Raw genomic sequence first — 225,670 nt, forward strand, 5'->3', positions numbered from 1 at the left:
ATCCTGTTTTCTCCCCAACTCCCAAGGTGTGTTATCAGAAATGGGTGTTTTAGGGATCATTCTCCTCTGCCAGGTGAACAGCCCCTTGCTTCTCTCCTGTGGTGCAATGGGCCAGTGCATTGGTGGTTTGAGCCCACCCAGGGATAGCTGTAGGCAGAATTCATGGATTGCAGGAGGCTGGACTAGATAACCCTCGGGGTCCCTTCCAACTCTACAATTCTAGAATTAGAATATTGAAGCCAGAAGATAACTGTATGAAGCCCACACGTATTAATGACTTCTGTCTTACCAGCAGTGGTAAACACTGGATAGCCCCCCTATCATGCTGATTTCTAGCTTCATGAGAGGTTTTTTTTGTATGTTGTGTTGTTTATTTTTCAATATGTTGCTTTGCTTCAACATCTGCTTTAAGGTTACTGTAGTGAGGTACAGGAAAGGGGTTAAGGTCATCTTACCTTAACCATGCTAGCTGAATTTGCACAGGTGCCTAAGTGTGTGTGTTTGCCTTCTTACTGTTTACCTTTGTCTTGAATCTTTGCCATCGGGGCTGTGACACTTCATTGCTGTGGCTGCTTGAACTCACACAGCCAGGGCTCCTATAGAAAGTGTCTCTAAATATGCAATGGTGGCTGGTTCCCCTCAGCTCTTGTTGCAGTGATGCCAAGGCTGGCTCACCGATGAAGCAGAGTGAGGTGGTGGAATCTCATGGGATGGTGTGGGGTCCCCTCCATGGGTGCCCCCCCCCTGCAGTCATGTGGCAACAGCAGCTTCTGGCGAGATGTCACAAGAGTTCTGCACAACCCCAATGAGTGAGACTTTGGTAGTGGGGTAGCGGGGCTGGAATCTTCCCGTTTCTTCTCAGGTGATGAAATGGGATGTCAGGGGTCAGCAAACTTTTTCAGCAGGGGGCTGGTCCCTCAGACCTTGTGGGGGGCCGGACTATATTTTTTTTTGGGGGGGGGAATGAACGAATTCCTATGCCCCACAAATAACCCAGAGATGCATTTTAAATAAAGGCACACATTCTACTCATGTAAAAACACACTGATTCCCGGCCTGTCCACGGGCCGGATTTAGAAGGCGATTGGGCCAGATCCAGCCCCCAGGCCTTAGTTTGCCTACCCGTGGGATAAGCTGCCCCTGATTAATGCTGTTGATAAATTAGAGGACCTTGCTGATTAGCTCAAAGGCCAATCAGGTCTTCCAGATGAGATGAATGCTGTGGAATGCACAATACTAAAGCTACAGCGTATTAAAGGAGATTCAAAGCAATTTCACATCCATTGCAAGTACCAAGCCTGCCCCACATTAAACTTGGTGAATTCCACACTTCTATCTTCAAATCTTTTCTATCATTTGGTATCTCCCAGAATACAGCCAAATGTGGTTGTTGTTTTTTACTTACCCACTAACATTTTTTAAAAACTGCATGCAAAATATTAAACACATACCAAGTTAAATATATTTTTTCCTTTATTTGAAACACTTTGTTCTAAAAATTTGCTCATACTGGTTGCGAGAAATTTCTTCACATTATTTTTAGCCAGTTAACCTCCCTTTCCCTACTAGTGTCATTTCCAGTCTACAGGTTTTCATTTATTTATTTAAAAAAAAACAATACTCCTTGAAATCTTCTGCAGCGTACGAAACCAAAGTGTCTTTGTTATTCAGATATGACTATATCATTCATGGATTATAGTACAAATAAATTTAAAACTGGTAGTATGTAAAATAGAGTATTCATAGAATTATTTACAGCATGTAGTCATATGCTTAGAAATGATTCACTTCCAGCAGCGTGAAGACATTGGCCGTCATGCTAGCTTTCAACAAAATATTAAAAAGAGACGCTACTCATTCATACATGTTAATACCAAGGAACATGGCATATCAGACCATATAAAAATACTTTAATTTAGATACAAGCTCACAATTAAAACTGCTACCACAGTAGTAAAGTCTCATAATACTAATAGTATCTAGTCTGGAAGGCAGCTATTCCTTTCCCTTTGGCTTTAGGATGAGTCTCAGCAAGAAGTTACTAACAAGTATTACTTTCTAATAAAATCAAAGCTGACTTGGTACAGATATGCATAATACGATGTAATCTCTTTAATTTCCAATACTCTTTACATTCCTCTGTTGTTATTGACCTTTTAAAAAAATGACATCACGTGCCTAATTCCAATATGTTGTAATACTCATGTTTCCCCACTTAATTTATTGCTTAGTTAAATCTAACCAATATCACAGGCAACTATGAATGTGGCTATTCATTTATTTTGCATGAATCGCATGTTAGGCTTGTGGCCACCTTAGCTGCTTGGAAATCCTGTTACTGTGTTCTGGCAGCTGTCAGATATAAGCTCATTCATTTCGTTTTGTTTGCTTTCTTCTTTGTTCTCATGGTTAGTGTGATTTTTTGGTTTCGCTGCTCTTCTGGACCTTTTGACACAAACCTTCAGCAGCAAATAGGAGAGCTCGGCCACATTCAGCAGAATGCAAATGCCGGACACTGAAATCATGAAAATGGTAAAGACGGTCTTTTCAGTGGGGCGAGAAACAAAGCAGTCCACTACGTTGGGACACGGCCAGGCGCTGCATTTCAGTAGCCGAGGCATGTGATATCCCTGGTACATATAGTAAAACACATACATGAAAGAAGCTTCAAAAATCAGCCTGAACAAGATGCTGGCAGTGTATGTCCACCACAAGGGACCTTCGATGTGAAATTTCTGTTTCTTTATCTCTTCTATGTCCTTATATTCACAGCTTTTATCTCCCTTTCGGAACTTCTTTTTCCTTTCGTGCCGCCTGTACGCGACATGCATTGCCACCAAGAGGGCAGGGGTGGAGACAAAGATGAGCTGGAGGGCCCAGAGTCTGATGTGGGAAATGGGGAAAAAATGATCATAGCAGACGTTTTTGCATCCTGGTTGCAGCGTATTGCACACAAAATCATCTTGCTCATCACCCCAGACTTCCTCCGCTGCAACAACAAGGATCATAATACGGAAGATGAACAGGACAGTCAACCAAATCTTTCCAATACTGGTAGAATGTTGGTTTACACCTCCTAAAATGCCCTGCAGCGTTCCCCAGTCCATGTTATCGTTTGAGTCTTTGGACCTATTATGACAAGGAGAGGATGTAAAAAAAGAAGAAGGATTGAGTTATAAAATACAACACATTAAACATAAGCTGCTCCGACACAATCATGGAAAAAAATATTTATTAACTGAAGAATGATTTAAAAAGCAAATGAATCTTCTACTAAATTCAAAGTCCCAAAATAATGTGTGCCCAGAAAATAATTCTAATTCAGCTTCTTAGCTAAATACTAGTTCTGCTATAAAATATGAATGAGGCTGCTATCCTATACAAACTGACTTGAGAGTAACTCCCATGGAACTCAGCGGAACATTTTTTAGTGAACAAACTATGGATTGTGCTGTTAGTAGCATCCCATTAATGTGCACATATGGTGTGTTTTCATGATATTCTGCATCTGTTTCTTAAAACGGGCAGTTTTTGCATTTCATTACTAGGATACATGTTCCAACTAGGCATAGCCAGAACTTGTACAGCAACTGGCACCAAAAGGGAAATTTATTCCCACTGCAAACAACATCTGCCAACAACCACAGTAGGAGAGGAAAGGTTAAGCCCTCCTTCAGGCTTGCTGCAATCCTGATCATTACACGCTCCCTCCTCCCCCAACGCTGTTTAAAACCTGAACATTAAATGCAAAGATGCATTTAATGTCATGTCTAGTTTGGCCCAAAAGCTCTAACAAGCATGATTCACTGTACTCCAAGCATGGCATAGAAGCATTATTGAATTTGTAATAGGAATGGAGAGGAAATACTTAAACTCGCTGGAGAGCTTGATTTCCACACATTATCCCACTTACTTCACATCAAATTGCTATGAATTATCTGCTTAATATTCTGTTGAGAACCAATTCCACCCTCAATGGAACAAAACAACAGCAAAACACACACCACTGCATCAAGAGGCTTAAACTACCTTTTTAACCAGGTAAATGAACATATTAGTGAGGTATGACAAGAAGTCAAGAGTGATATTCTACGTAGTCATACTAATGGTGCATTGAAATAAATGCATAAGTCTATTTCAAAGGGTCTACTTTGAGCAGGTATCACTCTAGGAGTCTTACTGCTTTCTTTAAGCCAGAAGCAGTGCACAAAGAATCGGGGGGGGGGGGGGTTTAGATTCACCAGAAAAAGATTTATCTTTTTTACATATCCCTGCTCCAAGGGAAATGCCTCATTCTGGCAACAGTGCATTGCAGTGATTCAAAGCTAAACTACTGGCCTTCGATTGGTGAGTAGGGTCACAGCCTGTTCTAACGTGGGTTGCAACAGCAGCACTTCACAATATAAATACATGGTAGAAAGTTTAAAAAAAAATGCATGTTTGGATTAAAGATGGATCCTGGGTTTGAAAAGTTTGAAGACTACTGACCTAAACTATATACTAAACTGTTACATACTAAGCTTGGATCCTAGAACAATAGGCAGGTAGGGTCCTAGAATGCAACAACTGATTGGCCTGCAGGAGAAGACCAATCAGGCTCCAGGAGGGAAGCAGAATCAGCCAATCAGATGGGACTCATTGTGTAAATAATGTATATAAAAGCCTGAGGTTTGGGGGGAAACTCAATCACTGTTTTACAAGCTGCAATAAAGAGCTTGAAATCACTGCAGGACTCCGAGTATATTTAATAAATTATATGTACTAACATAAAATTTAACATTCAATTCAAGATACCAAGCAAGTAATACATTATCTACAATGAGTGATTTCACACAAAATGTATTGTTGTCCTAGGTGCTTCCAGGCATGGAAAATTTAGCAACATTCAATCATTGATCTTCTACTTAAATCTGGAAGAGGACTATCAATTATGCTGCCAGACTTCAAACACACTATAGTCAACTGGGCAATCTCCCTTTCCCCAGCTCCACTGTGTGTGTGGAAAGGGTTAAATGCCCCTCTCCCTTCACTGCACAATCCTCCCATTGCAACTGGGAAGGGAGAGAAACTGATATCAAAGCAATGCTATTTGGAAATGGAAGCGCCAACAGAATAGAGTTGGCTCTAAAGAGAAGAGACAGAACGTAGAGAAGGAAACGTCTAGAGCAATCTATCCATGCCATAACGAACCAAGCAGTAGTACAAGAGGCCTTCTGCAACTATTCCATTAAAGTGTTTGTTTTTTAAGTTTAGAAATTCTGAGCTCTAGTGGGAAAACCTGAAGCTGAACAGGGAAAACATAACTTCAAGAAGGATGTACTGCTTATGTTGTGAAGATGCCCTGTAAAGAGTGAACAGGACAGTAAGTTCCACAGTAAGTTCAGTCTTCCACAGTAAGAAGCACTCCTAGTTTCTTATGACTTAATAAAGATCAACTCTTTAGGTTTCTGCTGGTTAGGAAGGCAACTTCCAAAATAGGAAGAATTTGTGGGCACAAGATATAGGACACAATATTATGTTTGCTGACTGGGAGCAGTTGTGGACCACTGGGATTAAATTTACGGCATGTAATGCCTTAAGAGAGAATATTATGAAAATGATGTACAGGTGGTACATGACCCCAGTCAAGCTTGCAAAAATTTACCATTTGCCCGATAATAAATGTTGGAAATGTAAAGAAATTGAAGGCACATTCTTTCACCTTTGGTGGACGTGCCCGAGGATCAAGGCTTTCTGGGAGATGGTTTATAATGAATTGAAAAAGATATTCAAATACACTTTTGTGAAGAAACCAGAGGCCTTTCTCCTGGGCATAGTTGGCCAATTGGTGTCAAAGAAGGATAGAACTTTTTTTATGTACGCTACAGCAGCAGCAAGAATACTCATTGCAAAGCATTGGAAGACACAAGAATTACCCACCTTGGAAGAATGGCAGATGCAAGTAATCGACTATATGGAAATGGCTGAGATGACTGGCAGAATCCGAGACCAGGGAGAAGAGTTGGTGGAAGAAGATTGGAGGAAATTTAAAATTTATTTACAGAAGCAGTGTAAAATGTATGAATGCTGATGACATTGAAATGAAATGAAGGGGTTTTAGTGACGAGAGTGAAAGTTTGAAATTATAAATTTGGGAGGTAGGATACTTAAGGACAAAGTGGTAGGATATGAATTTGCTGAACCAACTGTCAAAAAGGGATACAAAAAAGGGAGACGTGAGGAAGTCAGGAAAATAAGTTAATTAATGTTGAATAATTAGAAAAGAGTGACTTGTGTTTTTTCTTATTTTACTTCTGTGTGTTGACTGGTGTGTTTTTTTTCTTTCTTTCTTTTCTCTTTTTTCTTTTTTAGGTTAAATGTTTGTATTTTAGGTATTTTATGTATTATGAAATCTTGGTTTTGTGTTTTTATTGTCCTTTGTTTGGTGATGTCTTTCCTTATTGTTAAATTTAATAAAGTATTATTATAAAAAAAAAAACAAAATAGGAAGAATTTGTTTCAATGATAAGTAGTAGTTTTTCATTTTTTTAAAAGCACAAAATTATGAATGAAGAAAGAGAAAAAGCAATCAAAAACTCATGTTTTGAACTGGGAATGGTATATTTGATTTTGGATTGAGATAAAACCTTTTCTGGAGGAAACTGGCATTCATCCTGCATTCATCAAATTAGTGGAAATAACCTTCATAAAGAAAAGATATGATGAATGATTTCCATCTTATAATTTTTAAGTCATCCTGTAAGGCTGTTCCATTTCAAAGGTTCGGAGGAAGCAACACAAGTGAAAGTGAGCAACAGAATAACATTCCATCGATCTCTCTACCTGACTTAACCATGGGATAAAAGAGGTCATCACAAAGCGGTAGGTCTTACAGTGCTTTTGAAAGGTGCCAATGCTTAACTTATGGTTCTATTTGTGGTCCAAAATAGTTGAATCCAGACTTTAGGTTTATGTTCTGTTCTATTCCATTCATTTCTGCATAATTAATTTCTGCATGATTATTTTTGTTTCAAATCACATTTTGTTTACAGATGGGATAGTGTAACATTATATGCAGGATGCAGTTAATTCTGATCCACGTATGTGTCATGGATACAACCTTTCATAACCCTGACTCAAGCTATGAGCACTGGGCAGGAAACAAGCTCAGCCACTTGCAAGCAAATTTGTGTGTCACACCCTTTTACCCAAGAAAGCACCAAAAATATTTTCTGCTCTGCTGGTTGAACATAATACAGCACTGCTGTTTAGAGTTAGAAGCTGCTAGACAGAGTCAAAATCTTAGATAACCAGGATTACTTAAGGGATCAAAGAAACTGAAGGCACTGTCTTGCCTTACAAAGTTTACAATATTTCTAGCTAATCTAGAAGATTAACTAAGCACCAAGTTTAGAAACATGTTATATTTCTTGCTTACAACAGGGATAAAATAGTTATATCTGAGTATCAGTTCTGAGCTGTGCTTAGATCCATTTATATATCACATGGTACTATGGGTACACCAGGGCTTGACCAACGTTTGCTCAGTAAACACATGAAGTGTGAAAAGGCATTTGTTCCCAACTACACAGTGGGCAGGTGACAGGAAGCTACACCCAAATATGACCATATATATATATATATATATATATATATATATATATATGTGTTCACTGTATCTCCTCAAGTTGTGGGACATGCTTCTTCCCTTCACATTCTACATGATTACCACAGAAGTCATTGGTCAAACATCAGTACGGTGGTACCTCGGGTTACATACGCTTCAGGTTACAGACTCCGCTAACCCAGAAATAGTGCTTCAGGTTAAGAACTTTGCTTCAGGATGAGAACAGAAATTGTGCTCCAGCGGTGCGGCAGCAGCAGGAGGCCCTGTTAGCTAAAGTGGTGCTTCTGGTTAAGGACAGTTTCAGGTTAAGAATGGACCTCCGGAACGAATTAAGTACTTAACCCGAGGTACCACTGTATATGAAGCTCAAAAATACACCTTAATAACACAAAAGTTAGTGGCATTTCTACAAGACATCATGTTAGAACCTAGCCACCGATACCATGAATTTCTGTTGAGCCCAGATTTGTGCTTCATTTCTTTATTAGTCTTATTGCTTTATTAAGCAATACTTAATATATACTTGGGAGACAAGAAAGATCCAAAGGTCTGCTTCCACACTATAGGAAGAGCTGTAAAGAATATGCTGCATTCAGTTCTGGCCCAATAAAACTTGCTGCCCAAAGCAGAGCCCAAATGGTTCCCTACCACTGGTATCTACACTGCATCCTATGAGCCAAATACAGCTGGCTGGGTTTGCATCCCAGCTGACGACATGCATTAGGAACAAATAACTTTATGTCTGTCTGAGCCAGTATAAAGTTTTGGAGCAAGGTTTGTAAAATGCTTGGATATGTCATCAATAAGGACCACTCAACTAATCCAAATAATATGATCAATATAACACTAAGGATGTGGTCCAACGTTTCCTAGGAGAGCATCATAGGGTTCTTAGGAAGGACTGGATCAGCTCCTACATTGACAGCTCCAAAGACCAACTCAGCTGACATTGGTTTTGTAATGTTGGAAGATGTTAAAGGAATCCAAAGGATCCAAAACCCTCCTAGACACTTGTCAAGTCACCAAACAAAGGGGGAAATGAGACATACTTCTGCTTTCCCATTCCTTCCCACCAGAAACAAAGGGAAAGAGAATGTGCATACACAGTTGAAAGCCCTGCCGGCTAGAGCCCAACAGAGCTTTAGATAAGGCAGTAGAACCCCCCCCCCCAGTCTTTAGCTGAAGTTGTAATCCTATACACACTTATCTGGGTGTAAGCCCTATTGAAAATTATGGGACTTCTGAATAGACAGCTATCTGTCAGCCTCAGAAAGACGTCTGTTGCCTTCTAGAGGCACTTCCCCACAACAGTCTATTGTGGACTTGGGCATGCAAGTTTTTCTTCAGTGTCCAAGCAACACCACCACCATAAAAATGCCTGTACAAATGGTAAATCCAGACTGAGAAAATAATATGGGACAGTATTTTGGTGAGGAATACCATTTCTTGCATGCATGAGCAGCGAGCACACAGTTCACATTGAACTTCTGTCCGGAAATGCCCCTTTGTCTAGCTAGTGCAGAATATGGTATGGTGGCATATAATACAAAAATTGCTCATTAAAGATTGAATGGCTTCTTCAAAGAGTTAGTATCAAGTCAATCCACTTCAGTTTAAATTGTAGTATAATCATCTTAAAAGTACCCTCTTCAGCAGTAAAAGTGGCTGGAAGAACTGCATAAAGCAGCAACCAGCAACAGCACCAGTGCATAAATACATGGTTCATCATATTGCAGTTACAGAAGACCATGGTTGAGTTTTGTTTAGAAAACCTCCAAGCACCATCTCATATGGTAGTCAATAACGTAAGGACCAAATAAGGTAAAGGTAAAGGGACCCCTGACCATTAGGTCCAGTCGTGGCTGACTCGGAGGTTGTGGCGCTCATCTCACTTTCTTGGCTGAGGTAGCCGGCATATAGCTTCTGGGTTATGTGGCCAGCATGACTAAGCCGCTTCTGGCAAACCAGAGCAGCACACAGAAACACTGTTTACCTTCCCGCCGGAGGGGTACCTATTTATCTACTTGCACTTTGACGTGCTTTCGAACTGCTAGGTTGGCAGGAGCAGGGAATGAGCAATGGGAGCTCACCCCATTGCGGGGATTCAAACCGCCAATCTTCTGATCGGTAAGCCCTAGGCTCTGTGGTTTAACCCACAGCGTCACCCGCATCCCCCAATATAAGATACTGACTAGTGGACAATTCTAGGCCAGGAGGGTTTCCTTTCTTTTTTTCTTTTTAATAATGTTTTTATTTATTTTCATGGTACAGAAGATAAATAGAAGGGTTTCCTTTCTGACAGATAAATGACCACCAAGAACTGCTTTACTTACCATGAAAATAAATAAAAACATTATTAAAAAGAAAAAAAGAAAGGAAATCCTCCTGGCCTAGAATTGTCCGCTAGTCAGTATCTTATATTATATATTATACTAATCCTGGATGCTACTAGCAAATAAAATATTAACTCTTGTCAGTCTGTCAAATGACTGTCTTTACCTCTCAATTTGACTTCATCTCCGTGTATCAGATGGCTACCAGAAATCATCACAATTACAATATGCTACCTCAATTCACACATAATGCTAAGCCATAGTGTGGTTCATTCCAATGTTCAAAGGCAATACAGGACACTAAGCATGGTTTGTTCACTTGCAACAAATCACAATGTGAAACCATGGTTTGTTGTTCACTTCCAGACCATGGCTTCTTTTAGGAATGGTTTGGTGATGACCAAACCAAACAGCCTTGTCCAAATTCAATAACCTTGGTTAGCTTTGCAAATATGCTAGCTTTGTTATACATAATAAAACAAAAACAAACCAATAACCGTCCACCCACAAATATTTAAAAGACTGTAGAATGTTAATCAGAGAAAGGCCTGGTTACAGAGAAAAATTGTCGTCTGGCGCATAAAGATGTGTAATGAAGGCGCAAGCCAAGCCTCCCTGGGGAGAACATTCCACAAATTGGGAGCCACTGCAGAAAAGGCCCATTCTCGTGCTTCCACCCTCCAGACCTCTTGTGGAGGAGGCACACAAAGAAGGGCCTCAAATGATGGGGAGAGGTGGTCTCTTTGGGGAAAGCATAGATTTTTAAGTGATCAGCAGCATGGGATTGTGCTTGCTATGCTAGTTTTCTTTCTATGTGTATTCTACTTTTTTATTATATTTTCACATACCTTGAAAGTAGGTGTAACTTAAGATGCTTTTGAACAGTAATATGTGAGATAGTGGGTGGTGAAACCTGATGCATGATGAACAATGTTAGATGGCATTCAGATTTTTATCTGTTTTCAGTAACGGGGGTGGGAGGAATACATAGCCTGTTTGCAACAGATTTTGGCTAGACTGTAAGAAGCCCACTGGGTGAGGGACACACACACAAATGGAGCCATTTGGAAACACCAGACCCTTGGACTACTTATTAACTAAGATTGCAGAGAGAAAACGGCATTTTACTTTCTAGGTTAAGTTAAAACGTGCAAGGTACATGCACTTAAGAAACCTCCTTGTTAAATGTTTACCATTGAAGAAGTCATCCAATGTGGATTTCAGTACCTGGAGAATCTCTCAAGTACACTTGTGAGATTACAGATGGCATTCATACAACAGATAGATGAGAAATTCTAGATGACATCCATCCCCCAGAAAATTGTGGTTTCTCAGCTACTACAGAAGAGGTACACGTCCGCCTACTAACACAAATCCAAGTGAGGTATTGTTACTTCTAGAAATGCACTTTTTTGCTGTCCTTGGTGCCCCTTGCTATAGGAAGAGCAGCACCACACATTTAAAGCACATAACTTCTCCAAAGAAACCTGGGAACTGTAGTCTTTTAATGTTGCTGGGAACCGTTGCTCGGAGGGGGGAAACTGCAGATCCCAGGATTCTTTGGGGAAATTAATGTGCTTTATTTTTTATTATTAAAATTTGTATACCACCCTTCATCCAAAGATCACAAGGCAGTAATTCTTGTATCTATAAATACTAACAAAATATCCACTATGTTTCAGGTGCCATGGTGGTGGGTGGTTTGTATGTTTTAGGGATATCTGAGCTGCTACCATGCATCTCTATTTGCAACCTCTTTGAACCTTTAACAAATATAACAAACCTTTAACAAATATAACAAATATAAATCACTGCACAATTAAAAAACAACAACAGCATATGGTCAAGAAGACTGTCAAAGCTTGATTCTGATGCAGCACCTCAGAAACTAAGAAACTTTTAGAGCCTGCCATTCATCTTAAATCCCAGAGCATTTTATTTTATAATTCACTATTTAATGTAATGTAACTTATTGTTCTTAAATGCTATGTCACAATTCACATTAAATAATGGTAAAATGTTTCTTAAAATTCTTCCTAGCCTTGCACAACAAAATAACTTATTTGAGGCATATTGGACCTGGCTTCTGAGAAAGCTCAGAGTCTTTTCCTTTGCTAAAGTTGTAGATACTCCATATGATTTAGCCATGGAAACTGGACTTATTCATATCCTATTGAATTGTAAGGTTAAGGGCTGACACTGCAACCTTACTTTCATTGCCTGGATAAAGGAAGCCATGGTAGTTGCCAAGTGGTTGATATTCCAGTCATGGAAGGCCAAAATTCAGCCTGGCACGGAGATACAGGTCATGGATATAGTAGACATTCTGGCAAAGGTGTAAATGGAAATAAACAGACCTGAAATTTTTAAAGAGATCTGGTTCATACCTTGAACATTTGACCACTTTAATTTGCCCCTGGACCAACAAACATATTGGTAAATGTGCCTTATCCATCCTTTAATTTTTATCCTTTGCATGATGAATGGGAAAAGTGAAGAAAGAAGTAGGAGAGGCAAAAATATTGGGCTAGGAACAGAGGAAGCTGTGTCCATTTAGTTCAATATTGTCTGGGTTGATGGGTAGGGTTTCAGAAAGAAGTCTTTTCTAGCCATACCTGGAGCTGCCAGAGATTGAAACTGGGACTTTATGTATATAAAGCTGTGCGATAAGCTAGGGTCCTTCCCTGCTTCGTATTCTAAAGATTTTCAAAGGATAATTTTCAAAATGTTAACTTAGGGCCCACTGAAATAAATATTAAAAGTTATTATTCCAGTGATTTCAATAGCACCTGTGACTAATAGTATTTGTGTGTATAGTGGATGATTGCCCCATTCACATCAGAAGGCTCACCCTGGATTAAATTGGTTAGATTTTTTTGTAAGAATAGGCAATGGTTCCCATCCAGGGACACTACTAACAAGTAGTGTCCCTGGAGGGGAACGAATGACTAGTTGCCCATTACAGCAAATTTTGTAGAAATAGGCAGGGGAAAATATCTATAAGATGGGCAGGTAACAGATTAATTTGAGCAAGTTATGTTAGTGTTTGTGCAAAAGCGTGCAATTACTCAAAACTCTTTTTCTAATTCTTAGCAATTCCTTTATTGTTCTATGTTCTGTGATGTCCAAATGGAAAATTGTACAATAATCCCTTAGCTACTAGTCTCTCAGGGCAAAACTATATGTTATCTTGGCAAATGTGTTACTTGACCAGAGGTCACTGGAAGCAGTAGGACTAGAGCTATAACTGTTTCCATTTCCAGACAATGCATGTATTTTTGTAAACTAAGAAATCTTTAATAAAAAACAATAAACAACCCATAACCGTTTCCATTTGCTACATCACACTACTGATGCAGTTGCATTTTGTAGCTTAAATTTTTAAGTATTCAAGATCTATCAACTGCCTTTCTACAAAGAAAACATGATACCATTTTATTCTTGTTATCTGTATCACTTCCATTAATCACAGTCACCAAGAAACACACACACTTTTAATTTACTGATCAATAATGTGTTGGAGCATAGGTTATGTTGGACCTGTGACAGAAACTTCCAGAAAGGAATCTAATGGTTTTACAAACTAAAGTCTGTTTCATCTTCATGTGAGGCTTTTGTAAAAAAACAAAACCAGACTAGGTGTGTCACAAATTAACTTTAATTACTTCTGCCTTTATTTATTTTGCTGGATGGTTTGGGTATGTCATATACAGCTAGAAGAACTACACATTTACGGTAATTGGCTGCAAGTTAACAACAGAATAAGGAAATCCCCATGACTGCCCAATGTGATGTGCACTCCTTGCGATACTAGGCAGGAGAATACGGCAAAAGCTTTTATACTCTATAGAGAACCCTATGCAGAACTCTTAAACGTAAATGAGTACATTGCCAAGCCATCCGAACAGGTGGTGGAAGGAAGAAAAGCAGAGAGGGAGCCAGTTAAGATTTATAGAAAAGTTTTGCGGAAAACCCCATTGCTCTTTACTTCAGTGGAGATAGTTAATTAAATATCAACAATAACTGTACTCCACACATACACCGAAATTGGGTTAAGATGCTGAACAGCATCTTTCTGCTGGAGCCACCAATAGAAAATTTCTGAACATTTGGCTCTCCAGAAGTTGCTGAACTACAGTTCCTGTTATCCTTAGCCTTTGAGCATGCTTGGTGGGGCTGATAGGAGTTTTAGTTCAGCAACATCTGGAGTGCCAAATATTATCCACACTTGGATTGGAATCACAATTACACCACCAAAACAGATAGATAGAGCTGTGGGTATGTTTGAAGGAAGTGATTTATTTATATTTGTATCTCATAATTTCTCTAATAATCTCAAAGCAGTATTTTAAACAAGAACCCAGACAGGCTTGAGCTTTTTGCTGCTTTTCTGGATCAGAGCTAATGACCTGCCAAAAACTGACCAATGAGGCAGGGGCTATAGAGAGATTTGAATTCATATCTTTCCAAGTCCAAAAGTTTACATATGTAGCATGCTGTCAAACGTATCAAAATCACATCATCATAGGAATATGGAATAACCATACCTACATGAAGCGAAGGGAGCAATACACCATTGTAAAAGGTAATTACATTATGAGGACCAAACAGAACTGAAGTAGTGGCCACAGAATCAGATGAAATTAGTGGGCAGGGTAGAAGAGTGGAAAAGAAATATGAAATAACTATTCACAACAAAACTTGCCAGATCTGTTTCTGAAGTGATGAAAAAGTAAATTAGAGGCTTTTGAGTCTAGTAATCTTAAGGTGCTATTAGGTGTGTAAGTGCATTCTTGGCAAGGTCAACAGAAGTACCATTTGAGGACTAGGCAGTCCAATTTCCAAACAGTAACGACTTTAGTCTTACAATGGATATCTGAAGGAGGCATTAAGAACTCAGTTTTATGACTTTGATTAGATGATTTGTCCAAGATCTCATCATTGTATGTGATAGAAGAAAACAATACACATAGACTGATTTCCATTCTTGTGCCTCTTCAAAAAAAGAAAAGAGAAATCTGATTATCTGTTAACCTATTTTTGCTCATAAACTTGTTGTATTGTCTTTCCCTACAATTGCCATATTGATCAGCCTGGTGAGAGACCAGAAGTAAACAATGTAAAGCGCAGAAGAGCAATTGAAGAAATAGATTCTACAGAAAGGCATCTTCCTGAACACCATGTTTACCAAACGTGTTGCGCAAGTTGATTACAAACTAGCCCATTTATTTTGTGAAGAGGCATATGGGACTCATCGCTCTCTTTATCCCGAAACTTCACAACTAAAGGAACTATCCAGTGAGGAAGTCCCACTAAGACTAAATGGAGTGGAAATCTGGAAAGGAGATGCATGAAAGGGAATTATTTCTTTCACCAAAACCCTCAGAGAGTTAAAAAATAAAAATAAATCACACCCCCCCCCAAAAAAAGTGTGTGCATGGGGGAGTCTTGTGGCATCTTAAAAATTATTGTGGCCGGAACTTTCAAAGGCAAATCCTCTCTTTAATTACTCTCTTTCCTATTTGCTTGCTATGACAGACTCCTTCAGGATTATTAGTTTTTTAACAAAGGAGGAAATGCTTTATAAAAGAACTTGTGCTGAATAGCACCAAGTTCCATCTTGTCTACATGAAGCCAACAGCCTCCGACCATGGAGCTCCTTGGATGCCATGAATTTGCTTTGCTCTCTCTTCACCTCCCTTCCCACCCCGCCTATACAAGTTAAACCCGGCTTTACCAAGTCCCAACCAGGGCTCAGGCTTTCGGCTTCTCCTCCGAAAAACCCAGCACGCAACAAAACGACAGCAAATATTCCCCTTTTGAGCATGTGCAGAGGGCGCTTTCCCTAGTCCGTTTGGGATTAGGGGTAGGTAGCGCTTCTGTGATCGTTGGGAGAACGGCGGCATACAAATTCCACTAAATTTTTATTTTTAATGAAGAGCATGGCGCCGGATCGAGAGGGTCGCCCGGCTCCCGGGGGTTAGCGGCAGGCGCGCAAAGTTTCTCTCACCTGTCAGCGTCTGAGGGAAATCAAAGCCCCTGAGCGCCTCGCCGAGCGCACCATGGGCTGGAAAAGGGCGGGAAAAGCGGGCTTCGCCGGCGACGGGCTGCCCCCTCGGCGCTTCGGTGGGCGGCGGTCGTCCGCGTCTCCTTCACTCTGGGGTCAGGCGGCAACGGCGGCAGCTCGCGGTCTCTTTCTCTCCCCCTGAGAGCGTCAAAAAGTTCTTCCCTGTTGCTTCGCCGGCGGCTTTTAACCGCGCCCCCTACCTGCCTCCCGCCCTCCTTCCCTTGACGTGCCGGGACAAGAGGAGGAGGAGGCGAGGCCTTGTCTGCAGGGAGGCGGGAAAAGGGCGCGAGGGAAGGAGAAGAAGAAGAAGAAGAGCGGGCAGGAGCGAGAGGAGCCTCTCTCAGGGTCGAGAGACGACGCCGAGTGGAGGGAGCCGGGCGAGGCCTCCCTCAGCCCCGGCGCCCTTCAGGTGTTCCTGGACGGCGGTTCCCGTCACCCCCGACCGCGATGGTGCATGGCGGGCACCCGGTTGAGAAAGTCAGCGCTCTCGACATCCCCCCCTTTTTTTTTGCTGGGGCAAAATAGGCTATTCAATGGTAGAACCTCCAACTACATACCCAAAGCATCCAAACTGCCGCAGCGGGTAGAGTTAGGACATTTTATTAGAGCCACCTGAACGTCCCAAGAGGGCTTCAACCGAGTTCAGGTAATAAATGCAGGTGTGGTGGAAAACTACACGCAGAGCTGGTCTGACCATGCATGAATTAGCTATATTTGTATATCACTTTCCAGGATACAATGCTCTGGGGAACTTCTGCCCCTTCCCAGCCAGAGTTGATCACATTTGAATCCCACAGATTTCAGCAGAAGAGATCATAATCTTGTTTTTATTATGCATGTGGTGCTTTTATATTGTATTTTTATGCTGTGAACCACCCTGAGATCTACAGATGAAGGGCGGAACACAAATTATAATAATATAATATAATATTATAATATAATATAATATAATAAATATAATAGTTGGAAGGAACCCTGAGGATTATCTATTCCAATCCCATACAGTGCCAGAATACATAGCTGTCCCATACAGGGATCAAACTTGCAACCTTGGCATTTATCAGCATCATCTATCCAGATCTGACCCAAGTCTATGCACAACTCCATCCCATAGCAAGACATGTTTAATTTGGTGGGAACAGGATTAATTATTAATTAAATTGCTTAATTAATTTCAGACATTTGATTGGCTATCGCACTTATTGATGGTCAGTCATATGCTGCGTTTCAAATTGGTGTAACCTGCCCTGGGACATTACGGTGAAGGGTGGGAAATAAAATAATAGTGGTGATGAAATAAGGAGCTTCAGTGAAAATACCTCTTGAAAACTTTGCAAATCATGTTCCCAATAGACAGGCACAAGCTTTGAAGAAAGGGTGTGCAAGATCAACTGTTGGGATATTGGAAAGAGTGCTTGTGTCATACATAACACTCCTTTTCTGCAAGGATTAGGAAGGAGAGGCAGGGCATTCTGGAAGCACTTGTGAAAGCTGGTCTCCAAGTTCATATTTCTTCATTCATGTGGGGGAAAGTGTTGTCTCCTTTCACAAATTGTGGCGCAATTATTATGCCTCATAATAAAAGTCCCCTGGATGAAATCTGACATGCTCCCCAATTCCAAACAGGGCTATTCTGTTTGGAGCTATTCTGTGCCAAACTTATTAAGGATACCGAGAGGAAATTGCACAGGGCTACCTTGAAAGCAGATAATCTGCTGAATGGTGGTTTAAGTTGAAACATATCTGCATCAGGCAATAAGATATGCTGTTGCTATTGCTAACACATGCCAAAAAACCGTTTGAAGATAAGCTAAGTTTTCTGTGAATATACCTCACAGGAATAACTAATGTGATTTTAAATATAATTGATATCCATATCTTCGTGAGATTTTTGAAACGAATACAGCTTGCTTGAAACAAATATAGCTAACTTCAGATAGTAAGCATTCAGCCTATTGGATAAAAAGAGAGTTGAACACCTCTCCATTCTTTGCTGTCATTGATATTGCACAGATGCAAAGGAGAAGTAATTTTATTGATTTAAATATTTATTAAATTTCTATACTGCCCTTCATCCGAAGATCACAGGGCTGTTCGTAACATCAAAATCTAAGACAAGAACACAAAATACATAATAAAAACAAAACAAACACATCTGTACACCATTTATTTTCTAAATCACCTAGTTTGCCTTTTGAGTGACTCTAACAAACAATCGATCTGGTATATGACATCAAAGTTTGATTTGTTGCTGAAACACTGTATATTTTGATAAACAGAAGATACAACTGCTTGATCCTTTGGATCTTAGAGCACTTACAGACTCACTATTTTTGAGTGGGATTCAATCTATCAGGTTGGCAACAAGATTAGATTTGTTACAATAAGGAAAGAGATAGGGAAAATGCACTGGAAAGTATGGGGAAACACATGTTTTCAACTCAATGTCATCTAACCTGCCCACAAACAAATCAGAATGAATTCTCATTAAGTAGCAAACAGAATCTAATTTCCCTCTAAACAAATCAGGATGGGTGCTCAATAAACATGTTGGCTGGGACCACATTTAATGCTGCAGTCAGCATGTTTCACAGATAACTCTTCAAACTCAACTTTATCACCTGAAGTCAGCAAGCATCCCCCCCCCAAGTATATTTTTGTTTCAAGGTTAGTTTATCCAGTTTTCAGATCTCACAACTGAATTGCTTAGGAAATATTTTGTTTGTTAGAAATAAATTGCTATCTGTTTGGCTTTAAAATTCTGGCTTTCCTGTATTCTATATCATTCAGTGAATAACTGATATATATTTCTCAACCTGGGATAGCTCTGTTATCCCAGGTTGGGATAGATTAAGAGCATGAGATTGCAGGGGGTTGGACTAGATGATCCTCACGGTCCCTTCCAACTCTACAATCCTTTGATTCTATGATTCTCTCCCTTTAGGCATCTCCATTTATCTTATGCTGCCCACCTGTACACAGCTTGGTTTAGTATTTCAGCTTGTCAAACAACAACGAATGAACAACACCCGTATTGTTCCTCTGACTCTGGAAAAGGTACATGTGTTTTTACTTGTTAAAATTACTGGCAAAAACAGATAGCCAAATAAACGAAACTAGATGGTTCCTTTTTCCTAGCTACTTTCAGACAAGACTTTTGCAAGTGATAAAAGCACTGAATCAGCATACATAGACCTCTCAATGCGAAGAACTGTTCAGACTCTCATGCTGCTTGTTGCACTGCTGATCTATACATAATAGCAGGTTCAGCACACCAACTATGCAAAACCACAAATTGCAGACTGATAACTCTTGATTGAGGTATGTTTCATCACCAACACATGCACTTTTTTTTTACTTACTCCTGCTGTTTCTGGAGGAACAACTGTTTTGAATAACTCCTACAGAACTAATGGGCTAAACCAGGCATAGGCAAACTCGGCCCTCCAGATGTTTTGGGACTACAACTCCCATCATCCCTGACCACTGGTCCTGCTAGCTAGGGATGATGGGAGTTGTAGTCCCAAAACATCTGGAGGGCCGAGTTTGCCTATGCCTGGAGTAAACAATTTAGTCTTTTGCATATCTCAGAAACTCCCAAGAATTATTAGAATCTTTTAGTTAGCTGAAAGTGCTATCTGCCTATATCTGTGCACCCAGTAAAAGCATGCAATGCTTTCTGTAAAGTCTTCTCTTTCTGTAGAGATTTCCTAAACCTGCAGTGCCAGGATATATACATATGCTGCAAGGGATGCCATATTTTAAAAATTTGGTCTGAATTTAGTGGTCAGGTAATTTTAAGCATAGTTTAACAAACTTTCCCCCCTATTTACTTCTTTCTGAAAGAGGTCAGCATTCTAGACTAAATCACACTAGTAGCTGTAATGTCAAACATGCCCCCTTGATGTTTGCCTCCAAAGGTCATTCTTGAAATAAGTTATTTAAATAAATCTTCTTGTAAATAAGAACACTTACTAAAATCTTGTATTAGCTTGATAAGAGATAAACTTCAGTTGATTAATGTGGAATGCAGAGCATCTGGTTTTAATTCTTATTTTTATAACAGTATTATAGCATATTGCAAGAGTACAAGTGGGACCTGCAACAAATGGTTGCAGTGCATTACCCAGCCTAAAATGAGAGTTCCTGTTCAGTGTTCAAGCTGCCCATCCCTTCCAAGCAGGATATTCCACTTCTCGCTATTCCATTTTCCTTTTCCAACTGTCATGCTGCATTCCATGACTACTGAACCCCTAAGGGAATTTTACTACTGTAGTGTTGTTATTTTTTAAGAGTCTTTGTATTTCTGAAAACCCAGAGTTCCCCTAAGCATGCTGATTTTCCTCTAGTTTTCCAAAGGCCTTGCTGCCAGCGCTCCAACTTAAGCTCTATTATGAGAGCACAATATTTCAACACAGTTAGCCTTTTATGTACATGGCAAGACACACACTTGCTAAAGCAGGAAAAGAAAATCTCACTTGAGCCCTAAAATTACACCCACAGAGTCATTTCCTTTTCTGCATAATTACCGCATGACAATATGAAGTGTCACAGAGGTCTCCTGTAGGTTGTTCGTTAGCTATTCTAGCTCAGGCAGTAGGATCCTTAAGTTTTAAGATCTATATTAGAAGGAACAAGGGTGTCCAAACAGAGCAGAGGTGTATTTGGGGTTGCTTCATTGAAGTGAAAACCTGAGGTGGAAGAGTCCACATGTAAGGTGAAGTAGAATGTTGCCAATGTGGCAGTAACTCAGTGACTTAAGATTTCATCTGTTATGGTCAATTCATATTTTCCTTTTTTTATTTAGTGAAATGTTTAGACCACTAAACATCAAAATATCCAAGCAGTTTACATTGTGCATTGCAATAATCCAGTCTTGAGGTATGAAATGCATGAACCACTATAGCTAAATTATCTCTGTCTGGGATCAGTTGTAGCTGATGTACCAGCTGAAGCTGGCAGATGACACTCTTAGCCACTGTGGTCACTTCCAGTGACAAAAATGAATATAAGAGCATGCCCCAGGCTGCAAACCTTTTCCTTCAGAGGAAATGTGACCCCACCCAGAACCAGCAAATCTTCTAGATTTCTTGTGGTGTATTCAGTTCTTACAATGCTGTGAACAACAGCAGCAGCTATCACCACCACCACCACCACCCACTCTTCATCAGCAGATCCCAGGATGGGTTACAACAATTTAAAAACAGTTAAAACTGAGGATAACTGAGAGTTTTGTGTGTACCATCTTATGTGACAGAGCTTCAGAGGTCAGTTTGGCCAGAGCACCCTAAAATGCTCAGGGTGGGTGAAAAGCTGTCTGATAAAAGTTTATTTATATAAAGAAGCTCCTTGCAGGGTCATCTGAGATGTCAAAGCAGGCATAATGGCACAGCAGCCTACAGGAGCCTGAACAATTTTTCTGCAGGCTTCTGCTTGGAAACAAGAAAAACCAGTTGCTCATAACTTGATTCTCTGAGAAGGGTTGTGCATCAGGCCAAAAGGGATGAGTGTGGTTCCATAGCGGAATGACCTGTTTGAAGCTGAAAACATTTTATTCCCTTTGCATGCCTGCTTGCTCATCTTTGTGAAAGTCATATATACGTCTAAGGAAAATTCACATAAAACTGTAACCAACAAAACCAATGACTGTAACCAGTGATAACTGCTGAGTGTTCTATACTGATTCCTGTTAAATCCAGAAACAATCCTCAGCCAGCTGCACTGGGCTTCCTTCATAATTATACCATTCTGTCTGATCCTCCCATCCCATTTGATCATTTATTCTAACTTGTGACTCTGGATAACATTTGTCTTCCCAATCCCGAGCTAAAGCAGGACACATGAGAAAGGAAATGTTTTGGTTTATTTTCAGATATGTTTGCATCTGCATGCTGGTTATTAAGGTACACAAAATGGCTTAACATCCTTGCTCCTCCTTCCACTTTAATAAGCTCATAGCTTCTCTTAAGTCTCTCAAGCGTCCTGACTGCAGCTATCACCAATGAATGGATGGAAAGTTTTATGGAAGAGATAAGGCTGCAGCTGAGCATTATAAACGAAGCTGTCAGTTGTAGCATTAGTCCAGAACTTGGAATATCCCAGCTGATTTATCTTATGTATCTTTCAATCCATCCCTTTGTTCTCCAGTTTACATAGCAACCCAATGTAGCTGGGGGAGGGAAAATTTGAGACACAGAAAGCACCAAATCCAGAGCTATATAGAGGTCACACTCTGGGTGGGTTTCCATGACTTTTAAAAAAGCCCCTCCCATTGGTTCCATTAGGGTAGGGTGGGGAGATACTAATGCTAGCTCCAGGACCAATGTACTTCCTCCCACTACACGCCCCCCCATTCTGGGGGCACATCAGGGAAATAGGAGGACAATTTTCTGTCTTGCCCCTCCTTGGCCCCCTTGTTTTCAGAGCAAGATGTCCTTTATGTGGCATCTAGGAGAGGGAGTTCTGCAAAATCCTGTGATCCTGAATCACTCTCCCAGGATCCATAGGATTGTGCTTATCGGTTTAATTTCTGTCGGTTAAATTAAACCAGTTTGCTTCTAGTTGCCTCTAATACCCACTAACTGTCACTTTAATACACTGCTCCTTATCAGATCTTTTGTTATGAGTCATTGCTGTATTTCTGTACAAAAACCAGGCCTGAATCCCAACTGCAAGGAAAATCTTAAATTACACATTTGACATTTATATGTACCCACTTTGAGGTTTTTTATGGCTGTTTGTATTGTATAGTTAGTAAGAACAATATCATAATAAATGATATTTATTAATGCTTCCTTTAAATTTCATTCATGCTTCCAGTAACTTCCAAAATGCTTCATCAGTGCAATCATCTCCTAACTATAGACTACCATGCATTCACCCAATTTCATTATTTGCTCTCTTTTTTCCATTCATATGCTGTTATCTTCCCTTTTGCCATCAGCTGCACTATGGTTTTTTCTGTTGTTATCTAAGGAAGAAAAATAAATTCTCAAATAGCCCATCCAACACTACCCTTTATGAATGCTATTTATTAATGAATACATTGAGTCAGATGGACAAGTAATATTTGTTCACATGTTGCAGTGCAAATTAACTACAGTGGTAACTTGGGTTACATACGCTTCAGGTTACAGACTCCGCTAACCCAGAAATAGTACCTCGGGTTAAGAACTTTGCTTCAGGGTGAGAACAGAAATCGTGCTCCGGCGGCGCAGCCGCAGTAGGAGGCCCCATTAGCTAAAGTGATGCTTCAGGTTAAGAACAGTTTCAGGTTAAGAACAGACCTCCGGAATGAATTAAGTACTTAACCCGAGGTACCACTGTACTTGCCAATTGGCATCTCTCTGTAGTGATTTTTTTTGGGGGGGGGTTGTTCCTTTTTCGAGTTAGTGCTACTGTAAGCTGCTATCCTGAAACAACATTTCTTACACTTTCTTATGCTTTACCAAGTTTGTTTCTTGTTACCTAGTGGCCATTGGAGACGTTTCCATTGCTGAGCAAAGCTAAATACTAATATCATTGCATTGATGCCAGTTGATGTAACTGGTCATTACCCACTTTTAACACCCAGTCTCTTTCCTGTATATAGTATGGATTAGCAAGTACCGGTACTTCCCAGTTCTGTAACCTGTGGTTATTCATACCTAGACTATGTGATTATTCATTACTGTTTATTCATGTCTATGTTGTTGCTTCATAATGGAGATTATGTTAATTCCAAATTGTTATTTCAATGTTACTTTTTTAAAAAAATAAATAAATCACATTTTGCTAACTTTCTTCAAAACATTAGAAATCATTTCCTATCAATATAGACCAGTAGTATGTCTTGCTTTAATGTAACTTCTATGTGAGAGGTGGCTAACCATCTTCGGCTGATGGCTGCATTGCCAAACAGCCACCCCATCAAGGGTCACATGCCAATGGTCGTCATGGCCAGTGTATGCACATGTGTGTGCATACAGACCATGCACACATACATTCACCACATATGCATTCACACAGGACTTTGTCTCTATTCCCCGCTCTCTCATAAACACACCACACATAGTAATAGGTTGAATACAACCTATGCGTGTGACTAAGAAGAACGTTCCATCAGTGCAAGCATGACTGCTTGCCCAATAGAATGACCCCACCATACTGTTCTGGGGATTCTTCCGACCTTCTAGAGCAGATTAGGGAGGATGTCCCATTGCATTAGAGGGAATCCTTGCACTGGCTTCTCTTAGTGTGCGGAATTCCTTTAATATGACTCATACACTCAGACATGCATGCAGACACACACCACCAGAATTTGCAGCCCTCAGCTAAAGTGTCCCACAAATGGCAAAGCCTCCTGCGATCTGACATCTCATAAGTTAATCTCCTCTATAGCTTCAGTCGGAGGAGCTACCAGCAGCAAAGTGCTGCATGCTGCCTCATGCTCTACAATAGGTGAGATAGTAGTAGTAGGATTGCACTTGTTTACACTACTAGCCATGCCAGCAGCCTCAGAACCAGGGAGAAGGGGAAATGTTCAGTTGTGTATTCACTGCTTCTGCCTGCAACAGTGAAGGTGCACTTGGGTTGGGTGGAGGAGAAATGAAATTGTCAATGCTGCAGCTTGCAGTTACAGCACCTCTTGCATGTACCTCGTCCCTGGGGGCAGCTGCCAGTATGATGTACATACCTCATGATGACCAAACATAATACTGGTAATAATAGGGATAGGACTATGGTGATGACGACAGTAACATGATGAAAATGATTGTTAAATATATATGGTGTGATGCTTTGCTGCCTATAACAGTGAATGTTTGTGGGCACACAATAGCACTCAGGCAGGCACTAAGAAAGAATGAATTTAATAATACTAGTAATAATAAGAGTACTAAATAAGGCAGACTATGCTTGGCTTCCAATACAAAATTACTTAGGTTTGATGAAGGGGTGTGTTGGATAACAGCTACAGCACATACAGAAAGAGGCACTAAGAAATAACTAGTTTAATAATAATAACCACTTTATACTTACTTGTATAAAATATCACCAGGACTACACACATATAGTGAACTAAAAGCAAACTATTTTGCTTAGGAAAAGAGAGGATCCATGGACTTGCCTAGTAATAAGAATAAGCAAGCAATCAGCAACACTTACATTCAAATTCAGTCACAATGGAACTCCCTCCTTCTCCTCACACTGGTGTTCCCATTATATGAAAAAAATAATTGCACTTTTGTCAGACACAAAGCAGCATATATATTTTTTAAAGACGGAGTCCATAAGGTCCTTAGGATGGGATCCGTACTTTAACCCAGGGCATCTCATGCAGATCCCACATGGAGAACCCCCAAATCCCTCTGAGGCAACCTGCCCCAGTTCAAGATTCATTTGAATCTTGCTCCTGAAATCTTTATAATCTTTGCAAGACTAGACATGACTAGGTGTTGGATTGTCAAGTTGCTAAATCACAATTCATACCTCTTTCAAGATAAGATCCCTTTGAACAATTCTTTCTAACATCACTGCAATAGATCTGCTAGTGCGGGCAGCTCCTAAATGTTGACTATTTCCTGATTTAGGCAATTAACTTGAAATATGAAAGCATGATACAAAGTGTATCTTATTTATATGTTCATTCAGAGCTATCTGTTTATCTTATATGTTCTATTTCATAGAAGAAACCTTTGGTAATTATGTGCAAAAAATTACCAAAGGTTTCTTCTATGAAATAGAACATATAAGATAAACAGATAGCACTGAATGAACATATAAATAGCCCTGTTTAAAATTGTCACAGCCATAGGAGCCACAGCGATAGGAGCCAACTGCTAGGGCCAACAATACATTATTTGAGGGGGCAGTGCCATTGAAATTGTATGCATGCACCGCATCATGTGATTTATTATGGGAGGCTGGGCTTATCTGCCGCTCCTATATTTTATTCAAGTTCACAGCCATATTGTTGCATCTCAGAGGAGTGGCAGGGCAGGCAAGCCCAATAATATTAGTGAAGTCTAGTGATAAAGTCCAGTCCAGTCAGCGACTGCTTGCTGGTCAAGATAATTCCCTTTGGGCACTGTTGGCTAGAGAGCTGTTGCCTCAACAGTATACTGAGGTCTTGTGAAGATTGGTTGGCTAGATACTTCCTATTACCCTTCCCCACCCCTTTGTTGAGGAGCTGCCTATTCCTTTAAAATGCAGTAACCCTGCTCTCTAACCAGGGTTAGATCAAGGATATATTGGTGCATCAACAGCCTATAAAGCACTGCCAACTCCATCTTAACATGGAGCTGCAATCTTGTTTGCACTCATCAACTTATTTTACTATTAAAATTATTCAGCCCAGACACTGAGATCCAGCACCAAGAGCATTCTGGTGGTTCCCACACTGAGAAGTGAAGCTACAGGGAACTAGGCGGAGGGCCTTCTTGGTAGTGGCACCCTCCCTGTGGAATACCCTCCCTTCAAATGTCAAGGAGATGAGTAATTACATAACATTTAGGAAACACCTGAAGAAAGCTTTTTAAGGTTTAATGCTTTATTATGTTTTTATATATGCTGGAAGCTGCCCAGAGTGGCTGGGGCAACCCAGTCAGATGGGTGTGGTACAAATCAACAACAACAAAAATATGGGAATTTGAACTGGTTTGGGACAAACAGGGAGGGCTGTTTACCTTCATATCCCAATAACTTGGAGCATTTGGCTGGCCATTACATCAAGAAGTTTTGCTCCAGCATGGCTATCATGCTATGATATGTTATGTAACTACAATTTCATGTTTAACATGCTTTCAATATGAAATTCTCCAAATGCATTTAAATAATGTTTTTTAATTGAATGAAGGCCTTTCAAGGTCTTTGCTTGGAGAGTAGTCGTATTTTATTGCAACTGAAGGGTTTCCTTTTCTTGGCAATTTGTGTCTCCCTGGTTAAATATTACTAGATAAGTAAATGTTTCCATTTTCAGATTTGCTTCATAGTATACTTTTGTACTCAAGATCCGTGTACTTTAGGGATCACAGAACCTTGGGACTACAAAAAAAAAAAACCCAGCACACAAATAAAGTGTAACCTTAGTTGGACAGACTGATGTTAACCAACTTTTCTATTCTAAATACAAGAAAGAGACTAGGCAAACAATCAGAGGACTTGATAGCTGCAGTCCTCAGTCTTTTCAGATCCAGGAGCCATCTTTAACCTAAACATTCCTTAATTTTTTACCATTTATTTGTACAATGGTAGTACTGCTGTTGCAATTCATCAGTTCAAAATGAATGGTTTAGAGTATGATAATGTTCAGACAGAATTTAACCAAACTCTAAACTCCACTGATCTTTCCAAATACTAAACTTTGTAGTATGTTCAACTCTTAGCTTTCAGAATGAGACAATTTGACTTGTATTTCAGTTATAATGTACTCACATGGATAATTTATTACATTTCTGGAACTTTGTATCAGAAATCCAGACTATTATAAGGGGCCCTTGGGAATTATACTTTATGTCTGCAAAGTGTTATTATAAGCCACAATAAGATTAGGCTTGGAATAGTGAAAACACATGAGAATATAACATCCTCATATTGATATTGTTGCATGCCACCCCGATCTCTGAGTGGTGTGAGATCTCAGGGGTCCCAGGCTCTTGCCCAAGGTTTTGTTGTCTTTGGAATGAGGCACAGCAGAGAGTGTGGTGTCTTTATGATATATGGTTTATTTACACATATACACAACCTGAAGCTATGATGGAGGGGTTCACAGGGTCTTGCTTCCCTCAAAGCCACAGCCTCGGATTCAAACAGAAATCAAACATCGCTCTGACTCTCTGGCTTCCCAGGCTGCTGCTTCCAGCTTCTATCTCACATCACTCAACTCTCCACTCTAGTGTTTCTCTTTCTAACTACCAGCCAGTTGAGGGAGGGGGCCCACACATTTGTCCTCTAGTGCTGAGCCACTCCCTTTGTTCCCTTAAGGGCCCGTTTCCTAGGCTACCATCCCACCAGGAATTGAAATCCTTGCTTACATTTTAAGACTTGCTGGATCCATATCATAAAGAACAAATACATGTTCCTGTTTCAAGATAGATATCTGTCTTAGGATGTACTTCCAACAATATTTTCAAACAAAAGGGCTTCCAGTTGGGGCAGTATGCCCTATTTCCCTTCCTTGCTGGCCTTCTAGGTGCCTTTTATTTTCATTAGGTATAAAATTAGATTTTAAATACCAGGGTGGAGGAAAAAGAGATCTGTCTCTTGTAATGTGTGCAACCTTTGCCCTTCTGTCCTCCTTGCACCCTGCCTGCTTCATCCTTGTGTTATGTCTTGTCAAATCCAGTTTGTGTAGCTTTCAGATGGGATTACATTCAGTAATTACTCTTCCTTAAAGAAATACTTTGAGAATTGCAAGGATTTTCTTTACAACAAGATATTATTGTCAGTCAATGAAATAAAGATATAAAAGATACACAACAACAGAAGAATAAATAAGGAAAATTTCAAACCAAAAGGATGATTAAGAAAAAGTTTCAAAAACCATTATAGTTTTCCACCTAGTCATATAAAATTGAAGATTATATCACTGCTAGAAACTATGTTTCTACACGACAGGTCTTAAACCTATACTCACACACATCATTTTAAGTATAAATAAAATATCTTCCAGTCAATATGACTGTTAATATTCTTGCAGCTGTTGCTGTAAGTTCTGTATACTTCATATGGCGTATCACTTACTGTAGACAAACATAAGCCACAGCAGCAAATATCTGGGATAACTATTTAGTATTAATAGTTCATTCATCTTGGGAAACATGAAAATTATACTGAATGAAAACACTCTATAATAAAATTATGGTGGACACAATCCAGTCAAAAAAGTTTTAAAAATTATTTAGTGGTACACAAATGTTTACTGACTTTGCTTGGATCATGTTCGTTATGTGTGACATATATACATATATCTTTCTATACAGCAAAGATTATAAAGTCTATAGAATCCTTATGATTCAATAACCTACATGGATGTCACTTCAGTATTGGAAATTAACATACAAGCTGCAACTATTTTGTTGCATGTACAGGTAGTAGAAAGCAGCAGCCGGCTGTAGCTTCCCTATGTTTGCAGACTCAGCAAGTAAGCATTTATACTCATCACATCTGAAAGAGTTCCTAGAGTCTGGACTCAGAAGTGAAGAAAGATATAGCATTCTTTCCATGAAAGACATCCAAGCACAAGACATGCTAAATGACAAGAAAGCTTACAATTGCACTCTCTTCAGTTCTTTCTTACATGAATGACTGGCCTATGAAAATAAGTTCTATCATCCATCTAATAGTCATAAGGGAAGGGGAGATGGGTGCATTACTGAGTAGAGCAGAAGTCTAGCAACCTGGGTGGGGATATTTCTGAGATGTCAACACCTTGCATAATCCTCATGGCTTTAATTCTGTGTAATGGAGTTGGGATAGATTCTGAACCTTTCACATGCTTCCTTAGAAGTTTAGTGTGAAGCTCAGAATCTGCTTTCAGTAAAGCTGTGGCTTAAGAATTGTAATGTTAATGTAAACTCTTTTGGAGCAGTTGTTAAGGAGCCAGTAGAAGTGCTGTTTAGGCTTTTCATGACTAATCTCCTAAATGCTGCTGAAGATTATGTATCCTCCTTAGTAAATAATATATATATACACACGACACAAAACTTTTAAGTAACAACTGTCAGATTAGTTGGCTTTAGTATGCTATCAAGCCCTTGAGGGGAAAAGGTTGCAAAAGCTCTACAAAGCTATAAACTACACAGTATACTGAGGGTTCCTTTTCCTGTCTCTTTAAAGAGCTTCAGATCCCTAATAGAGCCCCAATGTGCAGGTATTTTCTCTCAATCTTCTTACCACAGCAAGGGAGGAAGTTATGAATACGAAACAGCTGCTTAGTTTTCAAAGAAGAGTTCAATCTCTATATCTGTTAATTATGCACCTCTGTTTTATGTAGTGTGCCATCTGCTGACTGCAAAGATAATAGTTTAGTTTCCTACTGCCTCTACTACTGCTCTCATTAATTATAAGCATATTCTGAGTACTGTTCACCTGCCAAATTGACCCACAATCTTACCTTGCTGTTTCTACTTTAAACTATGAATTATATTTATATAATTCAAACAAGGATTAACTACATCTTTTTATCTGTCTTTTTTTAAAAGCTGGTTTGGAATAAGCCAGTAATCAGCTTCAGCTTTGGGGCTTATACATAATGGCCACTGAATGTTCAAAATTCAGTCGAGATAGTCACATTCCCTGAAACAGGTTGATTTTATTATGCATATTGACAAGAAAATGTATTTGAAAAATATCTCAATTTTTCTATTTGGAGAACATGCATAAGAAAAAACGATATTTGTTTTTCACTAATATATGTATTTGTATGCGCACGTTCCCATTTTGTATACTTTTTTGTTGAAATGCACTGCAAAATTTTTAGTGAAGGTTTTGAAGATAGTTCCATTTCAGTTCGCACACTGTATTGTTATAGGAAGTGCTATTTAGGTATGTTCACATTAAAATGTGAACTGAACCAAATTTCTCCTCCATTCCTACTGGAGTGACTTTAATTTCTTAGAATCATAGCATTGTAGAGTGGGAAGGGGTCCCAAGGGTCATCTAGTCCAACCCTTTGAAATGAAGAAATCTCAACTAAAGCATCCATAACAGATGGCTATCCAACCTATGTTTAAAACCCTCTAAGGAAGGAGAGTCCACCACCTCCTGAGTGAGCTCCACTGTCAAACAGCTCTTCCTGATGTTTAGCCGGAATCTCCTTTCTTGTAACTGCTTTGTCCTAGTCATGTAATGATTCCTCGCCCGCACTGATGGACCTGTTCAAATAAAACATCCCTCCCCCAGATTCTATCCAAATTAAGGGAGGATTGAGAGTGGATCTTGGGTTTGCAGGTTTTTCTTTCCTGCTCCTCCCTTTCCCACACTTCATCCACCCAGGAAGAAGTTGCCAGGGAAATGGGTGGATCTTGCATTTCTTTGAATGAAAGAGCTCCCTGATCCTGCAAGTGGGAACTTTCATTCACAGCACACCCTGTCCAGTTAGTATTCCAACTCTATTCCAACTCATTAGAATTCTATGATTTTTGTGACTGAAACTCTGGCGGACTCTGAGAGTCTTACTCTGTATGAGGCAGTTTTTTATGTTCCAAAAACTATGGTGCCAGAGAAGGCTTTAAATTGAGAGCAGAACCAACATGTGGACAGAATGTAGTTCTTGAGCAAGGAAATGCAGAAGTGAGAGCTACTGTTCACCTCCAGGTGTTGCATTGTTTTGTACTTTCCCTGTCATTGTTTATACACACAAACACACACTGCTTGATTGTAATAAAACCTCTTAAATGGTTTACTAAAAATATTAAAATTATCAGCAGTAAAAACAGTTACAGTGGTATACCTCGGGTTACATTCGCTTCAGGTTACATACGCTTCAGGTTACAGACTCCGCTAACCCAGAAATAGTGCTTCAGGTTAAGAACTTTGCTTCAGGATAAGAACAGAAATTGTGCTCCGGCAGCGCAACAGCAGCTGGAGGCCCCATTAGCTAAAGTGGTGCTTCAGGTTAAGAACAGTTTCAGGTTAAGTACGGACCTCCGGAACGGATTAAGTACTTAACCCGAGGTACCACTGTAGTTGTGCTCTTTAGCTTACACAAATCAAGTAAGGTAATAAATAAATAAAACAGACCAAGAAAGGACCAGTTATGTATGCATAGCCCCAGAAACTCAAACATCAAATCATTCCTGGAAATAAAGGGACAGTTAAGTCCAGTTGCAAACGACTCTGGGGTTGCGGCGCTCATCTCGCTTTACAGGCCGAGGGAGCTGGTGTTTGTCCGCTCCACAGAGTTTTTCTGGGTCATGTGGCCAGTAAGCCGCTTCTGGCGCAACGGAACACCGAATACTGACCATCATTTCAATGTACCATATTTATTCTTATCAAGCTAAAGCAAACCTTAAAAATATTATAGTTCTTCTGAATAATTATTTCACAAATAAAGTACTGTAGTGGAATCTGAAATCCAGTTTTATTAATGAAATCAAATACTGTAAGTTATTTCACACAGTTATTTTGCGGGGATTTTTTTCCTAGTCTGCGTCTGCATTGGATTTAAAGTAGTTTCAATTGCTTTTATAAAAATGAAATCTATTTACATGCATTTTACTGTTGCTATTTTATTGTTAAGTTGCTTTAAGATTGTTCATAGGAAGTGATTCACAAAATAGAAATAAATAAAAATTATATCCTATTTAGCCATGCTTGCCAATTCTAGAATATGAATTTTAACTTACTGGCTTTTGGACTTAAATATTACATTGGGGGGGATATTACATTTGGAAAATACTCAGAACTGGTAAAAATTAATAGGATTTATAATCCTGTCTTTATATTAACATACTGTATATAATAATACTTAGCCTGATATAAATTACAGTGGTACCTTGGTTTGCAACTGCTTTGGATTACAACCGTTTTGGATTACAACTACATCAAATCCAGAAGTATGTGTCCCTTTTTTTGGATTACAACCCATTTTTGCGGGGAGGCCCCATTGGCGAAAGCACGCCTTGGGTTACAACCTGTTTTGGTTTACAATCAGACCTCTGGAACGGATTGTGGTTGTAAACCAAGGTTCCACTGTATATGCTTCTTTATCTGGTTTTTAATGTCCTTGCAATTATGTTCCTGTAATAAATGTGTATTTTGGTTAAATTATGGAAGTTCTGACTTGTTGTGTAGTCATTGTCATTGGGCTTAAAATATTAGAGCAGAACTTTCAGGGAGTAGGCTGGGAGAAGCTGGACATCACTATGTCAAAGGAGGAAGAGAGGTGTTTTGTTTCTTGCCAAATCTCCGAAGACTCCTGGTGATGTATTTAGTAGCTGCTATTTTATAATAAAAGGACGTGGGTGGCGCTGTGGGTAAAACCTCAGCGCCTAGGACTTGCCGATCGCATGGTCGGCGGTTCGAATCCCCGCGGCGGGGTGAGCTCCCGTCGTTCGGTCCCAGCTCCTGCCCACCTAGCAGTTCAAAAGCACCCTTAAGTGCAAGTAGATAAATAGGTACCGCTTTATAGCAGGAAGGTAAACGGCGTTTCCGTGTGCTGCTCTGGTCCCGGTTCACCGGAGCAGCTTCGTCACACTGGCCACGTGACCCGGAAGTGTCTGCGGACAGCGCTGGCTCCCGGCCTCTAGAGTGAGATGAGCGCACAACCCTAGAGTCGGACACGACTGGCCCGTACGGGCAGGGGTACCTTTACCTTTACTTATTTTATAATAAGTAGGGACTGGTGGCAGAATTTCTCTTTTAGATTTGAAGTACCAGTACAGTGGTACCTCTAGTTACGAACTTAATTCACTCCGGAGGTCCGTTCTTAACCTGAAACTATTCTTAACTAGAGGCGTGCTTTTGCTAATGGGGCCTCTTGCTGCCACTGCGCCGCCAGCACACAACTTCTGTTCTCATCCTGGGGCAAAGTTCTCAACTCGAGGTAACTCTTCCAGGTTAGTGGAGTTTGTAACCTGAAGCGTTTGTAACCTGAGGCGTTTGTAACTTGAGGTACCACTGTATAAAAAGGAAGAAGTGTAGATTTGGTCCATAAGAAGTCATGACTCAGGGGTTTTTTAAAGCAGGAACTTGCCAGAACTCAGTTCCAGCACCTCTCATTGCCATTATAAGAGAACAAGGGAGGTGTTTATGGTAAGTTCTGGCACCTCTCTTTCTAGAAAAATAGCACTGGATAGGAGTTACTATATTAGCACAATTTTGATTTTGTGTCATATATCCACTAAGACACACAGAACTTGCTTGTCAGCTAAATTAAAGGTGTTGTTCAGTGAACAGAATTCTATTATTTGCTCTGGAAGCTGTAGATTAGCTGTAAAAGTTGAGAACATACAGGAGCTGGAATAGCTCAGTTGGTAAGCGCATGAGACTCTTAATCTCAGGGTTGTGGGTTTGAGCCCACACTGGGCAAAATATTTCTGCATTTGTAGGAATCTACAATTCTATGATTCTGTTCTAAGAGACAGGAAGCACAAGTTTCATTCTCTTACTTTTTGATCCATGTTTTTCTTTTCCAATGTCTAAATCTGTAGTCAGATTATCAAGATCTCAATCTAGAGAGAGAGGGAGAGAGAAATTCTCCATCTCAGATGTTTTGATTTTCACATCAGGTGTTTCAAAGAATGAGGAATATTGAAACATGAGTCACTTGTATTTCCTGTCACCACCTCTGCATGTCATGCATCTGAAGCTATTCAAGGTCACACACAAAAAAACTCTTCTTAGTTATGGACTCAGCAGTAAGTCTTGGATAAATTGTTATTTCTCAATTTCAGATCTGCATCTGTAAAATGGGAATAATATTGGCCTCTTTCTCAGGAGTAATCAAGAGAAAGATAATAAAACTGTTTCCACACATCAAAAGATCTCTGTTATTAATAAGAAATTTGTTATAATAAAGTCAGTGAGACATAACCATTTAAATCCATGTAGTTCACTTTAATTAGTTATTTGTGTTGGTACACCAGACCATAAAGACCAGGTGCAAGCCTTACCATGTTTACTCAGAAACAAGTCCTATTTAATTCAATGGGGCTTACTCCCAGGTTTAGGATTGTCAGCATAAACAATACTGTAACAAATAATAACTTGCCATTTCAAATCTTAAGCTTTCTGCTTTATAAACAGTATATAGCTCTACTTCTATTATCTAAGAAAAGAAATAATATTTTAAAATTGCTTGTTGCCTAAAACTGGTTATACTGGAAATCAGTGTTAGAAACTGAGATATCAAAGCCAGGAGCTAAATGGCACCTTAAACCTAGGTTATGGGCGCAATAAAAGAATGTCTAGGTGAACTTTTTTATAAGAAGAATACAACGCTGAAAATAAATGATCTGCAGCTAAAATACTATGTTCATTTTTCACATGGTCTAGTCCTTCCTCTGCCCACCCTCCTAATATTCTTAAGAGGGTCTCTTCTCCAGTCTTCAGAGAGTAGCTGGAAGTGGGGAAGCAGAAAAAGGTCCCCCTTTCCTTCCACTCTGCAGTTTTAATCTGAAGTCTTAGGCGCAGTCCTGCACCCAGAGCTCAGAAACTTCTCGCACTAATGAAATTCCGCAGCAAAATGCGCCTATTTTGAAACTATTCAACCCACACATGTGGGCACCTGGAGGCATAAATTACAATTAATGTGTCCTCTCCTACCCATTAAAACCCATCCCATAGTTTGGGTGTCACTAATGCATGGATAACTGGTGAGATCCACTGTCTCAAGGTAGGGTTGCAGCTGGTGCATCAGCCTATGCTGACGCAAGGCAATCCTGGCCACAGCCACAGCTGAGCCTCCCAGTTAGCAGTGTGTCCAGGAGCACTCCCAAGCAGTTATTGTAGTGGAATCCATCCAAGACTAGCTGTAATACTTTGCACTTTAAATTGCCACAAGATCCTCATGATAGTTTTGCTGCAACAGACTAACATGGCTAATGGAATGTTTCCCTTGTTACTATTCTGCTGTTTGTTTTCATTACTTAATTTTGTTACTTGATTTTCGATCAAGACTCTTGATCTATAGACGATGTTGTAAAATGCCAGTGCTATGTACTGTTTTCATGATGCCAAATAGTGGTACCTCTGGTTACGAACTTAATTCGTTCCGAATAATACTATTTCTGGGTTAGCCGGAGTCTGTAACCCGAAGTGTTTGTAACCCGAGGTGTTTGTAACCTGAGGTACCAATGTACATAGGACCCATGAGGAAAGTATGGGAATATTATAGTTCTCTTTGAGATTTTCCTGACAATAATTACCATAATCCTAGCATAAAGATAAGGAGAGTTTGTTGAGCAAAGGTTAGGTGCATTATAGGGCTACTCTGTAAGGAAAGCAGAAGGCAAATAATGTGTGCACTGCTTCAAGAGGCAAGTGTAACAGTGAGTCAACGGTGGAATCCACACACATATGAAAAAATGCTGTGAAAATGCTTTTTTAAAAAATCATTTTGAAATATACATTGAATTTTGCATAGCTCTCCATCTAGTTTCACACTTGTATATTGCACTTTACAACATATTTAAAACGTTTTATTTGCAGCTGTGTAGCTGAGTCCACTATCTGTTCTCAGTGTTTCATGTTGCTGGCTCAGCATACTGGGTGGCTGTCAATTGGAGGAATGTATATTCCTCTCTCTGCCTATCCTCAAAAGAGGCAGCATTGCAACCCAAGTGTGCCCTCGTTCACCCCACTGAACTTCCTTAGAAACTAGTCTTGTAACTTGGTCCTTACAAAGAGGGCATGCTGAGCAAGATTTGAGACACACAAAAAAGTCCCGGGTTGCAATCGTACACTGACACAGGAGTAAGACCTACTGAACTCATTGGGACTTAACATCTGACTAGACAGGTAGAGGACTGAACTGTTGGTTTTATTACCGCCTTTTCTATAGCTGCTGCTTCCAGATTATTATTCACCTTGCTTGACAACAAGGTAGTAGGAGAGTAGACAGCCCACCAACCTAAAAATTATTCTCACCAGTAACTACAGTGAAACCAAAGAAAGCAGCACAGGGACCAAACCTTGCAACATATCCAGATACCTACACAAGCAATACTGTTACAGGACCTAATGATATTGTGACTGGCATCATGGGCTTATTCACCTGCTCATTCCAATATGATATGGGATATCATGTACTAGAGATGCCTCTCTACACAGAAGAACAAACGGCTACAAATCTTGACACCAGAAACAGCAGTAGCCAGAAACCATGCAGGGATATAACTGTCAAAGGAATTTCCAAGAGAGACTCCAGAGTGCAACCACTGAATTAGTACAGAGGAATCTTTGTTCAGGAGCAGGCTTCACTTCCTCTTCTGTCTTCCTGAGAGACCAGAGAAGCCCTGTTTATCACGGGGTGGGGAGGGATTACAGATTTCTAATCCCATGTACCAATACCAGGATATTTGTGCTACGATGAGGCATGGCTAGCCTAGTGGAGTGGGTGTCTCTTGGCTGCCATTCTGACAATGGCATTGCTGCTGCTTACCTGGGTGATGCGGAAATGGGGCTGGGTGTTGGCAAGGGCAGGGCTCCGTGGGTGCAAAAGTTGAGCCAACTGCTGCTACCCTACCTAATCCCTGCACCATCCAGGTGAGTAAAAAGGTAGAAGGTAAAGGACCCCTGGATGGTTAAGTCCAGTCAAAGGTGACTATGGGGTTGTGGCACTCATCTTGCTTTCAGGCCAAGGGAGCCAGCGTTTGTTCACAGACAGCTTTCCGGGTCATGTAGCCAGCATGACTAAACCGCTTCTGGCGCAACGGAATACTGTGACGGAAACCAGAGCGCACCGAAACACCGTGTACCTTACTGCCACAGCGGTACCTATTTATCCACTTTTGTAGATGGCATGCTTTTGAAACTGCTAGGTTGGCAGCAGCTAGGACAGAGCAACAGGAGCTCACACCGTCGTGGGGATTCGAACCGCCAACCTTCCGATCAGCAAACCCAAGAGGCTCAGTGGTTTAGACCACAGCGCCACCTGCGCCCCTTTCATATCCAGGTGAGTGGCAGTGACAGCACTGTCAGAAGTGCAGCTCCACAGCAGCACCGATCTCAACAGCCACTCCTGGTTATCACCAACACTGCCTTAGGAAGTCTAGACATTTTGCTGCTATGTAATTATGTACCGTAATTATCACTGCCTGTTCTTTTTGCCTTTCTCTACTCTTTGACCTCTCCGTTCCACTATTATAGACTTCATGCATTTGATTAAGCAGACTATTATTAAAACCATTGTTAGCCTTTAAGGTGCTTCACTGTTTTTCTTGCATTTAGGCTGATTGATATTTTGGGATTTCTTTGATGGATATATTATTTTAAATTTTGTATTAGGGATAAGTGGAAAAGCTAGGCATATCCGTTATCATTTTAAAAGGAAAAAATCCAAAGGAAAAAGACTGTGGTGATAGTTTAACTAATTATACAATTGTGTTGACACAGTCCCATGAACTGCATTCCAAGCATTATACCTGAATCTTTTCCAGAGTGTATAGTTGCATAATGGTACTTTTCCACACTTCCATATGTTTGAAAACCCATACATGGGAATTGTAAAGGGGGGAAAAACACTAGCTGGTATAATATGTGCAAAGGTGCATCGTTTTGTAGAATATCAGCCTCTCTGAACAATAGGCCAATTTATTTAGAAGCAGAAGTCAGGCCTCCAAAATCTGTACATCATTAACTGGTGAGGGTATGATAAGGTAGAACCACTGGGTTAGATCCATACCATATTATTTGAACTTGGGTTTCACTGAAATCAATGTGAAACATTTGCATTTACATGGGAAAATGCTGAGTAGACATGATTAGGATTGCACTGTTGGCCACAGTCCTACTGATTTCAATGGGAAAGTTTGAAAACAAATGACTTTCCCTGGTGAAAGTCATTTATTTAGATAATTTATATGCAGTACCACCTTTTGCACAAGTCATACGGGTAAACAGATAATATGCTTAAAATAATAGTATCCTTTAAAAATAGTTAACAAATTATTAAAGAACCAAGGATTAAAAACCTAGCTATAAAAACACCTAGCACCTTTAGCTATAAAAACACCTAGCTAGGTGCTATAAAAACACCTAGCACCTTTAGAGAAGACAGACAACTAACAAATAAATCCCTACATGCATTGTCAAATTGTCAAAGCAGTCCACTTAACCATTGTTGGCAATATTCATAAGACAAGATGCTATATCCAAAGGGCATCAGGGAGCAAATAGTTTGTCTATTTGCCCAAACTCAAACCATCTATGGTTTACTGAAACAAGGTAACTTCGAACCTTGGTTTATAAAGTTGCTTGTTTCAATTAACCATAGTTAGGATTAAACAGTTCAGCGTTCATATGTAGCCCTAAACTGTGGTTAATCAAAATGGAAAGAAAAACTTCCAATTTCTGCACAGCCACACTAGAGGAGCAGAAGGGAGTGAAATCACATGAGCCCAAGGCTCATCTAGCCTCATTCCTGGAACAATAAAGTTTATCACCACATTCAATAGCAGCCAGTAAGCCTGCTTTGGAGATACTGACCAGGTTCCGGCACTCCCCACTCCTGCTCCCATCTAGGCTGAATCAAGTTATTTTACATCCAAATATTCGCACTTGCCATTGTGGCATTCCATGAGCAGACCAAGACTATTCTGTTACATTGGGCCTTCTGTTGTTAATTATGTTGTGTTCGTGCTAGTTTGCCATTTTCTTGCAATCAGTTCTCATGATTTAAAATTATTGTTGCTGTGTTCGAGTTGTGTGGTTGTAAACCACTTTGAAATCAGTCAGCAAAAGGTGATGTAGAAACTTTGAAAATGAAATAAATTGGCAACGTATTATGAAATTGGTAAAGTAATATATAAAGCAGTTTATATACAAAAGCATTATTAAATAGTTATTGATAAAGTTTCAAGAACGGCTCGTAGAATACCCTAGGCTTTTTAAAACAATTACTAAAGTCACTTGAAAAATATATTCTTTCAAGAAAATCTCTTTGCAAACTTGTCTTTAAGCTGTCCCAAAGCTGTGGTGGTGGTGGTGGTTTTCTTATGCAAGGATATTAACATAGCTATCCCTCTGGAACGTGTTGCAAATTTGTGATGCAAAAAACCCTAATTATCAAAGGAGATTATAATTATATACCCTTTCATTTCAAATACATAGAAAAGAATGAATTATGACAACCAGGATAGTATGTGTTGCTGTAGTCTTAGATGACTGCTTATATAAACCTCATTCATTTACAATTACATCGTAAATACAAATCCCTGATGAAAGTCAACGTGTGCCTGCAAGCTACTTGGACTAGTAGAACTGGTGTGGTCAAAACACATCACCAGTGATGGTTCCATAGCAGATTTTCCCAACCCCAGTGCCTCAACAGATGTACCGTCAAGTACTTCAGCTGGAAACATTGTGAGGTTCAAACCAAAATCCTGTAGGACTAAATATGTAAATTCTTCACATACATAGAAATCCATACAGATACTGCTAGGTTTCAAAAGTGAAACATTTGTTGTGGCTTCCTTATACCATGCATCACATTCCACATTATGACTTTAAAAATTGGCTCTCTTGCATGAAGCACATCAGCCCAGTTCGACTCAGCAATTTAAGACCCTTGTGGTTCCTTCCAACGCTACAAATCTAAGTCAATAGTATAAAGGTTTAGAAGTCTCCCTTGAAGAAAAGCTATATATACCGATTCATCTTCAGAGCAGTCCTACCTCATAGATGATATTTTCTCATGCACCTCAGCCCCAGCGAGGAGGTCTCAAGGCACAACTTCACGGTCTTCTCAAAGAGATGGTGCAGCAGTAAACCAGGCTTCTCCTCCCAGGGCTCTGCTCAATGAGGGGAGGATGAAGCAGTTATGGAAATCACCTATGAATGCAGCACTTATCACCCACTATCAGATGCTGCACCCACAAGGGATTACATGAAAGCCCACCAGAAGCCAGGCTCCTCTGTTGGATGTCATATAACAGGTTTTCAGCTAATCTGCCTAGCTCCAATACAAAGCACTAACATTCATCTACTTATAGGGATGCTTCGCGTAATTAATGTCCAAATAATAATTGAATTGCTCTTCAACTGCTTTACTCCTCCTCTGATACGATTTACTTCCACTCATGGTAATTTGCAACATGATTTAGCAGAACACTTTAAGTGGGTCTGCCACATTAGCAGAAGACTGTGGCTACATTCTCAGCAGTCTCAATGAATATACATTTACTCCTGAGAATAGCAATTTTTAGCAGCATAAATCAAAGCCACTACAGCTAAAATTAAAATATTCCTCAGAAGTCCAGGACAGCCATGAACTTACTTTTAATGGCCCTGGCAACCACCATTTAACTTCTATGATTTATAAATAATTATGGTAACTTCTTAACATAGGGGTTCTACCACTGAGTTAAAGAGAATCTTGTCCAAGCTTAATCTTAGGGACAGGTAGAATATAAATTTAAATATGTAAATAATAATTCATGTACTGGTTAAAACAAATTGTCCATTCTTGCATACCACTTTTTCTCAAGTGCTCTACGTGGGGCTACCTTTGAAAGTGACCTGGAAACTACAACTAATCCAGAATGTGGCCGCCGAGACCACATAACACCAGTTCTGAAAGAGCTACATTGTCAAAGTGTTGGTGCTGACCTTTAAAGCTCTAAATGGCCTCGGCCCGGTATACCTGAAGAAGTGTCTCCACCCCCATCGTTCAACCCGGACACTGAGGTCCAGCTCCAAGGTCCTTCTGGCGGTTCCCTTACTGCAAAAAGTGAGGTTACAGGGAACCAGGCAGAACGCCCTACCATCAGAGGTCAAGGAGATAAGTAATTATATAACACTGAGGAAGCACCTGAAGGCAGCCCTGTTTAGGGAAGTTTTTAATGTTTGATGCTTTATTGTATTTTTAATAATTTGTTGGAAGCCGCCCAGAGCAGCTGGGGAAACCCAGCGATATGGGCGGGGTGTAAATAAAAAATTATTATTATTATTATTATTAGCATAATTTCAAAATTATTTACACAAAATTAAAATTAACATTAACAGCAAGATTCTCAAACTGCATTAAAACCATAGTGTGATGTTGTGGTGTTGGAATTAGACAGTCACTTTTGCCTTTTTATGATAAGCACAAGATGAAGTACATAAACAATTGAATTCTCTGTAAGGTTCCACAGTGTTAAAGATTGAAATACATTTACCACTAGCTGCAAAAACTTTCCCGTCCAAGTTAGCTACACTGGCGTCAGTAACTATCATTCAATGAATCCCTGTTCAGACCTGTACAGATAACAGCATGTGGTAACTTCAAAAGTAAACTTCACCGTGGGATGATGCATTATCTGAATCTACCCTAGCTTATCTCAAGCTCAAATTTAATACTGGCATAAAAATAACCCACAAACATAACAGAGATTTCATTACATATGTTTATTGACAACCAAAGTGAAGATATTTACCAGTGTTAAGAGAGCTTCAATATTTCAGAACAGAAGCAAGTTAGAACAAAATGACTTTTAAAAAGCCACACTCATATTTAATAAAATGAAATTAATGTTATGGCAATTATTTAGAAGTTGTATTATAATTTCACCATGATGTGGTTTAAATAAAGAAAAGAAGTTCTCTTTCTGTTAAATTTGCTAATGAGGTTTTGAACATCATGTAGCTATTAGCATAATGGAACCAATCAGTCAGTATAGCTCATCCCCGTCAACAAAATAGCCCTGAACACCATGCAATCATTAACAGACAATTGAAAAGTCATCATCATAAAATGGCAGCACAAAAACAACATCACCAGTAATCAAAAATAAAACGATTATACAGGGCTGTGATAATTAATCCAAGCTGAAACTCAACTAAACAAGATGGTCTTTACAGGTCTACAGTCTAGAAGCAGCTAGGGTAGTCTCCCAAAGGAGGGAAATCCAGATGAGAAAACCCTGTGCCCAGCACCTGCCATCCAAACGGAGGACAAGGAACTCCTGAGCAAAGTCTCCCCTGCTGAAGTTTCTTCTGTATCTATAATCCTTTTAAAACTTCACATTAAGACTAGGGCTAGGCGATATCTGATTTTCAACACTGTAATATATCACCAGCTAAACATTATGATATATTGATATATCACAATGTCTGAAATAAGGATGGAGCAATGCAGAAGCATTTGTTGGCTTAACAATTTTTCCTGCACCATTATTTTTGCATAGTATGTGTGCGCATGCACACACACATCATGATTCACTATATATTGCCCGGTCAAAAATTATAAAGCCAGTATCACAGTACAGTGGTACCTCAGGTTACATACGCTTCAGGTTACAGACTCCGCTAACCCAGAAATAGTGCTTCAGGTTAAGAACTTTGCTTCAGGATAAGAACAGAAATCGTGCTCCGGAGGCACAGCGGCAGCAGGAGGCCCCATTAGCTAAAGTGGTGCTTCAGGTTAAGAACAGTTTCAGGTTAAGAACGAACCTCCGGAACGAATTAAGTACTACTGTATGGACTTCAAACTGGCTTTGGATGATATACTGATCTATCACCCAGCCCTAGTTAAGACATGGAGGAAAACTGAGCAGCTTGCCCCATGTTGTGTACAAGTTATGCTACAGGAGGACCCTATGAGGTATCAACTACACTCCCCACCTGTGAAGGCATCTGCCAAGGTTACTGGTTCATTCCGTGTGGTATATAAAATATTGATATTTGTCCCATGGCCTAAGGCTTTCAATCTCACAAAAAGGCAGTTAGTTGGTTAGCAATGATGAAAACAAGGTCATCAGTTTATCTACAGAAATATTTTAAATCTGATATAAATTGTTGCCAATAAGAATTCTTCTACTTCATAAGACTAAAAAAAGGGAAAAACTGATTTTAAAAATGCTTTTCTCATATATATTTCTGTATATTGAATATGGTACAGTAATCTGTGGCTGAGGCATTGGCTGGTTCCGCCTTCATAGTGGAGAGACATGCTTTGCAACCAAATGACTCCAGATCCAACCCTTGGTATCTCCAGGCAGATAAGTCTCCTGTTTGAATTCCTAGAAAGACAGTGCCACTCAGTGTGGACAATACTAGATGGACCAATGATCTGATTTGATATGACGAAGCTTTCTTGATTGGTTCAACAACCAACACATAGTTGCATAGCTTCTACACAGACTAGTACAAGAAATGTGTCTGCAATGGTATTTGAAACTGGAATCACTGTAGAGAACTGAACTAAACAGAAGGAAATGATTCAGGTAAGATAGTCAACACAGCAGACCAAAGGGTTATTTTTGAATGAGCTTCTCTTATCAATGAGTTGTATAGAACCCTGTTGAGAAAACTGTTTAGCTACCAAGCTATCAACATCATATGGGTCCTGAATTTAGTACTCAAGGCTTCAGACAACACATCTGGAACAAGTAATATAACCTATGACATTGTAAACTGCATTTGTTTACTTGATTTTAGGAAAAGCTTTTTTAATCCCTAAAGACACGTTGCAATTGGAAGAACAGTCAACAGAACCAGGTTAAAAACAACATCATCTTCCAGTCAATGTTATATGTTCCTGTGTAGATTTATTGCCATCACAGACACCATACCAAAGTCTATAATGCAAAGTTCATAATGTTAAAAGCCCTTTAACATTAATGAAACAGACTTGTCTCCAAATTAATTTGCTTATAATCTCAACTGATCATAAATCAGGGTGTGATGGCTAGTGCTCAACAGAGCAGAATGCAGCCCAAAGGAACAACCAGTCATTATTTTTGTCCCAGCTTAATCTTATATTCCCCAAAATGCAAGCTCAAACACATCTTGGGCTAAATTAACCACAAAGTATGACTATAACAAGCATCATTTTAAATGAATAACATCAGTGTTCTGTACTATTAATATTTAAGGCGTGCTGATAAGAAGCCATCCCAGGGTAAAATTACTAAAATTACAAAATAATTAGTAATTTCTGTAATACAGGATGTTACTTAAAATGAAGGAAGTCTTGCACTGAAGGTGCAATTTACAATCAAATATGCAGTCCCACTGAAATCCATGCATCTGCCCCAAGGGTTTAAGATTGTAGCTTTAGATAAAAAAAAATCCAGCCTTAATTAACTTGACTACAGTTATGTGGATTGACCAACTCTGGCATTTGCAACTGAGTCTTCCATGCTTTTAACATCTGCTTGTGGAAGAGACGCATGTGCCCATTCAAATACCAATCCAATGATGACCGCCCCTTTGGTTTAAAGATTATGCATATCGTCAGATTTAATTTCCTTTTTCAGTTTAGCCAGGCGTGCAAGACATTCATCTCGCCAGTGTCTTCTGGCATTTAGGTGTTCAGGGTCAGCTGGGGTCTTTTCACACATTGCCTGGTAAGAAAAGGTTAAAAAAAATACAAGTCACAAATAGGAGAACTGCAGTCATACCTTGGGTTACAGACACTTCAGGTTGCTCGTTTTTGGGTTGTGCACTACGCCGAACCCAGAAGTACCGGAACGGGTTACTTCCAGGTTTCGGCGCATGTGCAGAAGCGCTAAATCATGCATGCGCAGAAGCGCTGAATCGTGACCCGCACATGTGCAGACGCAGCACTGCAGGATGTGAACGCTGCTGGTTGCAGACATGCCTCCTGCACGGATCATGTTCGCAACCCGAGCGTCCACTGTACAAGTAGGACCTGTAACAAAATGTTGCATTGTATCCTTCTACCTAAAAGAAGTGCAAAGCAATTTCAATTTGTTGTGGAAGCAAAGGTCCTTTCCATTCAACCAGTATATAGCACAACAAATGGTGAATCCAGGTATCTCCCATCCATCTAGTTAGGGCTACAGTTTTGGAGATATCACGTTAACGTTAGTACTAGAGAAAGAAGTTTGTACAGGAATCATAATGTGTAGACTAATTTTAAAGTGTTTTTTAAAATAAACATCAGACAGTGTAATCAAAGTAGGATGCAACCATGGTTTATCCTGTTTATTCTCATCTGGTCCTGAATAATGCCATTGCATTTTTTTTTATTTTAATTTTTTATTTATGGTTTTCAGTTACATACATTTCAATAGATTTGCAGTCATTTAAACATTTCAAAACTTGACTTCCTTCCTCCTCTTTCTGCAGTTCCTTAAATTTATTCTTATCATTTCCTGCATATTTTAACTTAACTTATTCTTTTTATTAATCTGCTTTAATTGTATACTCTTATGAAACTGCAGATTATTACAATAATCCTGCCAATATGTTTACAATTTGTCATGCCACTGTGTTTTTAAGCAACATAGAAGATTCCTGGTCCTTGGCCCTTTAGGCTTAAGTACATGCTGGGCATTTGACCTTCTTTTTGTCTCCTCATAGACATTGTAAAGCAATTTGTCTGTTTAGATGTCATTTTGAGTGTATCCTTAGAGAGGTAACTTACGTAAGGTGAAATACTTAAGCCTCTGCTTTTGTGAGGCATAAAGACAAGAATGGGCCTTGAAAGTCAAGAGAGACACTGGTGCCAGTAAGATAAGAATGAGACAGGCTGTTCTGGGAAGATTATACATTAAAGGAACTGAGTGGAAAGAATGAAATGACTAGCAAGAAGAGGTTCAGCTTTGTATCATGGAAGCATTTTTGCCCAATGTGTAAGAGTGCTCCAGATAATGACAACCAGTTTGTTGAATTAATGAGGTGACCCAAATATTCCAAAGTCGAGCATTTCAACTTACCTCTGATGAAAATACGGTGTTAGGTCCTTTGGGCATGTATAGTGGTTCCTCCACCCCCTTTTTTAGATCAAACTGTCATTGCCTTTGGTGACAGCCATATTGCCTTCTTATTTTGCATGTGGTTAATGTAATTATGTAGGGCGTACAACAGGTAAAGGTGGTACGTATGTGCAATTCATTCTGTATGGTACACTGCAGAAGTGCCACCCAAAGTGGTAGCAGGCCATGAGCAATTGCTTATTGAGTCAAATGCCTGGAGTTCATGCAAACTGGGCTCAGGTTGACTCTGCTGATCTCAACATCTATTAATTTATACAGTATCGGAATTCATTGTTCATTAAACTTCCAAACAAAAGCCAACTGATGTGTAAACTGTACCAAAAATGGGTAAGAGCTGTTTCCTAAAAACAAGATATTAAATGCAGGCTGTAAGTTTGATAGATGTCATGTTACTCCAATTTGCACATGTACCTGATTGATTTTCTGTTCCGTTTTCCCTGCAAAATCCGGTATTGGCCCAAAGGTTTTCAAGACACGTATCATACCTTCACGGTATCTGTCACAATAGTTCAGCATTCCTGAAATACAATTGGAGATCTCTTGTTGGTCTTTCCTAAATAGAGAATTCTACATATACAAAGAACCATAAAACCAACAGAATTTCAGACCTGAGAAGAATTTCAGACTTGAGAAGTACAAATCATGTAGACAAAAAGAAAATATTTACAAGATGTCTGAAGTAGCTGGTGGTTGTTACTTCACATAGATCCATTGAAACCAATTGATCTGCTCTGATTATATTAATGGATATCACCAACTGATATTTACTCCATCTCTTGAGTGATTCAAACTTGGAAGCGTTAGCTATGAAATAATCCTGCTGTCATGAATACTACAGAAATGTACAGAGATTATGATGGGGGAGCTGCCTGAAGCATAGTATCCAATACAGTTTCCCCTACTTGTTTTGCAGGTGATTTTTTTTATAAGCTTAAAGTAATTCAGAAAGCTTGAAAACAAGCATATAATGTTACCACATAATGTGGAACCTCAAAAGATTAGGTACCCACACAGGAGGTACTTTGTGTTAAGATAATACTGTGATAGGTAAATGAGAAAATGTCTCTAGAAGCGCTGTATTGCTGGCAGGTTTTTTCACTAAAAGGATCTGATAGCGTTTCTTTCTCTTTTTAAGTGCTGCTATGCCAAAATTTTAAAATGCCCAGCTCTGGTATAAGAACTCACTGGACCCAAAATCAGCATTCACCATTATCATATTAAGTCAATTAGATATCCTTATAGTACTTCTCTTGTTAAAAAATGTTAAGGGCTTCCTTTCTGTCTGTCAGCATTCAGTTCTCATGTTTCTCCCTCTCTCTGTGTTCTCACTGACTTGCTGTTGGCACTTGTTCTCTAATCACAAGGCTACTGGCACAGTGCCCTACAGTCAGTTCCCTTCCCATCTATGAAGGATTGTCATTGCAGAGCAAAGACTCTTACGACCCTACTCAGAAGCAAGTCCCAGTAGTGCAGACAGGACAGCAGCCATAAGCAACATCCTTGGGAGGAGCAGCTAAAGGCATTCACTTCCCAAATAGTGAAGTCCATTGGATATCCTATAGGTTTATGGGTTGTTGTTTTTTTAAATTCGGACCCTTCAAAAATGAATCAGGTTCTTGCTTCCAGAACAAATGGAACAACCCAACAAGTTCCATTTGTGTAGTATCCCCAAAGGTTGAGAATAAGTTGGACCCAGCAAGCTTTCACAGGTCTAAGGGATTGGTATTATTTTATTTTCTCAGTCAAGCCAGTGAAGTAACTCTTGTCTTTTTGTTCCTGGATCTGCAGCTGGAGATGTTAAGCACATGAAATGTACCAAATGGAGTAGCACAGTCTGGCAGAATTATTGATAGATCAGACCAGACCAGACACAGCTCACCACAGGCTGAATTAACTTTGTTTTTGTTTTCTACCTAGAAATGCAAACGTGTGTGTGTGTGTGTGTGTTTGTGTGTGTGTGTGTGTGACAGCATGCGAGCTTTGTTTTGGTGGATCATATATTGTGTAGACCTAGTCTTAGGCTGCTTCTATGTGATGACACTCTGAATTGGAACACTAGTTACCCACAAGCTGCATGTAAAAAACCGTTTTTACCAGGCCTGAATTGGGGATAAAGCTACATGCCAAAGCAGTAATCCGTTATCTAAACCCGATGCTCCTCTTTAATGAAGTACCTCATGTTGCCAGTTCTTATCATTCATCATGGTGATGTTTGGAACAGCTTTTACAAATGGCCTGGAACATCCTGATACTGAAGATTATGGTGTAAAGAAGAACAGGATTTAGGTCTTAGATCTGACCTGTTAAACCGATATTCACAACAACTCCATATCATGAAACATTTGCCTTGGAAACTCCCATGTTTAAATCTTAGTGGAACAATTGGCATACCTTCTGCATTCAGATGCATGGTTTCTAGGGGTCCAATAAAAGCGTACCGCATTCCCAAGCCATCAGACATTACAAGGTCCAGATCATCAGAAGATATTACTCCATCCTGCATGGCGAGAACATTATGAATGTTGAAGAACTTCACAAATTCTACTTCTTTGCTTAATCTCTAATCCCAGGGATGGACAATATATTGAAAACAGAAGTTGTGTTTTTTTTAAGTAAACAAATCTGTTACTATTCTTAAATGAACCATATATATTATATACATGTATTACACCATATACTGTATTCTCTACAGTTAGCTACAGAGTTACCTTCCTATAATATTATTATTACTGTATCATTATTTTTAATATAGTATCAGTGTGCTTTGTCTCTTGTATGGCAGTGGTGTGGAAGCATTGGCCCTCCAGTACAACTTTATCAGCCCTAGCCATCAATTAAAACATCTAAAAACTAATAACGGGAGCATCACACAGGTTTTCTGAGATGTAAATCCAAGTATATTTGGTAGAGAGCAAAGAGTCTTTGGAAGAAGCAAGAGAATCTTGGATAGTGGTGGACTGAGCTGGAGAAGTAAAGGTCATGTATTGGGATAGAAAAACAAGGTCACGGAAGGCTTTGAAAGTAAGGACAAGGAATGGCGAGGAAGTAAATGTTTGGATTTAAGCGTAGGCAACTCACGATTGGGACGTGGGTGGCGCTGTGGTCTAAACCACTGAGCTTAGTGCTTGCCGATCGGAAGGTCGGCGGTTTGAATCTCCACGACAGGGTGAGCTCCCATTGCTCGGTCCAGCTCCTGCCAACCTAACAGTTCAAAAGCACGTCAAAGTGCAAGTAGATAAATAGGTACTGGTCCGGCGGGAAGGTAAACGGCATTTCCGTGCGCTGCTCCGGTTTCGCCACATGACCCAGAAAAACTGTCTGCGGACAAACGTTGGCTCCCTTGGCCAGTAAAGCGAGATGAGCGCCGTAACCCCAGAGTCGTTCGCGACTGGACTTAACTGTCAGGGGTCCTTTACCTTTACCTTAACTCATGATCAGTCTAATGAGAAAGTTTGATGATTTGGGCGGAAGAGTACCAGAGACCAAGGTGAGACAATGGAAAACCACAGGACAAAACTCCTGTAGTTTAGGTGAGAGATAACCAGGCCATGGAGCAGTTTTTTGCTAAGGGGATGAAAAGGAAGAGCCATATTTTTACAATGTTGTGAAGCAACATGACTTGGGCATGGGCTGAACATGGGGAACAAAGGAAATGAGTAAAAAATGAAATCACGGCTATATGCCTGTTCAACAGGCTTAATGTTAACACTATAAAAGGATAAGCAAAGTGTACACAGAGAGAGGAAGGCTTGGGATGGAAGAAGTTCAGGCTTAGATACAGTAAACAGTTTAATTTAAGCTTGACATGGTAACAAAGCATCTGCACAGAAATATATGAGAAAAGCAGCAGGAGATGTGGGATTAGAGTGAGAGGGAGAGATAGAGCTGGCTATCATCTGCGCAAAGGTGGTAGCAAAAGCCATGGGATTGAATGAGGAGACATGGGGTTAGCATGTACCAACGCAGAGAGGGAAAATGAGGAAAAGCTGGAGATGATTTAAAAAATACATTCACTTATCTTCTATTTGTTTATTTTTAGAACAGTGGGATATTGGCATGTTCGAAGAAGCGGGAGAGAGGGGCTGATTATGTGGAAGAGAGGAAGGATAACAAGAGGAGAGATCCCACAAGGAAGCAAGTGAGGATGGGATCACAAGGGACATATGGAGGGGCAAGAAGACACTAGGGTAGTTAACGTATCAACTGAGATCTGGGGGGGAAAGAGGAAAGGCAGGAAGTTTTTTAAATGTTTATTATGTTTTTATATATGTTGGAAGTTACCCAGATGGCTGAGGCAACCCAGTCAGTTGGGCAGGGTACAAATATTTGATGATGATGACATAGACAGCAGAGAGAGGGAAGAGACCAGAGTGAACAGCTTTGGATATCAAACTGTATACTTTTGATTATTTGAATATTTGACTTTTCAGAATAAATGAGCATTTAAATTTGATGCTGGCAGCTACAACCAAAAAGAACAATTCTTTTCAAAAGACTCAGCAGCATAAACCATTATGAAGCTGCTCTGTACATTGTATGTAAGTAATGACTTTCCAGTTTATGCAAGGCACATTAGTGCTATCCTGCAGGGTGGGGCAGGGCACAGATTATGAGTAGAAGAGAGCAGAATTTCAGAAGAAATGTTAAGCGTTCTCATCCCACTTTCACTTCTTTTGAACAATTATGGTTTCCACTACAGTACAACTTTTGCTTTTGCTTTAAAAGTGCCTTTTAAAATGGAATTCTCCCAGGTGTGCGTCTTCATGGTTGGAACAAGATGACTGAATACAGACAATGCAGGTGCCACACAACTGCTATGAGAAGCTGCTTGCATCATGTAGCCAATTTGCATGGCTTCAACATGCCAACGCTTTCAGGAAACTCCCAAATCTCCTATGTGGCATCCGTCACAAAGTGCTGTTCAAAGCTCAGTTAAATCTACAGGGTACATTTCCAAGAAATAGCAGCACACCCTGAAAACAGGTTAGGACAAGTGCATCCTCTTGGCTGTTCCACAGGTTACTGAAATTTTCTATAAGGCTATCCCTAACATATTTACAAAGCTGGGGTTTCCCCCATTTTTAAAATAAAACTTAGATTAGAATACATATTCTTAGCTAAGAAAGTCACATTCCATCGTGGCATACTGAAGTTTCTGTAGCATAACTAAGAAAATTACGGAAAGGCAGACCTCATTTCCAGAGGGCTACAGATACACAGCTCTGTCCCTGTTTAGTTGGTAATGCAGATCTGTAACACTCATAGCAGAAACCACAATCCTGCATCACCAGTTGAACTGGCACGTAACTGCACGTTCAGTGAATTGTGCTGTTTGGGGTCATTTTGTGATTCTGAAGAAACAGAGCTATGGTAGACATTTTTCTAGAAGTTATATAAAAAAGATACACAGCAATATAGGTCCCTGCAGAAATACCATCCAGAAAAAATGATGCCAATGGCCAATCTGACATACCGCCATACATATATACTCTCCAGATCATTCCATTAAAATGCATCTTAAAAACCAAAAGCAGTGTTGAAAGAAGTCCTTAACAGGAGTTTGGTGAATTCCATTCATTGGCAATTTTCTAAGTTTCTTTGTAGCTTGCAGATATCAGGAACTCTACAGCACAAAATCTATTTTCCCTTCTCCGGGATACTTACTATATACCGTATTTTTTGCAGCATAACACTCACTTTTTTCCTCCTAGAAAGTAAGGGGAAATGTCTGTGCATGTTATGGAGGGAATGCCTACGGGTGGCATGCCTATGGATTTTCCTCCTCTAAAAACTACGTGCGTGTTATGGTCGGGTGCGTGTTATAGAGCGAAAAATACGGTAAGTTGTCAGGGACTTGAGCAGGCCAATTTAATTTCTTTCTCTGTCCTCCATTTCTTTTTATTTTCTCCTTTGACTGACACACAAAAACACTGGATGTCTCAACTATAGATTCAACTGATAGACCCACACTTGACTTAATGTTTCTTTAGACTCTACTCCTCATCCCTAACACCCACCCACACCCACGGTTCAGATGCCATAATATTTTTGTAAGCTCTCATCTGGATGTTGTTTTTCAAATTAACATACTTGTGTACTTCTGTGTACCTAGGGAATCCACAAAGTATGCACAAGTTGCTCCTTTATTTCTGGGTAAAATAAAATAAATAATGACAAAACATGATGTCAAGATATTAAATTTTGCTGTACGGTATTACTATCCTTCAAAATGTCTCCCCCCGCAACAGAATAAGGCCTTTATTTAAAAAGTGCTTAGAAATCTGTAAATAGCTGGCATGTCTATAGCTAGAAGGCCATCGACAAGTTCAAATTTCACATTCCCTTAGTAAGTCAGATCAGATGTTCAATTGACACACAAATAATTTTGTCCCCGCTGCCAAAAGAGTGTCTTTTAAAGACTACCCGTTGTTCTTTGTGCTTTTAGGAGTTCCTTACAGTCTTACAACATACAATTACAAATCCTTTGACTAATTCCCTTAGGAAGCAATTCTGCTCACTTTTAAGCTGGGGAAGCAGCAGTGAAGAAAGTAGCTGCTGTCCTAATGGTGACTTCCAAAGGTCTCTCTGGGGGCAACAAAATAAAGGAAGAAAAATAAGCTACTCAGTTCCACACATTACAAAAGCACCGTGAGCAACTTCTGCTTCTCCTTTCACCATTGCTGCTGCAATGTGGCAAGTGGGAGTTATGGATCTCCTCCCCTGCAAGATCACTGGGGTCACAGGTCACGCTGTGGTGACTAGTCGCACGTCCCACATTACAGCAAAAAGCAGACTGGGCTTGATTTTTCTTTGAAGTGTCGAAAGCATCTCCCACCCTATAGCACAATCTGTTTTCAAAATGAGTTTAAAAACTCAAACAGAAGATGAACCTGTAAAAGCAATTGCTTTATGGGCTTCTTTGGTTTCCTTCCCTAGAACTAATATGGTAAAACTCCATGAATGGATTATGCTGTCAGCGTGTTGTATTCATACTATTTTAAGTGGGAATGAAATAATGTTTAGGCAATGGAGATTGGATGCAACGTATTTTAATAATCCTGAGTTGGTAAATAGTATTAGTAAAGAGTTAAAATACATTTCTCAAAGGAACCAGAGGTCTCTTAGCCTACTATATGGGATGCAGCAAAGGCATATATAAGAGGTATAACTGTATTTTAAAAAGGTGTCAGAAATAAAATGAATATTCCACAAGAAACTCAACTAAAAACTAAGATTAGCACTTAACAGTAACTGCACAAACGAAACAGAAGTGTGCAAGGAGGTGAACAATTGAAGAGTACAAGACAACAGCTTGAATAAATGCAAGTTCAGGAGTGGGGGAGATCTTTAATGTTTCTTAGACAAAAACATTTTGAATTTGGTAACTAGCCATCTAAAATGTTAGCAAAGTTATTAGGACAGGCTCCGGCAGAATAAGCGGATGAGACCATTAGTGGGTCCACCAGTCAAGAAGGCAGTTTCTGGAAGTGAGGGACAGAAAGGGCTCATCAACCTGGGAAGGTTGCCCATCTAGGAGAAGGAAAACTCTGATCCTACACCTCTGTTGCCTTGTGGCTATACTTATCCACAAGAAAGGCTTCAGGAGTAAACTCCGAGGAAAAATCCTGGGGGACATCTTCAGGAGAAGAAAAGGTTAAGGAGTAAACCCTACACAAATTTGGAGTGGAGCCCCTAAGATGGTTGGATGGTGCCTTGTACGCCTCCTTCTGATAACTCCTGCAGCCAAGCTGGTGCCAAATGTATTGCTCTGCTTTCCTTTGGACCACATCAGTGAGGCTGGGGGTGGGAGTCTTGTCCTCTGGTGCTGTCCAGGACTTCTGTACCCAGTTCTCAGGCTTGCGCCCTGGGGAGGTCACTTCAGTGCTGCAAATGCAGCAGTTTGATTTCATCCCCAGAGGCACACTCCATTGTCCCTTGAGACAGGCAGATGCCAATAAGATGGCATCCACACATTGTTACTAATGAACTTATGAAATGGAAAAATTCCTTCAGAAAAATAAAGCGCAAGAAACTTTTCCAAGCCACATCACTGATTGAAAACACATATCATATGCAGTTTAACCCCAAGACCCCATATGTGAAGCAACTCACATACAAGAATGAGGGTGGGGTGGGTAGCTTTTGGCTGTCCATATGTTGTTGGGCTCCTCCAACTCCCATCTTCCCTGACCACTGGCGACGATAAGAGTTGGAGTCCAACACCATAGTCAGGGCTACACCTGATCTATGATATCAAGAGAAAGATACAGGAAACCATATATAACAATGCTTCCTTGCAATCACACATTGTTTACAGTTATACACAATGGAAAAGCAATAATGGCCTTCACAATTGAAACTCAAGACAAAGAGAGGAGACTGAGAAATTGCCTTTTTGCACAAGGAGGTCATAGCTAGTATCAGAGAATATGTAACTGTGGGAAATGCTACAAGCAATGTCACTACAAGCCATAATGAACTACACTCCAAAAAAGCAGCAGCAGGAGAAATTTGTCTTTTATTCCCTTGTATCAAATGATTATCAAAAGTTGAGAGATGTGATTCTTGAAAGCTGAGCTTACTGCTGCTTAAAGGATTACTTTCATAGTTGTTTCACTGAGCACAAATGTTATAAAGTATACCCAGAGCCTTCTGAATGCAACAGGAAATGAAGGGAAACAACATGAAAATCAATATTTCTCTCGCTGACCTTTTCACCTTGTTCTTCTGGGCTTGAATGAAAATGGCATTGTTTTGGAGTGTTCCTCATATTACTGTGCAACTTAGCTTGCGTCTCTCTTTTTTTTTAGCATTGACTAATTATCAGTTAGTGGGACGCGGGTGGCGCTGTGGGTAAAAGCCTCAGCGCCTAGGGCTTGCCGATCGAAAGGTCGGCGGTTCGAATCCCCGTGGCGGGGTGCGCTCCCGTTGCTCGGTCCCAGCGCCTGCCAACCTAGCAGTTCGAAAGCACCCCTAGGTGCAAGTAGATAAATAGGGACCGCTTACTGGCGGGAAGGTAAACGGCGTTTCCGTGTGCTGCGCTGGCTCGCCAGATGCAGCTTGTCACGCTGGCCACGTGACCCGGAAGTGTCTCCGGACAGCGCTGGCCCCCGGCCTCTTAAGTGAGATGGGCGCACAACCCTAGAGTCTGTCAAGACTGGCCCGTACGGGCAGGGGTACCTTTACCTTTACCTTTAATTATCAGTTAATGTTATTGAACAGGGGTTGTTAAGAAAATAATTAAAATATTTCGGAATATTAAATAATTTAAAATAATAATAAGTTTCTGATCCTATTTATTAAAAGTAAGCTCCACTGAGCTCAACAAGACTGATCTCCAGACTAAGCAGTACAATGTAGTCTACTGGAAGCACATTTAAGTCAGTTAAAGAATAAAAATCATACATACACCAACAAGTCTCCATGCTTCACTAATGATTGCATACTGGAGTCGGTTCAGAGCAAAACCATCTATCTCTTTTGTCAACCGAACTGGAGATTGCCCAATCTTCTTCATCAGAGCATAGGTTTTCTCGACTGTAGAAGGTTCAGTTTCTGGGTGGGGAACCAACTCAACCAGAGGAACATAATATGGTGGGTTTACCTTTACACAAAACATATTTAGAAAGAAAAGAAACATATTTATGAACATACTTTTACGGCCAGTTAACATAATTTGCGATCCTTGCATTTCTGGGGGTGGACAAGATAACCCTTGAGGTTCCCTTCCAATTCTATGAAAACCAGTATGATTGACATGAGGCAAGCCCTCCAATAGTAGTATTAGATCAGGGGTCAGCGAGGTTTATATTGCCTGGGCCAGATCGGTTCCGTGGAGATCTCTCTGTTGGCCGGATTGCACGTGCCCGCAATTTTCGGCATCTGCGCAGACGCGATTTCCAGCACCATGGAAGCATGTCCCCGCGCCGCGCTGCACCAGTGGCTCAGTTCGGGGGCGGCTCGTGGGCCGGTCAAAAAACCTCCGTGGGCTGCTTCCGGCCCATGGGCCTTAGGTTGCTAACCCCTGTATTAGATGATAATATGGCCACACCCACCCAGCATTCTACTCACGGACAGACACGTATTTGCATGGCACTGGAAAATAATTTAAATCATTCAATTCAAACCTGGAAATGGCGAGGGGGAGCTGCAGAGTTCTTGTGGCTTGCAAGGGAGACCCTTCCCAGAGCCCGAAGAGGCGCCAGTGAGGGCGGAAGAGACTGGAGGTGCAGCTGAGCTTTGTTTATGCTGCTCAGCCTCCCCGCCTAGCAGCTGATGTGCAGAGTAGCACAACAGCCACTTTTCTTCACATGCACCAGTCGCCTGGCAGCCCCAGAGCTTCAATTCTAGTTGTGGATATTTTTGGATACGGTATTTTTTTGGTATGGATTGACGAGAGAGCGGCAGAGGGGCAGTTTAGAGGGTGTTTAGAGGATGCTCCCCACTTTATGTGATTTCACTTATGTGTGCGGGGGCCTGGAACATAATCCTTGCATACGTAGGGAGTCACCTGTAACATATCATCAGTGTGAATGGCGCTTGACAGAGTATAAGGGGAAAGGCACCTTCCCTGACAAGCTTACAACCTAAAATTTAACACATGCAAAATAGTTGAGGGTGAGAGGGAAGGGTTTAACAGGAGAGCAGTATGAACAGCCGACCAGAAGGTTGGCGGTTCAAATCCCCATGACGGGGTGAGCTCCCGTTGCTTTGTCCCTGCTCCTGCCAACCTAGCAGTTCGAAAGCACGTCAAAGTGCAAGTAGATAAATAGGTACCACTCTGGCGGGAAGGTAAACGGCGTTTCTGTGCACTGCTCTGGTTCGCTAGAAGCGGCTTAGTCATGCTGGCCACATGACTGTATGCCGGCTCCATCGGCCAGTAAAGCGAGATGAGCGCCGCAACCCCAGAGTCGGCCACGACTGGACCTAATGGTCAGGGGTCCCTTTACCTTTACTTTAGTATGTGGTTGGTTCAGCTGCACATGCCTAGGTTGGTTATGGTCCAACTTAAAGTGGGACATGGGAACCAAAAGCTTGTGCCACAAGTTTCAGGGAAATGTAGGATCTGAGTGTTGAATTCACAGAGGGAAGACCAAGTTGTTTCCTGTCTTTCCCAAGCCCAGTTTGGGTGCATGTCTTGACAACAGACCCTGACCCTGTCTTGGGTGCATGTCTTGACAATGGACCCTGACAAAAATGAACCAAGGTCTTTTAAAACTTGGAAAGGCACTGACTGAACCTGGGAGCTTCTGGAAGTAAAGAAGGTTGCTCTGCCACTAAACCTACCCATCCCATGAAGAATATGATCTGCCTCCATGACCAGAGGCAGCAATGCTTCTGAATATCAGTTGCTGGAAACTACAGAAGAGGGAGGAGAGTGCTCTTGTGCTCTGGTCCTGCTCGTGGGTTTCCCACAGACATCTGATTGAATCAAGGAAGGGACACCAAGGATCATCTAGTCCTGTGTTGCAGGAATCTCAACTAGACCATACATTATTGGACGCTGGACTAGATGATCCAGCAGGCTCTTCTTATGTTCTTAAAGCTTCTGATGGCTGTATTACTAGAAGCAGCTGGTGGCCATCACAAGCAGATGAGGACCACTGAGCTCTTGTCGTGCTTGTGGGTTTCCCTCTGGCATCTATCTGGCCACTTCAAGCAGCATAATGCTGAGCTAGATAGGACTTTGTTCTGATCCGGACTGGCTTTTCTAATGTAAATGTTAATTGTGATATACTGGTATATCACCATGTTTAGCTGGTGATATATCATGATGTTGAAAACCAGGTATTGCCCAGCTCTATTGATTACCGTATTTATACCACTCTTCCCAGGGTAGCTTGCAAAACTGTGCCATCATGCAACATATCAAAGTGGCATCCCTTTGGAAAACTTGCATATAAATGAGTAAGAACTGTACTTACGACATACAAGCCGAACACCACAAATTTAGGCTTCAACACAATAAATTACTGAAGTATCTTGGTGTACTTACAGGATGAGCCACTATACACTGCTTAACGTGCTTTAGCCCGGTGAACAACTTTGAAGGCATAAGACAAGAGGTTGAGCTGCCAAGTATGACATCATTACTGACAATAAGGTCTAACTGGCCAAAAATCTTCTTTTTCAGTTCTAGGTTCTCAGGCGTACACTCCTAGAACACACACAAAAAGTTGAAATTATTTAATAAAAACACCCATTACATACATTTCACAAACTCTTTAGAAATAAACTAAGAAGTCATTTTGAAAAGTGGCAAACAAACACCTGCTTACTTCTTTATAAATCGAAACAGCTTACAACTTTCCACTGTCAAGCTAACACTTTATGGATCTTTAGGATCAACATTTCCAGATGCTGTGCTTAAGGAAAAGTGATTGTACCAGATACAAGAGCTAGTAAAATCACAATATTTTTTACAAAGTGGTATCCTTTTATTAGCTTTGTAAAAACAAGTCTTTGATAACTTGCCTATCATCAAAACAGGTTTTTCATCTCATGCAAGTACTATCTAGGTTGAAAATAATACCCATGTCTGTGCATTTAAATGCCCCAATGATGATGGAATATTTATTTAATACATTTATAAAGCATTTTTTGAGATCAACTATTTTCTACTTATTTGTGAAAAGCTTATCTCTTATAATTTGAAACATTTTATTTTATCTTGTTCAGTGATCCTGATTACATAATGTAAAAAACAATGTGCAAACTTCCGTCTAGAGTAAAACACATTTCCCATGAGACCAATAATTCCTCAAAGTTTTACAATGCCAATTTTATAAAGTATACCAGTTAACTGAGAAATCCCTGTGCTTGTGGCAGATGTTATATGCTCCAAATTTTGGGGCTTGGGGAAGAAGCTTGCACAGGATGGAATTTTACTGACCTTTTAAAGTCAACAACCATTGCAGTTCTGAGTGATAGAACAGGGCCATTTTCGAACATCAGAACCAACTATAATGCATCCCTTTATTGGTGCAAAACAAGGCTTTGCTCGTAATTCCTGGATCGGTTCAGTCTCCAAGGTGGGTTACCTTTAAATATTTTCCTTTAGCAAAGTCACAAGGCTAGAACTCTGTAGATACTTGTTCAAACTAATAAAAGAGCAGCAGTGAATAGTTTTATTGTGAGATTCTCCACCTGAAACCCAAAGCTTTCTTTCAGATCAGATGATAGTCACAGAGGTGAAGCTCAACACTCTTGGAAACTCAAACCTACAATGATTATGCAAGGCTTCTGAATAGACCATTTGCTGAGGGCTTCTTTGATAGTGGCACAATTGTATTCAATTTGTTGGACTGGTGCAATAAAAGTTTCTGTCCTTGTCAAGCATGGATTTGTTTTCTTAGCTAGGGAGACTGACTCCCTGAAGAATAGAAGGAAAATTTAGCTCTAAACCAGCTATTAATCCGGGGCTTCATCACTTGCGACCAACTACAGAGCTTCTCAAACTATTCAGATCACCCTGAGAAAAAGATCAAACATGAAATGGATAGGCCTAGTACTGAAAAGCCAGCTCACCTCAGTACAAGTCCACCTGAGTGAATTTTAAAAGGACATTGTATATTCCTGTGCCCATTTCTGTTTTGCTGAGGATCACACAGCTCAGATGCACCAAAACAGTAGAGCCTTATTTGAAAACTTTAACACTTGAAAAAAAGGCTATTGCTGTAACCTGAATTTCAACTTAATTGACCCTTGTAAAAGCCCGATTAGGACATGCCAAATTGTTGGCTTTAACAACAATTCACTGTTGAGACTTCCCCCTTAGGTGTTTTTTAAAAATGCATGCCCTAGGTTTACAATGTAAATGCAGACAATTGTGGTTAAAAGCCATAGGCACACACTGTCCCTGAAAGTACCAGAACAGCATCATGAGAGAATTCCCAGTTAATTCAACGAACACTTGAACTGTTGTGAATTACTCTAATATTATGTGCCCAACACCAAGAAAAAGTCAACTTGTTCCAGTCCTCAAGTATGTTTTGTACTGTACCTAAATGGAGCAATTTTACAATATGTAATTTTGAGGTACTGACTACACATGAGCTGAATCTTTTTACTTATTTATTTAAAGTGTCTTCTTAAAAGGGAGAAAAGGCTGAGATCCGGGAGAAGGAATTCACCAGTTCAAAATCAGAGGTGGCTACTCACATTTATATAAAGGTGAAACCAAGCTTTATTTAACCTCTGTCAAAGACCCAATTTGATACCCCCATGTGCATGTGCATTTGTGTACACATAAACAGAGAGAGAGAGAGAGAGAGAGAGAGAGAGAGAGAGAGAGAGAGAGAGAGAAGGGCTGGGAGCCTCAATGGCATCCCTCTGGAGGCTTCACCCTGGCAAAAAACACAACTACCCCCCCTAGTGTGTGAACTAGGGATGCGGGTGGCACTGTGGGTTAAACCACAGAGCCTAGGGCTTGCCAATCAGAAGGTCGGTGGTTCGAATCCCACGATGGGGTGAGCTCCCATTGCTCATTCCCTGCTCCTGCCCACCTAGCAGTTCGAAAGCACATCAAAGTGCAAGTTGATAAATAGGTACCACTCCGGTGGGAAGGTAAATGGTGTTTCCGTGCGCTGTTCTGGTTTGCCAGAAGAGGCTTAGTCATGCTGGCCACATGACCCGGAAGCTGTACGCTGGCTCCCTCAGCCAATAAAGCGAGATGAGCGACACAACCCCAGAGTCATGAGACTGGACCTAATGGTCAGGGGTCCCTTTACCTTTATGGTGTGAATTGGCCCCATTCTCAAGACAGTCAGACTTGCAAATGTGGCCAGCTTCTACAATCCCAACATCCCTTCACAGTAAGAGGCATTCCCCCTCACTGAATGTTCAGCCCTAGGAGGGTAAAGGCTAGAAATATCTAATACTGCAAAGCCTATGTTTGTAATATTGAGACTCTTAAGTTGAAGTCATGCCCTGGATTTTCAGAAAGTTCTGCCCCCAATTACAGAGCCACCTTTTGGTACTTCAAAGACCCAATTTGCAATTAATAACACACCAGCTGCACTATACATGTAAAAACAGGTATCATATCACTTTAAACAGTTATGGCTTCCCCCAAAAGAATCCTGGGAAGTCTACTTTGTTAAGGGTGCTGAGAGTATCGTGCAGATGGGGCTAGCAAGCAGTAAGAATTAAGTGGGAATGCCTGCAGCCAACAGGACATCTATTTGTTATGTTGACACTGAACGTCTTTACATCCCAACATTAAGATTTGTGTGTTATGCTACGGTAGGTATTTTGTTTGTAAAAATGTCATTCAGAAACATACCACACTCGCAGAGCGAATGACAATTATATCTTTGGCATAGCAGGCAAGTGCCGACCTGTACTCAGATCCATTTCGGGGATTTTTTGTTTGTATTGCACATAATTTTACATGAGCAGCTATGGAAAGTAATATAAGGAAAATGTTAGAAGTAGGTAGTTGCACTCAGAGCAGATAGCAGATGGATTGCATCAGGGTTCTTTAAAACCCCTGAAGCTTATTTATTTATGAAGTATTTTCATACTGCCTTCTCATAAGATATCAGGGCAGCCTGTACAACATAAAAAACAATTTAAAAAGTAAAAAAAAATCATTAAACTGAGTGTTTAATCAAAACGTTTTAAACAGCTGCATAGGCCTGCCGGCCTAAGAAGTGTCTTCAAGTGATGCCTGAAAGTCAAAAGCAAATATTCCTGCCAAATCCCCGCTGAAAGAGTGTTCTTCACAGTGCAAATATGAAAGGGAAAAGAATTGGAGCTGCCTGGAGGGACTAACCGTTGGTTAAGAAATGACAAAACAAAGCTTGCATAAGTGAATTTCAGTTTGCTCAGCATCATAGTGCGCACCATTTCTGCAGTACGGCAGGCAAGTGCTGGCAAGTACAGCAGATGTACTAATTCTCTGATTTAACTGGTATTAAGGAGAACATGAAGTGCAGGAGTTCTCCTTCAAATAATTCATCTTACGAGAAGTAACAAGGGAAGGCCCTAGAGTAGGGGTGAGGTGCAGGGTCTGAGTTTGGCCCTCCAGGCCTTCCTACCTGGCCCTTGGGATTCTCCCTGGGTTATCTCCCTCCCCAGCCCTACTCCACACTCTCTGTGTATTTTGTATGGTTGGAATGTGTCCATGAACTAAAATAATATCAGCTTTCCTGGATGGAAAGATAACATAGTTTATATTCTCATTCTCACATGAGAAGGTGGCCTTATGACTGAAAAAGCCCACCACCCCACGACAGCCTCCCTCATCCCATGGGAACACTTGCAGTTATAAGTTAAGACAGTGTGTATACCATGCCCCTATCAGTGTGAACAGGACAGACGAAAAACGAGAACCACAATTACCCAGCCTTGTTAATTCAGCTGCTGCCTTGAATAATTGGATGAAGGATATTGAAGGAAGTAGAGGGGAATGTTCTAGCAACACTTCATTCAGGCTGCTCAGATTATTAAAAGCAGAGGGAGGAAAGAAAGAGAGCCCCTCCTTATAATATGTCAAAAGTGTCTTATGGAGAGGGTGGCAAGAGATTCTTCCTCACCCAGGCCTGCTACTACTTTAACTGGCCTGGATTGAACATAGCTTGGCACAAACATGCGATCGTGCCACTTCCAAGAGAGGTCACGGTTCTTTGCTCCTTCACCAGTCACTGTGCTGTTGCACACTCTGCTGAACTAAGTCGTGACTTGGCATGTCGTTCAGATTCCAGCCTAACTGCAGGCTGTAGCCAAGCTTTGTCGCATGGGATACAGCCGAGTTATTCAGATTTACTTCCACATTTGATCCATATTAACCACAAAACCCTTGAAAAAGTTTCAAATGAATTTTATGTATAACAACATTTCTTACAATAATGAGATTGGTCATGCCTGATTGAGACTATACACTTCCGTTGCCCGATTTTTATCAGATTTCTATTGGTGTTAATAAAGTCAACCATGAATACAGATAATATTCACTCCAGTAACTATGTAGCTATGCTTTACTTACTGAATAACTCGGAGCCTTTACTAATTGTGGTGAATTATCTTCTAACAAAAGACAAAGTCCAAAAATACAAAAAAAATACAAAATAGGACTTTCAAGAACCACAACCTCACATTGGAGGAATGAGAGTGAGTGAGTGGACATTCATATCACTTTGTAAAATTGAGAGGCTGCAGATAACCAAATATTACACCTATGTGCTCTTCTCCTGTTCAATTGTAGGGCTTATGGGATAGAAGCCAATGATATTTGAAGAGGGTATTTATAGGTTTTTGCAAAGATGGCTCTCAAGAAGAATATCCCATTTCTCATTTCCCCAAGGCAACATTGTTATGACCACTGTATAAAAGTAACAGAATTATGACATCAAGTAGCCCATTCTTTAACAACCAAGACCAATGGTCTTTAAAGAGAGAATGAAGGCACTTCCAGGGAACTTGTTTTGAGCATTGACTCCAATCTGATTGCTGGAAGGCTAAACGACATTATGTCAAAGTGAGTATTATCCTGCACTTCCCACTGAATTGTCCAACTTTGGCACATAAAGTCCAATCCTTTAGAGAACTTGGTCTGCAGCATAAGACATTCCAGTCAACTATCATTGTGTAACCTGGATTTGCTGGTATGTGACTGAATCCCACCCTAAAATAGCAAAGGTCCCTGGAAGCAACTTTAGTTTACAGCCCCACTGATTTCTGTGGGAAACATTTAAGACCATGATTACACTTTTCCCAATAATTTTTTTAAGTTAATAAGTGACAATAGGCCAAGTGAATTGAAAAGCAGGGATGGAAGAACTGAACCTAAATCAATTAATATGAAGAGTATTTGCATTATGCTAGACAACTAATGTTTTATGGCTATGAAGTAAATTTACTCGCTGTATCTAGTGAAGGAAAGAGAAAGTTTTAAATAAGAAACAAAGGAGAATGAAAAAGAACTCGCAGATTTTATCTGTTTAATGTAGTTTAGGAAGTTTTAAGCATTAACATTCTCTTAACAGGTCTTTAAAAAAGAATTTCTACTCTTAAGGACAATGTTCATGACAGGAGTTCCAAGGAATGCAGTGAAATTACCGTATATATGATTGAATCTTATCTTACTCACAACCAAGGATACTACAAACAGGATCACAGACAGGGCTAGGGTAGCACATCCACAGCAGAAGTAACTTCTGGAGCAGTGGTTCTCAACCTGTGGGTCCCCAGATGTTGTTGGACTACAACTCCCATCATCCCTGATCACTGGTCATGCTGACTAGGAATGATGGGAGTTGTAGTCCAACAACATCTGGGGACCCACAGGTTGAGAAGCACTGCCTCTGGAGCCACCAGGACAGGAAATTGGAGCAGATGTCAAAGGCCTTCATTCAGAAAAAATGAGTAGGAGGGTCCAGAAACTCAGTAGGGACCCTCATTTTTGATGAGATCAAGATAATAAACATTATCATCTAAAGAGCAGGGATCCAGGGGTCTTAGTAGACCACAAGCTTAGGACGTCTTAACAGGCAGCAGCAAAAAAAGCCAATGCTATTCTAGGCTGCATCAATGGAAGTATAGTGTTCTGATCAATGGAAATAATGGTCCCACTCTATTCCATCTTGGTCAGACCACACCTGGAATACTGTGTCCAGTTCTGGGCACCACAGTTTAAGGAGGATATTGACAAGCTGCAACATGTGTAGAGGAGGATGACCAGGATGATCAAGGGTTTGGAACGGTTGAGAGAGTTGGGTATGCCTAGTTTGCTAAAGAGAAGACTGAGAGGAGGTATGATAGCCATCTTCAAATATCTAAAAGGCTGTCATATGGAGGATGGAGAAAGCTTGTTTTCTCCTGCTCCTAAGGACAGGACATGAACCAATGAATTAAAGTTACAAGACATGACATTCCGACTAAACATCAGGAAAACCTATCTGACAGTGAGAGCTGTTCGACAGTGGAATGGACTTTCTTGGAAGGTGGTGGAATCTCCTTCATTGGATATTTTAAAGCAGAGGTCGGATGGCTTTTTTTGTCAGGGATGCTTTAGTTGAGATCAGCCAAGGAGCAGGAAGAATGGGATAGGGTGGGCTCCCGATAAGTGATCAACTTATATTTTCCTTAACATGTGTATTAAATGAAATGTGTGTGTGTGTGTGTGTATTTCCAGGGTCAATCCTGAGCATCTCTAGGCAGAGCTGTGAATGTTGCGTCTGAAATCTTGGACAACCACTGCTGAACTGTGCAGACTAATGGTCTGAGTGAGTACAAAGCAGTCACCTATTTTTGGTATTTCACAGCCTCTCTTGACACGGTACTAGTCTGGCCATTGTAGGACGGCAACAGAATGTAAATGGGGGTACAGAAACCTTAGCCAAAGCTCTGACTAAGCACTGGCCATACACAAAGCTTGTGAGATACATAACTCATTGGAAATCTGGTCAGGGGTTAGTGTCAGATACGTTTAAGTCATCATATGCTTGCTTTAGCAGTAGCTTCAATGCACCAGCTCCCTCTTCTGGAAGAAGAAGCGGGAATATACAGGTAGAAGTTATCTTAAGCGGGGGATTGTATAAGCAAAATTATGCAAAGCCAAACCCCTTCCCCCCAAATAGTCCTGCACATCCATTCCTATCTCTCTGAGGCCAGTGCTGAGTGGGCCTTGCCCCCCGCCCCCGATGGAAAGCTTTTTAAGCCCCTCAAGCTTGCTTACTGAGCAGGTCGTGCGAGGCCTTTGGAAGGCTCTGCAAAGTTGTGGTGAGATAGTCTCAGAAACCTGGAAAGTAAGGCAGGGGGAGGAGCTTAAAAGCTCTTTCCACACTGTGTTTTCCCACTGCGAAAAGAGCTTTTTAAGCCCCCACCCCGCCCTGCTTGCTTTCCAGGCTCTGGAAAGGTTGCATGTGGGTTCCTGTGAGATCTCTTCTGGGGAGGGAGGTGTTTCCTGTTCTCCCGCCTATTTTATTTATTTTATTTTCTGTGGTCACATTTGCAAAACCAGTCTAAGATGAGAGCTACCGGTATTGCAATTCTGTCTATTTATAGTATTACATCACAAAACTACATGGAACCTTAACTGCATAGTTCTGCCTTTGAGAGTATGTCCCTCCTCCCGCAAGATGCCAGTGTAGGGCATCAATCCAGATCAGGATATGTACAAACAACCCTTAAGAAATACGTGTACAACTAGGGTAGCAAAATGTATGATAAGACCCTTTTCACTACTTTCACTTTTAAGTTGATTTATCTGGGAGTACTCCAGTAAAATGAAGCAGTAGAATAGAATTGCATTGACTGAAGCAACAGAATTTCCATTTCTGCACTTAGCTAGATCACCTATTTATTAAAATCTGGTATATTCTTTATGCACAACCTAACCACAAAAGATTCTATACAAAAGTACCTCCTTTAACTAGACTTCTGAAAACTTTACACATTAAGTTTGGCTGATTTAAACTTACCGTTTACTTGGCCCACAAATTGCCAATGAAAAGAGGTAGGAGTACCACTTACAATTTTTGGTCAATTAAGCTCTATTAGATATAAAAATTTTGCTGGAATGGTAATGACCAGCTGCTGCATAGTCAAGGTTGTATTTAGAGGCCGGTGCTTTTAGTTTCATCCAACTATGAGATAAAGGTGGTGAATGAACAAATGATTAGAGCATAAAGAAGCCAGTGAATTCCTCACAAAATTTCCTCCCTTTGGCCATTTCAAGCAAACAAGCATGTACTGTACTCACCTGAAGGTAAATGGCACCCTCTACTGCCGCTTTTAAATCTGTGCAGCCGCTAATGAGAGACAGCTGCTTGTCAGCTGTCAGAGTACCTTTCAGCATTCCTGTCTGTCCTAGTTCTTTCAATTCTTTGCTGTTTGAAAACAGAAGAACAGCAGAAGAATTATGAGTTTTATTTATCACACGTACTAATAAAAATATACCACAGGAAAGATTCTGGCAACCCATCCTTCCCTACTGCACTCTTAACTTTTTCCATGCACACTTATTAAACGGAACCCTCGTGAAATATGGTGCAGTGTATGGCATTCTCAAGGACATGGGTGGCGCTGTGGTCTAAACCACTAAGCCTCTTTGGGCTTGTTAATAAGAAGGTCAGCAGTTCGAATCCCTGTGGCGGGGTGAGCTCCTGTTGCTCGGTCCCAGCTCCTGCCAACCTAGCAGTTCGAAAGCATGCCAAAAAGTGCAAGTAGATAAATAGGTACCACTCCAGCGGGAAGGTAAACTGGTTTCCATGTGCTGCTCTGGTTTCAATGTTCCATTGCGCCAGAAGTGGCTTAGTCATGCTGTCCACCTGACCCGGAAAAACTGTCTGTGGACAAACGCCGGCTCTCTCGGCCTGTAAAGCGAGATGAGTGCCGCAACCCCAGAGTAATCTGCAACTGGACTTAACTGTCAGCGGTCCTTTACCTTTTTATGGCATTCTCTAGATTTATGCTTCAGAGCACAATGCAAACATTGTTATTCATTTATTAATTGCCTCCCATGCCAACATCTCAAGGTGGTGTGCAATAAAAATAGCTAAAAACGGCTAAACACAAAAAAGCAAATACTTTCTTTAAAAAAAACAGAAAGGCAAAAGCAATACAATACAGACACCCTTGGCAGAAATCCAGCTGCGAAAGCCTGTCAGAACAAAAACATCTTCTTCTGTTCCCGGAAAGTGCAAATGGTGGGCTCTTCTTGTATCCTGAAATGCTATTCCAAAGAAAAGGAACAGACATATTGAAAGTCCTGCTCCAAGTTACTGTGATGCAGACTTCTGGTATCTTTGGAATTTGCAGAAGGAGCTCTTCCACAGACCGCAGTGACCTCCTGGGCATAGGGTGGTCTCTCAAGTAACCTGGTCCTGAGCTGCATAGGGCCTTATATGTTAGTACCAAGACCTTGAGCTTTTCCTGGTAGAGGATCAGAATCAGGCCAATTGCCCGTCTAGTCCAGCATCTTGGACCCAAGTACACTCTCTCCTCCTGCAGTTTCCAGCAGCTGGTATTCAGAAGCCTAGTTCCTCAGACTATGGAGGCAGAGAACAACCATGATGGCCTTTGCCTCCATTAATTTGTCTAAAGCTATGCAAGTTGCTGGTCACCACTGCCTCCAGGGAGCCATCACTGATGTCCATGAGTCCTACCATTATGAGAGAAGAAATTTTTCTCTACCCACTTTCTATGTGCCATGTATAATTCTATCCTGGTGCCTTTTACTCGCATTTTCACTAAACTACAAATCCCCAAATGCTGCAACTTGTCCCCATTGCTCCATCCCCTTGATCAATTTGGCTGCCCTTTTTATATCTTACTCATGTATTTGTAGAAATATTTATATACCACCATACCACAAAACATGTGAACTTTTCCAGCCTCTTCAGCACATGAAAACCTTTTGCATGTCTGTTGATGACTGAACAAAGATTATACAGGAATAGGCAGACTCTTATTCGATGGAGGCACAGCATAAAGTGATGTCCCAGACAATATTAACATACAGATTACCCAGTCATCAATCTGCCTCAACCTGCTCGTGTCTCTACCATTCTCATGCAGAGTATATTGCAAGTGGGACCTGCAACGCTCTCATCCACCAGGAGGTGTTTAAAGTTATGTGCAGAGTGGTCACAACTTAAAAGCGGGTCGTATGCAATAAATAAATACCGGATGTGGGGAAAACCTTGAAACGAAACAAAACCTTGAAAACAACTTGGCACTCCTTCTCACAAGTCCGTGCTTCTGGCAAAGCCTGAGGTTGATTATTGTTAGAGCAGTAATGTTTTCATATTGTACAATAGCAGTCCCATCACCCATAGGTAATTAGATGCTTCCTCATATTACAGACAGAGAAATCAGGGAAAACAACTTAACAAAGGAATTGGGAGTGAAACACTAATCTGATAAGGGGCTTTGCTTAGCCCTTAGTCCAGTCAAATCAATTCTGAAGGAGAAACAAAAAAATGCATTCCTCTTCACACTTTTAAGTATCCCTTACCACCAAACACTCAGAAACATGAAACTGCTTTGCTGAACCCTCTCTCTGCAAGTGTTTTGTTTGCTTGTTCATTCTGCTGTTACCTAGGCAATGCCATTTTGGTAGTGCAAAGAATATCACATTTCTACCCTCAACAAAGAAAACTCTGGTCTGTATGGATAACTTTTGTGATCACCATCTGAAGTTTGCAACGACATGGATATAAGATGGGGCAATGTTAGAAACATAACTTCTCTGTGACATTTCAGTGGTACATCATGCAAGTTCTCAGGAAGTTGGACATGGGAATTTAAGCCAGAACCAACTCAATTCTTACAATTTAGCACAGCTGATGTGTCCAAAGTGCTTCACGTGCATTATCTCAATAATTCTTACAACAGCATTGTAAATAGGTCACTATTGCCACCATCCCATATTACAAGGGGTGGGGCTGACGCCAAGAGAACAGTATCTTATCTAAAGACACCTCCCGATTGAGTGATTTGAATACGGAAACTCCTAACTCTCAATAAGCATTCTGGAAACTTAAGTCTCCACTTACTAGTATTGGAAGGGACTGGGCAACTTAAACAAGCTTTTTTAAGTGTTACTTATACAGTGGTACCCCAGGTTACATACGCTTCAGGTTACAGACTCCAGTAACCCAGAAATAGTACCTCGAGTTAAGAACTTTGCTTCAGGATGAGAACAGAATTCGTGCTCCGGCAGCGCAGCGGGAGGCCCCATTAGCTAAAGTGGTGCTTCAGGTTAAGAACAGTTTCAGGTTAAGTACTGACCTCCGGAACGAATTAAGTACTTAACCCGAGGTACCACTGTATTTTTATAACACGAAAAAAATAACAAACACATGGAGCATCTGAAAGGTGAAGGTATGTGACAAGCCAAGCAAGCTACTGAAAGGTGGAGGCAGCTGAGGCAGCTTCCCCTGCTGCCTTGAAACAGGCAAGGCGGACTGGCGAGGCTTAGCTGGGGGGCGGGAGGGCTTCTTTAAGTCTTCTCGCCGCCCTCCCCTCAGATGAACAAGCCCCATATCCCTCCAGTATGCACAAGCCGGAGGGAGATGGAACTTGTTGAAGCAGAGGGAGGAGCAAGCTGTATTGTGCCTTGGCAATGCTGGTTGTTTCTCTCTCTGCAGTGGTATGAGAGCAGACCGTGATGGTGGTTTACCTCAGCGGTATATCACTGGTGAAACTGCCACCACTCCCAAGTCCCTCTGCCGCCAGAGTCCGGATGCAGCTTGTTTTTCCCTCAGCGCGCTGGTAGCAGTGGGACTCAGGAGGTAGCGGTTTCACCAGCAATATGCCGCTGAGTGAAGCCGTCATCACTGTTTGCCCTAATACCAGTCCTGGGCGATATATGAATATATTGCCCAGGCCTACTAGGTGACTTTGGGCTAGTCCCAACCTCTTAACCTACCTCACAGGGTCGTTGTGTAAGGATTACCTGAGGAGAGGGGTGCACCATGTACTCCGTGGAGAAAATGGTGGGCTACAAATGCAATAAATAAGATCTTCTGTGTACCTGGAGGGACCAGCCAGATGGAGATGTCAGACTAAGCACTAAGATCAGAGATAAGGGACATCCTATCTCCATTCTATGTGCTAAAATCAGAGATAAGCCTCTGCCTGCTGTGTGACAGTAAAAGGATTTATGCCTGTGTGTGTGTGTGTGTGTGTGTGTGTGTCTGTCTGTCTGTCTGCCTGCCTGCCTGCCTGCCTGCCTGCCTGCCTGCCTGCTATTGCTTTTAGAAGGCAATAGAGGACACATTGGACAATTGATCAAAAACTGGAGGGTTGGTAGTGGGGCTTGTGGGTCTCACTGAAGATCTACTACCTTTTATCCCATAATTTGAGCAGTACCTTGAATAATCTGAATGCATCCTGAAATCCCATTGGTCCCCTGTTCATCTTGTTTAGAACTAAAAGCTAACCACAGTATTCAAACAATTATAATCCTGACTAATCTGTGCTAAAGGAACTCAAATGACTTACCCAATTTTTTCCAGGGCTTTTGTTACCTGTTCTTGTACAATATCATAAAGCTTTACTTGAAATCCAGCAGAAGCAAATAACATGGCCCAGCTACATCCAATGAGTCCACTAAGAAGAAAAGAGAAAACGGTTAGCACAAATCTTTTATTGTTATTTATTTGAAAATACTTACATGCCACTTTTCCAGGCAAAGCCTGCCCAAAGCAGCTTACAGCAATAAAAACTACAAGTATATAAAAATGCTTTTTACTAAAAATCAATAATTTTTATTGATCTATTCCACAGAAATTCCACAAAGAGAGTTTGGAATTCCAGTAACATAATGATATTCCAGTCTCTTTCCGGCAAGCAGGACATAAATTATTCAGGAGAAGGCCAACTGAAACAAATGAGTTTTTAAGGTCTTCTGAAAAGTCTGAGGTGTAGCTGCCATTGCAGCATTTCTGGGAAAGAACTCCAAAGGTGTGGTGGAGCCACCACAAAAGAAGCCCTGCCTCTTATGCTCAACCACCTCACAGACCTATTCCTGTCACAACACAGAAGCAAAACAAGGTTTTCCTGTTTCAGCACCTGTTGAAGGCAGCAACCTGGATGTGGATATAGTTAACCAACCCACAGATTCAGCAATAGAAGTTTAAGGTATGTTTTGAAAGGGCAATGAAGGACGCAACAGACCAATCAGCATATTACAAAGCAATTTGGCTCACATCCTACTTTTGGAACATCTAAGTTTATTAAGCAGAGAGTGAATGTTGAACAAAATGGACTTGGGTTGAAAATAGTCTTATTTCACTATTCTGTAGGTTATTCTGCATGCTACAGGCCTGAAATTCTGCATACAGAGCATCCGTCTAAGTACATATGGAATGCAGAAACATTCAGGTGAACATATATAGTCATATGACGTTGCCTTACCCCCAGTTAGGCTATTCATCTATCTTGCCCGCTATTATATACTCTGATCATGGCTCCCTTGCCTGTCAGGATTCTTCCCTGCCCTGTTACCTGAAAAACTTGAGACTAAAGATATCAGAATTGAATCTGGAAGATTATGCATGTGCTCTACCACCAGGGTTCAGCACCTCTTGGCAATTTTTTTTTTTAATGTATTGCATATTGAGTCAATACTTATTTTTATTTTTTTACAGAAAATGATATTCTATGCAATTCTATCTTAGATACTGCTTAGTAATGATAATACTCATTTCAAAGATCAGCTAAATTGCACAGAGCCAACAAACAGTCCTATTTAGTATCTGCCTGCCAACGGGCATAATTCTTGCTAAATACTGGGATCTAATTTGGATATCTAGATGCAAATTTTCTGGTCCTACAATAAAATATTAATATGGCACTCCCTAGCCCCATTCATTAATTCATTTGTTCAATTATGTATATGTAGTCAATTTCTTCTAGTTTTTTTTAAATCACCCTTTTCATTTGCAGATAATATATTTGTATTACTTATTATTATTAATTGAATTTTTATATACCACCCTATACCTGGAGGTCAGGTCTCAGGACGCTTCACAGAACAAAATCAAAATATAAAACCATAAAATATAGAATCAAAATAAAAACAACAACCTAATACCCCCCCAAAAAAACACACCAGACATTTTAAAAGGGCATAGGATGTCAATCAAATCAACCAAAGTCCTGTTTAGAAAGGAACGTTTTTGCCCAGAGCCTAAAGGTACATGATAAAGGCACCAGACGAACTGCCCTGGGGAGAGCATTCCACAGATGGGGAGCCACTGCAGAGGAGGCCGATTATCATGTTGCCACACTCTGGACCTCTCAAGGAGGAGGCACACAAAGAAGGGCCTCAGAAGATGATCTCGGGGTCCAGGTAGGTTCATATGAAATGAGGCAGTCCTTGAGGTATTGCAGTCCTGCACCATTTAAGGCTTTGTAAGTCAAAACCAGCACTTTGAATTGGGCCCAGAAACTAATTGGTAGCCAATGCAGTCTGACCAGGATCGGTGTAATATGCTCAAACTGTCTTGCTCCAGTGAGCAACCTGGCCGCTGAATTCTGCACTAGCTGAAGTTTCTGAACCTTGAGACTACCAGAGCATAGACAACAGTAGTTAGGCTATCCCTGTCCAGATAGGGGTGTAGCTGGGCCACCAGCCGAAGCTGATGGAAGGCACTCTGGGCCACAGAGGCCACCTGAGCCTTGAGCGACAGCAAAGGATCCAAGAGTACCCCCAAGCTACAAACCTGTTCTTTCAGAGGAAGTGTAACCCCATCAAGAGCAGGCAATCTCCCACCCATCTGGCCTAGGGAACCACCCACTAACAGTGTCTCAGTCTTATTTAGATTGAGTTTCAGTTTGTTGGCTCTCATCCAGTCCATTACCAAGGCAAGACACTGGTCCAGCACTTCCACTGCCTCACCTGCAGATGTAAAGGAGAAATAGAACTAAGTGTCATCAGCATACTGCTGACACCGTACTCCAAACCTCTGGATAACCCCACCCAGCAGTTTCATGTAGATGTTAAACAACGTGGGGAATAGGATTGAGCCCTGCAGAACCCCACACTGAAGGTTCCACAGGGCTGAAAAGCATTCCCCAAACAACACCCTCTAGGAACAACCATCCAAGTAGGACTGGAACCACCGCAAAGCGGTGCCACTCATCCCTAGTTCAGACAGTCACTCCAGAAGGCATCTAAAGCCACTGAGAGGTTGAGGAAGAATTAACAGGGACATGTTTCCCTTGTCTCTCTCTCAACGGAGGTCATCATACAGGGTGACCAAAGCAGTTTCTATGCCAAAACCCCAACTGAAATGGATCCAGAAAATCAGTTTCTTCCAAAAGCACTGGGATCTGGTCTTGCTCAGGAAAGGGAGATTAGCAACCGGCTGGTAGTTAGTTAGGTTTTCTGAATTCAGGGAAGGTTTCTTAAGGAGTGGTTTTACCACTGCCTCCTTCAAACAGGCAAGGACCACTCCCTCTCATAAAAAGGCATTGATCACCTCCCTACTCATGTGCTCTTATTTATTGTTTTGTTATTTCTTCCATGTAAAGATCCAGTAAAATCCATGTTTAAAAATACGAGACTACTCCTAAATTCTTTTCCATGTCTCTGTATTGCTGTAGTTGAAGGAAAAATCTAAACTGAGAGTACATGTTGTAGTCGAGGTCCCTTCAGTTGCCCTGTCCACATCCTCAAACCACAACAACAGAACATGATTCCATACACTTTGACTGGCCAATGCTCTAGAAACCTCCTCTAGAACTTTATCAACACTGGCATCTAGTTTGGATCAAAATCTAAGTGACCTTGTGCTCAAAGTGCCTTGCAAATTGCTCACCGCAGGTCTCAGGAATCTCTCAAATTCAACAAGTCTGATAGCAGACCATCCCAATAGGTCCTTCACCTCTGCATTTGGGGGGTGGAGGAAAGATTACCAAAGGCAATCTAAATCTCAACAGGTAGCGATCCATCCATGACAACACTGTTATATAAACCCGCACTAACAATTTCTCTGTGGCAATAAACAGATTCAGTGGACTTAGGATATATGTTGATTCCACAATGTACAGTAATACCTCAAGTTGAATGCGCTTTGGGTTGAGCGCGTTCGAGTTGCGCTCTGCGGCAACCTGGAAGTAACGGAGCACATTACTTCCGGGTTTCGCCGCTCACGCATGCGCTCAAAATGATGTCACGCAAATAATAATAATAATAATAATAATAATAATAATTTATTATTTATACCCCACCCATCTGGCTGGGCCTCCCAAGCCACTCTGGGCGGCTTCCATAAAAACCAAAAATACAGTAAAATATCACACGTTAAAAACTTCCCTGAACAGGGCTGCCTTAAGATGTCTTCTGAATGTCAGGTAGTTGTTTATCGCTTTGACATCTGCTGGAAGGGCGTTCCACAGGGCGGGCGCCACTACCGAGAAGGCCCTCTGCCTGGTTCCCTGCAGCTTTGCTTCTCGCAATGAGGGAACCGCCAGAAGGCCCTCGGCGCTGGACCTCAGCGTCCGGGCAGAATGATGGGGGTGGAGACGCTCCTTCAGGTATACTGGACCGAGGCCGTTTAGGGCTTTAAAGGTCAGCACCAACACTTTGAATTGTGCTCGGAAACGTACTGGGAGCCAATGTAGGTCTTTCAAGACCGGTGTTATATGGTCTCGGCGGCCGCCCCCAGTCACCAGTCTAGCTGCCGCATTCTGGATTAGTTGTAGTTTTCGAGTCACCTTCAAAGGTAGCCCCACGTAGAGTGCATTGCAGTAGTCCAAGCGGGAGATATGCGTGGTAGCAGTGAAACACGACCCGCAGACGCACCGTCTCGTCCTGTGTTCTGTTCGGGATGTGAACGGGGCTCCAGAACGGATCCCGTTCGCATCCCGAGGTACCACTGTATTGAGAGAGAGTATGGCAGTCATGTATTCCTCAGTTAGATCTACCAAATGGAGTTGTCAATACACAGCTATAAGAATAAGAATAATATTTTATTATTTATACCCTGCCCATCTGGCTGGGTTTCCAAGTGCAGTGGGGAAACTCTCAAAGAGGCAAGATAAGGCCACATGAAGTCACAAGTTATTAAAGGTTGTAGCTATAGTCAGGTCATATCAAAATCACTGAAGAGCAGACATCAGAACAGAATATTCCGACAATATTATTCTATTCTGCAGCCAGGCAGTCTGTGCAAACACCTCTATTTATTTTAAATGCAAGAATGTGTCATGAGATGCAAAACACTCTCTTAATTAACATGTTTTTATTATTCTTAGGTGATAGTGGAAAAATCTTTGAGAAGTCTTATCATATATAATTAAGTGTTTCTTATTTAGAGAATACTGTAAATAAATCAGCCTGTCTTTTAAAAATGATTTTTGCAAGTTATTTTTTAAAATTAAATTTCTATACTGTCCATCAGCTCTTGCCATGAAAATAACATGTGCTTTATATAAGAAAGATATATAATCCTTGCATGATATTATCCTCCTAGGTAAGCATGTATAGAATTGCAAGCTAAATGTGCTTAAATTGGCCTGGATTATGCCCACAGTAAAGTCCCATTGAGTTCAGTAGGACTTAATCTGAATTGGCATGCATAGAATTGCACTATTAATTGCCATACATTTTCACTAGAAATTAAGCACATGCTCCACTTCAGACAATAAAATGTCTTGGGCACTGACATTATTGTGAATGGAACTGAATTGCCCAATAACTAAGCAAAATAAGGAAGTATTTATCTCTTTTTATAACTGGGGACAATGAGGCATGGTCAAGTCAGATCTCAACATCTGCAAGTAAATGTGGAAGTATATTGCAAATGTGGCTGAGTAAGCTATCTACACTACAATACTGTATACTAAACTAGGAAGACAAGATGCTTTAGATTAGAATAACTGAAATAGAATTTACAGAGCAATCATAACCCATACAGGTGGAGTTTGGGCAAATAACTGCTATGGTGTCATCTCTACTTGAATATGTCTTATAATTCAATGTATTAGTATTTCCATAAAATGCTTTTAGACTTCAGAAAAGGCTTACTTGAACCTCTGATCAGTTTATTGTCAGTATTTTCCTTATAATAGCAAATGTATATACAATACACTTTTTGCCATATTCGCCATAGGAAATTAAAGCTTTCCACATATAAAGGCATTGATGACCACACACTTTCCTTGTAGTTTTACTGATTTCAATGGTACTTTGTTTTCATACAGTTAATAGTCGTGTTAAAAATTGGCAATAAACATGATTTGTTTATCACTGGTTCTCTTAATCAGTTAACAGGATACAGGAACAATACTGGCGCAATTCTACATAAAGGTTACTAATGGTACACAGGTCATCTACTTCACAGTTTTATTCAGACATACACTCAATATTCAGAACAAACATGTACTTTCATTCACTTAGTTTACAAGAGAGTCTCCTAATCACATATCTGACAGCAATTCATAGTCCACAGTGCAGTAGCCTCAACAGACTACCAACAAACCTCTAGCACAGAAAGAATTGCTGGTTGACCTTTGTTCTGTGCTAGCTGAAGTGTTCCAATTTCCGACATTTAAGCAGTTTCCCAGTTGGTGCTGCCATTGGGCAAAGTTTGACCTTACCCTCTACATACCACTGGTGACCGATGCATAACTGAGTGCAACCCCTAGCTGCTGCCTTAGTCTAACAGCATGCGACAACGTAAAAGGCACATGCTCCAAACACAATTCACACCTCTTATGTTCTGCAGTCGGACAGCAAGACTGCGTATGGAGCAAGCCTTGAGGTCCCTTTGTTTGAAGAGTTAAGGTTGAGGCGAAAAGTCAATTATAAAAATAAGCAAGCCAGAGTTTTAGGCCTTATCAAACGGGGAAAACAGAGGCATATATATTTTAAAGCCATTTGTGAGCTTCCAATAGACATTTGATCAGCCACCAAGTGAACAGAATGCTGGACTACATAGGCCTTCCATTTGATCCAGCAGGGCTCTTTTTTCCTTAATTATAAGCAAGCACACACAGTAGCACTAATTTTAGGTACAAATTTCCTGTTACTTTAATTAGATGCAGTTAATTTAGAGAGAGAAAAACCAACAACAACACATACAACCTGAACATAAATACATGAAGGCTATCCAGATTTCAATCAGGTTACTACACTATAAAATTATCTTGGCAAAAAATCTACATTTTGCTGTTTATAAAAGCTTTCCAAAACACACCACACTTTGAATTTCCATGTTGGCAATGGACTTTTTCCCGTGCTGCTATTCACCTAGAATGTCCTTTAGCTCTCCATGTGTTTCAAGGTACTGTAATCTGTACAGACTAAACGCAAACAGATTAAATGGCTTAGATAAGTGTTCTATTCACACGCAGTAAAGTTACTCATTTGTTTTGTCTTTTTTAACACCTTGCTGCAGCAACAGCAAATGCCAATGTAAAAGTTGTGGTTTGGTGGCTTTGAAGATCCCACGCCTAAAACGCAGGTTCCACGTCATTCGCGCTTTTCTGGGGGGGAAAGGGGGGGCACAGGATCCCCTTTCCCGGACTGAAACACCCTTCTCCCTCCTCTCTCCTCGCCAACAGGAGAGCCACTCGTCAAGGGATTTACCTGCCAACAATCACAACACGTCCCTCTTGCACGGGATCCATTGTGCCAAGTTCAGGTTGCAGCACTCACACGGCAGGAGGAGGAGGAGAACCCGGGAAAAACCACTGGAAGGGAACGTGGGCCAGCGGATCCCTTTTCAAGGCGGCGCTTCCTCCCCACCCCGCCACCCCCCAATTCCAAGGGATGTCACGGCCACTTCCATTGGCTCCCAGATAAGAACACTTCCCATTGGCTCCCCGTGTGCCCCAAGCGGCGGCTCGAGGGAACGTCTCCAGATGGGGGTTACCCGGGTCAGGGGAAAAGAGAGGCGGGCGAGCGCGTGGGGCTCTTCAGCGGAGGGGGGCGAGGAAGGGGGTTCATTTGCTTCTTCCTGGCTTCGTTGTCGAGGGAAGTGGGCGGGCAGTTCCGAGAGAGATTCCACAGCGACTTTGCTTTTCCCTCATGGCTATGCATCCATATATATATGGCTTCCTCTTCCGCTTCTTTCTGTGGGGTGCTGCACGGCTCGGAGGATCGGGCCCTGTGAGGGTACCCACGAAGAGAGAGCGCATGCGCAAGCCAGAAAAGGCGGCAGGAAGTGCTGCTTTACTCACCTCTTTCTCTTTGGGAAGGATTGCACAGCAGGTGTCTAGAAGAGCCACTTTACAGGGACTCCATCCCAAGGGATGTGGGGTGGTGACCTCCTTGGCTGCGGTATTTGAAAGGCTTGGGGCGGGGGGGGGGGAGAACCCACCACCAGCTTTTTCTTTCTCCCCAGGAGGCAGTGATGGCCACCAAGTTGAAAGGCTTTAAAAGAGGATTAGACAAATTAAAGGGAAACCCAGCCAGATGGGTTATTATTATGGTTATTATTAGACACACGGTGGCAGATGCCGCCTCAGGTGGTGGAAGCCAAGGTGTGCTGCCAAGGGGAAAGTCATATTGGTAACAATTCCAATATTTTGGCTGCAGTCCACACATGTTTTCTTGAGAGTAAGATCCATTTAGTTCAATGGGACTTTGAGTAGACATGCCTAAGGTTGCAGATACTGCTGCAAGTGGGAGGGACACAGAAAGACTTTAATTCCACTGATTACTCAGGGAAAGAGGACACACAAATCCCCTTATTCCTCTGCTGAGACAGAGGAAGGAGAAAGTGATATGCTACTAAACAGTCAATATTTACTCTGAGAGACCAGAGATAGGCACCCGTCAATAGGGCTTCTATGGACTTTTGCCATATACTATGAAATGGAAGCAGTGTTCCTTTCCATTTCATTTCCCCATTGTCCACATAATTTGGAAAAATTCAGAGGGCTTAGAAGGCCATTAAAAAATTGTATTGCACATTTTGGGGGACTTTTATATTTAATTAGTTACTGTAAATTGGCTCAAGTACTTCTTTTTGAAGGGCAGGGTATAAATGTTTAAAAGAAAAACATAAACCCACTTTTACTTTCCTAGTCTATAGAATATTATTATATATATATACTCTCTCTCTCTCTCTCTCTCTCTCTCTCTCTCTCTCTGTGTGTGTGTATTTATTTCCTAGTCTATATAAGCAGTTCTGTTAAATGCTGTGAAAATATTTCCTTGCTCTGTCATGTCCTTTTCTGTTTAACATGTACTATTGTCATACACCAGTAATTCCCAAACTGTTCCACATGACAACTATTAGTGTGCCATGAGAAACGCATTGTATTAATTAAAGGCTTGTGTGAGTCCAGAAGTACCCCACCACAAAGGAGGATGTCTACAACATCCCTGCAAAAGTGATTCACTCTAACTTTATTTCCTTCTGGTCACTGTTGAGGGTAGGCAATTGTTCCATCTATGTCGGGCTGGTATGATTATAGCACTCAGTCGTTCTCTATGCAGAAATGCAAAAGGATTACTCTATCGCAGAGAAGACTACCTCTTGCATCTCAGTGTGATTCATTGCTCTGGACCTGCCTCCTTCCAATTAGTGTTAGAAAGGAAAAAAGTAAAGGTTTTTGGAGGACATTTCCTATATGTAGAAATATAGCAGCTTTTCAGTTATTCAGGTAGAATTATGTATAACTAACAAGCTTCTATGTTCCTATACCAACAGAAGCTGGCCCCATAAAATAAAGCTACATACACATTACTGTTTACTCTGGTACACTCCCACTGGTAGTGTCTGAAGCTGTGTACAGTACACATGAAGTTAACCACAATGCATATCTACAATGTAGTTTTCTTGGGAAACCCTGCTGTTTGATGTATTTTCCCCCTTAAAACCAGCTTCCGTCTAATTTGAAAATGTAAGCCACATTCACTTTACAATCTGAGGTACTTTTGAGGTAGCTGTCATGCATGCACAATGACATGTACCGTATTTTTCGCTCTATAACACGCACCAGACCATAACACGCACGTAGTTTTTAGAGGAGGAAAACAAGAAAAAAAATATTCTAAACGAAATAGTGGATATATGATTTTTGTGGTTCATGCTGTGGCCACTGACATGTGATCTGACAGTGAGTTTGGAGTAGCCCAATGCAAAAATCCTGAGGATCCATGTGGATCCATGCTTTGTAACCACAGAGGAGGGAAGGAAGGGGAACCATGGATCCTCTGCTCACGACTGCAGCAGATCCCCCCTGCCACCCGCAGGCATTCGCTCCATAACACGCACAGACATTTCCCCTTACTTTCTAGGAGGAAAAAAGTGAGTGTTATGGTGCAAAAAATACAGTATTTACAAAATTGTTATATGCACTACAGCAGCAGTAGGATCAAGTCTCCAATTTTCTGAAAATAGGCACTGGGCTTTTGTGCATAGTATGCACAGCACAAATCTTTGGATATCAGGCAGTTTGTCAGCTTAGCTAACAAACTGTGGGGTCTGAGAGAGAATAGAAAATAAAATTACTAGAAACTACTTAAATCAGTTAACATGGATTTGTGATTCCTTCATTACTCCTTCCTGTTCCTTTAACTACCACATCAATCACTGTTGTTGTACTCTGGTTTCCAAATTAACTAAACCTGCTACAATTTGTTTCTTGTCATTAAACAGAACCTAAACATCAAAGTGGAACTGCACCAGAACAGGAAGTGTGCGTACTAATAAAGAGATGAAAGTTCCAGCAAAATATTGTGCCATCAAGCCACATGTTCCCATTGTTTAAACCACTTCAGGGCAACCTTACAAACTTGAACAGCGGGAAAATGTTAGAAGTTTCTAAACTGACGAGGAGCATAGTGGAATACAAGAGCCTGATCCTTATTTAAAATAATAAGAAAAAGGATTTTAATCAGGATAATTGCGTATGAGTGTGAAATCTTACATAGCTTAAACTCATCCTATTTATGCCCTTAAATTGTTCCCCTTTTATACAACAAATTGCACTATTTTTCCGCTCTCCCTTTTATTTCCCTCTACTGCCCCCTTCGCTTTATGATCCAAACCCCGTCCTTATGCTCGCGCTAGAAAGTAGGACGTGACCAAAACTCTGGGCGCGCTAAGGATGCAGTAGCTTCACCTTGTGCTACTGCGCATGCTCTAATGCCTTCCCCTTCCCGAGCAGAGCGTTCTCGTCGCTAAGCAACCTGAAGGGGTGCATTGTGGGCTTGCGAGGGAGAGGTATAGGCCCTAACGTTGACAACGACCCGGGGCTGCGTCGGTCGCCCGAGTAGAGGGAGGGAAGGCAGCACGGACTTGCTGGACGTCTGACAAATTTCCTGAATATTGGTTGTCAATCTTATTACGCTTACAGGTTTTTTAAAATTTTATTATTCTGTAATTATTTTACTGTTTTGAAAAATATTTTCAGCAGTGTAACTCTCGTTTTGGTGTTTGCTTTTACTGTATAGGAAAACCGACACAACTGGAGTAGCTAATCGCAGCTCCCGACTCTAGAAGAGTTTAACGTCCATTGAGGTAAGCATGAAATTTTAATAAGTTTTTCTTTAAAAAACACTTTGGGGTTTTTGCTGTGATGGTTTGTATAGGGTTTTTCCCGTGGTGATTTGTAATGCAAATACAAATATCAGTAAGAAACTGATTTTGCTGGTGCAAGAGCATCGGTGATGCAAGTTAACTGTTACACAAAAGTGTGTGCCGATGCGGCTGAGGGATTACTATCTGTTTAAACGCTGTTAGGAATTATCACTGTGGGCGTAGTAGACAGGATTTTTGTTAGGGGTGGCAGGCTTTTGTTGGAGGCAGAATCTCAGATTTGTATTGATTTTTATGGATTGGGGGGGGGCAACTGCCCTTTGCCCCCCCTTGGCTATGCCCATGATTATAACTTTTCTGATTTATTCCATTAGAAGTATATACTTGATCCTTATCAGTCTGGCTTTATTGCTTGCAACTGATGGTCATTACATTGTGAACCACAAAAAAAGCAAGGCATTCCAAGAGCAAGTTAAAAATGTAACAACTTTTAGGACTGCAGGTTATCAAAAGAATGTTATAAAGTTCCCAAAATCATTTGATTTAACAATCTCCCTGGCAGTTGTCACTGTTATAGGTTCTATAATAAAAATGTAACTTCCTCACAGCTAGCACCTATAAAGCTACTTTAGGTAACCAGCTTGTCTACATTGGCCAGCACAGTAGTCATCTAATTTTGAAAAGCTGCTTAGTAAATTTTGAAATGAATAGAGGGACCTTTCCATAGGTAGATTGCATAAAGGACAACACAGGATATACCACACAGTGTTTTTGATCTGGCCTGATCCACAAACACAAAGACTATACTTTGTTGGGCTGTTAAATAATTTATTCAGAAAATATTCTGTGAGCATAAACTGATCCCAGAAGAAAAAGACTTAAGTTGCACACTTATTTGTAACAACCAGTGAACGCAATAAGACTTGAGCAGACACTCCTAATTGGAAGATACCTCAGAAGTAATCTTGTTCAATACATAATTTATATGTTGTAACAATTTATGTAAGTGGACTAACTGAATGCTGAAGATAAAGGTAAATATTTTAACGTAGTCAATGTTTTATAGGTTAAAATGATGAAAAATGTCCACCTGGCAACCGAAGCAGATGAAGATGATATTTATTCTGGTTACAATGACTATAATCCTACCTTTGATACAGAGGTAAAAATATGGTGATACCAAGTTTATATGTGGATATTTTACAGTTTTGGTGTGATAAGGAAGCACATGCCCTGTTTCCATGACCATCTGCTACAATGCATAGAAGCGGAAATGAAAATATGCAGAACAGTTTGGATCAGCGTAATTGATATTAAAAAGCTTGAGCTAGTGAAATAATGTACTACTTTGAGTCTGCATACAAATGTAGCAAAGGCCATGGGTGATATCCAATGTAAGCCATACTCGAAGTCAACCTGCTGTAACTTAAGCCCATTAATTTAAGTGGGTTTAGTCTGAGCATGATTTCATTCTCTATCACCCTATAAGAACAAGTTAGTGAAATCAAATGAAATGCGTGTCTGTATTATCTAACTACACCAGCAAACAAAATGAATTGCAAAGTTAATTATTCCAATGTTTATCTTTTTTTATGTTGTTTTAGGATTTAGAGAATGATCCAGCTTTTCAACAAGCTGTGAAAACTAGTCATGGTAGAAGACCTCCTGTAAGTAAATATTAAGAATTAAAATATATCAAAGTAAGCATGTGTAAGCACTTCTAGAAGCTGCATTTCTGCTGTAACAAGTTCAGCCTATATGCTTATTAGTCCCACTAAGTTCATCAAGTCTTTCTTTCTGCTGAGTATGCTTAAGATAGCAGCAGCCTTTGCTATTTTCATGCCCAGCAGAAGTAGCATGTGTAGTGCCATAACTTTCCTCAGCTATTCTCCTGTACCTTTCATTGTGAAGTTTGCACTTTTCTTACATTTGTGCCCTTGGGACTTCGCAAGTAGTTTTCTTCTGTAATAAGACTCCAAATATGTGACTCTCAGTTGTGCCCCTTGGAATGTTTTGCTCAGAAAAGCATGCTAAGATTCCCGAGATGCAGTAAGGACAACATATTATGAACAAGCACTGAACATATGCAGTAATTAGCAAGTTATTAGAATTGAACAGAAATGTGCAAAGGGGCAATGAAAGTTTTCCTTGATAACTGCACAGAAGTAACCACTTAAGTATTCATCTATGTATGTTTCATCATTCTAGTCAAGCACTGTTCATACTGACTAGCAGTACTTCTCAAACCCAGCTCTTCAAAGTCCAGAGCAGAGGGTTTTTTTCTGAGACTAGCTACATGAGATTCCTTAAAGAAAGATTCTGGGGGCCATATCTGTGGCCTCATACCCACAAGGTACATACTTTCTTGCTGAGCAACAGATGATTTTCTATCAGTGTTGACTTTCTGATCAACCATTTAGTAATACAGTAGGTTGGTCTGTTGCTTCAATAGATCTGATATGTTATGAATGCCCCTGTTTTTGGACAGTAGGAGACAGTCTTGTCTGAATTCTGTGAGAGTCACAACTTTTTAGTCTCTTGTCAAGAGGTTGCTCCAAAAACACAACATGATGACATTAAAACAATTTTGTATTTTCTCACGAATAAAGGGAAAAAACATTTTTAGAAATTGGTATGTAGCTTACTGTAATTTTCTGTAGTAATTATATTTTTAATACAGTATGCTAGTTTCTTTGAATGAATACATCATTCTTGCTTAACCTTTAATCTTTTCTAATAAGCTTACAGCCAAAGTTCCAGGTACATCAGGTTCACGACCCTTAGCTACTGGATATGGGGTAGGTTTTTATTTTGTACTGAAATTTACTCAGCTTTTCTTTCTTTGGCTCAGCACTTTCTCCAATGAACCAATACACGTTGCTGTTTAATTTCTGATTCCAATAAGCCTATACGGTTGCATAGCGATGGGTCTCACATTATGCATAGATGTAACAGGGATTAATGCCCTACAGTGACAAGTGAAGTTCTTTGGCTGAAGAATCTCAGGGTGGTCTTCAGGTCACATAGTACAAACCCAGGAACTGGTCCTGGTACTTGTTGGCATTTGTCTTTCTCATGGTTTGTTTCACCTGCCATTCTTTGAATGAGATTACTTTCCCACTTCAGAGAACATCAGTGTGAAGCTAGTGTTGCTTGTGCAGGGTGGAGAAGACAATTGGAGTTGTATCTTTCTCTGCTGCAGTTTAGAAATCTGGTATCTGCAGTGAGAGTTCCCATCCTTAGTTCTGTAAATTCTGTAATAGAGCAGTGTTCCCTTTATGCTGTTAGAACAGTGTCCTCTGAGATCCAGCCCTGTTCTTCCCTTAGAAGCAGAGCATGCAGTGATTATTGACTTTAAATATTTTCTTACATTGTGCTAGTCAAAGACAACACTATCTTCATCAATGGGCAGACCAATGACAGCAGCTGTACAGGTAATATTGCTACAATTCTTTATAGTTTATAGACAAGCATCAGTGTAATGTATAGATCAAGTCAAGAGACAGGTCACTATGGTGAAGAGTTGAACTTCAAGCAGACAGAAAAGAGATGAGAAAAAGGGGTGGGAGAACAAAACTCAATGAACACAACATTACATTTAATCTGTCTTTTTCTAAGCTATCATTATCTGTTTGTTTCTTCATAATTGTCGTATTTATCATGGGCTTCTAAAAGCTGAAAGTGTGTCTAGATTAAAACAAGCTTACACCTTTTCACGTATCTGCTTATTGCTTGGTTTGGTGTATTTCCAAACATAGACCGGTTTCTTTCACATGCTGCAGAAGATGGAGGAATCTGCAGTAGGTAAGAAGCTAGAAAAGTTTCAGGTTGTGTTGTGTTGCCACCAGGTTACAGGAGGGGTAAGCATGGTCAAATTCCTGAAGATGTTCTGTACTGCAACATTTGAAAGTACCTCTCTGGCATCAAGTCTGAAATGTGCTTCTTGTCTTGTAATACAGTTAAATGCAGAAGCTGTGCTCTCATCACTTAGATTAATCCAAGTGATTAATCAGCCAGTAAAAGCAGGGGTCCAGAGGGCATGTGATCAGTTGCACCTCTGTGACTATCCTGTCCGCATCATCAGGCTGCTTCAACTGGATTTGGTTTGGTAGCATCCAAGTCACTTTGAAATCAGATGACTTTGCCCTCAAAGTTTCTTGCAAAGCTCTTACAGCTAGTTACCATGTACTCCAGGAGTCTGTCCCTTGAATCTGGGGTAATGAGTCTCTGGTCCTCATGCAACAACCCTGTCAGCTGATTCCTCAAGGATGCAATAGATGCAGTGAATAATGACTTCTTTGCTGCCTTCACCCATGTGGTAGGCATGATTATGTGTCATAGTGTGTGTTCAGTTGGCTTCAGAGCAAGATTTTCAATCCAGTCTTCATATAGCCTGCTTCATCAACCACAGCTCCTTGGAGTACCAGGGAACAATACAATGTCCACCATTTCTCAGCCTTTTGGTATTGTACCTTTGTTAGTCTTTCTTACATTGGAAGCCCCTGAAGAAGGGCTACCAATAATGATTTGCCAGCATCCTGAGACAATGTAACATATCATCTAATGGGAGCAATCCATTAGTAAAACCATTGTCTCCTTTCCCCCATTCGTTATACAGGGGTGGGGGAAAACTTCAACGTATATTGTGCAGCCTTTTGCTATGTCTAAACTTGATCAGTATTTTAGAAATGGTAAAATTAGATTGTTTAAAGAGAATATTGTAAGATTATTCTGAATACCTCTAAGACTGATGCATTTTAGTAAAGTACATTTACTGAGAAGTAAGGCTCACTGGGTTCAGTGGGGTTTGCTCCAAAGTAAGCATGTAGAGCAGCAGCAGAGACTATAAAAGAAGAGGCAGCATTTATCACCTGTGATCTTAGCATGGTGGGGCTACAGTACTAAATTCTGAGATAAGCCTCTGCTGCTGCCTTTTTCTATCGAAGAAAGGGTATCTTCCTGCTCTATGACTTCAGGTTTGAATTGCCTGGTGCCATGTGGCATCAGGTGCTTGGTGGGTGAGTGGCTCTGCCCATTTGTCAAAATGGCCTGTGAAGGGTGGGCCAGTTTGTTTATTCTGTGAACTGCTGTGAGATCTTTTAATGAAGGGTTGTACATAAAATTAATGAATAATAACAATAAATAATAATTCTTGGATGTAGTCCTGGCCAGTTGCCATTCTCCATCTCTGTTGTAGAGTATTGCAATCTTGACAGGAGTTCAACTAGTGTATTTATTATAGAGTACCTAAAAGGTCATATAATTCAGTGTGATATAATTTATAAAGCCCTGCTTCCTCAGTTATCCATATAAATAAGCTTTTGTTTTTAAAGGATGGTGTTGCTCGACCGATGACAGCAGTTCAGGCAGCAGGTTACACCAAAGCAGTTTCCAGAGGTACAGTTTTAGAAGAATCCTTGGCAATATTAGGTTTTTTAAAAGCCTTGGGAAGGCACTTTCTTACAGTTCACACTGTTTACTAATCTGCAGGTTCTGTATTTGATCCTCTTGGTCAAGCAAGGGGACCAGCTCCTCCCCTAGAAACAAAGAATGAAGATAGGTATGTGGACAATGTTTGACTTTTGCAGTTAAATGCTTCAGATCTGTTTTGTTGTTGTTCAGTAATTTTTCATTAAGATTCCACCATTTGTGTATCTTGATTCTGAAGAGAAAGAAAAGAATATGATGAGAAGAGGCTTTTTGCTGGGCCTTTATTTTTCTTAGGTTGCTACAATATGGTTTTGATAATGTAGCAGTGGTCCTGGGTTCTCTCACTATATGGTCAGTTGTACAAAGTTTAGCTTGCTTTCTGTGGGAAAGTGCCTTGCTGTCACGTTTTGATTTTTTAATATATAAGCTAATAAGTTAACAACAGAGCTGCATTTAGCTATATATCTACTAGCATGAATGAATTAAAAAATATATTATTTACATGTTGGTGGATCTGCAGACATAAATCAGAATGAGGTTGGTCAGCTGTGCACAATAACAGCAGAATCTTAAAGCAGCCAAAAATAACAGGCCTTCAGATGGAGAGTAGGGTCCTGCAGTGTGAAGGAAGAATCACTGGAATTGGAGGAGGGGCACCTTTCATTGGTGGAAGTGCCTTTCTGCTCATGCAAAGCACATTTGAATCCAACCCCTTGATGGTAGCAGGCAAACTCCTACATCTGAAGAGAGTATTCTATAAATGTACCACCAGAGAAGACTCCCATCACCAGCTTAGTCAGTTGTTGTTGTTTTTAAAAAGCACACATTACCAGTGGTGTTTAATTTTTGTCATGGTATTTGTAGATCTTCATGATAATTTTATTCCATTGTGTTCCCTAACTTTAGTCCAGAGGGAAAGATTAAGCAGTTGGAAAAAAAAGTGAACGAGTTAGTTGAAGAAAGCTGCATTGCTCACAGTTGCGGAGACTTAAAGTTGGTAAGTCATAGCCTTTCATTTAAGCTGCTGCTTTCAGCTTAGTTGGCATACTGATAGCTGAAGCATATGAGACGGCTGCCACAAAGAAAGCTTGCCTGTGGAAGCATTCCGTGAACATCCCATAACATAGGAAGTCATTTGCCACACAAATTGGCCCATTCATTTGTTAGAGGTAACACAGTGGTGGTGCACTTGTGCAGAGCCATCAATCACTGACTCCCTTGTGTTAAGATACTGACATATGCAAGTATATTTATATGTGATATTGTACATAAAACACTTAAATTGACTAGCACTTCACCACTGGCCTGTCTATTTCAGACACAGTACACTTCCTCCTGGAAGAAATGCAGCCTGTTTCTGTTCTCAAAATGCATTTCTTAGAACCCAAGCCATGGAAACTCTCCTGGCTATTTAGTGTCCGTAAACTATATAGAGACAGATGTAGATTGTTTACTAGCTCCCTGATGTGTGTGTATTTGTCCCTAAAGAAACACTATTGAATTTAGCCAGAAAGTACAATGAGAGCTGCAGTTTCTACTATATATCCAATTTAATCATTCTTTCTGTGTGAATATGCTGTTTCTTGTTCTTTTACTGTTCTTCCCCTTATTGTCTTTATGTATGCTATAAAAATGTGTTTGTATAAGTGAAAATAAATTGTTTCATACAATATTTTCTAAAGAAGGGCAGAAGGTGCTACTGAAATGTGATTTGTTTCTTTAAGGCTCTTGAAAAAGCGAAAGATGCTGGAAGAAAGGAAAGAGCTTTAGTAAGACAACGTGAACAAACTATGTCTCCTGCCAACATCAACCTAGATCTTACTTACACTGTAAGTACTTGTCTATTTAGCAGATCAGTTTCTGTCCTACCCTTTCTCAAGGACTTGAGGAAGGTAATGACAGTTCAGGGGGAAAAATATGTACAAGAAGAACAGTATTCCAGTTTATTAAATAGAGTGCATGTCTAAAATGTGAAGAATGGTGATATTCACATGTGAATGCTGACACTCGGATGAATTTTGTAAATGCCTAAAATTAGAACTATACATTGTCCTGCCTCTACAATATTAATTCAGCTACCTGGGATCTAGGGGGATTTAGTGAAGGAAGGGAGGGAGACAAGGCATCCCTGAAATACTGTCTTCTCCATAGTGAAGCCAGTTGCTGGTGTTGTCATTCCATTATGCTGCTGCTGCTTCTGGCTCCTCCAGGGGGCAGCTACTCTCTTGCTACTATGCTGACTGATGCATCATTTGGGATTATGAAATTCAAAGTTGGTTGTTTCTATCATATGATGTAAATGTTCTCACTTATTTTCTTTCAGGTGCTCTTTAATTTGGCCAGCCAGTACTCTGCTAATGAAATGTATGCAGAAGCATTAAATACCTATCAGGTCATAGTGAAAAACAAGATGTTTGTCAATGGAGGTAGGTTACACCCACAAAACCCAAACATTCAAATCAGTTATTGGGTACATCCTAGGAGATGGGGACTCTTGGTCAGTGTCTTTAATTTGCATTAAAACGAGTGAGAAGTGAGAATCGGCAGCATCTCCTGATCCAACTCTGAATTCTGATTGTGTTATTGTGATTAGTTTGAAATCTGAAGTCATATATATTTGTAAACTTACAAATTCTGTACAGATGCCAAATACTGGTTGCTTTCAGCTAAGATGACTTTATACTGCTATAGTTTGTTTCCTTCAAAAATAATTTGATAAATTCACAACCTCCCTCTTTTCAAAGTCACGTTTATTCCAAACACAAATGCACTTTTGGAGTCAATTCAGATTTTCCTATTAGGTTAAAACATGCAGGAAAAGGTACTGGGAACAAGTCCAAACCTACCCCAGCCTGCCTGCTCCCCCCTGCACTGCCACTGCTCCCCACTTTCCCTTGGTAGAAGCCAGGTTAAGAGAGTAGATTCAAGCTAGTTTTGTGCTGGGCAAGAAGTTGCTTTTTACTCAAGGAGAATGGGCAACTGGAGAGTTTATGCTATCCTAAGGCCTGCTACTACACTCCTTAACCTGGCAGAAAATGAACCAAACTTTTTTTTATGCCATTGCTTGTTGCCACCAATAGTAGTTTCCCATTTCAAGCAATCACATAATCATTTCGCCAGCAGATTGCTCATCCTTGCCTAGTAATTTAAAGGCTGCAGATTCATCTGTATCCAAGGTATAGATTTTCTGCATGTAACCCGAGTAAAATCCTGTGCGAGTCATGGGATACATCTGTGTCTCATTCTGTGCATTGTTTAATAGGCATGCTGAAGGTGAACATGGCAAATATTTATTTGAAGCAGAGAAACTATTCAAAAGCTATCAAATTTTACCGAATGGCTCTAGATCAGATTGCAAGTGTCCATAAAGAAATGAGGTGAGTTCCAACGAGAATAACTTTGACATTATTTGCTTATAATAATGTGATAAAAACAGTTAGAAAAAACTTTATAATAAGTTATAAAAACAAAAATTGCCTAAGGAGGTCCACCAGGCTTGGTTTCTTCCTATTTTTTGGAGGCTAGTTCAGACGTTTCTGTGTAGACGGGTTTTCAATTGATTTAACTTCTGTCTTTGTTTTATCTTGGGGCCAAAGTTTACATGATGGAGGCAGTCATGCCTGTGCATTCACCTATCTGCCCTCTTCATGTATAATGTTGAGAGGAGGAGTGTCTAACATTAACAATATACAAATTTAGTATTTGTTATTACACAAATTAAATAAATAAATAAATAAATAGCATTAACAGCAGCATGTGAACATGGATGAGAGCCAGGTTGCACTCTTGTTGCATCTCCATTACTTTGGGCATTTTTCTTCCACTCTACTAGCAGTGAGCCAGGCTGGGAAATACCAAGGGAGGTAAAGTGGGGAAAGTTTCATCTCCACTCACAGTCTGCCCCTTTTAATATAAATTATTGTCATTATAATCATCATCTTCCTACCCTACACCCCTATTTATGGTTAAATGGGGCTGACACATGGCTGTTTTTGGCCTAGTTTGGCCCTTGACTGGTTGCTGTTTTATTGTTTATAATATTGATTACATTGTTTAAATTGCATCCATTGCATTTGAACTGAAGTGTAAGCCGAACTACTAGTAGTATTTTTCAATCTACTCCTGTACGATAAGGTTCTAATGGTTATTTACTTATTTAGGATTAAAATAATGCAGAACATTGGAGTCGCATTTATTAAGACTGGCCAATATACAGACGCCATTAGCTCATTTGAGCACATTATGAGCACATCGCCAAACCTAAAAGCAGGCTTCAACTTGATCCTTTGCTATTTTGCTACTGGAGACAGAGAACAAATGAAAAAGGCTTTCCAGAAATTAATTGCGGTGCCACTGGGAATTGATGATGACGACAAATACATTTCACAAGGAGTAAGTAGGAGCAAAGTTATATCTCCAATTCATAGGGCAAATAAGCTTGAGATGTTGATTACAGGGGTTCTTTGTTGGTATATTCCAGTGGTAGTGTTGGTTCAAATCCCACATGTGTCATGCTGAGAGGGGGATGAGCTGCTTAGCTCGGGGCTGTTGGTCTAGGGCAGGGGTGGGGGCCCTTGAGCTGGGGGTGGGGGCCACATCTCTTCCCTTTGGGACTTTCCCCTCCCCAGTCCACAACCCTCACTGACCTTGTTTGAATGCATTTGGGTGAATGGATTGCAGTTCTGAACTGTAATGATGCCTCTTGCTTGTCTGTGGAAGGGATAATGTGTTTAGAAACTCCAACTTTTGCATAGTTGCAATGCAGTCTATTGTAGTTCTTTCAGCATTCTGTTACCAACAGTGACCAGCCAGATGCCGCTGAGAAAACTATAAGCATGGCATGCAAGCAACAACTCTTTCCTCTTGTTGTCCCCTTTGGGGGGGGGGGAAGTAATTATTTTTCTGATAAAAAATATGACATGTAATGTACTGTAGTTTAGTCTGTTCTCATATGTATATGTGGGTTTGTATACATCCTCATCTGCTGTTGATGTAGCTGTAGTGAATAGACATTTATTTGCCTTATTTAGGATGATACACATACAAACCTACTGATTGAAGCTATTAAAAACGACAGCTTGCGGCAAATGGAGCGTGAAAGGTAAAGTTTGAAGTCCTTTCAAAGTTGCACCATCATAGTGTGTTCTATGAATGTGTGGAACAGCTGAACAGAGGTCTAGTCTAGATTACTGATTAAGCAAATATTGAACTCTCACCTTTTTTTTCTTTGCCATCCCTGTTTTTCTATGTAACTTCAAGTACCCATGTTCAGTCCTATTTGAGCTTTTTGTTTAGCTTTGCTTTTCTATTTTTATTTTTTACACTTCTGCAAACATATGGTTTTCCCCAAGTCCCTCTTGTGTGTGGATGGTACTCCTTTGGCTACCTAAGGATCCAGACTCAAAGAATGAGTTCACTATTACTATATAGGATGTAGACACTACTACTGTTAATGCATCGGATGAAGTGCTTGTATAGTTCACAAATGTTTATGCCATAATATATCCATTAGTTTTTAAGGTGCCGCAAGACTCTTGGTGTTGTGTTCTGCTTCTATATGTTTGTGATATTTGTTTGAAATAATTTTTTGTGCTTTAAAGGAAAGCTACAGCAGAAAAGTATATCATGACGGCTGCTAAACTAATTGCTCCAGCGATTGAAACATCATTTGCTGTAGGCTATGATTGGTAGGTGGCATTTTTTCAGCTGAGTTGCCTTTCTCAGATCACTTATCTCAGAAAACTCACATGTAAGTCAGTGGTTCACCAATTACAGCCTGTAGTAGTTTGGCCCAAGCTATGTATACCATTTTCTGCTTGTAGGCAGAAAATGGTTAGGCAACTATCTGTAAACAAACAATAAATGTCCATAAAAATAGCAAAATAATATCACCAGTAAATAAAGAGTTCACTTGTAATATGTTGTATTACAAGTCAACTCTTTATTTACTGTGTTTGCTATTGTTTAAGATAAAACTGATTTGGGAAAGAAACTACTTTTGCCAATTATATGGATGTTTATTGTTTGTTTACAGATGATATTATCTTGGTGATATTATCTTGTGTCGATTGCAGTAATCATTGTATCACCACCCTGTTCATTGTTTTCTTGCATTACAGTTCATCATTTTAAAATGTGGCAATTCCTAAAGGTTTAAATGTTAAGCTCTTAATTCAGCAACCACATGATGTTCTCCCTAGGGTTACAATGAAACAAGTCACAGTTCATTCATAGTATACATGCCTGTCAGACCTCCAGAGTGTAAATCCTAATCTGAGAAGTGGTACTATAGGTAGTGGCTCAGAAAGAGAGCTGTGAGCTAGGAAATCCCTGGTTCAAATCACACCACAGCCATAAACGTCCTCATTGGCCTTTGGCAAGCAGCTATCGCTCAGTCTCAGTCTGAAGCATAGTAATATTGCAATAGTAATAATACTGAGCCACCATACAGGGCCGCTATAAGTCAGGCCTGTGGAATTTTTCACTTGCCAAGATAGACTCAGTGCATTAGCCTGTTAATAGACCACCAAGTGTATAATAAGCCTCTGTTGCCTGTTTGCAACTGTAAACAAGCACGTCGTTTGTTTGGATCCTAAAACCAATATATTGGATTCGCCTGTAACTCATGCTTGGCAAAAACTGTACAGTTGCTTTCTTGACTTAGAGAGGCTCACTGCAACCAATAATTTCTCTCTTTTTTATTCTGTTCCAGGTGTGTAGAAATGGTTAAAGCTTCTCAGTATGTGGAGTTAGCCAATGACCTGGAAATTAATAAAGCAATTACATATTTGAGGCAAAAGGACTTTAATCAGGTATGATGGTGCACATAGCTTCCCCCTTATTTTATCCTTACAACCACCCTGTAATGCAGATTAGGCTGCAAATATCTGACTACCCCAGCCACCGTGACAGTCTGTATTCTAAGCAGTGGCATTTGCCACCAATCACTACTTGTTTTCTTGGAGATCATAGAATTGTAGTTAGAAGGGATCTCTAGGGTCATCTAGTCCAGCCTCCTGCAATGCAGGAATCTCATACATGACAGATGGCCATCCAACCTCTGCTTAAAAATCTCCCAGGAAGAATAATCCACCACCTCTCATGGGAGTCTGTTCCATGGTCGAGCAGCTCTTACTGTCAGAAGGTTCTTCCTGATGTTTAGCCAGAATCTCCTTTTCTTGTAACTCGGATCCTTGCAGTTATTCCAGGTAGCCAGTGGGAAAATTTTTGCTGTGCTCCTAAGCTTGCCTCTAACTACTGCAAGGTCCAGGGCAAGCTGCACTCACTCTTGCCCTTGTTAGCAAGTGATACCATAATGAAATAAAAAGTGTGCCATCTACACACTGATATTATAGGAATGCTGTGGTTGACAATGAGATAGTGGGCAATGAGATCAACTGGCTATATTTGACTGGTCCTTTGACCAAAGTGCCAACTCTTGATAGGATTGGTTTGTGTAATGTGTCTGTCCTAAATGTTTCTCTTCCACTCATACATTTAATTTATTGGTGTTCAGCTCAGTTTATCTCTCTGTTTATCAAAATGTTACTTTTCCTTTCCTTTTAATTATTCCTTTCCTTCTTTTGTACTATCTCTCCCATTTTGTTTGGTACTGTAAGTATGAAGAGGTAGGTACAATACCAATACCTATTACAATATGAAATTTGCATAGGTTTAGTGTAGTTTGTCAGTCTTTCAAAGAATCAGCAGCACTTAACGACTGGGTCAAGATGAATTGTCCCTTGCATTCTCTTCTCCTGCAGCTCAAGCCCAGCTTTCCCCACCTAAATATGGCATTAACTGTCCAGGGAACTGAATGTTGATTCAGCAGTCATGTTTATTAGGGTTGCCATACATCCAGAATTTCCAGGACATAGCCAGGATTCGGCCGTTGGAAACAGTGTCTGGGCGGAAAGTGGTTAAATGTCCGAGAAAATCTGGACGTATGGCAACTCATGATGGAGATGTAGATTCTGGCAAATGTCCTTTAAAATAGCTCAAAACTGGGGGGGAAGTGCTGCATGTACACTTTAATTAAATGTACAGCCATAGCCATAGAAAGAGCTGAATCTGTTTTTAAATTTGAAAAACTGCTTCAGGGAGGGGAAGGAAGGTGGACTACTGATGTCACTGGCTTCCAACCAATCAGTGCTCTGCACAGCCATCTTGCGCTGTACACACACAGAAGTGGTTTCCTCTGGGCTCCATCTGCGAGAAAGGCTGTGCTGCACTTCTAAAACATAAATCTAAAACAAAGCACTGTGAGCGTGCTTCTGCCGCAGACTCTGTACGCACCCTCCTTCCGCTATTAATTCTTATTAAATTCAGGTCTTTGGTTAGGCAAGGTTCCATATGCATTGCCATAGTTTTACTGTAGCTGCATTGTTTTAGTTCTGTCGCTTTATTGGTAGCAATCTAGGTGTGTATCTTCTACAACTCACGCTGTAGTGCATTTGCTCATGTTTTCTCATTTTCTTATCCTGAAAGAAATTATATCTTCGGGGAGGTTTTCAGAAAGCCACTTGAGCACCAGAGGTGAAGAAACCACGCAAAAACTGTCCTTTGATGGCTTTTGGCTTCACGGCCCAGGGTTGCCTTTCAAATTATTTCTGACATGGTTGTTTAATTATTGTCAGTAAAAGTGAGGGGAGGTGTAGAATAAAAAGCAACCTCCACTTAGTTTCAGGGTTGCTTAACACAATACTTATTAATAATTTTAACACCTCTGTATAGAAAAATGACAAGTACAGCAAATTATAACACATTTTTTATTTTGCTATGTGTAAACACAGTTTTTCCTATAAATCAAGAACATCTGTAGGAAAATACTTTCATGACGCTACTGGCTGTATTCCGACATAATAATGGGTTAGTGCTACACTCTAGCTTAGAATTACGTCCAGATGAGGGCAATGGAAGGAAAACGATGATTACACTGGGCAACAATTTTTTACTTTTTGAATGTTGTCTAGATTTCTACAACTGATTTAGGGTATTTTTGCACTGCTGAATCAGGAAATGGCATCCGTTTCTCTTCATCAGGTCAGGTTTTTGTGCTATGTTGATTTGAAAAAAAAAATCAGATCTTGTGACAAAATCGATTACATTTTTGTGGCATTATCAGCTGATTTTTGTCAACACATATCATCCTAAATATGTTTTTAAGAGAAAAAAAATGTTTTTCCAACAACATATATTGATTATCTGATAGAAACATCGATTACTGTAAACTGAATGGTGGACATTGATAAAGGTAAGTACACGTAAATTGCATGTTGCTTCACCATTTTTCAGACTTCAGGGCTTGAACTTCCGTTTCTTGGAACTCCTGGAATGCTCAGCGGCAGGGAGGTCTCTCTTCAGAGTCCAACAGTAGTCAGCCATCATGACTGCATTCCAGCGACCCTGATACCTGGTCTCCATCTCTTTCATGTCCTGATGGAATCTCTCCCCCTGCTCGTCACTCATTGAACCCAGGTTCTCAGGAAACCAGTCCATATGTGAAAATAGGTAGTGCATCTTGACGCTCATGTTGCAGCCCAGGTTTCTGAAAGCAGTCAGCATGTTGTTGACAAGTTCTGCATAGTTTCTGGCCTTATTGTTGCCAAGAAAGTTCTTCACTACCAGAACAAATGCCTTCCACGCTTCCAGTTCCACTTTGTTCATTGAGTTTCCGAACTCTGGATCTCTGATGAGCTGACGGATCTGAGGACCGTCAAAGATGCCAGCTTTCAACTTCTCCATGGTCAATCCTGGAAAAGCCTGGCACAAGTAAGTGAAGCAGTCACCATCCTTGTCCAGAGCCTTGGTGAACTGCTTGATTAAGCCGAGCTTGATGTGCAGCGGTGGGAAGAGTATTCTGTCTCTGTCCACCAGAGGGTCGTTGATGACGTTCCTTTTTCTGCAAGGCACCAATTCCTCCCTCACAGGCCAGTCCTTTTTTGTGTAATGCTGAGCACGGTCCCTACTATCCCACATGCACAGAAAACATGGGAACTTGGTGAAGCCAGACTGTTGTCCCAACAAAAAGTTGACCATCTTCAGGTCAACACAAATAGCCACATATGCTGATCATAACCAATTTTCTCCAGCACATACTTCACCCCTTCATAGTTCTCCTTCAGTGTACTCGAGTGAGCCAGGGATTTTGATCCCCCAACTTTATGCTTTGCTGCACCAATTTATGGAAGATTTCGAGGTTTTATGACTTCGACATAATCACCCAGAACTATCGGACCTGAATACTTCTTGTCATTAAAATAATCATTTCCAATCAAAACAATTATTTGACATGGCATTTTACCCCCACCAACTTCTTCTAAAATGCTCCACACAAGCGTACATGTGAACAAAAACGTAAAAAAATGACATGTGGCCATAGCTCAAAAACTTGACCTGATTGAGCAAAACCAATGTGATTTTTGGATTCAGCGCATCAGATTCGTCCTAAATCAGCTGAAAAAATGCAGACAACAAATTTGTTGTTGACCAGTGTTACTGATCTGGGGTAAGCCCTGGTATCAACCAGTTTGAAATAAAATATAATAAATGGATAGTATTTCTAGCAAGCAGAATTCACTTTGCAAGATAATCTGTTATTTAGAAGGGAAGGTCTGTAGCTAAGTGGGGGAACAGGTTGAAATCACTGGCATTTCCAGCTAGGACTGGGTCTCTGTCTCTGTCTCAACCCCTAGAGAGCTGTTGCTGACTTGGGTAGATAATACTGAGCTAAATGGACCAGTGGTCTGTCTCAGTATATGGCTGTTTTGCTCAATTTCCCATGTTCTTGCATCTTATTGAGAAATTTAGATGGAGAGAGTGACTTATTGATGATTGGACTTTACTTAGTATGTGAACTCTTGCACTATACTTACTATACTGACTTGTTATGATTACCTAAAATGTTTTAACCACGGTTTTATACTCAAGTCCTTATTCCCATTATTTGGACACAAGTCTTGTGACTATAACAGAATTGATTTGGATAGGTGTGTTTAGGATTATAGCCAGATATTCATAGCGATAAACAAAAACCCATGGTTGAGAGCTTCATAAAACCTAAGCGTAAGTTACGCACATCTGAAATGCTTCCCCCCCGCACCTCTGAAATTAATGGTTTCTTTAGATAATTCATTGTAATGAGAAAAATGTTCTGCTATAGTAGAAGTGTGGACTTCCTAAGTGGTTTGCTGGGGAGCAATAAACTTGAGCTAGCCCCATGTGTTTTGCATATGCCCTCTTTTGCACCTCATAAATTAAGACAGTAATGCACTTTGTGCTGGAAACTGTAAACCTAAAATATACTTAAATTCTTGGCTTGCTGCTTTAAGGTACGTTCACTTTATAGTAAGTAACTGAATTTCTGTGCTCCATAAACTTCTGTGTAGGAGAAAATGGAGCCTGGTGAATTGTAACAAGTATTTTTATATTGTAGGAAAAAAATGAGTCAAACTGAAACTGAAAGAAGTATAACTTTCCAAAGCAAAAATGCGGTGGCGGCTGATATGATTATGATCTACATTTTTTCAGGAAATTTTGGAACCTTCTTTTAAAAAGCAATGAATTGCATTTATTTTATTTCCTGCTCCATGCACCAACATAATTTAAGTTCTAAATGTTTAAAAACAAAGCACTTTGTTAAGAATACTTGTACCTAGTGTAAATCCAAATCCAATAGTACTATATTCTTTCTCCACATAGTAGAAAGTAGAGGAAACTTTGCTGAAGAGGAAGGAAAAGAGTTATTGCTGAGCAGCTTGTTGTTTTTTTAAAAGTAGAGATGTGCTCTAAAGCACTAGAAAGCTGGTATGCACAGCTCTCGGTTCTTGTTAAATTTAGCAAAATTAAGCACCTGCAAGAACAGCATTATATGTCTGTCTGCTGTGGCAGAATTTTACATAATTAATTACCTAATCATGTTATTCCACTCTATTGTGCAATTGCACAATGCAATTGGAAAAGAAGTGATCAATTACATATTATTTGCGGACTAAAAAACAACAGCAGCAAATACTGATCATATGTGCAGGATTTATTTCTTTTTCAGACATGAATAAGCAAACATCAACAATTTTCACTCCCATTTCCATCAGAATTCTCTGACATCCCTAGTTACATCCACACTGTAGTGACATTCTCTGTTGCTGCTGCCCACAAATTCCCCCACAGGATCAGGGTGCCAAAAATGCAGCTATGAGCTGGAGTCATCAAAATCCAGTAATTATTTTGAAAACAAATCACATCAAGAACCTTGCATTTGTAATACAAAATGCATACAACAAATTTGTTTTAAATTAATGATTCAGTAATGTCTACAAATTTATTTATTAAAAATGTAATTCAGGATGGAAAAATACAGTGTGAATCCAGAATAAAAATGTACTTATCCTGGCTTCTTAAGACTGGTCATTGACCATAATAATAAAGATTTTATTTGATTTGGTTAAAACAACATAAAATAAAAATACAATAATGCCTAAAGCTATTCATTGTTAAAGATCTCAGTGCTCCTTATCTTGAGACATACTGTAGATCTGTTTTATAGCTGCTGAACTTACATGGCTTTCCTCAGATCATTCTGGGACGTAAAATTTCCAGTGCATAGTTATGCAAGGTTACTCAGAAATCTGTTGCTTGCCCCTTCTCCCACTGAACTTCAGGGAAGAGGGCGTGACTGTAGTATATAGGCCTCTAAATGCATTTACTTGGGGAAAAGTCGCTTTTGATTTTATTGGAGCATCTTTATGATGTTACACTGACAGATAGACGCTATATCCTATCCTAAGCGGTTATTTTGCATTGCTTCTCACTACAGAAAAAGTGCATCAACCCCAGTTTGTTTGAGTGGTTTAACAACGTGAGTCACTTTATTATTACTTGCTTCTAGGCTGTGGAGACTTTAAAGATGTTTGAAAAAAAAGATAGCAGAGTTAAAAGTGCAGCTGCAACGAACCTTTCGTTTCTTTACTTCTTGGTGAGTGAATGCGTGGTGGGTGTATTTCAGTTAATTTACTTAATCCAAGTCTGAGAGCATGTGGCCCCTTTGGATTTAATATATTTTGTCTTAAATTCAATTAGTAGTGGTTTCGAAGATAATTGTTGGACACATTTATTTGAATTAGAATGTTAAAACTGCCAGCTCAGCGTCATTTTAATTGTTTCTTATGGTTGCATCCAACAAAGTCGTCCTGTTTCTGCTTGGGCAATGGGACTTTCTTTCCTCCATTCCCTCACTCAAAAAACCCCCTTCTGCTCTGGAAATTTGGGGGAAACCCCAGAACAGATTTACTGCAAGAGAGGAGAGGAAGGAAGTTCCATTGTGAAGGTAGAAGCTCTTGTGTTGATGGAATACATTGATTGGATTCAACCCTTAATGTTCTAAGACTTGGATATATTATTCTAATACCAACACTGCACATTTTGAGAAACTCAGTCTGCATTAACTGAATAAAAACTCATCAGTAGAATCTTGATTTCACTTAATGCAGCCCACAAACCTGTCGCAGTGCCATAGACCTCTCTGTAAAAACAAAAAAGAATAATGAGTTCATTGTGATCTTTAAAGTGCACTGTGGTGTTATGGCAGTTGTCATGACATGACAGACCTCTTCAGATGCCAGAAGTAGACTGAAAATGGAAAAGGCAGAGAATATTTTTTTAATATTGCCTGCCTGCCTAAGATGTGATCAGTGCATTGTTGAAGCTCATCAGACTAATTGTGTATGATAAGAGCAGTAGAGGACAAGGGAAGACATGAGCTAGTGCCTGCTTTTTCCCTCTCTCACATCCAGTGGCGTAGGAAGGGGGGTAGGGGGGTGGTCCACCCCGGGTTCCATCCCTGAGGGGGGGTGACATCAACCCGGGCGCCGCCATTGGGATGCTCTCTCGCGGACGACTGCTGCCCCCATTGTGACACTCGCGCACGGGCGGCACTCCCATTGGGAAGCTTGTGGGGGTGACATGCCACGCCCCCCTGCTCCGGGTACCAAAGCCCCTAGCTCCTCCACTTCCCACAACCCACCCTAAGAAATGATAATGCAGATAACACGTCACATCTTGGGTGGCTTGTGTAGTTTAGTACATTGCCCATGGAGTCATGGATGCTGGATTGGAGCATATACCCTGAACAATAGCTCTTTGTCTGGACTTCCTAGATTTGGTTATTGACATCAAGCGCCTTGAGACATAAAGGAAGAGAAAAAACTACTAAAGTCCCTTTCCCAAAATTTGCTATAGGTTAGAAGGATATTTGGCATGCTGATGTTAAGCTTGTTTCACAGGTTTAATATTAAATGGAATTTAATGATACATTTTTAATGAAATTTCAGAAACAGAATCTCTCCTATCTCTAATTTGATTAATGTACTGCTTGTGCCAGCATTGAGGATGCAAAATGGCAACTGCTTAATTTGTATTGTGTTTAATTCAGGAAAATGAATTTACACAGGCAAGCCACTATGCAGATTTAGCAGTAAATTCTGATAGATACAACCCATCTGCTCTCACAAATAAAGGAAATACGATCTTTGCAAATGGAGACTATGAGAAGGCAGCAGAGTTCTATAAGGAATCTCTAAGAAATGATTCTTCGTGCACTGAAGCGCTTTACAACATTGGTAAGTCTAATATACTTTATGATAAATTTTGTGCTTGACATTCTGGTTATTATATGTATCCTTTTTAGAAGGGATTGAGGGACTACTTTTTAGCTTTATTATATCCTTCTGATTAGAGCTGTATTAACTAACAAAATAGTAGCATGTGATATAATTGTAATTGTCTCTCTTTAGAATCTGCTGTCCACACCAATGCTGAGACAGAGTTTCTGTCTGAGCAAGTTTTCTTATCTCTTTCAACACTGACATATTGTTGTGCTTTTAACTGGGGTGAGGGGACACCAGAGGTGCCCCTTCTTTTTTAATGTTTATGTATTGTTGTTTAACTACTGTGCCTTTATGCCAGCTTCTTGTACATAGGATTGCTCCCTTATTTCATTTTCCATAATAAACATGTTCTTAAATTTCTGCTTCTTCATCTTATCAGTCAATGAGATTTGAATCTTCCCATTTAGATGACCTTTGTTTTTAGGTTTAACATATAAAAAGCTGAACAGGTTAGATGAGTCATTGGATTCGTTTCTGAAGCTTCACGCTATCCTTCGAAACAGTGCCCAGGTTCTCTTCCAAATAGCAAGCATGTATCTTTTCAACAATTGTAGAATCAATCATATTACACACTAAATCCTCTGTGTGTCTTTATAATGTAATAAAGATCTTTTTGAAGGAAGGGTGGGATACAGAATAAATAAATAAATAATAGTAAAGTGTATGGTTACGTGAAGATTGCAGTTAAATTCCCATGCGTCAGACTCAGAGCAACAAGTTCCTTAACTGGTGGTACTTCAGATATGAATTAATGGAGGATCCTAATCAGGCCATTGAGTGGCTTATGCAACTCATCAGTGTTGTTCCAACGGACTCACATGCATTAGCAAAGCTTGGAGAACTCTATGACAGTGAAGGAGATAAGTCTCAGGCTTTTCAATATTACTACGAGGTATGTGCTTTTACCTTCTACAATAGGCATACAATGCAAAGGAAAGCATGCTAGCTTAAACTGATGCTTTGAAAAGGAAGCTGTATATAGTAGACATTTTAATATAAAGTAGTAGCTGTATAAGTGTTGAATCTAGTTTGATGGTCAGATTCAAGTATACATATGGCATAGGTCCCAATACGACTAATCCAACCCTCTGGGTTGGAGTCAGAGAACAATAAATAGCAGAGCTCTTATGGCTTCCCTCTCCCAACTTGCTACAGTCCCCTCTGTAAATGTGTAGGGTGGGGTACAGGGGGCTTCAGTGGTATGGGAAAATCAGAGAATTTTGTCGGGGATGTAATTCAGAAGGAGAAGTATCTTTCTGTTTGCACAATACACTCAAACCTCGGTTGTCGAATGTAATTCGTTCCGGACAACTGTTGACTTCTGAAATGTTTAACAACCGAGGCGTGGCTTCCAATTGGTTGCAAGAGCTTCTTGCACTCAAGCGGAAGCTGCGTTGGACGTTCGGGTTCTGAAAAACTGGAGGATTTACTTCCGGGTTTTTGGCATCCGGGAGCCAAAATGAGCTGCTGAAGAACTGAGGTTTGACTGTGTTTTTTTGGATACATATATATGAATGAAAGAGAATTAGATATAGTTTCCTATGAGCTGCAATATTCAAATAATGGCTCTCTTTTTAATTCCTTGCTTTTAGCTGTAGCATCAACTAAAACTTTCCTACTGCAGCATCAAATAAAACTTCTGTATTTCCCTAAAAACTTCCTTCTTTCTTTTAACCACACAGTGGCCCTTTGAATCACCATTCTCATTCTGTTCTTCCTCCTGGCAGCGGCCAATAATAATAATAATAATAATAATAATAATTTATTATTTATACCCCGCCCATCTGGCTGGGCCTCCCCAGCCACCCTGGGCGGCTTCCATAGAAACCAAAAATACAGTAAAATATATAGCTATGTTGTTGTTTTTTGCTTGCACAAGGAGCAGCACGTTCTGTATTATTATTTTTTTTAAAAATCATAACAAGAATGGATTTGATCTGATATTTTAGCTTTTAGGGCAGCAGTCCTAAACACACTAGGAGAGTAACTCCATAGAGCATACTGGGATGTTTTTACCATGTGGAAGTGCATAGGATTGCACTGTAGATGTAGCTTATTGTTGTTGTTTTTTAAGTCAAGACAACTAAAAATATTTTTCAATTGCCAATTTTACCTTTCAAAATATAAAATACACTCCTCCAACAGATTGGCAGGAAACCTGTCCTGAATACAGCTTTTTTCAAAATTGTAATGTAAATGAAAAAATAAATTATATAAGGAAATGAAGGTACTTTGTGGAGTGTATCTTTAGTTTCACAAAATAAAAATGTTTGAAAATAGGACATGCAGAAACCTACCTCAGCAAAGTTTTCTAAAATGTCTTTTTGCTATTTGCAAAACCTGCCACATTTTCTTTAGGGATTAGTTAGTGTATTAGCACACTGCTCTCATTCATAAATTACATGTTTTCAGCATCTGGAGGATTAAACACATAAATGAGTAAGATATTCCGAAAGCAGAATAAATATGTTGTTTATCACTAATGTTGTATTTCTTCCACCTTCTTTATTTTGTCAGTCCTATCGGTATTTCCCTTCAAACATTGAGGTCATTGAATGGCTTGGAGCCTATTACATTGACACACAATTTTGTGAAAAAGCCATTCACTACTTTGAAAGAGCAGCACTTATTCAGTAAGCCTCCATTCATGATGTTGTTATTTTTGTTGTTGTTGAGTGTTTAGACCAGTATCATTTGTAAGGGGACTTTCTGCAGTACACTTATATTGGACACGGGGGAAGCACATTGATATATATTTATGTATTATGCTACATGTAAATTATGGAGTAATTTGTTTGGAGTTTTAAAGGAAGGAATTCTAAGACTTCAGCTTAAGCCGAAACGCAGCACTGAGCAAATGCATCGACTTAGGTGGTCTTCATGTGATCAGAAGGTTTGATTACTCGGGATGACTTTTTTCCTAGGACTGCATTCATAAGAAACAGGAGGCAACATCCTTTAACAATCCTAGCCTACCCAAAGATGTTTGCTATATGAGAAAGTTTAGATTTATTTCCAGTGTTTGCTGCAAGCTACATAAGAACAGCAACAGGAATCACAGAAAGCTACAGAGATGCTTCAACCATGATGTCCCCTCCCCAGCATCTCTCATACCCACCCTCCCAAAGACAAATTCATTGCTTTGATAATTTTAAATCAAGAAATGTTTAGTGAGGACAATATACTAGATATAAAAAAGCTATTGGACCTGGGATTTGCTGCAGCTCATACATAAACCAATATTGATCAATGTTCTAACTTAGCCTGCAGCAGCCTCCTTATTTTATTTTTTAAAATTCCCGTAAATGCGTTTAATTCTCACCAGCTGAAATAGTTGAACTTCAGTGTGCTTAACATTGGCTGGGACAATATCTTATATGTGAAAAGAAAAAATGTTGGGCTCCATCTACTAAGCATACTGTACAATCTTCAACAACGTCCTTGCCAGATTAAAAACTGGCACGGTAACTTAATCCCAATGAATACCATATTTCACCCTCATGCTAGAATCCAAGCAAGGTTTCATTTGGGTAAAATTCACTTGGTGAAGAATTTCCTTTATACCCTTGATGTTTAGAGCAAAGATGCATTTATTTAATTAATATCTTGCCACTCTTCCCAAGGGAGCTCAAGGCAGCAAACTAAATAGCAAAACAGTACCAAAAAAAACCCATGTAGAAAAATAGTTATACCTTAAAAACATTGAAACATTTTATGAGTAACACTTTGGCATATTTACCTGCAGACCAACTCAGGTGAAGTGGCAATTGATGGTTGCAAGCTGCTTCAGAAGAAGTGGTAAGTCTCCTTTCGTATCTCATGCTGACTTTGATAATCATATGCCACTGTTTCACAGTGTTTAACCATTGCAGGCAATCGGGAGGGTCTTTTTTCCATCCTGATCTTACACACATTTACTCAGAGATAAGTTCAGTGGGACTTACTCCCTGATAAATATGTATACGATCGCAGCCTTAATATCTAACTGGGTTCATTACGTGTTTTTATTTTGCATTTGAATGCTTAAAGAGCATGCTATAATGTTTGTACTATTTGTAAAGTAGGTAGATTATTAAGCATTATTATTGTATTCAGCAAAGTTGACCCGTTAACGCAAGGACTTCAGCCTGTGCAATGGGATTTCCTCTCCCCATGCACCCCCAATACATTTTTGTGAGGGGGTTCTCCAACCCTCCAGAGCAGATAGGGGGCGCAAACAGGAGGAGGAAGCAAGAGAGGATGTCCTGTTGCACAGCTGCAAGTCCTTGTGCTAATGGGATGACTTGGCTGTATATAACCTGTGATCTCATTTTCCACATGTTTTTCAGGACAGTGGGTTTGGTCTTTCCTCAATAGCTGTGGTACTGTCAAGGACCCTGTTGCCTGAATAATACTAACCCTGTAATGGGGAGGGACAGCATTCTTGTATTATTTTTTTACAAATGGGTAACAATAAAAATGATATGTTTGACTATCTAACATCTTGAATTCTGATGTGACCAAAATGCAGTTGAGATGTAGGAAATCTTTGATCTCTTGGCATATTTTTCTTTAGTTAAAATCAGCCATGATAGGGGTAGGATATGGATTAGAGTTGCAATGCTGTGGTGTTTAACCCTTTCCCTCCCCATACCGTTTCCTGAAATAAATTGTCCTTCCAGAGCTACTCTTAACTGCAGAGGATGAGGAAGACGGGTACCCACATTTTCCCATTCTGCAGCTAATAACAGCTTTGGCAGAGCAGACAGTTTTAAGCAGTGACAGACTTTGGCCTTTAAAATTTTAGCAGTGCCAAAATCCTCATCTCTCATCTTCCATTGTTTGTCATTGTTGTGGCACCCCTGCAGAGCCCTCTCGGCTCAGAGCCCAGCGCGGGCAAACTGGTTGTGCTCCCCTAAATCTGCTTTTTTTAAGTTGGGGAACACTGTGATGGGAAAGAATTAGACACTCCCTCAGCCCTGCAAGCCAGTCCACCCCTTGCCCAAGCTAAGGGATGCTGGAGAACCTCTGTTTCTCATGCAGAGCTGTAGCTGGGGGCAGGCGAGTCTAGCCAGGGTTTCTGCCCTGGGTGAAGCCTCCAGAGGGACGCCATTGAGGCTCCCAGCCTCCTAGCATGTCTGGGCTGCAGACAGAGAGAAACATGAAAAAGTGAACAGCAGCCACAAGCTCCGTCCTGAAGAAGGCTTATTTACAATGTGATGCAGGGAGAAGGAGAGTTGGAAAATCTGGAGAAGCTGCGTGGCTCTCCCCAATGAAGAAGATAGGATGGCCTGTGGGTTTGCTATTGTGTGAGAAATAAATTTTGGAGGGGGGGCGGGAAGCTGAGGAAGAGAATCAGTTGGACTAGATGATCCTTGGGGTCCCTTCCAGGTGTACGATTTCGTGATCCCTTCAGAACTTTGAATGTGTTTAAATAGCTTTGGTTGAGTCATTTTACAGTCTATACATGATCTACACACAGGAAAGTAAGGGGTGTGTGAGCATTTTTCCTGCCAGAGACAGTTCCCTGGCAAGCTCTGGTCAGCCCAGCTGCATTAGGAATGTAATGGAAGGGCACTTTAGACTCGCAAAAAGCATTTCTTCACCTTACACAGAACCTAAAATGACTACAAAATGTCTTTGACCCGGGTGACAGAAAACCTAGTTTTGGCCCTGTCTCATGGTAGTGTCTCTGTGTGTTTTATATTACTAACAGGTAACTACCAAAAAGCTCTTGATACCTACAAGGCGATTCACAGAAAGTTTCCTGAAAACGCGGAATGTAAGTGGTTTTATATGATGCACCTTTTATCCTAAGCACACTTTTTATATTGGATAGTCTTAAGGCAAGGGGAGCCAATAGCATGGCCTCCAGATGCTGTGGATTTCAACTCCCGTCATCCCTGACCTACTGACTAGGGAGCTGAAGACTGTGTACACAGCATACATTTAAAGCACTGCCCCCCTCTCCAAAAGAAGGATCTTGGAAATGGTAGTTTACTCCTAACAAAGCTACAATTCCCAGTGACCTTAACAAGCTACAGTACCCAGGAATCTTTGGATGGGGGGAGGGATATGTTTGAAACGCATGGTGTATATGCAGTCTTCGTCTACATACAACTACTGGAGGGCACCATGTTGGCTACCCATGTGCAAAGTATCAATACTTGCCTTAACACAGTGATAATCATGATCCATTTGTGGCAGGTCAATGCCATCTATGTTGCTTCTCAAAATAAACCTACAGCCACCAGTCATGCCCTCATATGGCTCTGTGGTTAGCGCATAGCTCCTGCACGAACAGGCTTCCCAGGGCTCTTCAAACAGAGGGAGCCTCTCCATCTGAGAATTTCCTGCTTTGGGGTAAATAGGAAAGATGTGGAGAAAGGATCTTTTCTGGATCTCTCATGTTGAAATCTGGAAGTCCCATTTGCATAAAAATCATTGGATATAGGGCTTCTCTGTAGTGCATTGCATGCATAGTGCAGATGGCATTGGTGGGATACACACGTGGGACTTCAACAAATAGCTTGTGCAGATCAACAGGTGCTGATATTCCTAACATGTATGAACAGTAAGTAAATTCAATTTATGAACAACTAACTTTCAGTATGCTCATTAAAGATGTTCTGCGTATAAAGAGCCATTGGCACTGGCCCCCTTAGATATATTCAATGCTCCTTCCTCAGTGTTCAGCATTGTAAGTAGCATTCTAGCCATTGCTTGCTCCCATCATCCCATCAACTCATCTAATCAGTGAGTTCAAACACACTGGAAAATTCCCTGCAGATTTTTCATGCATCTGATGAAATGGACTCTGGCCACAAAAGCTTATGCTAGAATAAATATGTTCAATTCTAAGGTGTCACAAGGCTTGTTGTCGCTTTTGCTACCACAAACTAACATGGTTAGCCCATTAATTAAAAAAAAAACTGATCTAATAAATTACTTTTCAACATATTAGACTGTCTTGTTGTTTTCTTTGGGTTACAACTGCCACCATGGGCTTCTGCCCACCTCCATAGCTAACTATGGGCCTATAACTTATTATCGTATTACCATTCTGCATATAGGAAGGTATTTTTACAAAATACCAGCTTGTTTTTATTTAAATGTATTTCTTTTCACAGCTTCATTACTAGACACTGGAGCAGAAAAATAGCTCTTTTTTACTACACCTCTGTCATGTTTGCTAAATCATATTGCCACTCAATAAATACAGTCGTCACAATTCAACACAGTAAAACTACTTAATCCGTTGAAATCACTGGGCTTAATTGCAGTTGGATTGCGGTCATTGTTGCTAGGCTGTGTGCTCTGCTTATTTTTTCAGCTGCTTTTAAGTCCAATAATGGCAACTAATGGTATGACTTTTATACCACTAGGTTTACGCTTTTTGGTCCGACTCTGCACAGACATGGGCTTGAAGGAAATCCAAGAGTATGCAACAAAGCTTAAGAGAGTGGAAAAACTGAAAGAAATAAGGGAACAGGTATGTTGGGTCACTTAAACAACTAAATCTCACTGTTTCTCAAAAATCTGTAAAGAATGTTCTCTTAAATTGCAATTTGTATAAGGAGCTGAGGTGCGGCTGATTCTTCCTTTATTGCAAATGTTGCTCACAAGACCTGCGGAAATCTTGGTATCTTGCTTTCTAAAGCTACTTTTTATGCTTCTGAACAAGCAGCTGTTTTCTGTCCTCAATGCAAATTAAGAAGCGGGTGGTAAAATATAAACTTTTAGAGGTTTGTGATTTAATTAGTCTGTCTAGGACCGTCAAACCAAAATTTCACTTCAAATACAATTCTTAATATAATATTTAGAACAGAGTTATTGTCTACGTCTTACTGAGCTTGCTGGACTATCTGAGGCTGTGATCAGTGATCTATCTATGCTCAGTAGAAACATACTTTGGAATTAAAAATAAGCCCACCAGCATCTATGTTGTGACGCAAACTGATCTGCATCTGTCATAAGTCACCCATTGTCCACTCCCATAACAGTTGCATACAAAAAGGACCAGCCAATATACAGTGTGCCAGGAATGGCAATACTTAATATGAGAGCTGGGGTGGTGCAGTGGTTAGAGTGTCAAACCAGGACTTGGGAAGCCAGGGTTCAAATCCCCACTTGCCATTAAACTCACTAGGGCAAGTCCCTGTCTCTCAACCATTGGAAACTCAGATCAATTCACATGCAAAACTAGTTAAACTGACTTTTTGTTTGTTTATTTCGTTTTTCTGAGTGGCTGATAAATCTTCAGGGAAAATGCATTGCTGCAGGTTTTTATAATGGAATGCCCTCCCCAGAGGTATTTCACCTGAAAAAAAGTTTGATGCCTTTCCCTTTTAATCGCCTAGGCCTTCCAGAATATTTTGTAGCTATTTTTTCCTGTGTGTTTTATTTTACGAGTTGTTGTGTTTCTGCAGATTTCACTTTTTGTTTTGTATCTGTATTTTCAGTCTTAAGTGCTACTTGTTGAAGGGGAGGGAGGTGCAATCCTGAAAATAATAAGCCACGCACAGGTTATTGATAAACAACAAAAGGATCTCGCCCACTAGGTGTAGGCTTTGGCTGTAAAGTCTTTTGGCAATACCTCACACTGCCCTGCTGCTCAGTACCTAGCAACTACAGTACTTGGAAGGATTAAGGAAGAGCTTCTACTATCTCTTGAATACTGCTAATGCCATTCTACGACAGCGTGGATCATACATTCAGAACTGTTGCTTTAGTACGATAATTTCAGTTGAAAACATTAACTTAATAGTCTGTGCACCTGCACAAATTCTGTAGACTTGTTCATGTATTTAGTCAAAGGTATTTCCATCTGTCTACAAGTTCATGACCTAAGAGACCTTACAGCCAAAGAAAATTTTCCTGCCTGTTTTTATGCTTCCTACATCAAGCTGACCTAGCAGTTTCTTTACAAGAAGTTGCTGAGGAACAGCTTTTTAAACACCACATATTCTGTGATTTTAGATGAATGCATACCCACACATCTTTTTTTTAAAAAAAGAGGTTTGCAAAATATGCACTGGCGCTGGGGTGAGATTTGTTTTTCAAGCTAGCAATTAAAGGTTAACCTTGGATCCATGCACCTGTTGATTGCAAATTCAAATGTTGATTTTTGCACAATTGACAAAATCCATATTGTGAAAAGTGGGATTTATAATTAAAATCCCAATCAGTCGTGACATTCAAAAGTGCTTCTTGAACAAAATTAGCGATTATAAAATTTATGCAGCTGGAAAAAATCTTACTGCCTTCCTCATTCCAAGAAAGTGCACTTTCCCAATAAATATTTAACGGTTTTCATTTTAGAATTTACACTTTCCAACAAATAAATTAATGTTTTTAAATTCAGTGCCAAGTATATTAGAAACATAAAACCTGGAGGGTGGCATTTTTTTTAACGTGTTCCCTACAAGTTTGCAATAATAAAATAATTTTGGATTTACAAGATTTTAATATGCAGACGTTTTCTTGAAGTGCTGTTGAAGAATATCTTCACTATTTTTTCAGCTGAACCTTTCAACTGTAATATAAGGCATTTTTCATCATCTGTTTTATATGAACCTGATCTAAAATAGCATAGATTTTATTGAAATCCCTTTGCTGAACCTTCCAAGTCTATGCAAGCATTGTTAGGTTCAAGATTTTTATTACGTGCAACTTTTAACACCGTGTTTTAATTATGCCATTCAGTGACAACATGCCAAGTCCATTTCACTGCAATTTTTATTATATCTAGAAGTAAATGTACTTGGCAACTAGAAGTGCAATCTTACTGATTTCTTGGATTTGCTTAGGAATAAAGTTGATTCACATATGTATGTTCATCACTTGGTGACTGCTGTGTTCAGTGATGGCTGTGTTCAGTGGATAGATCCTGCATAAATAGTAGAGTGTTAGGCCCTGAAACATCAACTCTGTCATTGATGCTTTAGCTGAGTTTCCTACACTGCAGGGGGTTGCACTAGAAAGATGACCCTTGTGGTCTCTTCCAGCTCTATGATTCTGCTTTTCTGCTTCAAAAATATTTCATTATGGTCCTATCATTTTATGTAATTGTATTTTGTATAAATTATAAAAATTATAAATAAAACATGTTCTATTTGCAATCAAAACATTTAAATAGCTACCTTTCTACCGGTAGGATGGGGGAGGCATAGGCGTAGCCAGGACTTTTTTTAGGGCAGCAGAACCTCAAATTTTTTTTGATTTGTACTGCTTTTTACTTATTTGGGGGGCAGCTGCCACCCAGGCTACGTCCAAGGGGGGTCATAGGAAGGAAACGAGGTTGGAAGGGGGACATGGTTGGGAAAAGGTTGGGAAACACTGCTGTAGAGGACATCAGGCATGGAAAAGTTCAAGTCATGGGTAATGGCTGATGTTTTGGGAGCACACTCTTAAGTGCACTTCTGATTGTTCCTTTGCAGTCCCATTTTGAACTTTCAATGACCATATGAAGTCACATCCTCCACAGGTGGGCAGCCCTACCTGCCTGTCCAAGTGGCCCTCAGTCCTGTCAAAGCGGCCCTTGTCCAGGATATGCCTGCCTTGTCTGAGGTCAATGCTTGCTTCATTTCCCCCTGAACCATTCCAACAATCTCACTGATGCTGTTTTAGTTTGTCATCTTAATTTTCATGCTTTATTATTTTCTTTTTTTATTATTATTATTATTTCTTACTACTCTGGCAGCCATCCTTGGAACATAATTTATGTCGGTGGGGTTTGATATAAGTGACATAAACAAGTAATAGGTACAGTGGTACCTCGGGTTACATACACTTCAGGTTACATACGCTTCAGGTTACAGACTCCGCTAACCCAGAAATATTACCTTGGGTTAAGAACTTTGCTTCAGGATGAGAAGAGAAATTGTGCGGCGTCAGCGGGAGACCCCATTAGCTAAAGTGGTGCTTCAGGTTAAGAACAGTTTCAGGTTAAGGACGGACCTCCGGAACGAATTAAGTTCTTAACCCAAGGTACCACTGTAATTAGAAATCTAATAGCTGCCAGTCATTAAATATACAGCAGTCAAGAATGGAGAAATCTAGTGACGTAGGCACAAGGAGACAAAACATGGATGACAAAGAGACAACATTAATTTGAATATAGGAAGCTGCCTAATACTGAGTCAGACCATTGGTCCATCCAGCTCAGTATTGTCTACACTGACTGGCAGTGACTCTCCAGGTTTCAGGCAGGAGTCTCTCCCAGTCCTACCCGGAGATGTTGGGGACTTGGAACCTTCTGCATGTAAAGAAGATGCCCTACCACTGAGCTGTGGCCCTCCCCATGCCACCTTGGGATGGAATAGCCTTGCAGGCCAAATGAGCACAGTAGCACTTCTTAAGATACACTTAGGGTTTCAGCTTTAGGGTAAGCTTTCCACTGGGAAGTTCTTTTCCACATGCTTCACAGAAACAATGGGGATACCGCAAGACGATGATGGTGCTCTTGTATGATTCTCATTCATTTCACCAGAGTGTTGGACTGGAAAGCTTTCCAGCATGTGGAGCCCATCAGACCCTGAGTAGGAAGCCAGGGAAGTACAGTTGACTGAGTGTTTGGTTTGTTTATTTGCATATTTAGCTGTCTTGGTCCAAGAGGGTCTGAGAAGTTTAGAATTCGTTCCAGTACACAGAGTAAAAACTGGCATTAGTGTTACACACGAATCTTCTTCGCTGATCACTTGTAGCCAAATAAGATTGTCTTACATAAACATGGTTTGAACAGTGAGTCTGTAAGTGACTGTGGAAGCCAATTCTGGATCCACACGTCCTTCCCCAGAGGGGACATAGGTTTTCAGGAGGGAGTTGATCGCAGCGAGGGTTTGCCAAACGTGCCTTCCTCTTAGTATGTTTCTCCCTTTTGTCCTGAGTTTGAGTGTCTTCAAAGCCCATGACACCTTTGATAAAGGCTGTTCTCCAATTGGAGCGTTCAAAGGCCAGTGTTTCCCATTTGTCGGTGTTTATATTACATTTTTAGACACAAATATAGTGTGTTGAACCTGCAACAAATCCCCACTCAGTCATGATGCTCACCAAATGGCCTCGCCAGCGGAAGTGTGAGGTATACCTTGTACGTTAAAAGTAACAGAAACGATTGGTGATAATATTAAAGAGCACTTCTGTCTCTCTTCCTCTCCTCCCTAGCGTGTCAAGTCTGGCAGAGATGGCAGTGCCCGGGCACGCAGAGAAGGCAGCGGTGGTGGTGGTAAGTGCTGCTCATATGCTGCCATATTTAAGGTTTCTGAAAGCAAAGAAAATGTGATTCCATTTATTAATCCTGTCGTCTCCATTCTCTCTGTGGAGGGGGGTGTGTGGATCAAAGGAGCATTGGAGAATTGCAGGGGAGGGGGTAGAACATGTGAAAGGAGGTGATACCTAAATAACACTACTAAGAATCCTGATGTACTTTAATTTGTTAAGATAGAGCCAGTGTACTGGAACTAAGACTGAGAGTCAGGAAAACTGTGGTCCAACTCAAGACATGACCAGTACCAAGACCTACTCACAGTGGTGGCTGTAAGGATTTCTGAGTTCACACTTAACAATTGGTATTTGCTTGTGGTTTCATATCCTGGTTTGTAAGCAAGGATTAAACCAATAAATCGGAAGCTGATTTAGCAGCCCAAGATTGTTACATCTGAACCATATGTGGAATGCTTTAAATACTGTTTTTATTTTGTTTTATATCGAACAGAAACACATAATCTTTGGTCTCTCATACGTGCCTTTATGGTGTGATATTTTGTCTAATATTCTCTCCCTTCTGTCAGATCCTGGTAGCATCACGCATAAAGGGGAGCGTCTGAGTGCTAAACTGAAAGCTTTGCCAGGAACATATGAGCCCTATGAAAGCAGTGGTAATAAAGAAATAGGTAACTGATGTTTCTAATAGCTTCCTTTGAAACAAAATACTGACTCATGGAATTATTAAAAGTTAGAGACTCTGTTGCTTTTCTTTGTAAAAAAAATGTGTGTTTCTACTTCTTTTTTAAAATTTAGATGCTTCCTATATTGACCCACTTGGACCACAGGCTGAGAGACCAAAAACTGCACTGAGGAAAAAAATAGATGAAGATGAATTTGCTGGTGAAGAACTGGGAGATGATTTGCTTCCAGAATAACCTGTAGCCCAGTATAGTAACCTTAAAAGCTTTGAAAGGGGAAAAAAGAGAAATGTTTCTTACAGGTTTTGATAAGGTTGTGAAGTTTTTTATGTTTATTTAAGCAATGTGTATATGAACTGTGAATTTTGAGTAAACTGTTTTTATAGCGCACGATCTGAATGTTCCTTTGTTACTCATGCAGATTATCCCCTGAGGGAGGAAATCTTTTCTGAATATTTGGGAAGATTAGGTAAAGATCTGGCAGGACAACATATAGTGAGCATTATGGAAATAAGAACAGAAGGAGACTTCTAGATTAGAACAAAGGACTATCTAGCCAAGCTAGCCAGCTACCTTTGGGAAGCCTACATGCAAGATCTGAATGTAGCAATCTTCTCCTACTCCTGTTCCCCAGCATGCTCTCTCTGACCCTGAAAATAGAGGCATCTAACTCAGGGGTAGGCAACCGAAGGCCCGGGGGCCGAATGCGGCCCAATCGCCTTCTCATTCCGGCCTGCGGATGGTCCAGGAATCAACGTGTTTTTACATGAGTAGAATGTGTCCTTTTATTTAAAATGTATCTCTGGGTTATTTGTGGGGCATAGAAATTCTTTCACCCCCCCCCAAAAAATAGTCCGGCCTACCACATGGTCTGAGGGACGGCGGACCGGCCCACGGCTGAAAAAGGTTGCTGACCCCTGATCTAACTAGTATCCACATGGAATATCCTAAAACCCCTAATTTGATTCATTTTATGGGAGCAAATTCCATAGTTTAACTATACACTCTGTGAAGAAGTACTTCCTTTATCTGCTCTAAAGTTTCCAACACACTCAGCTTTATTGGCTAGCCCGGGCTCTAGTATTATAGAGAGGGAGCAAAATTTTTATCCATTTTGTCTACATGATGTGCAATTGTATACACCCAAGTCATTTTTATTTTGAAGGAAAACTTTTTGCCTTTAATATCGTCCTTGCGTAGGGGAATTTTGTAGTGACTGCAGGAAACCAAGTTAATTTCCGCTGTTGTCAATGCGATGGAAGCTGCCACCACTTGCCAGGCTTGCAGCTCTGAGGATCCACTACAAGGGTAGACAACGTGGTGCCCTCCAGAAAGTGTTGGACTACAACTCCCATCAGCCTCAGCCAACATGGCTGACTGTCAGCGATGGTGGAAGTTGTAGTCCAGTAACTTCTGGAGGGCAGTGTGTTGACTGCCCCTCTTCCACTTCATTGTGAGAAGTTTTCAACCATTTATCTTCGCCTCTGAAGATCCAATTTACCTTAAAGGTACTTAATTGCATTGTTCATGTCTGGATTTCATGGCGCAGTGTATTAGGATCTTAGACTGGAATTCTCTGTTGCAATTCCAATCTGTTCTTGAAGCAGAAGGAAAATGAATGTGCCAGATGTTTCCATGCTGGCATCACCTGCTGTTGGGACATTAGTCAATTGACTAAAGTCCAGTATTATCAAATATTCCAAGGTTCAAATCCTTACCTGGCTCTGAAAGTTGCTAGGCAAAGCTGGGCCTGTCAAAGACTCTCAGCCAAACTACCTCACAGGTTTATTGGAAAGGTAAAATGGAAGGGGGGGGGGGACAATGTCTACTACTCTTACTTCATTAGGAGAAAGGGTGGGGGGAATCATCATAAGCAATTCAGACCATTTTTCAAAACACAAATTTCACAATAACAGCTATCTCATTTGTTTTTGAGACAGCTTTTATACGTAACATTTTTGTTCCCCTAACAATACTTTATTTGACAATATTTGATGGGTCGGTCCTGACACACAATAAGTTCTTACCTGTTCATTTGCAGATCTCCTGTGTTATTGGGTGAATTTATTTGTGCCATACTAGCTACAACCAAATATTTCCCTTGGACCTAGCGGGCTTCTCCTGATAGTTGCTGGACTGAATTTTCCATATACTTTTCCATATCCATCAAGTAGTCTTTGTTTCATAGTTCTCTTCATACCTGTGAGAGTACTACAGTATTACTGCATTTCCCCAGTAATAAGGTTGTTATGCCACTCACCAGCACTGAGATAATAGGAATTAAAGAAATTGAAGTAATTATTATTGCACAAATTTCAATAAGAATAGATTTGAAAAGCATGTTGTTACTGACTCCAAAGGTAGTGTTTCAGCTCTTTGCTTTTTTCCAGTTAACTGAATCATGACTTTTGACATACCATGATGTAAAAACTCCTACACATTTTTTCCTGTGCATAGTAGAGCAGTCCTTTAGCCATAGCAGAAAAATGTGCTAGAGTCAGATCCAGCTCAAGAAATCTCCGGGGAATCATAAATTATGCATTTGCTTCTCCTGTAAGCTAACAAAAACCCTTTCAGCTTGCAGAGGCCCCTTGTTTTCCTTTCTGCATTTCTGTCATATTTATTTGTAAAAGGCAGAAAGTTAGAAAGATATACTATGGTGGAAATCCCCCAAATGCTTTTGTTTAAATAATCTGAGTTTTTTTGTTGCGAGGGATCACATATATTGTTTTGAACAAGAAAGGAGCAAAATTAGGATAAATTAAACTGCTGTTCTCCAAACTGTCTATCTTACTCAATTCATAAATTATATTTTATAGACCAGGGAATGAAGCACACCCCAAAGCAACACTTATTGTTGTAACCTACCCCGGGAACTTAAGGTAAATAAATCTAATAATAGGTGTTGTTGTTGTTGTTTAGTCGTTTAGTCGTGTCTGACTCTTCGTGACCCCATGGACCAGAGCACGCCAGGCACTTCTGTCCTCCACTGCCTCCCGCAGTTTGATCAAACTCATGCTGGTAGCTTCAAGAACACCATCTAACCATCTCACCCTCTGTCGTCCCCTTCTCCTTGTGCCCTCCATCTTCCCCAACATCAGGGTCTTTTCCAGGGAGTCTTCTCTTCTCATGAGGTGGCCAAAGTATTGGAGCCTCAGCTTCACGATCTGTCCTTCCAGTGAGCACTCAGGGCTGATTTCCTTAAGAATGGATACGTTTGATCTTCTTGCAGTCCATGGGACTCTCAAGAGTCTCCTCCAGCACCATAATTCAAAAGCATCAATTCTTCGGTGATCAGCCTTCTTTATGGCCCAGCTCTCACTTCCATACATCACTATTGGGAAAACCATAGCTTTAACTACACAGACCTTTGTTGGCAAGGTGATGTCTCTACTTTTTAAGATGCTGTCTAGGTTTGTCATTGCTTTTCTCTCAAGAAGCAGGCGTCTTTTAATTTCGTGACTGCTGTCACCATTTGCAGTGATCATGGAGCCCAAGAAAGTAAAATCTCTTACTGCCTCCATTTCTTCCCCTTCTATTTGCCAGGAGGTGATGGGACGAGTGGCCATGATCTTCGTTTTTTTGATGTTGAGCTTCAGACCATATTTTGCGCTCTCCTCTTTCACCCTCAATAAAAGGTTCTTTAATTCCTCCTCACTTTCTGCCATCAAGGTTGTGTCATCTGCATATCTGAGGTTGTTGATATTTCTTCCGGCAGTCTTAATTCCGGCTTCGGATTCATAAACATAGTCTCTCTACGTGTTTTTTTCAATGACAGCACTGTTGCTATTTTGAAAATGATAATGATTTTATTATTTATACCCCGCCCATCTGGCTGGGTTTCCCCAGCCACTCTGGGCGGCTTATAGCATGTATAAAAACATCATCAAACATCAAACATTAAAAACCTCCCGAAACAGGGCTGCCTTCAGATGTCTTCTAAAAGTTGTATAGTTCTCCTTGGCATCCGAAGGGTGTTCTACAGGGAGGGTGCCACTACCGGAAATTTGCATATAAAAACAATAATTACATTATTTAGAGACAGAAAGGTGGAATGCTTACTAATGCTTATTTATCAAAACTGGCTTTATTTCTCTTAATTAATTGAATCAGAAGAACAATAGTTAAATAATAGAATATTCATGTTTCAAGGGCTCTAGTTCAAAATGCCAGGCACCTCCTGAGATCTTGAAAGACCATGCCTTAATATAATTGACATTACCAGACAAGATAGACCAACTTGGTAGAAATCAGCTTTATGTGTTCAATTCTGAGAAGTTATTGCAATCATGCTCTAGTAAGAAAGGCTTATTGATGCATCTCAAGAGAACATCTTTGGCATGAATCTTGAGGATATTTGTAGGGCTCTGCCCATACATAATATTTGAATTACAGGAGGGGAGACCCACCTGGGCCCCATTTTCATCAGACCTGCAATTTGGCTAAAATTGGGAGGTGTTGGAGTGGGTTTCATTATGCCCCCCCAACCTCATAATTCAAGTGTTGCTTAGGCTCAACAGTAAGTAATCAGTGGAATTTTGTAAAATTAAAACAGATGGCTCTAGCAAGCTGGATTTAGTAGAATCAAAACACCTAGAATTCACATTCAGGACCTTACTTTTTGTGAACCGCCCACAGAAAAAGATGTTAGTAGCCTGTGTTTCGATGGAGGCTTTGAGAAGGCATACACTTCCTTGATGGCAGAAAGTGAGGAGGAATTAAAGAATCTTTTAATGAGGGTGAAAGAGGAAAGAGCAAAATATGGTCTGAAGCTCAACATCAAAAAAAGGAAGATCATGGCCACTGGGCCCATCACCTCCTGGCAAATAGAAGGGGAAGAAATAGATGCAGTGAGAGATTTTACTTTCTTGGCTCCATGATCACTGCAGATTGTGACAGCAGCCACGAAATTAAGAGACGCCTGCTTCTTGGGACAAAAGCAATGACAAACCTAGACAGCATCTTAAAAAGCAGAGACATCACCTTGCCAACAAAGGTCCGTATAGTTAAAGCTATGGTTTTCCCAATAGTGATGTATGAAAGTGAGAGCTGGACCATAAAGAAGGCTGATCACCGAAGAATTGATGCTTTTGAATTATGGTGCTGGAGGAGACTCTTGAGAGTCCCATGGTCTGCAAGAAGATCAAACGTATCCATTCTGAAGGAAATCAGCCCTGAGTGCTCACTGGAAGGACAGATCATGAAGCTGAGGCTCCAATACTTTGGCCACCTCATGAGAAGAGAAGACTCCCTGGAAAAGTCCCTTATGTTGGGAAAGATTGAGGGCACAAGGAGAAGGGGACGACGGAGGACGAGATGGTTGGATAGTGTTCTCGAAGCTACCAACATGAGTTTGACCAAACTGCGGGAGGCAGTGGAGGACAGAGGTGCCTGGCGTGCTCTGGTCCATGGGGTCACGAAGAGTCGGACACGACTAAACAACAACAACAACAACAACGCCATAAAAGCCTACGAGGATCCCTTGCTTGGGAATCGTGGGGTTGACATTCTTTTTGCACAGCGTGCTGCATCTTAACGGTTTTCCCATTGCGTTCTCTGCTGATTGGGACACAGAATGGTTTCGCGCGACAGCTGATTTGCAAGTGCATTGTTGAGGGGGATCAAAGAAGAGCTACAGTGGGGAGATTAGATCATTGACTTTTGCAGGATTGTTAGGCCTCTGGCCCAGGTGAGGGGACCCCGAGGAGGCCTGCAGCGCGCGCCTGGCTGCCCCTGCTTTCCTCCTCAGCAAGCGCGGCAAAACTCTTCTCCGGCCAGGAGAACCTCCCCCTGCCTCCCGCTAGCTCAAGTCACACCCCAGCGAAGGAAAAAAAAACACCTTCGCGAAGCAGCCCCCCTCGGCCGGGGCTGAAAATGATTTTGGCACCGGCAGGCCGGGGCGACGCAGTGCGAAGCGGGGCACTCTTCCAACTTCTCCTCTCGCCGCCCGCCCCCCCCCCAACCGCGAGAGCCAAGGCCATCAGCAAGCGCTTCACGCGCCGACGCTTCCCAGAGGCTCCTCGCGCGCCTGGCCGGGCTCCGGGGCCCGGCGCGCGCGCGTCCCCACCATGCAGACGGCCAAGGTAAGGAGTGCGCGGGGAGCGGGGAGACGCGCGCGACGCCGCGGACCCTCGGCGCAAACTTCCCGCCTGCTTGCCATCGCTCCAATTCCCTTGCTAAGGCAGCGGCGGCGGCGGCTGCAAGCTGCTCCTGCCGGCGGGGCTGGGAGGCTTGGCGCGGATTTGGTTGAAAGGCGCGCGCTGAGGCGGCGGAGCTCTTCCCAAGGGTGCTTTTCCTCAGAGGTCCTTGGGAGCCGATGGGCGTCACTGGGTTGAGGATTCCCCGGGACAGGGAGAAGAAATAATAATAATAATAATAATAATAATAAGAAGAAGAAGAAGAAGAAGAAGAAGAAGAAGAAGAAGAAGAAGAAGAAGAATAAATTCGAAGCAACTTTTAAATTCGGTCCGAGTGGGAAGCGTGACCTGGGCAGAGAATTACCTCTTGCCAGCTGAGATGCTCGCGAAAGGGAGCGCGGCTGGGATGCGCGGTTGCGCAGCGGGAGAATCGCTCGCACTGCCGCCTCGCAAACCAGGGCTGAGGACGCTGTTGGGCTGGCTCTGTAGAAGCTTAAAACGACCTGCATTGCAAGGCGGTGGGGTTGGACTAGATGGCCCTTGTGGGATCTTTTCCAACTCTCCAAGTTCCATGACCAAGCGTTGCGATTGCGAGGAGTGAGGCTCCCGACCTGTAATTATTTAACAGACGCCAGGATTAGGAGAGCGGGGCGAGGTGTGATATTGTGCAGGTTTACTGGGGCGCCGTGGATTTCTAAACTTGGTCATCCTCTGCCAATGGCACCTACTTAGCTGACAGAATGATGTCTTTCTTGCTTGGGAAGTGGATTCCTAATGTGAACTGAACAGTTTTACTCGAGGACCTACCAAGGATTAAATCCTTTTTGCTGGATTAGATCCTATTTGCCCAGAAGTTCTAAATCCCCCATTGATCACCCTGAGGGTGTACATCTAGGGATCCATGCCCGCCCCGCCCCCTCCTCTCACCACCTGTTTGAATAATGGGTAATCGTTACTCCCAAACTGAATTCTGAATGCTGACTTATCTGTTTGATGAGTTTATATGCACACATCTAGGCTCCTATAAAAAATGATTTACCTATCATAGGCTAGCTCGTTAAAGTTAATCTTTATATGTTTACCTGCTGGGGTGGGGGGGTCAAGTAAATAAATAAAAATACTTAACTAAAAGTTGAAATTGTAGAAAGATTTTGACAGATTTTTCTGAGCACTTGGGGTCAAAATAAAGCAATTTAAAGCAACAGTTGTTGAGACATTTCATTCCAAATCTGCTAGACAGCCAGACAGAGGGTGATGGCAGGTGGTTGTCCTTCCTCCCTGGCTATTAAATCCTGACTATGCCTATGCTTGGATTATGTCCAATTTAACTTGATAGGGCCTACTTTTGAATAGATGTGTAAGATTCCATTGCAAATCTCTCTTGCGAACTAAATCTAGTGTACCTGTTATCCTCCTTCAAATGTGGAAGTGTCGGGGAAGCATCCTTTATATGTTTTCTTTTCCTGTGCATTACAGGTATGGGTGCTTGCCTGCCTTCTCTTGTGTGGGCTCCCTTACCCTGGATTAGAGACTTTCAAGGTAAGCAAGCGCCCACTGCGTGCTCGAACCTGCGCTGACCGGCCTGAAGAGCTTCTGGAGCAGCTGTACGGGCGACTCACAGCAGGGATGCTCAGCGCTTTCCATCACACCTTGCAGCTGGAGCCTCTGGAAAAAGATCACAATACCAGTTGTCCAGCAGGGGGCAGATCAGCTGCGGACAAGGTATACCGACTCCCTATCAACCTCAACAGTGTCTCTCCTTGGTCCTACAGGTAATGTGAACACAATTCATCTGCCACTCTCTAGCTTAAAATGTGAAGTAGGGTTGTGTGATTGTCTTATCTCTCCACCTATGGCGCTGTGGCTATGTGTCGCTGAACTTCAGTTCCCATCAGCCCCAGCCAGCATGGCCAGTGGTTGGGGTGATGGAAGTCATTAACATCTGGAGAGCCACGGGTTCCCCATTCTCTGCTCTGTGGCTTGAAGGGAGACGCCACACATGTGACCTGTGTCGAATAGGACCAACCTATTGAGGCCGTTTCTTCATCTCTCTTCTGGTCTCTTAGAACTACTGATTCTTGAATTTGAAAGGGAAAATTAGTCATGAGACAGACCTTGCTTAATGCTGCACTTTTAAAAATCAGGGCAGAACTATGAGAGCTGTGCTTGCAGCTGATTCACTCACCCCCACCCCAACTTAATAGCAGCAGGACAGGTGAGCAGAACAGGGTCTGGATGTCTTGTTCTGCTCTCTAGTAATTAGGCTGTCACATTTTTAGCTCAACCGCAACATCTGGGAAGCTGCTATTTTAAATGTGCATACAGGTGTCACAACAGGAAGAACAGAATTCAAAGCAAATGCATCCAAAGTGGGGCAGTTTCTAATTTTAAAAACGTGCGTTGTTATTATTATAATACTCTGAATAAATAGCAGCATTTGCATTTGGTTATGTACCTTTGTGGGAAATGCAAATATTGTCTTTTTAATGGCCACTAATAAACATTGGCTTATGTGGTTTGTCTTCTGCCTGGTTTAGCTTTAAAAACAGCTGTTTTCTCAATCTGGTATTTTAAAACTAACTTTATGTATTTAGAAACAATGTTTACCAAGAATACAAACTGAATGCCAGCGCTCTAAACAGAAGCTCTGTATATCTTGTACTGAAATATCAAAAATAGTACTTATACTTTGCCTGAGTAGTTTAAAAATGTTAATATACTATTAACACTGAAGGTCACATAAGGTTGGCCTACAGTATATAGATCTTGGGCAGGAAATAACTCTGGAAGGATCCACTGGTAGATCAGCTGGGTGATTTGCACTAGATCTACAAGGGCTTCTATTTTTCCCATTGTGTAACAAAGCAGGAAGGGAAAAGCTTTCTCACCCCTCAAATATCAGGCTGCTTAAGTGAAGAAAGCTTGGAAGAAGACAAAGAGTTGATTTTTGTGCAAAAGTACTGTGAGCTCAGCTCTGATACTGAGCGCATGTTCAGTTGTGTTCTGTTCCTGAATTTACAGGGCTCTATTAACAAGCAAAAGTCGAGTCCACAGCCCTGGTCCCAACTACACCTAGTCTAAGCAACAGCTTTCAGCCTCCAGTTCTGATTCATCAGGGCAGTCAACAAAACCAGAAATAGGATTAAGCTGTTTTGACCCTGGTTTCTGTTTAGCGGCTCTTCTTTTTCTCCAGCTTTTTCTTTTCTCCGGCTTTTTCTTTTTCTCCAGCTAAGTAGATGCAAGTACCCAAGTACCAGAGAGGCGAGTTCAAAAGTGTTTACGTTTTCTTTCCCATAAACAAGTTGGAACCTGAGAGGCCAGTTCAAATGCCTAAACGGCCTCGGTCCAGTATACCTGAAGGAGCGTCTCCACCTCCATAGTTCTGACCGGACACTGAGGTCCATCACCGAGGGCCTTCTGGTGGTTCCCTCGCTGCGAGAAGCCAAGTTACAGGGAACCAGGCAGAGGGCCTTCTCGGTAGTGGCACCTGCCCTGTGGAACACCCTCCCACCAGATGTCAAAGAGAAAAATAATTATCAAACTTTTAGAAGACATCTAAAGGCAGCCCTGTTTAGGGAAGCTTTTAATGTTTAATAGGTTATTGTATTTTAGTGTTTTGTTGGAAGCCGCCCAGAATGGCTGGGGAAACCCAGCCAGATGGGCGGGGTATAAATAAATTATTATTATTATTATTATTATTATTATTATTATTATTCTGTCCAGTGGTTTCCCCCCTAGAAAACAGGTGCTGGTACTCACCATAAAGTTGTTACAGTAAGTGCCGCACTTTTTAACAACTAAAAAAAAAGAAGTGCCAATAGTGCATACACTTTAGTACCCCCTGAAAAATTAGCACTGATCTTGTCGGTCCTTGAGAGAGCTGTGCTGCGCTCCCCTGCACACGCTCTCTCCCCCATCCAGTTGCACAGATGCTGAGATGTCCCGCTCTTGAATTTGCCTGCCTTTGTTTCCCTTCCGCATGGGCCCCTCCTGATTACTTTTCATCTCCTCGCTGACTTGTTCACCAGCTCCCCCTTGTGATGTCATCTCCAGATGTCATTGGCCTGACCGGTTTAGAGTCCAGATTATTATTAATGATGGTGATGGTAAATAAATCCAGGCCTAAAGTCTTTTCCTGCAGCTCTTCCCTGGACACCTAACCCCAGTTTGATACGCTGCCATTTATCACTGCTCCTTCTGGTCCGTGTGGCTGCATTCCTAGCTCAGGCAACTGGGTTATTTCACAAAAGAGATAGAAGGCATCTGCTGAAATCCACATGCAGGATAGTCATGCCAGACAGATCTGGCATAAGCCTTCTTGGGTCTGTAGTGCAGAGGTGGGGAACAGGATCTGGCCACTGGGCCAGATCATTCTTTCACCCACTCATGCAAGCCAACTATGACAGGTTGGTGGGGCTACTCATCTGTCAATCACCTAACATCACAGTGACATCAAGATGGCCCTTTTTTTTGCACAGGACTTTGCAGGCAATGCCGGTCGTCTGTTCAGCAGTGCCTGCGCACCACTATCAGCTGTAGTTACATGCACTGCCTTTCCATATGTGTAATTCAATTCATCTCAGCTCATAGTCCTTAGGACTATGTCAGCAGGTTGATTTGGCATCAGTTCAGCATCAGCATGCTTAGAAGATGCAGAGCCACCACACAGGTGCAGAGTACTGCAAATGTGTTTCATCAAAGAACACACCTAAGGGATTGTTCAGTTGAAATTGCGCCCTTGCAAGGGGAAAGCTAACACAACACAAGTAGAAGCTCTCCAGTGTTACTGTAGACAAACCAGGTCACTTAGTGCCATTCACTTGCAGAAACGGTCATGTGGAGCAATGCAGAGATGTGGAAGCATTTGGAAAGACCTGTAGGTATACATTGGAACAAACTGCATGTAAAAAATGGCACTGCCATCGTAACTCTCATGCTCTGTGCTGAAAATTCCACCTCTCAAATTGGATGGGCAACAGCATTTGGGCTCTTTATAACGCACTCAGGGATCTAACTTAATATGTTGAGCCTAAACCTTGCTGTTCAATAGGATGTACCAATAGCTCCAGTGGAAGATGCTTCTGGTAAGCATGCTTAAGACTGTAGCCACTGCCTTATTTTTTCTTTTCTTTATTTCACTGGATGTTAATTTGACTACAGAAAATTGTCAAAATGTTAGAGGTGCCTGCATGTAAGGAAGCAGTCTACTTAAACTAGTCTGAATGGCTTGAGTAAGTGAGCAAAGTACAAAAGAACAATTATCAGGATTCAGATCTACAGGAAGATATCTCCTTTATCCCAAATCAATTAAACTTTAAGCATAAAGGCCATATCTCAGTAGTAGTGTTCATGTTTTGCATGCAGAAGATACAGCTGGGAATGTCCCTTGCCTAAAACCCTGGAAAGCTGCAGCCAGTGAGTGTGGACAATACTGAGTTAAATAGGCCAATGGTGTGTCTCGCTGTAAGTCTGCTTCCTATATACATTTCAAAGACCTAATTCCAAATAGGCTTCAGTTGCCACTCAAAGAGTTTTAGAAGTGTTAAAGGATTTAGGAGACCGAGCTTAAGACATATATTTTTATGGAGTGTCTCTCAAGGGAGGCACACAAGTATTTTGCAACCTTAAACTCCCTGACTCTTGGTAACACTTATTTTTGCAGCCTCCATTCTATAGGGCCCAAACTGGCACTACTGCTTTCACGTTCTTCTTCTGTATTTTTAATGACTAATTCCAGACATCCTGAACAGAGTCCAACTTGTAGGAAGCTTAGGCAGACTACAGTCATCTTGAATCACTATTAATTCACTCCTGACACTGAGCAACAAAACATTTAAGGTTTGAAGCAAATATAATTTTGTTAACAGCAATAGCAAATGGAATTGGATAACCTCTCGGGACTCAGTCCTGTTTGCCTTTAACTGATTTGTACATGCATTTCAAAAATCTAAAAGGTAGTCATTTCTCTTTTACTCTCTAGACTTTTTTTGTACATTCAGGCACTCCAAATACAAATTCCAGGTGCACAAATATATGTTCTGGTTAGATCAGCGTCAGAGTTGGATAAGAATGGGTCAGTGAGTGACTTGGCCTTCCCAAAGTGCTAGTTTGCACAGCTTAAGAATGTTTTAGAAAATGTAAACCATGGTAAATAGTGAGCATCATTCAAGAAATTTGTTTTGACCATTCTCTTCTAGCAGGTTAATTTGGTCATATTTATATGGGGTGGATGTGTTTAAGTAAGTCTGGTACGTGGAGTTTGAAGCACTAATAGGGTTTTGAGTGGGGGGGGGAGGGCTGCCACTCATTAAAAAAAAACCCTCAATCTTTTTCTATTCATTCTTTAAATTAAAGTCACCATGTCACAAATGGAAAAGCCTGTTTTACAATAAAGCACAGTCATACCGTGAAGACCCTGTTTATCCTTCATGGGTTTTTTTGCATGTAGCTATTTGTGTGTAAAAAGCTGCACCAGTTGATTTACTGACTGTCAGGCAGTCTTTAGGCACCATTTACCAGAAGAAGAAAAAACTGGACCGAGAAAACCCTGCTTTACCTTTTTCCCTTTTTCCTCATTGGTGTGTTAGCATGTGAGCCTCTTTCTCAGGGCTTACTATTTCCTAGAATGCTATATAAATATAACTATAAATGTATCACATGTATTATTGTAGACAGGCAGGGATTCCCTACGTGAACAGATAGCTCAAGGCAACAAAGCCTTTCTTTTTAAAGGGGGGCATTTCTGCACCAAGGCAATGAAGCTTGGTTGTGCAAAAAGTGAGCTTTTTCAGGAAAAATTGCTTCTGCTTCACATATGGACATAAGTTGCAGAAACTTGGATCTAGTTTTGTGTTCCATTTGAAGCCAGAGGTCATGTTCATCCTCTTTCCAGAGCATCCATCTATGTGATGCTGGAGCTGTGTGCCAAACATGTCCCCAAGCATGGCTTTGAATTACGCCTAATTTCTTCCATTCTGCGTTTGTTCGTGAGCTTCTAAGCAGCAACAGCTTCTGAAAAGGAAAGGTTATCCGATTTCCCTACCTCTTATTTAAACCTGCTTTTGCCTTCCTTGCTTTTACAAATAGGTACTTATCGCCTGCCTGTGAGTAGACATATATCCCCTGTTATGACGAAGGGCAGAACTACACATTTATTGCAGCTCTGTGAGTCCTTCAAAAGTGTAACTGGGTCTTGCTAAGTCAAGGAAGGAAGATCAAGGAGTTTTGGCTGCTACATGGCACTTCTCCCCTCTCCTCCGCTCCTCCCATGTGCTCCCTGTGTAAATCTGCTCTAGAGGGGTCTTTTTTGGGGGGGAACCCTGGAAGAGTTTTAGGGGACACACAAAGGGTGCAGAGGTTAGGGAATCACAGCTAAAACATTGCGCATCTAAAACTCATTGCGTTAGCAGGACTGTTTTGTTGGAGACCCAGCTCCCCAAGCTGCTTCATTTTTTGGCAGAGTGATAAGAGAAGGACTTTGGGTCTGCTGTTAAAAATGAGCAAGAGCAGGGCCGGAAAAGGGTCCAACTCTGTCCACAACAAAGGCACTGCATTAGTGCTAAGGATGTATGGAAGAACAGAGACGACATACCCTCTACAGCTAAGAATCCCCGGAAGGAAAACGGGCAAACTATTGATGTGCATCGGCTATGAGAGAGTTGAGCCGAATGAATCCACCTTACCATTGCATGAACGAGGAAATTGAGCATGCCTTTGTTTCAGATGCTGATCCGTTTAGGGAGCTGTCCAAAGGGTTTCTCTCTCCAAGTTTTCAAATAAGCAGGCCGTGTTTAAGAGCTGCAGCTGTTCCCCTCCTCCCCTCTCCTTGGCATAATAACGAAAACATTATTGAATGCAGTGCAAAGCAACTGTCAACATTTTGCCGTAATCTTTTCCAGCTGGGATAAAACAAGGAGTTGGGAGACGGTAGAGGACGCACGAACTGAGTCCCTTTTCTTTTCCTTTGGCACAGAATCTCCTATGACCCGGCAAGGTATCCAAAGTACATCCCCGAAGCCTACTGCCTATGCAAGGGCTGCCTGACTGGTGTTTACGGGGAGGAGAACTTCCACTTCCGGAGTGTCCCGGTGCTAATGCCAGCAGTCATCTTGCGCCGAACCACGACGTGCACCGGAGGGCGCTATGTCTACACAGAGGATTATGTCACTATCCCAGTGGGCTGCACCTGTGTACCACAGGTACATGAAAAAGAAGTCGAGGGTGTAAATTCCAGTATAGACAAGCAAGGGGTAAAGTTGCTCGTTGAATCATAACCGCAAGCCACCATCAGAATGAAGGCCCCAGAAGAAACCTGATGGCAAAGGTTGCTTTGCATGTCCTTTTAGCTTCGCCATTCCCTGGTTCTGGGAGTTCTAGAGTCCATTCATAAACACACACACACACGCGCCTGCATGATGATGTGGGCTGCAGCCTGCATCCATGAATGAGCCATATGCACAGGACGTTTGTGCCAGCTCAAATACAGTCCCCTTCAGTGCAGTCAGATAATGTACCCGGCTGCGAGGCCTTTGTTTTTGAGAGGCCAGGTGGTGCTTGTGCATATATAGGGCCCACCCATAGAAGCAGCGTGCTTTGAAAATATCATTACAAATGTTGCGAAGACAGAAGCTGGAGGTGCGGTGGGACACAGTCCAGTGACACAGAGCCATGATGAGATTTGAAGAATCATAGTTGAGTTGCACAAATTAAGAAATCACACCTGGAAAGTAGCTCTGGGGATACAGTAGTGGTCCAGGAAATATGAGGCTTGTACCACCTAATAGCTGCTATAGATAAAGGCAGAGGTCCACAAATGTTGGCTTTGCTCTGAAGCAGAGCCATTATGTGTCATCATCACTGACACCCTTCTCAGACTCACATATGCCCTGGGGTCTGTCATGTCACACTGAACCTTAAAGGTAGTGCAAGCAGCTCATTTTTTATCTGCTCCGAACATCAAATGATAGGGGACTCCCTTTTGTCACATCTTCTAAATCCTTAATGTAGAGGTCGCTGAAAGGGCTGTGTCTTTAAGATATGACCCTGATGTTGGGGTTCTGATGTTAGGATTCTAACAGTGCAATGTCCTGGACTCCTGATTATTTTTGTTTCAGCTTTAATTGTTACTTCTGCGTTCAAAGGAAGAAAACATTTCACAAAATATCATTTCAAAAGCAGAGTCAGCAGACTCGCTGAAAAGGTAGCATCCTCACACTGCAAAGGAGTATCAGTCTATGAATAGGAGCAGTGCGAAATGGAGAGAAGTGAAGAACTTTACTGCTGGCGTTAACGAGGAGTAAAGTACTGGTGTTTTTCCAGTTTACAGCTCAGATGTTGATCAGGGCAGTATTGTATATGCCGCAAATGCACACCAACCCTATACAATATACTCTTGCTCACATAACATCATGGAAAGAGAAGTCTCGGCTTGAAAAACAGTCTGGTTTATGACCCCTTTCAAAAGTGTGGAAACATGCCAGTTGCCTTTTAAGCTGTTCTTAGCTTTCAGCTTACAAGCCAGTTATCAGTTTTAGATTTTTCAGGCTGCAGGAGCCTTGGGGAATAACAAGGATGATGAGAGATCAGATAAATGAAACCAAACTGCTTGGCCAAGGGGGGGAGGGATGTGTCTTGGCTTCCATCGGTGAGAGAGGAAAGCATCTGCCAAATTAAATGAATGTATGAGCCAAAAGCTCTAAACAGCAAAGGTTCAGAAAACTGTGTAAGCTGGAGGCAGCTGCCTCTTTAAACTCCCAATGATAGGCAAAGCTGTTGGCTCAATTTACAGGGTTAATTCTGTCTATAACTCCTTTCTCCGCAACTTCCTACATTGCAAACACCATCCTTTATGGATATTCTGTGACTTTCCTCCTTTCCCAAGTCACCCATTACACTTGGTGAGAGTGAGCCATGGTTTTCTAATGTGTAATGTTAGCAAACATCACTAGGTTACCAAATTGCTTTGCCTTTATTCATGTATCTTTCTAGCTTTCAGGCAGATGGTTGCTAATCTATCTCCAAATTGCACATGACACAGCAGTTGCCATTTGGCCTTTGTTTAGGGTGACCAGAATGACACTGTTGGACCTTCAGTAGTTGTGTAGAAGGGGTGGCAAATTTTTGGGATGAAGATTTCCCCTCAATTTAAGGAAGACACAAACTGAGAATAGCAACTAGTATGATGACCTGAGAAGGGTGACTAGGAGGAAGAATCTGTAAACCAAATCCTATACGGAACAGTTAAAGAATACCTGGGTGCATCTAGCCTGGAAAAGATTAAGGAGAGACATTCCAGCCGTCTTCAAATACCTGAAATGCTTTCATGTAGCAAATGGAAGAATTTTGTGTTCTCTTGCTCCCAAGGGTAAGTCTAGAACAAATAGGTGGAAATGGTGGGGAAGCCAATTTTGGCTAAACCTTACGAGAAACTTCCTAAGAGTACAAGCCACTCAACAGCGGATCTGCCTGCCTCAGGAGCCATTGAGCTCTCTTTTCTTCATTGGAGATATTTAAGCAGATGCTGAACGAATGTCAGGGATTTTGTAGTCACGCCTTGCAATGTAGATCCTGCATTGAGCAGAGTGTTAGACAAGTTGACTTCCACGATTCCTTCCAACCCAGAGGCCCATCTCTGCATGAAAAGGCGCATCTGCCAAAATCCTTTCTTTTTCATAATGGACTCTGGGGATGAGAGGATTTATTCCATTCTGTTATTTCCTCTGATGTGCTCTGCCCAGAGTTTAACTCCTGGTCTCTAGTTTAACTACTTTTTTATTTTTAAAAAATTACAACTAGTTTTTTTCACCACCTAGCTCTCATTTCTAAGTTTCTGAAATTACAGCATGTACAGTTTGCAAATGAGCTGAAAGCTGAGGCATCTCCCTCCCCACTGCTTTCTTAATGCACCTTTGTACTGAAAAAACAGTACAGGAAGATCCATAACAATGTGAACCTATTTTTGGACGGTTTTACTAATGTGCACACTTGTTTTGGCACGCAGGTAAATACCATCCAAAAAGAACCATCACACAATTGTGTAGAATCACATATTGCATTTTTACAATATTACCACACACATATTCACGAACACACTGGTAAGATGGTAGAAAAGGGATTGCAGTGCAATCTTGATCAAGTTTATTGCCCCCCCCCACTGTTTTATCAACAAATGGGGAGGAGTGACAGGCACCCTGAAAAGCCACAGCTAATCAGAACAGGCAGCACTGGGCAAAAACTGATCTGCTATAAGGCAGCTTCCTATGTTCCTCCATAAAAATGAAAAAGAAGAAAAGAACTCAAATACAGAACTGTGAATTTCTAATCCAATTGGAAACAAAAAATCAAAAAATTAAGATTTCCCAAAATCAAGGGAAAAACTTCTGAAATACAGTGGTACCTCGGGTTAAGTACTTAATTCATTCGGAGGTCCGTTCTTAAGCTGAAACTGTTCTTAACCTGAAGCACCACTTTAACTAATGGGGCCTCCTGCTGCCGCTGCACCGCCGGAGCACGATTTCTGTTCTTATCCTGAAGCAAAGTTCTTAACCTGAATCAGTATTTCTGGGTTAGCGGAGTCTGTAACCTGAAGCGTATGTAACCTGAAGCATATGTAACCTGAGGTACCGCTGTATGCCAAAGGAGCCTGGCTAACCTTTGCATCCATAACATGTCCTTCTTCTAGAAAACTTCCCAATGATGAATTTAATTTCTCTCTCCATTGCTGGGCTACACTGCACTATGCTGTGGCTCTTCCAACCAAACATTCCTTTGAGATTACTTCACAGCCCTGAGTCCATGGACCCCTAACAGAATCTCTGCATTCTATACTGGGGTGGTGGGGAGGGGGAAGGAAGGCAAATTTAAAAGGAAAGAAACGCTTGTTGAATGCAGTCCAGACATAATTTGGGAGCACAATTCAAAAGAAACACTGGCAGCTATACATAATATGATATAACTTTTATGGCAGGAGCCCCTCCCTGCAACTTTTATTGGAAATTCAGAGGTGCAAATTGTGGTAGTCATTCACTTTAGTATCGAAATCAACCGACACAGAGGATTTTCCTTGCATCTGCCTTGTATTTTACAATACAACCAGCAGCATCCCACCATAATTTCCAGCATCAAACTGTTCAGGCATCTGTGACTACTATACTATGCAACTCACTGGCATGCACTTTCAGAGAACAGCTAATTTTAATGCACCCATTTGACCACAGTTCATATGCTAAACTGGGTGAATTATGTGTATCTGCAAGTGTCTAACGCTAAAGTTGTGGCTTTCAAATGCCCCCGGGGAATCTTTTCCACATTGGCAAACTAGTTAATGACCTCTGCACATTTTGGTTGGAGGTGATTATTCATAATGGGAAGAAATAAGAATTTGCGTGGGGAATGCAACTATTATTGTAGAGGAAACTGTTCCAATCAAAGAGCAGAGTACTTGGCGGCTTAAGTAAGGGCAAGATTTCAAAGTACAGGCAATATACAGGCTTAGACTGGAGTTCTGAGATAATGAATACAAACCAGACTCGAACTATTGAAGGTTTTGTGCCAAGGCATATGTACCCAATGTTCTCTTTTGCTCTTATTTCAGTATTTAGTTCATATTCAAACAAAAATTTAAAACCTTTGGTGGATAAGTTAAAGCACAGGTGGCTGTCACCTGTAGAATGCACCCTGCAGGGATGCTGGGCAAGTGAGAGGTGCTACGGCCGTGGGAACTGCTGAAATGCAGGGCTGTATGAAGATGCCAGGGCACTCAACTTCATAAGAACATAAAAGAGGTCAATGGCCCATCTAGTCCAGGCAGCCTGTTTCACACACTGTGGCCAACCGGATGTCTATGGGAAGCTTTCCTCTACCCAAAATATGAGGGGGAAAGAAGGAGCAGGTGTGTAAACACAAGGACCAGTGCATGGAAAGCTGGAAACCCCATGGGAAATGTTAACATCACACTTGACATGGATGTTAGCAAGCTCTTCAAAGCAAACTGGAGAAATGGGAGACTTGTCAAAATGGGAAGACTGACTTAAAAGGGAAGTAAGTACCGTATTTTTCCACATATAAGACAATGTTTTTTATTATAAAAAAAAGTTAAAAATTGGGGGTCATCCTATAAACGGATAGTGCAGAGGGGGGACGGGTGATAGGTGGCATCTGTGAGCAGGAGATTGTCAGCGGTGATTTGGCGGGTGATTGGTGGCTGCGGCCAGGCCTGCTGCCGATTCCCCCCTTTTCCTTAATTTGGAGTCCCAAAGAAATAGGGGTCGTCTTACACACCAGGGCATGCTATACACGAAAAAAATCGGTAGTATCCTGCACTGCTGAGCAGGGTGTAACTAAAATGAATGGTTGCAACTTTCCTCCCAGTAATTGCGTTAATCATTCGCTGGACTAGAGAGGAAGGGGCACCACACCTCCCCCTTCATCGTATCTTCAGTACAGGGAGGTCTCATCATCCATAAAATCAGACCAATACTCTTTAACAGTTAGGGTTTTGTACAATGACTGCAGCTCAGCCAATGGCTGGGGCAGAATAAAAACCTAGCCATTCCCCATCTCCAAAGCAGAACAGGATTTAGGCAGTTTGAAAGGTTGGCAAGTCCCTGTACCATAATACATCATACAAGAGAATCTAAGGACATTTTATGGCACACAAGCGTAAGAAAATGAATTCAGTACTGTGCATACAACTTCAGTTTGAAGTTGTCAGAAAGGTTATCCAGTTGCCTCTTTGGATCAATGGATGTTATGCTGCAAAAGTGCTTAATGGCTTATTCAGAGAAAAATGAAATTAGTTCAGGTTTCGTATGCGAAAATGCTGTGAGATACACCTTGAGTGTTTGATGAGGGTCACGCTCTTCCGAATTAGGAAATAATTGGGAAATAAGTATTTTGCAACTCAACCACGTGATAAAGTCAGGTTCACAATACACCTGGGAAGATAATATGGCAGCCTAATAACATAAAATGCCCCTTTTAAAAAAAACTTCTGACATGGCATTTTTAAAAAAAACTTCTGACATGGCATTTTAGAAAAGTATAGTCTCCCATTTCTGTGCAACATTTTAATAAAATGTTTTCCCTTCCTCTCTAAGAAGGCAATAATTTCTCTAAGAAAGCAATAATTTATCACAAATCAAATACACAGGGTGGCAATTCATAATGAAAAATATGGAGCTTGTTACCAGTGCTGGAGTTCAGATTTATGCTTGCCAGGGACTCATGAAGAGGAACTTAGTTACATCACTTGTTCTCAGCTTCAGCTGCCCACAGAATTATAAAGAGCAATAGGAAAGGGAGCAAGACCTGTCAGTTGGGTTGGCAGTGTATAAGAAGTGTTTTGGTGGGAGAAAGGTTATCCAATGTTATTGCACCTGTTCCATGTCCACTTGCTCAACCCTTGCCTCTCATCACCACCTCCATCCTATTAGCACAAATACTGCTGAACGTTAAAAACAAATTACAAATGTTCACCACCTCCAGAGAAGGAAAAAAAGTCCCAGACTGAAATATTTGGTTAATTCTTTATAAGCAGTGTCAAGAAACAGAATCTAGTCCAGAATCATAGTTCACGTAACATCTAAATTCATTGGCTAGGTTTCGAGTATGTTTTGGAATAAATTTGCTCATCTTCACACCAAGATACTTAGCAGCATATTCCTCCATAACAGCACCTGCAGCAGAAAATGAACAAAAGATCATGTCTTAATGGAACAAAAAGAGTAAGAACTTTCTTGTTGGCCCATCCCATTTCAAACAGTGGCCAACCTCAGACTTCTCAGAAGCAGGGCATGAAGGCAAATAGACTTTCTCTCTGGTTGCCCCGAGCAGCCAATGTCCAGAGCCAACATTGAGATTTCAGTTTGCTATCATAGCAAAACAATGGCATATTTAAATTATCTTTTTTAACTACTCCTGTTTCCCCTCACTATCCTATATCCCCTTACAACAGCTTTCTGTGAGAGCTGACTTTTTCCCAAATCAAGATGCTGTACAAAGTCATGAGCATTATCCTTTTAAATGAATGCAGACACTATAATTATAGATAATAAGATGTTAGATGTTGCAATGCTTATACCTGTACAAAGCAGAACCTTTCCTTTAGTCAAGTATTTTATGGTTTCTGCAGTTTTTCTGAGACACTCTTCAGACAGGTAGGGTGGATCTGCTATGACAATGTCAAAACTGTGTGCTGTGAGGTTGGCCGGAAGGTTCAAGGGATTGTTGTAATCGTAGAAAACATATTCAGCTCCATACACAGAAAATCTTTGGTCATATTCCAATAAACATGTTGAAAAATCTTTGTTGTCCCGTTCTTTCAATTTCTGATAAACACTGGGTGCACTAACACATGCTATTCTGAAAAGATAAAGAAATAAAGAAAAAGGGTTCAGATATTTACCGTACTTTTCACACCATAACACTCAGGTTTTTCCCCCTAAAAGGTAAAGGGAAATGTGTGTGCGAGTTATGGAGCGAATGCAGGCAGGAGGAGCCACTCTTGCTGGCTGTTCGGCAGCCTCTCTTCCTCCGCTTGGCTCGCTAGGAAGCCGGCAACAGCTGAGCAACAGCTGAGTGTCGGGAGACAGCCTCTCTTCCTCCTGTCTGCCTGCTCTATGGCTTTTTAGCGAGGTGGGAGAAGGGAGGCAGCTCGGAAGCCGGCAAGAGCTGCGCGCAGCGTGTAAAAGCCAAGGTGGGAAAAGGGAGACAGCCTCTCTTTCTCCTGTCTGCCTGCTCTATGGCTTTTTGGTGAGGTGGGCGCTCGGAAGCCGGCAAGAGCTGCTGTCAGAGGCTCAGGAGCAGAAGAGCAGGGGAGAGAGCAAATAGAGAGCGGAGGAGAGGAATCAGAGGGGAGTGTAGGGGAATATGACAGTGGCCCGAGAGATTCCATGAGCTTCTCCAGCGAATCAGAAGATTCCCAGGAGGGGGCGCCTATGGTAAGGGCGAGGGGAGTCCCAGGGGGGACGTTCCATAAACAAGGAACCAGAGGGGAGTCCCAAAGGAGTAGCGGAGGATCAGGACCAGTTCCCCCACCAGAGCACAGTGGGGGGGAAGAGTCACATGAGTCAGGACCAGCTTCTCCTCCAGCGGGGAGAGAAGATGAGTCAGGAGTAACCACGCCCCCATCGGGGAGTGGGGAAACGGAGGGAAGGCCAGGTCCAGCTAGCCTCCCCGAAAGAGGGAGCAGTGACACAAGTGTAACGGTCAAAAGGAAAGTGGGAGGCTGCGCGCGCGTGCCAAGTTCAAATGTGGAGGAGCGCGGGACAGCAGAAAACCCGGATTGGGAGCCAGGTCCTAAAGCCCGAAGGAGGGGGGGAGAAGAGTCGGCGGACTCAGCGTCAGAAGAATCTAGGAGGGCTGAAACTCCGACTAGCAGGAGGACCCAGAGAAAGAAGGAACAGAGGAAGAGGTGGAGTAAGGCTAGAATCTTAAGCTGGTGTCAGGGGGGAGGAGATTCAGATGGGACTTCTACGGTCTAGGGCATAGACGTAGCGTTGCGCGCTGCGCATCTGGAAATGAAACTGAACTTCAATAAAGACTTTTTTACTTGAGGAAGAAGCAGCGTTGGTCTTGTGTGAGCTGGGACCTTGGGCAGCGCTGACAGCTGCGCACAGCGTGTAAAAGCCAAGGTGGGGAAAGGGAGACAGCCTCTCTTTCTCAGTGTCTGCCTGCTCTATGGCTCTCCCTTACACAAATGTAAGCAGCTCTTACTCTGCTTTCTTTACAATGAGCTGGAAGGAGGGACAAAGAGGGCATCCCCTTCCATCCCTCCCCCAGCACCTCACCAGTAAATTCAAACAAAGCGGCTTACAAGGCTCATGTCCCTGAGTCTCCTCCTCTTTTTGCTCCGAGGCAAGGCAGCTGCACAAATGTGAGTTCCCCCTCTCTCTTCCTTCCCTCCCTCCCTCCCTCTTCCAACTATTGGGGGGCAGCCAGGTAAGCCCCACCTCACATACCACAAGGGGGGTGGGGGATGATTCCCTCAAATATTTAATGGGGGGCTGAAGGCACCCAGGCCCATAGGAGTTGGCTGCTTTGCCTAGGACAAATGTGAGCTCTCCATCTCTCTTCCCTCCCTCCCTCCCTCTTCCAACTTCAATAAAATATGGGGGGGGGCAGGTACAGGTAAGCCCCATCTCACAGACTGCAATGATCTCAAGACAAAGTGCATGCACACTGGTACCTTATATGAATGGCAATGCCCATCAGCATGTGGGGAGGATGACTCCCTCAAATATTTACCGGTAATGGGGGGGGGGTGAAGGCACCTAGGCCTATAGGATTGTGAGCAACTGAACTTCATAAATTCTGACTCTAGCAGTGATGAGTTCTTGGGGTTCACAGAAGACTAGAAGAGTACTTGAACCTAAAATTCTCTCTTCATTTGTTAATGACAGTGATGATGGTTCTTAATGCCACTGTTGACTGCTGTTCACTTTACATGGTTGTAATATGATTCTGATATACCGGTTGTTTATTAAATAGTTTAGTACAACATTTGATTCAGAATATTTTTTTTCTTGTTTTCCTCCTCTAAAAACTACGTGCGTGTTATGGTTAAGTGCGTGTTATAGAGCGAAAAATACGGTAATCCAGAACTTGTGCTAAACAGTGTGTACATGGCAACCTGAAGTTCGCATTGGCATAGCAATTACTCAGAAAAGAAGGATTTCTTTTTTTCGAGTAGAAATGCTAACTTAGAATCACTGAATTTAAGAAACTTCACAAGCAACTGCAAACAAACCCTCACACACCAAGTGGATTGTATCTTCCTTATTAAGAAAGGAGAACACCCACAACTATCTGCTCCTTCAGATATGACAAGGTTAAACAATGCATTTTTATTACCCGCATATTCCCAATGATATCTCTACTGACTGCATTGTGTATATTCAACCATTAGTTTTCATGCTCCAAGAAATGCAGTCCCCACCACATGTAGGAGCCAAGGGCTGAGCTTCTGTACTGCAAAAACAGTTTATCATACAGAGGTAATGTGCACAATTAAGACTGTGGCATGTCACAGGAACCAGAAAACATTGGTCCTCCGAACAGTTCTGGAATGCCATCTTAGTCAAATTCACAATAAATATAAAATAGGTCTTAGAGATGGACAGGAGTTCTTAGCATCATTTTGCAAAGTTCCCTTGGACCTCAGAAGTGAGGCTTGAAATCCTTGCCTCAAGTCTCAGTCTCAATTCATCTGTAAAATGGAAATGTTGGTTCCTTCGTCACAGGTAGGTGATAAGGAAAGCTTTGCATGTTATATGCTATGTAGAAATCATAAACAACATTTCACAGTCCTGTGCTTTAATGATCAAAATTGTCTCACTATCAAAGCTATATTACAGTGATGTACTACAAAAAGGTTGACAGATTAACATACTACGAAAACCCCCGGAAAACAGTATTACAGTATTTTCAAAAAGACAAAAACATGTTGCTAGATTTATAGAACTCACCTGCCACCGCTTCCAACTGCTCTTGCAGCCTCGTTAGCTAAATGGAGCGCAGTTTCAGCATCATACCAAAACTGGCTCAGTTGCTGGGGGTAATAAAGCACAAATATCAGTAATACACTTTTCTTGTACAATAAATGTCAACAGAATGGGGGGAAACACATCTGACTAAGCAAAATGGGGCTCAGGGTTGTATATAGCCTCCACTACAGATATCCAATAGTTGTGTCCTTTTCTCTTTCCATTTCATTGTCCCCTAAGTAAAAAGGGCACACAGAAGAAAAAGGGAGACACAACATGTCAAATGATCATGGTAGAGATCTGAAAGGTCAGACTGTGGAAGGATCAAGATGATAAGATACAGTGGTGCCCCGCAAGACGAATGCCTCGCAAGACGGAAAACCCGCTAGGCGAAAGGGTTTTCCGTTTTGGAGGTGCTTCGCAAAACGAATTTCCTATGGGCTTGCTTCGCAAGACAAAAATGTCTTGCGAGTTCCTGCGGGGTTTTTTTCCTCCCCCCCCCTTTTCCCAAGCCGCTAAGCCGCTTATCAGCTGATCTGCTAAGCCGCTTAACAGCTGATCCGCTAAGCCGCTAATGGGCTTGCTTCGCAAGACGAAAAAACCGCAAGACGAAGAGACTCGCGGAACGGATTCTTTTCGTCTTGCGAGGCACCACTGTACAATGGACTCAGTAGACAATGCTGAGTGTGTGTGTTGGGGGGGGGGAGCCAGAGAAGCATCAGCAGCAACAGGGGTTAAAGATTGGCTGCTGGGTGCAGACAGCGGACATACACTCCTGAATCACATTCATGTTAACAATTCATAATTCTTACAGTATTTAAAATATGTACATGTGTGTGGCCCAGTCTTATGTGACACACCAGGAATTAGCTGCCAAGAGAAGTGGGCAAGGAAACTAGAATGGGAAACAAGCAGGGTGGGGGAAGACCACATGCTTGATGCTTGGAAGAAATAATGATGAGAGTTTTGTGTCCCAAACTGGGATCAAGAATACAAGTAAGATTTTCCTGGCTCCACTATTGGTTCCCCTGCACCCTCCAAATATCCAGTTCATACCCATTTCTTTGTCATGAGAAAAACTGGAAAGTACAGGTTAGGTAGAAAAAGCTGAGCCAATGATAACTTTGTTTCTTAGTATTAAATTGGATCTTTGGTTCCGCTTAATTTTTCACTGAAGGAAAAGATAATCTCTCTTCCACTTTCCCAAACTGCAAGTTTCCCATGAGGAGCAAGCTAATGAGTGGAAATAGTGCAATTATACTAATGCAGTCAATGTCTAACAAGCAGAGGAACACACACCACTATAGACAATTTGCTTGCCCAGAGTTTACATTCTCTGAACTGCTTCTCAATACAGCAAGCTGACTTTAAAACCAAAATCAAGTAAAAAATTTCATCTGAGCTGTAACAATAATGGTGGATCTCGATGTCATTTAGCAATCCAACTATTGATAAGTCTTGTTGGGTGCCTCTCTTCTCATCATTTTGTCCTGCATATCTGTGATCCTGTGCCATTCTACAGAAGTGCTACCACAAACTGTATTTTAGTCAAAATGCACCTGCTTACCCAGTTCTCTTCTATTGAGCCAAGAGAATTGTTATCAAATCTTTCTGTTGCCTTAACGTCTTCTCTCTGCTGTTGCTCAATATAGAACTCCTGCAGAGCAGATAAGGCTTCAGATGAAAGCTGAGGGACATCATCGTCACTGTCACTCATTTTCTAGACACAAAGGAAAATAAAACAACCCTTTTGTTAATTAACAAAAATCTTCAAAAGATACAGGGATTAGCTGTAAAATTATATCTCTTTGCCATAAGAGGCAGACATGAGAACATTTTCTCGTTTCTGGCAACAACAAAAATAGGAATCAAGGCAATATTTCAGAAATATTTTAAATTTCATACATTTTGACTGCCCATACATCACGGAGAGAATCTCTAGGAATCCTTATAGAAAAGGAGTTCTCAAATACTGTGGGTGTTTGCAGCTGATATTATTCCAGATTAATTCCCTTCCTATGTTATTTTCATGTTGAAGTTACATTTTAATTGGTGGGGAGCAAGAGAACTAGAAACACTCTTTAGTTTCACTTTTAAGGTGTCAAGCAAAACTATTATTTTTAAACTGTATATTTTATTATTCTCTTCTGAGCCAATATCAGCACAGCTGTCAACTTCAAAAGAAACATGTTTTCATGTCTACAAACTTCCAGCTGTGTATATTTATGGTATGTTAAACATGGTTCATAATGAAAAGTCTTGTATGGATTAAGATCATATTTGACAAATGTATGCCTAAAGCAATTTAGTAGTAGTAGTAGTAGTAGTAGTAGTAGTACAGTGGTGCCTCGCAAGACGAACGCCTCGCAAAACGAAAAACTCGCAAGACGAAAGAGTTTTCCGTTTTGGAGGTGCTTCGCAAAACGAATTTCCCTATGGGCTTGCTCCACCCCGCAAGCTCCGGGGACAGGAGGGCTTTCCTCCCGAAGTCTCCACTGTCCCGGGGCCTTTTAAAATGCTGGCGGGCGGCAGCGAAGTGTTCGCTGCCGCCCGCCAGCATTTTCAGATCGCCCGGGACAGCGGAGACTTCGGGAGGAAAGCCCTCCTGTCCCTGGAGCTTGCGGGGTGGGAGGTGGGGTGGGAGGTGGGGAGAAGGGCTTTTCTTCCCACCGCCAGGCTTCAGAACAGCCTTCTGAAGGCTGGTGGTGGGAAGAAAAGCCCTTGTCCCTGCCTTCAGAAGAGGTCGGGGGACAGACTGTCCCCGGACCTGGTCTGAAGGCGGTTTCCATAGGAACGCATTGATTGATTTTCAATGCATTCCTATGGGAAACCGTGCTTCGCAAGACGAAAAACTCGCAAGAAGAAAAAACTTGCGGAACGAATTAATTTCGTCTTGCGAGGCACCACTGTAGTAGTAATTTTATACCCCACTCATCTGGCTGGGTTTCCCCAGCCACTCTGGGCAGCTTACAGTACATATAAAAAAAATTCTAAAACTTAAGACATTAAATTTTTCCCAATACAGGGCTACCTTCAGATATCTTCTAAAAGTCTGACAGTTGTTTATTTCCTTGACATCTGATGGGAGGGCGTTCCACAGGGCAGGCGCCACTACCAAGAAGGCCCTCTGCCTGGTTCCCTGTAACCTCACTACTCGCAGTGGGGAAACTGCCAGAAGGCCCTTGGAGCTGGACCTCAGTGTCCGGGCTGAACCATGGGGGTGGAGACGCTCCTTCAGGTATACTGGGCTGAGGCTGTTTAGGGCTTTAAAGGTCAGCACCAACACTCTGAATTGTGCTTGGAAACATACTGGGAGCCAACGTATTTCAGGACCGGTATTATATGGTCTTAACGGCCACTCCCAGGCACCAGTATAGCTGCTGCATTCTGGATTAATTGTCGTTTCCATGTCACCTTCAAATGTAGCCCCATGTAGAGTGCATTGCAGTAGTCCAAGTGGGAGATGACTAGAGCATGTACCACTCTGGCAAGACAGTCCGCAGGCAGGTAGGGTCTCAGCCTGAGTACCAGATGGAGCTGGTAGACAGCTGCCCTGGACACCGAATTGACCTGAACCTCCATGGACAGCTGTGAGTCCAAAATGACTCCCAGGCTGCGCACCTGGTCCTTCAGGTGCACACTTACCCCATTCAGGACTAGGGAGTCCCCCATACCTGTCCGCCCCATCCCCCCAAAACAGTACTTCTGTCTTGTCAGGATTCAACTTCAATCTGTCAGCCCCCATCCATCTTCCAACTGCCTCCAGACACTCACACAGCTCATTCACTGCCTTCACTGGTTCCGATTTAAAAGAGAGAGCTGGGTATCATCCACATACTGATGAACACCCAGCCCAAACCCAATGATTTCTCCCAGCAGCTCCATATAGATGTTTAAAACATCTCTCAAGTGCATTACAGAAATGCTTCTTTAAAAATTATTGCCTAGTTCACCACCACTTTGGGGCTTATGTGACCAATTTATATCAGAAACATATAACCGATCGGGACACAATTTCTTCATATAACTTTGTATAGTGGTTGGCATGTGGGGTGAGGTTTGGAAATAGTCAGACTCAAGCCCCACTTCCTCATAAAGCTCATGATGCGTCGGAAGTCGCTTTGCCACTTGACCTACATTGTGTTATTGGTTTTGATTTTTATCTAAGCAGAGATGAGAAGCCTGCGTCCCGCCAGACGTTGTTGGATTACAACTCCTACCATCCCCGACTACAGACTGTGCTGAGATTGCCACAGGTTCTCCATCCCCAACCCGAGTAGTTCAAGGAAGCCACCACACTTAAGACCCTATTCGCCCAATTCATATTTGCAGTTGCTGGAGTGAAGGAAAGCCTTCCTTGACTTCTGCTCAGCTGCAAACTCAGCAGGGAACTTTGGGTCCAGCCAAGGGGCCAGGGAGAGTTTTACACTATTCCTGAAGCATTTTGGGCTCGCTGCTTCTTCTCAATACCACCCACTTGTGCAACCTTTTATACGTTCCCTCTTCCTGTCCTTTCAAAACGAAAAAGAAAAAGGGGGCACCCGGGCTAGCGACTTCGAGAGCGCCCCAAATTGCTATGCATGCATCCCTGGAAGGCGGCGTGAGGAAATCTCAGCTAAATAGAAGAAGTTTGCCACACTGAGTGCCAAAAAAACCGAAGTTTTTAAAGGAAGTGCATTGGGAACTGCGGCGTGGAGGGACTCTTCAAACACACGCAGACACACCTGACCTTCACAAGGAAATAAACACAAAATAAATAAACCCAGAGCGCTATTTGCGGGAACATGCTGCCTCACACGCCACCTTTGCCCCTGTCGCTAACCTTTTCCATGATGCTGCGAGCCCAGCCCAATGCAAACCTTCTCTCCCCACCCGCCCCGTCCCACGGCACGTCCTCTTCGTCCAACCTATTCCCCCCATAGGCACAACACTGAGAGCTGCCGGGCCTCCCCATCTCTTCTTTCGGGACTCCGCTCCTTCCCTCCTGCGCCAGCAGCCATTTCCCCTTACCCGCCACTCACCGCAGCGTGGCGGCCTCTCCGCCCGCGGCCTCCCTTCCTCAGGCTCCGCCCGCCTCCCCTCGCGAGCAGCCGGGAAGCTTCTCTCTTGCGCCCTCTAGCGCAGGGAAAGCAGCTCCTTTGCTCGCCCTGTTTGTCCCTCAGACCGAGCCTGATTTTTTTACTATTTTCTTTAATCTTGCCACCTGCGTTTATGACACACCTCATCTTTATTATTTAATTTTATATTAACGGAGTGTGGGTGGGTGGGTGGAACGGGCCAGTTAATAAACATGCAAAGCTTACCTATAAACCAATTAAGGAAAACCGACTTGGAAGCATGAGAATTAAAATAAAGAGGGGAGAGAGGCGTTTAAATAAAAGGGGGAGAGAGCTATTTGAAGGGAATAAACAGAACTCGGGGGGGGGGGGAGAAATGGGAAACGAAGGGAAGGGTTTTAAAAAATGCTATTGGAGAGAACAACATTCATTAGTTCTGTATTACAATTAAGTTCAGCTACATGACCCTGCCATTGAAAAAGACCTGAGGGGGCTTCAGTCACTCGGACTACCAGATTTATTTAGGATTGCAGTCTCCCGGGAAGTAAGACCCATTGAGCTGAATGGGGCTTGCTCCCAAGTTTAGGAATTGAATCTTCGTTCTGAGCAAGCTTTTTCTCTCTCTCCAGTTTGTACATTCGTGTAACAAATCAGTTACTGTTAAGTAGTGCTGTTCCAAATGGTTACTGAATATATAAAATTGGTTAGCCTGATGTTCACGGCTATTGCCTGGTTCGACAAAACTTCCATACTGCCCCAAGTCCTGGGCACCACTTAATATTAAATCGAGGGCTCCTGCCCCTCTGGTTGATTCAGTGGCCAACTGTTCTAGGGCAGTGTCATGCAAGGGACTGTATCCAGAAACATTACCTCTTTTGCCATAATAATTCATCCCACGAATATCAACTCCATGTTGCACAGGGCTCAAGAGGTCATATGACCGTCATTTTGTTGTTTCCTGACAGCTCCCATGGAACAAGAATTAAACTAGATCTTCAATGGGCCATCAAAATCTTACCTTGGGTTAAGAACTTAATTCGTTCCGGAGGTCCGTTTAACCTCAAACTGTTCTTAACCTGAAGCACCACTTTAGCTAATGGGACCTCCTGCTGCTGTCGCACCGCCGGAGCACGATTTCTGTTCTCATCCTGAAGCAAAGTTCTTAACCTGAGGTACTATTTCTGGGTTAGCGGAGTCTGTAACCTGAAGCGTCAGTAACCCGAGGTACCACTGTAATGTTTTATCTTGTGCCTCCTTTCACCTCAACGGTAGTACTGACAGCAACTTTGGCATGCTGGATCAAAGCATGTACAGCATTGCTTTGTTCACTATTGCTGTGTCTGGGGGCATTATTGCTCACTCCACCAGGCGTGCTGCTACCTTGGCCGCACCCATTAAAGCTCCTGGCTGGTATCTGAAGGATAGCCACCTGGTCCTCAGTTTCTTCCTTTATCAGGTACTATGGATCAGATACATTTTCCTTGGTCAAAGCTTTGTTCAGCAGGAGGGTGCTCCAGAAGAAAGTCTCAGTGTAAGGGAGGACACCTGGACAGTTACGGTAAATCCAGCCAAAGGCGACTATGGGGTGCAGCACTTATCTTGCTTTCAGGCCGAGGGAGCCGGTGTTTGCCCCCAGACAGCTTTCCAGACCAGGGTCATGTGTCCAGCATGACTAAACCACTTCTGGCGCAACAGAGCACCATGACAGAAGCCAGAGTGCATGGAAATGCCATTTACCCTACATCTGACTATAGATGGTTCCTCAGGCAAGTTCCTGACCCATATGGGGTGAGCTGCTGAATATCCCATCTTAGGATCCTTTCTGCAGAAAAATTAAATATTGGCTCTTATTTGAGTCAGGAGATTGAAAGAATCTTCCCCCTTTCTTTCTCACTGCAGGGTGGAAGGTGGGACACAGTAATCCTGATTGTAGTAGTATGTTTCTTTGGTTTGGGTGAGAGTTGTTCTCCTACTGTTCCCACTGCCATGGCCCTTTTTCTTCTTCTGTTAATTGGAACTAGTTTGTTGTGGTGAAGAGCGTATGGCTGTTGAAAGCTGGACATCACTGTTAATACATTGCTTTTTCCATCTTGGTACTGTTACGCCCTGGAATATGGAGAGGGGCTCTCTTCCTTGCAGAGAGACAGACTCTATGAATTGCATCCCCCTTGTCTACTAGTAGAACAAATGGGAAGAGCAACCCATATGTGTTTATGTCTTTGTATAGCTATAGCTTACCCACTGCTATAGCTTACCCACTGTATTTGGGGCCAAGACTGGAATACATCCACAAACGTCGGTGAAAACATCATACAAAAATGCCGAATAGATGATGCAATGCATATATAATATGCATGAACATGTTTTTCACTTTTACTTTTGAGTCCCAGAATTTTAAAGCAAGCTGGTGCACACTGTACAGGAACCTCCACACCACCTACAAACAGCAAACCGGCTGGCTGTATTACAAATCCTCTTAGTCTGCTTTGCTATGGGCAAAGGAAGTCCAATGGCTCTATGTTGTTCAGATTCCAGCCTGTGTTCAAGCCAATATTTCAGCCCAACCCGAACTCCTCGGGTGATACTTTGATGCAGTACAATTTTTGTTTGGTCTAGAGACTGCATAGAAATTTTAGTAACTACCATACTTCTTTACCAGACATGCCCCTCACATTTTCAAACCGTAAGAGTGTGGCAACAAAAACTTACACAATGAGCAAGAGACAAGGAAATACTAATATTTAAATATCTGTTCCAAAGTACACCACTACAATAAATTAGAATTAATGAACTGCTCAAGGCCCACTTTGTCTTCACTCCAAAGCAGTGTCCAACCTAGTGATAACAGAATAAACAATACAGGGAGGGAGATGCAGCCCAATATAGGAAAAAAGGCGGTAAGGGAACCCCTAGCTACTTTAAATGAATTTAAATATTCAGGGCCTGATGAGTAGCACCTGAGATCTTGTGGATGTAATCTTGTGGATGTAATCTCCATCTATAATTTTTGAGAATTCTTGAAGAATAGGTGAGGTCCCTACAGATTGGAGACGTGCAAATGTTGTCCAAATCTTCAAAAAGGGAGGGAAAGACCACCAGCTTGACATCCATCTCAGGAAAGCTCTTGGATCAGATACCGGTAATTAAACAGTCGGTCTATGAGCACTTAGAAAAGGATGCTGTGATTACAAAAACCCAACAGGAGTTTTTCAGTAAACAAGTCATGACAGAGAAATCTCGTTAGTGTATCTTGATTTCAGTAAGGCTTTTGGCAAGCTGGAATGTGTGCAGAAGAGGGCAGCCATCGATCATCAAGCCTTATGAGGAACAGTTGATAGAATTGGGTATGTTTAGCCTGGTAAAGAGGAGACTGAGGAGATATTATAGTCATCTTCAAATATCTAAAGGGCTATCATATGCAGGGTGGAGCATATATGCAGGGTTTTCCCCTCTTCTAGAAGCTAGGACTCAGACCAATGGTTTCAAGTTATAAGCTAAGAGATGCCAACGTAACATCAGGAAGAACTTTCTGACAGTATGAGCTGTTCGACAGTAGAACAGACTCCCTTGGGAGGTTGTGGACTCGCCTTCCTTGGCAGTTTTTTAAGCAGAGGTTGGAAGGCCTTCTGTCAAGTATGAGCTAGTTGAGATTCCTGCATGGAAGGTTGGAATGAATGACCCTCAAGGTCCCTTCCAACTCTACAGTTCTATGAAACTATACTCAACTACAGTACATTCTGCTGATCAGTAGGTTTTAATTCTATGCAACTTCTCTCTAGTCTACAGTACCCATGTCCGTCCTTTTATTACAAGGGCACTCAATTTAGGATCCAACAGCGTCAGCATAATTCCCCACCCCAGAACATACGTGGCTTTGCCTCAATAGCTATTCTAATAGGTAATCAATATAAGAACATACAGTGGTACCTTGGGTTAAATACTTAATTCGTTCCAGAGGTCCGTTCTTAACCTGAAACTGTTCTTAACCTGAAGCACCGCTTTAGCTAATGGGGCCTCCTGCTGCCGCCGTGCCGCCGGAGCCCGATTTCTGTTCTTATCCTGAAGCAAAGTTCTTAACCTGAGGTAATATTTCTGGGTTAGCGGAGTCTGTAACCTGAAGTGTCTGTAACCTGAAGCATATGTAACCCGAGGTACCACTGTACATTTCAAAGTGGGTGGGTAACCAATGAATAATTTCAGACATTTCTCCAGCAACAATACCACCTAATCCAGAAATTAAAGAGTATTTATTTGTTGAAGCAGAACTTGAAAATCCAGGGTTTGGGAGATAACTTCACTAGTTCTGAACAACAGCTGCTGTTCTCTCATGCCAATTTTTACAGCTTTCTGGTCTGTAAGCACCTAGCTTGCTGAATGTACTGGTCATCCATATGAGCAGCAGAATTCCCTGAGAAAACTAGTGTCTAGGATTGGCTAAAGAGACTGCTGAATATGAAATACTAGGCAATTAAAACATTCCCATATATTGAACATTATAACTGTTCCAAGAAAAGTTCAAGAGGCTTGTCTTCCACTAAATTAACCCCGCTTCCACTGACTATGACAAATACCATTCTGACATATCTGTAAAGCTGGCAGAACAGCTTCCCTTCCCATACCTTTGCAGCAGTCAGGCTGCTACCAGAAAAAGCAGGAAGAAAAATAAGATGTATTTTAGCAAAACCAGTATAATTAGAAGTAGAACAAAAATGAATTCAATAGCAAACCAATATGTACAGTGACAGATTTTCCTAAGGGAAATGGATAACCTATACACACCTACAGTATGGTTTGTTCATTCCTCATTCTTATGCTCTGTTCTAAAAGTATGAAAGGAACCAAATATAGAAATCAACGTTACGGGGGGACGGGAATGTTTAAATGTGAACAAGGTTTTGCTTTACCAGGTTAAACTAATAATCAGTGTTGATGGGTTTTTTTCCAAGTTACAGTTCTCGTCTCTAAACATGATGCGCCTATTTTAAAGACTGTAGATGGAGATATATATATATATATATATATATTTCAGTTAAAATAAGAGACAGGTACCTATTGTAACTTGCTTTCCTGAGGCAATTTGGTTTTGTTTGTTTTTAATACATATGCATTTATCAAAATATTTGCAAGACAATTCATTTCAACGGCCGTAAAGTCACAAAAGTGCATAAAAGCCTGAAGGCAGTCCGAGAGAACTTCAGCAGAACAGTCTTTCCTTAGGGTAGTAGAAGAGTACGTATAAGCATTCACCGCAGTTAAGTGTTGATCTTGTGAGAAGAGATCTTCCTAAGATTCTCTGGTAAATACAGCAATAGTTCAAAAGTAGCAAAATGCTGTTTTAAAAGCGATGGAGCAGATCAAGAAAAATGAATCATAGACACAACAGTTAAGAGCAGGTGTGACGAACATTGGATATTGGTTCCCCCGCCCCAGCTATTTTGCAGTGTTGACATTGACTTACTAAGTTGACTGAAAGAATAAACCAGACAAAAAATATTTGTACTGTAGTCTTGCTTGCAGCAACCACCTCCTGCTTCAGAACACATAGAAGACACGTAAGCCTGTTATATAATCCCACTTTTTTGGTAAAAGGCAATACAATGATTTTTAGAGTTGAAGACAGAAGCTCAGATAGTCAAACATTCATGTAGAAGCAAGCATTATTAGGTGTAATAAAGAAAAAGTTGCAATCTATACTTCCAAGACTTCTGCAATAAAACATTTTACTAGTCACCCAGCAAAGAATACCAAACCCAAAGACTGTACTGAACGATGCACATTGAAGCACCAAGATTGTGGTGCTACATTTATGGGTGTTTTTCTTTTAAAAAAAACATAACCCACTGTCAATTAAACAAAAGGTCTGATGTTTCAGTATCCAGCCAGGATTAAAAGAATGTTTCTCCTTTCCCTTCCACTCAAATGCTGTTCTAGAGAGAATTCATTTGCTGAACAAGGCAGGTTGGTAAAAATCCTACAGCAATAGTTCTTCATTAATGAGATATACAATCATAGCATGAAACTGAAAAATAGAGTGTGAGCAGGAGAAAGGGCAGTGATGGGTAAATTTAAGGGTTTCCAAGTTGATGATGCTCACCTGTGAAAAGAAACAATTATTTCTGAAACAGGCTAGCATTATTCAGTCAACGGCAAGCCTCAATAATTTGAAGACAAACTGTTAGCTGCCCAAGATTAACATGTTTTTCCAGCTCCTAAAATTGGGAAAACAAAACATCATCTAAGGTGTTGGGAAGGCAATCGTGATTTTGCAATGTAAATTGCACCCTGGTTGCCTCTTCCCAATACTGAATGCTCATTTCACTGCATTACCAAGAGCAAATGGCCCAGATTCCACTCAGATTTTGGTGGCACACAGAGGTAGAAAGCTGAGTAACTCCCAAACTGGGTTGAAAATGTGCTACTATCAACTTATCTTGAGTAGAAACAATTGGAAGAGTATTTCAGAATTCAGAGTAAAGGGAGATTGTAGTGGGAAAAGCAAGAACACGAACACCACAAAAATAAAGTTTCATAAGGAACCCTTTGCCACAAGTATTCTGGCTTCTTAGGTGACTATAACCTATGGCTTTTTAATGTCAGCTTCCTCTTTATCATGGGATATTCAATTTACTCTGATATGCAGTGGGATTCAGGAACTCTTATGCAATTTCAGCACTGTCATTCCATTTTTTGTTTAATTGAGACCAGGCTGAGAATGGAAAAGGTTTCATGTTCTACTTCAGTCTTATGGTGAATTATGTTTAAATGTACAAAATTTACAGTGCAACACTCCACATATCTACTCAGAAATAAGTCCCATTGAATTCAATGGAGCTTGCTCCTAGGGTGTGTAGGATTGCAACCTTCATGACCTACATCTTACAGGACCTTTAGCATTATGGCATTAAATTGTGTTCTGCATCATGGGGGGGGGGGAAGATTTTGCATATTTGCCAAATTTTGCATAGCATGGAAGTCCAAAAAGAACATGTTCTACTTAGAGGACTTCTCAAAATAGTGAAGAATCTCAAGTTACAGAGATGACTCCACAAACATCAGCTGGCCAACTCAACAAAATGCATACCCTTCCAGTCAGCTCAGTCAGGAAAAGCAAGTTACCAATGATTTTGTCTGTGAGACGCTTTTGCACACATAACCAATTTCTGGCGTAGAAGTAGTTCACATAACCCAACCTATTTCCAAATTAAATATTATCCTTGATTTTGCCCTTTTGCAAGACTGGAAAAACCTACCATACCTACTACACCCAATTTTAGAATTATTATACAAATGTGGACTATTAGTGTGAAACATTGCTTTGTTTGTATGTTACTGTGATCACAGGGCTTTCTTTCAGTTTACATTGTAGTCAATTAACTGTCAAATAGTATATGTTATAGTTAGCATATGGAGCTAGATTCTAAGCACTTCACAATAATATACAATTGTTTAATTGCTTGATAAGCATTATACCCAGTATTTGTGAATACGAGAAGAATAACTTTCACTTCGCTAATGGTCATGGAGGACAGAACTGCTATTAGAATTTAGGATTCTTTTTCACTGAAATGTAAACTCACACCGCCCCACCCCCCTATATTTCATTTCAACAATAATTTGTGATAATACATTTTGCTAGGAGGTATGCCTTTAAAACTTATGAACTTAGATTACAATTGTTTTCAGATTTTTAGCTCTGTTGCAAGTTGAGACCATTAAATATCCACACTTTGAATATATTTGTTTTATGTACAAAAAAACTCTTCAAGAACCAGACGGAAGAACAAATTAGAATTCCTGTTCAGTTCTTTTGGCTATAAATATGCTAACACTTCTATTGACTACCATGATGAGTTAACTTCCCCGTGCTAAATTCTCTAGTTTACTCTAGATGTATTAAACTGTGTCAGTCAGATTCATATGCTTTGAACAATCTAGCAATTAGCAGGGTGGAATTTTAAAAAGCTATCCCCAAGAGTAATGAATATTTTGGAAAGGCTGACTTTAACCTTGGGGGGAGCAGGACTGGTGTGCTTATCATGAGAACAGACATCCCATGGAAGCGTCCAAACACCACATTCAATATTTTTAAATGTTAGAATTATACAACTGTGACTTGCATAACAGATTCTTGCATAAATCAAATTTTTAAAGCAAATTCTGTAATTTCTCACTGTGTGCCAAAACAAAGTGCTCTTGTGTTAATGAACCAATTTCTTTTAAAAAAGGTCGCATGGCTTAAATTAACAGCCAACTGAAATGCATTATTATTTTTTATTGACTTCCATGAGCTTTGTTTGTGCCCCCACTAATAGAAGTACATATTATCTCATTAAAGATTGCTTTCTTTTAAAGACATGGACATAGTCAAGTAATAAAAGAGCTCTCCAGTGTGGTGAAGGTGCATAGGCACCAAGTCAGGTTTCCAGAGCTACTATAAATCTCTGAAATCAGTAAAATGCTAACATTCAGAAGCTGGAGATACATATTGTGACATCTGGAAACATGTTGGATGGGGAAAGACAAGACTGAATGTCATTTATACTTTTAAAAAATACAAAAAACAGAAAAGATAGTCAGCCTTCTTAGATATTACTAACAGTTACAAAAATTTCAGGTAAAAATGTACTGGACAGTGTCCCTTTAATATAACATACATTTAAAATGAGGAAGAAAAGTTTAAGATTACAAATAATCCATGACAACTCTTAATTTTAGAACCAGTCTGCCAAGCATTGTTGTTCACAAGTTCCATTCATTTTGCACTGGCATCTACAGAAGCCTGTAGCATATGCCCTGGAAAAAAATGGAGGCTGCAAAGCAGCAGTGTTTGGTAGATCTTTCCCCAAGCCAGCTGGAAAGGTAGAATTCTTGGGCAAGTTTCACTATTGCCTTGCAAGTTTTTTACACTTTAAAAGGAATCTTGCAGACCCGCTTATTCTCAAAGCTTCTAGAGATAACCCTCTTATCTCTATTTCCAGAAATTAGAGGTTCACATGGCACCAATTTTAATCACTAGTTATATAAACTAGAGCAGTTATACACAATAACTGAAAAATGCAATTGAGTTACACCCCAATTTGCTATGCAGTTGCCATCTGTGAAACCTAGGCTAGACATTTGCCTATTTTGCTAACCGTTAACGGCCTTCAACACAACCGGTCATGTTTTGAAAGCTGTTGTTTTAGAAACTCCCGAATTATCAAATCATTTAAAAGGACACACTCAGAATCTGTCATAATTAGAGTGAAAATGGCTTTGGTGGAGCCACAGGAACTAAATTTTCAAACAAACAGGCACCAAAGAAATTTCCTCATTCTACAAAACAACACTAACCTTAGGTTAGAAAAACAGGTGAAACAATATTAACCGAGAAGGAAGAGACTTGGGCTCAGTTCAGATGTCACAGCCAAACCATGGTCCTCAAACGAGTGGTTTTTAGTTTGGATAAAAATTATGGCTAACAGAAACCAACATTTGCACCATTCAGCCATCACTGCAAAATACGGCACATTGGGATATGAGGGGAATGCATGAGCCTGCGAGGGGAGAAGGGAATGCATGAGCCCAGGGTGTGTTCTTGAAGGCAAAGCCATGGTTTAGTGGCGGTATCTCAACTGAGCCCTACTCAGTAAGTATTTCAGAACTTATCTTACTCAAGGAAACAACTTGCTCCTGCCTGTCTTCATTCTATGAAAAGGTTTTGCAGAAACAGTGACAAATCCCTCTCTTGATTTCTGGGTTCATGGCTTACCAAGAAGGAATTAAAGAAGTTATGTTTTGGACCCTTACAAAATCCCACAACGTGTGTGTGCATGTATACACTCACGCATCAGGTAGTGTGATTAAATTTTGAGATGAACAGCTCAAGGGTGGCAAAGAATTGAAAACATGATGCTTATACAGAGGCGAGTGTTTTATACATCCCCATATAAAATGTAAAAAAATTACTACTTGGAAATATCCAATGGCGGGGGGGAATCTTGCAGAGGATGAAGCACAAGGCCTTGGAGACAAATTATCCCCTTCCTTCATCAAAACAGTTTGTTTTAACCAGCAGCATATGCATTAGCATTGGTTTAGTTTGGCTTGCAACTATTCAAAAATTCCCTGCTTCCATATTCTTGAGTTCCTGCCACTTCGTTCCCATGGCAACCTCCTATTTGGTGGGTGCAGGATGAAACCATAAAGATAATCTTACATATTATTTTTTTTAAAGTGCCAACACATTAAATGAGTGGGATCAGAGCAGCAGAAGACAAGCACCGCGGAATCTGACAGTGGTGGCAAGACATCAGACCACAGTTCGGTATTCTGAATCTTGAAGATCAAGCGTTCACGGCTTATGGCTAGACAAGTCTGACACTCGCGGAGTCTAGCCAATGAATCTAATGCCCCAACATAAAAAATAGTTTGTAGAAATTAATAATTTACACCATTTGAAACATTATTGCTTCAACAAATTCAGTCTAGTTCAGTCTAAAAATACACTGCAGTTGTGTACAACCTGGGCATGAATCAATAGATATCGAAAGTAAAATTACACATGAACTTCTCTCTTTACACTCACACGGACATAATACTCTCAAACACAGGAGGAGGGCTGCAAACAGGTACAATGGCAGCTTAATGCCAACATTCTAAAACAGTTCTGAAGACCCAAACTTGCCTTAGATTTCTCACCTAACTTACATCAGCTATTTTTATTATTATTATTATTTCTTTTAAATTAAGGCAATGAGATGGCTACAGTTCCTAAAGTTCATTTCAGGGGAAACAAAAATATACACCTTTCTTCTTTCTGAACTTTAGGGCAGCAGCATATAATGTAGAAACTTGTATTACACAAACATGCAACGCCAGGTTGATGTAAAAAAACAAACAAAAACAAAAACCCCTCCAAAAAAACAAGAATCCCCCCCAAAAACCCTAAATCCACGTTAAAAAATATCATTTGGTGTTTTCTCCTCTTCTTCTTCTTCTTCTTCTTCTTCTTCTTCTTCTTCTTCTTCTTCTCTTAATTACACACACAGTTTTCAGAGGGGGGGAAAATAAAGCTTAAAATTGTTTTACAGTTCTGTATGTGTCTAAATCACACACTAAAAGGGTTTATAGTAACAGCAACAAAATTAGGAATCTGAATCGTCACTATTTGAGGCCATTTGGGACAAGGCACTGGTTATTTTGACTGTGCCCACATCTGTATACACTTGTGGAATTCTTTTCTCTCCCTCTCTCTCTCTCTCTCTCTCTTTTTTGAAGATTTCAGTTTTTCTGTTTATTCTGTACAACATAAAAAGGTATGACAGACTGTGGCTAACAGACATTAGCAGAAGCTGATTTTAGAGTTGAGACCTCCTATTCCACTGCACTATATAAAAACTTCCAGGCTCTCTAAAATCTTGGATGGCTGCAAAAAACCCAGAAACAGGCGTTAAAATTAAGTCAGCTTTCAGCATTTTTCAGTGCATTTTGCAGAAAGGGTCAAGGTTAGGCATACAGTTCTGGTGTTTATTTTACACAGAGGAGACCACCGACATTTGACATAAAGTCTTCTAAACTTTTGAGGAAGGCCATCTTCTGCTTACGGTCCAAAGTTGGTGGAGTGCTGCTTGCAGTAAGCTTGTTGAAGGCATCTGCTAATCGCTGGTAAATTATAGGATCTTGTTGACTTGTTAATAATGTTTCAACTAATTCAGAATATTCTGCCTGTGAAGAAGAGAGTCTTTGTTACACGATAGAACACTGTAATTGATGTCCTTTTCATTTCATTATATATCATTTCCCAGTAAGCTTTAACCTTACAACAAGACCACCACATATGATAAAAAGAACCTTCTTTAAAGGATGTTTAAAATAACCTTTGTAAAAAAACTCCATAATCTTTTCTTTTGGGAATTATAGGGACAGAACTACCTACAATGTACAGAAACTTATTCATGTATGCTACTACAGCAGCTAGAATGTTACTCGCCCCAAAATGGAAAGAAGCAGAAGTCCCAGCAAAGGAAGAATGGATACAAAAAGTTATGGAATGCACAGAAATGGCAGAACTTACCAGAAGAATAAGAAATCAAGATAACAAACTTTTAATAAAATAATGGAAATGGTTTCTTGAATAGTTGCAGATAAATTGTAAACAGACAAGAACATTGGCAGGATTATTGTAATAACACGCAGTTTTGTAAGAATTTAATTTAAAGAAGATGAATAAATGAGCAAATTAAGTTAATTTGGATATGCAGAGGATACTAAAAAATAATTTAAGGAACCGCAGAAAGAGGGGGGAAGGAAGTCAAGTTTTGAAATGTTAAAATGATTGTAAGATTAGTGAAATGTATAAACTAGAAAAGTACAAAGAATATTTGAAAAACTGGGGGGGGGGACATTGTAATTGATGAAGTATCAGCACTTATATCATGTAAATCCAAAGATTTCACATAGATCCTAGTAGTATTAATAACAGCAATTCGAGGTAGGTCAATATTTAATTATTGCAGATCTGTGTGTGTGTGTGTGTGTGTGTGTGTGTGTGTGTGTGTGTGTGTAGGCTTAGGAAGAGGGTCTTGTCTCAGTCCACCAGGTGAAATTAAGGCTGAGGGTAAGGTGTGCAAGAGGGAGCTTCACTCTCCCAGACACCTCTTACTTCTTCATGCATGCACAGGTCTCTTAAGATTCCTATCCATTATTAGAATTATTCTGCATGGAAATAGGTGCTGAACATTACTGGTGAGAATAAATGCAGGATCCAAAGTTACTTGTTAACTTCCTAGAGGCAGTTTATTCTCGACTCTGACCTAAGCTGCTTGACATTTTGAGAACCATCACAGCTGTGATCATTGGAAGTGAAGAGAATAATAAAAACGCAGAAGCTCATACCTGATGCAAACATACTAACGTGTAAAACGCTTCACCCGCTGCAGCTGTCATTTCTGTATTGTGCTTTTGCAGTACCAGCATATCAAAAACCATCTAAATTGTAATAAAATGAAGTGACTTAATAACCTTGAAATCAGTTTTGTATACATGCTGACAGCTGAAAATCAGAACCTGTACTATAGAAGCCACGAGACGTCATAGCTATTCAAGACAGCCGCAATAAACAAACTTTAAAATTGCACACAGATCTGTGAGGTGGAGGGAGGGAGTTGTTGAAATCAGCTCCTGTGAATGATTCAATGCATATTCATTGAGCCAGAGTAACTACTCCTTTATTTTTATTTTGCCCTTCATATAACTATCCCAGAGAGTTTTACAATAAATTTGGCTCCTTGAATAGATATGACCGCTTTTTTGTTTGGTTGCAAACATTATTCTACATTAAATATCAGAAGAAGGAATATTACATAGTGTGTATCCTAGCTAGCAGGACCAGTGGTCAGGGATGATGGGAGCTGCAGTCCAATGGCAGCTGGAGACCCAACTTTGAGAAACAATGCTTTAGCAGAAGTGTTGTGAAAGGCAACTCCCAATCCAGTTTTTGCACATGTTCTCATTAAAACTTTTGCACAAGCTCATTTTAAGAACTTGGCACGGCTCACTAGAGTTTATACCCCACACCTTGTATTCTCCTTATTTGCCATTTCTTCTACTGCAGTACAACCTTTGAGATATTGAGATACTGCACTGTGAAGCATGTGCCAGTCGGGCAATAGTTTGGGCAACACTTTCTCCTTCCACTCATGTCTCTTTGGATTCGAGTTTCAGTTCACTTCTGATTCAGAACATGGATACTGACTTTGCTTTCTAGGGAAATAAAATGAATAGGTCCACGCCCACAACTCACAAGACAGTTAAGATACGGAACACCCCTCTCACCTTAAGAAAGTGCCTTGTTGCTAAAAAGAGGGATGAATCGGTCTCCTGTGCTTTTGCACACTGTTCTGCTAATGGGGTCAGAGCTTCCAAGCAGAGCTGGCAAACGTCCGAACTCATTCTGATTAATCAAAGTCAAGGAATCAAAAAACATTTGCTACTGAAAACAGGAATGTGGCATCAGGAAAATATTAGCAATTGGACCTTGTAACTTGCCAACTAGCTTTATAGAACACAAGACCTTCATAGAGAAATTTGTTAAAAAATTGTCACCATTCTCCTACAGGCACAAGTCCAGACTTACAGCGGACCAACTGAAATCAATGGGACAAGTTATCACAACTAACTTAAGTCAACTTGATTGCCATAGGTCCACTCTAAGAATGATTATATAATGGTTCAACCCTACAAAATGTTTCCAGAAAGGGTTTCTTAATCAATTTTTCTCATGGCTCAACTCAAATACAATTCAAGAAAGGGAAGAGAGAGTTTAGCGCTCAAACATGTACATGTAAGGGGATCAGTAGAGAGACACACATCGGCTAAAGGCAAAGGGAGGCACACAAAGTTCACCAAAAAGGATACGACGTCATCCCTAATTCTAGGGAATACATAAGGCTTTTAAACAAGTCTTCTGGAAGCTGTGGAATTTTCTCAGGGAATATTTCACAAATAAAAGTAATTAGTTTGTAGTACTGATTACACAGCGACGGAAACTATAGGAAGGAATAGAGAAATCTTGGTTAGTTAGGCTTCTTAAAATACATACTTATTCTAGCACCAGATTATAAACACCAGATTAGTAAAAAACAAAATACTACAAAATACAATATAGATGTCTTCAGTTTATACATAGTCCAGATCCTGCAGGCTAGTTCCAAATTGTTAATTCAAAACACACAGGTTACATGAAGAAAAATAATTTTAAAAGCTACGGTTTAAGAATAAAAATTGCCGAATTATGGCAGGTAGAAGTCAATTTGATGTAAAAATATTCATTTGCATTTACAGTGGTACCTTGGAAGCCAAACGCCTTGGCTCCCAAACAAATCGGCTCCTGAATGATCAAAATCCGAAAATGAGTGTTCCAGTTTTCAAATGATTTTCGGAATCCGAACATCTTGCGCGGCTTCCGATTGGTTTCGGGAGTCAAACGGACACCTGGAACGCATTTTGTTCAAGAACCAAGGTATGTCTGTATATCCAACATTTCCTCCAATGAATTCAAGGTGGTGTACTCAGTCCCACCCCCCATTTTAATTTAAAGGCATTTCTGAAAAATTACAACTGGCTTCACCAAGCCAGCCCACTGAAACTCTGGGTGGACAGAACTACCAGTGGTGGGCTTCCCAGCAGTTTCAGTCTGTCGTAGGCCCCAAATGGGGTGTTCTGACGGGGGGGTAAGAGGCTGAGGCAGCTGAAATTGAGCCTGCCCCATTGGCATTGGTCCAGATCAAAGCCTGATTGCTGTGCCAGTTCCAGGCTGCCTAGAAAAATTTGATTGTTCTGCAAGCCTCAGGCTAACACACACATGTACATATGCTGTTCAAAGCTCAGAAAAAGGAGAAAGTTTCCAGGAATGGGTTGGCATTCTCACCCAGGAACACAAGAGCAGGCAGCAGTGGAAAATGTACTGTTGTATTTAATGGCTTGGTGTATCTAGACTTGCGGGCTAAGAGTTTCAGTTGCCTTGTAAACCACCACCCTCTCTGCAATGTTGCATTCAATGGTACTTACTTTTAGCAAGTCTTGGGACATTAAAGGCAGAATTAGATTCACCCCATATAAGACAACGTCGGCCGCTGACACAGATCTACTTGTTGCCTGCCCAGGCTCATGTCCCCTAAATACTTCATCTAAAAGGAGAGGGGGATACAACAGCACATCTGAAACATGCCTCATTAAGACAAATACACATTCCCTTCCTGACAAGTCTGATATATAATGAGCACACACTCTGCTTAAAAATTATTATGCAGAAGCAACTGGAGTTCAGAACAGGCATTCTAGTAAGTCCATCTTGAACTTGACTCTGGCCACTGTAGCTGGTCTTAATTTTCTTTTCAGAGGCACTAAGAAGCAGAATGTTGCACACATACCAGTTCTGCATGTTCTGTGTCCACGACTTGGTACAGATGTATTTTTAAAGACTCACTATACGCAATGATGCAAAGAATAAATTGTGTAAAGTTACAGATGGTGGATCAGATTCTTCTTTGGACTCCACAATGGACAAAAGGAATCTGAAACCCAACTAGGAAAGGAAGGAAGGCAACTCTAAAAAGAGAACTGCCATCAATTCCAGCTAGGGGATATTGAGCAATCCAACTGCATCACAGACTTCAGTTTGTGAGTTAAAAAACAAACAAAAAATGTATTTACAATTTAAAGTTGTCTAGAAATAAATGCTTTGAATATATTTCAGAGCAAATGCCTCCTAATAATTTGGCTATAAATCTACCTTGTGGTACAACGAATCTCTTTGGTATAGGAATCTCTTTTGTACAGGAAGTACAAAATCTAGGCATTACATAAATTGGCCATGACAGTTTTCTGTAAAGTTCAGCATTATGAAGTTAAAATCTATCTCTAGGAAAGCTCAATGTAGCATCTCATATAACCTTTAATTATAAACTCGGAAAGACTTGCAGCGATAAATGATTGGACAAGAGGAAAGAAAAGGGTTACAGAAAGGAATTTATAAGTAATTCAGATCAGGGGTTGCTGAAAAAGTTTAAAACAGGGATGCAGAAAAGGGAGGCATGGGGAAGTCGTTGAAATTGGGTACATGAAAAAATTCATGAAATTATACATGTTTATATGTTTGTTTGTTTGTGTTTGTTGTTTGTAATGTCTTAAAATATATGTTGAAAAGCCAATAAAAATTTTATATATATATAAAAAAAGACTTGCAAACCTTACACAGATATAAACCAGGAATTACATGTGTATAGTCCAAAGGTGATTAACGTGAGTCATTCACATTGAAGTTTCAATTTCAAGTTTGGTGCAAAAAAAATCAAAGAATGTGAATTCACTGCATTTCCCCATTGGATAAAAGTATCTGTGCAGTTTTTGGTTGCTATCTGAACAAGTTTACCTATGAATAAACATGTGTATTAACTAATTATATAATTTTCAATGCATTAAAATTATATAATTTCCAATGCATTAAAATGAATATTCTCCTGTTTTAAATGAAAATGCTCTAATATTCTCATTAATTGAGAAAATTCTCAGGAATATTCTTGAGAGTATTCTCCAAAAGATTATTCTCGAGAATTTAACATCACTACTTACACTTAACACTTCCATTTAAGAGATTCATGCCCTGCCTTCCAGTTTATCAGAATTCCCAAAATTACACAGTATTAAAGCATGAAACTTTAAAAATACAAAAGGAGCAAGCAATGTTAAAAAAAAAAGGAGGGCAGCTTAAAAATGAGGGGGAGGGAATAGCAGGAAGTTCCATAACTTAGGTATCACTGGAGAAAAGACCCTGTTAACTTGGTTGCCACATGTCCAACATTTAGAGGGACACTGAGATCTGGGGGGAGGGGGGATTATCTCAGTTTGTTTGTATCAAAGCATGTTTCATATTGAAGGAATGGGGAACACACTGGCCTCTGGGATCTGCCATTTATGTTGAGAGTTCAACAACATCTAAGGGCCACAGGTTCTCCATCTGAGCTTTAGATCAGGCATAGGCAAACTCGGCCCTCCAGATGTTTTGGGACTACAACTCCCATCATTCCTAGCTAACAGGACCAGTGGTCAGGGATGATGGGAATTGTAGTCTCAAAACATCTGGAGGGCCGAGTTTGCCTATGCCTGCTTTAGCTACTCAAATGCCAAGAGGTAAAGTGCCTTTTAGGTGTGAAGAAGCCCAATGCATCCCACCCCCACTTTGAATTCTCTCTTACCTGTATCACTGAAATCTATAAATTCTTTTGAAAGTAAATTGGTAAGGAGTTCCATGATGAGAAGAAGATCCTGGTATTGGTCCTCTTCTGCTGTAACATCTATCCGCTGCCTACCTAAATTATTTTTGGAATACACTTGAAGTAGGGTCAGACAAGCTTCGTATAAATTCATGGCTTTAGACTACAAAGAAAAGAAGAGGGGGCTTAGTGGGAAATGTACGTTTGTTTCAGTAAGGACAGCGCAAGCTTAAGAAACAGTTTCCATTACTACTTACGTTGTTCTAACAGTCTCTAGGATACCGTCTTTTTTATTATTTATTGCATTTGTCACTTTATAGAAAAAAACCAAATTTCCTGCAAGTGCGCAACCAACAATACAACAAGGAAGTGAAATCCTAGCCAATCCCATTCGAAGATGATCACCACAGGAAAGGTTTGAAATCACACCCAAATATAACCCCAAAACTTGACCACCAAAAGCCTAGATAAAAGAAAACAACTGAAGCCTGGTGCCTAAAAACTGAGTGATGCCACGAGGTGTGTTTCCCCAGGGAGAGCATTCCACAAACAATTTCTCATTCTTCAAGAGCCATTTTCAAGTTCCTATGGGTGTTTATTAATAAAGTATTCAAAAATACTGTATGTGTTGTCAAGAACCAAATGCCTCCTTTTCTACTCATGTAAGGATTTAGCATTATGAGGAGTGCAGCTTATGCTCTTTCAACCTCCTCTCTTCTTCTCAAGTGCAGCTGCAACATCAGAATCTTCAACCATTTTAGATTATCTGCAGTTTATAGTGTGTTGTGTGAATCCCTAAAGGGGAAAGCCAGCTTCATAAACTATGGCTTAAAGCGAGCTTGTATCCACCAATCATAGTAAAGGTTAACCACATTTTGTTTGAGGCTGGACAATATGGCAAACTGCAGTAAGTCACAAATGGATGCAGAAGTATGGTATTTGCGGTGGCCACTCTTCACCCCTGGAGGCACACTCCATTGTTTCTTGAGACAGACAGAGGCCAACAACAACACGAAGGAGAGGGAAGCATGTGAGCCTGGGAGGAAGGCTAGTCTTGTTCTTGTAATGTTAAACTATGTTAGTGCTAGGTCCAAAACAGCCCATCCTGCAGGATTTTTGATTGACTGAACCAATTCCAGAGCGGTAAATATATTACGTTTGTTGCAGCAAAAACCACAAACCTAACACTGGTACCTTGAAGGCATAACAAATTAATTGTGCTGCACTCCTTCATGGGCTAGAGACCACTTCATCAGATGCATGAAACCCAGATGCATGACAGATGTATGTTTATGTGTTATATGCACACGCATGTGCACATAGACTAGCAGTGTAAGAGATAGGGCTGTTCTGTTGCCATTCCAAATGGGCAATGGAACAGCATAGAAAAACACCTAAAAATGGGCAAATACTTCTGCTAGTGAGCCAGAAACTTCCAGTCTCTAGTCAGCCCATCTACTAACATCCAATCTGTTTGTGAACTCCATCTCAGCAGCTTCATTGTCTGAGCTTCCCTATGGAAATTTTCTGCTGCTGTATGGCCAGCTGTTCAGGAATAGATTTACTGGAAAAAGAATACAAGGCATTTCTTAAGTTTGAAAGGTAATGGGCAGGTAGGGCCTGGAATAGCCTGAAACATAAACCTCAAGTACTAAGGGAAATTAAAAGGGCTGAGCATTGATTGCCCAAGTGCTCCAGTCTTCAGAAACTTGCACCCCATACCCACACCCAAATTGTGCATTTGCGCCGTTATTTACCTCTCCAAGATAGCATATTTGTTTATGTGCAACTTCAACAAAAACTTCTATAATGAGGTTAACAGTCTCTGGTGTATTCTTGTACACCTCCATGAGTCCAATGCAATTGGTGAGGAAGTCCATTAGAAAATTAAAGAGAATTGCTACATTGTCTATCTGCGTAGCCTCAGCGATGCCGCAAAGTGCCTCTAAGGTGGCAGTGATTTCCTGTTTCACCTCCTCCTCTTGACAAATCTGCTGGAAGTTTTCTTGGTTTATCACATTCAAGAACCGCTGCTGAAGTGGTTGAAGGACCTACAGAGGAAGAAGCAAAACAGAATGCGTTGCAGTAACAACAACCTCAGCTGGGGGCGTGAAATTTCTGACTTTTAACACTTAGCGAGAGCAGCTCTTACATTAGAGAGGCAGTACGTCTCTGAATGCCAATGGATGGGAATTGAGGGCTGTTGTGCTCTGATCCTGCTGCTCTGCTTCCTATAGGCCTCTGGTTGGCCACTGTAAGAACAGGATGCTGGAACAGATGGGCCACTAACCTGTTCTAGCAGGGCTTTTCTTGTGTCCTTACAGAGCCATGCCATTCCATAGGAGACAATCTGAAGAACAGCCACTGAAACCCTGTTCACTCTCCAACTTATTTGGAAGCCAGCCTGGCCTCCAGGAGAATTAGGGGTCTTTTGACTATAGCTCAGGAATGCCCTTTGTCAGGCTTACAGTGCTACTTTGGTTGTTGAACGCAATAACTTCCAGGAGTGCGTTTGACTCCCAGAACGGTTCAAAAACCAAGGCGCAGCTTCCAATTGGTGAAAGGAGCTTCCTGCACTCAATCGGAAGCCACGGACACTGCATCGGGCATTCGACTTCCAAAAAACATTCGCAAACCAGAACACTCACTTCTGGGTTTGCGGCGTTTGGGAGCCATTTCATTGTACTCTTTAGAAATGTGTCCCCGTTCGACAACCAAGCTATTTTCCGTTTTAGTGCCGTTCTGCGAATCTGCGAAGCCCATTATACCTTTAGGAGCTAGTGTTCTTGCTGTTCCTACTTATTTTTGCTGGTGGTTTTGTACTTATTACTGCTCTGCAGTAGAAAAGGCTTCCTGAGCAGCTTATGGAAGATCAATAAAAACAAGGCAGTTCCTGCCCACGAGTTTACAATCTGATTCTTTCACCTACACTATCATACAAACGTTTGTCCTTCTGAACTTACTTCTGATAGTTTTTTGTTCCAGTGACATCATATAATACTAACACTTGGTTCTATGCGGCTAAGAGGCTCCAGTAATTATTTCTGCAGTACTAATGTCAACTACATGATAAAGGTAAAGGTAAAGGACCCCTGGACTCTGAAGTCCAGTCAAAGGCGACTATGGGGTTGTGGCACTCATCTCGCTTCAGGCCAAGGGAGCTGGCATTTGTCCAGACAGTTTTCTGGGTCATATGGCCAGCATGACTAAACCACTTCTGGTGCAACAGAACACTCTGACGGAAACCAGAGCGCACGAAAATGCTGTTTACTTTCCTGCCACAGCAGTACCTATTTATCCACTTGTACTGACATGCTTTCAAAATGCTAGGTTGGGCAGGAGTTGGGACAGAGCAAAGGGAACTCACCCTGTTAAAGGGTAAAAGTAACCCTGCCCATCAGGGCCAGTCGTGACCAACTCCAGGGTTGCGCGCTCATCTCGCTCAAGAGGCCGGGAGCCGGCGCTGTCCGAAGACACTTCCGGGTCACGTGGCCAGCGTGACTAAGCTGCATCTGGAGAGCCAGCACCAGCGCCGTACACGGAAACGCCGTTTACCTTCCCGCTAGAAAGCGGTCCTTATCTATCTACTTGCACTTAGGGGTGCTTTCGAACTGCTAGGTAGGCAGGAGCTGGGACCGAACGACGGGAGCTCACCCCGCCGTGGGGATTCGAACCGCCGACCTTTCGATCGGCAGGTCCTAGGCTCTGTGGTTTAACCCACAGTGCCACCCGCGTCCCTAACTACATGATACACTAAGACTAATGTTAAAATGAGATGGCATTTAAAGGTTTGCTTGAATTTTGTCACATGCAAAAGGAGATGGGAAGCCTGTGGTCTTCCAGGTGGTGTTGGGACTCCCAACTCTTACCTCCGTCCAGTACTGCTGTTTGGTATCTGTGTCCATGTGAGCAAAACCTCCGAGAACTAAGGCTTTCATTAACGTTCGTTGCACAGAGCTAGACAAAAAGTGAAGAGGTGGGTTCCGCCGGGCAAACTGCTTTGCTAAGTTCCACCAGTTCTCACACTGAATCACTAAATTTGCCCTAAGAGCAGAAGGAGAATTAGACAATGTAGCTCAAAAGCGCACAGCAGTGACACAAATAAAGATTCAAAGCCCTAAATGAGCAAGGCATATGGAGGACCCGTCTTCATCCATGCTGCTTTTGTAATTTTTAAGCAGGTTTCAGTGGCGGCCTCCTCCGCATGCCCCAGCCTTCCTAGATTAGGGGAGTAACCAGAGAGGTATTTTCCGCCTGGATTAGGTTGTTACAGAAAGATAAAATACACACATACAATAGCTTTATTTCCTTTAAAAACAACCCCTAAAATTATGGTAAGGATTAAAAAAGAACAATACAGTGGTATTGTTAAGAACTTAATTCGTTCTGGAGGTCCATTCTTAACCTGAAACTGTTCTTAACCTGAGGTACCACTTTAGCTAATGGGGCCTTCTTCTGCCGCCACACCACCACTGCATGGTTTCTGTTCTCAACCCAAGGTACTATTTCTGGATTAGTGGAGTCTGTAACCTGAAGCATCTGTAATCCGAGGTACCACTGTAATCTAAATCAGCCTTCACCATACTGGTGCCATCCAGATGTTTAGGACTACAGCTCCCATTAGGCCCAGCCAGCTGATGTTCATAACATCTGGAGGGCACCAGGTGAATGAAGACTAATCAATGCACTGGGGATTCTTTAGAAAAATGACAACTATTTCCAGCAGTAGATGTGCAAAAGTGAATGCAGAGCCAGCAGTGAGATTTTTTTTTTTTTTTTGCAGGGGGCACATCTATTTCTGAGGTCATTCTTGTTCCTCTTGTGCTCCCAAATTGAGGTCTACAAAAATGCTGATGAAAAAGCTGTGGAACTCCCTCACTAGGCCTATTTGCCTGGCATCTTCCTAATTACATCTTACAGTGTAATCCTACTTACGTCCACTCTGTACAGGATTGCAGCCTTAAGCACAAGGTGATGTCTATCCTGTTTCCTTGGGCTTTTTAATGATATCCAGTTGCATTTTATGATGCAATTTATTATCTATTAATTTGTGAACTGCCTTCCACAAGGCCTTAAAAACGACTAAAATAATTGTTACAAGCTGTACCGGAACATAAAAAATGAACATCTAGGGCACAGACTTTTTCATCTAGCTGGGAAAGCTTGTTGAAACGAGAATGTCTTCAACTGTTGTCTTGCTGTTATGACTCCTTTGGGCTGCTTTATACATACTTGCATGCTCATCACTTGGTAACAGTGCACCCTGAAAGCTCTGAACCTGTGTGCTCTGAACTCACCTTGGATTTTGTTCTCAGAATGAACAGTGTAATTAAATGAGTGGCTGAATATTCCTAGCAAACACTGGTTATCCTTATTACCATCAGCTTTGGCCAAGCCAGAAGAGAGGCTTTGCAGCTGCTATTTATATAAACGAGAAACATCAGCTGCATTCATGCAACTAGCTAACAACAGAATCTCAACCAAGAATGCTGGGGAAAGGCAAATATTTTTCTTTCAGCCTGTAACATTTAGGCTTACCTCTCTCTCCTTTCTACCAACGTTACTAGCAACTGCACGGTGTCATTTGCAAGGTCCTGCTCAGAACTCCACACGGCAAGGTTGCTGATTACTTTTTCTAAGAGGTAACCCACAATCCATTGAGCGCCCTCTGTGTCAGCACCAAATGCTGTATTGAATGGCAGACTTATCTAGAAAAAAAAGGAGAAAGGTAATCCATACTGTACCTTGATGAGCACCACAGAATTACTCTCTCATGAAACTATGCTGACAATTTTGAATAGGCTAAGGAAGGGTTGGGTAGCCTTTGCTCCTCCATATTTTGCCCAAATATTATTCCCATAACCACTGGCCATGCCAGCTGGACCCTTTCCCTGGGAGAAGGCAGATCTTTTGAGTTGTGTAAGTTATACAGTACTTTGATAAGAAAATTCTCAAGTTCATTCCCTAATGTTGCCATGTTCACGTGTCACAGCGGATCATGCTCCAAACACTTTCATTTTCTGTCTTGTCTAATAATTTATTTAACAAATTTTATACATCGCTTGACTGTAAGAAAACCTCTCGGTGGTTTTCAAAAATATAAAACAAAACACTGGATTTCTCAGTAAGTATGGGCTAACCACAATTTAAGGAATTTAAGTAATTATAACTGGAGGCACAGGATCCCTGGCAGTGCTGCATGCATATGTTTTCAAGTTAGAAACAAAGGTCTATGGTCTGATTTGAGCCCTAACCTGCATATGCAACAGAATGAGGTGGTAAAGGAAACTGAAGCATTTCAGGCCAAAGGTGAGGTATGCCATTTTAGGAATTTCCCCCCATATACGGACTTTCTGTGAGTAAAATGTTAGCACATCAGACAGAAAGATTCTATAATACTCACTGCTATACAGTCGTATCTTGGCTCTCAAATGCCTTGCGACTCAAACGTTTTGGCTCCCGAACGCTGTAAACCCAGAAGTGAGTGTTCCAGTTTGCAAACGTTCTTTGGAAGCCAAACATTTGGCGCGGCTTCTAATTGAGTGCAGGAAGCTCCTGCAGCCAATCGTAAGCCATGCCTTGGTTGTTGAACGTTTTTGGAAGTTGAGCGGATTTCCAGAACGGATTCTGTTCAACAACCAAGGTACGACTGTACTAGCTTTCTACTTGCAGGCAGGTTTTTGTTTTTAGATAGAATTCAATCCTTTGCCTGCTGGTGGTCCGGTCTAATTGGATCACCTCAGAGTTCTAGCACCTCATCCCCAAGTCATGCTGCTGTATTTACTCTATTTAGAATAAGTAGTGAGCAAGACTAATAATGCAAGGTAGAAGCTTAGGCCTTCCCTAGCAAATTCATCACCTGATTCACCTGGTACATTTAAATGGAGGAGGGGGGAATGCTTTTAGATTAAAATAGTTTTACCTGGTCATACAGTTTTTCATCTACTAGGAGATAGGTTTTTGCCCACCGCTTAAGGAACCATACAATGTCTTTTCCCATTTGCGGGCTCAGGAGGTGCGTTAAATCTGCTCTTATTGCTCGAGATTCCACTTCTGACACTCTTAGAATAGAAGACAGTAACCTGAGGAAAATTAAAGACACCATGATTCTCCCTCAGTGTTCTCCTGTTTATCTATTTCCTCACCACAAACACACACACAGGCTTGAAATTTTCAAAATAAGGGGTGGGGTAGACTGAGTGACATGATCAGTGCTGGGATTTCTTAAGGGCTGGGTGTAATTGTTCCTGTTTGGAAGAGTATGTTCTCAAAGGATTCTCTTAGCTCCTTCATGCTCTAAATGACAGCTATGCTGCCTGCCTTGCAGACTAGTATGTGCTGAAGAGTCATCTACATTTGCCTGGGACTCAGGTTACTAGAGAAGAATTATTTCCCCAAGACCCAGATAGTGCTGGGAACACACTCTAAAGTTCTTGAAGCGTCTGTTGAAAGACGTGCCAATTTTAATGTCTCAAATTGGTCCAAAGCCACAAAGGGCTGTAATTTTGTAATTACTTCAATGGTGAAATATGCAAGCTGGTGAATTAGACTAATAATAATAATAGTCATTGCTCAATGGTACAGCATGTATTTCACTGCATAATGTCCCAAGTTTAGCTCCCAGCACCCAGAATACAGGTTCTTGTGTAGCAAAACTGGGACAGATTCGTGATCTTAGAAAGCTTCTTCTGCCAGGCAGAAGACAGGGCTGGGCTATTGGTCTAGATGAGTATAAGGCGACTCTTTAGAACTCTATTTTTGTCCACAAGGTGTCTCTGCAGTGGCAACTGTACTATTTAAAGGGGAAACTGTGCTCATGGATATGTAATGAACAAACACCTAGGAAGTAACTGCAAACCCAAATGTGTTTACCATGTATTATGTGAAGTGGTTCTTAAGGATGCTTGTAGGGCTCTGGAAAGCCATTATCAATTTATTCTCAATTTTGTCTTCCAAAATACTGGAACATGGTAAATATTATTTCTGTTGCCACTTCTATACCCATCTTCCCTTACATTTATTGACCAGTGCCGTGATTCCAAGACTTGCAGTGCTTCTAAGAAAATACTCAGCCACTGCAACATCACAATACTGCAAATCACATTCCATCTCATGGCACAATATTTCTCCCCAGCACGTATAAATATTGTCAACTTAAGGGTCACATGCGCAGCAATCAAAACATTTTATATCGTTTCTTGAAGAACATTAGCTGTCGAAAAGACCACAAATTTAACATTAATTTGAACTGAAACAGGGGATGCTGTAAATTCAGTAGAATACACTATCACTTCCTCAAGATGAGATTTTGGAAACTGGCACTGCTCTTGTAAAAGAGAGGAAACCCTTCAAGTATTCCCCTTAAAAGTCAATTGAACTCCACATCTAAAATCCGTTTTGGAAGCACACAATTGGTTCTGTGAACTGCAGCCCTAACAGCCAATAGCTTGCAGTTGAAAAAAATCTACCCCTTTCAATGACTAGAATGCATTTTGAAAACCTCATACTGACTTAAGACAGTGTACGCTTGGGCCCCTGCTAAAGATAGAATTTTTATTAATTGTTTCTGCCTTGTTATGATATATAAATATACACTTCAGTGGATAACCTGCAGGTGGCATTTCTACACATGCCCACAACTCACTTCACTTCCCATTATAAACCTGTCTGTTCAAACTTGTCTGTTCAAACACTTAGCCCCCTCCAGACTTGGTGCTTTTGTCTAGCCATAGCTGCTCTTGCAGTGAAAACTGATTTTAAATTGCAATGCAGCACTAACCTCTCCTCAAAGCAGAGAAACCTTTACAGATTTACTTCCTCCTCGACCATCAACTCTAGGTCACTACGGCAACTTGCCACGAAGCCTATTTAACACTTTTTCACCATGAGTGACATTCACAATGCTCACGTGGATTAAATAATCTAGAGTGTTAGCCCTATCTACCTCTGATTTGTTTTCAATATTTGGCATTAAAATACTAAATAAGTTACCTAATAACAGAATCGGTTCTGTTGTACCCTGGAATGGAAGAGGCCTTTTCTCCTGGAGATCCAAGAATTTGAAGCGTTGTATTGATGTCAACCTCAGTTGAATGCTTAATGGAATACTCCATTATTTCTGGAGGTATTAGCGGAGTCTCTCCCTGAGTATCATTAGCTAAGAGGTAGCCTTAAAATTAAAAGCAAACAAAACAAAAAAAGAAAGTAGTGACCTCAGGTTACCTGACCTAAATTAAGTACTGCTTTAAGGGCCATCAGAAGAGATGTTGAGAGCATTGGCATCAACATTTGACTATATTCTACCAGATGCTTAAGCTGTAACTTGCATTTACGTTACCATATTTCAGTTTTCTGCATGTGGGGACACATTCTGAAGAGTACAATGAAATATAATCACTGGGGTGGAAAGCAGCAGGCAACAGGGGAAAAAAATACTTATCACTGTAAACTACCACAGCAAATGTAAACTAACTTTTTAAGTAAGTGCACAATGCAAATAACCTTCACAAATGTCAATTCGACCCTTTTTCACGTTCACTGTGCCTGCAGCAAACCTGAAACATTTCAGAAGTTCTGCAATATTGGTAGTCCAAAGAAACTGACTTTCATTTCAGAGGGAATACAAAAAGGCTAGGAGCATTCATTAGGAAGATGCGATAAAACAACTGTAGCCCTATGGAGGAAGAACCTATATTTTATGAGGAATATATAGCATGTGAATCATGCCGTTCCACCTGCCCTTGAACCTGATGAATGATTGCAAGTCTACGCCTCCTGCAGCATTAAACTCCATTTGAATGTGATACCCAGCAGGTGGCCGCCTGGCAGATTTGAGGGGGTAGGCAAGTGCCTAATTGGCTGGTGTGGTCCAATCTCAAAACTTGGGAGGCCCTACAATTAACTCCTTCTTCAACACACCTTGCTTTGTCATCTGGTGAAAAGTTTTAGCCTTTCAAGAAGGAAGGTTCGACAAATGGCACGTCAGCGAAATTTCGCTGTAAGGAGACATTCAATTCTACAAACACACTGATGGGAAGTCGTCAACCATTCGTATGTTACGTACCAATACCCTTTCTCTAAAACAGGACTATTAATTCTTCAAGCGTCAGCCTGAACTTATCGTGGTGGGGAGGTGGCAATACACTGGAGGTAAATGTGACGTTCCGTTCATGCTTATTAAGGGGAAAGTAGTTTGCACTGCCCCCTAGCTTGGTTAATGGGTGAGGGTCTGGGATTGACATTAAGGGGAGCTGCTAGTGAAAAGTGGGCAACGGGGCTTATTTGCTGAGGGAGAAGATGCTGCTGCTGCTGCTACACAAATTCTGGCTCCTTCGGTAGCAGCACTTTTGTTTGCCACCTTTCCATTCCCTTCCTCTTTTCAAGCTGGCTCTGGCCTCTGGAGCCACTTGCTTTAAGTAAAGCAAGAAAGCTAAATCTGGGTGGAATGAATCTCCGCCTCAGTTAGTGATGGTGGAACATGGGAAGCAGCTATGCTACAGAGTCAAACAATTGGCCCATCTGTCTCAGTGATGTCTGCACTGGCTGGCAGCAGCTCCCCAGGATATCAGGCAGGACTCTCTCCCAGACCAACCTGCAGATGCTAGGGATTAAGCCTGGGACTTTCTGCATACAAAACAGATGCAAACTGGCCTTGGCAGTGGGAGCTATCGCCTCCACTAGGCTTATTTTGCTAAGCTTTCTGTGCTTAAGTTTCATTGTCTCAGTGCTAGTGGGACTAAGTGGTGAGGCTTTCTGAACTCTGAAGGAACAGACTCCTTTTAAGATTCCCTAAATATTTAGGGTCATCGAAAAAAGTGGGGGGAGAAACTTAAGGTTGGGGGGTTGATAGCCTGTTGAGCTGAGTTTCTACTGGAAAAGCTCAGGCCATTGTGGCTAGGCAGCACCGTTGGGCAGGGAGAAGAAGAAAAACTGCCTCTCCACTTCCTGCTTCCTGGCTTACAACTGTAAGAGCAGCTTCATCCCAATGTAAACTGTTCTCCCTCAGCAACAGAGAATTGATGTGTTGTTTAATGGTACTATCCTTTACCCAAACCTCTTCTTCAACAGATGCACACCAGAGGCACTAAGAAACTTTTGCAAATGGAGTTATTCATTTTTGATCATTCTTTATTATATTTTATTTTATGGCCAGGGGGCGGGCTATGATGAGCTTCTGTCACACTTACAGAAAGCCCAGTATGGCCTCTTCCTGCTCCCTTGAGGGCGCATCCTCATGTGTGAACAGTGTACACGCAACTTCCATTGTTAAGCAAAAACTACCAAAACGTCAGTCAAAGCAGCACCCGCTTCCAACGGTGCAACATCAGTGGTTTGTGTGTTCAAAGATTTTCTACTCACCTGTGACTAGGATGAGCCAATGAATGTCCTCATATAGGTCATCAAGCACTTTATTGTCAATAGAGGCTGACCCGGCTGAGCCAATTAACTGCTGATGCCTTTGCAACTGGCCATGAAGCCTCGTCACTCTGTCTTCTAATAAGCTGAGGGAAAGTATTGAGAAAACTTGATCGTAATTGCATTCACCCTGGGGGAAACCCCTGTAAGCACATTTACAAAGGACTGCCACAGTCCAGAAATGATTGAAGGCCATACCTTGTAAGAAGAGGTATACAGTGTTCGGCAGCAATTCTTCCTAACATGCCTACGCTGGCCAGCTGGTCACAGAACTGCTCTCTGTCATCCTCCTGCAGCTCACTTATTTCTTCCTCTTCTCTGGAGGCAACACCATTGGCAGTCTGACATTGAAATGAGTTAAGCAGACGTTGAAAAGAAGAAGAAGAAGAAGAAGAAGAGGAGGAGGAGGAGGAGTTTGGATTTGATATCTCGCTTTATCATTACCCGAAGGAGTCTCAAAGCGGCTAACATTCTCCTTTCCCTTCCTCCCCCACAACAAATACTCTGTGAGGTGAGTGAGGCTGAGAGACCTCAAATAAGTGTGACTGGCCCAAGGTCACCCAGCAGCTGCATGTGGAGGAGCGGGGAAGCGAACCCGGTTCACCAGATTACGAATCTACCGCTCTTAGCCACTACACCACACTGGCTCTCTGTGAGTTCCAGTGAAATTCCTTCACTGGTACACAGAAAGATACAACTCCCTGGCTGCTTGTTAACTGTTATTTCCCCCCCTCACCCCCCCTCGGTACCTCAAAAACAAAACATAGATTCAAGAAAGTCTGGCTGCTTTCCTCACTTTCTCTTCCCACAGGTAGAGGAACTAGAAACACCATTTAAAATTGCTGAAGACATCCCAGTAAGGATGCAAGGCGTGACTTCTTTCTGAGGGCCTCTTTCAGCCCTCTTTCGTTTATGCAAACCGTCAAATAATACTCTTAAACTTCAAAGCCTCAGCTGTTTCCTGAAGAGTGCCTCTCTACTTGAAAATCCTAGCTGCTACTTTGATATCGAACAAGCCAGCCTCTGCCATGCCAGCTGTGGCTTTTAAATGGTTACTCATGGGAGGAGTGCCTCATCATGCAGACATCTAAGATTTAACCTGTATAAACAAATTACGCTAAAATTGCCAAATTATAAATTCAATGACTTCATTTACTAAGTATTTCTTGTACTGGCACTGATAAGCTTCTAATAGTGCTACAGTGAGCATTAACCATGCTTTGTACAACACATGTAGAAACACTGAGGCACTTCAATATACTTTAAAAGGGCAACAATGGGCACTCCCTAAAACAAAAGGAATACTGCTTCTGATAGGTACTCGCTCTCAAGCAATCTACATTAAAAACTGGAAACCAAGCAAAAATTATATCCATTTTGTCCTTTAAAACACCGCAGAAGCTTGCTCTCTCTTCCTGGCTTGATAACACCCTACACCTTGAATCATCAAAACATAAAACCTTAATAATTCTGCAGTAGATTATATTTGAGATATGAAAAAAAAACCCAGATTCTGACTCTTCAGAACTTTAAATGGCAGACTAAGAAAGCTAGAGGAGGCTTAAGTCATACTGACAAGGAAAGGACTGACCTGTTGTTGTTGTTGCTATTTGGTTAGGCTTTTTGCTTCCGATAGGTTTAGACTTGTTTAAATTGGGAATTTTTAAAATCCATTTTTGTTGTAAGATGCCTTGGAAACAGTTACAGTGGTATATAAATTTAGGGTTCAGCTCACACTGCAGCAGCCTTCCCCATCAGCTGCCCTCTTGATATTTTGGACTATAATCCCGTAAGCACCAGCCAGCATCAAGGAAAGATCCCTTTTGTTTGTGGAGTTACAATTCTGGATCCAACCCATAGTCGATAGGTAAAATTACTTCTGCTATTTAGTGTGTGGTTTGTCATAGGCAGGAGACAACGGGAGCTAAACAGCAGGAAGAAAAAGCTCAGTCAAGTGCCTTTCCTTTCTTGTAAATATGATTTCAGCCTCCTCTGTCAATTTTAATATTTATTTTATTGTAGGCAAACCAAAGCTTTTTAATTACTCTGCAACCCCAGACCTTCACTGCCAGCTCAAGAACTTACCAAATTCCTTGTACCATCAGGAGCAGCTAAGTGGCACTGGATGTAAGAATTAAAGACCTGAACAGCATGTTGGGTAAAGAAGCCTTTATGGAAATGTTTATCATCTTGTACCAAAGTTAGCCAGGATTCCAAGAGCTTGTCATATGCCTCCATGTATACCATGTCGTCTTTGTCAAGCTAAGGAAACAGAAGAAAAAGACCTGTTACCCCGCAAAAAGTTGCCCAAACTTTCTTCAAGTTACACTACTGTGCCTATTAAGAACACAAGGACAAAGTGTTTTCAATAACACACACTCGCAGATTATCAACGCATGTACCACTCATACTTATTCCAAAAACAGTTTATAGTTGGCACTTTCTGGAGAAAGATACTTTTTAGTGGATCCAAGCATCTAAAACTGCAGACAGGCTGGATCCAAACAGCTGGTTGCAAAATCAACTAAGACACACCACCACCAGATGTAGCCACCTGTGCCACCTCAAATGCCATTACAGAGGGTCCCTCAAGTCTCAGAGTTGGCTTTTCAGGGATGTAGGGGGGTTGCAGCACAAATGAGGCTGCGAAAACCTGTTTGGGGAGCAGAACTCAACTTGCAGTTCTTAACGTCTAATCCATTTCGACTGTAACAAAGTAGGTAGATGTGTTTTGATGAATATGACATCTTTTTGTAAATTTGTTTACCTTTTTTTATAAAACAAACAAAAGACCACCAATATATTTTGCCTCTGAAAAACATCTTTAACATTTTGAGAATAAGGAATCATTGAACACAATGCCTCCAGTCAGTCAGTCTTCCATAGTAATAAGTGCTCTCTCTTGCGGGCTCTTTTTTGCAAGTTATGAGGTCTCAAAACTCAAGGAAGTGTTTTAGCTACCTAACAAAAAACTAAAAAAAAACCAGCAGCTGCTCAGAGATAAGCTTACCAAAAAGTTGTCTTATAATAATAATAATAATAATAATAATAATAAAATATTCTTCCTTCTGAATTTCTTGAAAGATGATTAGAAAATTCAACCAGCTTTTTCAATGCATGGACAATGGAATTAGAATAGACTCATAGCCCTTTTCACATATTGGTAAAACTGGATATACCGTATTTTTTGCTCTATAAGACTCACTTTTTCCCTCCTAAAAATTAAGGGAAAATGTGTGTGCGTCTTATGGAGCAAATGCAGGCTGTGCAGCTATCCCAGAAGCCAGAACAGCAAGAGGGATTGCTGCTTTCACTGCGCAGCAATCCCTCTTGCTGTTCTGGCTTCTGAGATTTAGAATATTTTTTTTCTTGTTTTCCTCCTCCAAAAACTAGGTGCTTCTTGTGGTCTGGTGCGTCTTATAGAGCGAAAAATACGGTAATCAACCATGCAGTGAGACTGTCCTAGTTCAGTTCTTATGCCAAGTATACTCACTGGGCCGGCCTCACAAACATATCATGGAGTCCCAGTGGAATCCCATGATTAAATCATTGTTGTACTACAATAAAACATGACGACTGAAGCTGCCTGTTAAATTGAATAGCCCCTCCCCTAAATGAAACTGGAAGGCCTTGTTTCCTTTTCCCAATCTCAAAATTCTTTTTTACACCCAGCTACTCCTTCCCCTTCCTCACAACCACACAGACAAGAAAAGCCTACTTATGTACCCCACCCTCAACCAAAGCACACAGCAATTTTCGAGAGATGTAACACTTTTCCTAACTGAATTATTTCAAATGTGCTTTGTGCTAGGTGCTGTTCAATGTTATTGACTTCAGTTCATATGGCGCCACAACTTTTGGCTCGTTGCTGATCCTTGCTCTTCTCTGCACATATCAGGAGGGACTTCAGGAGTGTCATGCACAGTGGTGCCTCGGAAGTCAAACGGAATCCGTTCCTGAAGTCCATTCAACTTCTAAAACATTTGGAAACCAAGGCACGGCTTCCGATTGGCTGTAGGAAGCTCCTGCAGCCAATTGGAAGCTGCGAAAGCCGTGTTGGACGTTCAGGTTCCAAAGAACTTTCGCAAACCAGAACATTAACTTCCTAGTTTGCGGTGTTTGGGAGCCAAAATATTTGAGTCGCAAGGCATTTGGGATGACTGTACTGCACTTGGTTTTTGGAGCAAACACTCATGGGCTGCTTCTGCCTGCACCAAACTTCAGCATAGCACAACTGCTCCCCAAACCCTCCTCTAAGAACAAGAGAATGGGAGCTCTCATGTTGGACTGAGCTTTTACACTCCTGGTCCTGTGAAAGAACCTCCCTCCCTACTGTGTGCGGAGAACCTCGGGAGGGACTCATGAGCATCTAGCCTGCCAAGTGGGTCAGGGATACTTCTTAAGCAAACAGCTTGGAGGAGGCCTGTAAAAGATTACGAAGGAAACCTGACAGCACAACTCACGCTTTCCCCCCAACCCATATGGAGATCTATCATTCCATTCTACTGGAATGTTGTAAATACAAAGCAAAAATTAGCTTTGTGAGCCAAAAATACATGTTCTGTTAAGTGAAACCAGAACACATGCAAAAACTAGGCTGTTCTAGTAATTCAACTATTTAAAATATTCTTTAAAGAATGAGGAAACCTGAGCCACTTGAGCCTAACGCCCTGGCAGCCCATAGGCTGGTCTTCCTGAAAATTTGGCCAACCCATGAAAAGGCAAACATCAACTAACAGAGCAGTTCATGGGAAACTGTCCCTTGTAATTTGTTTCCAGTCAATCAACTGCCTTTAGAAAAGTTCTGAAGGATATTAGCTTGTTTGATAACCGTGTTGCGTCCCTCCCTGGTCATTTAATTAGAACACACGTTTAAAGACTCTTTGGGCACAAGGACATGCTGTACCAGTACGAACCTACAAGGTATTAAGAACTGTCAGTGCAGAATCCTCTGCAGGAAATCTAATACCCATCTGGTGTTTGAAATATAGCCATCTGTGCCAAAAGAAAAACCATAATCAAGAAAGCTAAATGCCACTATGACATTGCATCCAAAATTAAGCAAAAGTGAATAAATTATTCCACTAGTTGCATTCAGGATTTTGGTGACAAGATGGCTTCAGAGCCTTCGGGGAGGATGCATTATAAAAACTGGAAGAATGCAAGTGGTGGTGAACTGTTTGTGTAAGGCAGAAGATCCATTCAGTGCAAATGAACTGTAAGCAGATTCAATGATCTTCCATTACTTCTTTCAAGCTAGGACAAAATGCACTAAACTGCAATCAGGAGTGGTAAGGCCTAGCTACACTGGACATTACAAGAAAACTTTATTATAAGATGAAAAGGGATTTCATATGAAGCAGAATAAAGGCTATAAAGGGCGAGAGTTTGCACTGAGTAAGACCCAGAATAGAGTCTTAAGCCAATTTATGAAAAGTTGGTCTGTCGGTCTTTGATATTATTATTATTATTATTATTATTAGCCGCCCTTCACCCTACAGGCCCAGAGCAGCTAAGAACAATTAAAACACAATGTCAAAAACAGTTTAAAGCAAATTACAATCAAAGTATGTCCTAAATATATATATCTCAAGTGACAAAATCCATTGTAAAGAGAGGTTTCTTCAGCATTCACCAAAAGCTGCATAATCAAGATGCAAGATGCACTTTTGTGAAGAGGAATTTCTACAAGTTAGGCGCTGCCAGGGAGCATGCCCTCTCCTGAGTCACCACCCCCTGGGTTTCTGACCATATCTCCTGTGCACAAGCTATTTTTATTATTATTTTTTTACTAATACAAACATTATTTTTGCCTGGCAATATGTCTTTACATAGCTATGAAGCACCACATTCCGCCCTGACAAATCAACCCTTCCATGAATGGCAGGGGCTATGCATAATGTGTGCATCTTACTTGATTATAAACTAACTGGAATCAGCTGCGGAAGCGGTGTGTCTTTTCTAGGTTATGCCAAGTGTGAAGCTTTCCAGTGAAAATAGTAAAATGGTGGGGCAGTTGCAAGAAGAACCCAGGAAGGAAGAATGGTGTGAGGTTCATGGGATGTGAAAAGAAGTCCTGTCATATCAGTTGGGTATCCTTCACAAGAATAGTTTAAAAAGAGTCGCGACAGATATTCATTTCCATGCTTCAGGCACAGTATTGGTGCTCAAGCTGTACTTTCCTGTAGGTGTGTCAAACTGCACACAAAAACATGAAGCGTATTGGAGAGAGACGTTTATCTGCTTAGGATTTATTGAGCCTCCTTTTCAACTACCGGTTCATAAAAGGCACAGCAGTGAACAAAGCTGTTCATGTAACAGAAGTGTCCAATTCAATCCTGCTGTTCCCAATAAAAGGTAATGATTTCATGGATGGGCATTAGAGGGATAATTTAACAAGAACTAGATTTGGTATGGTGTCATAGCAAGAAAAACACCCCAAAGCAGCCTCATTTGTTCACTCTGTGGTTCCCGTTTCCCCACGTTAAAAGTATTTTCTTAATTAAAAAAACAAAGTTAAACTCTCAAGCAAAATTCAAAAGCTGCTACACTGAGGCAGGTACCTAACACACAATTTTAAAATGTGAATTCATTGCTGAAGTGCCAAGTTTTGAACTAGTACTAACTTCTTGCCTAATACTGTCTCAAAAACTGCTCTCTAATTACCCTGTTTGCACACAAAACACAAAAAGTACACTAACACAACTCATTAGAACTATTACAAATATATTTAGCATTTGTGGGGCGGGGGTGGAGGATGCATGGCAAGCTCAGCATTAACATGAACTAAAAACTAAAGATACAAATTTTGAAGCAAGCCTTTAGGAATTCAAAGATCTGTACTCACCACTTCTTCCAAGGCAGCACTTCTCCCAAAAGAGCAAGTGAGGTGTGTGAGGCAGTTAACGAACGAAGAAAAAAGTTCATTTGGAATGGCTGTTAATATATTGCGAGGAAATACAGTGATCAAGTTGCTGATTATACTTGATATTCCCACTGCTTCAGAGTCCTCTATCTCAATTCTGTTAAGACAAAACATTTTTATTTTTTAAGAGAAAAGAGTAAATAAGTCTACCGGCATAGTCAAATCAAGACCCACTGTCAAGAATCTTTTAAGTATTCCACGCCACTGTTCAAGCTGCAAAGAACTACAGGAAGCAAGTCCCTCCCTCCTCAAATTCTAGGAAGCAAACCTATTACATACCCATTGATAGTGTTGAGCAATCCCTCAATGAAGTGAGCTAAGTAATCGACTTGAGAACTTTCGTCTGGAAAAACTGGCCCGTGGAGAGAGGCTAGCTGAGCCAAGCACTGCAGCGAGTCTTGTGCCATATCTGTGTCTTCTCTAATTTTTCGATGCACCTTTTTGGAAGCAAGAGGGTTAACACCACATGAGAGGCGGGGGTAGGAAATTAGACATTCTTCTACCATCGTCACATGGCTCGCAATCCTAAAGAGCACATTGCAAGTCCATGCACACTCAACACACGCTCAGAGCTTTCTCCACTGAATTTGAAATCAAGAGTATTATTATTTCAAGGCACTTCCAAGCTGCCCTCTCAATATGCCAACTTCATAAGCCATATTTAATTAGTCGAAGGCAATGTTTCGCTGGGACCTACCTACATGTTGAACTGTCTATGCATGTTGAGACTTAAGAGAGAAACAGATGCCAGCCAGTCAGACATGCTGCTACTTCTAAAAACAGCAATAATGACAGCCATCTGTATTATGCTAACTATGCCTGGGCTACAGTGTCTTGCTAAAGTTAGTCGACAAGTTCAATCAAGATTATATAGATGCTTCTTTAGCAGAGGTAAACACAGAACCAGCAAGAAACCAAATATATTTTGCTTGCAGCAAAATCTTTTGATTCCGTTTTGATCCACTCATTTCTGCGAGCAGGATCATGCCACTCTTCCTCAGGAGGTCTTCAGTGAGAAGAAATCATCTCAACAAAGTGAGCATCCATTTATTGACTGAATTTTTATGACAAAATAAGGATATCAAGAGAACTTACTTTACATAAATTCTTGGATGCAAATTAGAGCATCTAGAATCCGACATCAAGAAATAGTCATCCAATAAGAAATATAATACTAGTAACTGAAATCTATGGATATAAATTAAATGAATGCCCATCTCAAAGTACTAAAAAAAATAGAAGTGGTGATAAATTAGAGTTCTCTTTGATTAAAGGAACACATTGAATTTTTAATATAATGAGAGTCACTGTAGTGCTATGTTTTCTAGTTTAATCAAAGCTCCTACTGAAACACAAGCATGGCAAATAAACACTGCAAATCAGGAATTAGCCAGCACAGCAGAGATTCTGCTTTTTAGATACTTAGTAAGCCATAAAAAAGCTGATAAATGTGTTAGTTACCCTTTCATTTGTATGAATTTGATATCTAAAATAAATCTAAGTGTGTCTGGTAAAAAGAGTGATATAATTTGAAAAGAAGTTCTTTTACCAATAAAAGTGAGCCTTTGAGCCAGAGACCTCGTAACAGAGAATTACATTAGAAAGGGTTAACCTGTAAATGCAAAAACTATTTGCTTGTGGAGGTTCCCAGCTGACAGTAGCAACTGTCTGGGTTGTCTAGACAGCTGTTCACATTGTGTGCAGCTGTTAAATGGTCTGCCAGCAAGTTTTTCACCTTTTTGAAAATGCTTGAGCAAGATAAAAAAACTCACAAGTAACTATGTACACACAACAGCTAAAATTGTCAAGCAAATTAATACACTACACAAAATATTTACTAAACGCTATTTGACATCTAGACAAGAGTTTTAAATATTTCTTAGCTTTGAAACCAATACCCGCACATTCCTGCAATACACCATTGTATTCCTGGAGATAAACCTTAACTGGTTTCTTCAATGTATTTTTTTCAGGATGGTAATCTATATTGTCTTTTTCTCCATTAATGTGCAATGATTTGGAACCAAACCAAAGCACCACTGAACATGTCTAGATGGCCACAGATTTCCTGAACAGAGTGCTCAAGGCACCAAAGGCTGCCTCACATGCAGTGCCGTGATTTCTTATATGGTAGTGAGATCTATGTAGAAGACATACATGTGCACTGTTCACATGCAGCAAACATGCACGACAAAATTGACGCATGTGTCCCTGGTTGCTTATGACAGCGACACACATCTTTCCTGCACGGAAACATAATCAAAGTAGGAAGTTGCCTACATGGGTATACAGCCCTTAAGCTGCATTAAGTTCTGCTATACCAAATGAGAATAGCGCCTTCCGAGACAGCAGACAAGGATTTGTCTGCTTTTTGTAATTGACTGGGAATTTTTAATTAAGTGTCGTTATTAGGGAATTGACTAACTTCACCCTGCAACACCACTTCTCAGGTCTAAATGACACCCAGATTAAACCCTATCAAAATTCATTGGAAATATGGTGCCTTCAATTCTTTTCACCAAGCAAGATCTTAAAGCAACAACATCAGCACGCAACTAGGCGCACATAGGCAGAATTTCCGTTAACCTCTAACAAGCAAACCAACAAAAACAGTGTGACCTTTAGAAATATAACTGTTTGGCAAGTAAGAGAATTTCATCTATGCAACCCTCACCTGAATTCAGAGAAGGGAGTACCAGCTTCTTTCCTACTAAGCTAGCAACAGCAGAATGGGACTTACCGTAAAGAAAAGCTCCATAACTCTGCTGTCCAGGAGGGTCTCACGCCAGGACTCTGTTGGCTTTAGCATCACATTTTGTGAGGATTCAAACATAGCTATATAATGTCTGCCTAGTTATCGGGTGTCAAGGTCAACAACAACATTCCGACTTGGCTTTAAAGAAAGAGGAAAGAAAAAAAAGAATCCCAGATACAACAGGTCCCATTCAGAAAGAATGCAATGGAAACAAGCTTTAAGCCCCTCCACATACACAGCATAATTCATGCATGAGGGCAAGGAATAAAAGGTATTAAGGACTGGAAAAAAAGAATGCCCTAGGAATGCCAGATAACAGTTTGATCACAATGACGAGACATTCCATAGTGGCACAATCACTTTAATAATCATCCCGTTGTGACAGGAGAAAGGGAAACAAAAATGATACCACACTTGGCAGGTATGCAAACTTGAACAAAATATTTTTCTTAAACCATTCTGAAATGTTATTGGCTGGCTTTATCACAAATTTAAAACGAGCCCTTTGAAATCTGTTGATCCTGATCTTTATAACAATCTAACAGGCTTCGCAGAATTAAATGGAGTTCATCTTCAAGCTATGCAGAAGAACAAATGAAAATCCTAATATATACAGGACTGGGGCAGAGCCATCCTGCTGGGGTGGGATGGAGAGAATCCAAGGTAGAAAGAAAGAAAGAAAGAAAGAAAGAAAGAAAGAAAGAAAGAAAGAAAGAGGAAGGAAGGACTACCACTAATTTCAGTGGGTCTTATTTCCAAGTAAATGAGCTAAGGATTTCTGAATCAAGGGACATCCATTGAGTTCTATGGGGCTAGAGCATCAAAATGGGAGACAGTCTTCTAAAATAAACAGGCTGAACAACCCTATCACAGAAAACTATTACAAAATATTATGAGATTTATTTTGGCAATAAAAATATACATGTAATAAAGATGTGAACATTTGCACTCAACGTTAAACCAAAGTTATAACAAACTATGAATGTTTAAGATATCTGCCAGTTATCTGATTTATTGTGTGGTTCAATTTATCGTATTTTGCCAAGCACAGGAAAATATTCCATTCATTTTAAAGTTCCACACATAAAGCAGGAAGAAGCCATTGGTCTGAAGGGCTAAACCGCTAAACACATATTTCTTCCTAAAGATGCGTTGCAAAGCTTTTGGAGCCCTCCCCCAATGATGCATTGTTGGCTAATTTCTAAACTGGAGTGGTAAATTACGCTGCACATCATTCACCACCCTATCAAACAACTGGTAGGCTTTTTTGGGGGGGGGTTGCTGAAAATTGAAAAACAACAACAAAGGAACCATTTCAGTGCTGTCAGAATGCAATGCCTTTGACAATTATTCGATTTAAATAAAAACCATTTGCAATAAGGGTAGGGCTTAATGTAATTCAAGAGGGTGCACACTTCTTTTTAAAGATAAAGATTTGAAAGATTCTCACAACATATTAAGTATGTATTATTATTACAAAGTGTAAATGCAGCAGTTGCTATGATCAGAACGGCGGGTCTTGTCTTCTGTATGGGCCCTTTGGCCTCCAGCACCTCCCCCCTCCTTTTTTAACCTCTTATTTTTAACTTTGCTTAGGGGCGAGGTGGGGTGTGCTGCAAAGTCCAATGTCAGTAGGACCCCAGCCTCCTGCCATCTTAATTTGCCCAGAGGCAGATTTCTGCCATAGGCCTGTGCCCCAAAGTCTTTTAAGAACCTAGCAACGCCCATGTAAATAAATAAAAACACCCAGATAAATACAAAAATATAAATAGCAGCTTCAGCATAAGTATATGTCTAACTGTATAACCACATATATTAATAAACCCCCGGTTCGGTATCCTCTTGACCCGGGAGTCTAATTCCAGCTCCTATCTAGCTCCAGTTTTGTTGTGCTGCTAATTGTTGTCTTTCTGCAGATGCTTAGTCAAATATTTTGATGCATTTGCAACAGCGAACTATGAGTGATTAGCAAAGAACGCAGCGACATAGCAAACGTATCAGCCCGTTGGGAATAAAATTAGAATTCTGAAGCTTACATTTCCTCAAGACTGTTTGTCAAGATCAGGTGATTATTTCCCACATGTAATAAACGATCTTCCAAAGGATATAATTTGGAGGGAGAAAATTCCAGCTTAAGACCTGATTGGCTAGTGCAAGGTAACGCTGAAAGACTGAAGACATCTGAGCATTAAGGTTTTCACGCCGACTGAATTCCTGTAGTACCTCTACTGTGAGCATGAATATCTGTCGGAGGTCGTCCTCCTGTGCAGGATAAGCAAAAACGTTTTAATTTCTTTGGTTAAAATAATAAAACTATCAGGATTTTTTTAAAAAAAATAAAAATACATGCTCCTTAGTGTGTGTTCTTTGCAATCTGAAGATTGCCTTGCACCAAGTCAGATCACTGGTCTATCTATGGCAAGGGTGCTAACTGGATTCTAGACCGGCTGGCAGTGAGAAGACCTTTAACCAGCCTTACCTGGAAATGCTAATCAGTGGCGTGCAATCAGTGGACTAGGGGGATGAGGCTAGATCCATCTCTCCCACCACCTTCCCAAAGCCCACCACTGATGCCAAGAATTGACGTGCATGCAAAGCACTCAGCTATGGTCCAAGTTAACAGACAGCTCTTTTCAGATGACAGGTGATCTAACGCAATGCGTCTGTGTGAAGAGGCTCACGGAGATAAGTCTTGTCTATTACCTACAAGCTCAACTACTGTGCTTATAGATACTCTTGTTCACTTTTGTGTACGCATCTGTAAGTGAAATGGGGATTTCCTTTATTCTATATTTCTAAGAAGAAATGTGAACCATGCGTCCTTTGTTTACCTGAAATATCCGCTTGCAGTTGCCGTGGAACTCCATGCTTAGCCCAATGTTGCTGGTTTTGCTTGAACTTGAGAACTCGCTCAACAGTGCCGTTAAAATGGAGCAGGCCAGTGTTTGCTGCAAGGATACAGGGGAAGTATTATTATTATTACTACTACTAAATTAAGTGTATGATGAAGTAAACCTCAACAATATCTTAACACAACACATCTGTTATATTACTTATTTTAAGAAAACCAGCATTAGAAACTCAAGATATATAAGCTAGGGACCAAATGGCTCCTTAAACCAAGGTTACAGTCGCCAAAATGGAATGTCTAAAGTCTTATTTTTGAAATGATGGACTGATTGTGATTGATTCTCAGTTCAGATGACAACCTTGAGCTAGTTAAGAGCTTTGAGAACTTAAAGAAGAAAAGTCACTTGATGGACAGTCCACATATATATTTGCCTATTCCTACTCTTTTTTTTGTAATGGTGACTGCTTCTGCTCAGGCTTCCCACTCTCTGAGCAGTTTAAGGAAGCCCCTATTGCCCTCACAGTTCATGTGAGCCAAAGTGGTATGGCAGCTTGCTCAGTAGGGCTGGGTGATGTATCTCTGCTGCTTCTTCATTCCCTAAGGTGGGGAGGAAGAAGCAGCCGAGATACATTCCATACATTGTGATATATCCATCATATCACAGTATTTAGGTATCACCCAGCCCTACTGAAAACATTGGAAAGTCAGGCAATAAATACATAGTTATATGGTCCAAGTCACTTACAGGGGCCACCAGTGAAAAAATCTCAGTATTTTTTAAAAAATTAATTTATTAATCATCTTTCACTTCTGTCTTAAGGTGACCATACCATACCTACCTACCCACCATAAAACAGCTAAAATAGTTTTAAAAGGTCTAAACAGTTTTAAAGGTCTAAAAACAATAAAAAATGAACACCGAAGGCAGCTGGAAAAGCTTGTTGAAACAAAAATGTATTCATTTAGTTCTGGAAAGAACAGGTAGTGGGTGCCATATCTCAACAGGGGTGCAGTTCCACAGAACCGCGGCAGCTACGCAGAAAATCCTGCTACAAGTTACTGTAGAGCAGGCTTGCAGAATACAGCAACCTGGTGGGTATATAAGGGATAAGGTGATCTCTCAAGTAACCTGGTCCTGAGTTATAAAAGGCCTTATATGTTATTACCTTGAACTTGCCCTGGTAGCAGATTGGCAGCCAGCGCAAATCCTCCAAACAAGATGTTATATTCTGGCAGTAGTTTCACAGAAACATAGAATTGTAGAGCTGGAGGGGTCCCTGAGCTAAGGCCTTCCGACCAACTTCAACGGTAGATCCACATAGAGGACTTTGCAGTAATACAACCTTTAGTTGAATCCAGCCTTATGGTTTTACTCTGCGTACAATTTAGGAACATGATGTAAGAAGAGCCTGCTGGGTCAGGCTAATGGCCCATCTAGTCCAGCATCCTGTTCTCACACAGGGGCCATCCAGATGCCTGTGGGAACCCTGGAAGCAGGACCTGAGCACAGCAGTATTCTCGCATCTAGCGACTGGTATTCAGAAGCACATTGCCTCTGACCATGGAGGCAGAACATAGTTGTATACCACCCTCTATCTGAAAATTGGGGGAGGGGGGTGCACAAAAAGGAAAAAAAGAAAACAAGTCTAATGGTTGAGATTCCTAAATCAATCAATAAAAGTCAAAATATGGCTTTATAGAACATTTCGGCTACCTTTATACTCAAAAGAGCTACTTATTGTTGTGGATCAGTCATAATCTTGCCAGGTTACAACACATGGGGCTTTAAAGTTTTTTGGGGGGGCGGGAGTTAAGGTTGGACACATATAAATTTCACATGAGAGTGTGGATAGAGAGAAGTTTCTCTCTCTCAAAAGGCTAGAACTTCAATGAAGCGGAATGGTGGGAAATTCAGGAAAGACAAGACCTTTTCACACAGCACACGATGGAACGATCACAATGCGTAGTGGTGGCTACCCATATAGACACCTTTAAAAGGGAATTAGACAAACTCATAGATGATTAGGTTATCACTAGACATGATGGCTGTGTACTCCAAGACCAGGGGCAGCAACAAGAGAGAGGGCTGCTTCACTCATGCCCTGCTTGTGGGCCTCATCCAGGAATCTGGTTAGCCACAGTGAAAAAAACATATGCTTGACTGGATGAGGCTTTGGTATCACCCAACAGGGCTCTTCTTATGTTCTTATTGCAAGGTTCCAAAGCCCCTCTAAAAGCTAGAAGCTTTAAATATTGCATGCTCATATTAGTAGTACCTCGGGTTACATATGCTTCAGGTTACATACGCTTCAGGTTATAGACTCCGCTAACCCAGAAATAGTACCTCGGGTTAAGAACTTTGCTTCAGGATGAGAACAGAAATCGCTCAGCGGCGGCACAGCAACAGCGAGAGACCCTATTAGCTAAAGTGGTGCTTCAGGTTAAGAACAGTTTCAGGTTAAGAACGGACCTCCAGAACGAATTAAGTACTTAACCCGAGGTACCACTGTATTTGTATTTTCCAGACAAAGGTCTGTTGCTGTTTTATCTTGGTAGCTAAACAGGTCTTGACCAGGCCAGTACCTGGATAGGAAAACCCTACCTGTGTCAATGAATTTCTCTAAAATCTGTAGTAGTCAACTTTGTTCAGTTCATGCCCAAAATTTCCAGATGCACTGAAGTTCATAGATCTTCCAGACTCTATTAAAGGTGTATACTCTTGTTCCAAATGGGTCAAGCTTTACGTTTAAGGCGAACTTTCAAATACCAAATGGTACCTTTGGCGATAAGTGTCACAATACCTATTTCTGCAAGGGAGAGCGATTTATAGCTCCTCTATATCATACATTAAATGTCCCGTATTCCATTGTTTTGCTCTTCACAATGGTTGTGTGCACAATAGATGTCTACAACTATTGGCTTTATTCCTAGACTATTTGGAGCCAAGGTGCCAAGGATGGACAGAGGAACAGGAATTGTTAAAGGGTCATGCATGCCGGCAAGTGTCCAGGGGTTAAACGGAAATATGCACACTACCTCTGAACACCCGAAAGATTAAAGTCGTGATGATACTATTTATGCGAGGTCACGCAACAGCTGACAGTAGTGCCATCCACCCACCAACTGCGACATCTTTGTTCAGAAATGCCTCTGATGTCAGTACCTTGACCCCACAGAGAGCTAGTTATCTCAGCTAGTATACACAAAATTAACATTCTTCTTAGCTATATAAATCCCAGACAATCCAAGAAAAAAAGAAAGAAAAAGAGAAAGATACTTTTAGATTAAATACGCATTTAAGTGGAATTCAGTGGAAAATTACAATACAGAGTTTGGACTCCACAGCCAAAACAAACAAGCAAAAAGCTTTATTTTATTTTCTAGAACTACTTATTGTCTACTGCTGCAGTGCATGCAGGTTATGGCTTTGGCCCATTCATGAATTGTCCTGAATTCTGGGGTGCTCGCTTCCTGACAGTCTACTACAAAAGCAAATTTCAACAAATTTAAGTGCTGGGCAGCAGGTCTCTATCCTTTCCTTATATTCTCATATACTTCAAACAATACCTGATGATTTCAGTCCTTTAATTTTTGTTAAGTCTCCATAGTAGTATTTTACATCACTATAACAGACTGATGCAGAGGTAATATTCCTGATCTACTAACCAGTGTGCTGTCATCTCACATGTTCTTTCCTTTCCCTTCCCAATTTCTCTCTTCCTTCTGTGATTTGCTTTAACCACGCTGTGCAGCTTGGTCAGCATTGGCCCAAACAATGGTTAAAACTGGCTAGAATTGCTTGCTAACCAAAGTTTGCAAATCCACATTGAACCCTGGTTAAGAAGAAAGATCTAAAGTGTGTAACTGGAGACAGTACATTAGCTTCATACCAGTAAAGATTGTACCTCATGAAACTAGTTTGTCTCACCCATCAGAAATTTCATTAGTTCCACCACATGAACAAACTACATACCCAAACAATAACCCCATCTGACAAAATAAAATAGTTCTCTTGTTTGCAGAGTGAATTGTCTCTTAGAATAGCCTGGCACTTACCCCAGTTGGGCTTTACTACCAGGAATATACTTTATAAAAGTTTGCCATGCTTAAAAGAGACTTTCAGCTGCTCTAACGGAAGATCAATGAGAATGTGCTAAGAGAGATTAACTGGGCAATCAGACACCCAGTGGAAGAAAAGTGGTCCCAGACAATTATGATTGTTGTTTAAATTTAGGATCTAATGAACCCAACAATGCTACTTTGCAATATATATATATATATATATATATATATATATATACACACACACACACACACACACACACACACACACACTTACTTTTTATTATAAGAGAAATAGTATGAATTATTTCTGCATGCTGCCGTGCTCTTACCAAAAGTGTGACTCGTGCCTTTAGAAAAGAATGTCACTTAAACTGAATGATAAAGCCAGAATGAATGTTTGAAGGGATTTCACACTTGTGTCTGGGACTGTCAATGGCATACGCGCACCGTTTTATTTGAGAGTGGTTAGGTTACAGAGGATGAAAGGGATAAGAGTTCAAAGACTGTTTAGGAAAATAGAGGGGAGAGTGCACACCTGTCCAAAACACAGAATCTGATCGGAGAATTAATTTCGGCAGCTAAAACTGTTGTGTCTCCATCAGACATGTGCATCCTAGTCCGCGGCAGGCGAAGAAGGATCGCTTTGCTTTGACCAGTTGCCTTTGCTAGTGCTTCTCAAAACAGAAAACAGTGAAATCCCTTTGGAAAACGCCTGTGTGTATGTGTGTTTTCCTCTTTATATCTAAAGCAAAGAGAGTGCTGCACTTAGGGCCAAGAGGCTTCACAGTTGTGTTATCGCAGCATCTGAAGCTAATCCTGCTGTCTTAAATCATTTTCAGACACCGCCAAGATGATTTATAGGGTGGCTGTTCTTCTGAAATGCTTCTGTGAAATCCATATTGTCATTGTTAGCTGATGTCTAAGAACGCAGGAAGTATTTGATAACACCACTCAAGAATTACTTGCAACTAATACAGCGGGAGGAAGCAGGCACAGTGAAACAAGGAAGCTCTAGAACTAACATGGGCGTTCTGGAAGCAAACCGTTTTCTAGAACAGCAACTTCAACAAGTAGCTTTTTGTTTTAAGTCTTTGTCCTTATGCAACCTTCCTCAGATGAAAAAGCGGTAAATATAGCTTCTCTTTTTCAGTCAATCCTGAATCATATGTACTGTTTAGATGTTCTGGGGTTAAATCCAGCTGCTACTCAAGTCAATGAAAACCCTCACACACTTTGACGAAGCTGGAGCCAATGCTCTCTGCGCTAGCTGGGTGTTGCATGGGTGCTTTTCAGAAAAGAAGGATCTCCCCAAGAAATCCTGCACACTGAGTAAATGTGACTTGAATTGCATTTCATTGAATTGCATTTCATTACAGCATTACAGCTGAATTCATTACAGCTGAATTATGCATTCAGGGATAATTTTTTAAAAACATTAGTTAAGAGTTTGAGTTAGCGTGTCAACAAGTAGTTAACAATAGACCAAACAAAGAATCAACACACAAATTCAGGTTCATAAACTAGGGTTATGTATGTAGCTGCATGAAAACAAGAGGTAACTGGCTAACCGGAGACATTTCTCCCCTTTCAGCTACGGGTATCATGTCTAGACAACCACCTCTCAGCTTAGGGTGCTCAGATATCTTTGCCCAAATAATTCCAGTCCGTAGCCTTACTGAATTTAGAATTATTCTTACATATGAAATTGTTTTTACTGCTGATGTTTTTTATTTTAAGGCTATCACTTTTTATTTCTTTCCGCTATGTTACACTAGTCATGAATGGAAATAAATAAATAAAAGTGGTAACCACAGACAGTTAAGCAGGCTAGCAGGCAATCACAACAATCCTGTGAGGGAGGCTATGCTAAGAGGTGCTGGCTGGCCCAGGGCCATCCACTGAGCTTCGTGGGGATTTGAATCGCGTCTCCTAGGCCCTAGTCCAGCACTCTAGTTGCTACAGCACACTGGCCTATCAATCAGCACCCACCAGCTCCCCAGCTTCCCTCGCTTAAGGACCTAATTACACAAAACTGGTCCATTGACAGACTTCTCCATTTATCTTTTCTCGATGTATTTTCATTTTTCTTCAAAACACTATTAGTAACAGGAGCACAGATGCCTGAAGGGAGCTAAATTTGGCAACACTTCTTGAAATTGCATTGGGTTATCTATTTTTATACAGTTTACACGTATTCATATTTATATAGGTTTCTTACTGAACCATTCCTTGTTTATTTATCTCTCTACTAAATTACCTGCTTTAACACACGAGGTTTCGTTGTGCCATCTGTCTGTGGGCTATGCAATTTTGCTTCCCCTTCCTTTTCCCTTGCAAGTTGTGGGCGGAAAGCACCAACATTACTAATCTGGGCCCTAGAGAAGAAGGGTAAGCGTGAAGAAGCCCCTTGGGCTTTCGTTTGCTGTTGCACTCTTTCCAGCTCCAATTTATAAAACACAGGTTATTTTATTTTACGTTTTCATTACTAAATTTACATACCGCCCAACATCTGAAGATCACAGGGTGGTTTACAACATAAAATCATGCAGCAAAAGGACCCCCCACAAAAATGTGTAGCATAATAATAATAATAATTAAAAAATAATACACCCACACCCCACGTATGTTTAAAAGGTCATAGATTTTGACAGCAAAGGCCTAACTGAAGAGGAATGTTTTTGCCTGGCGTCTTTTACAACTGGAGTGAAGGGACAGGACCCTTCTAGATCATAAAACTTAAGATCTGTGTGCCCTGAGGGAAGGAAGAGGAGAAGCAGCCCAGGCTCCTATGGGCCGCATACCACTGCTCCTGAAGCAACTATCAGGTCGCTTGTGCCCCTTCACCCTCTTGCTACTTCAGATCTGTGTGCCCCGAAGGAAGGCAGATGTGAGGAAGGCCCAGACCAGGGAGATCATGCCAAATGGTCCCCAAAAGACCATCAGTCAGCCCAGAAGGACGCTGCTCTAACGTTCTGTATCATTTGCTTTGATATTTTAAGATTGCAAACCATCTTGGGTGACTTGGCAACAAGGTTATGTATAAAGGCAATAAATAAAACGTTTCAAGAATCCACTTCTGGTTTTCCTTTATATAGAAAAAGGATCAAAGCCTTAGGGGTTCCATTGCTTCATAGTAGAACTGTTATCAAGAGTTTGAGGGGGGCTTATCAGTTCCAATATGGCCGAATTGTCCTATGTGTACTGAACTACAGTGATACCTCAGGTTACATACGCTTCAGGTTACAGACTCCGCTAAGCCAGAAATATTACCTCGGGTTAAGAACTTTGCTTCAGGATGAGAAGAGAAATCATGCAGCGGTGGTGCAAGGCCCCATTAGCTAAAGTGGTGCTTCAGGTTAAGAACAGTTTCAGGTTAAGAACAGACCTCCAGAACGAATTAAGTTCTTAACCCGAGGTACCACTGTATATTCAAGACTACAATGTGATGCCCTTTCTATCAGTGGCTGCTACCACGTTTCGATGTCAACCTCTGTTAAAGTTAGCAGCGCTGGAATCAAGAAGCGTTTGCCAGCATTCACTGTGCAGCCTGTTTTACAAATTTACAAGGCACTTCATGGACAAAATTGCCCCGAGTGATAGCCTGCCTTCTTGCCTGCTTCAGTGATGGGAACAATATATGCCCACTGGCAAGCTTTCTAACTGTCATCCATTCCACTTTGTTCTGTCTATAACAAATGAGTTAGTTTTGCATGGTGATGCTGCTGCAATTTTCCTCTGAAACTGTTTGGTCTGATTCTCGATACATAAAGAAGCAGCTTGCTTGCGTGTTCTCAGATCCTCTTGTTCCACTTCAAAGAGTTACCCCTCTATACATTTGCTATTAGGTTAGGGTTTTTAAGCTTTTAAATTTCCAAAATCAGAACTTGCTCTGTGCAAGTTCAGATCCCACGAGTAACTTCCTTTGCCCATTTCCACAAAACACTGCATCCAAACGGACATACTATGGTTGTGCTACTGTTCCAAAGCAGAATACAAACCAGCTTCAAACAGTGGGGTCCAATCCTGGTTTGGAGGGCAGGCACAAACCATAGTTTAATGTTCAAATGCAACAATAAAAGTAGCAACTTGATATGCAAAGTGCAAGGGGGAGGAGGAACATGAGGCTGGTTCGTGTAGCAGCAAACCACAGGTTGGTGTTATAGCTGAACAGAGTTTCTATCTCTCATGCTATTAATAAGGCACCCCTAAAGGACACAAAATGTAACAGCTGGCTCAGAATTTTTCACTGAAACTTTTGCTTCATGATTGTACTTAAATAAATTCAATTTAAAAAAAACAAAACTGGGATGAGATTTTCTTCAATTACAAAGTGTTTTTAAAAATTGCTTCCTTAGAACACATTTTATGTGGGAGGGGAATAAATTTTTAGTTCCAGTTTATCGCAATCCTTTACCGAAATGCTGATTTCAACCCGTTCCAAAGTTTTCCACAGGCCATCATGAACACCTTTACCCTCCTCCTCTGCTTTGAAACTTTCCAAGAGTACACAGCTCACTCAACACATTAGAAGCAGTGTTTGACATATTGAACAGACTATTTTTATGTATTAATATGAGGCAGCTCCCCAGGCAGCTAGAAGCAAGGAAGCAAGCGCACACGCACGCGCGCACACACACACACACGAGTATGATGCATTTGTACTTTAGGTCTCAGAAAGGGGAATCCTTCAAATAGCAAAAGCAGAAAGAGTACCAAGGTCCAGGGCCAAGGAACTGCAGGCATCTGTGGTTAAGAGGAGTCTCTCCCACATACATTTCCTCAGCATCTTGGAATCAGTGATGGAAAGCATGAATTAAGCTGACTAAAATTAGTCACTGGCTTTTTAGCAGAAGCTCTGTCCATCAGAGACTGAAGCAGGCTATAGTGCAACAGATTACAAGAGGTAGAAACTTTCATGATTGGTGCTTCTAGTTATATAGGCAGTTTGGTCCACCCTCCTCAGCTCATAGAACAAGTGAATGGTGTTTTAGACACCTCTGTATAAGATGTATTTTGCAGTTCATCAAGGGCTTTTTGAATAACCAGAAATGTGTAAACCTTTTCATCAATGATGGTCAATGAGCAGAATTAGGCCTCTGAATCAATTCTATGTGGCGCCTAGTAGTCTTACGAATTAATGGCTCAAAAAAAAATTTGCCCAATTTTACTTGTAAGGAATAGAAAAATGTTTTCCAGTTATAAAGCAGAAATAATCAACACATGCAATATTGCATCTCTTCCCAATTCGGTACACAAGATCCATGTAATTAAAAATGCATGTGTTTGCATAGAATGGTACACTTGAGTACGCTTGCTCTGTAAAAGTGAGAAGCATTTTCTGTTTGATAAAACTCACTTTATTGTGGAGACTGACTAATTCACAAGTGGCTCAATTTGTGTGGCAAGATACACACTCCCAACCCCTGAGCAACTATCCGGAGAAGATCTGTCCTCAAGAATTGCTCCTGAAAAAACAGTTCTTTGGAAAAAACTCAAAGTGCTCTTTGATCTGGCTGTTGTTGCGTGATGCAAATCTGGGGCCTCTTCAGTTGTTACCCCAATTGCTCCCACGCTGCTCTAATGGCTTCCCGCATAGCTTCCCTCCCAAAAACAAGGCGGGGAACCCTTCTCAGTCTACTGTGTACAACATTCTAAGGGCCACATGCCAGCAGTGGTCAGGGCCAGAGGGAAAGTGGGGAGAGCCAGAGTCCCTTTGTATAGTGGGCTACATTCCAACCATGCAAAAGCCAGCAGTTCCTATACAGTTGAACCTTGGAAGTCGAACGGAATCCATTTCAGAAATCAGTTCGACTTCCAAAATGTTAGGAAACCAAAGCGCGGTTTCTGATTGGCTGCAGGAAGCCAATCAGAAGCCGCAGAAGCCCTGTCAGATATTCAGGTTCCAAAAGAACGTTTGCAAACCAGAACACTCCAGTTTCGGGCGTTCAGGAGCCAAAATGTTCAAGTACCAAGGCGTTCGGGATCCAAGGCACAACTGTGTACGTACACGTACACACACACACACACACACACACACCCCTTCAAGCAATGATTTGGGTTTTATACATATTTGTGCTTTTTGTAGCACTGCGATAGGAGTTGCATTATTCTCACTACACCCCCTTCAGTATTTTTTGTTAGCCGGCTCACAGAACCTGTAGCACAGATTTCATCTGGGGAAAATAAACATACAAATCTTATCTTTGGACAAGCATTAGTCGCAGATAAGCATTTCAACTTATTTGGCTTTAACTAGGAAAGGTTTCAGTTTGAAATCTAGATGGCTTATTTCCACAACGGAACTTTTTAAACCTTATCTTCTGGCTTAGTGTGTGGAATTGAACTCTAAAGGCACACAAGTGGAAATAAGGTACTGGAAATCTATTTAGAGCTTCAGAGAGGCTGGAGGATATTTCCTCATTGGATTCTAAGAATGTAACACGAGTAAATTTTGTATTGCCATTTTCAGTTCTGTGCCGGCACACACACACCCCTTCGGCCCAACCACACCACTTCCCCAGGGAATGGAAAAGGTCTTCCCTCAGACAATTCCAACAGCTGAATCATAGACAGGACACAGCAAGGGACAGATGCAAATTGAACTGAGTGCAAGGGAAACAATGCTTGCCAATGGAAAATCCACTTTGATATCAAACTGTTGTGGCTCTTCAAACAAGTTCAGTACTAACACTCAAATGAAGTTGTCACATTAATAATGTGAATGAGAGCTCTACAATGAATCACTGGGAGAATAACATATCCCTTGTGTTGTATTTAAGTGTCAAATTTGAATCAAAGCATAATGATCTCACATCGTGGCAGAGTACTGGGATTTAACTTATTACCATACATAACTAAATTCATTTCACAATCGCTAGTTTATTTTCCCCACTTAATGGTGAACTTCTACTCAAGCAACAACTTCGGCCTGGCCTACAGATGCAGCAGGATGAAGTGGTCAAGCTGGCTGTAACTCTGCAAACTACCAGTTTTAACAATCCTTGCTAACTAAAGCTCCAGAATATCAGAAAAAAGGGTCATCCATCCCACTCCACTCTCTGCTGTGCTAACTTTCTACTTGCAGGAAAATCACAAGTATATGATTTCTCAGATGCAGGCTGAAGAGACATAGTGCACTCTGCAACCACATTCTGCTGCATGTGTAGACCAGGCCTCACCAGGTGCAACTCACCAGATTCAGTTTTTAAGTGCCTTAAGTTTGCGAGGAAAGGTTAGGGCAGATGGGTTTAAATACATTTTAAAAAGCAGGAACTTACCACTGTGGGGTTGCCGCTGCTTATCAACTGGCTGACTTCATGAAAAATGCTCTTGCATTCAATTGATTTGTCTAAGGACCCTCGTTTCACTATTACCGCTACGGCTAACAATATCTGCTCCCGCACATACTTCTGGAGGCTGCAAATAAAATTTTCAAAAAATTAATATTCAGAATCAAGGCAACTGTTCTAAGACTTATAAAGTAAAATCCTTAGCTGTACTGCTCTTGGAGTAGAGCAGGAATAGGAACATTTGGTCCTCTAGATGTTGCCAAACTACAACCCATCACCTTTGGCCTTTGAAAATGCTTGCAGGGGCTGATGGGAGTTGTAGTTCAGTAACATCTAGTGGAACAAAGGTCCCCCCCCCCCGGAACTGAATTGTTTGGTCTGCTGCTGCTTTGAGCCCGGTTCTCTTGTGCATTAATTTTTGCACGTTATCTGGAACATTAGCTGCAATCTCTGAGAGATGTTTCTTTTAAGTTACTGCAAACTTCTTTAGCACCTATGGTATAGAATTCCCCATGGTTAATATAAGTAGCACAGACAGCATCCATCAGACTGAATAGAATTCCAATGATGTTACAATCTCAAAGAACTGTAGAGCTGGAAGGGAACCTGAGGATCATCTAGTTGTGGGTCGGATCCGGCCCAATTGCCTTCGCAATCTGGCCCACAGACGGTCAGCGTGTTTTTACATGAGTAGAATGTGTGCTTTTATTTAAAATGCATCTCTGGGTTATTTGTGGGGCAGAGGAATTCATTCATCTTTCTTCTTCAAAATATAGTCCAAACCCCCACCCCCAAGGTCTGAGGGACAGTGGACCGGCTCCCGGCTGAGCAATGTCAGCTGATGGGCAGGAGCGCGGAGTTCAATCCTGCTGTGCTCTGTTTTGGCAGCGTGCTTCCTGTGGGGAATGTGCTGGCAAAGCAGAAAACCCTGCAGACAACAGAAGTGGTTTAACAGACAGTTCCTCTTTCCAGGGAACTCTGGGAACTGTAGCTCTGTGAGGGAAATAGGGGTCTCCTAACAACTCTCAGGAGGCTTAAAATACTACAGTTCCCAGGATTCCTTGGGGGAAGCTGCGACTGTTGAAATTGGCGTGCTACTGTTTTATATGTATATGCAGATAGGGACTCAAGTCATTGGTCTATCTAGTCAAATCTTGTCTACTCTAGTGGGGAGCAGCTCTCTACAGCTCTCTGGCAAGGAGTTTTCCCTGTCACCTGCTACCTGAAACCCGCAGCTTTCTGCATGCAAACCACATGATCTTATCAATAAACTATGCTCCTCCCCATGAAAACAGAAGGCATTTTCTCATTGACTGGGTTCCATATTTCTGAACAGGAACACTTCCAGTATTTTTTAAGAACTGGCACACTTCAGAAGTGTTTTTTTTAGCAGCAGTACTACTTACTTAGGTCTTTGTAAGACATATGTTAAAAGGAATGTTCGTAGGGACTCGATGCTACTTTTTTCCAACAGAATCCATTCTCGTACAACTGCTTCCATGATCGCCGTGGCAGCTTGAAAAAGGACATAGTCCACTTTACTAGTTTCTGCCGGAGAGATCCAAAATGGTAAGTTTGCAATCCACAGGAACTAACCTAGAAGGCACTGGTTACACAAACCCGCCACGATTAAACACAGTTAGCACAAACCGAGCACGTTAAAAGGGCTTCCCAATCAGAATTAAGTGGCAACTGGCAGGTCATAATGTTTTTTCATTTAAAGCAGGGTTCCCCAACCTGGTGCCCTCTAGATGCTCCCATCAGACACAGCCAGCACTGCACTGAGGGTGCCAGGTTAGAGAAGGGTGATTTAAAGCAGGCTTCCTCAACCTCGGCCCTCCAGATGTTTTGAGACTACAATTCCCATCACCCCTGACCACTGGTTCTGCTAGCTAGGGATCATGGGAGTTGTAGGCCAAAAACATCTGGAGGGCCGAGGTTGAGGAAGCCTGATTTAGAGCATCATTTTTGGGTGCCCTTGCTTTTTCAAGCCAGGCGGATGCTGACTAGAGACAAAAGGCAGGGTCTACTCTGTGTATGGCTTTGCTGGACACTACCCAGAGCCTTTTCTGTACTTGCACCATGTCTTTGAAATACCTTCCCCAGTGAAAACTGCTTGGTGCGAACATCACTGTAATTTAGGTGCCATGTAACTCAATTTTTTGTTCAATTCGGCTCTTTTATGTTTGTAAGGTGCTCTTTTAATTAAACAGATTTTTCTTTAAAAAATGTAAATTTTGTTTCATTTTGGTTTAATATCTGCCAATTACTGAAAGCTACTTTGAGCACCATTGGTTGAAAAAAGCAAGACAAACATTTAAAAACCCAAAACCATCATCACCTAAAGCAACTAATTCATAACAAAATGACACCACAGGGTGCCAGGGCAGTGACAATGATTTACAGAGAATTACATGAATTGGTGTCTTGCTTGTTACATCTGGCAAAAGAGTGGACTTGCTGGTCCCTAACTCAATTCCCCCTGTTTCAGTGAATATTGACCTTTAAATCAGGGGCTGAGGAGCCCCACTGATATCTGGGGCAACTTACTCTTTGGTTAAGTGTGCAAAGGACTGCAGAGTGAAAACCCCAGGTCCAATCTGGCACGCAGATAGCAGCATTTCTCAAACACACCAACACACAAAGAGGCATGTGATGTAATGGGCCAATGAATCTGTCTTAGTGATACACTTTGAATATTCAGCTGAATACACACATAAGGACTTACCTAAAATATGCTTGCAAACAGCAAATGGCGATTTTGATTTTCTAAATGATAAGAATATGTGTTCAGCATGCTGACGTTGTTCATTATTGACCATGGAAGGTGGTGCCTAAAGAGAAAATAGATAGTTTGCTTCAATATATTGGAGGGGAGGAGGAACCTTCTGTTTCCAGTGTAAACCCATGTTAAGAATAACCACAAGTCCCTATTTTCATGGGCAGAAAGATGACTACACTTAACTGAAGGCTATTTTGTTGTGTTTTTCTTTAAAATAATAATATAAAAGATTATGATGGTGATGATCAGATTTCTTAAATATATATTTATAGAACTTTTTCACATTCATGATCCCAGGAAAGGCTACAAAACAACGAACATTAATCAGCATTCAAATATAATTACAAAAATTCCCAAAACCAGATTCAGAGACAGCCTGTGATTCAGATCCATCCCAAGCAATACAGTAGCAGCAGAACAACTCCCAGTAAAAGCCAACACACTACTTCTTCAGTTCCTTCATTCTTGCCAAGAGCGCAGCAAATAGCTTACTCAGCTGAATAGAGAACTTCAAATACTGGTAAAAGAATTTAGTATCAAAAATACCGGTGTTAAAAGGAGTCAGCTAAGACTTCTGGGTTCCAGCTATAAGCTGCCATTTAGTATCCTTGCTACCTACAAACTGATTCTTGTTGACAATCAGACATAATTAACTTCTCCTGCACTGAAGACATATTTGGTCCTCGACAGGGAGAACCTGAATATAGTAGTATCATATTTCCTAGAGAACGTTTGTTTTTTTTTGTGTTTTTTTTAAAGGGGGTGGGGGGAGAACAGCAATGTTGCAAACTGAAGATTCGTTAGATCTGAACTTTCAAGAAGCCAACAACAAGGTCTTTAGCAGTAAAATGCTGCCCTCTAGTGCAGTGGCTCTCAAACATTTCCCCCACAGACCACTTGAAAATTGTTGATGGTATTGAAGGACCACTTGATGGCTGTTTTCCTGTCCGCAGTTGCAACTGTAATGTGATGCGTTGAATGCCGTACCATTTTTAATTGAATTTGTAGCGCTTCTTTTCTTTCTTTCTTGCATTTTATTGCAGTGCAAATTTGAATTCTATAGAATTAAAAATTTTGCATGTTCTTCACAGACACACTGCAGAGGGATAGCTTAGTCAGTAGAGAATGAGACTCTTAATCACAGGGTTGTGGGTTTGAGCCCCACATTCCAGGGTTTTGGAACTCTTGCTCTAGTGTAAGGTCAGCATATGCCATGTGAAAACACACAACACAATGCAACTTGCCAATAAAGTCTGGTCAGCTCAAAGTTTTGATGTTCTACAGATCATTCTGATAACAATTATTTATTATTAATAATAATAATCATTTCATTTCTTCACCAAAAAGACCCTCGTTTGATTACAGTGATTTAAAAACACCTTATTAAAAGAGTTTAAAACTCTGGCAATTGTGGGGAGTGAGGATCCTGAAATTAAATACAGCCGTACCTTGGAAGTTGAACAGAATCTGCTCCGGAAGTCCATTCGACTTCCAAAACATTCGGAAACCAAAGGACAGCTTCTGATTGGCTGCAGGAGCTTCAGAAGCTGCGGAAGCTTGTGTAAGTGGATTCTGCTACAAGCATGCTATGCTATACTACACAATATTGTACAGTATACAAATACGATGCCTTTAGAATCTTGTTGTACAAGTAGTAGACAAAACTTATTCAGAACATGAAAAGCATGTCACCGCAAGCATTCATACACAACTAGCATATGTATCTGAAGGTATAATATGGAATTTAAGGATTTATAATAATCAAGTAGCTTTCCATCAGATGAATTTTCAACTAAGTGGCCATTATTAACTTTCAAACTACCTTTTAACCTGCAAGACACAGTTGAATACACTATTTAATTCACACATGTCTATCCCTCGAAGACAGCCTATAACCACACTGATTGCTTGCAAGCAAAATATTATTTGCTATTGTAATGTTATGAGTCACTGGCTACAGAGAAATAATTCTTTTACCCAAGTTCCAACTTGCTCGTGATTATAAAGAATATATTTCTTAGGAGTGGAGACTGAATGAGGAAATAAGAATGTGTTCATTGGCAAAAAAGCAGGCAAGTATATTTTTATTGGTGCAAAATATTACAAGTGCTCTGTAATTTTATTAAAAAGACAGGTCAATGAGAAGATAGCCTATACAAACACTCTGCAATAAGCAGAAAGGAGGATATTTGAAAGCAAACAATATATAGAAAAGAATAGGCAAAGATGTCATAAGAGGACAGAGGAACAATATTTTTGTTAAAAACAAGCCCACTTTGAACTTTGGAAAACTTTGCCTAGACTAGATCTCTACACAGCCAGGCTACAGCCAATAGTGACACACACGACTGTGATATTGGAAGGATTCAGGAGAAGGATTACAAACAACATACAAGTAAAGAATAGTGATAATGCAACCCAAAGGGCATCTTCTACAACAGGGGTGGGGAAGCCTACATGCCTCCAGAGATTGCTTCTTGGCCATTTGGCTAATTCAAGTGTACTATCTTACAATGGCAATGGTGCCCACATGAGAGATGGTGGAACTGAGTTCCAGCTGAAAAAAAGTCCGGACTACTCCCATAAATCCAAGCCAGCATGGTCAATGGTCAACCCCTGGCACAGTTATTATATGGGGCTCAGATTTGGACAGGTGCTCACCTTGGCTCTACCAAAGCTGTTCAGTCTAAGTTTCTAAGGCAATTTTTTTCTGTTCCATCCTTTGTTCCAAATGCTTCATTGCACTTGGAGGCTAATCTCCCCTCTGTTGAATTACATATTTGGTGTAGGACATTTAATTATTTGCTTCGGCAAACCCCACCAGTCTACTATCCTTAATATCACAAGATTGTCATAAGAATGTTTGGACCAAAATTGTCAACCAAAAGCTTTACTTTTCTGGTTTATCACCACAACAGTTATTAACACTAGGCTTTAGTAAATAACCACATGCAGGAATCTATGCGGCTCCAGATCAGCAACAGTCCCAGACAAGAGAAGCCAATTGAATTTTTTGCAGTGCCCTTCTGCAGCAGGCTACTAAACATACACTCACATATTAAGTTTCCAAGGAATCTTGAAGGGCAGCCCCATGCATAATGCAATGCAGTAGTCTTATCTCTCATGGACACAAGAGAATGCATCACTTTGGCAGGGCTCTCTGGGTCCAGGAGGGGTCATAGCTGGTGTGCATCACTTCTTCACTTCATCACCAAATAGAACTTCATCACTTCTATTTGGGATAAGAGGTTTTCCACAGATAGAAAGACTGGACCACAAATTACAAGGACCGAAGCGGCATACCATCCCTGTTCTGCAAACGCAGGTGTGAACTTGCTCGATTCCGGTGTGCTTCCTCCCCATACCCCTCTATGCACATGTTAAATGGTTCGGAAGAAGCTGTGAGTTATTCAGTTCTCGTGCATCAGGAATGAGAAGCCTGTGATCCTGCAGGTTTTTGTTGGCTAGGGCTGATGGGAGTTTCAGTCCTACAACATCTGGAAGGTCACAGGTTCTCCACTCTTTGAGAGCTTATTTGACAAGTGAGGATTTTTAGTAGTGTTCCTAATCATAAGCTGAAATTTAACACTGAACTTAACGTAAATGAACGAGTCATACTCCAGCTAAAATCAATGGATTTGACTAATATTAGTCCACTGTTATCCTCTGGTCTACTCTGAGCATGACTTATGAGTCAAAGAATCAGAATTGAATAGTGGGAAGACACCACAAGAACCATCTAGGGAACCCCCTGAAATCTTTTGTCCAATGTGGCGCTTGGACCCGTGACCCTGAGATTAAGTGTCTCATGCTCTACCGACTGAGCCATGAGCCATGACTTAGCTGGATACAACTTGTAACAATAGCCAATACACAAGAACAAATATATCCACTTAACAACAAAGATATCAACAAGGACCTGAGTCACATGCAAGGCAGAAGATAGCAGCCACCAGTGGGAAAGGAGAAGCCAGAGAGGACAACAATTAAACCCAACACATGATAAAAGTCTATGTCAATTCTGTATTAAAACTTCGTCCATTACCCTCTAGTCAAGCCAGCTGAGTTACAGTGTGTCTCTCTATGCAAAATATCAAGTCACTGGGTAAAAATAAGAGGCATGTCTAAACGTGATCACTTTGATGTAACTTGGTTTCCATCCATTAGTTATATAAACGGGTACAGAGATGCTTATCGTACATGAAACTTTATGGTGGATGTTTTTCCTTGAAGTAGCTGTGTTAAGTAATACCTAAGTAATTTGATGCTGTACTCATGCTCTCCATGAACGAAAGTTGTTTTTCTTTATATTTATAGAAATTGATAATATATACATATAAAATATATAAAAAAATATATATTTAAAATGTTACTGGGTAAAATACACCCTTTCGGTCAAGCATCACAAATGTCAAAAAAGGTCTACTTTGATGGCAAATTATGGAAAATTTGGGCACCGAGGCAAGAATCTAAAGAGTAACAGGCTCATACAAGAGGTTTGTACTACCCCAGATGAATATTTTCATCAAACAGATCACACATACAGAAAACACATGCATATCATACCCAAGTACTTTTGAAACTGTCCTCAGTTTGGAGGCTGCTGTTCAATAAAAATAAGCTGAAAGAATTTCATGGTTCTTTTGACCCTGGCTTTAATCTTCAAGTAAATTATTTTGTTTGGTATTCTTGCATATGTACAGGAGAGATAGACGTATCTATCAGCCTCCCTCCCACTTGTCTCTAAGCACTGCAAGGGGCATGTATAATACACAAGGAAATGCCCTGATTGTGCGCCTAAGTTGCATACAAGCTCCATTTGGTGGCAAACCAGTGTTTAATCAACTATAATAACTATACAATATGCCAATTATAAAATGAAAAACTAGTTTCAATCAATCTTGCTTTCCCCCTTTGCCAGCACCATAAAGCCAATGTTGAGGTTTTATTCCTGATGTTTAAAATTTGTTTTGAATTCAACTGATCCACATGGGATCATAATAAAAATACATGATAAGTATTAAACTTTTGGAAAGACAGTACAGGCATATGTTCTATTTTACCACAAGAAAGTGTAATACATCCACTGAAAATTTAACACATGGCATGATTTTTTTAAAAAACTGCAATTTTGTCAGGACATGTTATGTGTTGTTTACTGTTGTAACAATTGTTTTCTCAAAATTTATCTTCTATACCATGAAAATAAATAAAAATGTTATTTTAAAAAATTGAAACAGGGAAACACAAAGGGAAGGAGAGGCAAATGGAGACAAGGAAGCAGAATGCAGTTGCTTCAGTCAGGTGCATTTAAGTTTAGCTGCAGACTACAGCAGCTAGCATGAGAACTAGGGAGTTGTGCCAAGCCAAAGAGATTTGAAGAGAAGAGAGGCGGCTTCCGGAACAGCGTGCTCAGCGTCGGGTCAGAGTTTGAGCTCTGAGCTGCTCGAGACAGACCCGGCACCTGGAGAGGCGAAGCAGGAGCAACAGGAGGCATAAGTTGCCCTACTCGGGTGGATTTCCGGGAGCAGAGGCTCAGCAACGCAAAAATTGGTTTCCCCACACTATAATTGGACTTAAAGACACTTTAAAAAGAAGAAATTTAGGGGAGAACCTCAGTGCAAAGGAGCAAGACCGCCCTCTGGTGCCTTCGCCTCCAGACCCCATGAGCTAGCGCTGGACTCTCCAGTAATATATTAACACAAATTCAAGGAGAACAAGGCCATGGAGATCTTTGAAGGCAAGGGCAGGCTTGTGCTGGATCTGGGAGAAAACAGGAAGCCAGCACTGTAAGTTAAAGATCCTCTGTCTAAACATGTCAGAGGCAAATGATAGCCAGATAACAATAATGCCTGTTAAAGGAATATTTCAGATAGCCAGTGTTTCTGCATGTGAGCAAATTTGATTTTAGTGTGTAAATTGGCATCCACGGCTCCACTTTAAAGGCACGTACCCAAGAAAGAATGTTGTAGCTGAGGACAGCAGACCTTTCTCAAAGGCTTAATCATGCTTGCTTTTATTTTGCATGATGATTACATACAAAACCACTGTGTACTGTCCCTCCTCTTCTCAGGTACTTCCAACACCTTCAAATATCCAGCAAGTATCATTTCATATCGGAAGCAGGGTTCTGCCTATAATGAACGGCTGGGCTAGGTTTTGAATTTTTTGTTTCTAACAGCCAGCTGCAAAGCCCAGTCCCACCATGATAACAGCAACAAATTATAAAAAATGGTTCAAAACTGCAATGGGTTTCCTCCTTCATTAGCCTCTACGTATCTATGTTAAATGATCTGACCAATGATGGTATCATGGTACCTAATGGCATGATATGAACCTTATTTACTGAAAGTTAAAATAGTGAATTAAGGTGTCTATTCAAAAGGGGTGTGCATGTGTAGCAGATGTGAGAAATCTTCTATATTCTAGGTACAAAATACTACCTGTCGTCCAACTGTTGCTAACACTATACTGTGATTCTAAGACTGCGATCCTTTGTAAATTTACCTGGGAATATGATCCACAGAACTCAGTGGTGTCTGCTTCTGTGTAAACATGCGTAGGTTCAACTTTGAGAAACATAATAAGCATTTGTTTAACAAAGGCTCTTCTTCAGCCAGATGAAATTTAGATTTCATAGAAATGCACACAGAACTTTTACCATTCTGCTTATATAAACCTCATCAAAGAGAAAAGGTACAAGCTCCACCCTATACTCTCCCAGCCTTGTTTTTAAGCTGAAATCTCTTGCATCAATCAATTAGCATAGATAACTGAACAAGAAATCTCCTGTCTGCAGAGTGTCTGGCTTCCTCTGTCTTCACACCTTTTCAATTTGAGCTGATTGTCATAGACAACAGTAAAACTTAAAAGCCTTCATTCACCATAGCAGGGAGGGCCTAATAACTTGGCAAAAAAATCTGCCCAAGCAAATACTGGGAAACTTTAGTAGTTAAACTGTCAGGTCTTTAAGAGACAGACATGTTCTGTTAAAAAACTCAAATTCATGAAAGTGCTACAGCAACATTGGGGATCCTCCAGACTGCCAAGAAATCCCATTTGGCCTTCTAAAGTGGTTTGGCCCAAACTACACACATCTTTCCATCACTTGGCATCATATAAGGTTAGGCACGGGACTTATAAACCAGCAGAAACAAATAGAAATGGAAATTCCTTTTCAGCCACCCTTCACCCATTATTCCATTGAGATGCCCAATATACTTATGCATTATGTAGGTATCTTATTAGTAAAAACGATTTGCTCCTTTAAAACAGGGGTGGCTAACTTGTGGCCCTCCAGATGTTGCTCTATTATTACAACTCCCATCAGCCCCAATTAGCATCCAATGATCAGGAACGATGAGAGTCGTAGCCGAACTGCAGGTAAGAGGGTCTACAAGTTAAGCTTCATTGGATTAAAAGAAGCTTTCAGATGATTTTGCAGCCCACTTTTACTGTTGTGTTCTGAATGCTTTGTTTCTGAATGTTTCTGAATATTGAAAGAGATGGAGATTTATCAAAACTCTAAAAAAAAAAAACCTCTGGTGTGCGATTTTCACAACCTCAAGGAACTACTGGCAAAGGTTGAAATTTTAAAGCCATTTATTCCCCAGGTTGGGCAATATGCCCTCTAAGAATTGTGTCCACAGAAAAATCAGGAATGGGCCTCAGGCTATCGTGCCCCTCCCATCTCTTTCAACTCTACCACAGCAGGAAAAAGCAAACAACTGAACTGGAAAATCCCATGTGCTCTCACTAGTCCTGCGAGATTCAGCTCCTTCCCATATTTGACCACATAAAATGTCTATGTGGGGAAGAAGGGGTTAATTGCAAGTAAATTCCACCATTATTGGTTAGCTTTGCTTCCAAACTGACTTGCTAATAACTTAGGTGTAAGACACATATCTAAGCCTTAACAACAAATACTTTTACAGAAGCAATTATGGAACTGTTTTGAAACATGTAAAATAGTCATTTTCAATAATAAAATAACAACAACAACAACAACAACAACAATTATTATTATTATTATTATTATTATTATTATTATTATTTATACCCAGCCACTCTGGGCGGCTTCCAACAAAATATTAAAAATACAATAAACTTTCTGGAAAAGATATTAGCAAAGAAAGAAAGAAACAACAACAAACACTTTTAAAATCATAGAATTGTAGTGTTTACAGGACTCTAAGGTCCAACCCCCCTGAAATGCAAAACTGTACTTTGTTGTTTCATTAAAAACCCGTTCCCTTGTTAACATATGTAGAAATGAAGCATAAAGAAGAATAGACCCATATGCACAACTTTCCTTTTGTCAGCTATGGAGAAGGTACCACAAAATCAGGGAAAATTCCTCATCAAGAGCAAGCAATGGGAAACTCGTGAACTTCTGAACTGCAATCAAGGGATGCACTTTGGCATCAAAGAAAGTTGCTATTAACTCAAAATAAAAGCACAGAAGGCATGGGAAGAACGCCAAGGTATATATTAAAAACACTCCTTTTCTAATGTTTTGCTACCAAAGTTTTGTAAATTATTTTAGCCTTCCAGTCTGTAATGTTCTAGTCTGAATTAGAAAACTAGGCATAGCTATCATAGAAGTGACCTCCCACATACACATCCCACAATCATGAAGACTGTTTGCTTTAAAAATAGTACTTTCCTATCAGGCAAGGCTTTTGTCTGTACAACTTTGTTGTGATCTGCATTTGTAAGAGATTGGGAGCATGTGCATAAACAGAGCACACCTGGTGTGTTCTGCTGATATGAATAGCTGCACACAATGAAAATTTCTGTCAATAATACCATTAATGGGCTTTTGTTTCTTGCCTCCTCTTGCAATACTCTGGGCTTGTTGGGTCACACTCTTAATGGCACTGGCAAAGGGGTACAAATGAATTCATAGCTCACTTTATACTCATTCACCCAACACAGAATCTACAGTCCCCTGCAAATATCTCAATTACAGTATTAAGCAGATTTCTTCCAATTACAGTATTAAGCAGATTTCTTCCACAGCTCCTCAGAAGGATTCAGAGTGTAGCTTATTTAGTGCACAAGTTCCTCTATTTTCCTGCTTTGTTCAAAACATTCAAATGTGATGTTCTATTTCAGTTTAGAGTTTGGGAAGTCTTTACAATATCATAATGCCTTTAATATCTGTGCACATTTTCAGTAAAACATGAACCAATACAGTGCATTGTTCAAACGCATGTCTTGCACAGAGAAACAAATGTGTGCTTAGTAGTGAAATATAGAGTGCATTCCCATATAAGCAGGCATAAATCACTCCTAAACCAAAGTCTGTGCTAAATAATTTATCCTGTGTACTATTAACTCTTGGCAAAAGATAATAACCCAGACTTTTCACTCAGATTTCCTTATCTATAGTAAACCCCAGGAAAGGTATCCACAGATTTTAAATCTGCAGAGTAGAAACAGCTTAGCCATAAAGACTGTTCTCTACAACAAGAAAGTACACAAACTACCAACCTTTTAAGTGAAAGATATGCACCAAGAGAATTGTGTTTACATTTGAGACATGCCTGAATTGGAAGTGAAACCGTGTTTGCCTCTAGTGCTTCATTGTTTCTAACTACTGTATACAGAAGTCCCCTCCCCTCCCCTAGCTGTCTGCTCTCGTCCAATAATTGCTAACCCACTCATTAAATAAAAGGGTACTGTCAGATATTTAAATAGTTCAAAGAAAAAAATTACCATCACCAAGTCTACAACAAATGAAGCTGAAATATTAACAATAAAGCAATCCAATACTTCCTTCAAGCACAGATTTTCTACATACCACCACATATTCTCCAGTGCACTGGGTAAAACCAGAGATACCTGGGTTGAAATTTCCTCTTGTACATCAAGCTTGCTAGGTGATCTTATTTTTTTGCTTTAAAACATTTCATAAAATTTATATCCTGCTTGTTTGCAAACTGCTTTGAGGTTTTTTTAACAAAAACAATAAAACAATAAAACAATCAGTAAAAACCATAAAACTCTTTAAATCATTCAAAATATAAAGTCAACTATAAACTAAAATCAGATTAAAGCATACATCAACATTCTACACCTTAGATCCAATGGGAGTCTAATCTACCTCAACGGGTTGTAATGAGGAGCAGGAAATATAACCACAGACATACCAGCCTGTTTAAAGAAAGAACAGGACGCAACACACACACATACTAGGTAATGTTTTCATCCATGCTATGCATTAATGTATAATTGTTAAGCAATTGCTCAGTATCTACTGCTTACAGGGTAGTATGGCAGATTGTGTGATGCTTGTGTGGTAAACTTATGTTTACATAAAAACTGCTCACGTAGAAGACTATGATAAAATATTAATTACCAATTCAGAGCATTAGTTTCCCACTTGTATAGTGGAACACCAATGACTCGCCTTCTTGTATTTTGGGAGAATAAGGAATAACTTTTTGACATTTTGGCAATATTATTATGGTATAGTTTTTTGGTTGGAGGATACTTTTAGCTGACGGATTTATCTATTTCTCTAGTATTTTATTGCTTTGTCAATAACCACAGAAAAGTTGCTAGCCCGCAAAACAAATTTTAGCAGCCTGCTATAAGGCCTGCATTTTCATGGCTGCTCATGAGGACAAGACTCATCCTTAAAGGCCTACATGGAAACCTATTGAAAGGCTTGGTTGTTGTTGTTTTTAAAAGACTTCTATAAAGCAGACAGGCACAGAAATGATGGAGATGTTAAAGCACAGGTTGTGTGGACCATTTAAACATCAACTTTAAGAAAATTCTTACAAAGTAGTTTCTCCCCCCCCCTCAAAGTTTGCCTAAGATTTTACCTAAACAAATAAATTAGCATACACCAATGTGTGTCATGGGTATAAGTCCTTTTAAGGATCTAGCTATGCTCCTGGAAGGAGAGAACCGGCACTTTTCTACTAGCCCTTTGCATTTCTATGCAGCTCTGGCTTCTTCAGAGTCAGGCAGAGAAACCAAGTGGGCTATTCAGTCAACTCACACGCATCTATGGCATTCCTGGACACCTATGGCTACCAGGAAAACTATGAAATACGAGGCTGGTTGCAAGTGTTTTGGGTGTGTGTGCAGAAGATGCAACAAGTTACACTGCAAAGCACTTTCCACACACACACAAAATGTTAAAAAAATTAATGGTCACAATCCTACAAAGCCCAAACCATCAAAATTCTACCGGAGTAAACAAGTGTACCTGGGGGGAGGTGGGGGCATTGATAGCTTCAATGCTAACAACAGACTGACAAAGTGACTGACTGCCTTGTTTCACACAAAGCTTTTAAACACTGATTGAAGGAACAGTTTTCTCTTTGCACAGGCAATACTAGTAGGTGGAAAGGTTTTGCTATTCAAGCCCAGATTTTCCAGGTGCCTTGACTGTTGAGGAGAACAAGCAAATGGAACAAGCATCTTAAGATTTATGTAACCCAGGCACATGAAGGTTGGCTTGCAGAGACAGAGGCGGGGGTGGGGGGGTGGGAGCATTCGCTAGTTGGCAAAAAAAAAGAGGGAAGGAATATGTCGTTTTATACTGATTGTAGCAGATGCGCAGCAGGAAAAAATGTTTCTAAAATGAAAAAAGGAGCAGAGCAAAGAGTGGTGGAGCAGCCGATATCAAGGATCTGAGCACGTGGGTACAGGAGTGCAATGGAGAGGATTTGGGAAGCAGAGGCTATGATGGTGCAGAAAGGAGCAGGAGCCCGAAGCAATGATAAAGGAAGCGAAAGGGTTGTGGAGGGAGAAGGGGCCCCAAAGCAGAGAAGTACTAGCAGCACCATCCTACGCCCGTTTGCTGGGGAGCAAGTCCCCCCTCGCGGAGGGGGGTCCATGGGATTTGCTCCCATAGCCAGCGCGCACGGGGCTGCAGCTTCGGAGGAAAAAAGAGGGCAGCGGCGAGATTTCCGCGGCACCGCGCGGAAGGAGGCGCAGCCCCGCGGAGTCCCTCTCCGAGGAAGGAGCCTGCAAGGGAGCCCAGGGAAGAAGAAGGAGGGGCACTCGCGGCGTCTTCCCCGCCCAGAGGGATCAACTGGGGGGCGGAGGGGCCGCCCCGCTCCCCGCCGCGCCCTCGGCCGCCCAGCCTGCCCGCTCCGCCCGCCGCCGCCCTCACCATCAGCACTTTGGCCGCGTTCTCCAGCTGGGCGATCACCTCGGGGGCTCCCCCCGCCGCCGCGGCCGCCGCCATCATGGTCTCTCTTCAATGACGCGCCATGCACTGCATTCTGGGACGAGGCGGCAGCCCAGCCAATCCCAGGCGCGGGCGCGGAAGGAGAGAGGGGAGGGAGGGGCGAGCGGGCAGCGCCGGGAGAGCCTCGCGGAGCGGAGCCTCAGTCGGGCGGCGCTTCCCGCCCCGGCCGGGAGGGTCGCGGAGGCGCGCGTGTGTGCCCGCGTGGGGGGAAAGGGGGGGTCTCCCACGCCAAAACGGCCATGAGGAAAAGCTGGACAGTCGCTGCCCTGGTCGGGGGAGTGGGGAGTGGGGTACGAAGATGCCCCCTGAGAGTCACCGCAGCCATTCGGGTGCCGCGGTTCGTTGCCTTTTTAAGCGCAAGGTAGCGCAGACCCCAAAGTCCCCTGAGCGAGGCTCCGGCTCTGGGTCGAGTTTGCCCCGCCGGAGCTCAGCATGCATGCGGACGAAAGGTGTGTTTGTGTGAAACCGTGAACACGGGGGAAAGCGTCTTTGAACACGTGCAGAGTGTTCGTCACTCGGCGCGGAGTAAGCGCAGCCCGGGAGGTACCTGGCTTCCACGTCAAAGGGTGGTGCGCGCGATTTCCAAGTAGGCTTAAAAGCGGCGGAAACGATCTTGGACTATTTTGGTATTTTAATATCGCGCCTTAGGGCTTACCGAAAAAGTTAAAGTAAGCAATGGGCGTCCTTGCAAGCGCGCACGGAGAATAAAGTCGGGCTAGTATACTAGCAGCTCTTACTTAGCCCCGAGAGCATCACTTTTTATTATTATTCATTGATTAGTAAAGCAGTTTCACAGAGCCCAGATTTTGAACTTTTTTTGCTAGCTTTTGTAATAGGCAGCAATTCAGTAGATGCGCTTGCTGAACTTGTACATGTCATTCACTATCAAAGGCACTGTGGCCCTGACAGAATTGGAGATACCCTGTTCTTCTGTGCAAAGTTCATTTTTTTAAAATGGGAAGGAGGGACTGTAGGATAGAGCTGTTGTTTTGCCCCAGGTTCGGTCTCTGGAATTACAGTTTTAAAAATAATCTGATAATGGGGGAAACGTATGCTTGAGACCATGCAGACTCACTACCTTTCATACAAGACAATACAGATGGACAAATAGTTTGAACTGGCCTCTTATGTCTGTATTTACCAAATGCAGCTGTCTCTCTTGTACTTCACACAATAATAGGCTAATCTTCCCATGCATATATGGCCACTCACATACAGAAATGAGACCCCATGCTGCACCTAAAAAATTGCTGATACAAAGCATGCAGCATCCCAAAAGTGTGCTTGTATGCACTACACTTGTTTTCAACCTGAACAATAAAACGAGTGGGCAGTCTGCTTTTTGTTGAGTGTCACATTCCCTCAGAGGAATCAGTCAGGGACTATATGCCAGTGCTGAGCAGAGCCAAAGCTGCATGGAGGGGGAATAAAGATCTGGCCCATCTAGCCAAAAAAGGTTCACCCATGATGTGCTTTTTGAAACTGATGCTGCACATTTCACATAGGTCCATACCAAAAACTGAATTTGCAACATACTGTATAATTAAATCTTATGGATTCATTGCACTTTAGATCTTCACTCATAGGGAATCATACTTTGACCTTTATTATATCAGTTGTTCCACCATAGCTACTCTTCACACGTAGGTTTAATAACTATAGTGGGATCTGAAGAGCTACTTCAGGGAATGCTATGGTTTTATTTTTCTTTCAGTAGCAAATATTAGAAACCGTTTTTGAAAGTCCTTTAGTTGTGCTATATTGCAAGTGGGGTTTCAGTCCTTAGCTCCTTTGGATCTTGCCCTATACATTTTAAGACTCCTAGGCAAAATAGATTTTAATATATTGTCACAGATTTCTAGCATTAAGCTTATAGTATACTATGGCAGCATACTATCAAAAATTACTTAGTTGCTTGGAATAACACAGAATTCACTTGTTTAGTAAGAAAAGGGGTAATGGTAAGAGGAGGGGAGCAAGAACAAATTTTCCAGATACTTACTGAGAGCTGATACAGATAAATTTCTAAGTGAGAACTGTAAGCAAACTGAATTACTCCACCACCTGCAACTCCTGAAGATAAGGCTGAAGGTTAACATTTCTACAGCTAATTATAATCTCATTACACTTCCCCTTTGTCCATATAGATTAATAGTCACTAAAATAGAACCATACAGAAATTAATCACAGTAAATATGATACAGTGAGAAATGGAACTGTGACACTACATATTACCAGCTTAACATGCAGCTAGATTGTTATTTTTCTCAATTTGGATCAAAGCTGGTTTGGGTGGAAATACATAAAAATGTGATATTTCATAAGAAATTATAGGAATGATATAGGACAGATGCGGATACCAGGAAAGGTCCTAGAACAGATAATTAAACAGTGGACAGTTAGAAAAGAATGCAGTGATTACTAAGACTCAGTATGAATTTTTCAAAAACAAGTCATGCCACACAAATCTCTCTCTCTCTTTTGATAGAGCTACAAGCCTGGTGGATCAGCGGAATACTGCAGACCTGGTGTATCTTGATTTCAGTAAGGCTTTTGACAAAGTCCCACATGCGAGGAAACTGGTAAGATGTGGGCTGGATGAGGTAACTGAAAGTTGGATTTGTAGCTGGTTGACTGACCAAACCCAAAGAGTGCTTGTTAATGATTCCCCGTCGTCCTGGAAAAAAGTGCTGGTTGTTGTCCTGGGCCCATTGTTCAACATCCTTACAAATGACTTGGATTTAGGTATTTAAGGGATGCCCATCAAATTTGCAGATGACACCAAACTGGGAGGGGTAGCCAACGTGACAGAAGACAGAATCGAGATTCAAAATGACCTATCAAATTGGAGAACTGGGCCCAAAGTGAAACTAGCAGAATGAAATTCATTAAGGATAAATGTAAGGTTCTACACTTAGGCAAGAAGAACCAGCTGCACCAATATAATACGGGGGACACTTGCCTTGCCAGTAGTACATGTGAAAAGAATCTAGGGATCTACTGACTACAAACTTAACATGAGTCAACAGTGTGATGCAGCAGCAAATAAGTTAATGCTGTTTCAGCCTGCAGTAACAAGTATACTGTCCTGCTCAATGGAAGTAATAGTACCACTCTATTCTGCCTTGGTTAGATCACACCCGGGGATTGGATAGGAAGTACTAGAGCTTCCCTGATGGAACAAAACTTAGCTTGAACTATCAAGTTTTCTCCAGTTCCATTGTAGGGACACAACACTCATTGCTAAAGAAAAGCCAATCTAAACATGGTCTTGGGGCATGTGTAGAGTTCCAGTTGAACTGAGCTTCTGAGCATCATCTTTCGCAGCCCTACCTGGAGATGGCAGGGCTTTTAACCTGGGGCTTTCTGCATGTAAAACATGCTAGTATTGGAGCAGAGGCTATTATTAAATAAACCACTTGCTCTACAAACCATTGGCCCACGGCTAGAATGAAATCTTTTAATTGTGTGATGATTAATTGTACGGATATGCCAAATAATGTAGAATGTCACCCGCATATACTGCATCCTTTATTCTCAAATGAGAAGTGTCCTTCATGCTTTGCAGTTGGCTGAATGCCAGCTGCAGCAGAGAGGCTCCCTGAAAAACAGTGTTATAATATATATAAAGGGCACCCTTGTCTTTGCTAGCAGACAAACCCTTAGTTAATTAATGGCTCTGCTTGTATGGATGCATGGTTTCTGAGCTTCCTTTGGTTCTAACAAAGTCTTTGTTTACGAAATGTGCTTATTAAAACAAGTTAATATGTTATTTTACTGGCTGCAGCAACATAACGTTAATTTTATCTTTGTAGAACTATCTCTGTATAACTGCCCCCCAACAAAAAAAACCCAGGACCAGGGCCATGCTACAAGGCAATAGGTTTTTAACCCAGGTGTGTGATACGTGACCCTACAAATCTACTCAACTCCAACTTCCATCAGCCTCATCAAGGTCAGGAATTATTCGAATTGTGGTCCAATAATACCCAGCCATGGTGCCCCAACTCCTGCATAACCATTTATCCCCACACCATAACTGTTGTTTATTCATTCAGTCATTCCAGGATGGATGTTTACAATCATGCTATTTCAAATGCTGTTTGCAACCACTAAGACTCAGGCAGAAGTGTATATTGCCGTATTCCACCCCAATCCCTGAGCGGTGTGAGATTCCAGGGGGTTCCAGGTTGCTTTCCCAGAGTTCGGTTTCCTTGGAATGAAGGAGAGAGTGGAGACTGTGTTGTCTTGATGATAGATGGTTTATTTGCACATCTATACAATGTAAACCTAAGATGGAGTGGCTCACAACATTAACACCTTCCGGACCTCTCGTGGAGGAGGCACACGAAGAAGGATCTCAGTGAGCTCAAGGTCCAGGTAGGTTCATATGGAAAGAAGTGGACCTTTGAGGTATTGAGGTCCTGAGCCGTTTAAGCATTTAAAAGTCAAAACCAGCACTTTGAATTTGGCCTGGAAACTACCTGGAAGCCAGTGCAGTTGGGTCAGGATCGGTGTAATATGTTCAAACCGTCTTGTCGTGGTTATTATAGTTCTGGGAGGGGAATAGGGTCTCCTGACAACTCTCAGCACCAACAAATTACAGCTCCCACAATTCCTTGGAGGAAGCCCATGCTGTTTAAAGTGGCATGATACTGCTTTAAAAGATGAATTGGATGCATTTGTATATTTCACATACTGTCTCCACTTTGTTCCTCAGGAACACAGTGTGTGTTTATGTTCTTTTGAGACAGTCCTTTTAAGGATCTTTTTAATAGTATTGGACAAAGTGTTCATGTTGAATGTACATCATTAATCTAATCTTTCTGACAGAACAGGTCCTAACACTTTAGAGAAAACCAGCCTGCCACACCATATATTAAAAGCACTCCTGTGTCACTTAACAGTCATGGCTTTCACCAAAGAATTATGGGAACTATGGTTTGGTAAGGGTGCTGAAAGTTATTAGGAGACCGCCCCCCTCACAGAGCTACAGTTCCCAGCACAGTTAATAAACTACAGTCCCCATAATTCTTTAGGAGAATCAGGACTGTTAAAGTGCTTTAAATTTATTATATGGATATGATTGAGTCACTAATATCCTTTTAGTTGCACATAGGCAGGATTATTTTCTTCCATCTTAAGCACTAGATAAAATATTACAGCTCAGTGGTACTTTAATAGCTAGAAGATCGTTAAAGATGATCCTTTTAGATTCCAATCTTATAACACTTACCTGGGAGTAAGTCCCACTAGACTCAATGGGAATGACGTTGTTATAAATTCTACTCATATTGATCCATGACAGAACTCCAACGTATAGTTAGCAGAGTAAAAACTTGAAACATGTTGCAAGACTCCCCCCCAAAATAGACCAGAGGCAACTATATTTCATATACCAGAATTTACTATTGCTGCTGAAGGTAAATGAGCATAATGGTCACAAATCCAATACATTCAGGATTGGCACTGTCCATAAGAAATCAATTTGCAGCAGAATTAACCTAAACTTATAATAACTTAACATTAAGACTAAAACCTTAACACTAAGTGTACTATGTACAGAACACCACACTGTTATTATAGTCAGCATGACCTTGAGTGAAAGAGATAACAGAAGCAGTCCAAACCAGCTGTTCAGCTTCTCCGAAGGAATAACCCAAACATCAGGAACCTTCTGCCTGTTTTTTAGGCAAAATAGAGAATTCCTTGTCAGTTAGTGTGGCGTTTGCCCATTCTTTGGGTATACGTTTGTATTGGGGGAGAGAAAGGGTTACTAGGTTGACCAATAAGAAATCCCGAAGGTGGAGCCTACCTGATTTTGATGCTCAGCCCAGAGGTTTTGACAGTTCAGTTGGTTCTTTTTGGGGGGAGAGATAGAGGAGTCAGGGTGAGTTAGAGACAGGGACAAGACTGAGAGGGAATAGAGTGACAGCGTTTCGAATATATTTTAAAACTTGTTTGTGTTTGAAATAAACTTTAATCTTCATTGTTAACTCTACATGACTGAGACACAATACTTCACCAGGGAACCCTGGGTTTTTTCCACAAAATCGGTGGCAGCGGAAGAATAAAGTAGTGGTGTACAGGTCAATAGTCCGTGAAACAACTGGGGGCTCTGTACGAACTCCACAGTTAGAAACCTCCGTCTTGCACTAGCTTGTATCGCACAGAGAAGCTTCCAGAACCCTCTTGAATCAATTAGAATAGGAAAGAGCTCTCTACACATCAGATCAATACTTTCTTCACCAAAAAAATGCAAACTGACAGACACTTCAAAAATCAGGAATAACTTTTCTTCACAGTCATACAGCATTTGAATTCTTCATTCACATAAAATAATAAATTATATCCCTTATACATATATGCAATAATCAACAACAAAGAGAGATGGTCAAAAGGTACACATTAATATGATGTTTCTCCACTAAACTGACATTCCGCACAGGACAGAATTGGAAACAACCGAAGAACAATACAGTGGTCCCTTGGGTTAAGTACTTAATTCGTTCCGGAGGTCCGTACTTAACCTGAAACTGTTCTTAACCTGAAGCACCACTTTAGCTAATGGGGCCTCCTGCTGCGCTGCCGGAGCCCGATTTCTGTTCTTGTCCTGAAGCAAAGTTCTTAACCTGAAGCACTATTTCTGGGTTAACGGAGTCTGTAACCTGAAGCGTATGTAACCTGAGGTACCACTGTAATACCTAGTACTGTATGTGTGTCAAGACTCAATTGCTGAGGTCTTCTCATGGGACGATGTTAGCAATTGCCCCTGAGCTTCAGCTGACCTTTACCAGGGTCTGAGCCCTTAATGCTGCTGGCCCTGCCCTCCTTGCAAACAGTAGTTCAGTAGGAGTCATCCCTGCTTCTTTCCAGATGCCTTCTAAAAAACTAATTCAGACAAGCCTTTCATATCTGGAATTCTCTGCCAAACAGCTCCTATTGGTGTGATTTTTAAAAATTGTTTTCATTGTAATAGTGTGTTTTGAGTCTGTATACCACCACATTATATTCTAGATGAAAGTGCAGTTTATAAATAAATAAGTAAGTAAAGGGATGCACAATCTGCATAGTATTATTTAGCTTTATAACAGGCTTATGATATAGAACCATCATAACACAGTGACCTGAATGGTGCCTGCTATAGGAGTTATCACTAAAATCTCTCTGCTGACTAAGCTGCAGCATGCTCTCTTCATTATGTAAACCACTCTGGAACAAATTTTAATGAAGGGTGAAATACAAATATTTCAAACAAACAAAGAAATCTATGTAATAGTTTACAGGCTGATTGCAGAGCAACATACCAAGCCATTTCTCAAAATTGGCATGGTTGCAATGAAAATCCGTATTATTCATTTGCTGCATGCCCATATGATTTATTCCGTGTGTTTTCAACCCAAAATTGAATTTAGGTTCATACTCCTTATAGATGAACAATTAATCTGGCCATGCATACTAGAGCAACCAGAAGATTATCCATGTTGATGCACAGATAATCTTCTGATTGCTGTAAAGCATGCATAGCAAGATTAATTTTTAGCCTATGAGGAGTAGCACAAGGTGAACTAACAGAAAGGTCAGAGCTAACGTCTGTTGTCTTACGAATGGAGTGGGCAACCTGTGGCCCAATAAGTTCATGTGGACCTTGGTGGTGGAATTTTATGTGGCCCTCATTCAGATCTCTGGCAAGAGCAATCTGTCCCTCTCCATATAGCTTGCAGGGGGTAGAAAAAAGAAAAAGATATAAGATAGAAGGGAGTGCCATAAAGTGTGTGACTCTACACACCTTTTGGCTCTGACCCTGCCTACCACAGACTTCAGCCCTGCCTACCATCTGCACAAGGCTCCCAATGTATCCTCCCTGCCCCCCCCCGGCAAGGAAATGCACATACTCTGTAAGTGTCACAGAAAAAAATTAGACATCTCGTTTTCTCGTGGGAGAGCATGGCAGCCATTTTGTGTGCCATGAGATCTCACATGATTTTGCACCAAGATCCTGTCTAGAAAAAAACAACACTTCTGCCCCAAAAAAGCACATTTTTTCTGGGTGGCACCCCAGAGAGGGCATTTTCGGTTGCTGTGTGAACAAGGCTGTGAAAAAAGGCATCTTTTGGGCTCTGTGATCTCATGCAGGTTGTGTGACTCGTGAGGGAGCACAGGCAGGAAAACACATTTCCTGGTTTGGGGGTTCAAGATGTTGGAGGGTATGAATGCAGTCCTAGAGAAACAGAAAGTTACTAGCCCCAGTGTTAGAACATAGAAAGATAATGGTCTGGTGTAACTAGTTACATATTATTATTTTTTAGTCGAACAGTCTCACTTCATCCTATCAGTACACAATAAATCATTCTGTTCATTCTGTTGGCTAATACAACCAGCCTTCAGGGAAGACATGTAATATTAATTTAATGGGCTTTTGTTTTATTTTTAAAGCAGGAAACAATATTATAAGTTCTACAAATCCAATTTTTCATTAAAAAAATTATTTAGTAGTCAGTGGCAAAAAAATAATAATGTGATAATGATATAAGGTCCTGTGAAGTTATTAGGAGATCCCTGTTCCCCTCACAGAGTTACAGTTCTTGGGAAGAAGAATTGATTGTTAAAACACTCTGTGGACCAAACTTGATAAGCTATAGTTCCCAGGATTATTCGGGGGAAGCCATGTTTGCTGAAGTGGTATCATAGGGCTTCATGCTACTTACATGTAGCACATGCCCTTCCTGTACCACTAGATGGCTCTTTCCAACCATAACTTTCAATTGTATAGTGAAATACATTTATATTCATCATTATACACATATAATTCATGGTGCTCAGCCCATAGTACCGCACCTCACACAATCAACGCGGCTTCATGGATCATTCCAGATACTGACAATTATCCACCTAGAACACCTTATTCATTCTGCAGGAGTTGTACAACAGCCAATAGCACCATGGAGTTTTAACCTTCAGAGCCTGGGGGTTGGAGGAAGCTAGTAATGACTTACGTAAGGCCTACAAAGCTTGTGAGCCATAAAGCAGAATGCAGTTCTTTGGCCATATATAAGCTGGGTCCACTCAGTGTTCTGTGTTTGTGGTCTGTCTGGGATTGTAAGAACTGGGAAATTGCAGTCAAACATAATTAGGCGTAAGTGCATGAAGAGGTTAAGACCAGAGAGGTTTGTTTCTAGACTCAGGTGACCATGCCCCCTTACCTCTGTGAGGGAGGATGTGATGCTGTTTCTCTTCCTTTGTCTCACTCTCTTCTCAGCATGTAACCCACCAAAACAGACGGGTCTGAACTTTCTCAAAGTTCAGACTGCATGTTTGAAACTATATTGTGAATTTTGCACCCAAGAGTAATCTACCTGGCTTCTCCTTGCTGCTGCGTGGGACGACACATGAATCAACCTTTGAATTTAGTGAGTAAATATTTTAAACTTACTTAACAGTGTGTGGTCTGTTCATTGCTAGAGAGGGAGAGGGTGGGGCAAGTGCTTTAAGACAGAGTAAACAGGCTATGCAAAAAGGTTGAACAACCTATATTCAAGGCTATGCTGCAGGTTAACTCAGAAGGTGTTTTCAACTCTGCTGGGGGCTCTCTCCAGCTGGAAAGTGTGCTAAGCCCCATGTTTTAAATTAGGTGCTCAGCTGATTCTGTGGGTCAGATCTATTTTCCAATTCCACAAAAACAGGGGGATTTCAAGCACTCCTGAGGCTTGACCTTTGTCTGAATCACAAAGCAGTCTTACTTCCTTTTGTGATGGCCCCTGAAGAACATGATTTGGCTTGCTACCTCTGTTTGTGGCCTTTTGTAGCCTCCCTGCTTTTATCTTGGTTTGGTCGTTGTGGTTTAGTTGTGTTCGACTCTTTGTGAGCCCATGGACCAGAGCACGCCAGGTTTGGTCATACATTCCATCTATTGGTAAAGGAAGGCATTGTGCTTCATATTAGTATTATGCCACATCCTAACTATGTATTTAAAGCACCTCCGGGAGGATCAAGGCTTCAAGGCAAGAACTCCAGCAAGTGAATGACAAAGAGAGAGTTAGCTGGGAATCCAACTCAAACAGCCACTAGGAACCACACAGAAGAGAAATGAAAACCCTATTACTGTGATCAAAGAACAGGGAAGTAGAAGTCAAAGGGGACCCAGCCCCTCTTCCTTTGACAGTCTGTGTTTCAGGGGATGAGACTTGTAGCTTTCACAATAAGCTTTATTACCTCCCCGTTCCCCACAATTTGTGCACTAGGTTTGACAAGCTAGCTGGTGAACTTCATTTGGTTCAATGAGTCACGAGCCTAGATTAAGGGTTGCCCACAATGCGGGAGTCATATTCGGGCATCCTGATTGTTACTTTAGTTTTGCGATTGCTACAGGAATTATTTAGTATGATTCTTGAGAGACTTTTGTGTGTTTTGCATGAGCCAGCAGGCGCTCTCGTAGCAGGCATTTTAGCCTGACCGTAAGTTCAGACTGCGTGATATTTAAGACTAAGTATGGTAAAAGAGAAAAATGGAACAATAATAGAGGATTAGCACAGATTATGTGGCAACGACAGAATTCCCTGCTAGGAAAATCAATCCATTATTTGGCACCCACGAAATGCACTGCAAATGCTCAGTACCCCAGCAGGAGTGTCCGATGTGTCGATTCTGTTGCTGGTCTGAAAAACAGTGTCTTCTCAGTTTTTTAATTAAAGAGTCTGATCTGTGCCAACCAGAGATAGAAAAATTGCCAGCAGTATCCAGTCTGTTCGGGGGTGGGGGAGGGAATGGTGGCATGAAGGAAATTGCCATGCTATTTCAAGTCTTGGAAAACAGAATTTACAAGCGGGTACTGGAGAGCGTGCATGAATGTGCTTTGACGGTTTGGATTGATAGTGCACGCTCTTTGGTTATTGTTTCCTAGATTATAAGCTAAGTTTTGAACTGATAAAAAACTATAAGCAACAATGCTGTGTGCTCAAGCCTCACTGATTTCAAAGAGAGCTACCTGCATGGTAAATCGGGGCAGGGAGCGGGATTTATGCCAAGCATCCCGATTCAACGGTTCTGCTGCAATGCATCTACATGTAGAGATCTGCAAGCGGTGCATGGCTGGTGAATAGGTGGCCCTCCACCATAATGCAACATTTTGTCATGACTGATAGTCACTTGTAGGCTTACTTTCCACTGACTTTTGTGAAAAGCTTTCTCCAGAATTTTTAGACAATGTGCTTTTCATTCATTGTTATGTTTTGTTGCTTTTTTATGATGTAAGCCAGGCATAGGCAAACTCGGCCCTCCAGATGTTTTGGGACTACAACTCCCATCATCCCTGACCACTGGTCCTGTTAACTAGGGATGATGGGAGTTGTAGTCCCAAAACACCTGGAGGGCTGAGTTTGCCTATGCCTGATGTAAGCTACTTTGAGCTGCATTATACAGTCAGACCATTGGTTCACCAGGCTGTGTACTGTCAACAGTGACGGGTAGTGGTTTCAGAAAGCATCTTTCCTAGTCCTTACCTGGAGATGCCAGGGATGTTGCATGCAGGTGATGCCAGGTTCAATCCCCAGTATCTCTTGGTAAGGCAGCGAGTGATCTAGAGAGCTGCTGCTGGTCAGTGTTGACAGTGCTAGGCAGACCAGTGGTTTGACTGAGTAAAAAGAAGCTTCACAGGCTGCTATTTTGAGTTTATGTATATGTTAAAAGCAGCAGCACACGTATTGTTAAAATAATACTTTTGTTTGCCTCATTTGCAAACCCTCAGACTCTGAATATATTTTAACAGGCTAATTCTGAAAATGTAACATTTTCTTCTGCTCACTCTTAATTAGGAAAATGGTGTATAAGGCAGATGGCGGAAATCTTGCCAGTGAACAAACCCAGAATCCTTTCCACCACATGCCACCATTCACTGCTTTAACACATTTCTCTGCCAGAAAAAACATTCCGAGTTCCACCCCCCCATAGAATTTAGCATTTGCTATTTATGTCATATGCATGTCTAAATCTATTATTGCCTGCAAGGAGAAATTCAGTAAAAGTATGTTTGGAATTACATGTTTGATGATCTGCCAATAACATTGCATTTTTCTGTTATTATTTTAAGCTTACAGGTCTGTTTTTGCTTTGTACGAAAACAATGGCTTGGATCGCAAGATGAATTAACTTAGGCCACAACTCTAGCACCACTTACCTCGAAGTAAGCCCCAAGTAAATTTGATAGGACTTGCTGTTGAGTAGACATGGTTAAAATTGCACCGTAAGGCTGCAATCGAGCTGGGAGCCAGACTTGTAGAACTCAGTGGGACTTGCTTCTGAGGAGACATGTATGGGATTGTGTGGATAAGGAGCTTTGTGGAAAGAAAACTTTCTGTTCCTTCCTCTCTCCTGCAGCCACCCAGCCCCTAACTCCACCACCCACAAAAGGCTCTCCAGAGGTTTAGGGAGCCTTCCTGAACATCTGGGGATGGACCTAAGATGACTCACAGGTAGTAGTGCATTGACAGCTGTGCCCCTTCTAAGATTATACAATAACCTTATACAGTGGTACCTCAGGTTAAGTACTTAATTCGTTCCGGAGGTCCGTTCTTAACCTGAAACTGTTCTTAACCTGAAGCACCACTTTAGCTAATGGGGCCTCCTGCTGCTGCCACGCCGCCGGAGCATGATT

General features: G+C 41.1%; 6 protein-coding genes and 1 long non-coding RNA gene across 10 annotated transcripts; 3 read left to right on the plus strand and 4 right to left on the minus strand.

The window, feature by feature from the left end:
• Positions 1 to 1,455: 1,455 nt before the first annotated feature.
• Positions 1,456 to 16,313, minus strand: LOC128412648 (gap junction beta-6 protein). The gene is made up of 2 exons (XM_053385840.1): positions 15,950 to 16,313; positions 1,456 to 3,129 (listed from the first exon to the last, which is right to left on the minus strand). Exon 2 carries the CDS (start codon positions 3,105 to 3,107, stop codon positions 2,316 to 2,318), a length of 792 nt encoding a protein of 263 aa, XP_053241815.1. The 5' UTR covers positions 3,108 to 3,129; positions 15,950 to 16,313; the 3' UTR covers positions 1,456 to 2,315.
• A 2-nt stretch (positions 16,314 to 16,315) lies between these two features.
• Positions 16,316 to 72,340, plus strand: LOC128412649 (uncharacterized). Its single transcript, XR_008330130.1, has 5 exons — positions 16,316 to 16,652; positions 18,951 to 19,063; positions 65,507 to 65,597; positions 71,337 to 71,451; positions 71,608 to 72,340. It is a non-coding gene; the product is annotated as an uncharacterized LOC128412649 (long non-coding RNA).
• CRYL1 (crystallin lambda 1) lies at positions 44,156 to 78,597 on the minus strand. Its single transcript, XM_053385839.1, has 8 exons — positions 78,419 to 78,597; positions 71,323 to 71,430; positions 67,076 to 67,202; positions 58,367 to 58,528; positions 55,781 to 55,975; positions 48,763 to 48,868; positions 46,783 to 46,889; positions 44,156 to 44,973 (listed from the first exon to the last, which is right to left on the minus strand). The coding sequence occupies exons 1-8, from the start codon at positions 78,457 to 78,459 to the stop codon at positions 44,845 to 44,847; spliced, it is 975 nt and encodes a 324-aa protein (XP_053241814.1). The 5' UTR covers positions 78,460 to 78,597; the 3' UTR covers positions 44,156 to 44,844.
• Positions 78,598 to 81,982: 3,385 nt separating this feature from the next.
• IFT88 (intraflagellar transport 88) lies at positions 81,983 to 115,682 on the plus strand. 2 transcript variants are annotated; one of them, XM_053385842.1, is made up of 27 exons: positions 81,983 to 82,140; positions 82,238 to 82,304; positions 83,389 to 83,484; positions 83,927 to 83,989; positions 85,064 to 85,120; positions 85,703 to 85,756; positions 87,656 to 87,719; positions 87,813 to 87,882; positions 88,659 to 88,749; positions 89,477 to 89,581; positions 90,076 to 90,178; positions 91,015 to 91,129; positions 91,913 to 92,144; positions 92,783 to 92,853; positions 93,353 to 93,439; positions 94,465 to 94,564; positions 100,639 to 100,725; positions 102,181 to 102,367; positions 102,840 to 102,948; positions 103,157 to 103,307; positions 104,933 to 105,048; positions 106,161 to 106,213; positions 108,111 to 108,176; positions 109,780 to 109,886; positions 114,557 to 114,617; positions 115,183 to 115,284; positions 115,412 to 115,682. In XM_053385842.1, the coding sequence occupies exons 3-27, from the start codon at positions 83,395 to 83,397 to the stop codon at positions 115,531 to 115,533; spliced, it is 2,463 nt and encodes an 820-aa protein (XP_053241817.1). In that variant the 5' UTR covers positions 81,983 to 82,140; positions 82,238 to 82,304; positions 83,389 to 83,394; the 3' UTR covers positions 115,534 to 115,682. The 2 variants fall into 2 exon arrangements, with proteins under 2 accessions (XP_053241817.1, XP_053241816.1); XM_053385841.1 differs by having other exon boundaries at positions 81,983 to 82,115.
• A 5,067-nt stretch (positions 115,683 to 120,749) lies between these two features.
• On the plus strand, positions 120,750 to 130,668 carry IL17D (interleukin 17D). Of its 2 annotated transcripts, XR_008330131.1 has the most exons (4): positions 120,750 to 121,379; positions 122,910 to 123,205; positions 129,406 to 130,480; positions 130,511 to 130,668. XR_008330131.1 is itself a non-coding variant. In XM_053385843.1 (3 exons), the coding sequence occupies exons 1-3, from the start codon at positions 121,365 to 121,367 to the stop codon at positions 129,704 to 129,706; spliced, it is 612 nt and encodes a 203-aa protein (XP_053241818.1). In that variant the 5' UTR covers positions 120,750 to 121,364; the 3' UTR covers positions 129,707 to 130,531. The 2 variants fall into 2 exon arrangements, 1 of the variants encoding a protein (XP_053241818.1); XM_053385843.1 differs by having other exon boundaries at positions 129,406 to 130,531.
• Positions 130,669 to 135,944: 5,276 nt separating this feature from the next.
• Positions 135,945 to 145,035, minus strand: EEF1AKMT1 (EEF1A lysine methyltransferase 1). 2 transcript variants are annotated; one of them, XM_053385846.1, is made up of 5 exons: positions 144,937 to 145,035; positions 141,483 to 141,635; positions 139,898 to 139,980; positions 136,513 to 136,793; positions 135,945 to 136,108 (listed from the first exon to the last, which is right to left on the minus strand). In XM_053385846.1, exons 2-5 carry the CDS (start codon positions 141,630 to 141,632, stop codon positions 135,972 to 135,974), a joined length of 651 nt encoding a protein of 216 aa, XP_053241821.1. In that variant the 5' UTR covers positions 141,633 to 141,635; positions 144,937 to 145,035; the 3' UTR covers positions 135,945 to 135,971. The 2 variants fall into 2 exon arrangements, with proteins under 2 accessions (XP_053241821.1, XP_053241822.1); XM_053385847.1 differs by lacking the exon at positions 144,937 to 145,035 and adding an exon at positions 144,738 to 144,894.
• Positions 145,036 to 153,229: 8,194 nt separating this feature from the next.
• On the minus strand, positions 153,230 to 213,051 carry XPO4 (exportin 4). The gene is made up of 23 exons (XM_053385845.1): positions 212,944 to 213,051; positions 200,754 to 200,859; positions 199,432 to 199,573; positions 198,014 to 198,152; positions 186,652 to 186,768; positions 185,929 to 186,082; positions 183,806 to 183,918; positions 181,345 to 181,502; positions 180,988 to 181,162; positions 176,226 to 176,402; positions 174,339 to 174,481; positions 174,084 to 174,226; positions 171,717 to 171,894; positions 169,648 to 169,807; positions 168,264 to 168,433; positions 166,595 to 166,769; positions 164,483 to 164,776; positions 162,708 to 162,888; positions 160,522 to 160,640; positions 159,370 to 159,500; positions 158,788 to 158,905; positions 157,849 to 157,941; positions 153,230 to 156,678 (listed from the first exon to the last, which is right to left on the minus strand). The coding sequence occupies exons 1-23, from the start codon at positions 213,019 to 213,021 to the stop codon at positions 156,481 to 156,483; spliced, it is 3,462 nt and encodes a 1,153-aa protein (XP_053241820.1). The 5' UTR covers positions 213,022 to 213,051; the 3' UTR covers positions 153,230 to 156,480.
• Between the last annotated feature and the right edge of the window lie 12,619 nt (positions 213,052 to 225,670).

The sequence above is a fragment of the Podarcis raffonei genome, chromosome 4 (assembly GCF_027172205.1).
Source record: "Podarcis raffonei isolate rPodRaf1 chromosome 4, rPodRaf1.pri, whole genome shotgun sequence".
NCBI classification, from domain to species: Eukaryota; Metazoa; Chordata; class Lepidosauria; order Squamata; family Lacertidae; genus Podarcis; species Podarcis raffonei.

Bases quoted from the DNA above. Each gene is read 5' to 3' on its own strand.
- LOC128412648 (XM_053385840.1), bottom strand. From the start codon at position 3,107: ATGGACTGGGGAACGCTGCAGGGCATTTTAGGAGGTGTAAACCAACAT.
- CRYL1 (XM_053385839.1), bottom strand. From the start codon at position 78,459: ATGGATCCCGTGCAAGAGGGACGTGTTGTGATTGTTGGCAG. The intron at 67,203-71,322 runs GTAAGTCATTTG...GTTTTCAAACAG, and splicing joins AAAGCCCTGGAAAAAATTGG to CAAAGAATTGAAAGAACTAG. The intron at 46,890-48,762 runs GTATGCCAATTG...ATTGTATTTCAG, and splicing joins CATGCATCTGAATGCAGAAG to GAATGCTGAACTATTGTGAC.
- IFT88 (XM_053385842.1), top strand. From the start codon at position 83,395: ATGATGAAAAATGTCCACCTGGCAACCGAAGCAGATGAAGATGATATT. The intron at 91,130-91,912 runs GTGAGTTCCAAC...TTACTTATTTAG, and splicing joins AGTGTCCATAAAGAAATGAG to GATTAAAATAATGCAGAACA. The intron at 93,440-94,464 runs GTAGGTGGCATT...ATTCTGTTCCAG, and splicing joins TTTGCTGTAGGCTATGATTG to GTGTGTAGAAATGGTTAAAG.
- IL17D (XM_053385843.1), top strand. The intron at 123,206-129,405 runs GTAATGTGAACA...CCTTTGGCACAG, and splicing joins GTCTCTCCTTGGTCCTACAG to AATCTCCTATGACCCGGCAA.
- EEF1AKMT1 (XM_053385847.1), bottom strand. From the start codon at position 144,869: ATGGGGAGGCCCGGCAGCTCTCAGTGTTGTGCCTATGGGGGGAATAGG. The intron at 139,981-141,482 runs GTAAGCAGGTGC...TATTACCCCCAG, and splicing joins GCTCAATAGAAGAGAACTGG to CAACTGAGCCAGTTTTGGTA. The intron at 136,794-139,897 runs GTGAGTTCTATA...TTATCTTTTCAG, and splicing joins GCAGTTGGAAGCGGTGGCAG to AATAGCATGTGTTAGTGCAC.
- XPO4 (XM_053385845.1), bottom strand. From the start codon at position 213,021: ATGATGGCGGCGGCCGCGGCGGCGGGGGGAGCCCCCGAGGTGATCGCC. The intron at 176,403-180,987 runs GTGAGTACAGAT...CTGTTTCCTTAG, and splicing joins GTGCTGCCTTGGAAGAAGTG to CTTGACAAAGACGACATGGT. The intron at 164,777-166,594 runs GTAAGAGTTGGG...CTTCCTCTGTAG, and splicing joins AACAGCAGTACTGGACGGAG to GTCCTTCAACCACTTCAGCA.